The sequence below is a fragment of the Chrysemys picta genome, chromosome 9 (assembly GCF_011386835.1).
Source record: "Chrysemys picta bellii isolate R12L10 chromosome 9, ASM1138683v2, whole genome shotgun sequence".
NCBI lineage: Eukaryota > Metazoa > Chordata > Testudines > Emydidae > Chrysemys > Chrysemys picta.
The window spans coordinates 29,305,140-29,576,535 of record NC_088799.1 but is presented as its reverse complement, the minus strand read 5'-3'; the positions used below and the strand labels follow the sequence as shown (position 1 = coordinate 29,576,535).

Sequence of the window (271,396 nt, the reverse complement as noted above, 5' to 3'; positions counted from 1 at the left end):
GAGACCCCCATCCCCGCAGGGCTGAAGCCCTAAGCTCCAGCAGGCAACTTCTACGGGGCAGAAGCCCTGAGCCTCACCACCCCACCACAGGGCTGAAGCCCTGAGCCCTGGCAGATGTACCCTGGCTCTCAAACTTCTGAAGATTGTTGTATGCAGCTTGGAAGGTCAGTAAGTTTGGCCACCACTGCTCTACACCATCATAAGGGTCCATCTGGATTGATCCCTTTGCAGGATAGGGATTATAAAAACCTTGGGACAGAGATGCTATTTGTCATTTGTTTGCAAATCATCATATATCCCTATGGTGCTGTGTAAATACATAAACTAATAAACAGTGTCACTGAGACTGCACGGAGCCTCTGGATCCAAAGGAAAATCAAATCCCATACCTCTAGATCCTAGGGAGTCATTGAGATGAGCTGTATCCATACCAGTGCATCCTGGCTCCTATCCTTATTGGCACTGTGCTACCATTAGCCTCTCCACAGTGGCTATCCATTATCTCACTGTCTGAGAGCTTTGGGAAGCCACAGAGAATGCATTATTATCCATGTGGACTTTTGGCTTGTAAATCCATTGGCTGCTAAGAAAATCATACTACCTGCTCCCAGGCTTCTACAAATGTAGCCCACCATCCATGACCACCAAAGCATTCAGAGCCCCAATTGCAGGGCAGTCATTCAGAGGAGTTTTGGCTGGCTAACAGAGAAGGGAGCATAGCATTCACCCATGCTCCCCTGCCTGCTATCTCCTGTGCACTTCTTTGCTCTCTTTGGCATTTTTGCTGCCACAGGGGAAGGCAGTTCTTAGGGGTCAACTTTCCACAGGACAAGGGTTTGGGAGGATATGTAGCCTGCCCACTCTGTAGTTCCCAAACGCAAAACACCTGAGGGAATGTTTGGTATTTCCTGCCCGTCTAATACATCCAAAGGGTTTTTTCTGCGAGACGGTGTGCTTTTCACCAATACTTTTGTCAGATTACATCAGAGACGGGGTGCAGGGTAAAATTTTCTAAAGTATCCAAGAAACTTAGAATTAGAGTTGGTCAAAACTCAGAATTTCCATTCTGTGGGAAATGCTGACATTTTCAAAATCTGTTTTTGTTCTAAAGCAGAATGAAAACACAACAAATTCAAATATTGGGGCAATAAAATGTTCCATTTTGATAACATTTTGAAATGGAAAATTGGAACTGTTTTTTCCCAGTTGTTTTAGGATATGTTTCCACAGAAAGATTCAATTTCAATTGCATGGAGTTTTCCAATGGAAAAACATTCTGTCTGAAAATTTTTGACCAGCTGTACTTAGGAGCCTAAGTCCAATTGACTTTCAATTGATTTAAGTTCCTAAATCACCTGGACACTTAAAAAAATTATCAATCTTATCCCATTTAAGCTTTAAATATTTTTTCAATCTATTTGCAATAAACTCCATGTGTTATAATAGGCTTTTTCTGGCCAAATTGAGGATTTCTCTGAAGAAAAGTTTTGAGGCCTCACTCCCCACTGCTTTGCACCAGGTTCACACGAGCACCACACTGATTTCACTGGTGTAAAATAGGATCAATGATGGCTTTTTTTTAGCTTCTTAAAGCTAGCCTGTAAATATGTATATTGAGTTCAATTAAAAAGGATCTCTAAATCAGGATACCTAAATCACTCATATGCCCAGAATATGAAACCCAGAGAGACAGGAGCACGTATCCAAAGAGAACAGAGGTATGGCAGATGAAAAGAATTAATGGTTCAGGCTTATATTTTATTGAATTACTGAAATAATACTAAAGTAATTAATGGGATGCTTGCGTGTCATTATACTTTTGAAAACCATTTCCCTCAGATCCAGTAATGCTCTGAAACAAGGATGCTGATTATGTGACCAATTGTTTAGCATGTGTTTCTAAACTGGTTTATAATTACCAAATTAATCTCTCAAAGGTATTAAAAGCTTATTTGCACAATATGCATAAGACTAAAAGGGAAGCAAAGCACTTTACCTGCCTTGACACCAAACACCGCAATAGCAACTATTTGTTTGTGTAGTCGGTGTGGCTTTGGGAGCAAGTAAATATAAACAGCAGGAAACACAAATACAGAGGCAGTGCAATTGGAGGTTGTCAGGCAGCAGTATGGTGGCTTCAGGAGCTGAATTCTGCTTGGAATAAGCTTTGTCTCAGTGTGCGTAAGAGGCTTTGGCACTGTATCAGACCTCTGGGGAAACCACTCAGCAGGGTGGGGATTACTATAGTTTGTGCTTCCCAATTCACAGCAAACTTGCTTCCCCGTCATACCCCTGCATTAACTCTCTGTGCACCACCTCTGATTTTTTGTATGTGGTTTTCTTTCAGCAAATAGACTGACACATGCTTGTAAGTTTAGATAAAATCCTTAAGATACATGACTGAGTGAGTACAGAACACTTGAAATCTATGGCTAAAGCCAAAAGCACGAAGATGGGTAATTTTGCCAGGATGGATAATTCTGGAATTGATATGCTCTCCAGTAGTTGCTTTGTCAATATACCTAAAATGCAAATGAATCATATCTGAATATTAATCGCAGCAAGAGTTGTCTAGTCCCTCCAGTAATATAAACTTACTCCTAATACATTTTCTGTTTCAAACACATGGACTACAGTCTCTTTTAAGGCTTGTCAAGGGTTAATTTTTCTTCGCTGTGGGAATAATATGCACTGGGAGAAACTCCATGGTTATTCCTAACACATGACTATCAAAGAGTCAGATTAGTGGAGGGGGAGAGGGAAGGAAACTGCCTGTGCACTTCCTGTCTATTAATGAAGCTGAGATTCCATAAGTATTTAATATCTATTGTGGCTTACATAGGAAATTGCCTGAACACTCTTAGCAAGTAACTGAATATATGGTTGCTATATTGAATACCATTTTTCCAAGATCACTTTTCTTTCAATTATGACAGATATCCAGAAAATGTTGTAAAAGCAGTATCCTCTTACAGAGCACAGCTAAGTGAGCACCTATAAAAAATACAGCTTTTAAAATTCACATCCCTAAAATGTATTGAGAAATGTGAAGTGCACCAGTATGAAAGAAACAACAGCAATTGTTTTATAAGCACTGCGAAGGCAATAAAATGTGGATTCCTTATGTAGGTCCAAATGTAGCAGCTGGATTTGGCTTTATGAACCATGAAAAATAGTTCCCATCTGGAAGCTGATGTTGAATAAAGATGCAACAGTAAGACTGCATCTTGCATGTAACATTTATACATTTCCAGAACTGTGCTACAATAATCTGGGAGGACGGAGGAATGTGCAAATCAGAAACCGCTGGCTAGCATTTTTGTGTTCTCTAATTGTGGGACATCAGTTTTTGGGTGCTCAGCTTCAGATAGTGGGGATGAAATCCTGGCTACATTAAAATCAACGGTAAAGCTCCCATTGTTTCAACTCTCACTGCTGAAAGTTGGGTTTCAGAGTAGCAGCCATGTTAGTCTGTATCCGCAAAAAGAACAGGAGTACTTGTGGCACCTTAGAGACTAACAAATTTACTTGTGGCACCTTAGAGACTAAAGTTGGACATTGAAAATTTAAGGCTCCCACAATTAAGAGAGGAATTCTGAACACTTCACTTTGGTTGTTTGAGATTAAAGATGATAGTTTTCATAGGCTTGTCAGGGAGATAACAAGATGATGATGATGATGATGTTCTCTTGAAGCATTAAAAAAAACCTCTCAATAACCCAAACCTTAGCCATTAGATATTTATGTACAGGGTCTGCAAATCCATTGTGATTAGGGATTACATTTTCAAAGTGACTTCAACCAGGTCTTTAAATTTGCACCTCCTGTTTTGCATGTTCTCTGAGCATGCAAAACCCACATTTGCATGACCAAATAAGATTGCTACACGGCTGACTATTCAACTTGCATGTACACATAAATAAATTTGACCACATATTACAATTCATTAATTTACAAGGGGGCTTGTTAAATTCACAATGCCTCAGGAATCATTGTTATTACTTGAATAATGTACATACACAGTCCCTGATAAAATCGTAATTAAGGTTGTAAATATGTAACAATCATTTAGCAGAATAAAACCTTAAGGACCCAAACCCCATCATAATATTGGAAAGCTGAAATTTTTAAGTTAAGATAAAACTTAAAACATAGAATTTGGAAATTATAGAAAGACACAGAGTTAAGGTACTGCAAATGTGCCCCTACTCTACAACTACCCTGCATTCAAAATCAGGACACATGTTACTTGCTGTGATGTTCCCCTCTGGTGTTGTCTGGACCAGTGATCTGCTAGGCCACTCCAATCCTTGACTCTGGGAGTCAGCCTTACCCTGCTCTGCTGTGAGAACCCCCACTCCTGGGCTGTTCACGCACAGCCTCTGGCATGTAAGCTGCTCCCAGCTACTTGCAAGCGAATGACACTAACCAATATCTCCGTTCCCAGACACAACTCTGGAAACCTCTGTCTTGCAGTGTCCAGTTATGCCCGCTGGATGCTGCAAGCTTATATAAATTTGTCAATTTAACAAAAAAATTGATATGTATCAGGCTTGTTCTCCCAAGGGGAGTCTCTGACACGCTTCAAATCAAACGCACTGCTTCAGGTAGAATAAACCAACAGATTTAATAACTATAAAGGTAGATTTAAGTGATTATAAGTCAAAGCATAACAAGTCAGATTTGGTCAAATTAAATAAAAGCAAAACGCATTGTAAGCTGATCTTAACACTTTCAATGTCCTTACAAACTTAGATGCTTCTCACCACAGGCTGGCTCTTCAGCCAGGCTCTCCCCTTTGATCAATGGTTCAGTTGCTTGGTGGTAGTGGTGTCTGTAGATGTAGATGGAAGAGAGAGAGCATGGAAAAATGTCTCTCCCTTTTATCATGTCCTTTCTTTCCTTTTGGCTTTACCCCCCACCTTCAGAGTCAGGTGAGCATTACCTCATTGCAGTCCCAAACTGCCCAAAGGAAGGGGGTGACTTCCTCAAGGGTCTAACAGATTCTTTTGTTGCTGCCTAAGCCAGTGTCCATTGTTCCTGTGAGGCTGGGCTGGGTTTGTCCCATCCATGCCCTGACAAGATGTGAACTGCCTCTCTGTTCTTGGAAAGTTTTTGCATGGGCTTGCTTTAAGCCACGAGGATACATTTTCAGCCTCATAACTATACACATGAAATTATAACCTATAACTTTACTATAACATTACTGTAACAATTACTATAACATCACTATAACAACCATGCTCAGTGCATTATGAGCCTTCCGAAGACGCACAACATGACAGACTTTGCATTGGATAGCATACAATCATTTTATAAAGATGAACATGGGGGTGTAGGATGTTCCCCTGAAGAACAGAGTGTCACACTTGCATACTGTATATATTTAACATAGGAAATATAAAGCACATATGTTAATTACACTGTGCCATACTACATATGTAATACCACTCACTATATATGGGACCTCTATATGATCATAGGCTTTCTTCAAATTAGCCCTGCATTAATAAGACAGCAATACTAACTTTTCACCTCTTATACTTTTATATATATACCCCAAATCTCTCCAGCCTCCATCCCACTTCTCCAGTATAATTGGATTTGCACGTACTTGAAAAAGTGATTGGTGCACTAGATGCAGAAAGAAAGGGAGAATCAACTTAGATTTGGGAGAATGGATGCTTAAACCGGAGAATCCTGAGTAGAGCAGAGAGATTATATTATGTTTGTATTTAGCCCCTGGTGTCACCACTATCGGAATACTCTGTTCAGTTCTGGTGTCCATAATTTAAGAAGGATGTTTCTAAATTGGAGGGGGGTCAGGGAAGAGCCACAAGAATGATTAAAGGATTGGAAAACCTGCCTGACAGTGGTAGACTCAAGGAACTATATATATTTAGTTTAACACAGAGAAGGTTAAGGGATGACTTGATCAGTCTGAGTGCCAACATGGGGAACAAATAGTTGATAATAGGCTCTTTCATCTAGCAGACAAAGGAATAAAAGTTCCAATAGCTGGAAGTTGAAACTAGACAAATTCAGTCTGGAAATAAGGCATACATTTTTAACAAAAAAGGTAATTAAAAATTGGAGCAATTTACTGAGTGTTGTGGTGAATAATCCACCACTGGTAATTTTTAAAACGAGTGGATTTTTTTTCTAAAGGATATACTCTAGTTCAACCAGGAATTATTTTGTGGGAGTTCTATGGCCTATTCAGAGGTTCTCAAACTGTGGTCTGCAAGCTCCATTCAGGTGGTCTGCGGGTAGTTCCCTCTAAGGTGCATGCCTGGGCGGCCGCACATGAGACAATGAATGGCCACCCACCTAATTAGTGGAGCTGTACAGGCGTGGCTTCACTAATTAGGTGCCTGGACCCTGGAGAAGACACACATATAAGGTGAGGTGGTGGCCTTGGGAGGGAGGGGGGAATAGGGAGCAGGTGGGAGGGGTCAGTGGGGTGAGAAGGGGGGTTGGGGGGAATTTGGGATGTGCAGGGCTGCGGCAGCCAGAGAAAAAGGTGACTTTCCCTAGCTCCAGGGCTGTGGCTGCCGGGGAAAGATGGCCATCCTTCCCAGCCTCAGTTCTGTGGCTGCTGTGGTGGGGGAGAGACCCCCCCTCCTTCCTAGCCCCAGCTCGGGGGCTGCTGCAGCAGGGGAGAGAGGGCACATCCATTGCATTAGAAATGTAAGACTACTGATATTAAAATATGAGTTGTGTGCTTTTATTTGTAGAACAAAAAAATGTTAAGTATTATTAAGGGTTTTTTTTATATAGCGCTTTTATCCAAAGCGCTTTACAATAGTTAGCTAATGGTACAAACAACATTTGGAAAGATCGTTAAGTGGTCCGCCAAGACCCTCAGCAATTTTCAAGTGGTCCATAAAAAAATAAGTTTGAGAACCACTGGCCTATGTTTTCGGCAGTCCCTTCCACAACTGCATAGTATAGACCAGGACATAGAATCATAGAGTTGAAGGCCAGAAGGGACCATCAGATCATCTAGTCTGACCTCCTGTATATCACAGGCCACCGACACCACCCAGCACCCACATACTAACCCCAACAACTGAAATTAGATCAAAGTATATTACAACCCACAGGCAACTAGGCTATTATGTGCCACAGGCAGAGAACAGGAGGGGCTGAGGTGCACCAGTGCCTGAAGATTAGGGAGAATTTGTGTGGTAACACTAGGAAGTGTAGGCTGTGTTCAGTTAGTCTGGGAGCTGGAGACGAAACGAGAATTACAGTCTTGTCTGTGTCCAGTGGCTTTAATAAAGAATCCCATTTCTATTTATTACTGCATCAAGTCCTGTCTCTTCTCTGTTGTAAGGGACATTACAGATACATTGTTTCTTTATAGTCTAAAATGTTCAGATGGTTTTTAACCTGCATTAAATCTAGAATCTTTAAATATGTTTCTATTGCCAAATGTTTTGCAATTAGCTTCTCAAAAAGTGTGAGAATTTACAGAGGAAAAGTATAGCAACATAGTGATCAAAGTAATGCTTCTTTCAGAATATCACATGCCAAAATTAGGGGAAACTCCCTAGGTTCAGTTGGATGAGGAGTTAATATCTATGAAAAGTTGTTAATAATTGGCCTGTTTTTGGCATCTAGAACATTTACGGTGCTTGTACATCTAATAGTAGGCATTCCAAGAAGCCTAGGGATCAGAGTGTTAATCTATTTAGATGATATTCTAATTGCTGCTTCTTCTCAGGAAGCAATAAAACTTCATTTGAATTAGACAATCCACCTGTCAACATCCTTAGGGTTTCAGATACACTAAGTGGAAAGAAATCCATCCTTATTGCACAGAGATTGTATCTACATTTTATACTAAAAGCAGAAGTCCTAACATTTTAAAAAGTTAAATGCCCAATTGCACACACCAATGTGTGCATGCAGCTCTATGGCAGTGCTGAGGGTGCTATTATCATAAGTGCATAAACAAATCAGGTAACTGCATCAGGTAGTAACCACAGGTCACAATACAGAGGTTTAAAATGTGCATGTCTAATTGTGGTAATTTCATAGTGTTAGTTGCAAGTGCAAAATGTGTACATATTTATGTTCCTAATGTAAAAGAAAAATCAGGCCCTAGAAGTCAGATTGTCAAAATTATTGCCACAAAGAGGGAGAAATTTTTTAAATTAAAGTAAGAATTATAACAAAAATTGAGGCAACTAACAATATGATAGCTTCCTTAGCATTTTTTTGCCACACTATCTAGCATCAACAGAACCCTTCTTTATGTGTTACTGATACAAAGAAAGACCTATGAACTAGAAAGGGGATGTAAAACTGGTGTTAGTGGCTCTTCTCGAATTTGAGTGCTATGGCAATTTCACCATTTGGTAAAAATTATGGTAGTACAACCACTTACTTATTTTCTTCCTCCTTCACCCACATTTTGCAGACAAGTGTTTCCACTCAATGCCAGGCAACTTCCTTTCAGAGCTAAGGGTATGTCTACACTACGAAATTAGGTCAAATTTACAGAAGTCGATTTTTAGGAAATGATTTTATACAGTCGATTGTGTGTATCCCCACTAAGCGCATTAAGTCGGCGGAGTGCGTCCACAGTACCGTGGCTAGCGTTGACTTTAGCATCGAACTGTGGGTTGCTATCCCACAGTTCCCACAGTCTCCACTGACCATTGGAATTCTGGGTTGAGCTCCCAATGCCTGATGGGGCAAAAACATTGTTGTGGGTGGTTTTGGGTACATGTCATCAGTCACTCCTCCCTCCTTGAAAGCAAAGGCAGACAATCACTTTTTTCCGTGCAGATGCCATACTGCTTTCAGCAGATAGTGCAGTAGGACTGCTAACCGTCATCATCCAACCACCACTTCCGCTGTAACTCTGCTGTCTTGCTCTCCTGGTGCCATGAATCGACCTCGCAGGTCCTCTCATCGTTCAGTATAAATATCTATTCTCGTGGTATCCATTGTCATCTAACGCTTCCGCTGCAACTCTGCTTTCCTGTTCTCCTGCAGACGCCATACCACAGCAAGCATGGAGCCTGCTCAGCTCACTGCTGCTGTTGTGAGCATTGTAAACACCTCACGCATTATCCTACAGCATGTGCACAACCAGAACCTGCAAAAGCAGGCGAGGAGGCGACGACAGCACAATCACGATAGTGATGAGGACATGGACACTGACTTCTCTCAAAGCACGAACCCTGGCAATTTGGACATCATGGTGGTAATGGGGCAGGTTCATGCCATGGAACGCTGATTCTGGGCCTGGGAAACAAGCACAGACTGGTGGGACTGCATAGTGTTGCAGGTCTGGGATGATTCCCAGTGGCTGCGAAACTTTCGCATGCATAAGGGCACTTTCATGGAACTTTGTGACTTGCTTTCCCCTGCACTGAAGCACAAGAATACCAAGATGAGAGGAGCCCTCACAGTTCACAAGAGAGTGGCGATAGCCCTCTGGAAGCTAGCAACGCCAGACAGCTACCGGTCAGCTGGGAATCAATTTGGAGTGGGTACATTTACTGTGGGGGCTGCTGTGATCCAAGTAGCCAACATGATCACTGAGCTGCTGCTATCGAGGGTAGTGACTCTGGGAAATGTGCAGGTCACAATGGATGGCTTTGCTGCAATGGGATTCCCTAACTGTGGTGGGGCAACAGACGGAACGCATATCCCTATCTTGGGACCGGACCACCTTGGCAGCCAGTATATAAACCGCAAGGGGTACTTTTTAATGGTGCTGCAAGCACTGGTGGATCACAAGGGATGTTTCACCGACATCAATGTGGGATGGCCGGGAAAGGTACATGACGCTCGCATCTTCAGGAACTCTGGTCTGTTTGAACAGCTGCAGGAAGGGACTTACTTCCCAGACCAGAAAATAACTGTTGGGGATGTTGAAATGCCTATAGTTATCCTTGGGGACCCAGCCTACCCCTTAATGCCATGGCTCATGAAGCCCTACACAGGCACCCTGGACAGTAGTCAGGAGCTGTTCAACTATAGGCTGAGCAAGTGCAGAATGGTAGTAGAATGTGCATTTGGACGTTTAAAAGTGCGCTGGTGCAGTTTACTGACTCGGTTAGACATCAGAGAACCCAATATTCCAATTGTTATTGCCGCTTGCTCTGTGTTCCACAATATCTGTGAGAGTAGGGGGAGATGTTTATGGTGGGGTGGGAGGTTGAGGCAAATCGTCTGGCCACTGATTACATGCAGCCAGACACCAGGGTGATTAGAAGAGCACAGCAGAGCGCGCTGCGCATCAGAGATGCTTTGAAAACCAGTTTAATGACTGGCCAGGCTACAGTGTGACAGTTCTGTTTGTTTCTTCTTGATGAAAACCAATCTCCTTGTTTCACTCTACTTCCCTGTAAGCCAACCGTCCTCCCCACTTTGGTCACCGCTTGCAGAGGCAATAAAGTCATTATTGTTTCAAAATCATGCATTCTTTATTAATTCATCACACAAATAGGGGGATAACTGCCAAGGTAGCCTGGAAGAGGTGGGGCAGGAGGGAAGCACCGGGCGGGGTGGTGGATGAGGGGAGGAGGGAAGGACAAGGCCACACTGCACTTCAAAACTTATTGAATGCCAGCCTTCTGTTGCTTGGGCAGGCCTCTGGGGTGGAGCTGTTGGGTGCCCGGAGCCGCGCCCCCCGTGTTGTTGGGTGTCTGGGTGAGGAGGCTATGGAACTTGGGGACGAGGGCGGGCGGTTACACAGCGGCAGCAGCGGTGGTCTGTGTTCCTGCTGCCTTTTTTGCAGCTCCACCAGATGCCAGAGCATATCAGTTTGATCCCCCAGTAGCCTCAGCATTGCATACTGCCTCCGCTCATCGCGTTGCCGCTATCTCTCATCTTGCTCCCGCCACCTCTCCTCTCGTTCATCCCTCTTGTCCTCGCGTTCATTTTCTGCTTTTCTGGACTCTGACATTGTTTGCCTCCACGCATTCTGCTGAGCTCTTTCAGTGCGGGAGGACTGCATGAGCTCAGAGAACATTTCATCACAAGTGCGTTTTTTTTGCCTTCTTATCCACTCTAGCCTCTGGGATGGAGATAATAGGGTAGTGTTGAAACATTTGCAGCTGCGGGAGGGAAAAAGGGAGAGCAGTATTTAAAAAGACACATTTTAGAGAACAATGGGTAGACTCTTTCATGGTGAACCAAACTGTTAACATTACATAGTACATGTGCTTTCGGTACAAGTTCACATTTTGCCTCTTATATTGAGGGCCTGCCGGTTTGGTGTGAGAGATCACACACGCAGGGCCGGGCAACAGAATTCGGCTTGCAGGCAGCCATGGTAAGCCTCAGTATTTCAGCTTCTTCAACCTTCATAACATGTTGGAGTGGTTTCAAATAGCAGCGCCCTCCTTTTCCATAGCAAGCACCCATTGGGTTGGCCATTTAAAAGGAGGGGCTGTACTGGCCGCGAATGCATCCTAAGTCTTCATGGCAAATTAATCATTAAACACACTTGCTTTTAAACCATGCATTATATTTACAAAGGTACACTCACCAGAGGTGCCTTCTCCGGCTTCATGGTCCATGATCCCGCCTTGGGAGGGTTGGGAGGGTATTGGCTCCAGGGTGATAAACTGTTCCTGGCTGTCGGGGAGAATGTTTCTCTGCTTGCGTGCTGTGCGCTATCCTCCTTCTCCTCCACCTCCTCATTGTCCTCCTCCCCAAAATCCTCATCCCTGTTACATGAGACTCCCCCCTTTCAGGTGTTCACGGACAGGAGTTGGGTAGTGGTAGCCCCCTCCCCAGAATTGCATGCAGCTCATCATAGAAGTGACATGTCTGGGGTGGTGACCCAGAGTGGCCGTTTGCCTCTTTGGCTTTTTGGTAGGTTTGCTTGAGCCCCTTAATTTTCATGCAGCACGGCTGCGGGTCCCTGTTGTAGCCTCTGTCCATCATGTCCTTGGAGATTTTTTCAAATATTTTGGCATTTCGTCTTTTGGAACGGAGTTCTGATAGCATGGATTCATCTCCCCAAACAGCGATCAGATCTAGTACCTCCCGTTCGGTCCATGCTAGAGCTCTTTTGCGATTCTGGGACTGCATGGTCACCTGTGCTGATCAGCTCGCCACGCTGGTCAAACAGGAAATTAAATTCAAAAGTTCCCGGGGCTTTTCCTGTCTACCTGGCCAGTGCATCTGAGTTGAGAGTGCTGTTCAGAGCGGTCACAATGGAGCACTCTGGGATAGCTCCCGGAGGCCAATACCATCGAATTGCGTCCTCACTACCCCAAATTCGACCCAGCAATGTCAATTTCAGTGCTAATCCCCTCATCGGGGAGGAGTACAGAAATCAATTTTAAGAGCCCGTTAAGTTGACAAAAATGGCTTCATCGTGTGGATGGTTAAATCGATCTAATGCTGCTAAATTTGACCTGAACTCGTAGTATAGACCAGTGCTAAGTATTTTTGAGCTTAGTTTTGGATAGCTGCTAGTTGGAAAATAATAAACAGGCTAGAACTGATAGTTGACCAAAAAACCCTCTATACTATCTCAGCACTTTGGGCTCTATAGGGTCAATATGGGCAAATTCTGTCAGACAACATAGTATTAGAAGCTGATTAATGTCAAAAGAAACATAAGGAGTTACCTTTCAAATCTAGCCCCACAAATGCTAGTGTTCTCATATCAGAACCAGTAGTTCCTGGCAACATTTCACATTCCAGGAGAGGAAAATGTAGGTAGTCCCTCTCCAGGACTTGGATCCTATGGGAGGATATATATATATTCTGGACATGTGGCTGAATACAGTGACTAAATAGTGGGACTCACCAATTGTGGATTTGTTCACTACCAGAAACAGCAGGAAGGAAAAATTATCTGTCTCGAGACAGCTTGATAGAAAACATAGGAGAGAGCTGCATTTTCCCTAGATGGAGAAAGTGCAGTGGATGAATGTTTTCTCCATTTCCCCTGTTTCAGATAGTGTACAAAATGATCAGGGATCATTTGAAAAAGGATCTATTAAGTATTCTTCCATATCTATCCCAAATAGATTCCTAAATAGCTTCTCCCTTTGTTTTGTAGAAAGTGTCTCATAACAATGTAATACTGTATATAAAAATCAGAGTTTCATCTCTCTTCTGTGACATCATCTGCACTGATCTCATTTCTATCTCAGGAAATCCCAGTGACAAAGGTCTTCCAGAAGACACTATTGACTTGTTATGCGAATCCAGGAAAGTTTCAATGAATTTTTTTTACAAAAGAATATATAGAGACTTTGCTGTTAGGTCCAAAAAGCAATCTTGGAAGCCCTGTTCAGTTTTTAAGATCTAAATTTGATTGTATCTGTTATTAAAATTCAGTTCTGGCCTACAGGCTTTTAGTTTAGAATTATGTCCATCTTCAGTGAGGTCTCTATTTCCTGAGATAGAATCCTATCCTAAATATCTGTTGCTTTGTAGGGCAATAGACATCACCCCTGAATTGAAGTCACTTCAGGTTGTTGATGTTCCATCAAATACTTTAAAAGAAATGTTTGTGTCCTATTTCATGACATTGGTATCTCCAAAACTGCACCCACTGGCATATATGTGAATGGTAAATGACTTCATGAGATGAAAAGTAGCAGAGAATCAGGCCGCAGGTTTGGTTTTAGATTAGATTCCAAATGCATGACTCAAATTTCTGGCACTCCTACTTGATTAGATTTGGTTAGAGAGTAATTAGGGAAATGCCTATGAGTTAGATTCACCCCAGCTGGCACAGAGGTGTGTGTGTGGGGGATGTTCAATCCTTGAATGCAGGTGGCTTATGTACCACGTTTCTGCCTCAACTGTGTAGTCAGCAAAGATCAGATTTAAGCAGTGACCAACTTCCATAGGAGCACTTGGGCTGAGGCTGTTTAGAGTGTGTGCTGAATCGATGGGATGGGAATTGTGGGTGTTTTGTGCTGCCGCAGCCTACCTTAGCGCAGACTTTCTGTCACCAGGGATTGTCTGCTGCCTTAATCCAGGCATAAAGCAAGCCCCATATTCATTCCTGTACAGAAACTTTGAGTGAAAGGCTGAAATATTTCAGAGTAAATTCTGACAAATATTCATATATCTACATTTTCTCTGCACTCGAGGGGAGCAGTGTTAACCAGCGCACTGAAAGTCTTCAAATGCTGACAAATACAATTTAGCTTTGAACAATTCTGTGGTAGTAAATCCCATTTGTAATCAAAAGGTGAGTCATTAGCCTTGACATTTGAGAAATGGAGATTACTATGAATTCATGGAAAAGATTCCCTAAAATGTTTCCCTAGCAACAGCTGCTGAGGAGCTTGGGACATCTTTCAGGTGCCTAGGTGATAGTGAAGCTGGCAGCTGTAGAGCAGGCAGCTTTCTATTCTATGGCTGTAGTGTGTTACCCTTTTCCACTCAGATCTTGTCTACACTAGGGGAAAAGGTGAAGTTTTCAATTGAGCTAGTTGAACTTGACTCATCTCCCCCAAGCACCAATGAACACAGTTTTAATAATGATTTTAGCATGTTGAATTTATAGCCAAAGAAGTGCCCTAGGCAGTTTTACCAGCAGCAAGCATTCAAAAATCATAAGTTAGGTCTCACAAAATCAAGGGATTGTCTTAAAAATAATATTTCATAAAAACTTGAGGAATTTAGAGTTCTCATTATTTGCTTTCTGTTTTTGAACATTTGGAGTGCACTTCAGTCACATTTTCAAGCTTTTTTTCCACTACCACAACAGCTATAAATGTACTTTTTAAAAAAACAAAACAAAAACTGAGCTCCTCATAACTCCAAGTGCTGGGACTTCATGAAAACCACCAAATATCATGAGACTCACAATAAAATCATGAATTGGCAACATTGCCTTCACTCTAACTCCAGCTGCTAGAATCAAACTAAAGATGTTAAACTGTGCCTGCACTGGTGTTAATCAGGTTTCAATCAAGTTATGCTAGCTTGGTTGAGCAACTCATCTGAAAAAACAACAACCCCTCTCCTAGTTTATATAAAGCCTCAGAAGACTTTTTGTAGGATAAGAAAGGGCAGTGAACAGACCCAGGTGAAGAAATGGTGCAAGGGATGTTTGTGTATGTAAGGTGTGTGTGTGTTGAAGATCATTGGAAGACTGAAAATGTAAGTGGAATATTGGCTGATGGCAACTGGCCTCAGAGGTTGCACAGACTGAATTCTTTGACCTAGCATACAAAAAAGGGTTGTTTTGGTGGGTTTTTTTGGCCTACGTTCCTTAGGATATTTTAGGTTCCTGCAACCAATCTGAATCTCAGGACCCCTGCAAATACATGCAAGGAAACCCCTTGACTACAGTTCATGGCAATGACAATGGCTTAAAGCAGGCAGCTAGCCTCAGTCAATAAACATTTAAGTGGAGCCACTCACCACACACACTCTATACCAGTGGTGGCCAAACTTACTGACCCTCCGAGCCACGTATGACAATCTTCAGTAGTTCGAGAGCTGGGGCTGAAGCCCAAGACCCTGCTCCCTGCTGGGCAGAAGCCCCTACCCCACCACCCCGCTACAAGACAGAGGTCCTAAGCTCACTCCTCAAGTCTGGTAGGTGAAGAATGGGGGGGCTGGTGGCGCTCCGCAAGCCATACTTTAACTGTAAAAGTTGTATGAGGCCCTTGAGCCACAGTTTGGCCACCCCTGCTCTATATGCCATATATATTAAACCAATTCTTTTATTAAACGATGTTCTTTCCTAGTCCCTCCACAATCTGTTTACAGCATTTCCTATGTGGCAACATGATCTTACAAAATGTTTCATATCTATGCTATATATTTTTTCGTAGCCCTCCCAAATCCACCCTAGATGTAATTATACCAATATGGATCCTAATAGACTTTGTAAAAAAGTATATAAATTGCTGCTGGGAAAACCAGCAACTTATGCAAACAATCACTTTTGTGGTTTTGCAAGAATGCAAAATATTTTTTGGGTTTGTCTGCAGCTTTTTGGTACTTTCAACAAAAAAGGAAAGCAATTTTGTTGATGAAAAACAACCATCATGTTGCCTCTTACTCTTCTCTCTAAATGAAACAGTCCCAATCTTTTCATTCTCTCTTCATATGGAAATTTTTCTGTGCCTCCAGTCATTCAGCAAAATGGGCTAAATTCTGGCTTCTGTGCTCTGCTCTAGGCATGTTCCCTCATTGAGTTAAAGAATAACCTCCTACTCTGTTGAGCAAATTGCTAGCAGAATATGTAGAAATGCCAGGAAAGATTAAACACATCCAGTGCTGCCTGTGGAGCTTACTCATTTGGGGTTCCCTCCTATGTATTCATTAGTTCCCTCCCCACTTCTCTCTATGTTTATAATTAAAACTGTATTTTGTATGTAGCATTATAAAACAAATAACAAACAGCTCTGTGCGCTAGAACAGGCTGGGAAAGGCAGTGAGAGGCTAGGAGGAGAAGAAGGGCAGCAGAGAGAGGTGGAAGAATAAGGCACAGAACTCTCTCCTGGCCTCCTGGTAGAGTTCCTTACCATCCCAAGGTCTCCTGTTACTGCAGGGGCTGTAGCCTGTCGAACTTAAGGAAGTGCAGCAAGTGTTTCTTAATTTTAATTATGTCATTTATTTTCACTGAAACAATATGCCTAACTTCAGCTCAAAGTACTAGGCACAATTCAATCTGTAATAACAAATGCTATAAAAGAATTCAGGTTGATCAAGTGTCAGCATTCCCTAGCCTATAAAATTGAGTTCCCACCCATCACCTAAAAATAGCCTGGATAAATAGACAAATCGTGCTAGGTCAACCAACTCAGGCGCTACTGGAACAAAGTGGGCATTATGTTCCAAAATTAAGGAAACATAGGCAGAAAGAGAGCATCATCTTGAACGAGACCTAGTGATCTGCCTAGTCCAGAATCCTTTCTTTGACAGGGGCCAGTAGCACATGTCACAGAGGAAGTGCAAGAAACCCTGCAGCAAACAATTATGGAAAAACATGCCAATAGGGGGAGTTTCTTCCTAATCAAGTGAGAGTTCTCTTTGTGCCTTCAAACATGAGTCTAGTCCTGTTCTAAAGAAATTTTCATATCTCCTATCATTTCGTATTATTCACATTTAAGTTTAATCCTTTTTAAAATCCATTGACCCTCTGTGATATCTTGTGGCAATGAGTTCTTCAGGATAATTATGCATTATGTAAAAGTGATTTCCTTTTATCTGTTTGAAATGTGCTGCATTTTAATGTCACTGAATATCCCCTTTGTTCTTGTGTTATGATAAAGAATGTAGAAGAGCACCTTTATTTACTTTCACTGTGCCGTCATTTTGTTATACCTGTGTTATATTTTCTCTTATTTGTCTCCTCTCTAAATTAACCAGTTCCAATCGTTTCATTCACTGTTCCTCTGGAAGTCTTTCACCACCTCCAATTATTTTTCTTGCCCATCTTAGAACCCCTTCTGTTCCTGCTACTCACACTGTATGTATATCCACCGAGAAGACCTGATATTCTAGAGACTGACAGCTCATGCAACCTAGCTGATCTCAACTGCCAGGTTAAAACATGATGTTAAAACAGAGAGGCAGTCTCTAAAAAATACAGGCCCTAAGCCATGAGGGCTTTATGTATCAAAAATGCCATCTTGAATTACACCTGGAAGTGAATTGGAAGCAAGTGGAGTCTCTGGAGTACAGGTGTAATATGCTCCCTGTGAGATGTGCTGCTAAGGAGGCAGACAGCTGCACTCGCTGAAGTTTCTGAGTGGTCTTCATGTTTAGCTCCAAGCATTGGTTATGATTGGTACCAGCTGCAAACTCAATCCAGTGCAACACTATGAATCCTCAGAATACATTCCAGATGATTAATCTGATGCAGATTTACTGGAATGAGAGTATATTTGTGGGGAGAAAAATCATTACTTCTCAGAATGCCCTTCTCAAAGCAAGACAACCAACTTGCACAAGAACTGCATGGATGGAACAGAGAGCAGAATTTGGGCAACTGTTTTCGACTTCTAGTCAATCATTAGTAATAAATGACATTTACACCCACTTTGAGACACAAAAATCAGGCACAAAATGTTTTCAAGTTTATGTACAAATTGGAAAATTTTGAATTCTCACCGTTCCCCACCCTCCCATTCCAAAGGTAAAAAAGGAACAATTATTTCCTCCTGCTGTAGTGTCTCTAGCTTTCACCATTATCAGAGAGTCATGTTTGCCTCTTAAATCAACTTGAGAGGCATTACACAGAAGTTAGGCAAAAGGGCAAATAACCATCACATGAGACAAGTTTTCCTGAGCTGAAGCTTCAGAGGGGACATCTCAGAGGAAACTTTGGGGAAATTTGCAAAAACATGTCAAAGGTTAGCTGCAGAAAATCCGCTAAACTGCCTAATTTTAATTTTGTGTTCTTTGTTGTGTCACTGGAAAAAATGTATTTCCCTCCCTCTTTGTTTTGCTGGGGAGAAAATGGCTGATGGTGAAGAGAAGAGGGCTCTGACAGGGACTGAGAAGAGGTTGTTTATTCTGTTTTGCTCCCTTTAGAAAAAAAACAACAACTCTTCTAAAACTGGTGATGATTCATTTAAGGGGGGACTTGGGGAGAAGAGAAATGAAAACTAATAATCAGCCTCTACACTACAACTTTCCTCTTGAATAAAAGAGCAACAGGAGGCAGTGCAGGCAGAGGGTCACACAGCCTGGAGGCAGTGTCACAAAAACAACGGAAGGAGAATGTGCCCATTTCCCACTTTAGAATCTAGATCCCCTACGACTTTGCTGAAGCACTAAAAGCACAGAAACTCACACAAACTTCTGTGGATGTGTCTGTGTTAGCTCTGGCCCTGGGGCTCCAAACTGGGTTCCTCAATAGAGATAGAGAAGGAAGAGACTGAGGCTAGTAACACGGAAGTCAAAATCAAAGAAATAATGACCACAGCAGAATCTGCCCCTTATTTTGCATAGACAGCGTGAGGCAAATGAGTGAAGCAAATCATCTTTACAGGCCCTCTGCAGACAAAGCTGCACTGGTTTAACTAAAGATGTGTTTTCAAACCAGTTTAGTTAAAAGATGCAAACCCCTGTATGGCCACTTTTAATTTTGTTTAAAGCTATCTTATATTGCTTTTGCTGGTGTCTGTAAATTTACCAAAGCCAGATCAACTGAGATAAACTGGCTTTAAACTGATATGAGGGTCCACACAGGGTTTGCACTGGTTTAACTAAATTGGTTTTTAATTAGATCTCTGCAATTTGTGTATGTACACCAGGCCTTTGTCTTGTAACTGTGCAGTGATGCACCAGTGGTGAATGCACAGCATACATGCTCCAAATGAACCATGATACAAATTACTTTGGCACTTACCCCCAGTCCAGTTCCAGCTGTCGGTGATGGACAAGCAGAGTGGACGGCTCAGATGGTCCATGTAATGCAGATTGGATCTATTATACGTCAGATGGACTGGTGGTATGGGAACAATGTGAAGCCAATTCTTTTACTACATGGAGTGTAAAGTGATGAGGCAGAGAAAAACACGGTTTAAATCAGGGACTATTTCTGCCAAATTTAATTCTCTGCAATACAGAAATAAAACATGTCATGTGTCTGGTGATGTTTATTCTGAACTATGCACAATGTTCTCATTGATCATAAAAGAAAGCCTACATGGGAATGTCATCTAGAAACTTTGACACATTCTGAAGAGAAGATAGAGCTTGAGTCCACTGAAATCTAGTATGTTGAAAACCATTTAACTGTGAAAATTATTGGCAGAAAAACAAGGCAACAAGAAGCAAGAAAAATAGCTCTTTTTATCTGATAGATGCATTTACAACATTACAAATAGATCAAATTATTTTATTTCACAAAGACATTTTGAAAATATCAAATTGAAGTCTATTTTGAGTTAACACGTATGAACAACTTCTGCATAAACGAATGATAGTTTCCCATATTGACTTTTGGTTAAGTTTTCAAAGGAAGGTGAAATTGGTATGCTTGCAAAAATGCATGTGCTACACCCAGTGCATCTGTACTTGCATGTAAAAACTGTTCCTTGCCTGTGCAAAACAGTTAACTACATTTATAAACAGGCAACAACCCATACTACATATTCAAATCTATAGGCAATCGTCGATCCACTGGATCATGGTGTACGTGTAAGAAGTCTATTCAGGTGTCCGATGAATCTGCTTATGGCTGGCAAGCCCAATGCAAGAATGACACAGCTTGTTACAAATTTCACACATCCATGGGTTGTCTGACTTGGAGTCCAAGATTACAGCACGCTGCTTCCTTCTTTCTCACTTTGTTTCCGTCCTCTGGAACAAAGTCACTTCATGTTGAGCTGCATGCAGTGCCAGATATTGCCCCCAGATTGGATGGGATTCTGTGCACTCCTCCCAGCTTTGTACATTGATGTTCAACAACTTTGTATCATTTTTGCACATGTCGTGGTACTGCCATAAATGGTGACTCAGCTTTCTAGAGCCATCTCAAATCTCGCTGTAAAAAATATTCTGGGGGATATGGTCCCCTCCCATTCTCCTGACATGACTGAGCCATCGCAACCTCTTCTTCTTGATAGTGATTTTTAAGTGTCAGTCCTGCGTGCTCCAGCACTTCTGTGCTTGGTATTTTGTCTTCCCACTTCATTTTCAGACACTTGTGCAGACATCTCATGTGGAAACTGTTCAGTCTCCTGATGTGCATATCAGAGAATCATAGAAGATTAGGGTTGAAAGACACCTCAGAAGATCATCTAGTCTAATCCCCTGCCTTAAAAACCTCTAAAGATGGAGATTCCATCACCTCCCTAGGGAACTCATTCCAGTGTTTCACCACCCTCCTAGTGAAATAGTGTTTCCTAATATCCAACCTAGACCTCCCCCACTGCAACTTGAGACCATTGCTCCCTGTTCTGTCATCTGCCACCACTGAGAACAGCCGAGCTCCATCCTCTTTGAAACCCCCCTTCAGGTATTTGAAGGCTGCTATCAAATCCCCCCTCACTCTTCTCTTCCGCAGGCTAAACAAGCCCAGTTCCCTCAGCCTCTCCTCGTAAGGCATGTGCTGCAGCCCCCTGATAATTTCGTTGCCCTCCACTGGACTCTCTCCAATTTGTCTACATCCTTTCTGTAGTGGGGGGCCCAAAACTGGACACAGTATTCCAGATGTGGCCTCATCAGTGCCGAATAGAGGGGAATAATTACTTCCCTCAATTTGCTGGCAATGCTCCTACTAGTGCAGCCCAATATGCTGTTAGCCTTCTTGGCAACAAGGGCACACTGCTGACTCATGTCCAGCTTCTCATCCACTGTAATCCCCAGGTCCTTTTCTGCAGAACTGCTGCTTAGCCAGTTTGTCCCTAGCCTGTAGTGGTGCATGGAATTCTTCTATCCTAAGTGCAAGACTAAGGGCATAGCATATGGAGTCCACCTTTCTGAACCATAAAGCAGGGATGACAGCACACAGGTCTCAAAAATTTGCATCTTCATCTTAGTTGATAGTTTGCTGTTACTCCATGCACATTTCTGTAATAGCCCAAAATTCTTAGCTGCTTTTCCAGTTCAGTTAGTCAATTCAGTCTGAATGTCAAGATTCCTGCTGATTGTAGAACTCAAGTAGCAAAAGCTATCAATGACGCTAAGAGTTTTACCTCCAGAGGGATGTCAGGCATTGGTTCTTCCACCCATTGGTACATGATCACAATCTTCTTGAAACTAATTGTAAACCCAAAGCTCTTGCTTAATGCAGAAAATCTACCCAACAGATTTTGCAGGGAATACTTACTGTGGACAACCAAGGCCACATCCTCCGCAAATAGGAAATCTCTCAACCCAGCTCTTTCACCTTGGCTTTTGCTCTAATCCTTGCAATGTTAAACAAACTTCAATTTAGTCTGGTTTGAAGATAAATGCCATCATTGTTGTCCTTAAATGCATGAAAAAGCAGGAATGAAAAGTAGATGTTAAGAAGCATGGGGGCTAAAACACACCCGTTTCACATGTTGTTGATATCAAAGGCATTTGATTCTCTGTTTTCATACACTACAGTTGCCCTCATATCTTGATATAATGAACGAATGATGTTCAGCAATTTGGGCGGACAACCCAGCCTCTTCAGAACAATAAAGAGGCCCTGTCTGTTGACCATATTGATATATATACAAATACCCATGTGAAAATTTGTCTCTTGTGCCTATCAGGAACTGGTACTGGTTAACTGCAAGGGAACTCTGTTTTTTTATGGCTTTTCCAGCTTTAACATCCCAGTAGGTTATGGTATAAACATTCAGTACCTTGAGAGAAATTAGAAACAATGTTAAAAACCAAAGCAGAGAAATACTTACATGATTTTTAATTACAAATCACTAAAACCTACTGAGCTGTATAATATGAAACACACTTACTTGTGCAATCCAAATTATAATAGTGTCATGGGTAGATTAGCTCCTCTGTATTTATCTATATTTGGAAAAATAAACAATGCTTTCATTTTTACATAGAAATATGGTACAGTTAGTGAAAAAATGGATTAACACATCCTCTTTTCAGTGGTTCAAAACAACATTTGCATCCTGAAATTAAATGGAATCCAACTGAGGTTCCGTTGTCTTTCAGATACAGGCTTAGTTACAAGGTGATGCATTAATGATTAACCCATTGATATTGTAATTTTTCTAGTACACGCAGAAAGAAATTCTCATATTGTAGGTTGCTGGGAACCTTAATATTTCACAAATTGGGGATCATTAGGGATGTTTTCCATCTCAGAGCTATACTAATTGTGATTGTGTTGATGACATACATGATTCTACTTAAATTGAAAGTCACTGCTTACTAAAGAGGTTGAACCCTGAGTTTAAGTCCTTGGTGACTGATTTGATTAGTCCATTTGAGTGAGAATAGGGCAACACAGGGGCTATGTTAATGGAACTTAAACAATAGGCCATCACTAATCAGAGACCTCAAGGTTGAAGTGAGGTTAATTGTTATGCGGGTGGTATTTGAAAAGAAGTGTTAACTGGTGTAATGCGCTATGGGACTGTAGTATTTGAACATGCAGCCTTAGGGCCAGATGTTTTGTTTAGGTTCCCACTGAAATTTAAAGCTACATTATGTACATCTCTAAACCGCAGCCTATATACCATTGCCTTTAGATACATCACAAGAGCAACTACTAACTGACAATAGAAATGAGCCCAGGAACAACATTCAGATCCAAATCTGGTACTGTATTTCAATCCTCTCCTAAAATCTGTGGGGTCGAAGCTGTTTCAGAGTTCTGGTTAAAACCAATAGGCCCCAGCCCTGAAATTAGCTTCTAGACATGGGTTTCAAATTACAAATTCCCCCCAGAGCTCAGGAAGCTTTAAATCCAGGGTTCTGGTTTAGGCCTATAATAAAAACTATGTTCATTGTGATTGGTTAATCACTAAATAATGGGAAATATCATCTTGAAAACACAATGTCCTGATGTAAGAATACTTTGGTATCATTTTAAAGAAGTATTATCGATACCTTTAGGTTGATACACATTTAAATGCAAACACACAGTATCTTAAAATAATGTCTCATTGCCAATTACAGGTTTCTGAAGTGCAAATTTTTCTTACACATATATAGAATGGGTTCCTGCATGAAGGGATAGTAGGTATCAGTGTATGCCATTTGGGAAAATCCTGCTAGCATTACTCATATGAGTAGCTCCATTGACTTTGAGCAGGGCCACCCAGAGGATTCAGGGGGCCTGGGGCAAAGCGGGGGAGCTGCGGTGCTTGTACTCACCTGGCGGTGGTCCGGGTCTTCGACGGCATTTCGGCGATGGGGGGCCCTTCAGTCGCGCCGCGTTCTCGGCAGCACTGAAGGACCCCCCCCTCCCCCGCCACCGAAAAATGCCGAAGACCCGGACCACCACTGGGCCAGGGCTCGCAGGGCCCCTGCGGGGCCTGGGGCTTGGGGCAAATTGCCCCACTTGCCTCCCCCTCTGGGCGGCTCTGACTTTGAGGGTACTTCTTGGGAAGTATTTGTTTCAATTCTGCCTACACATTGGTCACCCGAGTCACATGGTATTGTTTCTAATCCCTGATTGAGTAACTGAAATAAACAGAGAGGGCAATACAAGATGTGACTAGCAGCATACCAATTATGTTGAACAAATCCAGTTAAGAAACAAAACTTTTACTTTCTGTGTACACACAGCAACATGCAAGGAAGGGCTGGGAAAACATGCAGGTACACACAAAAATCTAGTATGAGCAATGGAAATATAAAGATACTTTAACACAATCATATATGGAATTTACAAGTCATGCATAAGTGCCTTATTCACTGGAACCCAATATTTTGATGTATTCCCATGATAGAAACCAAAAGATGGCAAGAAATGACAGATACATAACACACACCCTTCTTGTCCTTTATAGGAACTGTCTTTCCCTAAAAGGAATCTCTCTATTTTTTATTTCTTCTGTGAAAATGCGTACCATGTATTAGCAAACTCTTTCCTATGTATTTGGAAGGATCACTGGGTGCTGTGGACAGAGCAGCTGTAGGCCTTATGAAAACCAGCAATTCACAGTATGTTAACATAGCACCCAGCACACCAAATGGCTATTTAAAGAAAACCCTTTAATTGCCTATGGGGAAGGATGGATGGAGGGTTCAAAATGTTGGACATAAGCACTTCACTATTGATAACAAAACACTTTCACTGTGAGAAAATGAGCTTTGAAAAATAAAATTAAATGATAAGTTGATGTGCTAGATACTACACAGCAAATGCAATTTCCTCTCCAGGTATATGTGTACTCTCTTAGAAAATATAAAAGGGACTTTGAAAAGAACTGTCTTGAACAGCTTCAAGAGCAAGCAATAGTGAGCAAAGAGCGGGGGAAATATTTTGGTTTAAAATTTATCGAACCACATTTCATTTAAAATAACATGCAGACAAACTGTTTAACATTGCACGGGGTCAAATTCAGGTCCTAGTGTAAATCTGGAGGGGTTCTGTTTGTTTGCTTGTTTTCTCTTATTTTGTCCCTTGTAGTAACACCCCAGTCATGGACCAGGACCCCATTGTGCTAGGAGCTGTACAAACACAGAACAAAAAGATGGTCCCTGCTCCAAAGAGCTTACAAATGAAGTATAAGGCAAAGGACAACAGTTGGATGCAGACAGACATATGGAGGATTGTTCACTATAGCAAAGCACTTAAGCACGTGCTTTAAGCATGTGAATAGTCTCATTGAAATCAATGAGTGGAATTCCCAGTCTGAAGTGGCTGGAGAACTGCAGTTAAGAATTTCCCTTGTGTAGATGCCATAAAGCTAGCAGAGATGGATCTGCCACCCACTCCACTACCCACCGTACAATCTGCTGTGCTGAAACTCAGCTGTGAATGGGGTACGGGGAGGCAAGTGGGAAGGAGGGGGAAGAGGGTGAGGTAGTGCTTCAGGGAAGGAGATGGGAGGGGATTGGGCATGACAGAGTGAAGCTTTGCTATGACCAATTTGTCACTCATTAAAAAGTTCCTGAGGGAATTTACCCAGGCAGCATAGTTTAAAGGTGCCTCCCTGCACCTTTTAAGCTGGGTAGCTGAGAATCAGGGGCCTGCAATTAGTGCTTAGGCAGCCCAGCTCCCTCCCCCTGTACCACACACACATTGCCAGAGCTCTGTGCATGTGCACAGATTATCCATGTGCAGTGGATAATCAAGCCCATTGGGACTACTCATGTCCTTAAAGTTAAGCATGTGCTTTAAGTGCTTTGCCAGATTGGGACTTCTGGGCCTTGTGTTTTGACGTGCTTCAACTCCCATTGGCTTCATAGGGAGCTGAGGTGATTCAGTATCTTCCAGGAGCAGACATGTTGTTTTGTAGTTTTAGATTTACTAGTGAGTGGCAATTTAGGATGTTGATGGATCTTACCCATCAAATGAGTGGGACACAAATAACAATGGCTGATTGTGTTTCTGTTCATCCAGGCCTTCCTACTCTGTACACCGCTTTACTGACTTACAGACTTGAGGGGTTCGCAGGCAAAGAGAAGGACAAACATGCTTCCCCAGTAAAACAGCACTAACTGTGCCAGTTGTGGGGGTGCTAGTTACATCTGCATGGAAACAATTCTAACTCTCAGTTCCCCTCCTCTAAATTTTGCTGTAAAATGCATAAAAAATAATATTACCCATGGCAACCAATGGAACAAATAATACATATGCTTTCTCTGAAATACAGGTCTTTCTCACCTAAGGGCAAAATCCTGCGTTCAGCAGCTCCAGTGTACATTTGGAGTTACTGCAGCCACCTCCAGTATGTCCCAGCACTTTAAAAGTAACATTTAGCTCTTGGCTTGCATTGCTCATCTCCATTGAAGGTATTATGCCTGCCTCTGTATAAAACAGGTTTAATCCTTACTACCATCGCTCTTTGGGTATTACGGCTGCTCCCAGCCAACCCACCACATCTGTCTCCTTGAAGCTGAGCACATTCAACACTTAGCAGGATCAGGCACTAAGAAGTGTCAGATAATCCTATATCTATATCTGTACTTGCTGCATCGTTGTGCAGTCAAAACCCTCACTGAATTCAAGAGAGTGAAAAAATTGCAGGACTTGACAAAAATATTCTTGTTGGCATATGTAATGTTTACTGAAAGAGGCATCATGTTTAACTTCTTCATGGGAAAGGGGAATGCAGTAATTAATGTGATCCATGGCAGAACCTGTCCTTCTCTTTGTACTTCCCTTCACCTTTAAGAAGCTTTAAAATAAAAGTTAATTTTAAAATGTTAAATCTTAGAGGATTATTTCATTGTTGATTTGCTGATTTTATTTTGAGGAGGGGAATAGAATCTTCCAGTAGCCCTACACATTTTTTATTAAAAGTATAAAAATTGTCCTGATTACCTGTATAGTCCTTGATGTACTCAGCACACTGTTTACTACAGCTTTGATTAATTATCCATAACTAGTAAAACCTTTCAAATTTTTTAACTGCAAGAGCTAATTAAATGAACAAATGATTCTGTTTGATCCAGATATACTTTGAGCTGTTCATTTTAAGTTAAATGATCCTCTTTTTGTAACACAATCAGCACATGTCCAGTAATGGAATAATTTTTAGCAGCTGCACTGTATTTACTTTTACTCATTTCCTTCTGTCTGGTCTGCTTGTGTTTTCAGGTAGTACAAGATACCCACATTACACCAAGCAAAACAAGCTTTAAAAAATCCCCCCAAACTACAGTGTGTGCTCTATATGAATCAGATTATTTAGGGTTTTCAAAAGATTCCATTTAAATCCCCAAATTGCAATCTGTAATTTAAACAAACCTTTCCCTGAGGTGAAGTAAACATGTGCTGGACAGCAGATATTTCTAAACATGCCAGCTTGCCCACTATATGGCCAAACTGTTTATTCAACTGAAGCTTGGACAAGAGCCACCACATCAGTGTCACAGTCTCTCAGCACATGTGAAGAAAATACATGCGATACATAGCAAATTAGGTGTCATGCTCTAGAAGGAGTGGAATAGGATTGATTTGCCACTTTTAGCAATGCTCTTTTACTGTCAGCCATGGCTTTGAGAAAAGCATTAGAGATTCTTGTCACAGATGTTTCTTTCATAAACTGTTGTGGGAGAATGACATTCTGCAAAAATGGTTTACTACTCTGCTTTCTTCTCTTGGGAAAAACAAAGTGCGCTACTCAGCCTAGCCAAATGGGCTCAAGGAACGCTCCTCATTTATACCACAATAGCATTAAGGATCATGACATTTACAGAGCTGATCTCAGAGACTCTGTTGGCAAATGTACAGTGCAGAGGTATTTATCCAAAGTGTGTGCCACTGATTTTTTTTCTCTTGCATTAGTTCAGTGGCGTGAAACTGGCCAGTTGGGTGTTGAAAATTGAGACGATAAAAAGGATTGAGCTTACACACCATGCATTAAGTGAATGGTTCACACTGGCTTTGAGTGATTAATCACCTTTAACAAAAACAGAACAAAACAAAAACCAACCCACCACTACTACAGTATTTAAAGCTAGAAATCCCCTTTGGTTTACTTTAAGTTACAACATTGCAAAGTACATGAAATATAACCGTGAGACTAGATCATTTTTTATATCAAATAACTCTTTGTTAGGAAAAATATTTTAAGTTGTTTATATCTAGACTGACAGGGAGACAATGATCTACTATTTTTAGGTCAGAAACTTTACTTGAAAACATTTGAGAATGCAAATTTTCTGAATTCAAGTTGAAAGGATTTGTATGAATATTTATTCTGATGTAAAAAAAATAGTTACTGTAGCAACGATAACATCACATGGTGTTTTTTCTAGACTGTACTTTGTAAGTCATAGACAAGTTATCCACGTCACACTAATTTTCATACTTTTATATAATGTTAATTAAGCAAAAAACAAAACAAAAAGCCCCAAATCCTAATAATGCCATACATTTCCCCATTTTGCACTGTTTATTTTAAAGTAATGTTTTTCCTATACAGTCCCATATTCCCTCAGTAGAATAAGGACAGGGAAGGCAGAGAGAGGGCCATATAATGATGAGATAGGGAGTAGTCTGGAGGTTCAGGCAGTCCGTGTGCATGCCCCAGTCCTGCATACAAATGCCCTGGCATCAAAATGGTTTACACATTGAAATCAGGACACAATTACTGCTGAAGGACTATGCCCCAATGTACTGGCACAAACTTCCTTCTCTGATGAGAATACTGCAGACTGAAACAAAGTTTCCTGCACAATTTTTTTCTGTTCTATGGGCTTTTCTCTGGGAGTACCGATAGATGGCATTGTATTTTTATTTATTTATTTATTTATGTTTAATATGATGAATTTAGCACTAATAGAAAATAATAGCATGGCAGGCTTGAGCTAGCTATAATGAAGCTAATGGTGCCACAGCCTTCTACACAACAATGTACCTTAGGCTTGATTTAAGACAAACAAACAAACAAACAAACAACACCTATTGAAACAAAACCATATGCTGGACATACAATTCTCTTCTTGGAGAGAGGATGAGGGAGAGAATGAACCACACATGACAGATGTTGTTCATGAGACAAAGCGCGTGAGGTCACAGTTTTTATTGGACCAACTTCTATCAGTAAGAGAGACATGTTTTCAAGCTTACGCACGTTCATGTCACTTAGTGCACTACTGGAAGGTGCTTAGGTTACTGAAGTGATGAGGCCAGATAAACTCTCTGGGGCAGGAACTGTATTTGGTCTGTTTGTACAACACCTAGCACAATGGGTTCTCAGTCCATGACTAGGGGTCCTAGGTGTTGCTGCATTATAAATCATACTTATAAAAACTATTTATATTTATATTCAGAGAGAGAGAATAGATTTGCATCTCTCCTGCTATTCTGTACCTTGGACTCTTCTTAAACTTAACTGTCAATTGTGCCAAATTGTGTGATGGCCTTATTATATACACAAATGTTTTCTAGAAGAAGAACATTCCTCACCACAGAGGTCAGATTTTACTCTAGTTACATCACAGGAAACCTGCAGTAATGCAACTGCATTACAAAGTTGCTTCAGATGAAGGTTTAGGTTTTGGAACCCTTACATTGATGAGCACTTACAATGCTCATTAGCACGAGAAAAGGTTGCACAACCTAATCCCGATTACTCTGGTGTAACTAATAGCAAAATTTGGTCCAAGGTCTCCAAAGGTGAAAGGCTAGTGTAAGTAATTATTTAAAGCACCTATGCATTTTCTCTCCTTGATTACGTGTTCATTCAGAAGGGCTTCACTGTAATTCAGTATACAGTACACTGCAGTTCTGTATGATTAGCTTCATGGAATGGGTATGTGTTCCTTTTGCAGGTTGTTTGTTTATATATATATATATATATCATTCTTTAAAAATCCTGCCTACTGTCCTGTATTTGAATATAAAAAGACTGCATTTAATTTGCAGCTGTGACTGTGTTCAGTCTTTATGTATACAGTTAGACTGAAAATCTATGTCTTAGTTTCTAAGTTGGCATGATTCCCAGATTGCAATGTGGTAAAACTTTTGACATGAGATATTAAACAAATGACAAGAATTTCATGCAAGATTTGCTTCTATAGAGTATCCGTGTACTCTATATCTTTCTTTTCTTCACCATTCATGTATTCAGATTTTGGTTTATTTTGCCATGTAAATGTCAACAAGTTTGATTAAGTGTAAACAAGAATTTAGAATTCATCTTTCAGTGGAGCCTCACAGCAAAAGGAACATTCAATACAAGAGAAGGTACTGCAGTACAGGTATTAAACAGATTTTTCCTCAAAAGCTGAATTTCTGGAATCTGTGGCATTTTGAGACCAACTTTCTGATTAGGGGATGAATTCTATGGCTGCATTCCTCAAACTATAACCTTGGCTGCAGGATTCTAGTTTCACAGCTATGAAATCATTCTATACCCCTGGATTCATGTAATAGTCTCAGTATATCTCGCCACAGCTCTTAAAGAAGAATGGCAAAAAATGGGCTAAATCCAACCTGTGTCTAAACTGGTATATAAGGGGAAAAAAACAGATGTACATTACTCAAATGATGTATGCAAGCTTGCAATGTGGTGATAAGTATGGAATTCTAGACACAACAGTGTGCTACCACCCATGCACGGGTATCTACACAGGCTGCACAAATCCATGGCAAGAGTTGTGGTTGTGAAAGAGGCATGGACACCAAGTCTGGTGAGAATATTTGCAGCTATAATAAACCCAGACAAAATGAAAGCAATAGCAGAAGGCAAAATGCGACAGAAGCTGAAGTCAGGAGAACCCCACAGCACATTGGATGGCCCTGCATGACATTCTGCCCTGTTATGGCAGACTACACAAGATAATATCTATTGAACTGCGTGCACCTGGTGTTGCATGTGGGAACACATTATTGTTTCCTGTACTGCGCTTGCCTTTGTGCATATACTTGGGATTTATTTAGTCTATTATATTAGTATGTGTCAAAAATGTTGCATAAAGGTTTCTACTAAAGTGCTGAAATGATTCAAAAGATTCTATACAAAAAAGATCTGGCACTTTATAATTAAACGGGGCTATTTAGCAACCTGGGAGTTGTTAAGCTGGATTCCTCCATGAACATCAGGAGTGACATCAGGCACTAACTGATGCAAAACAAACAAACAAAAAGCTGACATACTGCTATTGGCAAACCAGGGAAAGTCTTTTTTAAACAACCACATTTAATGACCTTTTGTATTCACTGCTGTTTCCTCTGGCAACTCTGGGCAGGGGTCTGTTCTTTGAAACATGTTTGTTATATTTTTAACATTTAACAGTGTCTAACATAGAAGCTGTTCTCGTTATACTCCTTTTAAAGTGCCATGAGGACTATTTTTGACAGGTGACTAAGAAGAAACAAAAATTGACTATTAAAAGGCTTTCAAATGATATTGTTAAAAATACAGCAGCAGCATGTAAAATATTGTATTTGCTGCTGTTTATTTCACATCACTAGTGATTTAGCAGAAAATGATTGGTTAGTATCCAATATAATGTTGATGCTGACATAAGATATTGATCTGAAAGTTCAAAAGAGGGGGACTGATTTTAAACAAAGTTGGATGAATTCTGAAAAAAACAAAACAAACAAAACAAAACCTGGGCCAGATCCTCAAATTAGCTTAAATGAAGAGATGCCAATTTACACCAACCTGGTATTCATAAACTTTAATTCAAATTCCAAATGGCTGTGGAGTTTGACAGTGTTCTTGCCTCTTTTGATTTACATGTGAACAATCCCTCGGGGGCTTTTGCCTACAAAAATGTTTGGGGAACAACTATGTTTCTGATAAATGTCCAAATTCACATATGACCAAGGGTATTTTTGCCTAAACAGAATTTTTTAAAAAATTGGCTACTCATTATTTGCCATTCATAATTTATTTGAAAAGTTTCATTTATCCAATCAGTGAGTAGAAACAATACCATGCGACTTTAAGTATACTAATGCATGGTAAACCAGCGAAGTGAAAAATTTGTAGAATGTGAATAATCCCATTGGTTGAAAAGCTGGTGATTGAATTCTATAAACTGTTCATTGAATAGAAAAAAAGTTAGAAAAAATCAGTCTTTGTGAATGTTTTGAAAATCAGGAGAAAGGGTTACATTCAACTGATAAATTGTTTACAATGAATCATTGAACCAGATCTAGCCTGAAAGTACTACCTTCATTTCGAATGAACCCAGAGCAGGTTGATTGTGTGTGTTTGCGCATCTTTTGCTGTCCACAAAGGATTCTATGGCTAGCTAGTCTATTGCTGGTTGGAGAACTAACAAACCTATAACTGATCTATGTTGTAATGAAAAGGTCCAACCAATTTATGAGTGGGCACAATGCCATCCAAACAGATGGGTCTGAGTGCCAGCAGTCAAAATACCAAGTAAGTTAATCAAATGCAGATATTGAGGCTGGGCAGATTTCACAGCCAGGAGCACTGAATGTTGAGCCCATGTAATTAACAGAATGTGACATCATTAAACCAGCTCTGGGCTGGATTGATTTTGAAAAATAAAATAAATACTTTACACATTATGGAAGGGAGAACCTAAAAAGAGGCTGATTTTCAATAGTCAGGATATGGCAGAAGGAAGCCAAAGATTCCAAATCAGAGACCACAGGTTTACTTTTCATGCAAGTTCATGGCCCAGTGCCAGATTTAGATGTCCCAGTGCCTGTGTACAATGGATGGCACTCTAATGGGAGTGAAAGATGAGGAGTTCATCCAGTTGAGTTTGCCTTACTCCCCTTTTGCATAGAGCAGCAAATCTTTCTTCCCTGGCCATTTGTCAGAGTAAGAGTAAGTCGGATATTCTCTGAAAAGAGCTTTTGTTGATGAAACAACAGTAATGTATTAAAAATTGATCCTATAAAATAAATATATTTTCAAATTATATTTAAATTCCATAAGATCCTATAGCAGCAACTATGAATTACACTCAGCCACCATACCAAAAAATCCATTATTCGCTCAAGTCTACTGCCACCTTCCCCTGAATTTCTGCCACAAGTGAAGAGGTTTAAACTTTGCTTATGACAACATAGGAACTCTGCTCAAAGAAGCTGCATGGAGTATGTGCTGAATCAGCTATCCTCTGCTGGCCTTGTCCATGCTCATTCCTTTGATGAACCTCCAGTGACTGGACTGGATTGGAGCTGCTCAGCAATAATTTATGAATACTGCATGTTGACTGGTTTATTGGGATGTTTACTGTATGAATTTATTGGTTTAATTTAAAAGGGGTCTGTAAGGACAACAGTAGGAAGGAAACAATGGCTCAAGATAAGCTGCCTCCTGGTAAACACTTGAGGGACAATAGGAGAGCCACTGACTCTGAGGATTCTGGTTTGATGTCCTACTAACAGTCTCCGGACTGGGCCAGAAGGGCAAAAGCCCAGGAACTGAGAAGAACAGGGACTCTGGCTAGGTTAAAAACTCTCTTTCCATAGGGAAGGCAGTTGTGGATATGTTCAGGAAAGCTGAGTGAGATAGGAACCCACTGAGGTGTCTGAAGAAGTTAGGCCTGCATAGGTCACCGTCACAGGATGGTAGAGCTTTAGGTGAGGTAGACAAGCGTGTAGACTGTTTTCTCAAAATCCTTTTTTCCTATTGTGAGAATAAACAATCCTTTGGTTTAAGAAAGCTGTTTGATCACTATATACCATTGGTCACAGATGCCTGAAGGAAAGATGCTCAGGTGATGAATCCAGTCAGCATGTCTGGGAAAGCACTGTTGATAGCAGGGCCCTGTCTGAGTGGAAGAGTTATGTGATTCCACACTGGAGAGATGAAGTCATTAGGCCCGATGCCTGACAAAGTGCACTCAGAGAAACCAGGAAAGGGACAGAGAGGTGCAGCTGGCCCTGCAACCATGACACCTCCATTTCCTTCTTGTGAACTGAAGCAGTGACACTCCCCCCTGCCCTAGTGGGTTGTGTTGGCCATTTCCTGAAGTCCACCCATCCTAGGAGGCTTCTCTACTCCCAACCCCATTGCATTTGCAGTGGCTGGGAATGCTTAAATTGGGTGCCACAGACTGTGATAAAGAGTGCTGCACAACATCATCATGTATTGGCCACTAATGCCAAGTCCTTCCCTCTGCCCCAGCCAGCTCCAGCACTCATGCTGTCATGGGCCTGCTCATTCTACTCTTCCCAACAAGAGATATTTCTGCACCTCCAGTATGGATCAGCAAGTGGTTAGGGCCTGCAGCCTACAATGGAGGCTGGATTTATCCTTTGTGCTAATCATTGTGCGTTCCTCAGGATCGCCAGCCCTAAGTATTCAAACATCATGATTCAGACTCAGACCCCAACAAAACATAAGACTGGCTAAAAAAATCATTAGATTTAAAAAAAAGAATGAACTTGGGTTGTTTGGTTGGTTGGTTTTGGCCTTTCGAGTTCTGAGCCTCTAGGTTTCATGTTTTCAAGATTTTTCCTCAAAACCATGCAGACTAGAAACTTACTTAAAAAAAAAAAGAAAGCTGAGATTTCTCATATAATCCCTTGATTCCAGGAGCAGGAGCTTCAGGAAAAACATCAAATATTGGGACTCACAATGAAATCTCAAAAGATTGCAAAAGTGGTTCTTCAGTCTGTGTGCTAAGGAGCCAGGGAGGAACAAGGTATGTGTGTGCCCAGCTTCCTGTGTAAAGAAGACTCTTTGAGTTTACTATATTTGAGTCCTACCACTTCTGTATTGTGACAGACACTACAAAAAACAACAAGAGAGCTCCTCCCACATACCTGGGATGAGTTGCTGAAGCATGCTATTAGGAGCTAGTAAGTCATCATGGGATGCCCAATCTAAAAAAAAAAAAAAAAAGTATTTCAGTGATTTTTTTAAAAATACTTTTTTTATAAATGTGTCATCTTTTAATAACTTTACACTACTGTGTGAGAGCATGACAACACACCCATAGCCTGTATTAATAAACTGCTAATAACAAGGATAATAAGAATTTGTTTGGCCTATGAATAATCCATGAATAGTTAGTATTATCATATATTACTATTTATATCCACACTTGGTCCTGTTCTCCCACATTAAATAGTTTATTTGGAATGGAGGTTGGGGGGAGGTGCACGTTAACCAAGACTATTTTTTACAACCAGTAAAACTTTAAGATGTTTTTACATTGTACAATGTCATCACCACCCCACAATAGTTAAAGACGTTGCCTTTGGCCTTTTATCTCACAACCCACTCTACAAGAGCTAATATTTTGATAATATCACTTTACCCAAGTATGTCTTGTTGCTTAATCTATAAGGCCTGATCCTGCCACTGTTTCTCATCCTGGGTAGTACCTTATTTCTGGAATAGTCTAATTGTTTTCAGCAGACCTTACTCACATGTATGTGTAATGGATATATTCATAGACACATTTGTTTGCTAGGATGACTAATATTTTAAGTATAGGTGTGGATAATACCAGCTTTTCTGGATAGTCTTCAGGCAATGTCAAAATTACTGCAGGCAATTTGTTTCAATTGTGTGAGTTTACTAACACTGAGACCAAATTCTCCTCTGTTATATTACTGTATTCCCATTGAAATTAGTGTCTGGGGGCTGGGTGGGGAGGACCAGCAGTACAATTGGCCATTCTGTTTCATACCTGACTTGTAACAGAGTATGAATATGAAACTCATATTTTTTTTTCTTGAAAATTTTTAAAAATATATTAAAATATAGTATGTTAAAATTTTATGCATGTTGTTTATCTTTATGGGTTTCAGTTAATTATCCTTTCGTGTACAGTTATGCATTGGATGACAGTCAGAGTGTGGCATTTTTAAGGTCAAAATCATTGTACAGGCCAATTTCCTCACTGCTGAACTTGTCTTTTTATAGCCCACCTGTCTTGATGTAATTTACACTTTTTCATGATGAAGCCATTTGTAGTAAGTTCTCCAGCAGAAAGATTTTCTTTTGTAAATATTTAGCCATGAGCATATACCTGCTCTGTCGCTCCAATCTTTAACACACAAAGTGCCTGACTTTTATTAATAGCCCTATAACAAACATGAAACATTGTAAGAACAGAGAATCAGTTTTCTGTGTCTCCTTGTTATTATTTCATTTGAGCTAAATAAGAATAGGGCTAGCAGATGAGTTATTCATGTGAAGGTTGGAAGAAATATCACTCTAGGTTCCAGAACCCCTGCAGGTTTCCACAGATTTTACCAAAATATTTTTGTAGATTCCTATTGTTTTTTTTTTTTACTTAAAAATATGGCAGAACTGAATGAAATGAATAGGCCTCTTTCAAGAGTAAAAAAAAAAATTCAATTTCATTGCCCAGCATGTAACATTTTTCTGTGTGTTTCAAATATGCTGTAAAACTAGATCTCCATGTCTTTTTAATAGAGAAACTTAGCACTTTGAAAAATCACAGACAAATACAGGAAGACTGTAGATGATTCAGCTTTCTATAGTTATGATGCTATGATGTTTTTTTTTTACTTTGTTCACACTGTTTTGTTTTTAGTAAACTTTGCTTGAATAGTGAAGGAAATATTAGCTTTTACAATTAACTTGTACCTTGCATCACAAATGGAATAACATCCATAATATACAAAGTATGTAGGTACAGCTGAAAAACAAATGAGTCCTTTTGGACTGATGTGGCTCAGTGCATAAGGTCAGTTAGACTTTACACTTCCTATAAAGCTCTAAAGGTTATTTGGATGTATCTCCTAACAGGAAGCAGCAAGAAGCAGGGAGGAAAAACTCTTAAAAGAGGATACTCCCATAGGAACGCATTGGTAACAATTCTGTCTGCCTAAATCTGTTGAGAGTCTACCAGCAGTTTGTGCTAGGGATGGCATTGATATTTAGTCCTGAGTCAACTTGTTACAGTCTTTCAGTCTTCTAAAGCACACTTTGTACATTACTCTGGAGGCTAGGAAAAAATATGGTGTTCATATTGTAAAGCAGCAGCTAAGTCAAAATGTACCTGGAATTAATAATATCTTCCTGTCTAAGCCTATATAATACAACGTAGAGTACCTACAGATAAACCAATGGGTAATCAAACTTTTTACAAACTTAAATATTCTAGAAAGTTAAACAATTTCAGTAAAACAAACAAAACTTTTACAGCTATGATTAAAACTGCCTTCCTTCAGTGCCTGGGTTGCTTTTGTTGTGAGAGAAAGAGAGAGAGAGACTCATCTACATATCATTCTGAACCTTAAGTAATAGCATTGAAATTGAAAAACAAATATCTTACTTCATACTTTGCGTGGAGTTTCTTTGAACTTCAACTGCATGCACAAGGGAAAAAGGTGCCACTCCTAACATCTTGCATGTGAGACCAAGGGAATTCACTTCAAAACGTATTTTCTCCTTCACATAAACCTACCTGGTTTGAAAGAAATTGTATGGATTTGATGCTTATAAAAAGGGCTAGATCAGTGGGCTGGGGTGCTGAAGTCCTCTTTTTATCCACAGTAGAGATACAGCAAATGCATACTTCCCCACCCCGTTTTACCAATGAACCGCTCAATCCTCACATAAAAGAATATTACTAAGAGAAAGGAGTTCAAACTTCATCAGGCCCATTCAATCCTTGGCCTGTCTAGCTGAGGCAGCCAACAAGAATAGCAGATGGCCGCATGTGGAAGCTGTGGTATGTATATGGTCCTAGCAGGGGAGCCTAGGACACTAGGAGGCCCGCAACATATAGTGCTACTAATGGGAGACGGGCTAAACGACATACATTAGGGTGTCTATACACCAATGCCAGAAGCCTAGGTAATAAAATGGAGGAATTGGAGCTCCTGGTCCAAGAGCTGAAACCAGATATCGTAGGAATAACGGAAACGTGGTGGAATGACAGTCACGACTGGAACACAGGTATGGAGGGGTATGCGCTGTTTAGGAAAGACCGGAACAGAGGTAAAGGTGGGGGGGTGGCATTGTATGTCAATAGTGAAATAAACTGTAAAGAAATAATAGTGGATGGATTAGACAACTCAGAGTCCGTCTGGGCAATACTCACAATGGGTAATAGGACTTCTAGAGCCTCTCCGGGGATAGTGCTTGGAGTGTGCTATAGACCGCCGGGATCGACCCAGGATATGGATAAGGAACTATTTAATGTGCTTAGAGAAGTAATTACTAATAGAAACTGTGTAATTATGGGGGACTTTAACTTCCCGGAAATAGATTGGGGAACAAACGCTAGTAGCAATAATAGGGCTCAGATGTTCCTAGATGTGCTTGATGATCAATTCCTCCATCAAGTGGTAGCTGAACCGACGAGGGGGGAGGCCATTTTAGATTTGATTCTGGTAAGTAGTGAGGACCTCGTTGAGGAAGTGGTAGTAGGGGACAATTTGGGCTCCAGTGATCATGAGCTAATTCGGTTTAAAATACAGGGAAGGAGTAACAGAATTAAGTCAAAGACTAGGGTTTATAATTTTAAAAAGGCCAATTTTAACAAATTAAGAGGACTGGTAAGGGAAGTGGATTGGGCAAACGTATTAATGGATTTAAAGGCAGAAGAAGCCTGGGATTACTTTAAGTTAAAGATGCATGAGCTGTCGGAGGCCTGTATTCCCAAAAAGGGAAAAAGATTACCAAGCAAGAGATTTAGACCGAGCTGGATGAGCGACCGACTCAAAGGGGCGATTAGGAAAAAACAGAAAGCGTACAAAGAGTGGAAGAGGGGAGGGATCAGTAAGGAAATGTACCAAAGTGAAGTCAGAGAATGTAGAGATAGAGTGAGAAAGGCCAAAGGCCGTGTAGAATTGGACCTAGCGAGGGGAATTAAAAGCAATAGTAAGAGGTTTTACAGCCACATAAACAGGAAGAAAGCAAAGAAAGAAGAAGTGGGACCGCTGAAGACTATTGCCGGAGAGGAGATTAAAGACAATCTAGGCATGGCGCAATATCTCAATGAATATTTTGCGTCAGTGTTTAATGAGGCCAATGAAGGGATTAGGGATACTAGCACCATTACAGAGGGGAGTTCGGGATGGGGGATTACCGTATCCGAGGTAGAAACAAAACTTGAACGCCTTAATGGGGCTAAGTCGGGAGGACCGGACGATCTTCATCCGAGAATATTGAAGGAATTGGCGCGGGAAATAGCAGGCCCGTTAGCGATAATATTTAATGAATCTGTAAACTCGGGGGTGGTCCCGTTAGACTGGAGAATAGCTAATGTGGTTCCTATTTTCAAAAAAGGGAAAAAAAGTGATCCGGGTAACTACAGGCCTGTTAGTTTAACATCTGTAGTGTGCAAGGTGTTAGAGAAAATTTTGAAGGAGAAATTAGTTGAGGACCTGGAGGGTAGTGGCAATTGCGATAATTTACAACATGGTTTTACGAAGGGCAGATCGTGCCAAACGAATCTGATCTCCTTCTTTGAGAAAGTAACGGATTTATTAGATAAGGGAAATGCGGTGGACCTAATATACCTGGATTTCAGTAAAGCGTTTGATACTGTACCCCATGAGGAATTATTGGTTAAACTGAAAAACATGGGGATCGATTTGAAAATCCAGAGATGGATAAGGAATTGGTTAATGGGGAGAATGCAGCGGGTCGTATTGAAGGGTGAACTGTCAGGTTGGAGGGAGGTTACCAGTGGAGTTCCCCAAGGTTCGGTTTTGGGACCCATTTTATTTAATCTATTTATAACTGACCTCGGAACCGATTGCAGGAGTAGGCTGGTAAAGTTTGCGGATGATACGAAGGTGGGAGGCGTTGTAAATTCGGAAGAGGATAGGGATATCCTGCAGGGAGACTTGAATGAGCTTGTGAATTGGAGTGTCAGAAATAGGATGAAATTTAATAGTGAAAAGTGTAAGGTGATGCATTTGGGGATGACCAATAACAATTTTAGTTACAAAATGGGGACGCATTGGTTAGAAGTAACGGAAGAGGAGAAGGACCTAGGGGTCCTTGTAGACCGCAGGATGACTATGAGTCGACAGTGTGACGTGGCGGTGAAAAAAGCCAATGCTGTCTTGGGATGCATTAGGCGAGGTATATCTAGTAGGGATAAGGAGGTCCTGCTTCCGTTGTACAAGGCGCTGGTGAGACCTCATTTGGAGTACTGTGTGCAGTTCTGGTCTCCCATGTTTAAAAAAGATGAACTCAAACTGGAACGGGTGCAGAGAAGGGCCACTAGGATGATCAGAGGAATGGAAAACCTGTCGTATGAAAGGAGACTAGAGGAGCTTGGGTTGTTTAGTCTGACAAAGCGAAGGCTGAGGGGGGATATGATTGCTATCTTTAAATATATTAGAGGGATTAATACAAGGGAGGGAGATGAATTATTCCAGCTTAGTACTAACGTGGATACGAGAACGAATGGATATAAACTGGCCGTGGGGAAGTTCAGGCTTGAAATTAGACGAAGGTTTCTGACCGTCAGAGGGGTGAAATATTGGAACGGCCTTCCGAGGGAAACGGTGGGGGCGAGGGACTTGTCTGGCTTTAAGATTAAGTTAGATAAGTTTATGGAGGGAATGGTTTAATGGTAAAACATAGTTGTCAAGGAAAACCAAGCAATGGTAGGTAAATAGCATAATGGCTAAAAGGGGTCAGGATGGAGACTCTTGCCTATATGCTCGGGGTCTTACTGATCGCCATATTTGGGGTCGGGAAGGAATTTTCCTCCAGGGCAGATTGGCTGAGCCTCTGGAGGTTTTTTGCCTTCCTCCGCAGCATGGGGCAGGGATCTCTAGCAGGAGGGTCTCTGCCGATTGAGGTCACTAATAACAGGATTGGGGACTTCAGCAGCAGAGTCCAGGGAAGGGGCGGGGACGGTTTTATGGCCTGCAGCGTGCAGGGGGTCAGACCAGATGATCATAATGGTCCCTTCTGACCTTAAAGTCTATGAGTCTATGAGTCTATGAGTTTCTGCCAGTTGTGGTAAGAATGGTCTGAGGATTCTAGATTTATTTTCCTTAGGCCTGTCCCATCCTCTGTGAATATGCTAAGCCACAGTTCTTTTACCTTTTTGACTGTGAAGGCCACAGGAATTAAAGGACAAATATGATGGTCTATTTGTGATATGGATGGTATTTGATGTGAGTGGTGTGGTGGGCTTTTAGTGGGGTTTTGTTTTACCTGGATAGCTGATATTTAACTGTCTTGCTGTTTTGTTTTTTCTTAGCTGGCTGTCTTACTGTTTATTATAGCCAGATTTTTGTTTTTGTTTTGGTGGGTGTTTCGTTCTGGGATGCCTGCCTGGTTCAGCATTGGCCAGTTCTAGGCTGTCAAGTTTTGGAATATCTGGGCTGACTATTTCAGAGCTGGCTGGTTGGCTCTGTGTTGGCTGTTTGCCTTAGGGTTGATTGGACTTAGGCTGCTCAAACTGGCCATCTACTCCATCCACTCCATAGTCAGCTTATTTATTTACCTTGCCAGCCATCCTGATTTTATTGCTGATAACTCTTCTTTACCAGTTTAGTTGTCTCATGTTTCTTCACAGAAGGTGGCATAAAGTACCTCCTCTTCACTGTTAAACATTACCCTACAGTAGACTGGAAAATGAAAATTGATTTATCTGAAGGCATAGTAGGCAGCAAAGTGTGGATAAGGTGAACAGGACTTGAACCTAACTGCCCTAAAGAATTCATGTACATTTTGGAACCAAGCCATTTAGGGAAAGAAAGCTGTTGTATAGTGAAAAAGCTCTAATTCTGTGGATCTAACACAGCATAATATGGCTCAAACAATAGGGCCGGAACTGAAATACATAAACTTAAATAGATACTTCAAGAATCCTCCATGACCTTGAAAAAGTGAAGCATTGGCACCGACTAGCTCTAAAATGACAACAGTTATGGATCAAATATTTATACATTGGAATTCAGCACCATGGCCACAGAGTGAGGAATAGAAGCAACAGAAAAACAAAATGTGATACAATTTTTTAGGAGATTAAAAGTTTGGTTGATAAAGGTAACTTTATTGACATAATAGACTTTGACTTACTTTGAAAAACCAATGGTGCCTATAATAAATGGATTCAAAACTGGCTAATTTACAGATCTCAAAATGTAATTGTAAATGGGGAATTGTTATCCAATAGAAGTGTTTCTAGTGGAGATTCACAAGGATATATTTGTGACCCAATCCTATTTAATATCTTTATTAGTGGTGGAGAGGTAAATAGGGATATGAACACATCAGTTCTACATAGTGTTCTGGATCATTTGATATACTGGTCTAATTTGAACAGCAAGCATTTCATTACAGCTAGATACAAGGTCATATATCTAGGACAAAAAATGTAGGTCACACTTATAGGAGGGCTACTGTATTTCAGAAAGCAGTAACATTGAAAGGGACCTAAAGATCATGATAAATAGCCAATTTAACTGGAGCTCCTAGTGCCAATTGGTAGTAATTAAGTGAAATAATTTTCCTAGGGATGTGGTGGATTTTCTGCCACTTGAACTCTTCAAATCAAGGTTAGATGTATTTCTAAAATGGGTAATCAACAAGCGGACCACGGGCCAAATCTGGACTGCCAGACATTTTTTAATGGACCCCAAAATCTTTAATTTACTGATTATTATTATTATTATTTATTTATTTATTTATTTATTTATTTAATCTAGAATATGGACCTTGACTATACCTTGACCAAGAAATTTGGACCTTGACAAAAAATAATTGACTACCCCTGTAATTTGAAAGGTATGCTCTAGCTTAACTAGAAGTTATAGTCTTAATGCAGGAACCACTTGGTGAAATTGTATGGCTTTGTTGTGCAAGAGGTCAGACTAGATTATCATCATAATCCCTTCTGATTTAAATTCTGTGTATCTATCTGAAGCAGAAGAGATAAAAGACAGCAGCAAGGAGAATAGAGATGGGCCAGTGGCTGCAAAATTCACATACAAATCCTAACCTAAATTTCCCCAAAGTTTGAGAGCTTTTGGGTCTTGCACTTTGTCTGAAAGCCATCGCTAAAGAACGGCCAAATGTCTCAAGTGTACAATTGATTTCTTTCTCTATTTCAATAAATTCCCTTCCAACTAGGGCTGTTGATTAATCACAGTTAACTCACGCGATTAACTCAAAAAAATTAATCGTGATTCAAAAAATTAATCATGATTAATTGTAATTTTAATCATATTGTTAAACAATAGAATACCAATTGAAATTTATTAACTATTTTGGATGTTTTTTTACATTTTCATATATATTGTAGTCTGTGTTGTAATTGAAATCAAAGTGTATATTTTTTATTACAAATATTCGCACTGTAAAAATGATAAAATAAATAGTATTTTTCAATTCACCTCCTGCAAGTACTGTAGTGTAATCTCTTTATTGTGAAAGTGCAACTTACAAATGTAGATTTTTTTTGTTACATAACTGAACTCAAAAAACAACAACATAAAACTTAGAAGCCTACAAGTCCACTCAGTCCTACTTCTTGTTCAGCCAATCACTAAGAGAAACAAGTTTGTTTACATTTACAGGAGACAATGCTGTCCTCTTCTTGTTTACAATCTCACTAGAAAGTGAGAACAGGCATTCACATGGCACTTTTGTAGCCGGCATTGCAAGGTATTTACGTGCCAGATATGCTAAACATTCGTATGCCCCTTCATGCTTTGGCCACCATTCCAGAGGACATGCTTCCATGCTGATGATGCTTGTTAAAAAAATAATGCATTAATTACTTAGCGACTGAACTCCTTGGGGGAGAATTGTATGTCTCCTGCTCCATTGTGCCATATATTTCATGTTATAGTAGTCTTGGATGATGACCCAGCACATGTTGTTAATGTTAAGAACACTTTCACTGCAGATTTGACAAAACATAAAGAAGGTACCAATGTGAGATTTCAAAACATAGCTAAAGCACTCAATCCAAGGTTTAAGAATCTGAAGTGCCTTCCAAAATCTGAGAGGGACGAGGTGTGGAGCATGCTTTCAGAAGTCTTAAAAGAGCAACACTCTGATGCGGAAACTACAGAACACAAACCACCAAAAAAGAAAATCAGCCTTTTACTGGTGGCATCTGACTCAGACAATGAAAATGAACATGCGTCGGTCCGCACTGCTTTGGATTGTTATTGAGCAGAACCCGTCATCAGCATGGATGCGTGTCATCTGGAATGGTGGTTGAATCATGAAGGGACATATAAATCTTTAGCGCATCTGGCATGTAAATATCTTGCGACGCTGGCTACAACAATGCCATGTGAACGCCTGTTTTCACTTTCTGATGACATTGTAAACAAGAAGTGTGCAGCATTATTTCCTGCAACTGTTAACAAACTTGTTCGCATGAGTGATTGCCTGAATAAGAAGTAGGACTGAGTGGACTTGCAGACTCTAAAATTTACCTTGTTTTGTTTTTGAATGGAGTTATTTTTTGTACATAATTCTACATTTGTAAGTTCAACTTTCATGATAAAGAGATTGCACTACAGTACTTTGCATTAGGTGAATTGAAAAATATTATTTCTTTTGTTTTTTTACTGTGCAAATACTTGTAATCAAAAATAAATATAAACTGAGCACTGTACATTTTGTATTCTGTGTTGTAATTGAAATCAATATATTTGAAAATGTAGAAAACATCCAAAAACATTTAAACAAATGTTATTCTATTATCAGGGATGGCTCCAGGCACCAGCTAAAGAAGCAGGTGCTTGGGGCGGCCAGTACCAAGGGGCGGCACTCCGGCCGCTACTAGGGTGGCATGTCCAGGGCTTCGGCGGCAATTCGGCGGCGAGTCCCTCAGTCCCTCTCAGAGCGAAGGTCCTGCCACCAAATTGCCGCCGAAGAGTGGAGCGGCGTGATCGCGAAGCCGCAGCTTTTTTTTTTTTTTTTTGCCGCTTGTGGCGGCAGAGAACCTGGAGCCGGCCCTGTCTATTATTGTTTAAAAGTGCGATTAATTGCGATTAATTTTTTTAATTGACAGCCCTACTTCCAACCCATCATGTAACATCACAATAAATCACACAGCTGGCATGTTTATCAGAATAATCAAGTGGTAAACATACTATATATCTATAATTATTTGCTTCTCAGGTGTAGCAGATTGCATTTCTTACCCAACAGATTTTTTGAGATTACTCTACATTGGCATGGAGAAAGCATCAAAGCAAGAAAGACTGACAGACTGAGCCTGGGCCCCATTTTGCTCTACTTTACACTGGTGCAGTTCCATTAAATCAACAAGATTGCACCAGTGTGTTTGAGATTAGAATTGTGGCCTTATTTTCTTGGTCTTTGTTTTAGTTAAAAACAAAGACTAAGACTTTTCTTACTGTACAGTGTGCTCTATAAACTGCTGTATTTGGTACTGAAAATGTGACTAAGTTGGTGGATCCTGAGACAAAAGGAAGCCTAGAATATGGGTTCTCCATAGCTTGGAGTCCCTCCCCTCCCCTTCATGACTATGCAGATCACCCTTCCTCCCATTTGCAATCGTGTAACATTCCTGTGACACATACAGTAATTCCTTCCATTACATTGACAAGTAATATTAGGAAAGCATTGCATGTGGAGTGGCCATTTTTGCTATATCCTTCTATGATTTAGAAGCTGGAAATAAGGAAGAGTAGTTATCAGCATGTACTTTGTGGTCCCCAGACCACAATTAGGGAAACCCTGTTTTAGTCTATACATTTGTATTTGTGCATAATCTTTCCAAGGCCATTTCAAACTAATAGTCTCCGCTGCCTTACCCACACAGGGTATTGTAGTTAGTAGTTATATATCCACTCTACCAATAAATTAAACTGAAGTAGAACCTTTCATGTCAAAGGATCCTGAAGTGCTTTACAAAGGTTACAGCCCATACATGTTTGAATCACTTCACACACAGCCAGCTCAGGGGTGAATTATGGCAGCTGCTTAACAGAATGCAGTGGCACAACACAATGGTTGAGAGAGTAAGAGCAAACTACTCTCCCAATGCTTGTGCTAGTAACTCAGTTGTGTGTTGAACACATTGGGGAAAGAAGGGACAAATTCCCTCCCCTGGGCCACAGAGCAGCCAATCAATACTTGGCCAAATGGCTGAAGTAGCCTCCTTGGCCCTTGTGTCACTTCCATCTGTGGCAAAGAAGAACTGGAGGATTAAGGAACCTATGGCTCTCGTCCCTCCACTGAACATTCACTACATAGCAGTGCACAAAGAGCACTTTATGTAGCATCTCCAAAGTCTTGCTCCTCTCTGCACTGTGAGACCCCACTGTGAGACCTTGGTACCTGCATAGGAGGGGGCAGGACTTAGAGAAGAAGAATATTGGATGCAGTTGAAACTGTTGGGAAAAATTAGGTAGGCAGAATGTTATTAATCATACTGATATTTATCCAGGACTCCAGTAAGTATCTCAATATTGGCAGTGCTAGAAATTTACTGCATTGCTTTGGCCTGTCTTTGAGCTCATGCAGATTCCTCAGAAATTATACAGCTTAGAATCAGGGAGCTAGAGGAAAACCCTTAGTTTCATTGTCAATCCATATTTATCCTGTGACTTGAACAGAACCCAGACTTTTCTAAAAGGTCAGATAGGAAATTAATTTATATTCAGTTCCCTTTCTGGCTACCAGCTGTCCTTCCAGCCATAAACTAATGATCCACATAAAGGCCTTCTGAAGAAACAGGTGGTTTCCTGAATAAATCAAGTTTTCTTTTCCTCCTTTCCTTTTGTCTTCCCTTCCTTGACTAGTATCTTTGGTGACAATCCTGTGCAGTCTTGTTGCCAGCTGCTCCAGTCCAGCACTTACATCATTTCACCTTGATATTTCTCTCTGCATTATTTCCTGTAAATGCTCAATATTGTGTATCCTGAGATGCCTCTGAGTGGCTGTGTGCAGAAGTTCAATGCAGAAGCAGAATTGGTTAAGATGACATGCACCAAATTAAGGTTGGTTTCTTGCTGTAGGAATGGATTCATTTGTACATTGGAAACATTTATCTGAGTTTCCTTCTGCAAAAGAATGTGACTTACAAGAATGTATTGTTTCATGTTCTCTTGTCTGTATAGGTTCAGGGAGCCTAGCTGAAGTTGAGTAAACTGTGAGCATGTGGGTTGAAAGAAATAGGAACTACTGTATTGTTTTGCTTGCATTAGACATTGTAAGGCTGCAAAGAGTAAACTTTTTCTGCTTATACAGTGTAATATTTGTGTGACTGGGGTCCTAGAATTTATGGTGTTCTGATTTTTTTATGTGACTTCACTGAGTAAACTGCAGGACCTTCATACTTAGAGGCTAATTCTGCAGTCTTTCCTCCAGTTAAGTAGTCTTATGAGAATGCTCAGATGAGTATTACTCAAAATGAATAAGAGCTGCAGAATTGGGCCTTTGAAAATATGTTGTTTGCAGGAAACAAATGTCATTTATGACAGACTTCTATTGATTTCAATGGGATTTGGATCAGGCTCCTAAGGAGGGAAAAACACCTAAACAAATCAATATAATAGTTGTTTACCAAAGATTTGCAAATTTCATTGGTTTATTTTCCTTACAACTTAAATTTTAAGAAGAATTTTACATACAAAGTATTAGGTATTAAACTGCTTTTCATGTATCAACTCTGTGATATACTGTGTCCTCTGCTTATAAATACTCTGAGCCTTAAAAAGCAATTTCTGTTATGTCCTCCTTCATATTCCTCTCTTTCATCACCATCCACAAGGAAACACTTTAACTTCAGGCAACAAGAAGCCTTTAATTCAGGTCTAAATTTATATGAAGTACAAGCTCCATTAGGGTATAGAATGTAAAAAAAAACATATTTTAAAAATGATAATTAGATCATGTATATGTCTTTGTCTATATTAAAATATATAATAAAACTTCAATAAATTATACTCCGGGTCATATCAGCATCTCCTCAAGAAAATGAAGTTAAATCTTTGTAGTAACCAGCAGCTTAATTTTCATTAGGCTAGCTTTTCAATAATTAGTCATGCACCATAAATCAAGTCCCCAAGTCTTCTCCAGGTTTCTTAATTGAAAATTATTGTTTCTTGTCTCTATGGCTGAATGTGCAGCAAGTCTGAGGAGTGATAGATGCTGAATCCAGCACAAACAGTTTGAGACAGTCAGAACTTGATAGATCATTGCCCTGAAGGGGCTTGTAATGGTGGATAGGCTGTGAATTTCAAAATTAAAGGTTTGTTTTTAAAAATAGCAAGTATAAAAGCTAGATGTAGTTTACCAGATACGTCTTGACCTTCATCCACTTTTCCTGTTATTGCTAGTTGGAATCCAATTGTTTTTTCTAATGACAATAGTAATAAATACATCTTGAATATATTTGAAAAGCTAAAACTTTTGGTTTGGAATGGTTAAATAGAGTTGTTTTTTGTTTTGTTTTTTGGTAAATGTCATTAACATGTATGGAACTTGTTTTATTTTTGGCACTTTCAAAACCTGAATGAAATGGTTGTACTCATCTGACAGCCAATATGAAAGAACAGATGGCCTCCCAACTCTTGCCCCTAGCCATAAAATAATTTCAGATATGATGTGATTGTGGCTAAGTAAAAGACTTTTGCAAAATTAGAAATATATTAAAATATATAAATAAATATATCAGAGTGCAGCCCTTTGTAATTTTACTTTTGGCAGAATAGCAGACTTTGCACAGAACTCTGCTCAGGTTTGCAATTCTATAGTTAAGAACAGGCACAAGGGTTTTCTGCCATTCATTGCTTATTTTCTAGTGACAGAGCAGCCAGGACCTTAAGATGACCACAGCAGGGAACAGTGTGAAATGCACCATAAATTTAAATGCAGGAATCAATAGATTCTAAAAATCTGGGCACAAGATCTTGCTGAGCATTTCAAAATCACCTGTGCAAATATATGGTTAAAACCTTTTCTAATATTTGTGCTCCGAGAAACAAAATCAAGACTCATATTTGATCAGTGAAATTTGTTCAGTAAGTTTAAAAATATTGACTTGTACCTCGTCAAAGGATAATTTTTGGTATAATTGTTATTCAAACTCTGCCCTCAGTTACACCCTCACAAACTTATTAATTTCACTGGGTTGCACTGATGTAATTAGAAGGCATTCACCCTCCTTTCTAGGCCTGATCCTGCAACCCTTGCTCTTCTAAATAGTTCTTATTTTTATGAGTGATGATAAACCAGTAAAGGTTGCCCAAAAGAAGAAGGGGTGTATGACTGAACAGTATTTTAAAAAGGCATTGAACCAATAAAGACAAAGATTGTGAAAATGATCTCTCAATGAAGCAGATTTGCAGTTTGAGTCAAAACATCATTATTGCAGTTGTGGCATATATTGTTTTAAAGGGCCTGAAACTTCCATGTATAACTTATAAAATTAAAGTTTTCATTAAAGATAATCCCTGTAAAGGGAAGTCCTCTTCCTAGGTAATGTATGAGGGTATGATTTCATTCTGTTGCACTCATTATATTGACTAAATGGCAGACATAAGGCCAAATTGAGATCTGGCAAAATGGGTTCAGCTCCATTGAAGCCAGAGAAGTTGCAGCCACTGGTACCAAATCTATATTTGTTGCAGTAAATATAAACAAGAATTGTTTTCTAGTAAATTTCTTATAGATTTCATACAAATTTACCAACACATTTTAGTATTTTAGACTGTAAGTGAGTAAGGGGCAGCCTGTAGCTGCATTATCACATGAGAAGACCAGAGAATGAATGGAATCCACACGGTCACTGTCGGTATATGATGTTAGCACTACCATTTCAGGGGCACCATCTCAGGGTGTTGCGAGTCACTGGGAGACATTCTGGGAACTTCTTTGCTGTCTTTTGTTGGTACTGTCCCCGACTTAACACATTTGTTAAAGGCAATTACTGATCACTTTTCCCACACTGTTATTCCCTGCAAAACTGGGTGAAAGTCATAGAGCAATTGGATGATGATCTGATTCTGTTCCTGTTCCTTATTGTGGGACAAATGGTTATGCTGTGGAGTAGTGATTTGGTGAGATGCTGGATGGAATTTGGGCAACACTTTTTGACTCGTTGAAGGCAGCTGACTTTGAGGGTCAAGGACAATTAGTTCAGTTCACACAGTACAGATATGGTAAATGCTGCTATTGTCATGGTATGCTCTTGGTTGACCTTTGGTTCTAGTGCAGGAGAATGAGCATGTTGTGGGGTCACAGCATTTTGGAAATCTGGGATGACCAGCAGTGGCTTCAGAACTTCTGTATGAGGAAACAGACCTTCAAGTAGGGTGACCATATTTCCCAAAGGGAAAATGGGACTCCAAGCGGGGCTGGCCCAAGCCCCGCTCTGCAGCCACTCTCTAGAAGCTCCCCTTTCCTCCACAGAGCTCCCCTCCCCCCCCCCCGTGCCAGGCAGTCGTTGGTCGCTCAAACCCTACTAGCCCCCTGCATGCTGGAACCCTGCCTGCCTCCACCCAGCCCTGCCTCCCCCATGCATGGGGCTGGCATCTTCGCTTGCACCCCACATGTTCCTCCGATTGTACAGCACCCCAATTTTTTGACAAAAGTGGGCATTTGTCCCATTTGCTCTTGCCAACTTGATCAGTTGACAAGAGCAAATGGGACAAATGCTTACTTTTGCCAAAAAATTGGGATGGCCGGGACAGGGCTAAGGGACTGTCCCGGCCAAAACAGGACATATAGTCACCCAACCTTCAAGGATCTGTGTGGCAAGAGCCACAACTGTCAATTCAGGGAAGCCACTGTCCTATGGAAACTGGCTACACCAGACAGCTATAGGTCTTTTGCAAAGCACTTAGGGGTTGGAAAGTTTACTGTCGGGATCAAGGTTGTGCAGGTTTGTGAGGCAGTTAACACTGTCATTTACCCCAAGGCAGTTGCCATAAGAAAAGTTCCAGAAATAATAGGGTTCCAAAACTGTGCTGGGGCCATCGATAGCACTCATATCTCAATACTTTGCCCACCACGAGGGGCAACTGAGTATGTGAACAGAAAAGGTTACTATTAAGTTGTTCTGCAAGGCTTAGTGGAACACAGAGGCCGACTCATGTATACTGGAAAGGTTTATGATGCCAGGGTGCTGAGGTGATCGGGATTGTACTAGAAGGGGGAAGAAGGGACTTTATTCACCAGAAATTATATGGTTATATACAGTGTGTCTGTGTCAACTGTCATTTTGGGGGACCCCATATACCTACTCCTGCCTTGGTTCATGAAACCATACTCCAACATAGGTGACCCTGGAAAAAGGGAATCCAGATACAAGCTTACTGTAGAATGGTCATAGAGAGCATGTTTGGTAGGCTGAAAGCATTTTGGTGCTGCCTAAACACCCATCTGGATGCCAGTGTGGCAAACACCATGCATATAATCATGGAATCATAGAATATCAGGGTTGGAAGGGACCTCAGGAGCTCATCTAGTCCAACCCCCTGCTCAAAGCAGGACCAACCCCAACTAAATCATAATCATCGTCTGCTGAGCACTACATAACATTTATCAGCATACTGGGGAGCGCTTCCATCCCTAGCGGGCTGACGACAACTCTGTTTTTCAAACTCTGTACAGGCAGCCTGATCCCACCCATGTGCACACTGTACACTGGTCCTGGTTCCCAGCAGGCAGGGGAAAACAGGGATGCCATATGTGCACACATCTTGGAACAGCTGCAAGGCAGATGATGACATTTGTGTGTGCTGAGAGACACCTTCACATCCTATAAAGCTGTCCATAAGGGAACACTGATACATACGTATGGGGCTATATAGCTTTGGGAGGGTTTTATTCCCCTGTATCTGAAGGTTATTAGACACTTGTTCATGTGACATTGCATATATTAACCCAATGGAGGTGTTCTGTTCTATTTGTCTTTATCAACTTGGGGTTAGGTTTGAGTTGTGGAGGGGTTGTCCAAGTTGTTATGCAATCATTGTTCAATGTATTTGTCTATAGTATTTACACTTCCTTAGAAGCCTCTCTTATCAGGAGAACTTAAACTTTTTTTAATGAGCTTACGACTGTTTGCCTTAGGGGTGGGAGAGTATCGCAGCAATTGTGGTTTTTTACTTTTTATTGTCAGCAATGCCAAGCAATGAATGGCTGTTACAGAGCACTAATCCCTGGCATGGTTGCAATTGCTTAAGGTTTCAGGATGGGGAAAAGGGGCTATTTTTGAACAGGGTATTGGCAGAGACTGTTATTGCCAGCGTGTTCCCTGTTTCTTATTGTTCTTTGGTTTTGATTTTAAATATAGGTATTAAGACATCAGTCGATCCCTTTTCTGTGTTTCAGAGATCTGGTACACTGAAAAATAATAGTGCTTTCTAAAACACATAACATATATGCTGCATTTCCCCCATCTCTTCTGTGTATCTGTGGGATGTAAAATGTTTCTGATTTTTTTGGGGGGGGGAACCTTAAAAATATTTGCACTATGATGATACCAGATTTTTACACACCATTCCATTACATGAGGTAGAAAGCTTGCGGCCCAATCAAGAACAAAGAAACTCCTTCAGTTCATCATTAGGCAGGAGTACCAACACACAGCTAAACAAAGCAAAATATTTATTAAAACTGAGGTAGAAGGTTTAATAGAAAGATTTTGAAATCAGAACAGGAATATATTTTACCAAAGTAACTGTTCACAACCAAGAATACTGCCCACAATTTAAAGTCTTTGCACCTGTTTTCTTCCCTTCTTCATCAGAAGGGGTGAACAACAGGGGACAATGAATTTTGGTGAAACCTGGGAATGGCTCCTGCAAGGGGTTTTGGGGCAGTCTAAAAAGCAAACAGAGTGTTGGAAATCATTAAGAAAGGGATAGATGATAAGACAGAAAATGTCATATTGCCTCTATATAAATCCATGGTATATCCACATCTTGAATACTGCATGCAGATGTGGTTGCCCCATCTCTCAAAAGATATATTGGAATTGGAAAAGGTTCAGAAAAGGGCAACACAATTGATTAGGGGTGTGATACTGCTTCCGTATGAGGAGCAATTACTAAGACTGGAATTTTTCAGCTTGGAAAAGAGACAACTAAGGGGGAATATGATTGATGTCTATAAAATCATGACTGGTGTGGAGAAAGTAAATAAGGAAGTGTTATTTACTCCTTCTCATAACACAAGAACTAGGGGTCACCAAATAAAATTAATAGGCAGCAGGTTTAAAACAAACAAAAGGAAATATTTTTCACATAATGCACAGTCAACCTGTGGAATACCTTGCCAGAGGATGTTGTGAAGGCCAAGACTATAACAGGATTCAAAAAAGAACTAGATAAATTCATGGAGGATAGGTTCATAAACGGCTATTAGTCAGGATGGGCAGGGATGGTATCCCTATACTCAGTTTGCCAGAAGCTGGGAATGGGCGACAGGAGATGGATCACTTGATGATTACCTATTTTGTTCATTCCCACTGGGGCACCTGGCATTGGTCACTGTCGGAAGACAGGATACTGGGCTAGATGGACCTTTGTTCTGACCCAATCTGGCCTTTCTTATGTTCTTATGTCCTGTACATGGTGGCAGTCCGGGACTCCTACAGGCTCAGAGTCGTTATCCTGAGCAGTTGTAGGGGTCATTAAACAGGATCTGCAGGCTCAGCAGCACAGTTGGTGACAGCCAGAAGAGAAGGAGTAGGAGGCGGCTGATGGGCTAGTACTGGGGCATTGGCAGGAGGTGGACATTGCATTCTTTCAGCCACCAGTTCGATGATCGTCTCCATAGGGAATGTACGTGTTCCCTGTGGCATGTCTCCAGCTCCATGAGCAGGTTTGTAAATGTCTCTTCCTGCTGAAGAGACTGTACCTTCTGTGCCCTGAGGAATTCAAATTTCTCCTGGTTTCTCCTGTCCATCCCTATGAGCAGCTCCTCCAGGTTCCTTATCAGTCTATCTCTGCTGCCTCTGGGATACTGCTCCTGCCCTCTTGATCTCAGAGGTCCTGCCAATTCAAAGAGAAGAAGAGAATTATATTTTTGACCTCGGGAAGAAGCTGAGAAATCTCCCCACATGACATAACTTTGCTGTGGAAGGCCACCGTTTTGATATTCAGCATTTCAGGAATGTAACTGTCTCACTATCCCTGATCCTCAGACAGCCTTTGTAGCCCATAAGGAAGAAGAGGCTATTAATGGTAAGAAAATTGCCCTTGATCTTAAAATCAGGAATTTAGCACAACAAGTAGGGATATCAGTGGGGGGATTCTGGTTCCTGCCACAGCTCAGGGTCATCCTCAGGTTTGTAACTGGAGGCTTATTCAATATGCTCCACCAGATAAAAGTACAGACTCACATGCCCCTCATCCTCCAGGTTTTCTGGGACATCTTCCATGGTTCCTAGCACCTCCTTGCCCTGGCCAGGAGCGGTTGAGGTGGGGATCATGAGGCACTTCAGGTTCTGTACTGGGGTCCCTTGACCGCATCCAGCCATGCTTCGCTTAAAAGAGGCATGTAGAGTGAGACTTCAGGACCAACTGTTGGAGTCTTTGGCCTTCCTGTAGTGAAGCCTCAAATGCTTCATGCCTTCCTGGCACTAAGATGGAGTGACCTACCTGCTCCAGCCTCCATGTAATTTCCCAGTACAGCGAATATTTCTGCTGCTCTGGTTGGACAGAGTACATTGTGCTCTGCGATTTCAGACATGGATCAGCATGTGGGTGGTGAAGCACTGGAATGGGTTACCTAGGGAGGTGGTGGAATCTCCATCCTTAGAGGTTTTTAAGGCCTGGCTTGACGAAGCTCTGGCTGGGATGATTTAGTTGGGGTTGGTCCTGCTTTGAGCAGGGGGTTGGACTAGATGACCTCCTGAGGTCTCTTCCAACCCTGATATTCTATGATTCTACTGCTCTAGGGACCACTCCTTCCCCCCTTATGAGGATGTTGGCTTGTCATTTAGTGTTTCCTGGAAGTACAGAAAAGTTGGGGTGGAGGCTCTTGTTACCTTGAGGTGCTTCCCTTAGCTTCTGGGGCCTACGCATCTTCCCTACAACATGTAGTTGTCTCTATGAAGGGCCTCAGAGTATCACTTGCTGATTGAATAGCTTCACTCTGGTGATCATAGAATGTGGTGTACTCCAAATCCAAGACTCATACCCTCCATGAATCTTATGCCAGAGCACACAACTAATTAAAAGAGAGGTAGGAAGGGAGAGTGGTATCTTCTACAGGGGAAAATGGTTGAAGGAGGGAGAGTGCAATAGGCTGCATCTCCTAAAATTATCAAATGCCATGAATTTGTGTGGGGTGCCATTTGGTCACCATCACCAGTATAAATATAATACAATAGTAATGTAAAGGTTGGGGTGAATGGTCTTTATAAGCAGAGCGAAATAATATTCAGCAACTGGCCATCTACTTGCTATTCACTTTAGAACTTAAAACAACTAATTCCAGATGTATGCCTGCCTCAGTTAAAGAAAGACCTGTAACAGTCACCAAGAAAAAAAGCATTTGTGAGGCATTTATGAAGTAACTCATCAAATCTTGAACTTGATTATGTATCTGTATTAGAGATCTTTATTAATAATCTAAGTTGTCCATTTATGCCCAGTCTGAAAGAATAGCTAGATAGTCCCTTTACAGGAGCAAACCAAATCTATACATTAGAAGTTACAAGTCGGGAAATGCTGTGGTTGCAGAAGGGTTGTATTCAGTGATATGCTTTGCCTACAACTTCATAAATAATTCTATGAATCCTCACTAGATGGAGAGCTCTGAGGCTCTCTGTCCAAATACTTCCAATGGAAAAACAAGATTAATAGATTCCAAGGCCAGATGATTTGGTTCAGGGTTTGGATTTAGTAGCAGATGGGGCCTATTTTTCTGTTCTGATTGAGGTGCAACCAAAATTTCCTAAATCCTGCTGCTCTAGAAAGGTTTCCAGTATTTGGGGCGAAAATCTGATTAAAAGAAGTTGCAGTATTTCATCATCATCATCATCAAATCAACTTATCTTTTCACTATGGCTTTTGGGGAGTAGGGAATCCCTTGAGATATCAGAGGAGACAGAAATAGTCTTTTATCTGTTTTGCTGTAAAGATTTGCTGGTCTGGTGATTGCTAGTGTGTGGCAGAGTTTACTGCCGGATTGGTCTGTCTACTATGATTTGTGTTTTGAAATTAATGTCTCAGGTGGCTAGAACTTGGGATATCGGCACCTTTGTAAATTCCTGTGAATATAAAGAAACACATAATAAATAAATAACCAGACCTGAACCCTAAACAAGAATTGGTTTTGGAATCAAACTGCAACCTAAACTGAATCTGAATCTGAATTCAGAACATCACTTTTTCAGGACATCTTTATGCAAATCTGGATGGTCCTCAGATGCTTAGATTTTAATACTTGGCTAAATATAATTAGCTTTACTGTCAAATTTGAATGAGTTTTCAGAGTCAATAGGTCCACTCATCAAATGCTGCATTCATCAAATGTCTAATTCAGCTACACTAACTTCAATGGGAGGGGGATCAAGGCCATGAGAATCGCTCGCATATCAAATCAGAACTAAATTTATGTACATTTCCTCTCAACAAAATATATCCCCAACTAGTTTTCCTTTGCTTTGCATCACAGACACAGTAGCAGTTCAATACACTTCTTCCTCTCCCTTTCTTTTTCTGTGTACTGAGATAATAGATTCTTTGGGGCAAGAATCTGTTGACTTCCATGTCTGTGAAGTGCCCAGAAGGCTTTTGAGTACTATACAAAATATAAATAAATTTATAATGAAAATAATTGTCAATATTCTACTATTCATACAAAAAAGTACCTTGTTATCAGAACCTGGTCTAATTTGTATGTTCTAATCAATTTAAAATTACCTAATTAAATACTGTGAACCTTGACAGATTTGAAAGGTATCCAAATTCTTTTAAGGTATTTATGATACTAATATTTAGAGATTAGGTTTATGCTGAAAACTGCTGCTGTCTGGTAGGAAAAATGGCTTCCAATAGGGAAAAAAATCTCAAAGCTTGCTGCAAGATATTGTCTACTTTTAAAATCTTTGGGCAACAGTTTTCTGCTCCAAGGTCAAACTGTAGTCAACACTGATGTCAATAGATGTGAGCACATATCAATAATGACAGTGTGGCTCAGTTGCTAGTCCTTTTTTTTTTTTTAACCTCTTGGCTACAAGGTCATGGGTTCAAGTCTCACACCAGGACTTGGGTTGATTCTTAATTCTGACATGGCAGTGCAACACCACAGAGGTGTTGAACTGTTTGAGATACCGTCCTGCAGATGAGATGTTAATCCAAAATCCCTTTTGCCCGTCCCTGCTGCCTGTCTAGGCAATGTCTCCATGACACTTTGTGAATAGAGTAAGGATAAGCCTACTTCCCAGCCAAAATTCTCTGTCTCAGTAAGACAGATTCTAATCTCCAAGTCAGAGCAGGAGCTATTGTGTTACACTTAATGACTGTTATTGCACCACCACTACTGTATTTAGCTAAATTCAGTGGAAACACTGTCAAGCATTTTAGGGTACCCAGAGTATGAAAGGCCAAATCTAAAACCCAAAATCTAATGTAGTCTTCTAATTTCTATTATTTCTAATGTCTCTGTATATATGTGTGTATGTAAATATATTTAGAAAGTGGCACATGTATTACATTCAGCATACGCACAATTGTATTAATACTATGTTGTGCAATTATTATCCTCCATCCCTCATTCATACAGTTTTTTTTGCCATTTTGAAATAAGAACTCTGCATTTAATATCAAACATTCTTTATTAATGAAACACATTGTTTAGCTTGTCATGTTGTAGTGATACTATTCTGTAAGTACTTTAAGCATGGGTACTCTGTGGGTGTTTTCTTCAAAGCAAATGGAAAATCTGGAAAGAAACAAACACTGTGTATGGTTAAAGATTAGAAATAGAAAAAGCTGGTTAAAAGGTACTACAGTATGTATATTGCACTGTTGAAAATGCCATCTGGTGTTATCTAGTAATTAGCTGCATATCCCTATTATTATATATTTTTCTTGCAACATAAATTAGAAGTGTCAGAGCTAGATCATGAAGTATTCATGCTTTATAAGTGTTTAGGTAAATAAATGCCTCTGTGACAATCTCCACAAAGTTTCTTTTGTAACTCTATATTTAGTGGTTGCATTGAAAAGGCTATTAGGTAACTGAATTTGGGTACAAATTAAAATAATTTAGGATTTTTGCATCTAACAAGTGTTTTTTCCATAAAATTAGAAGATTATGAGAGCTTGTTATCAAAAGAGACCACTTAAGAAAATAGTCAATTAAGAAGTAAAATTTCAAAATAACCCTTTTTTTTGGGACCACTCTGCATAATATAAAGTGTTTAAACTCTTTTTGCAGCAGTCCTGCTGGCTTTCTGTTGCTTGATATTCTGACCATCTTTGAACCCTTGAACTCTGACAGAGAGGAGGGACTTGGAGAGGTTGTCATCTGATCTATGTATGAAGGCAAAAGGAATAGCTTTCCCCTTTAATAGCACTCCTTTCTGCTTAACAGTTGGTGGGAGATTAAAATGATCTAGGTGGATAAGGCAGGTTAAAGGTCAAGGGACACCACAATTTTTCCCCCTGCATGTCAAAATATAGAAAGGTCGTTAGAAGTTAAAATTTTATGTCCTTTCCCCAAATATTTCAGTCTATTTATTCACTATTTTTTATAGTGAATTCCAATTCTTCAGGGGACTGGACCCCCACCAGGCTACTGTCCAGCCTGCATAGTCGTCAGGTGCTGACATTTTGAGTTTCAGCCATATTAATTGCTGGATAAAGGCTATAATCCCCTTGCTTTGAAGCCGAAGGCTGATTTTTAGGCAGTACTTCAAAAGCAGCACACAACTGAAGAGGCATATTTCCTACTAGCACTGAATCAACATGATTTACTCTGTTTGCATTCGTCTACATAGGCCTTGCATATTTGGCTGCACAACAAAAAGGTGCGATCTGGCTATAATACAGACCAAGGAGAAGTTTTTACTATCCTGAAGTTGATAAATGACCTCATTTGAGACATACCATTCCAGATCTTTGCTTTAAGCATCATTAATAAAGTATAAACTCCTATATCATACTTTTGTTACCAATGAAAAAACTTGCCTTATGCAATTTGATTTTTTTTCTTCCCCTGAAACATCATATTAAAACTATAATTTAGAGTCAGGCTGAGTCCTAAAGCCTATCTAAATAAAGGCCGTGTTTTTAAAAATGCTAAACCTCCTCAAAACACTGTTTTAATATCTTAAACACTGCAGCTTCTTAATTAAATAAGACTGTGAACAAGAACTTCATATCCAGCAGGAAATGTCCTTTATTAATTAAACATATTGTTTAACTTGTTTGCAAAAATGCCCATAAGTGCAAAGAAATTTCCAGCCAATATGGAACGTTTTATTGGTGTGTATTTCACTTATGGCTCTCTATCTGCAGACCTGCACTATAGGGACTTTCTCATACAGGATTTGCCAAGTATACTTAGTGTTATGTTTGAGAAAGATTAACAGTATTTCAGATCAAAGGAGAATCCTGCTGCATGGTCTTAGGAGATTGTCATTCTCTCCCATTATGGCTCATTTGCACAAGATTTTCATGTAATATGAGCCATTGTTTTGATGGCAGTGTCTTGACATACAGACAGGGCCAAAATGCATTGCTGGGTCCTAGTCAGTCAGGCTGGGGGGTATCTTGGTCCCAAAGAACTTGCCAATCATAAAATACAACTTCTATTTCAGTTATGTTTAAGCCTTGATCAGGTGGGAAACTTTTGCATGAGCCTGGATTCCAGAAAAGAGCTAACAATGGTCATTTTTATTAGAGCTTAGATGTAATTTTAACAAGGCAAAGTTTTGATTAGTCTGACATGCACACAGCAAATTATGAGTAGTTTTGGTGAGCGATGTATTCCTAGGGCTTGTTTGTTACTTCTAAGTAATCAGTTTATTTTAAAGTATTCCACAAAGTGGGAAAGCCTTGGCTTGTAGTGACACATGAAAATTTATTTATCTTAATATTTACTTTTAGGAACCTAGTTTTAAGGCTCAGATGTGGTATATATATTGTATTGCAGAATGTTTTAGGATCAATTGAGTTGTTAGTGAACTGCACACACAAAAAAGTACTTCTAGAATACTTTTCTTCAAATCTTGTCTTTCAGCTAATAATTAGTTGGGGAAGGTCAGATTACATTGGCAAATAAGAATTAAATCACACACATGCACAAAAAAAAGCATGTTAAAGCAATATTTAGAGTCTGACTTATATCCACAAATACATTCAGAGCTAAGCCTGTTACTTTGGCTTTAACACACCCCGCAGTGCTTAGGTGGTGTAGGGAACTCAAGGCACTAACAGATGTGAGATATCCCAGGCCTGATCCTGTAATTCTTACTCAGGCAAAACTCCCATTGACTTCAGACATGGACTGCAGGATACGCACTCTTCCCTCCCGGCTAAAGTACATAGGTGCAGTTGTGCAAGTTAAATATAGAGTGTCAGCCTTAACTGTAAGTTTCCTTGATTTTTGCTGATTTAAATCAACATTAAGATGATTTTATCAACTTTTTTTACCCCTTTGAGGATTTGTAATTTGTTCTTTCTACTGTGGAAAAAAACCCCAACAACAATTTTTTAATGGAAATGTCTAACATGTGGCACATTATGATGAACATGATGGACATTTGAGACATTTACTTGGAAGAAGTAGTGGCTCCTTTCCAGCAGTTACATTTTCCTGTGACTCACAAGTGTGAAGATACAATGTTAAGATATGCATATATAAAGTTCTGAAGAAAAGTGATTGCACACTAGCTGGCTATAAAATGTAAACGCCAAGCATCTTTCTTGTTCGGTATGTTTGTGTTTATGTCTAGACAACATTATGGACAAACACCTGTAATATTTCTCTGTAAACTTCCAAGTACTTTAGAGATAAGGAAATGCAGAAGAAGAGCCCCAAAATAGTATATTTGAATTTCTTCTCATCCTTGCAATTAAAAATTGTTCCTAAATACTTATGGCTATTTAAAAAAAATTATATGTAAGTTTTAGGATGGAAGAAACATTATAGCCAAATTACAGAGGTTTGCCAAATGGAGATTATAATGAAAACCCTGAAAAACATTTAACTTTGGTTATGATAGCGGGCACCCAGTATTAATTTGTTGCATAAGGGTTTACTTTAGTAAACTCATCACATAAAATGCAGTGTAGAATTTGTGTCAACAATTCCACTGATATTTAAGGGAAACTAAAAATATAAAAGCATCAAGCTTTTAAACAAATATTTTTCCCCCTCATCAGGAAATGCTTGCAAAATACATGAACAACAGCGCCCTCTACATTTGGAAACCCTACGATGATTAAAAACAGACTTTAGTACTTGCAAAAGGAAGCCTTTTAAAGTCAATAGTAGCCAGTTGCAGCAGCTGTTTTGGGGGGCCGAGGGGTGTTATGATGAGTTTCTAAGAGGTATGTAGCATTATAAAATTACACATTACCATGTTTTATTTAGAGTTACAAGAGTTCCCTTAGTATAGTAATAAAAATAATAAAGTGTACAATAGACGTTATGTTACACTTTTCAATTCCCTAAAACATAGTTTAGACACACAGTATAACTTTTTTGAAAGGGAATATATTGCACAGCATTGTTTGGCTTTTAAAATATTTGCACTCTAGTCTTTTAATGTTATTTTTACTATTTTATTTAGAAGCGTAAGTATTCGTTTCCTTTGTTGATTAGATATATAGTTATGATATTCTCGGAATATGCAGTAAAGTCAGGGACTAGTCTAAAAGAATGTCTGTGTGAATCTTTACACATAATGACTGAAATTAAATTTGGAGCTAATTGTAATATTTTTGCAGATCTCAAAGTGCAATTAGCCAGGGAAGTATATGCTATTGATAATTTCATCATTTGAACAATGCATTTTCATGTTATAAACACTACACAAAGAAATACACTCATTCTTCCTGTGTGAGAAGTTTTTATATGGTATTTCTTAATCAACAAAAAATTAAAAACAAATATTTTCCTGGTATCTATATAGTCATTTAGCATAATTGAGATGCTAATTAACTTAGTACTATTCTGAGTATATACATGTAAAAAGTATGGGATGTTTTGTAATTTTAAAGTAGCTATTTTAGTTATTTTCAAACTGAAAAAATATTTTCTTTAAGCCAATGGCAGTGTGCATTTTATTAACAGTGTATATATAAATATAGAAAAATAAATGCAAAACATGTTGAAATAGTTAATTTAAAAACAATAATATTTTTAGCCCTTCAAAGTCCGATATACTTTAATTCTTTATCATTATATTACGTCTTGCTTAACTAACTAATTCTTCCTTTTTAATATGCAATTAGCATCTAATAGCTTTTGCACATAGAAAGCAAGATTTAAATGTGCTCAGGATTCTTTTTACATTGCACTACTTGGAAAAATACATTTCAAAGGAGTATCTTTACAAAATTGAAATTGTGTGGTTTTTGTGTGTAAATGGAACATAAGGCTATCAGTGCTTAGGATGTTATATTAACACAGACAAAACTTACATTTTAAATTTACTAATTTAAAAAAGAAAAACTGTCTTTTTGGCTAAACAATTTAGGACAGCGAGAAATGTCTAAAATCATTACATTTCTGCAGATCTGCCATAGAAACGTAAGAGGAATGTAAAGACATGTCTGAGTATTAATATAAGCTTAGATTATTGCAGTTAAAGTGATTTAACAATCAAGCAACAATAGTTCTTTGTTATAGTTCTACTTTTATGCCATTTAGGTTGCCACTTTGAAAAATATGAAGCCATGTACTAAATTTACAAAGACAAAGCACCAATGGCTCTAAGTAGCACTGTGTTCATTTTAAGAGCAAATTAAAAGAGTGGAAGAATGGTACAAATAATTGTTTCATATGTTCTTTGCTTGTGACTACTGTAATCATCCAGGCTGATTTACAAATGTAGACTTGTAGGTTTCTCAGCTTCCTGCAGTGTAGAAGACTGTTACTTTGGCACTCACACTCATGCCCTTGTAATCACCACTCAAAACTGTGCCCTGGTACTTCCAATTCCCAGTCTCTTGATTGAACACCTCATTCTGTGCTAACAAGGTGTCCAAGGTATTTGAACAGGGGCTGCAGTAGGAAAATTGTTAATGGTTTTGCTCATTAAGAGTTGCAGCACTAGTTTTGGTAATTTGGTAACTGTCTAAATTGCAAGTTGATTTTTTCCCCCTTCATTTTAAAGAATGATGCTAAAATGGGAGACGAGTGACATAAACAGCTACAACCCCCCAGGAGAGTGGTTAAATGGCTGTATTTGTATTAATGCAAAGATTTTTTCACAGGGTAAATGGTATTATTTTATTTCTGAGATTATATTTTAAAGTTATTGACAAATATAAAACAAGTATAAAAAGAAAACATAAATGAAGAAAGATACACAAAAAGAGAATCACATCTCTGTGAAACAGCCTGAAGTTCTCACAGAAATTGTTTAAAAAACAAGCCTATTTCATTAGATAGTAACAAAAAGTTACCAAGAATTCCAATTGGGCTTTACTGGGATCTTGCAAACACCAGGGTTTAAATCAGGAGTAAGTTTGTTGAAGTCAAAGAAGTTACATCAGTATAAAACTTGTTTAAGCGAGATTGCGATGTGGCTTTAAGAGTCTTAAATAATCCTCCTGAAACAGTGTAAATTAAGAGGAAAATATTTTATGTTCACAAAGGGCCTGATCCTGCAAACCTTAATCAAACAAAAGTCTCATTGACTTTGAGAGGAATTTTACTCAAGTAAGGAGTGCAGGAGTTGTGCCACAACACAGCTATATAGACTAATTAAGGTATATTTTACAAAATACAGCTAAGGAATTTATCTACTTATAAATGTAATGTCTCACTTGAGCTTATTGATTTACGTCCATGGGCTGTTTAAAATTATAAACATCATCAGGTCAGATTCTGTTCTCAGTTACATATCTTAAACTCAAAGTAATTCCACTGAGTATTCTGAGAGTAGAATTTATCCTGTGGAAAATAATTTAAAAATGGGGGTGGGGGTTGGCAAGTTACTTTAAGAAGGAAAGAAAAAAATAAATGTGTTATGTAGATTTTATTTCCCCACTAAAGTTTAAAGTATCACCAAGAACATGAGGTCTAGTCTCTCTCTCTCTCTCTCCCCCTCTGAATTAAAAGTAGTTTCAGGTATTGCCCCTGCCCCGAATCCTCCTGCCAATTTTTGTGATTTTACAATCACATATACCTAATTTTAAAAAATGTTTTTCTCTCCTCTCCTGCTGCCTAAAAGACGCACACAAACACCAGAGGAAAGTGACTGACTATAAAAAGGAAACACTAATACTGATCATGAAAAAATATTGTCAAATGCACACAGTAAAAACAAACTGAAAAGAGAATGTTTTTTTCTAATTTCTCTCCATTACAGTAATCTTAAAAGTTCCTTGTAACAACACTAGGCAAAGCATTTTCAGACAAAAGTGTGCCTTTTAAGTTGACAGTGTCCTTTTAGGTTATGGTTCAAAGTTGTTTACTGAACAAGCACCAATTTAAATTGAAATAGGAAAAATGTAAAAAAAACAAAAACAAAAAACCCCCAAAGTTTTGCCATGATAGACATATTAACACTATTTGGCCTTTGCAAAAATGTTCCAAACAGCAGGCAATGCTAATCTAATTTAGCGATAGCACAATCCCACTCATTCCTTCTTTAATCAATGCTTTTTTCAGAAACTTATGCCAGCTACAAAATCAGTGTTCAAAAAATCACTCTCTCCACTTGCTGGCTTATTTCTCCAAGGTACACATTTTATTCTTTAATGGTGTGTGTGTGTGTGTGTGTGTGTGTGTGTGTGTGTGTGTGAGCTGAATTAAAAGAACAAAACGAAAGTATCATTTTATTTACAGTGCTGATATATTTTGTTTAGAAATATTGTGTGCATAAATATGTCCACATTGTGTATTGAACAAAACATTTTTATACATACTGTAAAAGTATAGCACAATCTGTTAATTGCATTCAAATGAAGGAATCTATTACTTTTAAAAGCATCTTAAGTATTTTATAGTAATTCCTGGTTTTGTTTAGATTCCATATTTTTTTAAAAGAATATGAATTTATATTTGACTGAAGATGGAAGTTGTGCTAATGTGCAGAAGGCAAAGGACTATTTTAATATAATTTATGTAGCATTTTTTTTCTGTGTGCCCATTTTGTTCTTCTTATCTGACTGCAACATGGTGGTTGCTAAAATTGTAGTAATAATTTCCTGGAATCAGAGTCTGTCTGAATTTCAGTTTCTGATCAGTTTAGTTCTGCACTAGAAAGGGTAGTTTTTTCCACAGACTTGTTTTGTTGTTCCCATGGAATTGAGTGTTTAGATAAAACTACACCTATATAAATCTGAAACTTCTCTTTCTGAGCTGTTGAATGCTGACCATGACTTGTGCATAGAAAAAGTATAGAAATAATGGCATCTTACTATGTAAGGATTTTTTTTCACGAATCAAGCCCAACATTATTTGAATTAATTCTGGTCTCATCACTTTAATATATTATCATTATTGTTCTTTACAAAAAACCAAACAAACAAATAAACAAAAAACAAAAACCCCACAGTTCATGGATATGATAGCAATACCTGTTTGACCTACTTTCCCCATTTTTTTTCTTTAATTATCAGTGAACAGTAGCCATTGCAATTCTTGCTCTTTGATAGATATATTCAATCAGTATAAAAAGATAGTGTGTAAAGTGTACAAATTACAAAGTGTACTATTGTTTTATGGACCACAAGAGTTAATTTATTTTTACCTTGAAAACTCAGTGACTGCTGAAGCAATCAATGAACAATTCTATCAGAAATCTTTATGAAAAAATCAAAATTCTCATCTAATTATAGTCCATCATACATCTAAGTATTATCTGATTGAATTTAGTATCTATGTTACCCACAAAGGACACTGCATTTGAGGTCCGTCCTAAGAGTGCCAACACAAAACTTCCACTAAAAGTTAATGCAAAATACCCAATGCTGAAGTACTTCCCCAACCATACTCCAGCTAACAGAATGAGTACAGGATACTGTGCAATAGCTATAGTCTAAAAAAAATTTTTTTGCCAGTATTTTCATAACTGTAGTTTCCCCTCTTCTTTTCTTTGCTCCACCCAGACCTAATTTTGCTCCCCAGGGTGTTGTCTGAGTATCTAACCATGGGGTGATGTGTGGAATGGGGAGGGAGAAGTTATTTTCTTGCCAGGACAGAGAGCTGCAACCACTGGTGTAACCCTAATGTGATCCCCTTTTCAGGGGGAGAATAGGAGGTTGTGCATAACAGGTCCTCCACCCCAGCCTCTAGCTGCACTCCACTTCCATCTCCTCCCTACATGCTAGTGGACAAAGAGTCCCAACAGGGATGATCTCTGCTCCATTCAGATGGTTTGTACCCCAAATCCATCCCGTTCAGTGGCACTACCATGGTTCCATTGCCAAATTAAACTTCATGGCCCTGGATTAGGGGCAGTATGTGCACATTAAGCACAGACACACTGGAATAGAAAAGGCTGCAGCTCTACCTTTATATTGCAGCGATTGCTACTGCAGTTGAAAGGAACCTGACATACCAGACTAGTTGAGACAGAAGATATGACATTCTTCCTGCTGTCATTTAAGTCAATGGGAATTTGCCATTGACCTAAGCAAAAGCAGAACTGGGCCCTCCCTTTTCTCACCCCCCCCCCTTGGTTTTTTCACCTTGAGAAAAGAACGAGTAGGAACTTTGTGGGCTCAAGTAGTCAAGTTAAGCACTCGGTGATGTCCCCGGTGCTGAGAGGAATTAACCTTCAAGGCCACTTCCTTAATGCAAGAATGCAGTATAAAAAAGGGCTGGACTTTGGATAGTGTGTGTATAGGTCTGAGGAGAGGTAGGCTTAAATCTGACCCTGCGCTTGCAAATGAGCCACATGCACTCCCATGTTTGGCCTGACTCTCCGACAAGGCAGGAGTAACTCAGAAGCCATGCAGAAATTCTCTATTACATGATCAGGTGTCTTGGCATTTCCTATCCTGCTTGTCACTTTATACTGTGTGCTTATGTGTGCCAACAGTCCACACACGCTCTGCAAAAGATGGAGCCCAAAGTATTAAATTGTTTTTAAATTGGCACTGTTGATTTTTAAATCCCTGGATGGTTTACACATTGGCTATATTCAATAACTTTGCAAGTGAATGTAATGGTAGCAGTGGGAGCAGTTCTATGAAGTTGAAGGAAATTGCTGCATGACTAATTTCAACTATCCTGGGCTACCTCCTCCATCTTGGAAATACTATTTTCAAAAATGTTGTGTACTTTTATGTCTGAGACATTAGGATGGCCTGTGTGTTTCCTTATGGGGGATTGGTGACTGGCCAATCAGGGATGTTCACTTAAACCTTTTACAATAACTCAGAGAACTCTCGCACTCCATGCATGAGTAACTATTTTATACCAGGCTTATTAACAATTCCAGCTTTAAATGTAAACATAGTTACAGTCACCAGTACTGAACTGATAACAGAACTGGACAGATGGGCTACAACCCATCACAGTGTTAATGTCCACATTTTTCTCTCCTATTGCTTAAAATAATTGCTCATTTTACATACTTTTGCAATCCTTGATGAGACCATCTAACTCCCTAAAGGATAAATCCATGTTTTTTGCAGAGAATTTAAGGGGGAGGAGTCAGAACTACTGTAGCTTTTGGGTTCAGTTTGTTCCTTACTTTGAGCGGCAGTGTAATGTCCAGTGTGTGCCCATTTGCAGTAGCCTTTGCTTTTTGGATATGAATTATGGAACGAGAGGAGTATGGGCAAAAGTCTCATTCCATATCGACAACAACAAGTACAGCATGAGCCATTCAGGTTCTCAGATAAACTGCACTGTGCTGGATTAGAGACACTTTGGTACCTTTATAGGAAACATTTTAGCAGAAGCATTTTTGGTCAAGAATCATTGTAATAATATTGGTGAATCTATCAAGTGAAGAGCCAAAGATTTTTTGCCAGTTTGCCAGATTTTTTCCTAGTATTTTTTAAGACTCTTTAGTTCTCTCTCCTATGCATTTGACACTGCTCTTTCCTGATTTTAATCAAAAGTTGCTTTTGGTTAGAATGGTTACTTGCATTGCATAGATGTGATAGCAGGAGAAAGGCACTGGAATTCCTTCTTCCCTTTTGCTTTTGCTTAGTGTGCAGTGTGGAGGGGCAAATGTTGGCCCCTGTAAAAGACTATAGCAATATCTGCTGCTGTATGAGCTCCCAGAGCCTCACGCACAAGGCTTCTGGAGCTTCCTCTGGGGCAGGGTGCCTTTCCTCACTGTGGTTTAAAGCTACATTCTGCCTTAAAGCTTACTGCTTAGATTTTGTGTAATTGGCTTTAAATTAAATTTGCCTTGCTACCCCGCTAGTGTGCAGCGGAGTAGGACAGGGCACAACTGTTTTCTCTTCACTTCTTGCGTATTGGGGAGTTTTGGGATGGAATATTGCAATACCCTCAGTGAGGGCTATGCCTTAAAGGCATAACTGGGCTCTAAATACTTTGATTTCATTCATGATATGTGGCATGGAAGCCGCAGGGTCAGAGATCATTATCTAAATATCATCTGTTTATATAATGCTACATTTAGAGCCCCAGCGTGTATAACACACAAGCCAACATTACATAACACATTTGTGGTAATGTTACTTCTTTAGGAATCTAATCCATAATTTAATAGGCCTCACTAGTAGGATTTTTTCCTTGCTATTCCGTCTAAATTGTCCCTTGCTTAATTTCATCCTATCATTCCTAATTATACCTCATTTTTACTACACCCAGATACTCTACTTCATTAATGTACATAGCCCCCAATCTACACGTCCTGTCGTCTCTATTTGGCCAAGCCAGACATATTCAGATTTTTAAATCTTGCTATTGTGAAACAGAACAAGAAAATGGATCAATGTAATAATTTAGGGTTTGATCCTGCTCTGCCTGAAATCAGTAACACAACATCCAATTGGAGCAGGCTCAGATCCTTTGCTGATTCCCTTTCTGGCATATTCAGTGGCTAACACATTATCATCTATCTATCTATCTAATCTTTAAAAGATAAATGTTATATTTGGTGAACTAAAAGAAAGAAGAGAATACCTTTCAGCAACAAGCATGGAAATGTGGATATGGAACACATGTTGGAATTTCTTGAATCCTGAGAAGAAAAATCTGAGCCATACAATAAACCTGGACTATATTTATTTGTGTCTTCTAGATAAGCAATTTCCATTGTGATGTGTTATCTCAGAAATTGGATTATGGAAAATTGAGAATAATGGGCCGTATCATGCCTTCAGTCCACGTGCAGAACTCACACTGATGTCAATAGGCACTTCCTTCACAGACTGAGGCCCATATACAACCCATAGAATCAAGACGAGATTTTTCACATATATAACGACAAAATTAATGGAGCATTGTAATCCATTTTAAGATCTAATGAAATACACCCTGATTTAAATTGCAATTAAACAGAGAGATGTCAATAGACATTGATGAGTTTCCACATGAAGACAACAAAATTCCTGCCACCACCATACAGCCTTTGAGGGGTAATGGCTCATAGACTCTAAAAACACATTTACTCAGAGCATTATTGATTAAACATCTATGGAGGCTTAAATGTGTGAATTATACTTCAGTAGTAACATATAATTTACACATCCAAAATTGGATCTGTTTTGGAAAGATGGAAGCATCCCACATGATGAACTTCAGAATTACCTAATGGCATCCAGTTTTAAATAATGTTAACCCCTTTATTCAGTTCTGTTATTTGAATGTTCCAAGGAGTCAGAATTCAGATGAATCATATCAAACCTCACTTGCTTACTGAAGTTAGTTTCACCTGACCCTGCTACCAATTTAGCCCTGTACAGTACAATAATTTTGGATAGAGCTTGTATGAAAGGTTTTATGCAATAACCAGGGCCTGGATACTCCACAGTGTAAAGGGACAAAATTTCACAGCAGCAACTCCTAAATTCTGCAGCAGCACCCCCACGTTCCATGGCAATATTAATTTATTCTAGTGCTATGAAACATCTTTCATTCCCTTGCTCCTACCCCCCTGAAAATGTACATAACCGTGGCTACTAGTTGAAAATACCCTTTGACATAACATTTTTGGATGATTATTTTAATTGGGATTATTTGCAAACGTGTTTTAGGTTATACTCTCCAGGCAGCCCAGTTCCACTCGTCAGGGTTTAGCTTTCATGATGTTGTCCAGGTGACCCAGCTGGCTTCAGCAGCTTACCTTCCTTAGCTTACCCAGGCCTCAACTGCTCCACTGATCTCCAGTGGGCCTTGCTCACCAGCCTACACTTCTCCCCTACACCCTGGCTGCATTCATTTGCTGAAAGCTGGACTCTATTTCTTGTTCCACAGTATTCTGCTGCTAGAATAGTGCGGGTTGGGGGTGCATGATAATCCAATTAATGCCTCCTTATGTTGACACCTGTGGAACCAGAGACAGCTACAGGCAGGGAGAGAGAAAGGAGAATGACTCGTGCCTACCTGATACAAAATGGTGAATTCCATGGCACCTTGGAAAAATGCCAAATTATAGTCTGTAACTGCAGAGTCCAGAGGCTCTCTTAGAGCTAGTATTTTAGGCTCTCCAAGGCTCAGGCAGAAGACACTGCTTTGGCTGGTTCATATTTTTGAGATTTTGTCTTTAATCTTTAGGGCTAGTGCGATCGGGGTGCCCACCCCACACAAGCCCTGAGAGCAGGTTAACTTTATATGCTGCACCTGGAGGGGAACCAGGGATTGATAAATCTTAATGGCAAATGAAACCTGCTAGAGGAGGAACTAAGATAGGATTATAAAACAGGAAGTGAGAGCAAGAAGAGGCTGTAGTAAGTCTTCAGTCACTGTCTGGGGGGTAGAGTGGGGTGAGGATGGTACCCAAGGAGTAGAATAAGCCCTGGGATCCTAGCCTTGAAAGAAGGGTCAACCCAAGGAAATTACAGGGAAGAAATGCTGAGAAGGAGGAGTAGGAAGAAGTCCAGGGAGGCAGCAGCAAGGGGTTTGACAGAAGAGACCTTGGCTGCTAGTTCTAGGGTCATCAGTACTACTGGCCAGTCAGAGGGCTGGTGACTCTGAATACAATCACACAGCCGGATTTAAAAGCCCGGCTGTAAACTGAGGGGAAGGGGAAAGGGAGGGGGAAAGTGAAGGGGAAGAGGGCACTTGTTGCAACCTACAGGATCCCCTAGTAGCTGCCATTTATCCCTAGTAAATTCTATAAGCTCTTTCCATAACAGCTAAGTGCAGACTTGATGGTAAAATCTGACTCTAAATGCTATGCTTGCTTACGCACTTGTTTCCTGCTTTTCTGGGTGTCAACAGACCAAAACAGGCAAATTCTTTAATCCTACTTTGGCTGTTTGAAAAGTATAAAGGAACTATGCTCAACCTCTAACATCTAAACTGATTTCAACTCTTGTTTCCAGATCCTAATAGGTGCACTGTGAAACCCTGTTAGAAGGAAAAGGATTTTGTTTCTTTACAACAACTTCTCTATACACAGTTTTCATATAATAGGAAAGTGCTTTGTGAGCTCAAGATTCCCTTTTCTTCACCCTTTGCATTTGGGGGCTCTGGAAAGCCATAATATAACTTTGCTCCTTGTCAGCAGCAGCTATAGCAAGATCTCTTCAATCCCTACTGGGAGTAGCTGCAGCAAACTCAGGAGGCCCTGATTATTCCTTACCCCTTCCCCTAAAGGAAACATCCCACATCTACCCCTGTTTAAAGATGTGTATAATCTTCTGATCCTCTAGCTTAGCTCAAAGCACCCCATTTAGACAATTCTGTTAAAGAACCTCCATATCACCTCCAGATGGCATACTTAGGTAGCAAGAAACAAAAGAGAGTCCTGTGGCACCTTTAAGACTAACAGATGTATTGGAGCATAAGCTTTCGTGGGTGAATGCCCACTTCGTCGGATGCATGTAATGGAAATTTCCAAGGCAGGTATAAATATGCTGGCCAGAATCAGTCTGGAGATAATGAGGTTAGTTCAATCAGGGAGGGTGAGGTCCTCTGCTAGCAGTTGAAGAGTGAACACCAAGGGAGGAGAAACTGCTTCTGTAGTTGGATAGCTATTCACAGTCTTTGTTTAATCCTGATCTGATGGTGTCAAATTTGCAAATGAACTGAAGCTCAGCAGTTTCTTTTTGGAGTCTGGTCCTGAAGTTTTTTTGCTGTAAGATGGCTACCTTTACATCTGCTATTGTGTGGCCAGGGAGGTTGAAGTGTTCTCCTACAGTTTTTTGTATATTGCCATTCCTGATATCTGACTTGTGTCCATTTATCCTTTTACGTAGTGACTGTCCAGTTTGGCCAATGTACATAGCAGAGGGGCATTGCTGGCACATGATGGCATATATAACATTGGTGGACGTGCAGGTGAATGAACTGGTGATGTTGTAGCTGATCTGGTTAGGTCCTGTGATGGTGTTGTTGGTGTAGATATGTGGGCAGAGTTGGCATCGAGGTTTGTTGCATGGATTGGTTCCTGAGTTAGAGTTGTTATGGTGTGGTGTGTGGTTGCTGGTGAGGATATGCTTCAGGTTGGCAGGTTGTCTGTGGGCGAGGACTGGCCTGCCTCCCAAAGTCTGTGAAAGAGAGGGATCATTGTCCAGGATGGGTTGTAGATCACTGATGATGCGTTGGAGAGGTTTAAGCTGAGGACTGTGGGTGATGGCCAGTGGAGTTCTGTTGGTTTCTTTCTTGGGCTTGTCTTGTAGCAGGAGGCTTCTGGGTACATGTCTGGCTCGGTTGATTTGTTTCCTTATTTCCTTGTGCGGGTATCATAGTTTTGAGAATGTTTGGTGAAGATCTTGTAGGTGTTGGCCAAGCACCAAGGTACAACCGCATCTGCTCCAACCCCTCAGACAGAGACCAACACCTACAACTAACACGGCTACCCCTCTGATACTAGGTAGCAAGAATAAGCTTCAGTCATAGGCACTGACTATCTCATGACAGATCCAACAGTCCAGCCCCCTGGTTTTGATCTTCTATGCTATGTGTGGGTAAAGCTCACTGACGTCAGATATAGAGTGATTAGAAGTGCTGCAAAGGACTATAGTGGGGCCTCTGTGACTCTTCTCTTTGTCGCTGTGGCCAGTTAGAAGATGTAGATCATAACTTGCAGGCTATATCCATTGGCAAGGGCTGCCTGGTTCCCTCATTGACTTGCAAAATGCCCTTCCCTCAGCTATTGAATGGTTAAGACATTTAGACTAATAGGCTTGACTTTAATGTCTATTTAAAAGCAATCACAATAATAATAATTAATTAATAATAAATAATTTAAAAAGGATACAGGCAACTTCTCATTTTATCTCCCTGCTCTGATCAAAGTTTGCCCCTGGGAATGTAGCACTGATCTCCCGCGCTTGTCTGCAGGGTGGAACCCACTTAATTCAGTCTGGTGAAACTTCATGATAAGCAGTAAAGCATCCCTATCAGAGGAATGGAAGTCATTTAGAATGAACAGAAGCAATTTACTCTGTTCTTTCCTTTTTGCCGTAAGTCACATTTTACTATGACCAAGTTTGCTACAAGCAGATTCAACTATATTTCTTATGGGTGGAAGCTACTGTTTCCAGACTAATTTGCTTTTTACCTTTATTATTTCAAAACTGTACTGTGTGTGGATGTGGTCTTGTTTCTGGGTCCATTTCCCCCTCCATTAGAACAGTTTTTCTCCTTTATTCCTTCTTGTGATATTGTTCAAAGGCTTCTTGTGATGGTTTGAAAAAAGTTATTGATTGTTAGATCATTCCTCTCATTCATTCAGATGTTTTCTGGTCCCCAGATGGAAACACCAAAGCTGCTGTACTGGAATTCACTATTGACTTTTGTCTCTGGATTATCAGGACCCCTGAATCCAAGGTCTCTGAATCCAGGCTCTCCCTTTTTTCCTCTATTATGTGTTAAAATTGTTATTTTAACAACTCAAAAGAAGTTCTGGAACCTGTATCTGACAAGGATCAGGAGTAGCAGATCATATGGTTGCTTTTCCTGAACTATTTTTCTAATCTATCTTCCGTTCTTCAGTAGTTTGTTTCTTTCAGTTCTTCAGTAGGACCATCAGAATTCTGAGACACGATCATCTTGGTCCGTCTTTCTCCTTCCCTCTGCTGTGATTATTCCTGCTCTGGTCATTCATTTTATGTAAGAGGGCTAGAATCTGCCTGACAAATTAGTATTTTTCAAATCCAGCCTTTTCTGGCCACCAGCCATCTGCTCAAACAAAGAAGAAAGTGGGGAAGATTGCCATATTTTAAATGCCTTTCACCCTATCCTTCAAGGAAAGCCTCTTTTTTAAAAATTCAAACTTGTGATCCAAAGAAAATTATTGTACAGACTGTTTCCTTTCCATTCAAGTTTATTTATACCCCCTTCTTGTCTAAGGGTATAATTATGAATGATCTAAGCTTGTAGTAAAAAACCTAAATTAAAAAATACATCTGTTGTAAGGACTATTCCACCAGAAACCTTGAAAATGTTATCCTGTCTGTATATCCATATATCTACTCTCTCTCTCTAGGTTTATTGTCATCCTTTATATGTTCCAGAGTTAAATAGGTATTAGATCTTTTGCTGTATAGCTTATCTGCTTTAAATGTTGACAAAAAGGAATGAAACAACATGAGAATCTGAGGATATTTTGTATTTATTACTCATATTGGTTTTCCATTACTTTTTTTACTTGTGGAAAATTATGGAAATGTAACTGCATTGTTTTCCGCATTGTATATGTGGAAATAAGAATTAGTTAGGAAAAAATATTTAAACAGTAAAACCTCTTGCAAAGAAAAAATGATACATTGCTCTCATTAGAAAACTAGGTGTGTTCCAGGCAGTAAATCATAACTACTTCATCCAAACTTTCCCATCATGCCTTAAGAAGCAACATCAAAACACATTTTTAATTAAGGCCAACACTGTCCCAACATTTGCTTTAAATATGAGGACGAAAGAGCAGCAGAAAAGGACATTATTCCTTAATTCCTTTGAAGCTGTCTCTTGACATGTAGCTCAAGGGAGGGCAATACCACATGTATGGTGGGTTCCTGGCACATTCTTCATGTAGCGGAAGAAGCTGTGTAATGTTTTCCCCGTTTACGTTTTGCATGATTAATAATCTTGTTTTTCAGTTCATTTTAAAAACATTACAGTGTAAAGATTCCGTTAAGATGCTGTAACATTAATTAACGTCATACACTCTTCTTCTTTCATTTTATTTGCATTGGCTTTTTTGTTTATCAAATGGTGAGTTGTGAAAATTATTCCTTTACCCTGCAGTTTTGCCTTTTTATCACCTATATATTATTCCATGCTAATACTGAAAGGTTAAATGCTATAATTATTTATGCTAATTTTAATTTTCCCTAGTGTCATAGGCAGTACAAATGAAGCAGCAGCAATTGATTATACCTCACTGACAGCATAAAACAGAACAAACATACAGTTCCTTCCATGAAAAGCCCATGCCAGGTAATTCATAGTTAAGTGGTTGTGGCATCATGAAAACACCAGTCAAAACCAACTAATAATGATGATATGAATATTTATTTTGTGCCTAATTTTGGATGCAAGTCACTTTGATAAATAACTTTCCTTGGTGCTTTTGTGCCTAAAGAAATGGGATGGAAAATATATTTATTTTAAAAACTTTGTGGAGTTAAATATTAGGGTTACATTCTGGCTTTTGGTTGCCAAGAGGGAGTGGAATTTTTGCAGTCAAGTGTTGTTTCCCTGATCCATTCTGTTCGTCCAGGAAGATGTAGACCTAATAGGTAAGGGTTTGGGGGACAGGACCTGGTTTCATCTCCCTCAGTATTACACATTATGACAGGTCCAAAGCAGGAAAAGCATACATTACCACCCAAATGCTTCTGAGTGTCTGCAGGTAGTCAGGTTTTGTTGGGGGCTTTGGTCATGTCACCAAACCACTTTGGGCCCAAGGTGTATCACCAGGCACATTAGCCAGGCCCTTCCACTTAGTTCTCAGTGGAGTACCAGGTCACCCTTCTTTGCATCCTGCATGGCTCAGGTAGAGTGGGCAAAAACTCTACAAATCCCCCCATCCTTTCCCCATAGAATATCCATCCAAGACCTGGCAGAATTTAACCCTTTCTGAGGAGACCTAAATTTATTTCTTAATTATTATTCCTTTATTATTTATTTGCCCACAGAATGGAAGCCCTGGACAAACACAAAAGGAGGCATGGTCCCTGCCCCTCTCAGGCGGAACAGTGGCTCAGTCTCTACCATGGCACCATCTGCACTGTAAAAGGACAAAACAGAAAGACAGAGATTAGGGAAAAGAGGTACAATAACGTAAAGTGTCCAGGTGATGACTGGCCTTTTTTGATAATACGTTTTAAGATCATAATGGGATAGATGGTCAGCTCCACTGAAAGAGGAGCAGAAGAGACATTATACCATGTTCCCCCTGATCCTGATCCTGGGGTTGGCAGGGGACCATTTCACTCCCAACCACTGAACTGAAACAGGGCTGTTCTGACAACAGCTGGAACAGTCCTCTAGGGTCTGTCTTGCAAGCCCAGGGTCACCAGCAAGCTCCAGGCTATTCCACACAAACCCAACATGAAGTGGGAAAATTGATGGCACAGAGCTGACTATGCTCATACCACCAAGTAATTCCCATATTTGACAGGCAGCTTTAAGACTCCTTAAGGCTCCAGAGGACAGTTTTAAGTCTCTCTTGTGCTGCTGGGGCAATGACTTAAGCGGAAGATCCAGCACAATGTTTTGAGAGCTTTTCCTGTTGCCCAAGTACCCCAAAACAAGCTGCAATCATCTGGCATCACAGTAGAAAGGGGCCTTAAGATGGGATTTGATTGCAAAGAGGATAGTGGTGTTGTGGACCGGTTCAGGAAGGATATTCTGTGAACAGAGCGAATGTGGACGAAAGTGAGGGAGAAGCAAATGGGGCACTGAGAATGGAATTATTGGCTGATTAGAGGAGAAATAGGTAACATAGTAAGAGACAAGGGCAAGCAGGGAGGGTCAGAATTGTGCAAGACCTTGAATTTAGGGACAAGATTCTAGAAATGAAGAACAAAATGTTCCATCTTACCCTCTGTGCATTGAGAGCTAAGAAGCAAAGACTTAAGTGGAAGCTTTTCAAAAATACCTAAGGGATTTAATTGCACAAGTCCCATTGAAAGTTAATGGGCCTTTTGTTTCTAAATCTGTCAGCGTACTTTTGCAAATCTTTTCATAAAAATCAAATAGTGGTACTTCCACTCCAGCCTTTCAAATGTCTAGACCTTGCCAAAATTCTGTGCAACAAACAGTAAAAATATGAAACAGGTTTGTACTTATATTACCCTACAGGAAAACACAAATTGTGCAGATCTCAACTTTACTCAACTACATAATTTTAACGAAGAAATACATTAATGAATAGAGGTAGATGAATTACCAAAAAGTTAGGATATTCAGCTTCAATTACAATACACTGATTTAAAGGAGACTCCTTTTTTCTGTGTAGCACTATTGCTGTCTGACTCAGAATTAGTGAAATACAGATTGGTTGCTTTAGCACAGATGCTTTCTTTTACCCTCCTCTAAGGCATAATAGAAAGAAAACAAAACATCCTATTTTATCAATAAACAATGACAACAACAACCTACTGACTTAGATATGTCATATCGACACCCATTGCAAAAAGTTATTTTTCTGGCCCATAATTTACAGTTCTTTCATTTTACTTTTCCCCCTAAAAGGGTGAAGATTCCATTCTATTCCAATTGATCTTTATTTGGAAAGAATAAAGGGTGGAGCAGGCTGACAACTTTATTTGGCTAATGATTAATATCTTTTCTTTGTTTTGGCCTGAAGGATAACCACAAAGTATTAGACAAGGGCGTGATGAAATACGGTTTGCAAGCAGTTTTAGTTCAGTCTTGAAAATGCAAGGCACTAAATCCATGAGGCTATGTCAAAACCAGATCACTATATTGCAGTTCTAGCTAAAATTTAGCTCATTTTGCTTGAGAATTCTTAACACACAATGGACGAGTGCCCCCTAGCTATATGTATGGATGAACCCCCATGTGCACAGATATCATCCATTCTGAATGGAACAGTGGCTCTGCCTCTACTGGGGCACCCTCTTTCCCCAGAACCTGTGGATTGAGGTGTGTGCTGGAGAAGAGGTGGAGACTGGGCAAGTAATGGGAGGTCAGGGTGTATGTGTGAAAGGGTACCTCTGGCTACCTGGAAATTAGAGAAGATAATGTAATCCGGTGCTCCTTTATCTTTCCTGTATAGCCAGATTCGGTGAGCCAGAGGCAGCTGCAGACAGAAAGTCCCTGAGGAAAATCTCCAATGGATCAGTGCTGCTAGGAGCCATGGCGGAGAGGGTGCTTCATGGATCCCTTACGGCTGGTGCAGAGGCACAGTGCTTCCATTCAAATGGTTCTGGCCTCTAGTGGCTTCCCCAGCATCTTCTAGGGTTGAAACCAGCTCTGACTGCCTTTTCCACAAGGAAGCAAACCACCCCCCTGTGCTGAGATGGTGTTGTCAGTGAATCCTTGCAGAGGAAACACCCCTGTAGTCCCATTTCACAGATTTTTCCATTACAGGGGATGGTCTGGGCCAATTTAAGCTCCACTATATTTACAAGCTCTTTTATAATAGCTATATATATAACAGATTTTTTGCCTAGTCCAACTTTTTGCTATTTCAGCGAGAAGCAGTATTAAGGATTTATATTTTATTTTTTTAATTACTAATCTCTGTAGAGGGAAATTAATTATGTTGCATGTGGTCACACATCATGCCAGGAATAACATTTAGCGTATATAGTTTAACTCAGTAGACCATTTTAAAAAATCTTTTTCTAAAGTTTAGTTTTAGTTTGGGGACTATGGAGTGTTTAACTTACCTTCAGGAGGATATTTTGTATAAAAATATCATGAAACTGGGCTACTAGAATATCAGCCATGCTTGACTGATACTAACCATATGAAAAAATGTATAAGACATCTAAATTTAATATGAGAACTACAGTTAAACCGAAACATTTTTCTTCTAAAATGGATGGCCAAACTTTAAAGGGGCTGATGTTATTCTTCTTAAGGTCCAAATATATTTTTGGAGACTGGGTGCCTACTATTTGCATTAATGAATACCTCAGGGAAAGCAGGGGGGGAAATAATTTTTCCTAAATGTTAGTGTAGGTTAGAGGAAAATTTGAAAAATAATTTTAAATCAAGATGCCTGGGATCTTGTCTGAGTAAAGGGGTGAAGTTTTCAGGGAAGCCTCTTTGTATGTTTCCCTGTACCTTCTCACTGCATACCTAGGTGGGGCCAAAACCAAGCTGGCCTGAAAACTAGGATTATTTTCTAGCATTTGGTGAAGAATGTGTGCTAAATGAGGCAGAGTAACCTATCAAATGTAAACACTAAAACAAATTAATAGTATTTTAGACAAAAACCAGTGCTTCAGGACCAGTTGTTATGTATTGGAGAGTTGGTTTACCTGTATCTATGTTTATACATCTACAGATATATTACATCATCTAACTATCAAGAGTATATGCATAAGGAGAATTACCCCTGCTGAGGGGATGAAGAAACTCTACATACTCAAAATGGCTGCTAAGCAGCTATTTCTGTCCAGAAGAGGAAGGAAGTGGCCTCAGTTCATGTTATGCCTCATCTCTATCTCCAACGTGTCCCCCTTTGCACCTGTAGCAGAAGGCAATGCACACAGGGGAGGAGTAGGTAATGAACAAGCCCTATGCAATCCAGTGTAGTTTATGGAGCAGGCATTCCTTCACTGGGTAGTCTGTTTTCTCCCCAGTGGCCTGATCCAAAGTCCACCAAATTCAGTAGAAAGAATCCTGTTGACTTCAACGGGTTTTGGATCAGTCTCCAAAACTGGTGCTCAAGCAGTTTGTTTCATGGGATATGTAGGGAACATCTCTGGATGGTGGGCCCCATTGAGTTAAGGATATTACAAATAAATGAGCTAATTCTATGCAGAAGGATTTATAGTAAGCAAAGTATTTTCTGCTGTTATTGGGATCCCAGGACATGCACAGCCTCATTAATAGTATCCTGTGACGTGTTTTGTGTGTGTAGTGAGTCATACAAAATTCAAATAAGAAAAACATTTACTATTTATTAATTTGCTTACAAATTATCCTTTCATACACTTACATTTTTGTTTTAAAAATATTTGTGTTTTAAATCTCATTTCAGTGGTTTACTGTAGTCTCCCATTGGGCGTCTCATTTTTTCCCGACACTATTCTTCATTATTAGTAATGGAGTAACAACTCCAAAGCACTGAAAAGAAGTGGATATGCTATTTATTTTTGTTCCCCCTACTTCTGCAGTCTGTTTGGATGGCTGTGTAGTTTAATTGGCTAAGTTATTACATCAGTTTTCAGAGCTGTGGACAGAGTTTCAAGTAAATGCTTGTATTCATCTGTGTGCAAGAGTGAATGTGATGCACAAAAAGATAAATACCTGACTACTCTAGGTCTTTAAAATCTGAAATATGCATGATACGACACTAACCATTAGAAGAGGGGGTTATGTTTGAAGGGCCAGAATCATGTTTTGTGTTGCAAGCCCCTGATGACAGTAAGTCTGCTTGGAGCAAGGTCATAGAGGCACAATCCACCTGCGTGCCACATTCTGCCAGGGATCTGAGCCACACAATGCATTCCCAAAATTGAATGAGGCAGGACTGGAAGTGGGAGCAGGGAGAGGGCAGGACAGATGCTGTGATACAAAAACCTCAACCATGGCTGCTAATCTGCTGAGTCCACAGCCTATCATACGGACCAAAATTATCTCATTGTTTCCTTTTACTGCTCCATTGGTCTGTCTGCATCCATCTGTTGTCTCTTGTCTTATACTTTGACGGTAAGCTCTTTGCAGCAGGAACCTTCTTTTTGTTGTGTGTTTATACAGAATCAAGCAGAAGTAGCAGGTTGGAGGATGAATTCAACAGAAGCAACACCATAGCTGGAAATATATCACAGTACCAACTAAAAGATACTACATAGGAGTACCTTCTATTGTCCAGGTCATTAAAATCCCCCATCACTCATATTGGAAGAAGGCACCCATGACCACAGTCTTGTTACACCTCCTGCTTAACCTCCATAGTTCAGCAATAGGGCTGGTTGAAATTTTTTCAATTTGAGCAGAAAATTGGGTTTTCAACTACATGAAATATTCTATTGAAAATTCCAACTTTTTGTAAAAACCAAACAAACCTTAACACACAAAAACATTTCAGTTTTTCAACAAAAAGTTGAAATTTTCCATTGTGGGAGTGTGTAAAAACCATTTTCCAACCAGCTCTACTCAGCAATTATCTTCTGTTACTTCTCATGAAATGAAAGCCTTTCCAATACAAGTATTTTATGTTAAGGTGTAAAGGAAGATTCTGAGAGGTGATGATGTTTCTGGGGCCAACAGTCCACAATTCCAACTGACCCTTTTGCCTGGCTCTCGCTTTGAAGAGAACTTGTCCCGCAGTTTAGACAGATTTGAGGTTTAACCAATTCACGACAACTTGGAATCAATTGGAAAACAACAAGGAAAACCAGTGGTGTAGATATACATCACAGACACATTTGTAAATCATTAGGGCCAAATCCTGAGAAGTACTGAGCACCTGAAGTGCTACTGACACCTAGTAGGAGTTACAGGAGTCCACAGGACCGACTCTGGTGCAGACAAGGTTCTAGTATCACCATTGTTGCTAGCCTTCAGCTAGCTATCTTTGCTATCTCTGAACACAAGATCTGAGATTGTGTCTTTCAACTGTATATAAATACAAGGTTGGGAAGGTGCTTTGTACCTTTCCTGCACTCTTACACACAATCTTCCCCTGAGCAGAGGAAAGTATATTAACACAAATATAACATAAACATGTCAGCATAAATATCTAGGGGGCTGCTAAACCCAAGGTTGTGAGTTCAATCCTTGAGGGGGCCATTTAGAGATCTGGAGCAAAAAAAAAGTCTGGGGATTGGTCCTGCTTTGAGCAAGGGGTTGGACTAGATCATCTCCTGAGGTCCTTTCCAACCCTGATAGTCTATGTCTATGTTAACTCAGAAATGTCAACAGGTCATTTGTTCTTGCTTCTCATTTTAACTCTTGTCATTTAAAAAAAATATGAAGTTATTTACTCTCAAACAATAATGAAAGAGTCAAAATAACATCGCTTTTGGAAAGGTAACTACCAGAAGGTATTATTTCATTAATGTAGTATTCATGATTCTGAAATTCAGGATTAATTCTAAAATTTCCATCAAAAATTGCTAAAGGATTCTTTCAATAAAGTCTCTTAAGGAACTGTGTACTTAAAATCAAGATCTGGATCAATTTCTGTGGATATGATAATGTATATTCTTCTTCTATAAATAAAACTTTTAAAGGATTTAGAGCAGGGGTGGGCAAATTACAGCCTGCCAGCCTTTTAATCCGGCCCTCAAGCTCCCACTGGGGTCTGGGGCTTGCCCTGCTCCGGTGGTCCAGTTGGGGAGCAGGGATGGGGGCCGCTCTATGTGGCTCCCCGGAAGATTGGAGGCCAGTCCACGTGGCTCTCAGAAGCAGTGGCATGGTCTTGCTCCAGCCGGGGACCAGGGTTGGGGGCTGGTCCACACAGCTCCCGGAAGCAGCGGCATGTCCCCCCTTGGCTCCTACATGTAGGTGCAGCCAGGGGGCTCCACTCTGCATGATGCCCCCACCCCAAGCGCTGCTCCTGCAGCTCCCATTGGCCAGGAATTGCAGCCAATGGGAGCTGCAGGGGTGGCGCCTGTGGACAGGGAAGAGTGCAGAGCCGCCTGGCTGTGCCTTCGTGTAGGAGGCGGAGAAGGGACATGCCGCTGCTTTCAGGAGTCGCTTGAGGAAAGCGCTGCCTAAAGCCCCCTCCTGCACCCTGAACTCCTCATTTCTGGCCCCACCCCAGAGCCTGCACCCCCAACCAGAGCCCTCACCCCGTTCTGCACCACAACCCCAATTTTGTGAGCATTCATGGCCTGCCATACAATTTCTATTCCCAGATGTGGCCCTCAGGCCAAAATGTTTGCCCATCCCTGATTTAGAGGATTCTCACTGTTATTAACATGGACAATAATTTACACTTACAGGTGGCATACTAGTTTTTTTTCTTGAGACTGGTCCTTAGCTTAGGTAAATCAAGATAGTTCAGTAGAAGTAATTGAAACTATGCTGATTTGCACTAGCTGAGATGTGGCCCACTTTTTCCAGCTTTCTTTGGTATATAAGTAGGAACCTTTGGCATTTATGAGATACATTCACATAATTACAGAGAAGACTTTATTTAATTAATCTTTTCTATGATTTTGAGTAGAAACTTTGCATTTATTATGAATTTTAACATTTATTTAAATATTTTATTTCAAAAGACTTTGGTGAAGTAATTTTGCCTAATTATTGTCATTTTTTTACATTTATAGGGAAGTTTTTTTTCCCTGATGTAATGGAGTCCACTTCCCCCATCTGGTTATGCGTCTGCTACTTCAGTTTTCCCAATTCAGTTCCCACAGAATGCATGCTGAAGACTCATGTGGTTCAAGTACATTCCATTCATGGGGTTTGACTTTTTAACAAAACAGTTTGGCTCAACAGAACATAAATCTTCCCAATAGGCTTTCTTGTTCCTTCCCATCCCCAGGTACTGCTGCTTGACCTATCCTAAAGCTTCTTTTCCCAACTGAGTCTTCTATTCCCACTCCCTGCCTTTATCTCCTGCCATGCCTTCTGGTGCAGAAAGCCCATTTCCAGGTACTTTCCTTGACCTTGTGTCTCCCACACCTGTCTAGGGTGGCTCCCTCTTAAAGGAAACACCACCTTCAGATTGTCATCACGTGATATTTGGTCACCTGACCCAACTGCCAGCCACAGCCATGAAACAGTGTGCTTGGACACATGCATGCATTCAAGGAACATCAGCATCATATTACCCCTCCACATATTCCTATAGAGCTTAAATCAGAGAAAAATAAATGAATACATCTATAAATTATAATCTTCAAAAGTAAGTATATATCTATTCATTATAGTGACTTAAGGCCAATTCTGAAAGATACTCAGGTCCTCCTGAGATTTGTTGAGTGCCCAAAGCTACCAATGAAGTTGGAAATTCAAGGTATTTGTGATTGGACCCAAAATTAATAATTGGTAGCACCAATGTCTGACTCTTGTTTTTATTAGAGGACATAACATTGCAAAAAGGAGGTGGCAGCATTCATACAAGATATTTGGAAATTTTTGATTCTCCCTTCTCTATCTTTCTGATGAAAAAGATCTATATTGGTAATGTGCAAAGGGATGCACATATTTTCATAATTAAAGGGTCAAATTATGCAACTCTTTGGGATGAACTGTAACCGGGATAAAATACAACATGGTTTTACAAAAGGCAGATCATGCCAGACCAACCTGATCTCCTTCTTTGAGAAGATAACTGATTTTTTAGACAAAGAAAATGCAGTAGATCTCATCTACCTGAATTTCAGTAAGGCATTTGATACAGTTCCACATGGTAAATTATTAGTTAAATTGGAGAAGATGGAGATTAATATGAGAATTGCAAGGTGAATAAGGAACTGGTTAAAGGGGAAACTGCAATGGGTCATACTGAAATGTGAACGGTCAGGTTGAAAGGAAGGTTATTAGTGGAGCTCCTCAAGGATCGGTTTTGGAACCAATCTTATTTAACAGTTTTATTACTGATCTTGACAGAAAAAGTTGGAGTGTGCTAATAAAATTTGCAGATGACACAAAGTTGGGAGGTATAGCCAATATGACGGAGGACTGGAATGTCACACAAGAAGACCTGGATGACATTGAAAACTGGAGTAATAGAAATGAAATGAAATGTAATATTGCAAAGGGCAAGGTCATGCATTTAGAGACTAACAACAGGAATTTTTGCTATAAGCTGGGATCTTATCACTTGGAAGCAACAGAGGAGGAGAAAGACCTGGGTGTATTGGTTGATCACAGGATGACTATGAGCCGCCAATGTGATACAGCTGTGAAAAATGCTAATGCAGTCCTAGGATGCATCAGGTGAGGTATTTCCAGTAGACACAGGGAAGTGTTAGTACCATTATACAAGGCACTGGTGAAACCTCATCTGGAATACTGTATGCAATTATGGTCTCCCATGCTTAATAAAGATGAATTCGAACTGGAGGATCTACAGAGAGGGGCTACTAGGATTATCTGAAGAATGGAAAACCTACCTTATGAGAGGAGACTCAAAGAGCTTGGCGTGTTAAGCCTAACCAAAGGAAGGCTCAGGGGTGATTTGATTGCTTTCTATATATTAGGGCTGTTAATTAATCGCAGTTAAGTCATGCGATTAACTAAAGAAAATTAATCATGATTAAAACAATTAATCACGATTAATCGCAGTTTTAATCATACTGTTAAAAAGTAGAACACCAATTGAAATTTATTAAATATTTTTGGATGTTTTTCTACATTTTTAAATATATTGATTTCAATTACAGCACAGAATACAAGGTGTACAGTTTTCACTCTATATTATTATATTTGATTACAAATATTTGCACTGTAAAAATAACAAAATAAATAGTATTTTTCAATTCACCTCCTACAAGTACTGTAGTGCAATCTCTTTATTGTGAAAGTGCAACTTACAAATGTAGATTTTTTTTGTTACATAACTGAACTCAAAAACAAAACAACGTAAAACTTTGATGGCTACAAGTCCACTCAGTCCTATTTCTTGTTCAGCCAACCGCTAAGAGAAACAAGTTTGTTTACATTTACAGGAGATAATGCTGCCTGCTTCTTATTTACAATGTCAGCTGAAAGTGAGAACAGGCATTCACATGGCGCTTTTGTAGCTGGCATTGCAAGGTATTTACATGCCAGATATGCTAAACATTCATATGCCCCTTCATGCTTCGGCCACCATTCCAGAGAACATGCTTCCATGCTGATGATGCTTGTTAAAAAAAAATGCATTAATTACTTAGTGACTGAACTCCTTGGGGGAGAATTGTATGTCTCCTGCTCTGTTTTACCTCCATTGTGCCATATATTTCATGTTATAGTAGTCTCGGATGATGACCCAGCACACGTTGTTCATTTTAAGAACACTTTCACTGCAGATTTGACAAAACGCAAAGAAGGTACAATGTGAGATTTCTAAACATAGCTAAAGCACTCAACCCAAGGTTTAAGAATCTGAAGTGCCTTCCAAAATCTGAGAGGGATGAGGTGTGAGCATGCTTTCAGAAGTCTTAAAAGTGCAACACTCTGATGCGGAAACTACAGAACCCAAACCACCAAAAAAGAAAATCAACCTTCTGCTGGTGGCATCTGACTCAGATGATGAAAATGAACATGTGTCAGTTTGCACTGCTTTGGATCGTTATCAAGCAGAATCCGTCATCAGCATGGAAGCCTGTCCTCTAGAATGGTGGTTGAAGCATGAAGGGACATATGAATCTTAAGCACATCTGGCATGTAAATACCTTGTGATGCCAGCTACAACAATGCCATGAGAACACCTGTTTTCACTTTCAGGTGACATTGTAAACAAGAAGCGGGCAGCATTATCTCCTGCAAATGTAAACAAACATGTTTGTCTGAGCAATTGGCTGAACAAAAAGTGGGACTGAGTGGACTTGTAGGTTCTAAAGTTTTACATTGTTTTATTTTTGAATGCAGTTTTCTTGTACATAATTCTACGTTTGTAAGTTCAACTTTCATGATAAAGAGATTGCACTACAGTACTTGTATTAGGTGAATTGAAACTATTTTGTTTTTTACAGTGCAAATATTTGTAATAAAAAATAAATATAAAGTGAGCAGTGTACACTTTGTATTCTGTGTTGTAATTGAAAATGTAGAAAACATCCAAAAATATTTAAATAAATGGTTTTCTATTATTGTTTGACAGTGCGATTAATTTAAAAAAATTTTTAATCGCTTGACAGCACTACTATAAATACATCAGAGGGATAAACACCAGGGAGGAAGAGGAGATATTTAAGTTAAGTGCCAATGTGGACAGAAGAACAAATGGATATAAACTAGCCATCAACAAGTTTAGGCTCGAAATTAGGCAAAGGTTTCTAAACATTGAAGGAGTGAAGTTCTGGAACAGCCTTCCAAGAGGAGCAAAAAACTAGCTGGTTTCAAGACTGAGCTTGGTAAGTTTATGACAGGGATGGTATGATGGAACTGCCTATGATGGCATGTGGCCCATTGGCAACTGCAGCTAGCAAAAATCCCCAACAGTTGGAGATGGGACACTAGATGGGGAGGGCTCTGAGTTACTACAGAGAATTCTTTCCCAGGTGTGTGGCTGGTGTGTCTTGTCCATAGCCACGGTCTAGCTGATCACCATATTTGGAGTCAGGAAAGAATTTCCCCCTGGGCTAGATTGGCAGAGACCCTGAGGGTTTTTCACCTTCCTCTGCAAAATGGGACATAGGTCATTTGCAGGTTTAAACTAGTGTAAATGGTGAATTTTCTGTAACTTGAAGTCTTTAAATCATGATTTGAGGACTTCAGTAACTCATCCAAAGATTGTGGGTCTATTTCAGGAGTGGGTGGGTGAGATTTTGTGGCCTGCAATGTGCAGGAGGTCAGACTAGATTATCATGATGGTCCCTTCTGACCTTGAAATCTATTCAAGTACTCACAGTGAGTTCATTTGTGTGACTCATGGTGAGTAAAGGTGCAGATTGGGTCCAAATTAGTATTGCAGTTTTAAAGAAAATAAGTATTTGAATCCAGATATAGGCTAAATATATACAGTAGATGACAAAGTTGATCATATACATTAGCAATATAGTCGTAGGCCATGGAACGTGAGAACAGTTCCTCCTACCTTCCCACCTATCAACAATCCTTTGAGATTGTCCTGAATCAAAATCCTGGATCCAAATAACCTCAAACTCTGCAGGAGTACAGAATCTGAACCCTGAATCCAGGTCTAAATTTTCAAATGGGGACCGTCTTCATAATGGTCAAGTCAAAGACCCAGATCTTAATCAATGTCATATTTTGAGGGCAGTTGGATGTGATTCAAAATCCAGGTCCTTATCAAAATTTTGCTTTGTCTGCCATTATGCTACCCATTCACTTACTTTTATTAGGTCCCTGCTGGACTAAAGTGTTAATTGTTAATGCCAGCTCAGTGCAGTGAATGAGATTATTATGCATGTCTGCAAAATAGGATATGATTGGGTTTGGACATTTTTAAGATGCTAGGAAAGAAGAAAGAACTGTACCCTGAGCCAAAGTCACCACTACTGAACCCTATTTTAAACAAAATAAGTATTAAACATTTTTTTAAAACATGTTCAGTTATTGCAATCCTCTTTTTACTTCTTGAATTATATGTGGTTACATACACACAAACACTCACCCAGAGACAGAAACTTCTGTGGGTATAAATATTTCATTTCACAGCTAAGTTGCTGTGCTGCTTATACTGCCCTACTGTACGTTTCAGCAATTTTTCACTCAAGTGGACAGCATGCAATTTTCAACTTTCTCAGGGCAGCAGTAATTTGTACTCCCCCTTTTTTATGATTTGTTCAAAGCCTTTTTGATGAATATGCCCATTATTCATCTTAGAGCTAGATTGGACCATTTAGCAGCCTAACTTTCTTCCCTTTTTGGAGTTGTACATCTCTTAGGAGCTTAAAAGTGAAGAAGAGTTCACCGCATTAGCCACATTTGGGAGTGGAAACACAACTTTAATGGATGTCACACAAAAAAAGGTAAATAGAAAAAAATGTTCCATATTTTCCTTGAGTAAATATAATATGAATTGTATGGAAATAAGCCAAAGATTTTTCATCATTAAGGGTCTTAGTCTTTATAAATAGGACTCAGGCATAGCAAACAAGGTTTCCCATGTCTTTAATCCTAATCCCAACATATAAACTACATTCTCAGTGGAGCAGTTAATGATATATTGACTAAACACGGCCAAAGTTGTTGGCTTTTATTTTTTTACTTCATTCTATAATATCTAGTCTCAGATTTAAATTTCAGTCTCCTTTTCTGTCTCCCTTGCATTGAAACAACATACAGTCACTGGTCTTCCTATTGACTGATGCCAGTGTCAAGTGTAATGGGTTTTTGTGAGGTAGACACCTGTCCACTAAAACTTAGGACCCTCAACTTGTTTAAAATAGCTCAGGGAACAGCCATCAGATGGTAGTGAGTGAGCTGGAGCATTTTAAAATGACCTAATTTTCAGAAAGTGCTCAGCACCCATGCTCTGAAAATCAGGCTAATTGAAAGTGTCTCAGGTTGGCACTCACAAATTAAAGTACTCAAAATCACCAGTCACTTTTGAAAATCTTGGCCTCACTGCAGCATCTGCATAATTTGGTGGAGCATTTTGTATCCCATGACTGTAAAGGGAAAGAGAGAAAATATGTGCCCTATAAGTCATTCTACAGCAGTTACACCTGAATGAATTTGCCTCTATGGGTTTTGATGACACATAAATTAAGACAGCCACTGGACAGATTTAAACTACATCCTGTATACTCTCTTTGTCTAGTCTTCAGTGTTTCCTCTCTTTTGACATTTTTTTTAAACTTTTCACTTTTTTCTGCTGTTTTTACACTGTTCTAATAAGTTCTATTGCCCCTTCTTGTCTGTCACCATCCCATGTTTGGGGGAGTGCAACCCTCAACTGTACAATGGTGCAGAATGGCCTTGAGGAGTCAAGAGGCAATAGGAAACATTACTTCACCCACTGTTTAACTAGAGAAAGCAAGCATGTCAGTTCTTTGGCATAAAAGATGTGAAAGTGCTATGGGATCCTTTTTTTTCTTTTTTCAGTTGGGCCCCAAGTGTTCCCATGCTATACGTGTGATGTGCATTACTAGCCGATTAGAAGTGACATCAATTAGTCACTTTTCTATGGTTTTGGTGGAAAATAAAAATGAGCTCCTGTACACAAAAATCTCAAATTCATCTGTGTTGCCTAGGGATCTTTTCCCTCGCAATATCAGTTATCAGTTTAATATAATATTGTTGACTTAACAATGATGTATTTCAGGCTGAAGGCAGAAATGCATTTTGCATTAATAAATTGTTTTGAAATGGATTTAAGGAATATTTCATTACATAAGAGAGGCAGCTATAAAACATATTTGGTGGTCTTTCAATCATTGCTACCTGTGGTCTATTTGTGGGGATGGCATTTATCAGAGTGGCAGGAAATATTAAACAAGTGATAGACAGTTATTAGTTCTCCTAAAACAGAAGTCCTCATACCTTATACTCCTACGCCATGGGAAAAATTCACTTGGTATTTTCTTTCTGGCAACTGTTCTGCTGTTCATAATTTGATGGAAAATTGATTAATCACACATTTAACTCAATGCAAGATCTTCTGCACTGTAATAAATTATGGCCATTAATCAATAAGTACAAAGTAATTCCAGGAGCCTGGAGACATGCTGGTTTCTAATAGAAAAACTTGCGCTTAGGCCTTTCTGCCAGTGACCACTTCATCTGAGGTATTTTGCACCTGCCTCAATCCAATTAGATGACATAATTAATGAATCTCAATGCACTTGATAATTTGTTATACAAAAGAAAGAATGTTTTGGCATATCCATTAAATCCTGATGTACAACACTTTGCAAGGAGAGAAGGTGAACGAGGAAGAATAGAAGCTTAGGATGGATATCTTAAAGATCAAGTATGAATGTGGAAAGCCCTGTTTAGTACATGGAAGTGAGTATGCAAATTCAATTTAACTTAAAACAAAAGTACACACATTTCCTTCTCTTCTAGATAAAGAGAAGCTAACCGTGTTTAAAAACTTCCATGACATCTTGTTCTTTTTATGAAAAATTAAATGGTATGATTAGAGTAAGTATTCAGGAAGTATTATTTCCCAGGCAATCTAATCAATGTTTCCTTGGCTAAGTATCAGTTACAGTTTTACATATCTCAGTCCTTTTGCACCTGTTATATGCAGCTAACAAATAGGCACTCGATAGATTTCAGTGAGAGAAAGCGTGTGAAGATAAAAAGAAAACCAGTCTGCTGCTAATTCTGTCACTAGGAGACGCCATGAGCAGATTTTGTTTAGAGACTTTGAAAAACAATTAGCTAAGGATTATAGGACTAAAAGGCCTTTACTAGCTGTACCTGGAAAATACTTTGCCCATTTAATGCCTTCTAAGCTGTCATTGTGCTTGAACTTCAGTTCTAGTGATTAATGAAAAGCTTCAGGGCACAGCTAGAAGCTAAAGTCTCAATTATGAAAAAGCAGTAACTAGTTTAATGTGCTGATGCTTTTATACTTAAACTGACAGCTGTGAAAAATGGCAATATTTCCAATCATGCTTTAATAATTTATCATTAATTTATTGGCATGTCCAACATACTTTACTCCCACTGTTCTTTTTTTCCTTTTAGGCTCGTGGCATTTTGACATAGAAGAACAAAATCTGTTGTAAATCTCTAAGGAGGATCTTCCTTTTTGTGACTGAGTGACTATTGTTTCCAAGCCTTCAAATGTTATCAAACAGCCCACAGTTCATCAATAGAAATACAGTATAAGCATTTTTGTGGGCCAGATCCTTGCCTGGAGTAAATCAATGTAGCTCTATCAGTTTAAATTGAGCTATTCTGTGTCATACCAGCTGAGGATATTGACTTGTGTGATCTGAGGTAAACATGTTCATGAAGGCAATTTTTTTCTTGGCTCCAGAATGCCGTTTAGAGCTGGAGCAAGAACAGAAACGAACTGTCTGAAAGTTCTAAATCAAAACTTAAAATTTAGAAAGAAGTTCTTTAGAAAAATAGAGCCAGACTCTCTGCTGGAATAAATTGGCATAGTTCCACTGAAGTAAATGGAAATGGTGGCACGTTTCACAGCAAACAATTGTAATCAATGAAGCTAATCAATCTATACCAACTGAGGATCTGACCCTTTATATTTATATTAATATATTGGACTTCTTTTTTGTTTCAGTATTTAAAGTTTCCTCTCCCTTGTTTATTTCCTACAAAAATGGAGCTGGTCAAATAGTACAAATTTGTGAATATTTGCATGCTGAGTTTGGTCTGCTATGGTTCATGGAATCCCATTATATGTCATTTGTGACTATTCCAATGTGTGCTGTGTATTATAACAATATCATAAATATGGAAATGTTTGAAAATTCTAGTATGCATAATTGATAAGTTGTCTGAAAATTTGTACCAGAAGTTAATTCTTCCTTATTCTGCCTTTGATATTCCCCTGTTTCCAAAGTTTACAAAGTTTTAATCATCCAATCAAGGATTGGACCCAATCCTCCATTTTTGTACAAAAGTAGCAAGTTCTGCAATGGTTTATTCTTACATACTTTGACCAGTTCATTGAAGTCCCAGGACTCAGCAGATGCTATTGTTATTAATAGGAATTGATGGTTGCTGAGCATTTTTGAAAATCTCACTACTTAATTTAGGTACCAAAATGTGAGCTGAGCTCTCTCGATAATCGGGCCTCTGTTGTGGGTGCTAGATCCTAAATTTAATGGTAATGTGGTCAAACATTGGGAAAAGTTTTCTGAATAAATTATTCTGAATTGTTTGCAGCAAACAAAAATTGTTTATTTGGATATTATTTAACTATCTACAGAGTTGGTTGAATAGTGGAAACAGGTATATAAGGATAGATTATTCAACAATTGATGTAAAAATAATCAGACTATTTGTGAGTGCTTTTTGACCAGTTCTATTAGTTGTACAGTTTACACAGTACGCCATTAAAAATTACAAGGATATTTATTTCAAAGCATATTTATAAACAATTCAATTTTGAAAACAATAGCTGTGTTAATTTTTAATAGAGTTGTCAGCCAACTGCAACTTGTTGTGTTGTCTGATCAGAATATATTGTTGAAAGGCTGCAGCACACCTGATTTTGTTGACATAATGTATTACACTGTTCTGATGTGTATGTGCCAAACCAAATTATATGCTCCATCTGCCAGGAGATTAGATAAAATGAGTTAGTCAATAACTACAGATGAAAAAAAGACATTTCTTAGAAAAAAAATCTGCCTTCACTTGCCTGTGAATTAGGAAAAATATGTTCTGTTTCTTAATTCTGGGCTAAAGTTTGTAATAATTAGTCAGAATTTCAATTAATATCAATGGAATTTTTGAATGAATAAGCCCAGCTCCCACCGAAGTCAATGCACGTTTTAACATTAACTTCAATAAGACCAGGATAAGGAGTATGGGATTTGGTCCAACAGTAATACTTATATCTACTAGTAGTCATAGAAAGATTCAAGTCAGTGTTTTGTGAGTGAATTCCTGAACGAGAAGGATATTTCAGTCCACATTACTTATCAGTTCAATAGTCCTCTGATGCAATATGTGACAGTGTCTATTCCAATGTAGCATATGGACTGGTCTGGCCAAACAGAGGAGTCTATTTTGACTCACCTAGGTGCACTTCTGCCTACCATTGCCAGTGGATGTACTGTTATGATAAATACCATTTCTCAGATCACTTAGCTCCTAGTCTGAGGCTTGATTATAGCAGTTCAAGGAAGTATGCAAAGTTACTCCAGCTACTAAATGGGGGAACTCTACTAATTAGTATAAGGTAGTTTACTGTCAAGTATAGGATCATCTTCTGAATTTAACCCCCTACATAGTCAGAGTGACTGGTAATTTGGACAAACTTCACAGAGCTCTTATTGGATTAGGACCAGATTCTGCAAATAATTACTCATGCTGTGGAGCACCAGCGTTGCCAGCATTTGTGATTTTATTGCAAATGTCATGGTATTTGGTGTTTTCTTAAAGCCCCAGCTCCTGGAATCATATGATTATGTGAGAATCACAGCTTTCATTAAGAAAAATAAAAAGTAAATTTCTACCCCTCATGGTTGTAAGAAAAAGCTTGAAAATGTGACTCCTAAAGCCTCAACATAAAAAGAACCCAAAATGTATCTTTTTAAATAATCTGATGAGGTCTGATTCATGATTTTTCAGTTTGGGGTTGCAATACCATGGCATTTACATGAGTAGTCCCATTAATGTTGATTAGACTACTCATGTAAGTGCTACTTAATATGAGGACTGCAGAATCTGGTGTTCAGAGAGCTCTTACTTAGCTCATCTGGTTGAGTTGTGCTGCTGGACTAGTTCAGTTCTTTGCTGTGGTAATGTGTAGGACTGACAACTTAGTCCCCAAGGGACCAATCTTGCAAAATACTAGGTACCTACTGAAAGATGCTTTGTTAGGGGCACTAAGCACTTTCTCAGATTAGGCCCTAAATGGGGATCTATGAAACTGGTTATGCCCAATTTACTATCTAGTGATCAGACACTATATCTGAAGAGATCTCTAACATACAGAACTGAGAATAAGTGTGATAATTGGCTTGAATTTCATATAGGACAAATTCTGCCTGGCCTTTATGTGGAGTTCATTGTAGGACTTGGGCACAAATGGAACTTTAGCCTCCAGTGCTTTCAACATAAGGGCCAAGCAGAATTGTACCTTCTGTGTTACAGTAACTCATATATTATTTACAGGGCCATCAGAACGTCACATGTCTAATTCCATATATGGAAGTAGTCATGTAGTAACATATACATAAGGAGATACAGTATACGTATGCATATATATATATATATACATATATATATATATAAAAACCTTCAAATATACAAGACACAAATTTCATGTTTGTCATCTTAAACATTTTCCTTAAGTCTAAGCCTTTTCCACATATACCTGTGCTTTATCTCTCCCTCACTGAGCCCATATTTTCTAAAAATAATCTATCCCTTGTAAGATACAGTACCTCCTCCGATGCTGCTGAAATGGATAAGAATATTGTCCATTCTGCAATAGAAGGATTTATCTCATTTCTCTTCTGACTTAAAGTGTTATTTTTAGCTGTTATTAATGCTACTTTAATCCAAATGTTATTTGCAGAGAAAGCACCCAGATATTCTTTAGTCATTTAATACATAGAGATCTGGGGAATGCTGTAAAACCAGACTGTAGTGGGGCGGCTGCCCCACTCCCTGAATTTGGGCTGCAGCAGACCAGTGGGCCTGCACAGACAGGGAGCCAATCAGGGAAGGCCTTATAGGGAGCCAATCAGGGCCCAGATTGGAGGCAGCCAATAAGGCCAGGCTCAGCCTTATAAAAGGCTGCTCAGGAAGAGCAGCAAGGAGTCTGTCCCAGGCCTTTTTGACAGGGGAAGGTCTGTCTCCAGGCTGGGAGACTAGCACCTGGGACAGCACAGTGCTGGGCAGGCCCGGGGGAGCAGAGGGTAACTCCAGCCGGGAGTCGGTCAGGCTGCAGGCCCTGAAGGGAAAGGCCTAGCCGGTGCGAGGGGCCGAAGGGGAAGCAGCCCAGGGAGGTGGACAGACAGAAGGAGAGAAGGAGGGCAGGACGGCTGCCACTAGAGGGTCCCTGGGTTGGGACCCAGAGTAGTGGGCGGGCATGGGTCCCCCCTTTCCCCTTTGCCTTGCACCTGGCCACTCATGACAGAGTGGCCATCTAGAGCTGCACCAACCCCCTGCCAAGAGGGGAGTGACTTTAAGGGTGCAGTTGGCCACATCGGCCAGGACGCAGAGAGGCAGCTGATTGATTCCCTTCCCCCCCCCCGGAAGGGGGCAAGGATGGACTAAGGGGCACTGCCGGAGGGCAGTGGCTCGAAGAGGACGCCACGAGCTTGGGAGCAACGCGGGTCCAGACACGCCAACTGAAGGCGAGACGACGGACGGGACACCACCAGGAGGGGGCGATCCACTGGACAGAGCTAATTCCCGAGACAACCAGTAGGAGGCGCCAGGTGGTAAGTCCCAACCCCATCACACAGACCTATAAACTCTTTGATGGGGCTGAGTATTTTCTGTCCAAATTCATATCCCTTTCAATGGGGATAGTTATGATTGTGACTCTGAACTTAAACATGTAAAAATGAGTGACTTGAATGCAATATGGAGATATAGAGAAATATAGTTTGTGGATGTTATTCATCACAGTGTGAATCAGGATCTCTTCTGAAGTAGAAAACATTTATTGGCAGTCAGTGCTCCTCAGCCGCTAGACTGTTTTGGGTTGCATGCATCTAATCAGAGTGACCCCTGTCTGCTATGTCCATATCCCCTCCCCAGCCAGCACTATGCACTTTTGGGGCAATGCTGCCTGTTTGCAGGGTCCCCAAGTGAACAATGAGTGCCACTGTAAACTGCTAACTTGGTACTTTTTCTATTACCAGCGGACTCTGCATCTTCGGTTATTCCAGAGAAAACTGGCTTAACTGAGGGCATATGACTTCAAAACACTACATAGTATGAATGTAAGGAATGAAAATGGACAGTGCCAGCAAATACCTAAAGATGTGCTCCTTGTGCTTGCAGACTAGTAGAGTCAGTGGAAGTATTTACATGAATAAGGCAAGCAGGACTGAGCCAAAAATGTGTTTTGATATCATTTGTGGAAGTACAAAAAGAAAGGATGGTATTTCCAAGACTGACTTGCCTGGCTGGTATCATAATATCATTCCAAAGTAGCACCACTTTCTAAAAGTTTTGTAGCATTATGAATGCCCATAAGTACATTACTATGTGGATAACAAACTATCCATATTGGGTAAAATGTTCACAAATTCCTAAGTGATGTATGAGCCCAAGTCCCATTTTTAATAGTAACTTAGGAGCCGAAGGCACACTGAAAGTCAATAGGTGAGCATGATAATTTTATCCCTTATCCACAGCATGTTTGGAAGTTCCCAAATGTTTGTGAGATAACCCCACCTTTAAGAAATTAAAATGCAGATTGGGCCTGATCTAAAGCACATAAAAGCCTTTTCAAGGTGTCTTTTCACTAATCAGTGGGTTTTGGACCAAACCAATGATCATTACTGATGATTAGAAGTGAGAGACACAGAATAAATATAATCAGGGTGGTGGCCTGGTCATGATTAAAAGAAAGACTTGGCACTTTAAATCATACTAATTGGAGCACTATATACTACCTTGGGAGGAGCAAGGGTCCCAGGAACTGCATTTGTGGGGCGGGTCACTATGTGGAAGAAATCTCCTTGCTCTGTCCTCCCGGCTGTAAGGGACAGGCACAATCTGGTCCTAAAGGGTAAGCAGTTTAGTTCATAGCATGCCTTATGTGACAAGACAAAGGATGAAGCATCAGCCACACAGCTCAATTCTGGCAGCCTTTCTCAAGATGAGTAGTCCTCACTCAGTGGGACTACTTGCCTGATTCCTGTCCCTACACACACATAGCCTTTTGGGCAACATGTTCCCTGTGGGGAGCATCTTGGAAGCAGCCCTGTTGTCCCTCAATTGCAGGGGCTGCATGTCTGATTGAACTTACACAAACAGTTCAAAGTGGGGAGAGATGGAGGTGGGCTCCTTATTCTCCCTCACCCGCCAGCCCCATGCATGGCTAGAATTTAGCTTTTAATAGCTAACTGTGTGTATGTAAAGAAGATGATATCTGTCTGTCCTTGTGCAAGTTTCTTCATGAGGTTGATAGATTTCCATTCCATACGGCTAAATGCAGTGCCTTGCATGGTGCCAAGTATTAGAGGGGTAGCCGTGTTAGTCTGGATCTGTAAAAAGCAACAGAGTCCTGTGGCACCTTTAAGACTAACAGATGTATTGGAGCATAAGCTTTTGTGGGTGAATGCCCACTTCGTCAGATGCATGTGTGTATGTAATAATCTCTGCAATCCTATCTGAATACCTTCTGGAAACATTGTCTCTCCTGAGAAGTTTACCCAGCTTGCCTTGAAGTATTTTATGTTGACACTCTGAAATGAGAGGTCTTATACTGCTTATGTGGCTCATAAACATTTATTACATGGTAATAAGACTTCCTTAAAAAATCAAAGCTTTTAAAATCAGGCAAGGCAGTTATACTCTACAATAGTGGGTCACTCTTAGTTGAAATGGCAGTGTTGTAAAATTAGAAAATATCTCTAAATATGGATGGGACTATCTAAATATCCAGAGGTTCTGAGATAATACTGGTTTCAGAGTAGCAGCCGTGTTAGTCTGTATCCGCAAAAAGAACAGGAGTACTTGTGGCACCTTAGAGACTAACACATTTATTAGAGCATAAGCTTTCGTGGACTACAGCCCACATTCTAAGTAGTCCACGAAAGCTTCTGCTCTAATAAATTTGTTAGTGTCTAACAAGTAATCCTGTTCTTTTTGAGATAATACTGTATATATTCTGACGTATTACAGATGCACTTACAGTACTGGGGCAGTGTGATGGGAAGATCAAATTTTAAATGTTTAGGACAGGAGGAAACCAGAGCTTTCATTTGATAGATGCACTTTAGGTGGCTAACAACTGGGTAAGTTATCTCTGAGTTTTGATAATCAGTCTCTGCCTTTTAGGATGGCAGATCTGTTTCTTATGCATTCTCTTTAATGTGAAAAAGATTCAGATTTTCATTCTCTGCCCTACATACTCAGGTTAGAGAGAACTTCCTATTTTTATAGCTTTGAAGCCAAATGGTTGTGCAGAGGCTGATTTCTTCACAAATCATTCTCAGAATTTTTTTCCCCAAAGGGAGCCCCATCTATTCCCCCTAATATCTACTTTAAAAGAAAGGGATAACACAACTAAGAAAACTGAATTTCACCTGTCAAAGGGCAGTGTGAATATTATTCAGTCCTTGTGGTAACAGCTGGCATTACTGAAACTATTGCCCAAATAGAGAAAAGTGGTCCTTGAAAATGATTCAGTGAATTGCAGAATAAGTGGAAAAAATAAACATATTTTTAACTAGAAAAAAGCCTCTGTGTTCTTTTTCCTCTACGTGTGGCTGCATTGTTTTAAGTTTGAATGTAGCCTGTGACAGCTGAATAAGGCTTTATTTATTACAAACAGTTTGGTTCAAGAACTCATGGAAAGCACATTTGTATCTACTTTGTTACAAATGCTGACCACATTCTGATTTAGACAAAGTGCTAAAGGGATTAAAGGCACAAACATCTGCCTGGAACAAATGGCTGCAAACACTAGACACGTGTTTTGCTCCCATTGGAGCTCATCAGCACAAATCCTGTTTCTTGGGTAGGTTTAGACACTCAGTGTCAGGGTAGCTCAGTATTTTATTGTAAATAGTGAAATAAGAAGGCATTTTCCCCGCAGATGATTTGTTGCAAAGACTTTTGGGGAACTCATCTGGGAAGCTTGTCTTGGGATCACTTTTAATATTTCATTGCAGACTTTAGAAGGAAATTGTTTCATTTATGTAAACACAGTGCAGGATAATAACATTGTTTTATAGTGCTGTGTAAAACAAGTAAGTCATACAGATTTATACTTTGAGGGCTCTGTTAGTAGTTAATCTGCTGCTGACCACCTGCGGAGGAGGACTGGAAGAGTTGTCTTTTGATCTCTTTTGTGAAATGACCTTTCAGGTTGAAAAAAATATAAAAGAAAATAGATGTGGATGAACCTTAAAAGGTTTGGTACAAATATTCTGTTTGGAACTGTTTGGTCCTTTAAAAAAAGTTGATATAGGACATTAAATGTATGAAAAAGGGTAACATCTGTCTTTTAGGTCAAGAAGGATCATCACACATTAATGTAACTCAGCCAACTTCTTACAGGTCACTGAGACACATTGCTGATCTGTTAAAGTAATTTGTAAAAATTCTGTATTCTCAAAGAAGCCTAAAGAAACAAAATGTTAATGGAGATAGAATGTAATTTTAACTTCTTGTAATTCTTCTATACTTATTACTTTTCCTAGAGGCTACTGCCTAGTTGCAGCATTCCTATGTATTACATACACTAGACAGTGCTTCTTATAACATCTGCATCTGGTCTTTTGTAATCAGTTTCTGGCCTTTTCCTTATGTAGGTGTAAGAGATATTTTACAAGGACTGGTAGAAGGACATAATCAACTTAATGTAAATCTATTTGAACAGAAAGGGCCATATTTAAACCCATTTAATAAAAGTCCAAATTTTCAATTCCATCTTAATTGCACCAGCAAATTTTGAAGATTCATCTGTGCCACCAAACCAGAAATTTAACTTAGTCATTTTGCACAGGCATAAGTGATCACATAAGGCTTGTGCTGGCAGAGAGTAGGCTTTCAACCTCTGAATGGATCAGATGCATATTTTGGATATGTTCAGACTTCCTTTTTTTATAATGCTGAATTTCTTTGACTTATTGTAACAATACAGTGCCTCTTCTTGAAGTTTCACATGTCTGAATATCAACAGGCATACTTCTTGTATTACTTTAATCAACTGAACATCCAGGAGGTATCTCAAATCCCCTGAAGGACTTCATGCTGACAATAATATCTTCTTCAGCTCTATATGTGGACTTGAAAAGGTGCAAATTAAGCAGCATTATTTTCTTTTTTTAACTCTGCTCTTTTGAGAGTTCACACTGAATAAAGGATTTTGCCCAGACCAACAGTAATTTTTTCTAAAGCACCTAAGTCCAGTTTCCAAAGTTGATGTAGGCACTTAGGCTCCTAAGCCACTTAGATGCTTTTGAAAATGGGATATAGGTACTTTTGAAAAATGTACCCCAAATCTCCTTTATGGAATGCTGGATCCAAATTTTCCTGAGCATGCTCAAAAATCGAGCAAGCCATGTACACTACATTACGCTCACTGATGTCCCCTCAGGATCATAAAGTAATGTCTTTTGGGGGGATAGTTACACACAACTTGAGATATAAATTGCATCCTTTTTAGTTGAGTATTTTCTGTGTGCTAGATGGCTCAAAATCCTTTGGCAGTCTTAAAATACCTTCAAATATTCAAAACAAGCAAGTACTTTATGCACATTGCTTCCTACTGAAACTCTAAATTTAAATCATGACTATTTGCATTTCCAGGCATTTGAGTCTCAATGGTATTACTGGCAATAATGTCGTTACTATGGCTTATCTTAAGAAGTATTGCAAGTGAAAGGCAGTATTCTTAGGAGTGCTAACCCCTTACTCCCGCTCCCCCCCGAAAACCCTTTTCTATCTCCCAGTATTGACCATAGTCAAAGGTATTTGGGGGATATCTTTTGGCAGCATGGGAATTTAGTTCTAGATCATTTTTATTTTTTTCATACCATAAGAGAAATTTATTTATAAGACTGAAGGTGCATTGGATTCTAAGCATTTTTACAGGAGCAGAGAGAGTAACAAATAATTTAATCTGAACAAAGTTCTTAAGATTCTCTGGAATTTAAATATTTCCCAAGTTCTCCCAAGACTTCTGTTTACTGTATAGTTCAATACATGCTAACCAGTGGAAATTAGAGATGTGCCAGGTGCTATATAACTCACACCTGGTTGTGTGCAATGGATGATCTGAAATTGCACATGCGACAGAGGAAGGATGAGGTACCAGAGGACTACAGGAGGACAAACATAATACTTATTTTTAAAAAGTGATTTTAAAACCTTAAAAACAGGAATAAAAAAGGACCTGGAGAATTATAAACCAGTCAGCCTAACTTCGATACCTGAAAAGACACTAGAACAAATTATTAAAGAATCAGTTTGTAAGTACCTGGAGGAAAATAGAGTTATAAGGAATAACCAGCATGAATTTGTCAAGAACACATCATGCCAAACCAACCTATTTTCCTTTTTTGACAGGGTTATTGGCCGGGGGGATGGAGGGAAGGAGTAGATGTGATATATGTTGATTTTAGTAAGGCTTTTGACACTGTCCCACATGACAGTCTCATAAGCAAACTAGGGAAATGCGGTCTAGATGAAATTACTATATAGTGGGTGTACAATTGGTGGATATGACCATATTCAAAGAGTAATTATAAATGGTTAGTGGTGAAACTGGGAGGGCATATCTAGTGGGGTTCCACAGGGGCCATTCCTGAGTCCAGTGAGACAAAGGAGATAATTTTACCACTGTACTCAGCCCTGGTGAGGTTCAGATGGAGTACAGGGTCCAATTCTGTGTGCTCTGCTTTAGGTAAGATATGGACAAGTAGGAGAGTCCAGAGGAGAGCAACAAATACGATAAAAGGTTTAGAAATGTTAAAAAAATGAGCAAGTTTAGTTTTGAGAAAAGAAGACTGAGGGAGGACCTCATAACAGTCTTCAGATATGTAAAGAGCTGTTATAGAGAGGATGGTGATCAATTGTCCATGCCCACTGAAGGTAAGACAAGAAGTAATGGGATTAGTCTGCAGCAAGGGCCATTTAGGTTAGATATTAGGAAAAACTTTGTAACTGTAAGGATAGTCAAGCTCTGGAATAGGCTTCCAAGGGAGGTTGTGGAATCCCCATCATTAGAGGTTTGTAAGAACAGGTTGGACATCCACTTGTCAGGGATAATCTGTGTTTACTTGCTCCCACCTCAGGGAGCTGGACTTGATGACTTCTTGAGGTCCCTTCCAGCCCTGCATTTCTATGGTTCTGTTTTACCAATATTTGGTTGTGCTCGGTATGTATCTGAAATTGAACACTATTTGCAATTAAAGTGAGGCAATAATTACCCACAAAATATCAAATAGCAAACACAGCCATTGAATTTTTCTGCAAGCACTTGCATGTTCATATAACAAGCTAGCTGCCGCCAGCCCTCTTGGATGAGAACTAAGTACCCTTAAGCAATGCTTTTCAACAGGCCCCGTTTTATTTTCCAATTTTTCAGCTATAAGGTATCAAATTGCACGAGTCTTCTTGTAGTCTGTTACATATGTTTCAATGTAACAACTCAACACTGATTTCACAAACAAGTGACTGAGGTATGTATAAAAACCAAGAGTTAGAAATAAAGCATGTAGAAATGTAATAATATAGAAATGTCCCCAGTAGCTATACATACACAAAACTCTATCTACAAAATACAAAATACCCTTCTATTTTCTGAGTAGCTTTGTTGTGATGATGCCATGTGAGTACTGCCCTAGAAAAATTTACTTTCTTCTTTACGTAATGTTACTCCAGGAAGAATTCATTTGCAGGGGTAGAACTTCTGAGGATTGTAAGGTTCAGAGATCCAGTCTTTCTACCCAAAGAACTAGAAATATTATGTATACAGACACTCAGCCTCTGGAAGTCAGTTTATTAACCTAGGAATAGTCTAACTGTAATCGCATTCTATAATAGTCTAACGCTTTGGTAATCTCTATCATTTTGACACTTAACAGTGAACATAGAGGTTCTAGCTATGTGATGAACTGACAAAAAAAGTAAAAGCATTTATTCTGTACACATTAAAGGCCTGCATTTCTATGATGTTATGATCTCAAATTTGCAGGAACAGCATTAAATTATAGTGATGTATTTACAAGTGCGGGTAACAAAATACCACCCTTGCCATGAATACCTCTCTTTCTGCACTTCCCTCCACTTGTGTACCCAGGTAAGGCCAAACATAATCTGTTTCTAACGTCCTACAGGTTGCAAGCCCCCCACATCACAGCTGCTCACAACGGTAGTACCTGCTCTTATCTGAGTTCAAATATAGTGCAGGCTAGCAGTGCTACCCCTGAGAACAGGGGAAGAGATAGGCCTATGGCTCTGCCTCCTTCATGTCATGCAGCAGAGCTGGCTAGGACCTCAACCCTGCCAGGTGCTGAGCACCCACAACTTTTGCTGACTTCAGTGGGTGCCATGTGCTCAGGTGCACCTTGTAGGACCAAGCCCTAGCTGCAGAGCGAGCACTCTGCCTGCTCTTGAAGAGTGTAGAGAATGTCATGTTTCTCCGCATTGTAATGAGCTTTGATACAGCCCTAATTAAGGAAGAATGCGTTCCTTGCCTGGTTTGAAAGCTTCTTCCCATAATCAAATATTTTACTAAGTTAAATTGAACAAGGTTGCATTGTTGATTGTCCTCACATGTTGTGAAGGCCTGTGCTGATGTGTCATACCTATGATAAGTCACAGACTCTCTGGCATGTCCAATGTGACACAGGCCTGACTTCTTATGTAAATGATATTGATACATCTGGAACTTGGGACTTTTTCAGAAAAGAATAGTTTCAATTACCATTTTTTGAAAAAGGCATAGTTTGTAACCTAGCTGCTCTTAAGGGCCTAATCTTTGATTCTTAAGCTCTTCAGAGTAGGGACTGTCCTTTTGTTCAGTGTTGTACAGCACCTAACACAATGGGGTACTGGTCCATGATGGGGGGGGCCTTAGGTACTACCACAGTATAAATAATAATCATAAATAATCTCCTCATAACATTAATTCATTATTATTATTACTACATGATTTTTTGCAATTGTCTTATTTTATAGCTGAAACAAAGCAAAGGGTAATTTATGGCTACAGGGATAGAGACATTGGCTAGGTACTTTTCTCCCTAGCATATATTTGATGATTCTGCTCCCATTAAAGTCAATGGAAGTTTTGCCATAGACTTAAATGGAAACAGAATCAGGCCCTTAGGACCTTTTTCACCCCCGCACTATTCCAATGTTACTGGGAGCAGTGGAGTTCCACTGGTGTATAATTGAAGTGAAGCAGTGATGAAACAGACCCTTAATCTGTATCCTATTCACATCTGTGCAGATTCTATGGGAAATCTTATTTTATCTCTCTCAATGAACTGAATGTTTGGAGTCTGTATTTATGTGCTAAGAGGAGAAAATATGCCCACAGTTCATTCGCATAATGAACAGGATGGGAAAATAATTCTGTGGGGACTAACATTGTTTGGTTTGTCATGAGACATACTTGACATTTACTGCTTTGTCCCTTTTGTGCTATTGCAATACACTGTTAAAAGATTGTGCCATAAATCTGAAAGAATGTTTTGCAAAGTTCATATCTGCATTTGCTACCTTTAATATTAATAGGAGGGTATCTTTAAAGTGAGTAAATTGAGAAAGTGGCTGAAACTGTAGTTTATAAAAGAAGATTAGTGGGTTTAATATGCACTGGAGAGTAAAAGAAAAATCTTATTACTGTATGGAGAAATTACCTCATAAAGAAGCTAATACAACAGGCTAGGGAGTAATTTTTAACAAGGTTTTTATGATGCACAAGTGTAGGGAAGTTAATGAACTTATCTTTCTAGTTATTTTCAGATTGTAACAATGCTTTTCTTTTTAGTTCTTGTGCTTTAAAAAGTAAAACACATTTAATCACTTACAATAAAACTAACTCATTACTTTGATAAATCAAGGAAAATCCTATACTGTTCAATTAGATGTTTGTGGCAGTAATGCTAGAAACTAGATCAGGTGATTATATTAAGTATGGAACAGAGTAAAAAGTAAACTGCTTGCCTTATGTATTGTTGAAATTAAAAGATGCCACATTGTCAGTGAATGTTCATTTTTGGGAGGATCTACTCTGGTTTTGATAATAGGACTTAGGAAAAAAAGACTAAAGTAGGGAGTGAGGCTAAGACTTGGTTTTAACAATTCCAATTGCAAAATAGCCATGTGGTCTTTGACATTCATAAAACAGACATCTGAAGAATGTCACATCTGACAGCAAAGAAACCATGGGGGGAGTTGGTAAATACAGAATGTCCATCTGTCAGCACCCCAGCATGGCATGCGTAGGTATTGTGTAGGAGGAGTATGTCCACATTTTTCTGCCCAAATGCAAAGACAGACTGCTGAGTAAAACAGTTCAATCTTGATATTGATTAAAGAGATGTACTCTCCTTCTATACTATAATGATTGCACTTGAAAGTAATTCAGCAAAACTCCAAAGGAAAGATCTCACTTCAGGTTTTTAAGTACAGATGTACTAAAACAGAAATAATGCATGGTTGGAGATACCACCAAAAGCTGACACTATAATAGGGTAAACTCACCTGATTGGGAGTTTATCTAAACTATTTCTGCATAGACTGGAATAATGGTAAGGATCAAAATTATTCACAAAGTACACCATAAAAACATGGGGAAAGAAGAAAAATGGAGGGTGATGACAAGAAAATAAAAGTTGATTGTTTCCTGACTGAGCATGGAGAAGGATGAGGTTTTTGGGTTGATTTGCTTTTGTTGATGAGAACATTCTTCTATTTATATGTATCTGCAAGGAGTGGAAGTAGGATGTTCCCCACTGTTTTAATATTCTGAGGAAGTTAGTGACAAGCAAGTTACACACTGCGCAAAGCATTCAAGTATTACCACACTCTTGATAAATCATAGTTGCCACTGTTTACTGCACAAACTATGTGGGCATCATTGTCTGATCCAATTAATCTAGGGACTTCTATAGTTAAGAGGAAGCCATCGCCCCCAAAATAAGTGCTATAATTACTGTAGTATACCCTGGGTGGGAGAGTTTTTCCAAACAGTCCACAGTTCTATGCAACTGGAAAGCACCAGATTCCCAAGTAATATTGCATGGGGACGCACACTGTTGGTGAAATAGTGATTTTAGGAGTTAAATGCAGAGGTGATTACAGGGGAGTAATCCTGGTGGGAACTTATGTTGAAGGTGTTGGAAGAAAGTATATCACTTACGTTATCTTACATTCAGCAGGTGAAATCCTCACCCCTTGGTAATCAGGGGCAAAACTCCCATTGACTTCAGTGGAGCCAGGATTTCACCCAGAGAGCATGACTCTCCACTCTCTTACACTGATGTAACTCATTTTTAAGTGAGGATCAAGTCCAGAGTGTGACTCCGTTAAGAGACGAGGAGAGGTAATATCTTTTATTGGACCAACCTCAGTTGATGAAAGAGACAAGCTTTTGAGCTTACATGAAGCTTGTCTCTTTCAAAAACAGATGGCGGTGCGATAAAATATATTATTTCACCTACCTTGTCCCTCTAAGATCCTGGGACCAGCCAGCTAGAAACAAGCCAGTTAGGACTCAGTAAAACTCCTTTACCACTCAGTTACATTTCTTTAGAAATACAGTATCATGAAACTGATACATGGGCTCCTGTCTTGACTAAATGACTAAAGAGGGAGAGAGAAGTCTGTTCTAAGTATCAGTGCATCAACTTCATTTATAAAAAAATGAGTATACTCCTCCTTTTCTGATTTTGAGGTAGTCAGGAGAAAATCTCTCTTAAATAAGGATCTGACAGTACAGCTAACATAAAGCCATTACTTTTATCTGTTCCTACCATCCATTTGTCCATCAGGAAAGCAGGTAATATGATATAAGACTGACCCTGGCTGGATTATGAGTTCTCTCTCATTATCTCCAGGTTATTTTTGCAGTTGGCTGAGTTGGCCTGACACTACTTTTACAGCACAGACTTTCTTGGTGGCAATCAGAGGGAACATCAGAATCAGATAGAGGTGCTCTTTTATGGGCTATTAGATTAAATGGAGAACAATAGCCAGTGACGCGACAGGGGAATTGCAAGGTAATGATATATTCAATTTTTAATACTCTCTAAGCAGGTGTACACACACTAATTTACTAGGCAGAATTATATCAGGTTTATATATTCTGAATAAGTTGTTGGGCTTGGGTGAAGGAGTCACAAGACTTTGTCAAGTGGTTGAAGTAGATGCAGCCTTTACACATCACCATTAACATGGTCATAACCTGCCCTTCATGCGCAAAGAAATGTCACAATCAAAGTTCAAATGAGTAAATCCAGAATCTCTTTTGTTATATGACTATCATGATTTTCAACAAAGAAGGTGACTCTGAAATAGGCTTTGAGGTGATCCAAGCACTAACCAGACATTGCAGATGATTTAAAATGTTCCCAGTGTACGTGCATGAGGGGAAGTCTACCATTTGCACCATAGCCATTATCTGAAGTGTATGTAAATGCTGGTGCTTCTGCTTTGTAATGTGGGGTAGCTGTGGTAGACTCATAAGCTCTGAAAGAAATAAGAAACCCTGGGTTTTAGGCTTAGTATTAACCCAGCTGGAGAAAGATATGCAATTGTTTGTCATCTGATCTATATATCAGTGGTAACATATACGCTTTCCTTCTTCTTGTGTTTCTTAGAGCAGGTCTTTGTAATCAAACCACAGCAAATGCTAGAAAATGATGCTTGGAATGAAGCATCATGGGATCAGTATGCTGAACAAACCTTTAGAAGCCAATTTACTGTATATTAGAGTGTGGCTGTAAATAAAGGTCAGCCATTTCTGCTATTTTTTGGTTTATAGACTACGTGGTAGGATGATTACTGGAATATACAGCCTTCTTCTGGAAAATCTCATCTAAGAAAACTGGAGTTTTCCTATCCTGGTTAAGCTTTTGACTACTCATGTGTAACACTTGATGGAATGAATAGTCATTTTTGTCAGAGTGCTCATGCTCAGTGCCTCTAACATGGAACTGTGGTAAAATAATGAGTGATGCAAATCCAGAGGAATTCTTCTCTTCCTACCCTTTTCTCTAATAATGTGAGTCCAGCGATGCTGCCATCCAGCAGCAGGTGTATCCCTATATAAATATACCTTCTGAAGAAAGTAAGGCTCCATAGTCAGTGTCCAGAATACCTACATTTCCACTCAACTTATATGCACGATGTGGGGAACACAAATTACGTGCCAAGAACCATCATGATGGGTAAAATGGCTCTAAACAGCTTATGGGTGCCTCTTCTAGGGAGAGCTTACTGATTCTGAGAATACAAAATAAGAATTTTTTTCATATCAATGAGGAAATATTAGCATTGGCATTAGTGCTGCCAGATCAAGATGAGTGACTTTTCTGCTGTGGCCTAGTATCAGAGATTTTGACCCATTTTCCAGCCTTTTCTGTAAGGTGTAATTCTTGCTGTGCTGGTTTGTGGAGTATTATAGAACTATCAGTATGGCGTCACCTACTTCTAGTACAGCTCTCTCTATAGGCCTCAGCATAATGGTGGCGCTACATACCTCCACCTTCACTTCACTGTCACTACGTGTATGTCAATGCCACATATTTTATTTTCAATACTGATGCTGGATTTCTAGTAGTAATGGGCCTGAAAATCCAGATTCAAGCAGCCTCGAACTTTGGTTTAGAAATTTGTTCAGAATCTGAAACTTGCAGCTGACTTCTCTCTGTCTCTCTCTCTCTCTCTCTCTCATGGGCTGAACGAACTACAACTATCCCCAAATTTCATAGAAGTTTGCATTCATGTCTTGGAATAGAATGCATCGAAAAATGAAATACACCACTGTGGTGTTGTCAGGAGGAGATTTGGGAGGGTGTCTTTAGTTATTTATTAACCTTGTACCTTTCTTAACTGATACTTTCATCCCAGACTATGTTTCATGCCTTGGTGATTTAGGATCAGTCCTTCAGTGACAAATTTTTACAAGAGAACAAGCCCACCCTTTCTCCTCTGCCTCCCCTATAACTGTGTTTTCTATTCCTTCTTGTTCAATGGAAGCTGACTGGGGCTGGAGATTGGAATTTTTGTCCTGCTGAGAATATGGAACAAAATAAATTGACAGTGTTTTATTCCCCCTAGAGTAAGAAAAATCAGACTTTGTGGATGCCGATGATTCAGAGACTGATGATTTACTAAAACACACACATTTACAAATATATGCCCTTGAGAAGTCAGCTGCAAGTTTCAGCCAGCATGTTTGGTCCTTGGGCTTTGGTTGCTAAAATAAAAAAAGGTGCATTAACTTTGCTATAAATATGTACAAAATAAGTCCTGTAGGTATCTAATGAATATGTCTAATACAAATATATTTTATTTTATTGTTTAGAAGTTCTTAAACCACCCTCATCACTGTAATATCTGAGCTGCTTCCAGTGGTGCATTAAGAGACGTGACAAACATCTGTCATGTGTGGTTAGAAATGCACTGTCTGTCAAATGATGAATACTGTGTTTGTTTGCAAACTGAAACCTTTCAGAAGAGCTACAGTTGTATTTCTCTATATATCTAATGGAGAAATCAATAAAATGTCAATATTTTTAATTGGTATTGTTGTAAAGAAATAGGGTAGTGAGACAGTTGGCCAAGTTTTTATCTCAGTAGTAATGAAGTAAATCAAGAGTAATTACACTCAAGTCAAACAAGCTATTCAAGATTTACATAGATAGTTTCTCTGTCCTCTCCAAAACATACCACACACAGACTGGGCCGGCTCCAGGGTTTTGGCCGCCCCAGGCAGCCAAAAAAAAAAAAAAGTCGCGATCTGAAGCAGCAATTCGGCGGGAGGTCCTTCGCTCCAAGCGGGAGTGAGGGACCGTCTGGCGAATTGCCGCTGAATAGCTGGACGCCTCGCCCCTCTCCTAAGTGGACACCCCAAGCACCTGCTTGGTAAGCTGGTCCCTGGAGCCGGCCCTGCACACAGAGTAACAATGATGTTTTGGGGGAATTTGGTGATTTTTACTGCACAATCTGTTGCTGAAATCTTAAGCAAATGGTTTGACAAACTGTGATCTCTCTCTCTCTTTAAATCCTGTGATGTTGTTGAAGAACTAACTGCTTCTTTAGGTCTTGTAGACTAATTAATTAGGCAAGCCACAAGCTAGAAAGAAATTTTTAACAACCCATCTCCAAGAACAACCACTGATCTGCCTTTCCAGCAATGAAGAGCTGCAGAGTAAACTCAGGTGGAAATATTACTTGAAGTATCATGAGAACACTTTCTCTCAAGTTTCAATCAACCTCATGAGCTTGGACAGAAATATTACAAAAACAGCATTTCATGGAGTATTTCTGCTTCCAGACCCAACTGAAACTAAAGACACACACACAAATAACCCAAAACCAAAATAAACATAACATTAAAACAAACAAAACAAATTCACTATATTTTTGAACCAGAAAAGGTTCATTCTCTTTCATTTTTTATCTGAACTTTTGCCCATCCACAGTTGGAAGTAGACACTGTGTTCCATGGACCGTGAAACAGATGGAGAAGAGTCATGTGAATATTGAAAAACATTTCTCACAAATATGTGTTCAAATTTTTTTAATGAATTTACTTTAACAATGCTCACTCCCCATCTGCATTTACATTATGTGAATAATCAAGCTATTGAGTTTTATTGGCAAATGTCTTCAGAAAGCAAATTTCAAAGAGATGTGTAAAAATATTCATGAAAAAACGTGGGTTTAATATGCAAGCACAAGTTGATTTGGCATTATTTTTGCCAGAACGTAACATGACCCCTTCCATTTTACCTCTTCATGTACAACCATTACTGCTAGCAGTACCAAATTGAACAAATCTGGCAATAGCATGTATCCTTTTCTCACCCCTGGGAGCATCCAGAACCATCCCATCAACTTCTTGTCTACTCTCACCACATTCATCAACTTGCTATAGATGTTTTGTATCAGCTTGATCAATTTCTTGGGGATGTCATACATTCTCAAAACTTCCCATACCTCTTTCTGTCTGATGCTATTCAAAGCCTGTTTGAAGCCTATAAAATTATTGTAGCAGGTTTGGTTGTGTTGCATATACTTCTCTGATATCTGTCTTATCACAAATACCTGATTATAATCCAGCCTGTTCCTCTGCAAGTGCCACTTCCACGGACCTCTTCATTCTCCTCCGTTTTCATGAATGCTTTTCCTGGCACACTCAATAAGCTGATTCCACACTCTCTCATCTCCTCTTTCATAGATTTTTTTTATTCTATACTTGCTTTTGTTTGTAAATCTTATTGAATTGCCTTTACCAAGTGTCCCTTGCCTTCATACTGCAGCTCTGCAGTTATGTTGTCTCTTCCCAGTGTCTTTCCCTTTTTCAAATTTTATATTGAGATCTTTATTTTTTATTTTGACAGTTCTGTCACCTAAAAGAGAAATGGATAGCTGCAGAGTAAACTCAGGTGAAAATATTACTGGTGGTTAAGTCCATTAATGGCTATTAGCCAGGATGGGTAAGGAATGGTGTCCCTAGCCTCTGTTTGTCAGAGGATGGAGATGGATGGCAGGAGAGAGGTCACTTGATCATTGCCTGTTGGTCCACTCCCTCTGGGGCACCTGGCATTGGCCACTGTCGGTAGACAGGATACTGGGCTAGATGGACCTTTGGTCTGACCCGGTACGGCCGTTCTTATGTTCTTATGCTCTTCTTAATTTGTACTAGGAAGCTTTTTCAGGACCGTTTCATCTCCTGTGTTCTGCACATTGTACAGTTCTTCACAATATTCGTCCCATTGCTTATTCTTTGGTTGTTCACACTCCATTCTTTTATCTTGCAATACAATCCCATTTACATTTCTCTTCAAATATTCTTCAGCTTTTTTACATTCTTCACTTATCCCGTTGTTACTGTCTCTTTCCTTTATGTTTTATCTCTCTGGTCAACCTATTGTACTTAACTCTTAGACTAGGACAGTGAAGACATTAGATTCACAGACAATATTGACCTTATAGCATTGACCAAGGAGGTTCTGCAGAAAATAACTGACAAGGTACACTAGGAAAGGAGAAAATTCAGACTGAAGATTATCACAGAGAAGACAAAAATATGGTAATTTGAAGACAAAAGGAAGAGGTAAAGATCAAAGTTGCATATAAAGAACCAGAACAAACAGAAAAATGTGTTTTCTTTGGAGGACTACTATCAAAGAATGGGAATAGGGAAGATAAATAAAAAAGAAGAATTGGACTAGCCACTACTGCATATAGAAAATGCTGCAAGATCTGAAAGGCTAAAGATATTTCAATAAAAACAAAAATCAGTGTATATGAGACAACTGTCACACCAATACTGCTGTATGGGTCAGAATGCTGGAGTATGAGAAAAAGGCAGTGAATGAAAGATATTGACTGCAGAAATTAACTGGCTGATGGGAATACTAAGAGTTTCAAGAATGCAGAAAATAAAAAAATGAAGTGATAAGAAAATAGCACAAGAAACAATGATGTTAGAGAAGATTTAAGAAAGACAACTGTGGTGATTTGTACACATGTCAAGAATGGACCCAACAAGGATACCATTCATAGTGATACATACCAGATTGCAATGAAATAGAAATAGATGAAGACTGAGGATTGATTGGATAGACTTGGTGAAGAATGATATGGAACAATACGGTTTAAATATGAATGAAGCTGTGAAGCTGGTACAAGATAGAGAGTGGTAGAAAGATTTCACCTGGCCCTATAGTCGCTGCTGAGCTGCTGGACAGGAATCAAAGACTGCCAGAACATAATGAGGGATTGTAGTGGTATTGGGATGGATGTGTGTGTGGGTTCATTCAATCAGAGATCAGAGCCAATTACCAGGCAACTTATCTGACCAATCACTACTAAACAACACAGCTTTAATTTGAAATATTCATGATCAATCTACAAAGAAGAAAAAATTTGAAAAGGTATTGAGTTAATTTTTTATCTACCCCATCGAGCAGCATAGTTATCCATAACCATTTGTGATCAAAATCACTACTGCCTCGGGAGTGTTGTTGACAAGATCCTTTCAGAGAACAGTTGAAGACACCAATGATATTAGCAAGTTAGCTAGCTGTCTCTCTAACTGATCAGCAATACTGATATGTATTGATCACTATCTTAATTCTTCTTTCTGGAGAGCTAGTCAGTATATTACATTTACAAAGAAATGCCAGCACCAGCAACAAATCATGGGAAAATTTTGTGACAACTATCATTCTGTATCACTCACTCACTCTCTCTCTTTCACACACACACACACACACACACACACACACACACACACACACACACACACACACACACACACACACACCCTGAGGCACAAAACCAGAAAATCAGACTATTTACAAGTCCAGAAATCTCCCTATTCCATGAACATGATAGCCGCAATGATGGGAAAACACACAGTCACAGATGCAGCCACCCACTTCTTAGGGCCTTCTGACTAATCTAGTTCTCTAATTTACTTCTGTCATGTGCCTGTCACTGTAGTATCTCATCACTGAGTATTGTCATGACCCTGTAACTCAAACAATCAGGCTTGGAAAATCTCTTTGAAACTGAGAAGATCTAGAAAGGTTGGCTACTGGGTAAGTGTCTGCAGATGTATATTACCAGTGCCAAATGTTTCTTAGAACTGACACAATGGAACACATACATATGTAGTTAATCCTATCATAATCAATGGGACAACAGGTTTCCTTTGAGACCCTGCATAATGACTCCAGGAGCCATTGAACCCAAACTCTTATAAGGCCTGATGACAGTATCCTCTAGTTCATCTGATCAATTAAAGGGAGAACCTTTAGCATCCTGACAATGCATTTCAGGTTCCTAGATAAATCAGGTATTGCATTATTATATTACCTCACTAAGATCAATGAGATATTTCTTACATGGTGAATATTATATAGCAGTGCCATGCAAATTGGAATATATAAACTTGAGGAAGCTGAGATGAACCTGTCAAACCAGGATTATCTGGAAGGCAATTGTATATGAAAGCAATTTGTGTGAACACGGTACCTAGGATGAGGATGCTAGAAACCAAATACAGCGAGGGACTTCTAAGATTATTGCTGTATTTTATACAAGAATGGACACAATCCAGGGAATGAATGTGTGTACTATGTACAAGGAGTGGCTTAAATATCATAGGGTTTCTAAGGACTGGTAATGTAGAAGATATTTAATGAGAAACTTGGAGAAAAAAGAGTGCATTGCAGAGAGACATAAAATAAAAACCTTATATTCATACCTCTGCGGTAACACTGCACAGAAAATAGAGAGCAATTGTGCACAGGTAACCCACAATGGACGTGTGCACAAAAGAAAATAACTCCCCAGGATGGAAACCGTACACAGTTCATAACATAATGTAATGGAAGTAGTGTGCTGGGTGTGAGAAGGCATTAAATAGCGCTGAGTCCCCTCATCCTGGTTGTCTGGAGCAGACAGAGTGGTGGTGCTGCATAGCCAGTGATACTGTATAGCTGGTGGTCCTGTGTAGCTAGTGGATTCTGGCAGGTGTTGGGATGGGGAGATGGTAAGACTGCTTTTGGGAAATCTAATTCCTGATCTTCTGTAACTTCCCCAGATAGAAACAGTTCTGATGCAGGGAACAGCTGACTGCTCTGACCCCTGCAAGTAGAACCATGGCCTGGTCTCATATCACTTCAGGGAGACCATCTGCTGTCACTTAACAACACAGGAAATCATCACTGAACGAAAAGTCACACTCATATACCATCTTACAGTTCCTAAAGCAAAACGGAGGTATAAAAGAACTGCTAATACATAGGATACAATACACAATTAAAGGAATGCAGCAAATGTTGTAGGTAAATGTATCAAGTATGTTTCCCACTGAACCACAACGCTAGTGAATAGCTAAACAGCTACAATAGCAGGGACATAATTCTGGGGTTTATTGCTTCCCTCTGCATAGGTAAATACAGGAGAGCAAAAAGCAATGAGATAGCAAAGGGATCGTGGAATGGAGAGTGTGACTTTATGGCATGCTCCTTTTCACCCATCTGTGTAGAAGCCCCGCTGCAGGGATTAGCCTGAGTGAAGAGAGAGGCCAAGCCTGGGGTGGGAGTGGACAGAACAACAGTCATTCCTTCTCAACCCTGCAGGATTCTCACTACTCAGTAATGCTCTGAGAGCAGGTACTTCAGAGTTATACATTAATAGGCAGTGTTGCATCACCAGCGGAATAAAGGACAGTGCACACTTACTCAGAAGTTGGTTGATGTGTGTAAATATACTTCTATGAATTATGAGTGTTCATATGTGAAAATTGGTATTTTCTTCAGTGTTTTTGATCCAGGCTGAAATGTTACTATTTGTGCCTCTGATGAATAAAGCTCCTTATACAGAGGAAATGATCACATTTCCACAGTTAGGCAAAATAATAAATTTTTATGGGTTTGCTTTAAGCAGATTTCAATGTTTAGAAAGCAAAATGGCAGTTTCTGATTTATGCACAGCATTTGGAATGACTAAGAAAAGTCTGGTTTATTTAAATGCCTATATAAATGTGATAATTTTAAATAAATGTAGCCCATGTAATAGGGTATAAAATAGGCCAAAGTGACCAAGGGTACACACCAAACAAAGTAGTATCTGGAAGTGGAATTGCCAGATACACCACAATGGCCATATATGTATTCTACAATGGACAGTGAGTCAGAAGGAATATTGTGGAGAAAAATTAAAGGATGTAGAAACGCCAAAGAAGGAGCTAAAAGGACACAGAACATAGAAGAACACTAAGCCTCTCCCCACCTGTTTTTGCTTGCCATCAACAGGGACATGCAGAAAAATTCTGGGTATCTGGAGAAGGCCATGAGCCCCAGAACTCCCCAGAGGTGTACTAAGCCCAGGCAGCTAGCAGGGAGCCTGGCATTAATGTGGAGGGTTTGGTTAAAAGTGAGCTCCTTCAAGTGGCAAAATTTTTTCAGGTCATTATTGTCGATGGAGGTTTTCCAGTTGTATCCTTTGGCTGTAATCCCCCTGTCATGGGGGTTTATGATCTTTATCCTGGCAAATTGTCTTGGGGATAGCCTCTGAACACTTTCAGTCCCTCTTCTAGTCCAGGAGCGCTCAAGATCATGAGACTTGCTTGTGGCACAGAAAGGAATGCCGTTGGCAGCAGGAAATTGGAGCCTCTGGCAATGATAAGAGTCTTTGAAATAGTGTCCTGGAGGGATTGTACAGGGACAGGGAAACACAAAAATAATGTCTTAGTATTGGCTTAGTGGGGAATGGAACAGGGTTCTTCCATTGATCCACCCTGTTAGCAGCTCTTAGGCTCTCCATAAAGCTTGTTGAAAAAAATCTCCTTATTGACTTGGGGTTGGTTGGTCATTCCTGCAAGATATATAGGAGATGGGAGCATCCTTCTGGGCCGAGGTAACTAGGACATGGGAAAGATATCTCTACAGGGAAACACTAGGAAAAGCAAAGGAATTGTCCTATTGTTGTTTCAACTACCAGTAAAGCCAAACTTCAGGAACAGGATAAGTTTGGACTACATGCTGGCTGATGTATATGCTGGTCAGAGCAGGGTGGGATCTCCACCTGCTCACAGCCCTTCTCTGTTAAAAAGCTACTAATGCTCATAGAACTGACCTTTCTGGTTTTTTTCCATCTCTAATTTCCTGCATTCCTCACACTCTATTCTCTCTTTGTCTAGAAACTCATCTTGTTCTCTTTTGAACATACTGATTCACAAACATATGTTCTAAGTTACCTCACTTGTCTTTGGTAACATATTCCACATGCTTGTATGCCATTTTATGAAATAGATTTCTTTAACCTTTCTATTTGCCTCGATTTCCTAATGTTCAGAACATAGTCTCTTTCTTTCATGTTTTTTCTTCATAAACATAATGTACAGCTAAATAATGATGTTTTAATTGAAGCCAGAACCATGGAAGACCTAATCCTTCCTCAACATATGGGGTCAAATTCTGTCCTTAGTGACAATCATGCAACATTAATGAAATAAAATAAAGCCCTCTATTTTTATAGGTTTACAATTTTGACAAGACCCTTTACTCTTGGCTGAAATTTGACTTACAAAGTATCAGCCTGGGTGAAACTGACATTTTAAAAATCATCCAGATTATTTATTTATGAGTTGACAAATTTTAAAATAATACGTATCTAGTCACATATTAATATGTAATGTGTGTGTATGTCTGTGTTTCTGTGAGTCCTAAGGATAACCATGTGAGTTGAATATTCAAGTCCTGGCTCATAATTTTTTTGGCAATTGAATTCCTTTCTAATTTTTTTCATTAAAATTTTATTCAGTTTCCATAACAATAAATGCATGCATAAGTGTTACACACAGAAAACTGTATGTAAAGGAGAAAGATTTGATTAAAAGAGACACCAAAAAGAGGAAACAACCAACCTGGCAAAAATAAATTATGCTAGTTGCTGTTCATCTTAAATCCCAACACAGCTGAGTACATACAAAGGGCAAAGAGACGGGAGGACATCCCAGATGCTAAAGAGTCACAAAAATCAGTGGGGGGGTGTGAGTGTAACTAAAGGTGGATTTTGGCCCCACATCTATTTAGGTTTTAAAGGTTAAAAACTGAAACTAGAAAAAAAGGACAATCCATGACTGCAACACCTGAGTCATCTAGCTACCCACAAGTATCACGCACAAACATGGTAATAAAAACAAGGTTTTGACTCATAAAGAAAACTGTTTTATTTCCAATCATTTACTCTGCAAATTGTATGTCATCCCAGAGCTAACTGTTTTGCCAGAATTATGAATGTATGAAAACAGAAGTCTCACAATGAAAATGTGTAATAGCCTCTCAGACAGAAACCTGTACAATATGCTAACTTCATATTCCAGTAACTTCATACTTCAGTAACATCAGCACCAGGACTCTTTCCTGGTAACTTGGACCTGGTTGCCCAGAGCAAAATAATCATTACTGATACGGATAAGTAGAGAAAATGCACACTGTAGTAAATGGAGGCGGGGCAACTTAAGTAAATATATGCTAAAGGAATACACATGTTGAAACCTATGCTCCCATTTATTCAAATCCTATATGAAAACTAGTCTGAAATCCAATTAAATGAATATCTGATGAGACAATGAAGCTACTTCTCAAATGCCAATGTGTAATGATTGTCTTACCAGTTAAACAAAAATGTGTCAAAAGGATAAACTGGTAGTGAACCAATTGATGGCAAGACTGCACATGTTGTGGAACCCTCTCAAAGGAATAAACACAATGAAAAAAATACACTGATTGTACTAAGGCTGTGCATTTCAGAGAGATTCACTGTATTAGCAGCTTCCTCATTCATGTGGATAACAGGCTTACTTATGGCTTTAGAAATAATGCTGTATCACTGCAACAATTCTAAGTATAGTGATAAATAGAAAGTATAGAAAGGCTAATATTTGAGAGCTGGTGGAATATTAAAGGATCAGGACTGAGCCAATTTTTTAGATGAGATTGCTTGACATGGAAAAAATCTCGCAGAATGAAACATTAACAAAATCTATGCACTGCATATTTATATTCATATAATTTGACTTCTAGGTTTACTAAATCAATATCAAGGTTATTATTCCCACCTCAAAGCTTAGATGCTTTGGAGCTTGTAAAATTAGAGTTCATGAGCAACACTGTATAACATATTTAGATTTTTTTAACACTTTTCATAACTTAAATTTAAAATGTCAGGGCCAGCCAGCACCTTAGCTAGTGTGAATTATAACTAAAGAGATTCATATCAACTGAGGATCTAGGCCACAAGGTAAAATGTATCAAAGAGGAACATAAAACAATCATGTTTTATTAAAATATAATTATGAACAATTTTCTAAAATAAATACAAAAAGTCGGTTTCATCTAAAATTTCTAACTTCCCGGTGCTACCCGCAGAAGCTAAGTGTGAATACTAGCATCTTCTTTCAACAGCAACAGCCTTGTGGAATTTAGAATGTAGCCAATTTGTTTACCATTCACTTGCCTAGTCGAGGAAGCCTCAACTGGCCTGCAATGGCTATATAGTTTGGGGCATACAATCATCCTATGATATCACATGATTAGCAGGATGCTTTAGTGAGGTTTTTTTCCCATTCAAATAACAAAAGAGGTAGCAGAATACTCATACCAGAAATGTACCGTCATGAGATTTCCCATTGATCCAGCTCAAATGCATTGACAATATCAACTAGTGGATATCAAAAAGTGTCTCTGGGTGATGGCAGGGATCACTGGCTTTCTAGTCACATATGACTATTTGTTGTTACAGAAGAATGAGTATCTGGTATGCAGATTTCCAGTGAGTTGAAAGTTCCAGCTTGAGTTGAGGTTTCAGCAAGTGTTTTTCCTGGATTTGGGTATGGATTTTTTGTTATTTACAGAAAGGAAACAGTGTCCATAGGTTTTAAGTGCCACTCTTAACATCAGTAATATTGTTTAACTTGAGTTTGGTTCTTTGTAAAAGGATCTGTGGCTGACAAACCAATGAATGAAAAGACAGGTGAACATTTTAAAAAGTCCATTATATATTGCTGGGTTGAAATTGCTAACCTGGCAATAGTATATGTTTCTTCAAATCACAAAGCCACCAGGGAATTTCTCCTGACTAGCAGTCTCTGATGAAGAAAGGCCCAAGACTAAAAGAACCAAGGTAATTCAGATCAGCGCTGAGAAGTATTGGCAGGGCAGTGTGGGAAATCTTGCAAAGCACCAGTTGTCACACTATGTTTGGCTTCACTAGTGTTCTTGCTATAAGTCAGTGATGGGCAACCTGCGGCCTGTCAGGGTAATCCACTAGCAGGCCGCGAGACAGTGTTTACATTGACCCTCCGCAGCCATGGTGCCTGCAGCTCCCAGTAGATGCGGTTCACCATTCCTGGCCAATGGGAGATGCGGGAAGTGGCACGGGCCACAGGTTGCCCACCATTGCTATAAGTCCTTCTCTTTTATGAGCACCAAATATAAATAACACTCCAAGCAAGAAACAAATAAGCAAAAGACCCTGATATTTTCATGGCTGTGATCACACCCGAAAGCTGTTTCACCATTCATTATGCAGTTAGAGTCGACTCCCCCTCCTGTACCCTTCCATTCTCAATAAAACCAAAACTGTTTCCATAATGATAAATTAGGACAGCCAAGGGTTTCAACTGACATTAAAAGCCGCTTTATGTGAGGAGTTTAGAACCTGTTACTAAAGGCCCCCCAGTGAGAAATATTTGCCATCTATAGGGGGAAAGGGAGAATGGAACAGAATAGTCACTAATTTGCATCTGAACTGAAGTGGCAGCTGTTTTGAAGAGGCAACATTTTTATTTTTTCATGAAAATGTTTGTAAACAGGTGGATTTTTGGTTAGTCTGCACTGAAGTGTGTGTCTGGGGAGAGTTTGTCATTATCTAAATTAGTCCCCTATTATTTTGCTATAAACTGGACAGGAGCTGGCTTGTTTTAGGCTCACATGCTGTTCAGCTAGCCCTTCCGATGGAGAAGTAGGGCCAGATTGGGGTGATCCAGAAAAACACAGCTCTTTGTGAACTCCTGGCGGGAACCTAAGGCCACACCTTGGGCTGGACAATTGGGAGTAATCAGTCTGAGAAGGGAACTATGCTTTTGGGAACTCACCTTATATTGGTATGGTACTTCTCAAGGAAGTCAAGGAACTTCTCACAAACAATGACTCATGAATTCACTCTATGAATAGATGTTGTAGGTACAGAGAACCCAAGTTATAAAAACTCCACCCTCTTAAACAGGCTCATGTGTCAGTCTGACTTTCTACTCCCTCCGGGACTGCAGAGTGTTGAAGTAGCACCTGTGCAGCTCCAGCAAGAGGGAATGCCATGGCCACGGAGGAGTCCCTATTCTTTTTCCAAAGGAAAAGAACATATGCATATCTTGCTGGAGATAAGAGCGAATTACTCCCCCCAAGCATTATGGGTTAGTAGGCAAGTAGGGTTCTTTGCCCCAAGAAACACTGGCTTCTCTCCCTGCTGACCTGCATTCCAGAGCCAAATGGCAAGGAATGGGCCAAGGCCATGTCAGTTAGCCATAGAAGAAACTGTCTCTTTACTAGGTCATCAGAGAGCCACTGTACATGTTCAGATGCTCCACTGACATCACTTCTGAGTGTTCAGCTTTCATATGCAGCAGTTAGGCTGAGCGGTCTGTAGGAAGAGACAGAAATTTGGTTGTTGCAGAAGCACTATGTGGCCTGCGTGGAGAATTGCTCCCCCGCCTTAGGATCTGCTTTGCTTGCTGTGATGCTATATTCCCCTTGCAGCTTCTATGAATTCTATGCCATGGATGCTGCTGCACTCAGTACTAGATATACTTGGAGTTTTGCCTGAGTAAGGACTGCAAGATTTGGATATATGCTAATTTGAGGTAGTGTGTAAAATCTAAGCTATCTTCAGCGTGTGATCAAGTACAAGTAAATTAATAAGAGTGCTACTAAGGGGTCATCAGGGTCTGAATGCTATATACAGCACAAATTAATGGTGATATTTGTTTTCTCACTGCTGACCCTGACACATATAAATATTTGGTAACAGCTGTAGATTACTTCTCAAAACTCACTGAAGATAAACCCCTACAGGATAAACTAGCTGAAAGTGTTGAAGGGTTCTGTTTGAATTCATCAGACATTCATGTGTCTCCATCCAAATCAATGATCAAGGCAGGGAATTTGTCAATCAGATAAGTGAGGAAATACATTAACAGGTGTCAGACAACAATTTTCCAGGGCACAAAACACTAGAGCCAACAGGCTTGTGAAATGGCAGAATCGAACTGTGAAAGACAATCACCGAAGGTGAACAGGGACAGTATCTTCACTGTGTCTTGGTCGCGCATACAACTGCACAGCAAAGTTCAGAGAATTCTCATTGTTTCCCCCTACTACATTTAAAAAAACCTAAGCTATCTATTAAAATTCATTACAAATACCGCAGCACTGAGCATCTTGACAGCAAGAAGTTCTGTAGAATTAAAAATATGTACTCAATAGAACTGGGTAAGGAGACTTGTGTTTCAAGCAGAAAAGAAACAGCAATGTATGGTATGAAGTGGAGTTAAAGAAAAGAGAACTGGAATTAAGAAGTAATGAACAAATGCAGTAAACTAATTGATAATGATGGTATCATAATAGGGAAGTATAGAGAGGCATAGATTGACAACAGGTGTTGAATGAAAATGCTGTGGCTGACATATCATGCAAATGATGGGATTGAGGGTGACTAGGATGGATATGACTGCAGAAGAGTGGATGTTCTGAAAGCAATATATGTTTAATGGATTGTACCAGTAACATAACCAGATTAAAATAGACAGAATTAGATGAATGCTACCAAAAAATCGGCAACTATTTAGTTGAAGTTTTATGTGAATTTGCTTTGAGTATGCTCATGTTATGTTATGTCTTTGTTCCACAAATATTCTAGTAAATGAATTTACTCGCAGGAATGCTCTCAGTCTCAGAGAGAGTGGATATTAATTAAGCAAATATTGCCGGATGTTCACACAGAGCTTGTGCTGAGTATTTGCCCCAGGAACTTGATTTTACAAGTTCCCCTCATCTATTTGGAGAAAAGAAACAAAATCATGTAATATGTCTCTCACAGTTTGAATTTTAGCTTTGAATATTTGTAGCAATGTACTCATGCACAAGTTACAGTTGTAGAATTATTCACCCAAATTATTCAGCAAATATTTTCAAATGACATATAATATACATTAGACAAATAAGCTGCTTGTGCATAAATTGCATCCAGAGAAGAAAAAATAGGCTAAATTTGTCAAATTATTTGCTCTCAATTATTCATTCTAAACCCAAGAAATATAATATACAATATATTGTGAAAAGAGACCATGAGGTGTTCATGAAAACCCTAAGGATCATATTTTTGAAAAGCCTCCTTAATGGTATTGGTATCTACAATATTTGTGAGGATCACTAGTCACATGCCCAAACACGTACATTGATTGGCATTTGTGTGCATCAGTTGGGTAAATGTGCACAAAATAGGAAGCTAGTGAGTGCAAATGTGCAATTACTAAGGGTATGTCTACACCATGAGATTACTCCGAATTTACAGAATTCGATTTTTGGCAACCGATTGTATAAAGTCGAGTGCATGCGGCCACACTAAGCAAATTAAGTTGGCGGTGTGTGTCCATATACAGAGGCCAGCGTCGACTTCCGGAGCCTTGCACTGTGGGTAGCTATCCCATAGCTATCCCATAGTTCCCGCAGTCTCCCCCGCCCATTGGAATTCTGGATTGAGACCCCAATGCCTGATGGGACAAAAAACATTGTCGCTGGTGGTTCTGGGTACAGCCGCACTCCTCCCTCCGTGAAAGCAACGGCAGACAACCGTTTCACACCTTTTTTCCTGGGTGAACTGTGCAGACACCATACCATGGCAAGCATGGAGCCCGCTCAGCTCAAGACAGCAGTCATGAACATTGTAAACACCTCGTGCATTATTGTGCAGTTTATGCTGATCCAGGACCTGAAAAAACGGGCGAGGAGGCGGCGGCTATGGCAGCGCAGCAACGAGAGTGATGAGGACATGGACATGAACACAGAATTCTCTCAAACCGCGGGCCCCGGCACTTTGGAGATCATGTTGTTAATGGGGCAGGTTATAGCCATGGAACGCTGATTCTGGGCCCAGGAAACAAGCAAAGATGGGTGGGACCACATAGTGTTGCATGTCTGGGACGATTTCCAGTGGCTGCGTAACTTTTGCATGCATAAGGGCACTTTCATGGAACTTTGTGACTTGCTTTCCCCTGCCCTGAAGATGCCAGAATACCAAGATGAGAGCAGCTCTCTCAGTTGAGAAGCGAGTGGCGAGAGCCCTGTGGAAGCTTGCGACGCCAGACAGCTACCGGTCAGTCGGGAATCAATTTGGAGTGGACAAATCTACCGTGGGGGCTGCTGTGGTGCAAGTAGCCAAAGCAATCACTGAGCTGCTGCTACCAAAGGTAGTGACTCTGGGAAATGTGCAGATCATAGTAGATAGCTTTGCTGCAATGGGATTCCCTAACTGTGGTGGGGCGATAGATGGAACCCATATCCCTATCTTGGCACCGGAGCACCAGGGCAGCCAGTACATAAACCGCAAGGGGTACTTTTCAATGGTGCTGCAAGCACTGGTGGATCACAAGGGACGTTTCACCAACATCAACATGGGATGGCCAGGAAGGGTTCATGATGCTCACATCTTCGGGAACACTACTCTGTTTAAATGGCTGCAGCAAGGGATTTACTTCCCAGACCAGAAAATAACCGTTGGGGATGTTGAAATGCCTAGTTATCCTTGGGGACCCAGCCTAACCCTTAATGCCATGGCTCATGAAGCCATACACAGGCAGCCTGGACAGTAGTCAGGAGCTGTTCAACTACAGGCTGAGCAAGTGCAGAATGATGGTAGAATGTGCTTTTGGACTTTTAAAGGGTCGCTGGCACACTTTACTGACTCACTCAGACCTCAGCCAAACCAATATTCCCATTGTTATTGCTGCTTGCTGTGTGCACAATCTCTGTGAGAGTAAGGGGGAGACCTTTATGGCAGGGTGGGAGGTTGAGGCAAATTGCCTGGCCACTGATTACGCACAGCCACACAACAGGGCGATTAGAAGAGCACACCAGGAAGTGCTACGCATCAGAGAAACTTTGAAAACCAGTTTCATGACTGGCTAGGCTACGGTGTGAAAGTTCTGTTTGTTTCTCCTTGATGAAAACCCGGCCCCTTGATTGACTCAGTTCCTGTAAGCAACCCACCCTCCCCCTTCCATCACAGTTTGCTTTCAAAGGAAATAAAGTCACTATCATGTAAAAATAATGTATTATTTATTAATTGATTATAAAAAGAGGGAGAGAACTGACAAAGTAGCCCGGTTGGGGTTTGGGAGGAGGGGAGAAGGGAAGGAAAAGGCCACTTCAAAAGTTTAAAATAATGACAGCCTTTTGCTTGGGCTGTCCACTGGAGTGGAGTGGCAGGGTGCACAGAGCCTCCCCTCCCCCACGTGTTCTTATACGTCTGGGTAAGGAGGCTATGGGACTTGGGGAGGGGGAGAGGGGTTATACAGGGGCTGCAGTGGCACACTGTGATCCTGCTGCCATTCCTGAAGCTCCACCAGACGCCGGAGCATGTCCGTTTGCTCACGCAGCAGCCCCAGCTTTGCATCCCACCACCTCTCATCTCGAGCGTCCCTCCTGGCCTCACGTTCATCCCTCCTGGCCTCACATTCACTAGCATCTTTCCTGTACTTTGATACCGTGTCCTTCCACTCATTCAGATGAGCTCTTTCATCGCAGGTCGATTGCATTATTTCTGAGAACATTTTGTCTCACGTGCGGTTTTTTCGCCACCTTATCTGAGATAGCCTTCGGGACGGAGGAGGGAGGCTTGAAAAATTTGCAGCTGCAGGAGGAAGGGAAAAAAGGGAGAGAAGTATTTAAAAAGATACATTTTGCAGAACAATACTTATACTCTTTCACGGTGAACAACACTATTCACATTACATAGCACATGTGATTTCGGTACAAGGTCGCATTTTGCATCTTATATTGAGTGCCTGCGGCTTTGGTGTTAGAGATCACAGATGCAGGGCCAGGCAACAGAATTTGGCTTGCATACAGCCATGGTAAGCCATTGTCTTTCAGCTTCTGCAACCTTCATAAAAGCAGCACCCTCCTTTCCCATACCAGGCAAAGCCCATTGAGTGCTGCGGTTTTCCTGTTAATGTGCAGCAGCAGAAACCAAACTAAACCCCCCCACCATCCATCCAATTCTCTGGGATGATTGCTTTACTCCTCCCCCCACCACATGGCTGGTATCAAGGAAGATCCCTGCTAGCCAAACGCTAAAAGCTCAGCGCCAATGCCCCCCCACACACACACACACATCCCGCTTGGCTAACTGCAGGGAAATATTTCTTTTCAGCCACAGGCAAACAGCCCAGTAGGCACATCCACCTCTGTCCCCTTAATTAAATTCCCGTATTTCAACCAGGTTACCATGACCGATATCACTCTCCTGAGGATAACACAGTGAGATAAAGAACGGATGTTGCTTGAATGCCAGCAAACACCGGGACCATAAGCTGCCAGGCTTTGTCATGCAATGATACCAGATTACTTGCTACTAGCATGGCATGGTCAAGTATTCTACCATGGAGGATGGAAGAAGGCTGCACTGCCTAGAAACCTTTTGCAAAGGCTTTTGGAGTACCTCCAGGAGAGCTTCATGGAGATGTCCCTGGAGGATTTCCACTCCATCCCCAGACACGTTAACAGACTTTTCCAGTAGCTGTACTGGCAGCGAATGCATCCCAAGTCCTCAGGGCAAATTAATCATTAAAAATACTTGCTTTTAAACCATGTTTTATATTCAAAAAGGTACACTCACCAGAGTTCCCTTCCATGGCTTCATGGTCTGGGATACCACCTTGGGAGGATTGGGAGGATACTTCAGTCAGGCTAAGAAAAAGATCCTGGCTATTGGGGAGAACGGAGTGCTGTGTGCTCTCCGCAAGCTCGTCGTCGTCGTCGTCATCCTCCTCCTCCTCCTCCTCCTCCTCCTCATCTTCCCCGTCCGCAGAATCTTCAGGCATGGCTGAGAGTACCCCCTCCTAGGAATCCATGGTCAGGGGTGGGGTGGTGGCGGCCCCCCCTAGAATTGCATGCAGCTCAGCGTAGAAGCGGCATGTCTGCGGCTTTGCACTGGACCTTCCGTTTGCTTCTTTGGTTTTCTGGCAGGCTTGTCTGAGCTCCTTAACTTTCACGCAGCACTGATATGAGTCTCTATTGTGGCCTCTCTCCATCATGCCCTTGGAGATTTTTTCAAATGTTTTGGCATTTCGTCTTTTGGAACGTAATTCTGCTAGCACTGAATCCTCTCCCCATGTAGCGATCAGATCCAGTACCTCCCGTACGGTCCATGCTGGTGTTCTTTTTCGATTCTCAGACTGCATGGTTACCTGTGCTGATGAGCATTCTGTGGTCACCTGTGCTCTCCACACTGGGCAAACAGGAAATAAAATTCAAAAGTTTGCAGGGCTTTTCCTGTCTATCTGGCCAGTGCATCCGAGTTCAGATTGCTGTCCAGAGCGGTCACAATGGTGCACTGGGGGATGGCTCCCGGAGGCCAATACTGTCGAATTTCATACACAATAACCCTAATTCGAATTGGCAATGTCGATTTCCGTGCTACTCCCCTCATCAAAGAGGAGTACAGCAATCGATTTTAAGAGCTCTTTATGTCGAAGTAAATGGCTTCGTTGTGTGGACGGGTGCAGGGTTAATTGATTTAACGCTGCTAAATTCGACCTAAACTCATAGTGTAGACCAGGCCTAAATTTGTGTCTGTAGTTATGGAGCTGTGTGTATACATGCACATGCTTACAACGCAGGAGCAGTTAACAATATCCTTCAAAAATGTCATAATCAGTGAGCAGATTTTAAATGTAAAAAAGAACTATTATCATTGGGAGCTCTTAGAATTATTGCACTTCACCGACGGCATAGATACAAACTATAATCTGCCAGTAGAATTGCCATCTTTTCCGTATTTTATTCTCCCTCCTTGTTAGTTTTGGCATAAACCACTCCTCCAATAAAACTAAATCAAAATTTGATCTAATTTCATACAGAGTATTTACACCTTCATCTGGACAAATTGTTAAGGCATACTATCCTGTATCTTTTGGAAACCTTCCTGCTTCTAGGTGAAGTTTATCTGGTTTCAGGTTTCATTACAAACATGAAACTCAGGCCAGGTTCAGTGAGATTTTGGATCCTGTCAAGTGAACCCCTGCTGATTTTCTAATGAACATGGGCCATATGTGGAGTGAAAATTCACCTTCTCCATAGGATCCAGGAATGGTTTTAGGTTATGAGTTGAAAGTAGGTGACTCTCAGCAACTTCACATGGCTTCAACTTGACACATGGCCAAACTTGATTGTCATGGCATATACTTTGGGTTTAACTCACCCCATACTGTAAACTTCAAGCTAAGCCACAGGGTGTGAATCCATGTGAATCAAAAGCAAGATGACAGAATGGTTAAATAATGGACCGTATTTTAACAATAGAGAGGTCATCTGATGAATCATCCTTTCCAATCCTTCACGACTCTGTGGGCCAGCTCTCTTTCCATTCACATAATATCCAAGGAAATGTTAATATGGAAAAGAAATATTAGGAAAGCATTTGGAGTTGTTTTAGCAATTTAAAGGAATTTAGCAGCTGAAATCAAGCCCTATCTGACTAGTAAGTTCTCCAGGGACCACCAGCAAGTGTCCACAGATCACAGTTTGGGAACCTACATCTAGTCTGCATGTGAAAACACCAATGTCTCGGATTTCGTTCAATGATAACTGTTGGCAAATGCTGACATGTAAATAGTAACCATTGTAAGTGGGGACATAACCCCATGTTTACAGACATCCATCTCCCCACAAACAATCTTAATAATGAATCAAATGGTCCTCAAGAGTAATTTGATCTTTTTCTGTAGAATTAGCAATTTCCACCCTCCATTCTAATTTAAAGTACTATGGTTGAATTGAGCAACTCATGTAATGAGTCATTATGCTGAGTCTTTTAAAAGACGTTATTTCTGAAGCTCTTACCATGGAGGCTAAAATATATTGAAATGAAAAGAATGACAGGCTGCGATCATGACTGTAAAATAAAGGTGCTCAGTAAGCAGTCCTACTACAATCAGAAGGAAAAAGAAGCAGATCTGTCTTGTGCACGGAAGCAGAGGGAATGATGAATACGTTAGGTAACTCAGTCTGTGCAAAATCAATCTTTCACTGTCAATTTTAAATGAACTAATTTGTTCACAAATCTGCTCAGTCAGTTTGGAAGCATACTCAGTTCATCCATATTAGCAAATCCTTTAATCTTGACTAGTCCACTGAGTAAGAAATCCAGAAATGTGTTAATATGACTGGACATATGTAGTAGGATAAGAATTGATTCTTTTAATTAGTGTCTACTCAAGTTATAGTTCCTTCCTTTACTGAACTATTGACCCACTGATATATAAAGAGATTACTGCTATGACTAATGTACCTTCCAAAGTTTTGTTTAACTCTTTCTTGATTGGTCAGTGCTTGATAGAAGAAAAAAAGTCTTTGATTTGCCCCAAAATGTGCATTATGATTTCTTTTATAGCTGCTTTTCAGATATGACACTTTCATTATGGAGATTTGAATTCACATTTACAATTTTAAAAACATCTCCCCAAAATTACAGCCATATTAATTATGTAATTTTGTCTTTCCTACTTAGGTAAAAATATAGGATGAATTCCTAGCTCCATTGAACTCAATGGAATTTTGCCATTAATTTCAAGAGAGCCAGGATTTCATTCATGGTACTTTCAAACCTACACTCTGTGACAAATCATGATTATTTTTTTTTCCTGCAGTCCATAAATGACATAGCAATGGACTTGTGTTCCTATAAAAAATATGGCCAGCACAGGACTATTCACATTCTTACAATTAAATACACGCATAAGGTTCAGGGCCAAATTAGGTTAGACCATGAAGAATATTCTGTATATGAAGCACAAACCAGCTCAGAGTATTAATTCCTAGGGCCAGACTGTGATGGCTTCATGCCACCAAACAGAAGGTTCAGGTTTCAGAGTGGTAGCTGTGTTAGTCTGTATCAGCAAAAAGAACGAGGAGTACTTGTGGCACCTTAGAGACTAACAAATTTATTTGGGCATAAGCTTTCATGGGCTAAAGCCCACTTCATCAGATGCATGCAGTGGAAAATACAGTAGGAAGATATATATATACAGAGAACATGAAAAAATGAGTGCCATACCAACTCTACCGAGACTAATCAATTAAGGTGGGCTATTACCAGCAGGAGAAAAAAAAACTTTTGTAGTGATAATCAGGATGGCCCATTTCAAACAGTTGACAAGAAGGTGTGAGTAATAGGAGGGGGAAAATTAGCATGGGGAAATAGTTTTTACTTTGTGTAATGACCCATCCACTCCCAGTCCTTATTCAAGCCTAATTTAATGGTGTCCATTTTGCAAATTAATTCCAGTTCTGCAGTTTCTTGTTGGAGTCTGTTTTTGAAGTTTTTTTGTTGAAGAATTGCGACTTTTAGGTCTGTAATTGAGTGACCAGGGAGGTTGAAGTGTTCTCTGACTGGTTTTTGAATGTTATAATTCTTGATGTCTGATTTGTGTCCATTTATTCTTTTGCTTAGAGACTGTCCAGTTTGGCCAATGTACATGGCAGAGTGGCATCGCTGGCACATGATGGCATATATCACATTGGTAGATGTGCAGATGAACGAGCCTCTGATGGTGTGGCTGATGTGATTAGGTCCTATGATGGTGTCCCTTGAATAGATATGTGGACAGAGTTGGCAACGGGCTTTGTTGCAAGGATAGCACTTACAGACAACCCCCCAACCTACAGCAAATACTCACCTGCAACCACACATTACACAACAAAAACACTAACCCAGGGACCTATCCTTGCAACAAAGCCCTTTAATTCTTTACCTAGACCTAGCCTGGAACAATAGAAATAATGGGCCAGATTGTTCATAGCAGTGATTTACACTGTGGAAGAAAATGGTTAAAAATACCATCTAATGAGGAGGGTAGAATGTCATGCCTACTTTTCACGGTCTAAATACTACATGGGCTTCAAGGCCAAAGCCTTTTGAATAGGGCTTCTTGTACCCAATTCCCCTCTAGCACTCAAGTGAATCTGTTGATGGACTCATGGATAGCCATTTTCCTGAAATCTGAATTGTTGCAATGGTAATTGAGAGAATTTAAAATTCAGTTGGCTCAGTTATGTTTTAAAATAAGATGAAAATGGAACACAAAAAAGGGCAACATGCAGAACAGTATGTAAAACCTCACTTGCTGAGACTTTTTACATTTTGAATTACGAAGCACATCATATCCAAGGCTGAGTATTCTCACTCTGCAAGTAGTCCCACTGACTTCAGCAGGACTACTCATGGAGTAAGGTACTGCTACGCCTAAGGAAAGACAGAAGAACTTTGCCCTAAGACTCTGCATATACTTGTAACTCCCTATAACGGCATCATTAGTCACCAGTTTCAATCAATAATAAAATAGAAGTGGGAAAGAGAAAGGATATGAAGACTCGCTCTCAAGCCTTTCAAGACTTCTTCCCTCACCATTCCTGAATTTTTCACATGAAGGATTTAACAAATCTACATGGGCACACCCCCAGAACCCCGACAAGGGGTATTCTATCTGCTACCCAAGATCCATAAACCCGGAAACCCTGGACGCCCCATCATCTCAGGCATTGGCACTCTGACAGCAGGATTATCTGGCTATTTGGACTCTCTCCTCAGACCCTACGCTATCAGCACTCCCAGCTATCTTCGAGACACCACCGACTTCCTGAGGAAACTACAATGCATTGATGTTCTTCCTGAAAACACCATCCTGGCCACCATGGATGTAGAAGCACTTTATACCAATATTCCATATGAGGATGGACTACAAGCTGTCAGGAACAGTATCCCTGATGAGGCCACAGCAAGCCTAGTGGCTGAGCTTTGTGACTTTGTCCTCACCCACAACCACTTCAGATTTGGGGACAACTTATACCTTCAAGTCAGTGGCACTGCTATGGGTACCCGCATGGCCCCACAGTATGCCAACATTTTTATGGCTGACTTAGAACAACGCTTCCTCAGCTCTCGTCCCCTAGTGCCCCTCCTCTACTTGCGCTACATTGATGACATCTTCATCATATGGACCCACGGAAAGGAGGCCCTTGAAGAATTCCACCTGGACTTCAACAATTTCCACCCCACCATCAACCTCAGCCTGGACCAGTCCACACAAGAGATCCACTTCCTGGACACTACAGTACAAATAAGTGATGGTCACATAAACACCACCCTATACCGGAAACCTACTGACCGCTATATGTACCTACATGCCTCCAGCTTCCATCCAAGACACATCACACGATCCATTGTCTACAGCCAAGCCCTAAGATACAACCGAATTTGCTGCAACCCCTCAGACAGAGACAAACACCTACAAGATCTTTATCAAGCATTCGTAAAACTACAATACCCACCTGGGGAAGTGAGGAAACAGATAGACAGAGCAAGACGGGTACCCAGAAATCACCTACTACAACAAGGACAATAACAGAACACCACTGGCCATCACATACAGCCCCCAGCTAAAACCTCTCCAGTGCATTATCCACGATCTACAACCTATCCTGGAAAATGATCCCTCACTCTCACAGACCTTGGGAGGCAGGCCAGTCCTCGCTTACAGACAACCCCGCAACCTGAAGCAAATACTCACCAGCAACTACACACCACACCACAGAAACACCAACCCAGGAACCTATCCCTGTAGCAAACCTCGTTGCCTACTCTGTCCCCATATCTACTCTGGCAACAGCATCAGAGGACCCAACCACATCAGCCACACCATCAAGGGCTCATTCATCTGCACATCCACTAATGTTATATATGCCATCATGTGCCAGCAATGCCCCTCTGCCATGTACATTGGCCAAACCGGACAGTCCCTCCGCAAAAGAATAAATGGACACCAGGACATCAGGAATGGTAACATACATAAGCCAGTAAGTGAACACTTCAATCTCCCTGGTCATTCTATTACAGATTTAAAAGTCACTATCATTGAACAAAAAAACTTCAGAAACAGACTTCAAAGAGAAACAGCAGAAGTAAAATTCATTTGCAAATTCAACACCATTAATCTGGGCTTGAATAGGGACTGGGAGTGGCTGGCTCATTACAGAAGCAGCTTTTCCTCTCCTGGAATTGACACCTCCTCATCTATTATTGGGCGTGGACTACATCCACCCTGATTGAATTGGCCCTGTCAACACTGGTTCTCCACTTGCGAAGTAACTCCCTGCTCTCCATGTGTCAGTATATAATGCCTGCATCTGTAACTTTCACTCTATGCATCCGAAGAAGTGAGGTTTTTACTCACGAAAGCTTATGCCCAAATAAATCTGTTAGTCTTTAAGGTGCCACCAGACTCCTTGTTATTTCTACAAACAATGAATGCTAGAAGTGGGGTTACAGAGTTGTGATTTGAATCCCAGAGTTTTGAAGATCTGTGGGCATCTTTTTGTTTCATTCCAGCTCTCCTGCTTTTGGTGTTACCCACAATTTCTTAATTTGTATTTATTTATTTTTGTGATCAGTATTCAGATTACATGTGCCCAGGGTTTCCTTATGTTCTTTCACTCCGGGGTGAGACTCTGAAGATTGGTTGGTGGGGACCTGTACATTTCTGTCATATGAGGTGGCAACCTATAAGTGACTTCTTCTAGACTGCTTTTTTTAATGCATTAAGACTGGCCTCTTCCATTCAAGCTGCTGATTTATGATCTCTGAGCTGTCAGGGTTTTTTAAAAGGGTATATAACTAATCTGAGAGGGGTCACAGTAGCACAACATTGCAGCCTACCAGTCATTTCACATGCTCTGTTTCCAGCACAATGGGGAACATTACTATACCCCTGTCTCCTCAGTTGTATAATACTCAGCCATCAAGAGACCCCCTCCAGCACTGCTCTCCTATCTCTTCTTTGACTCTTCTCCTCCCATCTTGGCTCAGCAGCAGCTGTTAGCTGGCCTTTGGTTTCTTAATTTGTATTTAAAACTCCATGACACACTCCTGCAGTTCTCTTCTGCATCACTCCTGTTGCTTCCTACTCAGAAATCATAGGGCATTGAGAAACAGGGATGTGAAGACTAGAGCTTCAATGCATTAGACCATCCAAAAACATTTGAATTACTGGCTAACAGGGTTTTGTCTCCCCCCATGGGGTACTCTTTACTCAGCATTTTGTTTAGTTTTTTACAGATCTGTAACATGCCATCATTTATGTGACAGAGCATATTTCAACCAAGGGTCAATATTTTCTCACAATTTTGTTTCAAATTTTTTGTCAAAATTTCACTTTTGTTGACATTTTCTAACCAGGATCCGTTATCAGCGCATGCTTCCTGGTTCTGCCTAGGCTAAGATCTTATTGCTATGCAAGTGGGCTGAGCAGAAGGGATCTGCAGCAGTCCTCAGAGGAAAATAATCCTTCCCCAATAGACGTAGAGCTGTAGCAGAGCTGCTTGGAGGCCAACACATTAGCCAGAAGATTGGACTAGCCTCCACGTCCCCAGAAGGGGGTGGCGAGAGCACGGCAAGATCTGTCTCCCCCACTTGCCATAAACATTGCAGCACAATGGCTTGTGGTGAACTGCCATAGAATCCAACTCCATTTTGCACAGGGAGTACAAAGCCCATGCCATGGCTGCCCAAACTCTGCCTCCACTCCCCCCTCCACACAGGGAAATCTCCTTAGCAGCAGGAGGGTATTATTTGCCTCTTAGTTTCTTCATTATGAACCTAAAACATTGGGTTTAGGCTGTGGACCAGTAGATCCTTTATTTTAAATATCTTTTGTTGGTCTGAGGCTCAGCCTTACATGCAGGATGACAGATTGGGTGTTAATTGTACCACCTCTAGAGCTTGTTTATTTCAAAATGTCACTTGTTTTTTTATCTCTTAGGTGTCTAGTGAGATGCTTTCCAAGGATACAGAAAATCAGTCATTATGATAACATAGATATTAAGCCACACAAGTTTGAAACGCATCAGGCAAAGATGTCTGTTCTGCAAGTATAGGAGTGAGTAGGGGGAAACCTGTTCAAAAATCTATTTATTTATTTCCAGAATAGGATCTTTTAAGATACCTTTTCAAATTCTTTAATATCTTCCTGTAATCTACATCCTGAAGCTTCAAAACCCAATTTCCTACATGGTCCAACAACAAACTGCAGAGAAGCAAGGAAGGCAAGAAGTGGAAACTTTTGTAAGTGCATCTGCTAGACCCACGTTTGCTGTCTTGATGGGACTTGTCAGTACTCATTGGTAGTGTGCAGTCAGGCTGAAGATTCCCTACTGACTGGAACCGAGTCATTTGCCAGGCTTTCCTTGTCAGGGAGAGTTAAACTAGTCACTGATCCTAATTCTAACACTGTTGTTGCAGCATTCCAATTTTTAATCGCTACATGACTTGTCAGGTTGAATACAAGCCACCTGGATAAAATTAAAAACCTTGTAATAATGAGAGCATCAAAGATTGCTAGCTCAGTGTTTCTACAGTTACCTTTTGATTTCCTAAATTAACAGCCAAGGTATATCCCCCTTAAGTTACCATTTGTGTTTTCTTGTTCAATGTCTCTGTTTCACATTCATTGAGTCAATAGGCAATAAGAAGCACATACCAGCACTTCCTGGATAAAGTTAGGGTCTCAGCAGGTGCATCACACTTAAGAGCATAATTTCCCCAGAAAGATTCCCAATACTCCCCATAATTAGGTGGAAATATAGTCAGTGACTGTGTTAATATGTGTGCAGGTAACAACTGGGAAGAAAGATAGCCCAGATCGCCACTCACACCTGCCAGTTGCATACATCCTAGGGGAATATCCTCTTTTCTTAGATTTCAAAACCTATATTACAAATCTTTTCAAAACTCATTGCCTTTAAACATTGTCTTTGGATTGTCACACCTTTCTGCATTGCCAATTTGTCTTTAAATGTTGGCAATTGAAGTAACCATAGAAAGTTGAGGCAAGCGAAGTGGGACACACTCTGAGGGAAAGCTATAGCCCATGAAAGCTTATGCTCTAATAAATTTGTGCCACAAGTTCCTGGATGCTGACAGACAAATCAGCGTCTAATAGCTCAGAGTTCTCATCTGCAATTGAACTAATTTACCATCTTTATCTGCTGTGTGAATGAAATGCAATAATTAAATGCAAAATGCTGGTGTGTTAATGAATATGGGCTGCTGAATGCTAGCCTTTTTGTATGAAAAATAGCTTATCCATAACTCTTTTAATTCACTTAACTTTTTTTTTAGGAATGATTAAAAATTCACAGCATTTTCCGCAAAAGAAAAGTCAAACATCTCTATTGCTATAATCACTGCAGGAAACACATGATCTTTTGGCTTCACCTTGGTTTAGCATTAGCAAGATGATTTCCAACATACAACAAAACTAAACACAGAAAGTGTTAAAAGTAGTGTTCCAATTATAAATTCAACTGTAATATTTATATCTATCAGGAATAGTTTAATATTTATAGTGTTTAACAATGTGTGGATTGTACAACACATTGAGTTCAGTGTGTACCAAACAAAATGAAAACATTGAACTTAAAATGAAATGAGATTGTATCCAAAACGCCAGTCTTTGGGATCCTGTGCCTTACTTCAAATGCTATCATATCGGGTATGCATTTTGGTTTGAGCTGGGTGAATATGGCAAGAGGCCAGGGTTGGGAACAGTGTGGAGCTGCTCCTCCTTCAGGGAATCACTGGGAGGGATTGTGCCTCAGGGAAACATAATCCTTCCCCAAGATCTTTTCTGCCCCGGGTGCATATTCCCTCCAGCCCCTGTATGGAAGGGGATCGGGCTGTGATCTATGTCCTCCTCACCACCCCTGGAGTGATGTGGCCTCTGTGGCCTTAACTCAACTTTGAAAAAAGGTGGCGTTTGCTTTTGGTTCTTTTAAAGTATTAGCTGGTCAATTGTAGGCTCCTAACACCTTTAAAATGTGTTACACCCTCTCTAAGCCCTGGCTAACATGTTTCAAACAAACACATCCTTTCTTTTTCCTAGTCTAGATGGGGCTAGTGAGGGCACCGAGGAAGCAATCCCTGAGTTCCTCCAAGGGCAGCAACCACGCCTATGACTGGTCCTTTAAAATGTGTTAATAAGATTCATTATATTTGTTCTAATGCAAAATAGGAATTAGTTTGGAAATGCCAAGAAAAAATGAAAAAGGAAGATCCATGCAGAGGTTCTGGGCCTCTGTGCTGGCTCCGCATTGCTGGTAGACCCCTCCTCCCTGGGAGTGAGACGTCTCCAGCTGGAAAGAGCCCTTGAGGCCCCCTCTTCATAAGATGGGTACATGAAAATCCAAATCCCAGGCTATATCATATTTCTAGGGGAATCTGCATGGAGCTAGAGGCGGAGCGGGAGAGAGGTCAATTTATGTCGCTCTGTCTCCCCCCACCTCCAGCCTGCCCATTCCTTCCCATAAGTCCAGTCCAATGAACCTTCCATGGCTCTGCAGGGAAAGGGAGAACACTACTATGGAAGACATTGACATTCCCAAACTCATGCATGGGAGGGAAATATTTGCACATTGTGATGTTCCTGCTATGTGCAGATCTTGCATGCTCACGTGGGCCCTTCAGTTTTACTAACTCTTACTCAGACAAACTCCCACTAACTTCAAAACTAAGTAAGAACTGCCCCAAATGGGCAAAAGTTAAATAAGTTGTAAAGTACAAAATAGAAAGTATAGCAAGGGTAGCGAGGTAACCTGTGTCGGCGTAAAAGTACTAGGCTCTGATATATCTCCACTTCTCTTATGGTCTCATCCATTTTAATGGCTGCTTTGCTTTGAACAGCACCATCAGCAGGTCTTGATATAAGATTGAAGTAAACTTTTTTAATTTAAAGAAAAGCCTCCATTGGACCCTAGGACCATTCTTGGTTCTGTGCCTCCATGTAGCTTTCTTTTTTTTTAAATGTACACAACTAAGGTCTAGTAACACTTAAATAATCACAAAAATAGCTAGAAAGGGGGAAAAGAGGCCAAGTTTTGCTTTTTTTAAACTCAGACCATTGGTAATTTGAGTCTATATTCCCTTTTATTCTGATCACCAAAGACTGAAGACACTCAGATTTTTTTCTGAGTTCAGGAAAAAAAGGTTTTATTTTTGTCCCCTCTATTATGGATAAACTGAGGTGCATGTGATTTTTGAGTTGGGTTTTGAAATATAACATCAATCATGTTTTGCAGAACAAAACCTGAGACTGGTTCAGATTTAAGGTCCACTTTATTAGAAGTGGGGAGAAAAGGGGTGAGAGTTTATATTGGAATAAATGTTGCTAATCTCTACAAGCAACCTAGGATACCTGAACTTTTCTGGCACATCTCTAAACCATAATCTGGTTAAAAAAAGGATTCAAGATTAAATGTAAAAAGGGTTGAAATGGTTCAATGAGAAAAAGGTTTATTTTATCAATCATCATTTTGATCTTCTGTTGAGCAAAAGAAACTATCTTGTACAGTAGATACCAACATTTTACAATGCTGCATTACTTTCAACATTTTTTTGCAATAGATGTTATTTATACAAATGACTCATTAACTGTTTTGCAAATTATTAATAAAATGTTCTTTCAGGTGTTTGGCTTTGACCTGCATTTTTGCTCAATAAGTTGCAGTTAAGGCCAAACCAAAATTAACCCTAAAAATGTATGTCTTTAGGTAGCATTGAAACCTGCAAAAAACCTCTATACATCTGCAAGTTGCCTTCGGTTTAGATTGATTATATCTTTATAGTGGGGAAAGGGCCTGCCTGATAAAAGAATGGCTTAATCTTTATTTGCCTAGAGCAGTCAGAAAAATAAGTGAAGCAGGCAGCCTCCTGTGACTGATTTCTGCTCACTTAAGGCAGTTCACTCTTGAAACAGAGAATAATTGTTCCCTATCCTTTTTCAGATATTGTTTTTCCTTTCAGGTATTATATCCAAATAATCTTTAAAGTTTTTGAACATTAAAGAAGAGACAGTGAATCAAAACCATGCACCAGGCCAAATTCTACCCTCGGATGCATGCATGCAGTTTCCATTGAAGTTGATAAGAGATGGTGCTCAAATCCAATGGCAAAATTTGGCCCATGGTCTTTTTAAATCATCATACAAAAATGAAGAAAAAAGTGTAAAAGTACTTCTGTCTCCAAATGCAGGAAAAAATGAATTTATAGGGATTTTCCCTAATCACTGCATGCTGTCAGCAGTGCTTCTGCTGCTAACACTACAAGTTATAAGGAGAACTTACTTCCTGCATGGTATAATTCTATACCTCCTGTCCTACTGCCCGCACCTAATCTTCTGCTACTTGAAGTCTCACCTCTTGCTGTTGTTCCTACGTCTCATATGAGATAAAGGAGAGCGTTCCTCTCCAGCGCCCCCCGGAGAAGATGGACACTCCCACCACTTCCTCCAGTTATATCCAGTCTTGCATAGGAACACCTCATTCCTCCTCCCCAGCTGTGTTCAAGGATGGAGAAGACACTTCTTTTCCTTGCTATTGTCTAGTCTCATAAGGCTCTAACTGTGCCTATTGCTGCTTTGAAAGAAGACAGAATATGGCATCATTCCACAGCCTTCAAAAATAAAAATATGCAGTTGGCGATAAACCATGTGTTCTTGAACTTTTCCACACTGGGAAGCCCCCAGTAATTTCCTCTGATCTAGCCAGGACATTGTTGCCATTCATGAATTCTGGAATAGCAGTGTGGTCCTGACCCTCTAATAACTGTTCTCAACCTCCAGGTTGAAACGCCCGGCAATGAACATTCACATAAACTGATATGCCATTGCTCTCTATTTGTTGGTGTTCTTGTCCCCTCTAAGAACCAATCTTATGGCTGGTTCTTCTTCTTCTTTTAAAAGAAGGGAAAGTATGGAAAAGAAAAAGGAAAAAAGCTCATAATTCAGTCTACAGCTATCCTATTATATGACTTTTTCATCAGAGCTGTCTATTATGAATAATTTTTTTATCCTCTTAGCAGCATACCCATGGGTTCTTGCAACCAAAATGTAAAGAACCCTTGAACAATAAGAGCTCATCAGATGTAATAAAGCCTAATCATTTTAGGGTTAAATGAAGATAATCAGACTAAAGTATTTTTCCCCAGGCATACCATTTAAAAAAAACTGGTTATAATTTAAAATTTGGAGTCTAGTCTTTCTATATAGCTAAATCAATATTTAGAGCTGTGCTTAATGGTTGCAAGGAAGCGTCAAATGACTTTAACCTGGTTCTGGGTTTTTGTTACAAATGTAAAATTGAGAGTAAGATTGTTGAAAGTTTTGCTAATTTTCATAAACTATTGAGCCACAGGACTTAAATGAGTACTGCACAGTCATATTACATTAACACTTATTCTTCTTCATCACATCCCTTCTTTAGTGTTTGATAACCTCACCTGTTTGTATCATGTCCAAAGTTAAACACCTATCCTAATATCTGTTCCATGCAGACAGGCTCTTATGATTGCAAAGAGTTCCAGGAGTCAGAGAGCTCTGCACATGTGCAAGGAACTGTCCAACATGGGATGGACTGCAGAAGTATAACCTAAGATTGTAAAATCTTAAGAACAAGGCATGGGTGAAATCCTGGCCTTACAGACATCATTATGCCACTGACTTCAATGGAGCCAGGATTTTGTCCCATGTCTTCCCTTCGTTCTACAATACATGCCATTCTTAACTGTGGTGAAAAAATTATTAATAATGATCATGATAAAACAGACCAAGTTTGGAGCAAATATGAATCCTGTTTGAGTGAATTTGGATCAATTAATATCCTTAGTGCCAGTTAATTCACAATTTGTGATTAAACATAAAACGTAATTCTGATATACAGCCACTTCTATTCCAGCCTGTGAAGTCAATTGTACAATTATCTGTATTTTTCAAGATATTAAATTTGATCCAGGATCAGATTCTAAAACCACCTCAAAGTCGGAGAGGTGTTCAGATACGTGCTACTGGTTCACGTTCAGGTGTATGTAAAACATAGAAATTGGCTCTGCCAATCTTAACTTATAGTATATATTTAAATTCCAGTTATCTGTTTTTAGGAGTCTTGAATTTACTACTTTTAATTTCACAAGTAATTCAACTTCCCATCACAGTAAAACATTAACACTTCCATAAAGGATGCCAAGGGATGCATCAGCACTGCTAAGCACCTGAGTTTGCATAGATGACTGCCATTGAAATCTGTGATTCTTTCTCTTACTGTCATTTCCATGATACAGGACTTCTAATATAGTATTATCTTGCTTTTTAAAGTAGTAGTATAATAATTAGACATAAAATACTACACAGTTTTTTGAAAAATACATTATCCATCCATCCTTAGCCTACTAAAATTAAACATGACTTAGTGTTATTATGACAAACGGTGAGAAGTTGTATTGCTCGTTGCTTCAATCATAGATGGGCAACAATGGCTTTTTTCAAACAGAGTTTCACAGACTAGCAAACTTAAAGTAGCTCCTTTTAATTGAAACCCAGACATAGTTTTAGGTAAAAACAAAACTGAGCTGTCTTGAGTTTTTTCCAAGCCAAACAAAAGAACTTGGAACTTTCCATTGTTTTTGTCTGCCAACCATGCATTGTTAAGGAATCGAAATAAAGAGGGAAGGAGGGGGATCAAGGGTTATAGAGCTCATATTTCCACTCTACATGACCCCATCTCAGCAACAGTGGTACCCTCATGATCAGTTCCTGTTGGCCTAATAGCATAGCCATCTCTGAAGGAAACAAATTACTGTGTACAGTACCTTTGTGACTAACAGAAGAATACACTAGCATTTCAAAGGTCCTTTCGCTATCGCGTCTGAAGAGGACCTAGACATTACTATCTTGAGATTGTAATGAAAATAGATGCATTTGCACCAATTCCCCTTTTTATTACTATTTGTAACAAAACTAGATTGATGTTATGCCACTTTCTGTTCTTGCAACTCTCTGTCATGAGAATAAGGTATCAAACATGTAAATACCTAACATAGTTTGTGTAATATACTGCCAAGCTGTACTACTTTGATCTTTTCATTATTTTTTATTTTGGACAGCTGGGCATTGCATTCCTTCCTAAAAATATGTACTGCCTATAAACAAGGGAAAGAAATTAAACAATGGCTAATGAAATCAAATGTACACATGTAAAATGACTAGTACAATTCACAGAATTAGACAATATGAATGATGCAAATACTTCAGTTTTGTGAGTCAAAGCACAGAAATTTGAATGCACATTCTTTTGACAATGGATTGTGACAAAATGAGAAATACCACAAACAACCAATTCTCATTAAAATCTAAAGCCTCTAATCCCTCAGTTCTCACTGGGTGTTTTGCCAAAGACTTCTAAAGAGATTATTAAATTTATTAATGAGACTCCAGAAGTAATTTTAACTGATTCATTCCTTATATTTATATGACAGTGAAATTAAATGTGCTGTGGTTATTATTTTTTCCAGTGGTCCAAGGCAATGTAAGAAGGCAGGCTCTGGCTGTAACAGCTGTCAAGAAACCCAATTCCAAACGCCTAATGTCTAATCTACAGCTCTACTGACTAGGGCAGTGTAGTATTCTGCACTGTTAGAGCTAATGAGCCAACAGAAAACTATGAATTACCATTAAAGTTGCTTTTAAGCTGTTTCCTTCACAACGTATCAGCTACAGAACTTTCCCACTTCCCTGTAACCCCGAACAGAATCCTCTGTCTGTATCATACTCTGCAAGTATCATGGACCGTACCCACCATGAGTGTATCAATTTCACAACGAAGAATGATGAAGGAACAATGATGCTCCAGAGTATAGAAATACTAAACTTTAGGGTAAAGTTTTCAAGAGTACCTAAGGTGCCTAAGTCCTATTTTTAAAAATAATTCATCCATTTAATAGTCTGTCATTGAAAGTCATAGAGATTTAGGGCCAGATTTAAGGTATTTAGGTGCCTAAAGATGCAGATAAGCACCAGTGGGATTTTAAAAAGCAGCAGGGACCTAAGTCCCATTGCCTTAATATCCCTTTGAAAATCTGGCTCCTAGGTTCCAAAGTGCCCAAATCTCTTTTGAAAGTGTGACATGGGCACTTCAGAAAATTTTAACCTTTATCAAATTCACATTAAATATTGGCTATGGAAGCAAAACTCTTCAAATGAAACGAAGAGACAAAAGTATGCTAAAGGGGAATCCACCTGTTTAGGGGGAAAATGAGCAAAGATGTTACTTGACAATGTGACTAGTCACAAATATGACAAGACAAATAACACATGTGAGAAACCTCACTATGTAAAGATCACAATGTGCAATAACATAGTAGAGAGAGGCTCTCCAGATCTAGTTGAGATGGTTATACTTCATAGCTACTAAAGCTTCAATTTTTCATTGGAAATAATATTCACTGTAAATAACATTCATAGTAGCCTCCTATTTTGCTGGCAAATCAAGCCTGATTTTGACATACATATGTATTACTGTATATTCATTATTTGTTCAGCAAATATTTACCAAATAGTTTATTCAAATACATTTCAACCTATGAGTTGTTCAACTTTTGCCTGATGTCTAGCTACTTTCCAACACTTCCACCTGTACTGGGGATTCATATTCAGTTTCCACAGGGTACTGATACCCTTTCCTCTGTTCCTGATTAATAAAAAAATGCATTTGTCACATCACTACTAAAAATTCACAGATGGTATCAGCATTTTTCCTGCAGGTACTAGCATCAATCTGATCATTAGAAAAGGTCTTTATGGTATTTAGCCCAGTCTACAAATGAATTAATTTTGAAAGTTTTTCTTGTTTGCTAAGGGTTGTATAATTTTTTGTTTGTTTTTGTTTCTTGTGACTCTTTATTTGTCCTTTCATATATATGAACAACAATAAACATAAAAAAGTACAAAAAATCCCTCGCCCTCTACTCTCCATCCATTTGACATCATCATATTGGTAACATAACATACACATCAGAGCTGCAACATATGCCAGTCTTTAAAGTTCAGTAATTTGTATTATACTCCTCCCCCCCCCCCCAAAAAAACAAAAACCTGGATGTAACAGTCTTAAATCTTCTGTGTAAACAAGTCCAGTCAATAAAATCCTTTCCCTTTTTTTCTGCCTATTTCAGGTATGCCTTCCACTGTTCCACAGCCTTCGCAAAGATCTCCTAACACAGAATCTTCTCTACTTGCAGCACTTATTCAAATGATGGAATACTAAAATCTATTGTGTAGATGCTTCAGTTTGGTAGCAGGTGAATGCTTTGATAGTGGCAAAGCAAATCACACACATTTAAAAAAAAAGATGGAAGGCATTGCATGTGGCTGACCAAAGTTTCAAGGTTGTAGCTCTGTGGTTGTAGCTGTAAAGCTAGAACTGACCCATATACCATAGACTGCAATAAACAAGAAAAGACTTGGAGGAATACACTAAAGATGCAGCTAGAGCAAGGTGGGAACCAGACTTTTTGTTTTGGAGGGAATGCAATGAGTTCAAATATTTGTTCCATTCTAAAATGAAACAAAAAGCAAAAAAAAAAAATTCTGCAAAACAAATTCTGGAGGGAAAAATCAATTTTTGGTCAATCAAAATGTTTCATTTCAATAAAATCAAAATGTTTCATTCTGATTTTAACTTTATTAATTATATTACATTACATTATATTATATTAACATAACATCATAAAAACAATTATAATGAAAAGTCATTTCTAAATGGAAAATCAAAATGTTTCATTCCAAAAAGGCTAAGGTTGAAAGAAGATGTTTTGACTTTATTGACATGCTTTTTTCAATTTTTCTTTTAAAATAAACTTTTGTTGAAATCATTGTTTATGCAAAACATTTAGCTTTCAGTGAATCAGCATTTTCCAGTGGAAAAATGTTCAGTCAGAATATTTCTGACCAGTTCTAGATCCAGTGGTTAGCTTTCAAAGTTCAAAAGTATGATGTGATCCTAGAATTCCAGATCAGATGTTGCCCCATAATTGCAAACACATTGTCAAGAGCATGTCCTATGCTTGATTATACACAACCAGCTGATCAGACTTACACATGATCTGTAACAAGGAATCAGAGTGCATGTGAATTGATAAACACATCCCCTGTTCTATCACCAGAAATATGGGATGAGCTGGAAAGAGAAGCAGCTAAGGGTAAAACACGACAAGCAGTAATACAAACTGAAAGTAATGGATGGAGAAACCAACACTTCTCACCAGCATCTAAAGAGGAGCTTTCCATGGTTTTGGAAGTACTAATGATAGGTATAAAAATAGTAGTTCCCAAAGTGATGAGAAAAGATTTGTTAAGTTAAACTAATAAGGAAAGGAGCATCAAAGAAAGTTGAATTCCCAATGCTGGGAGTGGAACCACTTATGGCCTTGAAGATGAAGATAAGATGTTTGCATACCATATATAAAGAGATTAGAAAGTGATAGAGACAAGGAGAAGTGTGGTGATACAGTTGGAGTGACAGATAAGGAAAGTAACTTTGGTGGGGAGATGTTTGATAGACCAAAGGAGTTTAATATGAGAATCAGGGAGGCCAGGGAGATGGAGAGGATGGCTGAATTATTGATGTTGATAGAGAATGAAGAAAGAGGGGAGATTTCAGGGCAGGAGGTAATCTCTGTTTTTGCTGTGTTGCATTTAGGCTGAACATATAGGATACATTTTAGATACATACTTACATGCACCACTGGACCAAGGAGCAGAAGCTATAAGTGGAGGGTAGATTTGGGAATAGTCAGAACAATGGTGGTAATTGAAGCAATGAAAACAAATAAGATTACCAGGAATACAGTGTAGAAGGAGAGGAGGAGGGGGCAAGTAAGGAGCCCCAAGGAACACTGACAAAAAGCAAGAAAGGGGGAGGAAGCAGCATCTCTGAAGGAGGGACTAGTGAGGCAGAAGGAGAATCCATTGAGTACAAAATCCAGGAAAGAGCGAGAAGTGGATGAGAAGGGCAGTAGAAGGGGATAATGGAGAAGAAGTCTGGGACTTGGTCAAAGAGGGCCGTCTTGTTAAGTGGAATGGGCAGAAGTCAGATTTCAGAGGATCCAACAGGTCATTAGACAGTAAGCTGTAGCACTGGGATAGGAAGAATATTTAAGGAGCTCAAGTGTGAAATGGAGGTGAGGGGTGTTGGCTGGAGAGGCAGAAGCGATCAATTATATAGGACAGAGGAATTTTATAGAACAGAGCATAAAGTTGTGATGGAAGGCAAAGGAAAAGAAGCCATTTGGGAAGGAGAGGTTGAAATTAAACACAGAGAAAGGTTATCATGAAGGGAGAATTAGAAGTCAGTAGCTAGTAGAAGACAAGGTCTAGCATTGAAAGAGTATTAGTAGGGACCTTTCAAAGCCAGTGACAGGAAGAAGGAAAAGGATGTGGTAGGATGTGGTGGGAGGGGAGAAGATTAAAGGGAAGGATGGCAGATTGAGAGATAACTCTTCTTATGGTATATTTCACCTGTAAACTAGGAGAAAGCAGGAAAGCTTATCTGAACATTCCAGAATCTCAGAAAAGGTTCTGTTGCAGCTGTGCCAAAAATGGGTGAAGGTATATATTATATAGAGGGATATTACTATTTTTTTGCGTAACAGTTACTCATCCTTAATGAAGGTATTCATATGAAATTCACATATACAAACACACACATGCTTACACCTCTCTATAGGCAATTTATATCCATAAATACCATAACATCTTCCATATACCAGAACTGTCTTTGGCCCTGGCCCTAGCATACATACCCAACTATCGCTTGGACTATGGAAGATTTTATTGTGTATATGGATAAAATTTGGCTATAGAGAGATGAAAATGTGTGTGTTTGTATGTGTGAACTTCATATGAATATCTTCATTAAGGATGAAGGAAGAGTTATGTAGAAAAATAGGAATTTATACCAAATTGTCCTTCCATCTTCAACTGCAAAGCTGAGCTCTGACCTACCACAGCTTCCAGAGGTTTCACAGTGTGGAAAACAGCAAACCTTTTTAGATGAAAAGAACTGTAAAAATGAGAGGAAATTAATATATCATATATCTGTTAAACTTTTGGATTTTTCACCATCTCCAGTCAATTTAAGCTGTTTGAATGAGTGGTTAATGTAACCTATACATGCCTTTAAAAATAAGGTGCAGTATAAAGTTTTTCTTATCAAAGGATTTTAAAATTATTTTTATACCTTTTGTGTATCACTACTAAAAAGTGGTAACTTCTCAAGCTTCAGGAGCAAAAGAAACAAAAGAAAAAAGCCTTTAGATGCCCACAGTAGGTGGCATCAGCCAGTGACCTACCTACTAATAAGGCAAATGAAAGGAAAATAGCCTGAGAGGAACTAAATACCAGAGAGCTGAATTCTTGGGGGGAGGGAGAGCAAAGGCAAGCGCATGATGTTTAATCCATTCTAAATAAAAAGCTCCCCCAAAATACATAATAGTAGTACAACGGGAAGCAGTATACTGTTGTATTTATATGACTGGAGTATTGCTTTGAATACAAAAGACAGGAAGGTCGCAGGGTCTTTAAGCAAATATGTCTAGCGCACGAAGGAATTAATAACAGTCTCTACAACATTAGGGGCCAGTGCAATCAGTCATTGATCTTGGGCAGTTGGGCCCCAATCCTGCAATGTGATCTATACATACCAATAATGAGTCCCTTTGAGGTCCTTAGGGATGGATGTCCATTTTTGTGGATCAGATTGCAGAATCAGGGCCTTATATTATAACTAGCTGGAGACAAAATATTCAGTAAATTAAACACAAAATACGAAACATATTTAAAAACACCTTTCTCAACTCCTTTGGATATATTTATTATTTGTTACCCCTTTCTCTCTCTCCCTATGTTTTCCTGGACTAATTAGACCCTCATCTTCCTCAGAAACCCAGCTGTCCTTTATGCAGTGGCCTTTGGCCTAACAAACATTTTCAATTCACTTTCTTTTATAAAAAATAAATAAATTTCACTCTTAACTTGCTCCCACCTTACTTTGTACCCATTTCCCAAACAGACAGTATTTTACTGTATATTGCTAATGGTTACAGAATCCTTTAATATACTTGATAGCTAGGCATAATCTAGTTTAATGTAGACTGCTGTGATAAATTACCCAGCAGGGGTGGTGGAACCAAGCAGGCTGCAACCTCCACAAGAGAAATACTGGGAGGGCTGCAATATGTTTCTGCACCCACAATATCTGACAGAGGTTACAGCAGGACATGGCAGAGGGGCTGGAGTGGTTGCCACTGTGCATGAGACTCGGCTAGCTCCTCTCCTCTTCCTGCCTTTTAGCCACCACAGGTCCTGGTGGAGACACGTGGCTGGAAGGAGGGGCAGGAGCAGGTGTTGAGGGACCAGGCTTGGGAGGAGGTACAGAGGAGAGGGGGATGTTGTACACAGGGCACCAGTTGCTGAGGGTAGAGGGGAGCCCCAAGCACTGGGCACCAGCTACCAAGGAACAGCGGTAGAAATTGTCAGAACACCCTTTCCCAGCCTGGAACTGGCTCCCCACAACAGAGTGTCAGTAGCTCCCCAAACTCCTACTACTACTACTCCTCCACCCCATATTCACAGTGAGCTTTTGCCTCTGTACCTCAGAACTTCCTCAACCTTAATTATAGAGTAGTGCTTGTCAGTTTGGGGGTCTCTCTTTTTCACAATAATGCTGAGATTCACATGCTGTGTTGCCAAAAGGCATTCTGTAGCAAATTCCACTTCTCGTTACATTGGGTTTACACCAGGCAGAATTTGGTCTTTTTGTGTTTTTAAAACAGCATAGAAATATATATATATAACTGAAATTGTTTAAAACATGCAAATATTTTAACCTATGATTGTTTTAGGAGACACAAAAGAGTTGCAAGTATCAATGTTTTCCTTAAGTTCACTAGGAAAAACTGTCTGCGTGCAAAATTCTTGGCTTTTTGTTTGGTCAGATTCCTGGAGTGTCTTCCCATGGCTTCAGTGACTTCCTGAAATTTCTTATATATCCCAAGCCATCAACAAGATTCTTTCCCAGATTTCTTAGACATTTTTAATTTGTAACCCTTAGTTACCTGCTTCATCTATTCTTTACCCCTTATCCTCCTCCCTTCTACTTTCAGACTAATAGGATTGCTGGAATCCACCTCTTAAATCAGCCAAGTCACTTCAGTTTTGAATTTTTTATTCCCATGGATTTCAGTTAGCTGCTGTAGAACTAAAGCAGTGTTGAATCAAAAATATTATACATTCAGTTGTCATAAATAACAATGCACTGCAAAGAACTTAGGTCATAAACATAAACAATCCAAGATGAACATGTGCTTCAAACATGCTGCTTTATTTCTGTCTAAACAGTTTGGATAGCCTGTTATAAAGCTTCAAGTTGCTGTTTCTAGAGGGTCAAATGAACATTTTTCAATAAAATATGTCCCTTCTGGTTCCTTAATGATTAAATACAGTAGAACAATAGCCATTTAAAATAGCAAAAGAAAATCTGATGATTTTTTATTGTTAGAATTGCTAAGATAGGAAGAGTTGTGAAGCTGTATAAGATGGTAATAGAAAAATGCCCTGACCACAATAGACCCATCTCTAGGACTTGCACAATTTGTCAAAAAATCACTGCCTTCCAAAGAGCTCCTGGGAAAATAACCAAAGTCCATATTATTTTCTTGGCTCAGTCTTGTTAAGCAGCTCATGCCAATCTAAGTGCAGCTCTCCTGCTCTATTCTCCTGGAGCTGTGTTGCCCTTTTCCTGAGCCTTCAGAAGGGTTCTTGCAGAGTTTGCAAGTTTTATAGCTGTGCAGATCTCTTCTGTCCCTGCTCATACAACATGTTGATCCTCAGGGTTCAATAAGAAGCTTTCACATGCTTCCAAAGAAAACGTGGCAGAAAAACCACTAAGAAAGAGAGTTAGCTGCATGACATAGAAATTCAGAAAACAGACACTCACACTCCTGTTTTATGCATTAAATTACCTATTTTGCACCAACACATGAAAGAGTTGCATGCTCGTGACATATTTTGGGTGCACTTTAGGAGGGCTTCTCAAAATTTGACTAGATTTGGTGTTGGCTACTTGAGTAGGAAGGTGAAAGACAGAATAGGAGCCTGAACTATGACTTCAGTTTTGGGGGAGGACCCAGTCCCACCTTAATTTACAGGTGTAAATCAGGACTATCTCCTGTGTAGTCAATAGAGTCACACCACATGCAGAATCAGCATAAGTGAGCAGAGGCATCTCTAGAACAGGACTGTGGAATATTGATAAGGATGAAGGGAGGAAATCAGGTTGGTATTTGGTCTGGGTTATACCAAAACTTCAGTCTCCAGGTCCATCAATCCAGCACTAAAGCTACCTAGAAATTAAATATAAAATATATGAGGTTAGAGTCGGGCCCTTATTCAGGCCCCTTTGTGCGGCTCTAGAGACAAAAAGGGGTTGGAAAACAGAGCTTTACACCACCTGCTCCCAGCGTCTCAGTGAAAGTGGTGGGCTGTTGGCATTGCCAGAGTACCTTACATTCCAGCAATCCCTGCACATAACAGCCCTTTGGGAACCATTACCAAGTGGTATAATTTAGAGCAGTCCTGAGGTGTCTCTAAGTTGTGCCAGGTACTATACTAATCCTCAGTGGCCCAATGGTTGGACAATGTAAAGGTGGCATAACAGTATCCTCAACCAACCCACTTTTTTGGGGTCTGTAATCTGCAACAATATTTATAATACAGATTCCAACATATTCCTTAAACATGTAGAAAAATCACATATCCTTCTTTAACACTGCAATGTGCTGTGACTAGTACTATATATGATTTAATGGGTGATCAATCATCCACATATCAGGGGTGATGTAAACCTGATGTTCATTTGCTCTTTTCAACTCATGCATGGATCTCATGTATCAAGAACAGAAATACCTACCAGGAATGTGATCATACTGGTGTGCTATTAAGTCCCAGAAAGCTTTCATAGAATCCAAGTAGTAAGGTAGCATCAGTTTACAGAGCAACTTTTCAATGGCATTGTTCCAAGTCTATGCTACTGGGCAGTGTGGCTTATATTTTGTTTTCATGGCCAAATATGTCATGCTTGACATGCCATGTCAGCTGCTTACTTTGTGTGTGTGTATGTTAGAGAGAGGAAATTATTGATACAGCTGTGAAAGGATCTCCTATTCTTACTTTTCCAAGGAATTGCCTCTAAATGATATTAGCCAAAGAGAGTGTGTGGATCTCTGAGGATGTTTATTGCTTAGCAAACACTATATGAAGTAGTCTCAGAAGGTCTAAAGTTTTGGAATATAAAGGATATTCTCCTCACTACTCATCTTCTTTTTTCAAATCTCACTTTATGCATCATCTGATTTTAGGGTGTTATTCCAGGCATCCATGTGGGGCAGTCTGTTCCGCATATGTACCATTAATGGGCCTGATTCTGTTGTCCTTATTCAGGAAAAACTGCTGTTAGTCAACAGGAAATTGCCACAGTTAGGTCTGAAAGATTGGGCCTGCGAAGGGAAATAGCACCACACCCATTTCAATGACTTATGGAAGTGGGATGGTTCCCATGAGTGCATAGGACTCGGGGAAGCAGAAGGACCCAGTATTTCAGTCATCTCTCACACAAAGGCTAGGAACAACTGCAATGGTAGGGAGGAAGTGGGGACATAGCTTGCACAAGTGTGCTGTCAGACCAGGATGCACCATCCATAGAGATGGTACAATTGCAGCACTTCTGCATACCATGAAGCTGGGGGAGGAATTGTGCCACAGAATTTGCCCTGGAGTGGAGCAGCTTTGAAACTCTCAGTGCCACAGTCTAACCCTAAAGGAGGTGTGGGGGAAACTAGCCACCTATGACGTTGCACCCCATAAGGCTTCATGGAAATATGCTTATGAATGTATATATAACTGGAATATGTTTTATGCAACCTATGCCACGTAATATAGCTATGTAAAGGTTATGATCTACTGAATATATTCATCCTATTTGTATGCATGTGTCATTATTGTATTCAAAGTTATGAATATTGGCTGTATGCTGGTTTGATTTTAAATAGCCTTAGTAAGACATTTGGTCAGCTTCTTTAGAAAGGAATTTGCAAGTTAAGTACCCAATCAAGAAGCACTTAACAGGCAATGGATCTTGAAAGGCTCCAATCCACATAAGAAGTCTACATGAGGACGTTCAAGATAACATGTAAACAATGGCTGCTGCCTGTAAGAACTGAGTCATGCATGGACATGTGACTTGCCCAGGTGACTCCAAAACTCCATCTTGGAGCTGCACTTTGCATAGGAGAGAGGAGGGGGTCTCCACCCACAAGAAAAAGTCTATTTAAGCCCATGGGAGACCCCTCCATTTTGTCTTCAGCTGGCTAAAGAGAGAGCCTCTCCACCCTCAAGGATACCTGAAAGAAACTGGAACAAAGGACAGTAACTACAGGGGGTGTGAGTGATTGCTGGACCCAGACTAGAAGGAGACTAGTCTGTAAAAGGAAGCTTACTGGAATTCCTCTGAGGGTGAGGTTTTTATCGGTATTCAGTTTTCTTACTGTATTAGACATAGACTTGAGTGTTCTATTTTATTTTGCTTGGTAATTCACTTTGTTCTGTCTGCTATTACTTGGAACCACTTAAATCCTACTTTCTGTATTTAATAAAATCACTTTTTACTTATTAATTAACCCACAGTATGTATTAATACCTGAGGAGGGGGGCCAACAGCTGTGCATATCTCTCTAACAGTGTTTAAGAGGGTGAATAATTTATGAGTTTAACCTGTATAAGCTTTATACAGGGTAAAATGGATTTATTTGGGGGTTTGGACCCCATTGGGAGTTGGCCATGTGAGTGTTAAAGCCAGGAACACTTCTTAAGCTGCTTTCAATTAAGCCTACAGCTGTTAGGGGATGTGGTTCAGACCTGGGTCTGGGTTTGCAGCAGGCTAGCAGGTCTGGCTCAAACCAGGCAGGGGCCTGAAGTCCCAAGTTGCCAGGGCAGGAAAGCAGGGGCAGAAGTAGTCTTGCACATCAGTTGGCAGTTCCCAAGGAGGTTTCTGTGATCCAACCCGTCACACCACCTATGCCCAAACTGCTGTAATGCTGCTGTGCAAATAGGAGCAGAAGAGCAACCTGCTGGTAGGCAAAATAGAGTTCTTATTCTGTCAGGGATAACAATACAACTTTGTCAGCAATTACAGTAATAATAATAAAAGAAAAGCTAAAGAATGATGGCTTCTCTGAGGTGCTTTTAACCTTAATAAGAGCTCCATTAATTTTTCATATTAGCGATAAAGCCAATGAATAGAAATCTATCTTAAAACAAGCAAACATAAAAAGATATCAAATATCCAACTGAAATTAAATAATGCCATTAAATAATGTAAATCTGCTTGTGTAAATTAAGTTCATGCATAACTAGATATGATCAACATACATATCTATCTCTGGGTTGATTTTAATATTGTCAAACATGTTAATAAACTCTGAGGGGTTTAATTTAATTCCACTCTGAAAACACTGGTGTTCAATTCTGAAAGCATGCACAGGGTAATTCCGTGAAAGGAGTCATGGAAGAACGTGAAACCCGATCATCCTATGGGCATGGAGGGCTGTAAGCAGAATGGTTCTGCTGTGTAGGGGGGTCAGGTGATGCAGATCCCATGCAGAGGGAATAGCTGGGGAAGGTCAAGGTCATGGCCAGTGATACCAAACAATTATGGATATACTAGCTCAAACCGCTTGCACAAGGCAAGTGCAGGAGTCCTGGATGTTAGTACAGCCATAGGCAGCTGGTACTCCATAGCTAATAGCAAGAATACCTGGGAGAAAACCCTGTGTCATGCTACTCAAATAGAAGTCAAGAATTTGGCTTCAGGGAAGCAATTTTTCCATTGTCCACTTAATAATTCTTTCCACTAGATTGATCACATGGACAACATTATAGTGAATCATACGTAATGCTTCTAGACATGTACAACTACATCATAGTTGAGTGATACAGGAGACACAACATTGAAGCTATACCACCTGGAAATTCCCTTATGCCAGGCGAATGGTTGAGTGATCTCTTAAACCAGTTTTGTGACTGCTTTGTGCAGCTGGAGCCATGCAAAGAGTACACGTGAAGACTGAGATCTGGCTCTTTGTTTTAGTTTTTGATGGACAATTTGTTGAAGTAATCACTGTAAATAAATGCTGCAAAATAAAGCATAAAGATTTTAATGAGCTAGTTTTCACCAACGCATGTGAATAAGAATCTGAAATCTATAAGTTTTGAAGTTTAATACAAATCAGATCAGAAAAATGTTGTTAGGGCTCAGAGTCATTTCATCTACTTATTTTACAGATTCCTGGGAAAAATGATATAAAAAATGTACTACATTTGTTACCACAGTTTTGTGCATTTTGCAAACAGCATTATTTGCTCCCTGGATAATTCAGGGAAACAAACAATCACAGAAAATTAAGGGACATATTCCACTGTTGAATGCACACATATCAGTCCCAACAAGAGATATGTGGTGTGCATCCAAGGAAAGAATTCAGCCCTATGTAAGAAAATTCTAACCTGAATTTGATTTTCTGGGCACTGCATCTTTTTAAACACTAGAAAAATAGAAGTGCTTATACCAGTGGTATGCATCTGGGGTAGGAAAAGCCCTGCTGTTGGTGGGTGGAAAAGCTGCGAAAGTGAACTATACACAAGGGGACAGATTCACCAGTACATTTTGGTTGCGTTGCCTCACTCTGCCTATGCAAAGCAGTCATAAACTTTATTTAATTGGCTATAGTGCAATAGTGAATTCGGCCCAAGTTTGGCATTATCGAAAAGTCTTCAGAGCAGCTTGAGAACTGTGATATTTTTAAATAAACCCTACACAGTTCTTTTAGAATTTGCTTAGTGAAGAAGCAGGCAAAATTCTTCCTCAGTAGGTTTACCTGATATATTTTGCCTTTGCTGTCCCACATATCTCACTGCCCATCTGCCAGACACTCAAGGAGAGACATTCCCAAGCTCAAATCCATAGCATCTAACAGATGCTAATTGTTTTATATTGATTATTAAAATTATTTAAAAATATTTTTAATTTGGTTTGAAGCAGGATTGGATGGGGTCCATGTACCCAAACTAAGTTGTGGTATTGGTCCTATACTCATTGACTTCAATGGGGCACCAAGCTTATGCTCAAATAAATTTGTTAGTCGCTAAGGTGCCACAAGTACTCCTGTTCTTTTAGCGGATACAGGATAACACGGCTGCTACTCTGAAACCTTTCATGGCACTGGTTATTCTCTATCTGATTAAGGCAGTGCCTAAATTTAAACTGAGAGCCTCCTAATTCTGCCTTCTACTGCAATGAGATGGTACAACTGCACAAGGCATGATGTTTGAGCAGGAGACAATAGTCCATTTTTTCCTGCATATAGCCCAGAGGTCAGGCTCCTGCTTGGAAGTATTTACATTATTTGAACTTTAGGATCAACTTTTTATACAACCATATTTTTTGTAGCCTAACTTGTTCCATTTCAGGCAACTGGCATTAGGATAAAGCAACGTTTTAAAATAATTGGCATATCTTTGATAGAACATCTGGTAAATGTGGACACTGTTTATTAGAATAGTTTTTCCAACTAATAGTATGCCTTAGCCTTGATAAAAGTACTTATGTTTGATGTCAATCATTCTTCTTTGCCAATTTAAACATATATCCTTCTGGGAATAATTCTGATCCATCCTGGCACATAAAACATAATGAGTAATATCTTTAGGCTTTGCAGATGAAAAAAAGAATGCATAGTGTATTGTATTTGAAACACCAGTTACAGCAGCCTAATAAAAAAGGGCTGATATTTATATACCCTCACTACAATGATATCAGCAAAGAAAATTAAAACCAATGAGAAGCAATGGCAACAGCAGTAGAATCTCTTGCAAGTAGAACAGTTAGAAAGACAGATTGGATAGATATATGGTAATGCAGCACCCAAAACCACCCAAGACTAGTGGTAATGTCAGACTCTCTTCCTTTGTGCCTCCCAAAGCTCAGCCATTGTCTTGGGATATTTTTTCCTAATGAAAGAAGCACGAATATAAAGGATGGTGAAAGAATATGTAACAAAGCTTTTATGGACCATAAAGAATGTCTGAGTGGCATTAAATTTGTGAAGCAACAATACAGCCAGAGAATGATCAAAGGCCAGTTTCTGATACCCTTCCATTGAGTATGTTACTCCTAAAGTGGTTCCTACTGATTTTTCACAGGTCTATTCAAGAGGTAAAGGACAATTATCATAAGTAAGAATATCAGAAACTGACCCTGTATTAAGGATCAGGTGACTCTCCATCACTAATATATGTCACACTGGAGAAAAAGATATGCGTTAGCCTACATTTTTACTTATATGCCTCCTCATGTCATTCAGACTCAGCTTGTTCCCTGTGAATTTCCCAGATTACATTTCAACAGTAATTACAAAATAATAATGATCAGGGAATAAACAAAAATATCATTCAAGTAAAGTTATAAATCATGCATTAGTTATACGAGATATGTAACCGTATCTCAAGCCATTCTGGTCTCTCCCATAATCATGTTAAGTGTTGTTTAACTACATACTGGTATAGCAATTAGGATCTGCTGACTATAGTAGGTATTTATGCTTTTATTCTAAATGGGGATTATAAATGATTCGGCTTTTGTCGTACACAATATGCATATTATGGTATGGATATTGTATTACCAATTCGCTGTAACTAAGCACTTCAAAACATTTTGAATCAGTAGACCATAATGGATCCTTTCAAGTTAGTGTTAATGCAGCTGCCATGTACTGAAAAATCCATATGAAATAATGTGCAGAACAGTGTATTTTCAATAAAATATGATGGCTGTTTCAAATGGTTTTCAAATAAACAAAAGCACTAGTCCACCTTACTGACTAATTAGCAGAAAAAATCCAAATTAGAAAAGGAGGTGCCTGTTAACTAGCAGATGTGGGCTGGGTAGCTTGATACCTGCACATTTACCTACAGGGACGATGCTCTGTTTGTCCAAAGAGAGCTTCAATGCGGTTATGGCAAAGCATAGCTGTAGTACATAGCCCCTTTGGGAGCACCAGATGATTCAGCCAAAAACGAGTTAGAAAGTGTTTATAGTGGCTGAAAGGAAATGTGTTTTTTTTTCCAGTGCTGGTTTCAGTACATTCCATCTTTATAAACCGCATGGGTTTGACACATCATCAACATCCTGATGTGTGACACAAGCTGCTATGTCAGTGTTTTATGTGCCATCATAAATGTTGTACTCTCATCAACGAAATAATGATTCAAGCCATGACATTGAAAACATTTGGTTTGTTAAATAATCTAGTTAAAAACAAGTTTGCATGAATGCAGCACAGAGAAGAATTTGGTCCAATGATAATTCACTGTAAATATTTTTATTTCTAAGATTTATACATATATGTATATATTTTTATTTAGCAATAAGTAATTAGACGCACACAGTGAGATTTTCGCCATTTTTAGTGCACTCATTTGTATGGATGTTGTGCCTTTTTCAAGTTGCATGCCAGCCAGAATTTGGCTCAAAATCATTAAGGGCCAAATTTTCAAAGGATATAACACATCTTCCTTCTAAACATCTTTGCACGCATAATTCACTCACACAAAATGTTCACAGAAGCATACAATAATAGAAAGTATGGCTGGAAGGGACTTCAAAAGGTTATCTAGTCCACGCCTCACCCACACCCCTGAGGCAGACTTGAGTATACCTAGACCATCCCTGACAGGTATTTGTCCAGCCTGTTTTTAAAAACCTTCAATGACAGGATTCCATAACCTCCCTAGATAATCTGTTCCAGTGCTTAACTATCCGTATAGTGTAGATAGGGTAGCATGGGCTGTGGTGAGCGGCAGCATGGGCTAGCCATGCTGAGTATACCCCCAGCTCATACTGAGATCCATATTCATAGACACATCCATGCTGACAAATGCCTCTGACAGGCCAGAAAAAATGCACGTTGATTTTTCTGAAAATCTTGAGCTTGCATTTAATTTAAAAGTACCACTGCCAAAGAGCAAGAAGGGTTGTTCTTTTCAACATGCTCATTTATCCCAGCTAAGAAGCTATATTATTTTGCATAATAAGTTCTATATGGGATGATTTAGCTGGGAATTGGTCCTGCTTTGAGCAGGGGGTTGGACTAGATGACCTCTTGAGGTCCCTTCCAACTCTGATATTCTATGATTCTATGATTCATTCCCATAAATTAAAGTTGTTACACAATTTTTAAAACACAGTGAAATGGAAACTGCCATTTCTAATGCTAATTCATTGGCCCTAGCTAGTAGCACTGGACTTAAACAGTATGCACTGGTTCCAGGGTTTCTGATTTCAAGATCTGAAACTAATATAAATGTTCTATTCAGTCTTTTGACACTTTTAAAAATGAGCAAGTCATATGTAAGACTTCCTGGGTCTCTAACTAAAAGATCTATGAAGCCAGCTTGCTGTAGGTAAGTTGGAGCTGTCTTTTCTCATTCCCTAGCTCATATATGTAATGCAAGAACAGACATTACACATGACACTAACATTCCATTATGTTTCACAGCATCATATATTCTTAGCTCCAGCAGTCTGAGGGAAAAAATGACCAGTGGAAATTCAAACTATCCAGTGGACTTAGCCAATAGTTCACTGGATCTCAGCCAGATTTCTTGATTCTCTTCAAAACAGTTGATTTGAAGTCTTTTATATTATTATTTTGAATCTGATTTTGAGTAGGTCAGCATCCAATCAAAATTACAGTTGCAATTATTTAACAAAAAAATTATACTCCACTGAGAAATTTTAGTAGGCCATTTTGAAACATACTTTGAAGACAGTGCTTTCTCTCATAGTATCTTGAAGAATGAATTATTATATCCTTGTCAAATTGTAAATATCATGCTGTTAAAAATATTAGTCACACAGGGGGTTGTTTGACAGTAATGTCACAGTAAAGCTCTCTTGTCTACATGAACATGGATAGCCTGATACTTAATACCATGTATCAGTTGGTATATGGCATCCAGTGGTAAAATCTGAGATATAACTGCACTCAAAGTTTCCTCAGAACATTGGCAATACCCTGCCAATAGATATACTATACATGCCATTTAAGCCAGCTGAGTCGTGCTTTTCCTCTCCCTCCCTCCAGTTTTTCCATTCCCTAAGGGGCAATCCTTTGGAGAACAACCCATTGAAGTCAAAAAGCTATCGCGTAAAAGTGAGGATGAGCAAAAAAGCACATCCAAGGGAAGCAAATTAAGATCTAGACCCTAAGGTTCAGGGGCGTTAAAGAGATTGAGCCAAAGAAATTCTAAAAAGACACTTTTTTACTTTAAAAAATAAGATTAGAAACTGGCTTGTATGAGCCCAACTGTGATTAAAAAAATAAACCTTTTATAGTTAAGACAGGATTTTTTTTTCTTTTTGTTCTTTGACTTTTCCTTGCAGAGAAAGAGGCTATCTTCACTTAATCAGAGCAAAGAAAGAGTGGCTGAGGCAGAAGCAGCATCATGTGGTTGAAGGTCAGGCCAATTTTCACCCATGTGATGCTGCTTTATCACTCATGGAACAAAGATTAAGGCCTTTCTTTTCTTTATCCTTTTGTGCTTTCCCCCATTACTTTAACAGATCTGAACAAATCCCAAACAGTTCATCCAAACGTTCCTTTTAGCTACATTTAGTTCAGATCCTCTAAATTCCACATAAGTCTAAATGCTATACCAAGATGAAGAGACTATAAAACCCACATGTGAACAGAGAATAATGTTATATAAACACACAAAATCACTGCAGAACATGATGACAACTGCATTTTCAGCTGGAAGAACCTAGTCACATCCAGGAATCTGAAATATCAGTATACCAGCTCCTCATTTTTAAAGATGTATATTTCCATGCTGTATCATAATGTTACTTTGGACTGAACAATTATTACACATATTGTTGACGGCCAACAGCTTGTACTGATGTTGTGTCAACTCCAGAAATGGGACAAGAGGTCGTTTTGTTTAAAATACACAAAAAGAATTAACAAAAGTAGATGTTGGCTGTTGGAAAACACTGTGAATATACTTTTCAATTCCCAGGACATCCTTTGGTGAGAGTCAGGCAGTCTCCTCTTAGCTCTCTAACTGTGACTTGTACAACCCTGTATTTGAAGGTATGGTGGTTTGGCACATGGCATCTTTCATTGAAAAATACCAGGAAAAGTATATAAATTATTAGCACTATACTTATTGCATCAAATAATAGCATACTACTATATAATAATAATAATTAATAATGATTTGCACTTATTTAGCAGTTTACAATCATGGATATCCTGGCACTTTTCAAAGGTGAGAAGGTAAATCTCTATTTTAAAAGTTGGGAAAATGAGGTATTAGGATACCAGAATAATAGACTCCTGATAAATAAGATAGATACTAGCTATGTTTATCTCTATTTATGTGCCTAGTTACTTGTATGGACCTCATTATCATGCAATTTGACTGTCTGTTACAGTGACATTCAAAAAGAGACCTCAGACCTCCAGTCATCACTACAAGGCATTTCTCTTCCTTCAACATGGGCTTCCTTTGCACACGAAACATAATTTGTTTTTGAAATGTTTAACACACAATGTCACAAAGAAACATCCAGAAACAAAGAAATTCTATTTAGAAGAATGCTTCAGTTATACTTGCTTGCCTAAGCTTGAAGTATGCCTCTAAAATAGTCTACAAACCAGAGGTGAAATCCTGGCCCCATGGATGTCAATGGGAGGCTTGCCAGTGACCACAATTGGACCAGAATTTGACCACAGCATATTAACAATTATTTTGACTAACAAATGAGCCAAAGAGCTTCAGATGATATATATATAGTTTAAAATGGAGAGAAGAGAGGTGGATTGGGTTGAGTATTTCGAGTGTTGAGCCTATCCATCTCTCTTCCCAATACAGCATAAGACTTGGCCTATTCACATGTATTTTTCTTTGTAGCAGAAGGGGCCCTGGATTTTCATATAGTTTTATATCATTCCTGGATATTACGCTTGACATCCTGGCTCCACTGAAGTCAGTGGCAAAACCACCATTCGCTTCAATGGGATCAGGGTTTCACCCTCTGCCTCCAACAGAAAATATTTCAGGGACAGTTGTTAAATCACCAGATCATTTAAGGTGGTCTGTGGTCACTGATTTACAGGTAGGTTGGGAAATCAATATACTGCCTCTCTCAGTATAAATACTCCTGTCCAAAGGGACATAATGCTAACGAGTAATAGTCAGTCCTTACATTTTCTGAGGACACTATTTTCATAATGTTTATTGTTCAAAATCTTTCCTCATATGAATGTTTTATGATTTCTAATGCGGACAGAAAGTATCCTTATTGTCTCACAAAAGAGAAAGCTTAAATGTTAGAAAGTCTTTGATTTCTATTTTTATTGATATAAGTTTGTAATTTAAGCACATTATTCCTGGCTCCTGTGTTTTACTACACACATTTTCCCTCCTTTGCAGCCTATATGACTTTATGCAGAGGACTCAGCAAACTGAGTAAAGTCTGTCTCAATTAATCTGTGAGTCAGATTGCTCAGTAATAGCTGGGGAAAAAAAAACACTTTTGATTTATCTTGGAAATGAGATATTTCAAACCAACTCCTCCAAAAACTTAATATAACAATATTTAATACTTCTACTTACTCTAGATTTTTGCAACCTTTAATTTGTATTTCTTTTGTTAGTGGATGGTTTATTCTCATTGCCTCAGAGATGGCTGGATCACAAGTTTGTAACAAAAGTCAGAGCTTTCTCACAGCATCTTTCTAAACAGGTAAATCCAACAGAAACCGCGGAGTTTCTGAATACTACTTGGAATCTGCAAACTTTGAATGCCAAAACATGATTCTCTTTGCTTTTTATGGTATCAAAGATTTTTACAACTATCTCCTGTCCATACTGAATAACAAATAGTGGAACACTTCTTAGCTGTTTGGAAGATGTTTATGTGCTCAGTTAGTTCTTCCTGTGCTCTTCCTTCTCTATTGGAGGAATATGAATTTGAGTAAATGCCATGTGACAGTGTGGCTGCTGCAGAATGTATTCATTTTCCTTGAGTAGAAGATCAATTAGTAATTACTTTAGGGCAGTCCTTATAGGCCATCTAGGCTGGCCCTTAATTAAGCAACAAGACATGACAGGCAGTGCATTTCTGGGCAATTTAGCACATCTCTTAGGGAGTGTTTAAGGCATGAGGCCGAAGGTCAAGTGACTTTAACCACCTGAGAAGTGCAAAAATCCCTTAGAAATGCACTGTCTGGAGTGACTTATTGCTGTTATTAAATGGCATTTGTGAATAAAAATAAGAAAATTGTCTGCCCCAGGCATCTAGAAGGCACTATTAACATGGATATGACATTGCTGACAGCTAATCTAAAAGCTCAATTTGTGTCCTGAGCTCTACAACCATTTCATAATACTGTGCATTATTACAAAGACGATTCTATGTTTTTCACACCCATTTTTACCAAAGTTGTCCAGTAGGAATGGGAGAATCTGTTTGACCAAATCTCCAACCCATTTGAACATTTTGGGGTTGAATTGCAGTAATAGATGGTGGAAGTCTTTCCCAGTAGAATAGAGCTGCTCTCCCCTGCCACACAATCCCCTTCCCAGCTGTTCCCAGCCATCCTGAGACTCTGCCCTGTATTCCTCCTCCTCCTCCTCCCAGGCTCAGCTTCTTCCTCTGTCCCCTGTTACTGGGCTCAATATGCCTGGATGTCTCTACATGTCAGTGCTTCCACGATGAAGATATGCACGAGCAACATTTGCATGCAGAGTGAAGTAAACAGTCGATTCCAGGACCTTCATCTTAAGTAAGGATATTTTTCAATATCAATGACAACTTTAAAACTTTTTTGTACTCATTAATAATCTTACACTGAACATGTACAGCAATGCTGCTAAAGTGCTCTTTATTTTGTGAAATATGGAATCTTACAGAACTTACAGAAAATGGATGAGAAATTGAACACCTGCTTTGATATTATCTTTCTTGTGGTTGAATATGTATATTTGTGTTGGTTTGTTGTTGGTTTGGATTTTTGTTTGTTTGTTTGATTGATTGACTTTTTGCCTGTTCTCAGTTTTATCATGTAAGCCCATGGTCAAGGCATAACAAGATAAGAACAGCCATACTGGGTCAGACCAAAGGTCCATCTAGCCAAGTAATCTGTCTTCTGACAGTGGCCAATGCCAGGTGCCCCAGAGGGAATGAACAGAACAGGTAATCACCAAGTGATTCATCCCTTGTTGCCCCTTCCCAACTTCTGGCAAACAGAGGCTAGGGACACCATCCCTGTCCATCCTGGCTAATAGCCATTGACGGACCTATCCTCCATGAACTTATCTAGCTCTTTTTTGAACCCTGTTATAGACTTGCTAAAAAGTCCATTTCCAGAGACCACAGGTTTCTACCTAATGGAAAAAAGACTCTGGCAGATTATTACCTTAGTTGCACTGATGTAAATCCAGAGTAACTTCATCAACTCCCAGGGGAAGCACTGCAGGGCCATGTGTGGATGAATCCTTTGCCCCAGCTCATAGAAACCAGTTCAGTTGTGTACAGGGCCCTCCTCACCTGTAGAGGATTGTGAGGGGATGGTTGTAGGATTTACCATATGACAATATTTTATATATCCCCTTGCAGCACACAAACCAATACCATTAATGAGGGAGTATCTTTCAGCTAGTCCTTTAAGTACAGGTGCAGAATACAAAAGGCATATAGTAATAGACGAGAAAGCCTGGGAAATATTTTGTGACCCCTCTCTCAGAACACTAGTGATCCATATAGCAGTATTAAATCAGTTCCCTTAATGGGCTGAGTGCATTTTACTTTGTGAAGAATGTGCCCCCGCTGGGACTTGAACCAGGAAGCTTCAGATCTAAAAGTAGTCCCTGTCCACTCTAGCTGAAGGAGAATTTCTTAAAATTGGTAATACTAATAATGCTCGCACTTTTTTGTGCACTAGGTGACAAAAGCATCTATTTGCTGCAAAATAACATGTTAAGTCCAAGCAGCACAATGTGAGCCCAAAAGTTCCTTCTCACAGTACAACTTTGAAATAAGCAAATTAAAGCAGCATTCTAACAGCCCTGAGCCTGGTGATACTGTGAACCTCTGTGGGAGATTTTAAGCCAGCACAAAACTTGAGAGTTTTACAAGAATTCAAATAGACATTGAATAAATGCTATTCACAATGTTCAGTTACCAATTAGGAATAAACTTTAGTTTTTGTTTAGCTGACAGAACAAAAGGTTAATCATAAAAATATACCATCACAGAGCCTAATGAAACTAGGATGGATAGGTAGCTTCTCATACACTAGTTCTCACCCTTGGATTGGACCATATCACACTGAGTCTGGAACTTTTCCCTTGTGGTTGCCATCTTGTGCTCCAGAATCTCAATTTTCATTAAAAAATTAACTGAGCCTGACGTTAGTGAAGAAAACTTTTAAAATATGAGCCAACTGCAACTGATGCAATGGTCAATTTCCGGAATGTGCAGACAGCCTGAAATAACAGTCCTGAGAGAAGTATGAACGGCTGTCATTCGTCCCACTGGGGTGTGTTAACTTCAAAGCCTAACAAAGACAACTTACTTGTCAGTTTTGTTAACTATTTCACTGCTGATCAAAGCAGGCAAAAAAGGAGACAAACATTCATTATGAAGCTCTGCACAGTCTACTGTGAATTCTGTCTCAGTCTGGCATTTTATTCGGCTTCACAAGTGGTCAAAGCTTGTGTTGTGGGTGGAGCTTATTGTTACTTCTTAATGACCTCCAACTGGTTCCAACTGCCAAATGTCTGTAGCTTCTGTCCCCATGACTTCACTGCCTGAATTCCTTGGTAGGTTTCTCCCAATCATCTAATATAATGTGACCATGCTACATATTTAGAAATAGCCTCATTTTTTTGGGTGTAGATTCAAAGCTATCTCCCCCCACCATTTTAAATTTGGCCATCTTCCAGCAAACTTTTATTAATTTAAAAAATGTACCGTAACCCCAACAGCTATGATTGGGCAAGAAGACATGCTTTATATATGTTTGCAAGTAGGGAGAGTACAAAATTTCTGTATCATCTTTCTTAAAAAGCACTGAGAGAATACACATATATTCACAAAGATCCATGATGAAAAGACAAATGCACCTACTGTTCAGGACCAGACTGGGCCACAGGGCAACAGACATTTGGCTAGCTGTCCACCTCCCTTCATGGGCTGCAGGACTAGGCTGTTATCCTATCCGCTAGCTGCCAACTTGTGCAGACTGCAGCTCCCAGCAGAAGTAGAGAAGACAGGGAGAAATGGTACCAGAAATAGATCCTACGTGCAACAGGGTAATTCAGCATGGCAGCATCCCCTTTGGTGGCCATGTAGGAACTTTCTTTTACTCTGTTGCAGAATGAGCGTGCACAGGAAGCTGCTTCTCTCCTGGCTGCCAGATCTTGGTCTCCTTTCCACTTCACCACCCAGCGGAGCCCACATGGCTGCTCTTAAGACCTCTATGCCCCTGTCCCTCTATCTTCAACCAGCAGGGCAGCCATTTTTGACATTCAGGCCCTTCCCACCATTGCCTGTATTTGTGACAGTATATGCAAGGGGATGACTGTAGGTGTGTGCTTGTGTGTGTGACTAGAGTTGCCACCTCTGAGATACAAAAAAACCAGGACATCTGGTATGATCTTGAGCCCATTAAAGTGGACAGCTAATAGTGTGTACTGAGAACCCTTAGAGTTTTCCTCAAAAAAGGGACACTCCTGGGAAAATCTGAACAGGTGGCCACCCATGTGTGATAGGTTGATTGTGAGGGTACATAATGTAAACACTTGTAATGAGGTGACTGACTGACACATCACCACATACAGTCTGCCCACAGCCACCACTCCAGCTCAGAGTTCAAGCTGCTTTTGAGAGATAGATAAACATGGAAATAATGGAGATGGATGAGTGGAAGGCTTGAGAACTGTGGAATCAAGATTTGGCAAAGGAAATTCATGAGGAGAGCAGGAAGGGAAACATGATAGAAAGATAGAGGAGATGAGTGTCATAGGGGCTCCTAGCTTGTCTCCTCTAATATAGGGTTAGGGGGAGAGACTAGAAGAGAGATGCAGGGGAAGAGAGATATCAAGAAGAGGGAAGGAAAAAAGATAGTGTAAAGCAATGTGGTCCAGCTGACCTCAGGCCTCATCCACACCACCACTGATTTTACTTGGCCCCTTAATCACAATTATTATTCACTTATTACATTTCAATGTATGCATTAAAAAAACTAATAGGAACAAGGACTGGATGGATGAGGTGGGTATGTCCCGTCCAGTGTTTTACTATCCACCATCCTCTTGCTGATCCCCTTTGAAAAGGCTGCCCGTGCTTGCATTCTCAGCCCTGGTCATTCTTCCCAGTTTTTTCACATGGTTGGGCCTCTGTTGTAAAATTCCTGAGACTCAGCAAATAATGGAAGTTCAGTGCTGCTACATTTCTGCATCCCTATGCTAGGGTCTGTAGCTGCACATGAGTTGGTATTTCCAGCCCTACACTCTCAGCTATGAACTCACCTGCTTTTCTCTTCCAGCTCTGGATGCAGGAAGCATCCAAGGCCCAGAAATGCTGCCTGCAAGTATGCGCAAGATGCAATAACTTTCTTCAACTTGCTACAGCAGAGAGGGATGTTAATACGGCAACTCTTGTCATAAGACAGTTCTCAGTGCTCTCATTAAAGAGCATTGCAAGTGCCTTCATGAATGGTTTAAAATCGGGATATTTACAATTGTTATTGACTTGTTTTCAGTTACAAAGTTTTACAAAGTAAATACTAGCCTTTCAGTGTTTCCACTATCTACACCTGCTCCCTCCATAGGTAAAATGTTGGACTATGCTGCTGTACTGGAATAAAAACTAGAGTATAGAAAAATAAATGCAAATTGAACAAATCTAAAGTGAAAACACTGAAGTGGAGAAAGACATTGACAGTATTTGGGTGAAAGAGGGAAAGAAGTAAGAAACACTAAGGAAACTGGAGAATCACAAGAGAAAATATATAGTAGAAAAGTGAAGAGTAAAATGGGATTAAAGAATAATAAACCACAAGTTAAAGTTTATTTTAGAATAAATATTGAGGAAGGGGTACAAAACAAAACAGAAAATATAGGAGTATATGTGTATTAAATATGCTACAATTAAATTCTCTGTTGGATTATTATGCTTTGTGAAATTAGGCACCATTTTATCTTCATTGAAAACTCGCATCACACATTGCCTGGTTATACTCTTGAGGTGTGACTCATTTCCCACAGCTAACTATTTTGGTCACTATTTAGCTGGCTAGAATCAAACCAATAACCTAGAGGTGAAAGGCTTAATACCCCTTTGTCAGTCCCTTGGACAGCCCGGTTCCTCAGTTCAAATCTCATTCTGTGTTTGAAACAAATACAGGAAAAACAGAGCTATCCTTTATCTCATACAGGATTAGGTGACAAAAGTAGAAAAAAATCATTTATAGTAGTGGGTAAGAAAATCTTGTATGTTAGTAACTTATTTGCAAGTAGCTAGTACAACATCTCTTCACCTAGTATAATACACTGAATTATACAGAAATACCTTACTGCATATGTCCACACATTTTAATAATATAATGCATGCTGGTGGTTATAAAAGGCACATCTGTGCTTCCCTTTGTCCATTATATCCAGTATCCATTATATCCAGGGGGTGAAGCATATGTGACAGGAATGTATGTGTAAGCAATGGTTCAAGGGTGAGCAAGAATGTATTGAAGAAATTAGAGACCACTCAAAAACCCGCTCAGTGTGTGTGTTTCTTTATTCAGTAATTATTTAAATTCATTTTACAGCCATAGCACATAATACTTTTTTGCAGCATCTGCTTAAGATATTAAGGAGAAAATCTGTGGGTCAGATAAAAAACAAGAACTAAAAGAATTGTTGACATGAGCCTTTTACTCAGCAATGTCAAATAGAGATAATTTAGAATGTTTGTTTAACTACCAAGGATTTACACAGCTTTTAAAGAATTCTTTTTGCACAAAACAGCTCTGTAGCTCTTCTGAGTTCAGCACATGTCTATTATTTCTATTACCTTTCTCCCTATCTCTCCTTTCAGGCACTAGCAACCTCCAGGAAAGATTCATTGTAACTGAAGATAGCTTGTTAAAAACAATTTAAAAATACACTGACATTAATGATTTAACTTGTCTTTCTCTAACATATACCAAAAAGCAATAATAGCTATATATGCTCCAAGATATTTCTAAAACAAATTCCCAATGTACCATGCAATACTCTGTTCTCATTAGGGACTGCCTGTTTTAATGATATAACTATTATAAATTTTAATAAAGATCTGCATTTATCAGAAAACGTGGACATCTTGGCCTTTATTTTATTTAGAATTTCAGGAGATATTCCATTGAGGTAACATTTACTTTTGAGGTGTATAATTTGGACTCAACATGCTGTGTGCTGTAATCTTTGATGTTCACCAAGTTTGTTTATGAAGTGAGTTAGAACTTGGAATCTAATATCTTACAGGGAAATTCTTAAACAGACAGGATGTCTCCTTTTTGGTCTCTGTGTGTGCGTGTGCATGTAGTTTTTTTTTTTAATGGTTTCTAAAATGAAATAATATAACCCAAGCCCAATTAATTGTTTAAACAAGTTTGGTTTTTGGCTGGAAAAAAAATTCAAAGTACTTGGAATAGCAAGGTGACCAACTGTTTAATTTCATCTGTATCCTTTTCTAAGGCCTTGGCTACACTTGCAGCTGTACAGCGCTGTGAGGTAAACCTGTCTTCGTACAGCTGCAGTGCAGTGGCGTGGCCACACTTGCAACATTTGCAGCTGTGTTGGGAGCGGTGCATTATGGGCAGCTATCCCAGCATTCATGTGGCTGCAATGTGCTTTTTAAAATGGGGGTGGGATGGGGTGGAGTGTGACAGGGAGTGTGGGGGGAGAGAGAGTGCTTTTTGGAGCATGTCAGCACTCTATTTTGCAAGTTCCGAACTCCCGTCCCCCTGCTCATTCATTCACTCGCTCAAAGCAAACAGCAAACTGTTTGCTTTTTCTCTGTGATAGGAGCTTTGAAACCGGCATTTCCGCATTCCAGCAGCTGGTCACAACAATGGAGAGGATTGGCCACTTGACAAGGTGATCAGTACAGCGCTGCAGGTTGATTCCTGGTACACACTCACAGGGGAGAGTCGTAGACACTCCGCTGTATCTCTTATGCTTCTCGGGGAGGTGGAGTACCTGCAGCGGTGTACCCAGGGAGATACAGCGCTGTACATGCCTTGCCAGTGTAGCCAGTCAGTGAGTTACAGCGCTGTGGGTGGCTTTACAGCGCTGTAACTCGCAAGTGTAAGCAAGGCCTCAGTTGATCCACGAGCTGTATCCTTTTTAGATGATCTCCAAAAAATATGCATCTAATGAAAAGCAACACTAAATAGCAAGGGAATAATGCCACATTATTTTTCTGCATATGGAGTAATCATGTCTCTTTCAATAGATGTCAGGTGAGGCCTCCAAGACCCTCACACCAAAAATACTTGTGACCCCTGGACTCTCTACAGGACTTATTTTATATTTCCTGATTTTTTTCACATGAGATTCAGTGTATACGAGCATATGGAGGAGTTGTTCCTCCTGTCAGCTGCAATTTCAAAGGTGACTTAAATCTTATTAAAATATGTAGAATCTGTTTGACCCACACAAGGTTGTGCTCAGATTCAGCCCTCCTGTGTAATAAGTTTGGGACCAGCTCTGTCCAGCTTACTGACCACCTTATGGAGGCAGAGCAGGTCCCTGGCACAGACAACTACCGTAATTTTCCTTTGACTCTGATTTAGTATTTCATTGTTCCAAGGACAGCTTGATGATGAATGACAATGGGAACCTGCTGGAAGAGGAAACTGACCCAGCCCATGACAGGAGATCTACCCCAGAAAAAGGTAAAGGACATCAGTTTTCAACTGGATCACTTAACTATTGTCACACTTCCAGGAAATGGATAATTGGAATAGAAATAATGCAAGGCTTCTGGTCTGCCTCAAACCAGAGATGTCTGCCCCTACAGTTCAGGCCAACACCTCAATTGGCATGCCTAAGAGAATCAACACTTAAGAGGGTTGCTGAGCTTGTCCCACTTACAAATCTTCTATTCAACTTCCACTCAAGACCACTCAGCATCCTAAAAAAGATCCTGTATATTAAAATGGGGCTCCACAGTGTCAACATTCTTCTGTTGTGCTATGCACAGCATCCACAACTGAACAAATGCCTGCTGTAAATTGGGGATATTGAGGCATTCTAGGTTCCTTTTCATGATGTTCATACATTGGATTGCAAAAAAAAAAAAAAAAAAAAAAAAAAAGGCAGGTAGGCACCTAAAGTTGCAGCTCCCTAACTCCCCTTCATATGCAGCTGCATTAGACTTTTGCATCATTGTGATCTGTTAAAAATCAGATTTTTAAACAACTTCTACCTGGCCTCTGGTTTTATGGGTAAAATTTTGTGCCCTCAAATAACTGCTGGGAAAAAAATTGCAGATGCAGTAACTTGTGCTCACAAAATTGGAAGCAGCTTTTAAAAATCAGGCCCTGGTGATAAGCTCTATATAGACCAAGGAGCACATATAAGTTTGCTTGTAGATAAAAGTTTTGTCCAAACAAGGACTGCAGGACTGGGCCCCATGTTATTTTCTGGTTAATTTTAGATTTGATGGGATGTGCCAAACAAAGAGAATATTCCCATTAGGGGAATAAAGAGGTTGTACGCTGCCATGAAACTCATCACTTACATGATTTAGAGCATAGTGATACCTTCCTCAGATTTTTAACTCATACTAGAGATAGATTTTCAGTTTTTAAACCAATGATTTGCATACAAACGGACATATCTAGTCATATCTAGTCAGACAGCATATTATTTTTTACCAAGAAAAATAGCATCAGATAAATCTGCATGCCCTGAATTTATGTTTAAGATGAGAGTAGCAATGTGATATAGTGAGTAAGGCACTGACGTGGGAATCCAGAGACCTGGGTTCTCTTCCCAGCTATTATACTGACCAGCAGGAGTGGCTCCAGGCACTAGCGCAGCAAGCGCGTGTCTGTGGCGGCAAGCTGTGGGAGGCAGCCTGCTGGTTGCCGTGAGGGCGGCAGTCAGGCTGCCTTCGGTAGCATGCCTGCGGGAGGTCCGCCGCTCCCGCAGTTTCGGTGGCAATTCGGCGGTGGGCACGCTGAAGGCGCGGGACTGGCGGACCTCCTGCAGGCGTGCCGCTGAATCTGCGTTACCAGCAGACCTCCCGCAGGCGTGCCGCTGAAGGCTGCCTGACTGCCATGCTTGGGGTGCCAAAATACATAGAGCCGCCCCTGCTGACCAGCTGTGTACTCTTGGGCAAGTCCCTTCACTTCTCTGGGCTCATTTCCCTTCTTACCCTTCCTCTGTTCAGATTGTCCATGGTAGAGGCACCTTCTTTTATTATGTGCCAGTAGAGCACTTAGGCCCTGGTCCTAGTTGGAGCCTCTATGTGCTACAGTAATATAAATAATAAAGATAATATGCATTCTCATTTGTAAACTCTTGAACAGAAGCTACTAACATATAAGTAGATATAGGACTTCACTGTCAGAGAATTATGATGCCACCCAGCCAGGTAGCACTGTGAAAACACATAAACACCCAACCAAAAGTGGTAATTGGAAAGTGTCACCTGAAAACAATAAAAGGAAATCTAATACAAACAAGAAAGAGATTTTGATTATCACAATACTATTAATTTAGAATACTGAATGATAGACTTTTAACATCTCTGTCATTTGCAAAGGAGACCCAAAGCTGGCTTACAGCCAACATTTCCCCAAAACATAGATTTTGTTGTCTAGTTCTCTATGTTTGCTGCCATCTTATCAGATTCTCTTTGGACATATTTCTCAAGATAAATTTCTGGTGAAATAAACTGACTGACAATTTTGTAGCTGTTTCCAACTAAATTAAATGGAATTGCTGCCACCTGCCTATATTGCTTATTTTACTACAAATTAAGGTTTACAAATTTGCAAGATGAGATCAGTGATAATATGCAGATGTGGATGACTTATAAGTACCTATAATAAGAACTGTGGCTCACAGACTTCATGATGCCAATTGGCAGTGGGTGCAGAGGTACATAGAGAACAGGGATCTCCTGGATTCATCAAAAGGGAACATGCTAGGATTTTACTGAAAGCATGTATCACACTGGTCACCATAATCATTGTGAGATGTATGTACAGAAAATATGTGACAAATTTATATATGTGCTGAAAATTATGTTCTCTATACCTTGTAGTTAAAGGCAGGTGACTCAAAGATAGTGTGTCCTGAAACAAAAATCTCCAAACAGGAGATGGGAGACACTTATTTTTCTGGTTTCAGAGTAGCAGCAGTGTTAGTCTGTATCCGCAAAAAGAACAGGAGTACTTGTGGCACCTTAGAGACTGACACATTTATTTGAGCATAAGCTTTCGTGGGTGCTTCTGATGAAGTGGGCTGTAGCCCACGAAAGGTTATGCTCAAATAAATGTGTTAGTCTCTAAGGTGCCACAAGTACTCCTGTTCTTTTTACTTATTTTTCTGGTGGACCATTGTCTATAATGTGTCTCACAACAGAAGTCTATTAGCATATTAAGTCAAATGCTAATGAAGAACTTGCGGAAGGAAATTAATAGGAAGAGGGAAACAGTGGGGGAAGCTCTGTTTTCAGGTGAAGATCAAAGGACTTATCTGATATATCTGGAGAGGAAGAGAGACACCCTGGCATCCTTGATGTTATGAAAGGGGGACCTCAGCCAACCTGTTTGAAAATGCTGGGGAAAAGACTTGGGGTAAGCTATCTTGTAGAGATAAGGGGATATCCTGTGAGTTAAATTTAGGCTCTAGAAAGCATGTTATTATTTTGTTTTATATGTGACCATTTGTATCCAATATTCTTCCTTTTACTATCATTTGAATCTCTGTTCTTTGGTAATAATCTTATTCCTGTGTTCTCTATAAATATACCCAAGTACCGATTGTTAAGTAAAGTGGTGATGCCGAGCTGAATATTGTAAGCTTGTGTGTCCTTCGGGAATGGGGAATCTGAGAGTTCTGTGAGGGTTCAGTGGATCAGAAGCTCAGAGGCTGGGCACTCCAGGGGGTGCTCTGGGGACTCACCGGTTGTTGGTGTGGTTTATCACTAGCCTGCACAGAGAAAGCGAGGTCTGTGAAGTCCTGGATGATAGTGCTTGTGTTGCCAGAGACTAATGTCAGGGAGCTGATCCACAGCAGGCACAGCTAAGACTTCCTCGCACTAAGGGCAGATATGGTAGGAAGGTACCTCACAACCCTAGGTAGCCCCTGGGAAGCATCACAAGAACAAGATTAAATGAAAATACAATATGCATTCTCCTTTACTGTCTATTCATAGGATAGAGTTCATAATTAACTATTTCAATTGGTGCTAACGGGGTGAACAGTTGAACCTATTTTCAAGCGTTGTGCCAATATATATTTACCAAAAAATATGCAGATGTTCATGCATTGTGCAGCTGTGCATTTCAGACTTTTGGGGATCAGTAAAAGTACCATTCTGTCTGCGTAAAGGAATTGTCTTGTGCACAGTAAGATACTCCCATGATGGCTGTGGTATAAAAACCTAGATAGGTAGATACATAGGTAGAAACATTAAAAGAACATTGTAAAATTAAGTTACACACATACTTTGCAAGTCAAATACTGAAAAACTGGGCCACAAATATATCTATTTTGATATTCAAAACTGCTTAGATAGAGAAGAGTCAAAGTTGAATGGATTTTCATCTGACATAGGGTATCTTAGGGACAATAGCTAGATGTTGTAAGTTGAGCTGTGCTTAGACTGCTCTAACTTACATTAGGGTCAGGCGCAGGGACAGAACAGCCCAAGAGTCCGGAAGCCATAACTGGATGCCTGTGGCTTCCCTCTCTCCTCTGCTGAGCTTATCTTGGCACAGAAGACAACTGGCCCACAATGGGTAAAACAATTGGAAATTCCATGCCACATCCCTGTTTAGTTAACATTTCCTCCAGTTCATTGTATAAACTATTTGGCTTTCTTTTAAACCTATACATTAGCACAAACAGTGACCATATCTGGCTGTTGGGAAGGACCTACTGCAGTGCAACTAACTTCTTACCTGGAAAAAGGCAAATAGAATATTTTCAAATACTGCTAGTCAATCATATATTATAACCAGCATTTAAAATTAGTGGAAAAAGCACTGATGATATTTTAGCATATAGTTAATAGAATTAAGTAGATGTGACAATCATTTGTTCTAACTTTAGCAATCGCGACATTTGCAATTATTCTTTTTCTAACATTGAAAAATTGGACAACGTTGAGGATGGGGAACCTGTCTGCCAAGTACTACAGACCTAAGCCATCAAAAGGGACATTAGAGTTGCTAAGTGTATGTTTCTTATTTTCTATGCTTGCCAATCTAACTGTTCAAATAAATACTTCTTAGAAATCTACTTTTATAAGATTTTCATAAACTTGCTTGCTTATTTTATAAAAACCCAGAATCTCTTCCAGAGGGCCACAGTTCTGTAATTTTTCCAGATCAAATATACATAATTAAATATTGTTTCTTCTATGGTGATGGTAAGCAAATCTTTATTTGCTTATGAAACTAATATCTGGTGGTTACAAGTGGACCATCTGTGACTGGAGTTTCCAGCATTGTTTAATTTAAATTATTTCTTTTTAAAGGTTTCTTTATTATGACTACTGTATAATAATTGCCCAGTGTTCTCCTGTGATTAATAATAATATCAATGAGTTATTACAAATATTCAGCACAGATTTTATTTTTGCTATTGTGGATTGATTGTTAGCAGTTCTCTATGAGTATTCACTGTTCCAGCAGTGTTAGTTGTGAATGGCCAGATAGTTCACATGGTACTCTTTTCTGTTCTGAAGAGTGTATAACACATCTGATGCAAGTAATCACATATACAAATTTAAAATGTAGGTTCCTCTAATATTTGTGCTAGTGAAGCTGGAGAATTTTGGAAACTAAACATAATAATTGAGCATGGAAAATTTCACCCAGTTTGAATGTCCACATACAACTGCTAAGCTAGTCTTTGCTGGGAAACAATACAAATTATGACTCCATTATGTTTTAAAATCCAGAAAATGAACTATAATGGTTCAAAATTTCCTTTGTCTACTAACATATTATAAGTGGTGATATTTTGCAAATTTGAGGCTGTTTCAGTTATACATACAGAACAAGAGAGCATAGCTCATACTTTAACCAAATCATTGTAGATATAGTCCTCCCTTGATAACAAATATCAGAACAAACAGAATAGATGCTTGTCTCTGTCATGCCTAGTGAAGAAATGTCTGGGGATTGTATCCAATTCTTAGAAGCCACAATGAGGTACGTTGCAGAAAAGTAAGGAACAAATGCCATACTTTACTATTTATACACTGATGCTGTAGTGATATGCCACCTTAGAAATAGATAAGCATAGACAAATATATCATCCTGACATCCTTTTGCACAGCTAGATCTCCACATAAATCCACAGAGATCAAAGAGTGGAATCTGGTGATCTGTTGCCTAGATTTCACACACACAGGTGTTGATATTTTATGATTGCATGTGTGGATCTTCAAAGGGGCCGAGTAGAGTGAGTCACATTCATTATATAGATAGAAATGTAAATCACCGGACTCATCTCTACTTGAATTGCAACATTCAAAGTACTGTAGTTCCAGCTCCCACAGCCTATTTGAAATGGAAAGTTAATACATTTCATTAGTGATATCATACTTCCCATGGTATCATTTGTCAATGTTGCCATAAAAGACTAATGATTTGATAACTGAAGTATATTTATTATAGTGGCAATTTGTACCACTATACTATAAATAAGGGTGTCTTGGCATTTCTATAATAAATCCTATTTTCAGGGGTCTATTAGTTGGTCATAAAAATCACCCTGGGCTGAAACAGATGTACAATAAAATAATATATTACCAAAATACACGTTTAATCTGGTGAATAATATGGTTTTGAAAAATCCCTAAACGTGCATTAAATTAATCACAAACATTATTTACATAGCGATTGGAATGTGTCATTTGGATACTGACACAGAATATTTTAAAACAGGTCTAAGGGCCTAGTTCTGATTTCATTTACATTGGCATAAACAGAAGTCACTCTACTGGAGTCAAGGGTTACACCAGTGTAAAAGTGGTGTGAGTGAGAACAAAATCAGCCCTGGAATATATAATTACCTAAAATGGACCTTATCCTGGCCAGGAGGGAAGGATCAAGGCCAGTATAAGTGGATATTATGGTATGTCAAATGTCATATACGCCCATCAAACTTTTCAAGATATACCATTTCATAAATAAATATTTATCCAGAGAAAGAACATTTGAGGTTTCTGTATATTACTGTTTAGGGCCAGGTTGTGCCCAGCCACTACATGGGTGCAGAAGCTTGTCAGGATGCAGAAAGCACCCTCCCTTTGCATGAAGAAGTGTCCATGAATGCATGGCCTGCATCTGCCTAGTACTCCTGTAGGCATTAGCCACAACAAAGTGGGCAAGAAGGTGTGGGAAGGAGATGGGACCATGGAGGTTGTGGGCATCATGAATACAGATGGTGCAGAACACATTCGTTCCACTTGCATGCGATGTTGCAGTTAGACTCATTGTGTCTATCTAACGTATAATCCCTCCAAGAACTCCTCACCTTGTAATTAGCACTTAATTAAATCCACATGCTTAACATACACTGTAACTGGAAAATCACAGATTAAAATAGTTAAGTAAAGTATAAATTGCCTTTTTTTAGAAGTACCTTGCTATATAGATGGAAGAAGTAATTATATTTAACAGAAGTTGCAGCTCTTAAGAGAATACTTTATAGTAGTTAACATGATTAACATGACAAAAGCAAAGAAATTCAAATTAATTTAGAACTGAGGTGAAACTCCATCCTTTGTAAGGTACTTCAATTCTATTTTATTCTGCATAGGTTCTTATACTGCACTCCTTATTGTAGCATCAGAGCAATTTCCAGGAGTGCATTAAACAACAGGACTATATTACATCAAATATTACCTAGGATTTGAATTTACCTGCAGTGGCAATGTAAAGTAGGGCTGGCATGATGATATTAACAGAAAATAGTATCTCACTGTAAGGATGGGTTCAGCTGTTTAACTCACATAATGAGAGCCAGGGACTTAAAGGCACGATCTAGCCCTTCTTGTTTTGCCAAAGACTTTGATCAGTGGTTGGTAGGGCCGAAGTGGTACCATCCTCCTTAAAATAAAATAGTCTCATTTACACTGTTCTCTTTTGGCTCTATCATGTGAGGTGTTGAGCATCCACAGCGCCCAGTGAAGACAGTGAGAGTTGTGGGCATCCAGCGATTTGCAGGCGCGATGAGTACTTACAGGATTGAGCCTCAAATTGATGAACATTATTTTGTTAATGAAGATGCCAACGATATGTACTGCAGCATCGCACTCCTGAGTAACCCCAGAACAATAACACCCTGCACCCCATCTGTGCAAGTGCATTCGGTTTCTCCATGATTTAGTACACACTGGCACTTTTCTCCATTGTTCTGTGCTTCTCTGTTCTTCAGCACAAGCAGGGATAGGGATCTGCTTCTTCTTTTTTTTTTTTACATGAAGCATACTGGGAATTTGAATATTCTGCTTATAATCATAGACAGACACACTTGGAATAAGTGCCGCATCTATGCCATGCTTGTGCATGTCATGTGTCTCTATGCCCATGATCCAAAACAAAGGGAACAAACCTAATTTTAGGCTACCCAGTTTGGAGAGTGTCACTTTAATTATGATTCATTTTGTTTTTCTGATGTATTTATTCTTTTAAATGTTTTGTTCCTTTATCTGGTAGCTATTAGTGAGTTAGTGAGTATCAGGCTAAAGAGGATTCTGGTCCGAAACACAAAATGTTCCTACTCTGCTACTCAGAGTTTTTAATCTTTTAAAACACATATCTAAAGATGAAAATGTCTTTTTTGGAGTCCACATCAAAAGGATGTTAGAAGTCATCAAAGAAAGTGGAAAGCACAGCATATGCTGTTCTAAGGATGGTTTCAAGCCTCTAAAAAAATTAGGGACGCGATCCAGTTCCCATTGAAGTCAATAACAAAATTCACACTGATGCCAATGGGAGCAGGATCAGGCCCTGATACGTTAAACCACTGACAAATATTATTAAAAAATGTGAACTTTACAGATTTTACTTTGGCAACTAAAAATATAAATACACATAACACACTTTTAAAAGTCAGTGTAATATGTTCTTGGGGTTTTCAAAGAACAAGATAATGAATGAATGACAGATTTAACAGAGATTTTCTTATTATGCTGGTGCTTGTAACTGAGTGCTCTGTAACTGTAACCATCTTCTTAGCCATTTAGAACACATTTTGTTTCTTTGTTTTTATTAGGGTGGGGTTGTATTTGTCATTACCTTTTTGTTTTCCTCAAAGAATCTGTCAAGAATTTTGAAACTCCATTCATTTATGGACCTTCATTATGGCAGGGCTGAATGATGGCTACTTTTTTTGTTCTGTTTTTGCTGTTTGTTTATTGTTTAGCCAAATTCATCCCATTCTGCTTTTCCTTATATCTCAAAATAATATTTGCTTATTTATACATGTGAACAATCTTAAACCTAGACAGCATTCGGAAAAACATACTGTATGATCACAGAGATAGGTTGTTATGCTTTAATATTGCAAGTAACATCAATATTTACTAAGCTGTCTAACATAAAAATTCACTCTGGAAAATAATTCAGTTAAGTGATAGGTAGGGGGCTATATACTGTATACTTGTAAACCATTCAAGTCAGAAATCCTGTTTCTTTTTCTCTCTCAGTAGACGCAGGCTCTGAGCCTTATCCTGCACCTATGGAAGTCAATACAAGCATTGTTATTGTCTTCAGTGAGTGCAGAATAAGGCTTCAGATATATCTGGGGAGAGAGGCAAAGAATGATCATTGCATACTACTCAGGCGGACACATTGGTGGAACTAGTATTGACTCTGAGGAAGCCGGTGACCAGTTTCTCTTCACAGAATAATGTTCTGGTGGACAATGATAGCCAATAACTTTTTATTTTCAACAACAAAAAAACGTTAAACTGAATTTTTAAATCAGACCCTCTTTCTAGCTCTGTTTCCATTCCATCTAGTTTGTTTACCTTTCTATGAATAATTCTGTTCACAGAAAGCCCTGGGGCCAGATTGTCCCCGGCCCTTGGGTGTGTGCGTGAGGTGGGGAAGGGATGGCGCAAGCTGTTTTTCCCTCATCTGGGTACATGGGGCACCACACACAGGGGCAGGCACAACAGAAGTCTGTGCATTCAACAGAGTGCAGGCATCACTCTCTCTGTACACCCACAGCTGCCTCAAAAATGGCAAGGACCTGACACCATCCCACAGAAGTCAGGACATCTGTCTGGATGCACTTGGCGCACAGGTGATACTATCTCAATGGATGGTGCAACTCAATGGGAGGGATTATGCAAAACACAGTGCCGTTTTGTGGCAGTCAGCTCTCCATCATCCCCAGCATGGGCCAGTGGCTTGAAGCCACAACTGAGCCCACAAAGCAGAAATGGTAATAAGGACTAGTGGTCAGAGAAACATGCCTTGTCAAACAGAGCTCAAAAAGTTCATGGGCCATTGACTTCACTGGGACCACAGCAGGCCCCATTGGACAAGGACAAGACTGCATTTAACAATGTGCGTGTTTAAATCCACCGAGGTTCACACGTTCATTCAAAACTGAGTAAGAAAAGTGAAATCATGCATGTGTCTGACTTTGGAGACATCCCATATTTGTGAGTTGATTGTCTGAATGCTCTGCTTTAAAACTAAAAACAAAGGGTGTCTCATGGCACGTCTGATAACTTACAGTCATCCGAGGTTTTTGAATTATGCTACTGTATGTAGCTGACAATTGTTTGATAAGCATCACTAAGTGGTCTGGCTCTAAACCAAGCCTGTCATCTAGTGGAGTGCTATGCTATTCCAACTTTAATCTAGCTAACTGGCACACATTAGCATAAGGAAACGCAAATGCGACACAGCTGCAGCTAGTCTAGCAGAGCTAAAATGCTTAACAGTGTTTTATGCCTGTAATATAAGACTGCTTACTAATGGGAGAATCCTATGTGCAAAAGACTGACAATCAGTTGCCTTTGATATAACTGGTTATAAAAATGTTGTAGGTTTAGTATTTATGATCCCTGCAGGTTATAATAAAATGCTTCCTGTGTTATTACTTCAGCAGACATTAAAAATGCTATATAGCTATGGTCAAACGTAACTAATAGCTTGCCCGATACATGTACAGCAAGCTAAGTTTACAGTGGAGAACAGGCTAATGATCAACAGTTTACAGACCTGCTTGTTACATAACTTAGACATTAAAGTGTTCTGTATCTGCATGCCCTTTTCTGAATAATGTATCTCATGAATCCTGTATAACACTATGTATGCATTAGGTATACTAAGTAAGAGGCAGCATTGTAAATTAAAGAAATAGCATGTGATCCAAATGCTTTTGTCAATAATGAATTGATTATAATGCCACATACTGTACTAAAAATCTAATAAATAAAAAATGCCAGCTGGATAACTGCAGTATAATGGTAGGTTAAGTTCTGGCACTTGAGGCAAGTATAAGCAACCTTATTTATGCTACTGGGTTAAGGGATTTTTCCCTTGAGGGAAAAAATATGCATTATGATTGAAGCACCAGTTACTGTAGGTTTCAAAACAAGAAATGGGCTATTGAGAAGGAAATAGAGAGGTCTGCCTTGATAATTATAGAATGAGAGAATAATGTGGAAAAAATCAATCTTTGTGGTAGCAGAGACATAAGGACAAAGAGAAATAAACTGGGATCTGATTGTTTGATGTGGACAAGGCTTTATGTGCCTGGAGCCTCAATAAATATCTTTCTGTAGGTGTAATGTGTAAGCAGTAGAAGTGTTAATAGCACTAAACAAAAAGCACTGAAGCCCAACTAAACCTAAGAGTTGTTGAGACCCTAGAAAACTAGCTGTCTTCTACCTTCATATTAAAATGAGGGATACTGTCTTAGGGCCAGGTTCTTGTCTCTGCACAACTGGAGTAAATGGTTGTGCATGGGAGAGCTCTCCTGGGGCTGCATTTTCCCTTTAGTCCATAGATTGGTTGCAGAGGCATTCCATGACCCTACTGCAACCTGAAGATTTCAGTAACCTCTGCAGCTGCTTCACACAGGTTCCGTGGGATGAGGGTGTCTAGTAGATCTACTGTTTGCCTGCTGAGGAGGGGCAGGATTTTCCTCTACATGCACAAAACCAAGAGCTGCATATATTTTTTAAAAATTTCATATTCAGCACATGGCTATTTAAAAAAAAAATCAAACTATAATATGTGAATTAATAAAGACAAAAATTATACACCAGGGTGGGTGGCTGAGGCTACAGCAAACTCCAAAGCCATTGGGGAGCCATATAACTTAATGATGAAAAGATGTTAGCTGCACCCAAGATTCTCACTGATGCTTTATAAAAGCTGTGGCCAGTATCTTCAGGCATACTTAGCATTTGGGTTTTTTTTCTGGATTTGAGAATCAAGGTTTATAAAACTCTGCTGTATTTCAAACTGATAAGGCAACAATTGATAATTATTTGTGACTAATTTAATTTAGAAAAGTATAACAGGTGATTAGACTGATGATTAGCTTGCAGTTTGTAGCTGCTAACTCTCTACAAAGATAGCATTCCCCTTTTTGTTAACCAACCTTCAGAAGTTATATCACCAGGAAGGCCTGATTGTCAGTAAAGGCCTGATCCAGAAAAGCACTTAAGCATGTGTGCAATTTTAAGCACAGAAAGAGTCCCAGTGACTATCTATGCTAGCAGGGATGTGCAAATCCTTGAGTTGCACATGAGCATTGCATGGCTGGATACACACCTGTGTAGAACTTCAATTACAGAGCAGGAGAAAAGTGTTTTTTCCTAAATTTATATTGGATGGTCTTTTAAAGGCCTGGTTGTTGCATCATGATATTTACATTTACCAAACTAAAGTATTTGTTATTTACTGCATTCCCTATACTTAGGATAAGAAATACTACAGATACCATGGTCAGTTTAATTTCATGTCTAGCTGTTATGATACCCATTGTATCGCTGTATGTTTCTCAGTTTATAGAGGTTTGCTATATATTATAAGTTTATGGAGGGATTATACAATTCTACAGTAAATTTTATATTTAAATTGTAAAAACCAGAACAAAAACTGATTACTTGCAAGGATGGATAACAGCATGTGTCTGAGGTTTAGGCAAGCACATAATTTCATAATGAAATCAGTTAAATGCATTGGGAAACTTATTTTCCTTTCTCCCTTGAAAAGACTGATCCACATAGTAAGAGCTGGAATTTACAGTTAGTTTTGACTCCTTTGCCTTTGCAATGTTCCTCCAGCCTTGTACGTACCTTAGCACCCTTACTGATGGGTCTCCAGCATGTACATGCCTCTCTATTTGTTAGTCTCTAAGGTGCCACAAGTACTCCTGTTCTTTTTGCGGATACAGACTAACGCGGCTGCTACTCTGAAACATGCCTCTCTATAACACTCTTCCTTTTGCCTGCCCTTTCAATGGGCAAATGTAACCCACACACCTCCTGGGTGTGGTGTTCTGACCTATCTAGTAGCACCGAGAAAACTTAGAGAGAGAGGGATAAAATGAGTCTCCTCTACAAGCAGTTGGCTTTTAGCTCATGCGGGAGAGACTCATGCACTAAGTTCCAGAGGTCCCTGGTTCAATGCTGCCCGCTGCATTACAAGTGGGGGCTCGTCCAGGATTTCAACTGGGAAGTCTCTGAAGCTCGGGACACATTTCCTCAGCTAGGGGAGGTATGTAACACACACACTTTTTGGGTGTAGTGTTCTGTCCCATCTAGTGGCACCGAGACCACTTAGAGAGAGAGCAATTAATGAGTCTGCTCTACAGCCTTAGCTAACAGCCAGTTAGTTTTTAGCTCATGCGGGAGAGACTCATGCACTAAGCTCCAGAGGTCCCTGGTTCGATCCCGCCCACCAATAACCGGTTACCCAAAGATTCCTAAAGAAATTTTGAGCCTTGAAGATTGGCCTAAAAATGGTAATTTTTCAGACAAAGCCCAGGTGTTACTCCAGAGTGATACACTATGCACCCCTATTATACTAAGGGGTAAATTCCGCAGTACTTACTTCATGGGTGTTCTACTGTATAACAATAATACCTTGCTCTTGTAGAGCACTTTTCTTCTCTAGATCTCATAAGGCTTTACAAAGGAGGTCAGTATCACTCTCCCCATTTTACAGATGGGGAAACTGAGGCACGGGAGGTGAAGTGACTTGCCCAAGGTCACTCAGCAGGGCAATGGCAGAGTGAGGAATTGAATTCAGGACTTCTGAATCCCAGTCCAGTGCCCAAGATTTGACCCTTTGTGAGTGAACTGCAAATAGCACTTTCATGTCTCTTATTTTTAGCAGCAGCCAATTTACTAAACTTTCTTAACAGGAAAATTACATGCTGGATATAAGGTGAATTTTGTGTCATAATCCTATGGCTATTTCTCAAGTCAACCAGATGGAGAAAATATACTGTCCATGTCAAGAAAATGGAGTTTGAAATCGGAGCTTTCTTCTCTTATGAAGAATAAGAATAATCTTAATCATGACTGGGACTATTGGGACTACCCCTATTTCCAAGCAAATATGTTATCATGACAGGGTGTGTCAGTATGAGAAGCTTTGGTTTGGTTTCATTGTGCATATCATAGTGAGAGAGAGAAGGCAGTTCTCCCTCAACAGGTGTCCCAATACAATAATGGATAAACCAAGCTCTCCCTCTTTTTCAGTTGCCAGGACTTCCAGACCAGTGTGCTCAGAGTTTTCTTTAAGTGTGTTGATATAAATTTCTAGCCCAGCCAGCCATTTACAGCAAACAATGAGCTTATATCATCCTTTGCCCTTAACACAGATTTCTTTTCTCCATTTCTATAACCAGGTTAAAACACAACCCCGTGGTCAACACATAGTATCCCCCCCCCCAAAAAAAACCCTAAAAGATTTGGTTTCTGAAAAACAAAAGCAAGTTTCATTTTCTAAATAAACTTCTTCATGAATCATCTCTCTGGCATTTTACCTTCCTTCCTTAAATCAACATGATTGTTTATCTCAGAGTTATTCAAATGGGCAATTAAATAGATCACTGTAGGCGAGCAGCGGCATAAGATAACTACTTGTCTCTAGTTCACATTCTGATACATACTTTAAAGCACCTCAATATAAACCATAACCATTCCTTTAAAATATCTGAATCCAATTTATATCCACAAAAGTTAGGAAACAACAGTTCAGTCTGAAACTTTATCTTTGATTCACTTTGTTGTAGACTTTGCAGCTCATTTTTATTTATATATTTTGATTATTAAAGTGCCTATCATAAGCTCGGGGGGGGGGGGTCTGATCCAGCACCCATTGAGCATCATGGAAAGACTCACATTGGCTTCAATGGAAGCTGGCCCAGGCTTCTAGAAGCTTTATGACAATTTCCTACACAAATCAAATTCTTATTACACACTCAGTGAACTTACTAGACTATGTGATCAATAGAGTACTTGAATTTAATAGCCTCATAAGGCATGTATGATTCCTCTTTTCTAAAACCTCTGCAATGGGGTTATAATTGTACATTAGTTTTATTTCTGTATTCTGAATTATCTTGATTTTCTGGGTTTTGATTAGCCCTTTGCAGATTGATTGTAGCTTTTTCAGTGGTTTAACCATATAACAGTGCTGAAAAGCCTCTATTTATGTTTGTACCATGCTGTTATAAAAGACTGAAAGGAACAAAATGAAGAAGTCAAAAGAGAAAAAAAAAGATTTTAAAACATGATTTAAAGAGCAGAAGTTGCTCAGTGGGTTGGAAGGTGATGGAGAGAACCCAGGTAGAGTAATCAAGGAATCCTCCAGGGTGGAGGATCAATGTGAGAGAACAAAGACAACTGAGGAACAGAATGAATGGCAATGGGGAGTCGGAGGACATAAGGCTAGAGGGGGTAGGGTGCAGCAAAAGGGTGGAGAGTAATTTTCACTTCACACTGGATTCAGAGATTAATAGGAAGCCCCAGGTGGTGATGTAGGATGAAGGTGACATGCTCAAGCTTCCTGATGTGAGAAAGTAGAACCATTACTGTGTGGTGACTTCAATGAAACCATTCATATTGTTTGCTGAATCAGTGGTCAGCATCTTGCAAGTTCAAGTCCAAATATGGCCCCAATTCAGCAGTCCATCTTTGCTCAATGCAGTACTTAACCCTTTGCTTAACTTTGAGCATGCATTTAATTCTCATTGAAGTCAATAGGACTTTGGCATGTGCATAAGTGGTGTGTTTAATAGAGATGGACTTAAGCAAGTGATTACATGCTTTCCTGAATCGGAGTCTGATACTGGAGTAAAACAAAAAATCAGACCTTTAGTTTACAAGATTTTTCTAAATTTGAACAATATTTCACAACTTTTTTAGTCCCAGAGTAAATTTTTATAGCATAGCTGTAAATCCCAGGAAACAGGGGTTAAAGAGGGAATTGCTGACAGATCCATAACTATAGCAGCAGTGGTAGAGCTTCTATAATATTAAACCTTTCATCGAATAAAAGTGCCATAATGATGTTGTTTCCATTAGACCTTTCAGATCTGTTACAAATTATCTGGGACTCCTACTGTTTATTTGTTTTTACTTTCGGTTGTTGCCCTCAAGCATTTAAATAATTATAATAAAATAATAATAGAATTAAGATTAGATAAATTAAGTGGAAATGAAACTGAATACATTTTCCATGACAGCTGGCAAGTCCCACTCTATAGCTGCTCAAAAAGAAAACTGGAATTTTTATGACAGTAGACAATAAGGCTATCATGTACAGAATGTATCCCAATGCTCTAGAGGGGTGGTGTGCAAGTGACACATCAACAAAAACAAACTTGTTTCATTTAGGTACTGTTAATTACTATAACTTATATAATCATGGACATCTGTTCTCTTTCTCTCTCTTGCTCTCATACATGCACATGTACACAGATTAATACTTTACAACTATCCTCTGGCCAGAAACACAAACTGCATGCCTGTCTGTGGACAGTATATATTGATATGGCACTTTGAATTTATACATTATTTTTTATTCCATAAATGTCAGCGCTCACAAGTGTAAGAAACATATAGGGTAAATAACAATTCATTTATAGTCAATCGAAAACTTAGGTCACGGAAATTTCAATGTGACATCTTTCATTATGCTGCTTCTGACACACGGATCACCTTTTCAAAGAAAGCCATTTTTATCTCAGTGTAATGGACGGTGAACTTTGGAATAGTTGCAGTGTTTGAGGGAAATATTAACTGTCTTGCAATGAACTAACATATTTCTTTTAAAGCTTAGGAGTAATTTTAGAAGTTGCTTTGGGTTAACAAATGATTAGAAGACCGCAATTGTGATCCAACTTCTCTTCTTTAGATACATATATAGATTTCCTATTGACTTCACTGGATACCAAATATGAGTATCATGATGGTGAATTTTGGCCTATGTTTGTTTATTTTCCTTTCAGTGCAAATATTTTTGAAACTTTAAGAAGGAAAGAAAGGTTAATTACTACTATGACTGGTTAAAATCACATCATCTCAGCTCTTGAAAACAGATACCAGAGTGTCTTAAGGCAAATAATTGATTTCTGAATAGACCCTAAAGTGTTGCCCATGTGAGTGTACATACGTGTGTATATATATATATATTTCATATATACAAATTAAGGTCAACCAGTAAGAATATTTTTCTACCTGTGTGAATAGTCCAATTTCAGTAAATCAAACTGCTCACAAGTAAGGAATGTAGGATTGATCCCTTACACTGAGAACAGAATTTGGCCTTGCATTTTTCACCCCTGAGGTTTTTAAAGAACAAAGACTGGCCTTTAAATATATTTGAAAACTCTGAGGTCGAACAATATTTAATCTGCTAGAAGCACTATGCTGATATAATTTTGGAAATGAAAGTGTCAGAGCACACATCAAAAGAATTTACTGTTTCATCTCCCTTCCTATTTCTAGCCTTAATTTTGTTCACATTTCTGCTATTTGCTGGTGGCATACCAAATGACAGACTTTGTACTGCATTGTAAGATCATATATAGTGATGATACTTTTTGGGTTAAATAACTCTAAACACTAGATATTTAATTACTTCATGGTTGGGCCCACTATGGAAAGGCATAAGTCACTAAATCAATGTGCGTGAACCTTGACTTAGAGGAATTACTGGAGGTAAAGGAGCATTTTAACCTCCATGTTCAATTTCTTCTGAAAAGACTATCAATCACAATTTAGTGAGCTATGATGTTTTATATATATATATATATATATATATATATATATATATACCCTAGTCCCATCCATCATCCTTTACTGGGCTGTGTGCTGGAGTTGTCACTACAGCTCAGAGAAGATTGGAAAACCAGCTTGATGAACAAAAGTTTGTTTTAGTAAAAAAAAAAAATTTCCCCACATTTTCTATTTTTGCAATTGCTGAATGTCAAATCGAGGAAATTATCAGCAGGTAAAATTTACTGTTAGAATACACCAAATACAAACAAGTTACAAATATGAGTAAAATTCTCCTTCCAGTATGTGTGCACTTGGATTCCACTAAAGTCTACAGATTCCTAGTGCAGGGATATCTAGGAAAAAGATTTTGACCAGTTAAATTGTGTACGAGAATAAAACATGCCTGATCTGCACAGTATATAATTTACACACATACATATATGGATGCGTCTCCATAATACGCAGCAAAGAGTTAGGGTAACATTTTCAAAAGCACCTAAATAATTTAGAAGACTAAGTCCCATTTTTAAAATGACTTAGGAGCCTGGTGAACAGAATTATTTACATTAGCTAGGACAAAAAATAAATGGAATATAAACCCTTATATTCTGAGTTTCTCAGTACCTGAAAATTTTACTCTTAATAATGAAGTGTTGTTGTGAAATCTCATTGCACCGAGACATCATTTTTATAACACATGCATCACATTTTCTAGTACATTTTGAAATATTAAAGCTAAAGTACTTTTGTTAAATGCATGAACAAAGTGCATTTCTGAATCCATTAGTCTTGCTTTTTTATCATTGTGTCTCTGTACCTGATCTTGCAAGGTGCTGAGCTTGCTCAGTTCCTATTCAAATCAACTGGAGTTGAGACTTCTGACAACATCAGGGCCTTACTTTCTAACAGTAAAAATCAGTCCAGTGCAGAGTCCACATACATCCCTATACGCTAATTAACATAGAAACATAGGAATTGTCATACCCTTACCTCTAATCATGTATCCCCAGCATCAGGTACAGTATTTCAAAGGAAGCGGCAACAAAACCTATATTGAACAACTATGTAATAACCATGGTGGTTGTTTCTTCATAATTCCAGGCAGTTTAATAGTTGGTTGGCTTATATGCTGAAGCATGAGGGTTTATATCACATCCATTTTTTATCCTTTATGAGGTAACTATATGTTCTCATTATCCATGAATTGTCTAATCCTTTTTGGAATCATACAAAAGGCCAGATTTTAAAAGATATTTAAGTGCCTAACTGCCATTGATATCAATGGGACTTAGATGCCCACAGCCCTTAGCATTTATGATGGCTTGTGTCAGTGAGTTCCACAGGTTATTTATCAGTTTTACATTGGTTGCCTTTCTATTTAATTGAAATTTTCAAATTCAACTATCATCTTCATTCTCTTTTTACTTTTATAATGGGAGAAATTGCAGGGTTTTATTTATCTTCTCTGTAGTATTCATTTTTTTTACATGTCTGTCACGTGCCCTCTTCTTCATCTCATCTCTAAACTAAACAGTTTCAGTCTTTCCAATTTTTTCTTGTGTGGAAAGCTTTTCATGCCTAATGATTTTAATAGCCCTTCATTGGACCCCTTCTATTTCTGGTACATCTTCTTGAGGTGAATTGACTAGAACTGAACACAGGATTCCAAATGAGGATGTATTATCTATTTATGTAATGGCACCATAATATTTTCAATATTATTTTTCACCTTATTTTTTATACATGGAAACATTTTGTTTGTTTGCGGGATTCTTTTTTTTTTTTTTTTGGAGGGCTGGGATGGGGTTGCTGGAGTGTTTGACCTCTGCTATACACTGAGCAGAGGTTTCCAATGAGCTGTCCAAAATGACACTCATTTATTTTTCCTGAACTGTCATAGTTAAGGACTGGGAATGGCTGAGCCATTACAAACATTGACTCTATCTCCCCTTATAAGTACTCTCACACTTCTTATCACACTGTCTGTACTCGGCTAGCTTGATTATCACTTCAAAAGTTTTTTTTTTTTTTCTCTTAATTAATTGGCCTCTCAGAGTTGGTAAGACAACTCCCACCTGTTTATGCTCTCTGTATGTGTGTATATATATCTCCTCATTATATGTTCCATTCTATATGCATCCGAAGAAGTGGGCTGTAGTCCACGAAAGCTTATGCTCTAATAAATTTGTTAGTCTCTAAGGTGCCACAAGTACTCCTGTTCTTCTTTTTGCGGATACAGACTAACACGGCTGTTACTCTGAAACTTGTCATAGTTGATGTAGCTTTGCTAGTTCATAACAGATCTGGCCAGAGTATACATTAACTGATCTTTTTTAAATAGTACAAAAATCAGTCATTCCTTATTACAGCACCCTTTCTTCCCACCCCAAACTATCCTCACTTTCGTTTGCATCCTCTCAAACTACTTACAGAACATCTTTCCATTTTTTTCTTAGGAGAGATGAGTGAGACATATAAACAGACTATGAAGGGCCATCCCCCGGATGTACAGGAACACAGAGTAACCAAAGGTTATCAGAGGCCTCTGTTCCTTGTCTGCCAGATGATGTAAACTGGCCTGTAATGTTCCTGATAGACAGAGACAGGGAGACAATTCTTCTAATCACCCACTACACCAGTTTGCAGCAGCTCAGGAACTGGCCTTTTATTTAAACAAACATTTTTGGCCCTTACATTCCCAGCTACAACTCCCCAATGGACTGAGGGCTTGTACAGTGCACTAGGTAGTAACTACTGATCCAAAGAAGCGCAGAGACAGAAACATCTATGGAGCAATCCTTCCTATCGTGAACTCACCCTCTTTTCCATAGGATTATGCCAGATATACTAATTGTCTCTCATCTGAGCTAGTACAATGAAAAAGAGAGGGAAACTTCACAGCAGGCAGAAAGGTTCCACTTCTTTGGCTGGCTCTGCCCTCACATTCAGCACTAAGACACTGGTAGACACTGGAAGAAGATAGGAGATTGTACTTGAAGTGATTTTGAGTCCTCAATACATTAGTAATGCCAAGCTAGGCATCTAAGAGCCAAAGGATATATCTATATTTTAATTTAATATTCCTGCTGAGCCAAGCCAGGGAGTCTCAGCTCGCTTCATGCTAATCCATGTCCCACAGCTTCAGGGGGTTTAGATTATTTTTTTTTTATTGAGCTGTCTTGCCCACTACTGCCTAGAAAAAAAATCTGCAACTAATTTACTGAGCCGCAAAACCTCCTCCCACTCAAAGCATTCTAAGCAAGGGATGCATAGACTAGGGAAGAAAGAAAGGAATGAATGTGAGCTGGTCTCTTTGCCCAGGCTTTTATGAATATACTGAGCCAGTTTACTCCCATTTAAATCCAGAATTGCTCTAGGGAAGTCAATGGAGCTGTTTCAAAGTAACTGAGAACAGAAATTGGTTCATTGTTTTTAACTTAGTTTGTGTCAGGTAATATTGATAGGGAAAGTACTGTATGTGATCACATGCCTTTTAAAATGTAATGCCTTCTGTGAATTTTCTTTTTTAATTACAATATTTTATCTGCTTCAAAAAAACGTTGTTGCATTTGAAAGCATATTTATTCTGAGCATCTGGTTAACCTTTTGCTTCACAGATAATTTCTCATTACCCAGGTGTCCTCTTATGGACCCACAGAAAGACTGGGCCTAGTTTAAGTATGAAATAATCCTGTTGCTTCTATCTGAGAGTGAATGAGCCCAGGATTAGATCAGATAAAACACACTTGAGATAAAGTGCACAAGGTGGATTATACAAGAAAAGAGGATTTAGTGAAGAACATATCCACAACTTTTTGTTAACATAGAGAATGGTAGCTTTTGTAAGCAACATTTATGGAAACTCAACCGGAGGTTTAAAAGCTATGTCTTTTGTTGTACATTTCTCTGCATACATTTGCTTTGTAGTTGGTAGCTTTAACTTTGGAAGCCACGCTGGGCCTTGACTCATGCTCATTTTGTTTAATGAAAAGCGAAGGATGTACTTTTACTCATAGATTCTTGTTTTGTTTTCTTTGAAGTTTATTAAGCTATCCAGCAAGATGTGAGGTTCATTAGGTTGTTATTATCTTGGCCACAAATTAAGCATCTGTTCCCTGGGTAGTGATAAGCTTCAAGTGGATGTAGAGCCATATTTATTACAATATTTACTTAATTACTACCTTACTTCTCCTTGTCATTAGAAATAAAATCGATAAAGTACAAACATATCTCTGGATAGGACTCTACTATCCATATCACTGACACATACTCTCCACTTGTTGAGCATTGAAGCCTCAATATTTTTTTATTTGATTAGTGAAAACTATGTGTTTCTCAAATTACAGGTTGATAGATACGTGAACCACTAATTTTTTCCAACTAAAGGATTACAACATCAGCAAGTAAAGTTTTGCTGAAGATCCTCAGCAGTATTAGATGTGAGTGTTCTGTGAAAACATGAGATAGAAAATTACTCCAGTTGAGTCCATCTCTTAGAATACAGTTCCAATGTAATCATTAGTAATCAATAATCCATGACCATAATTAAATTATGCTCAATCAGGGCTCCGGTGTTCATGTTCCTTAAAAAAAAATGTATGCTAAAAATTTCCGGGGATTGCTGCCTGATAAAAGGGCAGCAGAGCATCAACCTACTCGATTGTTATAAGACCACACACATCTGCAAAAAGCAACAGAGTCCTTGCACATCTGCAAATCACTTTTCATGATAATATTATTACATTTTCCCTGCCCATAAAACAGTGGTGTTTTAATCTGCACCCTTTAAAGCCTTCAGATCTTCCCTTGTATGGTGCTTTGAAGATATTAGGCTTTATAAAAGTGTTAATTTTATGTTGTTATTTCCTTTACAATTGTGATTTGTGTATGTAGATGTGACTCTTGGAAGGTTACCAACACCATGGCTCAATAACAATGTCTTTAGAAATTTTGGGCCAAATTCCACTTGGCTTCCGCACATGAGTAGTTCCATTGAAATTAGAAAGACCACTCTTGTGATGATCAGGCTACGGACCTTGCATGTCATTATGGATCTTCAGTGGACTATCATATCATAAATGTCTATGCAGTTTAAAACATACTTCTGCACAGTTAAAAAGCCTTTATCTCCTTCAGACCTTCTAAACATAACTCCCTTTCAGGATCACATCTTGCAGCCCTTACTCAGGAGAGAATTCCCATAAATATCTAAGGGATAATTTGTGTGATTAAAATAAACTAGAAGCAACCAGAAGCCATTCATTCACAGCTTTGAAAAGCACCAATATCCAAAAGAACAAGTGTCACCAACATAGCCCCAATAGTAAGCATGACCATGGTAGAAAAAATATCTGAAATTTGTAATCGATCATAGGCCAAACCCACCCATACTGGAGGCACTGTGGAGTTTCACCAAGAAGCTTGGGAAATGATTGTACTTCCAGGGAGCATTCTCTCATGGCCTGCACAAGCTGCACAATTATAAAGGTTGGCTATACCTATTCTGCACCCTTCCATGTCCCTTTAGATCTAGGATATAGAGGGAGCAGTCACCTGAACAAAGGGAATGCAACTGTGAGTGACTGTTGCACAGGTGCTGGTGGGGAAGATTCTTGCACATTTACCCCTTTCCATACACCACCCACTTAAGGGAAAGTCACAATTTAGTCTTAAGCATGAATACATGTCCCATACTTATTAGCATAATCAAGTAATAGAATACAGAGATGTTCCTTCCTTCCTTTTTATAGGTAATGTTGAGAATGGAAGAATGCAAAAGAAAGGCTTTCTCACTCATGAAAAAGAAGAATAAACAATTAACTGTTAATGTCCATTAAGTACAGACCCCAAATTTTCACAATCTTTCACCATTATTTTGAAGCCTGTGTGAGATCTTTTCATAACAGGCAGCATCTGTCAGCGATATTATCCAGTGTCTTCAGCTGGTAGTCTCTGATTTCCAGTGTCCTTTAAAATCATTCTCTTGACTCTTGATACAGAACCTCATTAGTTAGCCACAAGCTACCCCTCCCCGCCCCACCCCTTTGACAGATCTAGCATATTGTACTGCAGCCAAAGGTATGACACATCGGTTAAGAGGAGCCCATACGTTTTCATAAGAAACAAGCATGTTTCTACCACTTAAATAAAATGTCTGGAGCTACATTACTTGACATCTAAGACAGAAATAATGTGTTATGTTACTTCTCCTGCTACAACAGGCACAGTGATGGTGAGAGACAGACACTTGTTTCTTCACATGGGACTGAAACCCACACTTAAATTGAAGTACATTGGTTAAAGAAGTTCACTAGTCAGGCTATTTCACAGTGACAATGTTATCTGATGTTCATGTACATTTCATGTTATGAATCTGCTATAGCTGCTACCTAAGTCAGATAGCCCTTTAGTCCCAGCTGTAGATGCCAGTGTGTTAAGCTTTAGCAAGCTAGATTCAGTTCCTAGTCACAATGAATACGATAGTTATCATAAAAATGAGGGCTTGTCTGGGATTTGAAATGGCCTTGGATATCAGACACTCAGGATGAGCTTCCTGTGTTCAGAAGTAGTGTGTTACCCACCCTTCAGCGTATGTTAGTCCAATTTGATCGTAGTTACTACAATTTGTTTTTCAGTAATCCCCCAGTTGTAGCTAAATCTCACTTTTGGTCAAGCCACACTCCTTGTTAAGAAAGTCACAACACAAATGCAGATAATCCACAGTTCTGGGATGCCACTCTTTTTTGGGACAAAATCAAACAAAGTCAAAATATGAGGTAAAAATGTCTTTTTAGAACATTAAACACACAAACAACACCGAAGAATAAAGTACTTCCTTATATATTATAAATCAATCTGCAAAGAACATTGAGATCTTATCTATAACACTTAATCATTGATATAGATGTCTGAAACATATGATGAGGAATAAACCAATTTTTATGGATTTTTCTTAAAGACAATGGCTCCCCAATCTTCAAATGATATAAATCAGTATAGAATTGGGCCCACTGTCTTTTAAAAAAATGGACTCCAGTGGAACTATGCTAATGTATGCCCACTGAGAACTGGATCCCAAAGTCCATATATTTTTAGAGCCATAGTTCCTTTAACTGGACTTTTTTAGAAAACAGTGCTCCATGTAGTGATGTGCCTAACCATAGTTTGCTACTCAGAAGTATTCCTGATGGAGAGAGAAGTAAGTACTGACTCAAAAATTAAGTCTATAGGAACACAGAGACATTAATAATAGGGCTTATATGAAACTCTAATAGCTCTGCAAAACAAATCTGCAGCTTCAGGGAACATTTAAAAACCTATTTAATATGTTGGGGGTTTTTTGCAAGCAGGAAAACAATAAAAAATGTTTAACTAAACAGAATACTCTACATCTTGGGCCTCTAACAATAATTAAAATTGGAAAAAACCAATCATGAAACAATTTGACATTTCACTCATCAGGGACTTTGTTATAATTTTACATAGGACCAGAAGCCACCGGAGTTACGGCATATTTACAGCAATGTAAATGAGACCTGAATCTGACCCTTATTCATACTGAACTGATGGGGGGTCTTCTAAATTTTCTCCATGAACCAAAAATGAAAATGCTGTGGAAAAAACCTAGCCTGTCCAAACATTTCAGATCATCCATTTACAATTATAATAAAAATTAATAATAAAAATATTTTCTTGGGTTAGTGAGACCTTTTATAAAAAGGGCTGCTGAAACTAAGTTTGGGAATTAAACCCCCCCCCAGATTTATATCTGCAGAAGTATTTTAATTGTTTATCACTACTAATGAATATATGGTCATACCTTCTATGAAAAGTATATATCTGAACATGATGTGCTGCAAAAAATATGCCTTCAGGATAGTCCTGACCTTTAACCAATAAGAAAGTTCTGTCTAGTTGATCTCATCTATCTACACAGCAGGTACAGAGAATTAAACCAGTTTAGGTTGAGCCTCAGTACCACACAGAGTATCAATGTTTCCCTAAAGGAAATACTTAACAAGTTTGTAATCCACTATTATGTTTATCTAGTGACAGAGATAAAATAAGCAGAGTTATATTCAACACAGGAGAATCCCAAGTAAAAGTCTATAATATTAAGTTGTTTGAAAAAGTTGGCAATGAAAGCTCCTATAAGCAATCTAAAAGTAAATAATCCACTCTAGACCTAAAATATGTCAGACTGCTTGTAAGGTCACATAAGAAAAGTAAAGCATTAGAGAGTTGGCATCAGAAGACTTAAGGTATTTGCTTCACTTTCAAACTGAAGTGTGATTTTAATTGGGCAGGCACAGAAGATAATAAGTGCTGTTAATAAAAACAAATACTTTTTCAGAAAAGGATTCTACGCGACTTAGTACATTAAAATATAATACTAAAATAAAACTACAACCTCCCTTTGTAGTTTTGGGTAAGAAGATAGGCCATGAGCCTGCAGCCATATCCACCCATCCTTGCTAGCATGGAGTCCCATTTAGGGCTCTGCAGGGGTCTGACTACACAGATGAACTTGCAGGGTCAGGGCAATAATTTGAATCTGTAATTTTAGAACAGTGGTTGGGAAGATTGTGTCCTTATCAGGCAGGAAAAAAAAAGAACACAAATGCTTTTGTTAACATATGGCTTTGAAAAGTATGGGATAAGCAAATAAGACACTGATTTTCATGAGAAGAAGCTTGATGCTTGGACCAAATATCTGAAAATCCTGCTCTTTGTCATAAACATATGGAGGACAGGGTCAGCAAGATTTTATTCCAAAGCGATTCATTACTTCAAGCACCCAAATTCAAATTGAATACATATTTCTGCCTTTCAATAATTATATATTTTTAAATATAAAAGCCAAACTCAGGGTATCTGTCACAAAAAGAGGAAATGAGGCAGGGAACAACGTTTGTCTTCAAAACCCACAGAGTGCTCACGCAGCAGGTCCTCTGTGACATGTGTGACTTTTCGGGCCCTGTTACCAAAATATATGAGACCCAATCCCAAACCCATTGGAATCAATGGAAGGACTCAGGTTTGCTTCAATGGGATCTGGATTAGGGGCTTGGTGATCCCATTTTAATGTGTGCAGTCACTGATCCCATGGTGTCTTGTGTCTTCTGTACTTTACTTCTACCCCTTATAGGGATAGCATTCCTGAGGGATAGCATTCCTGACCACATTAATGCTGCTTATGTGATATTAGGGCTTGAATTTGGCATCATGGGTAACATTTCAAAAGCTCATATGTGACTTAACATCATCAATTTATCAAGAGTACCCCTAATCAGAGCTGAATTACTGTTTGAAAGTCACTGAAGTTCTGCCCCACTGCAGAACCCAATAGCATACTAACATGTGGAGAACTAGAAGAATTCTTTTGCCACAAAGAATTCATTCACAACAATGACACCATCACCCACAACTATCACACCCCTACCAAAAAAGAAAAAAGAATCATCTGACTGGACACCCCAAAGTGGACAACACCACACTCTTGATCATTACATTGCTTCAGAAAAAAAAAACACCCTTGACTGTGGTGGATGTGATGTTTGTTAAGGATTTCACAATCTCCCCACCACTGAGAGAACAGCTATAAAGGCCCTGAAATCCAACCACCAGATAATGATCTAACCAGCAGACAAAGGGGATGCCATCATAGTTCATCAGTGAGGCCAACCAACAACTCTGACACAACCTACTATAAAGAACTCAGAGAAGACCCCACACCACAATTCACCCAGGAATTTACAAATATAACCAAATTCTTCCCCAGACAATTTCATAAGAAACTGTACAATCTCATCCCCATGAACACACCCTTGGAATCTTTTACTTACTTCCTAAGATACACAAACAAGGGAACCCAGGCAGGCCCATCATATCGGACTGTGGCACTCTTAGAGAAGGAATAGCAGGACACATAGAAACCATCCTCAAACCATTCTCCACACAAAGGACCATCTTCCTCTAGGACACCACTGACTTCTTCCACAAACTCCACAACCTTCCTCAGAATACTACCATTGCCACCCTGGATGTCACTCCCTATACACCAACATCCCTCACAATGACAACATCACTGCCTGCCTCAAATATCTACAGGACAATAGACAACACTCAGATATCCACCCCAAAAACATTGCTAAACTCATCCATTTCATCCTCACCCATAACAATTTTACATTCAATAACAAACGGTGTCCAAACCATGGGAACAGTCATGGGCAATAGGATGACTCCCCAATATGCCAACCTTGTCATGGGCTACCTTGAAGAAGAATTTCTGGACAGTTGCATCATGAAACTAGTGATATACCTCAGATATAACAATCATATTTTCATCCCCTGGACAGATAACCTAAACTCTCTCATAGATTTCCACCAAAACTTCAAGAAGCACCACCCATCCATCAAACTCTCTCTAGAACACTCCCACATCAGCATTAGCTTCCTGTACACCACAAGCAGATTCAACAATGGAATCCTACATACAATTATATAGAAGAAATCCATGGATCAACACATTTACCTTCACAGACCCAGTAACCACCCAACACACCAAGAAATCTGCTGAATACAGCCAGGCCTTTAGATACGCCAGAATATGCTCTGAAGAGAAAGTCCGGGATACACAGCTTAACTCATTTAAAACTGCCTTCACCAAACAAGGACACTCCACCAGAAAGGTGGATCACACCATAGAACGGGCTACAGTTCTGGTTGCCCCATCTCAAAAAAGATATATTAGAACTGGAAAAGTTACAGAGAAAGGCAACAAAAATGATTAAGGGTATGGAACAGTTTCCATATGAGGAGACATTAAAAATACTGGGACTTTGCAGCCTGGAAAAGAGATGACTCAGAGGGGATATGAAAGAGGTTTATAAAATCCTGAATGGTGTGAAAATGATGGAGAAAATGAATAACAACATTTATTTACTCCTTCACAGAACACAAGAACCAGAGGTCACCCAATGAAATTCATAGGCAGCAGCTTTAAAACAAACAAAAGGAAGAATTAGCCATTGATGAACCTATCCTACATGAACTTATCTATTAGCAAAGATGGTCAGGAAGGCAAACCTTGCCCTGGGTGTCCTTAGCCTCTGATTGCCAGAAGCTGGGAATGGATAATAGAGGATTGATCACTCGATGATTGCCTGTTCTGTTCATTCCTTCTGAAGCACCTGGCATTGGCCACTGTCAGAAAGATAGTGGGCTATATGGCCCATTGGTCTGAACCAGTATGGCTGTTCTTATGTTCTTAAACCGACAATTACTATGCTCTTAAATGAACTCACACAGAAAAATGATAAAAGACAAAACCACCATATTGCCCATGGACAAACACTTTTCACAAAATGATCACTCTATATCTGACCTCTTAGTCCTTGTCCTCAAAGGAAACCTACACAACACCTTCAAAAGGCAAACCTGGGAGCTTAAATTCATAACTTTTCCAGACACTAAAAATTATGGTCTTAATAAATAAAGATATTTTGCACATAATAATGTGTGATTATTTATTGGTATACATATTCATATAATACTGAAACATTTAAAACCAGAAATGGAGTATAATGCAAGCTACTGTATATTGGATGCCAAACTTGAATTGCTCTTAGACTTTGTCTACACTACCGTTTTTGTCGGCATAACGTATGTTGCTCAGAGGTGTGAATAAACCACCCCCCTGAGTGACATAAGTTACATTGACATAAGCGCTGCCATAGGTACTGCCACTCACAGAAGTAGTTTTATTATGCCAACGGGAAGGTGCTCTCCTGTCAACACAGAGCGTCTTCACCAGACACGCTGCAGCGGCATCACTATACTGCTGCTTCGGCACCGCTACAGTGCTGTATCTGTAGACAAGCCCTTAGCAATAGATATACTTGTGAACCACATTTTAATTTAAATTTGTTATTACAGTAACTAGTTACAAAATGGCTCCCTATTTATGCAATATGTTAGCTGTAATGTCACTTAAATTGAAGTGCCTTCTAATAATGTATGTTTACTTCATGAACTTGTGGGCAATTGCACTGTAATTATGTCTTTGTAGGTGCTTTTTGCTGACATATCGAGCACTAGTGCATTTTAAGTATAATTGCAGTTCTCTGTACCATTTCGCAAAGTTGAACATTGTTAAAGGTTTGTAAATTACCTACACTTACACTATAGGCAACTAGGCAAATTAAGTGGCACTGTCAGTAATGTTACAATGTAAATTTGTACCAAGCATAAATCTAAGGTAGATGCGTGTCTATGTTAGAATGGTGTTTATGTAGCACCTCAGAAAAATGCAGAAGAAACTGCAGACGGGCCCATATTTCCAAAAGTGCGAACGCCTGACACCTGATGAATGTGTAAGTCGTGTTGTGCTTGCACACAGGTATGTGATTTGTATAGCTTTCATATGTGCAGACAGGGACAATTATTTTTTTCCATGCACACTTTTGAAAATGTGGGTTATGTAGCTCACCTTATACAAGGTGGCAAAATTTATGCAGCCATTTACACTGTTGCAAAGTGAGTGAAAAATGCTACTAAAACAGAATGGCGTCCTTCCCTCACCTCAGGGCCGATGTTTCATCAGTCCAGCAAGGGAAGAGTATCCCCTGGGGTCCTGTGCTGACTATGAGTGCAGAGGAGACCCTGGCCCCTCCCATGGGCTTTGCTCACTCCCCTCTTGCACAGCCTTCTATGCCCACACAAAGGCTGGCTGGTGAATGGGTGGCACTGTTAGTGGGAGCAGGGATGCTCATCTTCTACCCCACCGTAGCGCTCCATTCACCAAATTGGAGGAGGCAGTCACCATGGCTCCTTCCTTTTATACCCCTGCCTAGGGAGATCCATCATTGGGGTCCCAAAATGGCACCCAGCGTGGTTCCCTTTTCTAGCCGGGCTTCTCAGGGTGGCAGAACTGGATTTCTAGGAATGCTGTGGATCTGGCCAGATTGCCCTTAAGGGAGGTGAGAAAGGAGTTTTTCCTCAGGGCAAAATTGTCTGATGCACTGAGGGATTTTCGAGCATCCCACAGCACTATGGAGGCTCAATGGATGCTACCACTGACACAAGTTATGGCCAGTGTTAAGTGAGGTGTGGATTAGTACAATGGGACCAGATCTTAAGGTAAATGTGAGCATGGGAGTCAGGTGGCATTTGACCAATCTGCTTGAGGGCAGGGAGAAATCTCTTAAGTATAATGACAATAGAGGAAACCTATGTCTTTATGCTCAGTTCCTCTCAGAAGCTGGTGGGATCCCTGGATGACTTTGATAGGCTTGGTACAAAATGGACTGTCTCCTTCTTTGCAGATAGCAGCCTAAACCCATGTCTTACTACACTGAATATTTTCCGCTGCTTAGCAGGGTACAGATCACTCCTTTGTTAAATTATATTAATACATTTTCAGTCTTGCCCTTTAAACTAGGGCTGTCAAGCAATTAAAAAAATTAATTGTGATTAATCGCACGATTAAAAAATTAATTGTGATTAATCATGCGATTAGTCGCACTGTTAATAATAGAATACCATTTATTTAAATATTTTTGGATGTTTTCCACATTTTCAAATATCTTGAGTTCAATTATAACACAGAATACAAAGTGCAGAGTCCTCACTTTATATTTATTTTTATTACAAATATTTGCACTGTAAAAAACAAAAGAAATAGTATTTTTCAATTCACCAATACAAGTACTGTAGTGCAATCTCTTTATCATGTAAGTTCAACTTTCAAATGTAGTTGATGTACAAAAAATAAAGCAATGTAAAACTTTAGAGCCTACAAGTCCACTCATTCCTATTTCTTATTCAGCCAATCACTCAAACAAGTTTGTTTACATTTGCAGGAGATAATGCTGCCCGCTTCTTGTTCACAATGTCACCTGAAAGTGAGAACAGATGTTCCCATAGCACTCTTGCAGCTGGCGCCGCAAGATATTTACATGCCAGATGCGCTAAAGCAGGGGTCTCAAAGTCCTGGTCTGCGGGCCATTTGCGGCCCGAGAACCTCTGCAATGTGGCCTTTGGGGCTCCAGCAATTTTGGGGCCAGGTCTATCCCTTGGCCCCACCTGCCACCCCTGAGCGCTTCTCCCACCCCTGCACGTCCCCCGGATAATTTAAAATGGCCCGGATCCCAACCCACCACCGGCAGCGCAGGGGAGCTGAGTGGCTTCCTGCGCTCTCGCTCCAAAATCCCTCCCAGACCTGCATCCCCCCTCCTCCATCACAGAGCCTGCAACCCCACTCCCTGCCCCATCCCAGAGCCTGCACCCCAGACCCCCTCCCCTACCCAAACTCCGTCCCAGAGCCCAACCTCTCACCCCTTCTGCACCCAAACTCCCTCCCAGAGACTACACCCTGCACCCCAATCCCCTACCCCAGACCTCCTCCGCCAACCAAACTCCCTCCCAGAGCCTTAAGCAAGTGGGGGCAGAGATTGGGGGGGCGGATTCTGGGTGGCATGAGTGACATTATTGGCCCGCTGGGAGGATTTGAGGACTGGCACTGGCTGGCCCTAAGGTAAATTGAGTTTGAGACTCCTGCGCTAAAGATTCATATGTCCCTTCGTGCTTCAACCGTACCTCTACAGGACACGCGTCCATGACGATGATGGGTTCTGCTCAATAACAATCCAAAGCAGTGCAGACCAATGCATGTTCATTTTCATCATCTGAGTCAGATGCCACCAGCAGAAGGTTGATTTTCTTTTTTGGTGGTTCGGGTTCTGTAGTTTCTGCATCGGGGTGTTGCTCTCTTAAGATTTCTGAAAGCATGCTCCACTCCTCATCCCTCTCAGATTTTGGAAGGCACTTCAGATTCTTAAACCTTGGTTAGAGTGCTGTAGCAATTTTTAGAAATCTCACATTGGTACCTTCTTTGCGTTTTGTCAAATCTGCAGCAAAAGAGTTCTTAAAATGAACATGTGTTGAGTCATCATTCAAGACTACTATCACATGAAACATTAGGCAGAATGTGGGTAAAATAGAGCCGAAGACATACAATTCTTCCCTAAGGACTTCAGTCACAAATTTAATTAACACATTTTTTTTTAACGAGTGTAGCATCATCAGTATGGAAACGTCCTCTGGAATGGTGGCTGAAGCATGAAGGGGGCATACGAATGTTTAGCATATCTGGCACATAAATACCTTGCGATGCCAGTTAAAAAAGTCCCATGCGAACGCCTGTTCTCACTTTCTGGTGACATTGTAAGTAAGAAGTGGGCAGTATTATCTCCTGCAAATGTAAACAAACTTGTTTGTCTTAGCAAATGGCTGAACGAGAAGTAGGACTGAGTGTATTTGTAGGCTCTAAAGCAGTAATTCTCAAACTTCTGTACTGGTGACTCCTTTCAAGCCTCTATGTGTGACCCCCTTATAAAATTAAAAGTACTTTTTAATATATTTAACACTATTATAAATGCTGGAGGCAAAGCGCGGTTTGGGGTGGAGACTGACAGCTCGCAACCCCTTGTGGGGTACTGACCCCCAGTTTGAGAACCCCTGCTCTAAAGTTTTGCATTGTTTTGTTTTTGAGTGCAGTTATGTAACAAAAAAAATCTAAATTTGTAAGTTGCACTTTCACGATAAAGAGATTGCACTACAGTACTTGTATGAGGTGAATTGAAAAATAATATTTCTTTTGTTTATCCGTGCAAATATTTGTAATAAAAATAATAATATAAAGTGAGCAGTGTACACTTTATATTCTGGGTTGTAACTGAAATGAATATATTTGAAAATGTAGAAAAACATCAAAAATATTTAATAAATTTCAGTTGGTATTCTATTGTTTAAAAATGTGATTAAAACTGCAATTAATCGCGATTAATTTTTTTGCACATTCTCTGTGTGTAGGGGCTTTATTCACCTCAGTGTCTGGATCAGTGGGTAGCATTTCACACTCACTTTTCACCCATTTTACACTGGGTGAATTAATTGTGTAAATTAATACACAAATTGCAAGGAGTTGAAAATTACTATTACTTACTAACCTTGACACTAAAAGAGAAACCCTATATACTAAGTGATATATGAGGTTTCACATTAAAAATACAACTTTTTTATTTAAGCCTGGGTATAGAGGTATTGTTTTTAAAATTAAAAACTTAGAATTAATAAAAATGTATTTAGCACAGAAACCTGAACTATTGTAGCCTAGACACTTCACTACAGCATAGCTTTAAAGTGGATTTATGTCATCTTATGGGGCTTAAGGGGATAGTGATTATTATACACTGAGAAATGTGCATTTAGCTTACAAAACCAGTGTCCCACAGAGGTGACCACTCTAGGAAGACCAGCTACATCACTTAAATAAATTAATTTTGAAAGTACTAGCCTGTCACTTCATGCCTGTAGGCCAATCACTCATTGGTGGAGACATTCTAGGTTTGGATTAAACCAGCTCAACCATGCAAACTGTAGCCACTGCATGGGAATGAGCATCTGGGATTGACAGCTCACAGATCTTGGCTATAGAGGCCACAAGTCTGATGACATGATTTTCTCTTAACAGTAAATCCTAGTGGCATTTTGGTACAATTCATTCTTCTGCAAATCAGTACCAGAATAAATACTACAGGCCTGATTCTGAGCTCGCCCACATCTGTGTAAATCAGGAGCAGCAATGGTATTACACCAGTATTAAAGCAGTGTAAATCTGAGCAGAATCAGGTTCCATGACCTTTTGCAAAGATATAACAAATTGTATAACAATATGATCTTATTATCGGTTCCTGCAAATACATATACAGAAAGATTGCCTCTCACGTTACAGATTCAAAGATCCCAGGTATTTAAAATTCTTCTATCACTATTAATTTACCTGTGTATAATACATGGTGAATATAAGTGGGCAGTACCTAATATAATATAATGTATGAATCAATATCACTGAACTAATAGTAGCCAAGAAATTCTCAATAAAACCAAAACTGTTTGCAGCAGCTAAGAGACGAATTCTGTGTTCTGTTCCTCTTCCTCAATACAATAACTAGTTTCAGTTTATCTTCCCCCTTCTTTGGGCCAGATTGTGCCATCAAGTCACTGATGGCACAATGGTGCAGCGCTTCCCTGCTCCAGGGGGAGTGTTGAGAAGCACTGTGTCTTGCTGACACACAACGCTTTCTGGAGCTTCTGAGAAGTTCAGCTGCTCTGCCACTCTTCAGCAGTGTGCAGCATGCACAACTCCTCTCTGGTTAGCTGATGTGGAAAAATGGAGGTGAGGAGAACAGGGTCATGGCACTGCCTCCTCATCCTGTGCTCATTGTGAGTGGGGTAACACCCAACGATGGACTAGCACTGAGCAGCCCATGTGCTCAGAAAACCACAATTATGATTGGCACCTGTATGGGCCAATGAAGGCTCTTGTGCCCTGCCTGCCCTCACTATGCACTAGGTCTGGGCCAGCAACAATCTGGTTCTTCTTGTTTATCTCTATATCTTGTTTTCTATGGGCCTGACCCAAAGAGTATCAGTAACAGCATTCTTATATCAGCTTGACTAGGTGCTGTGTTGTCAAGAATTCACTAACTGATACTCATTGCGCTTCTATTTCTTTATGGCACTTCACTATTTTACGTTCTGTTGAAAAACACCAAGTAATAATATAACTTAAAGAGTCAACTGTGTTTGGAAGCCTGACAATTGTCACATTCACAGCAATAGTTCCACAATAACAAGCCTTCTCTGCCCCCACCCCCCAAACCCCAATACGCTTTTAGTTGCTGTTTTCACCCCTTTTGTACTGAACACAGAAGGCTTTTCAATAAACGTCAAGCATGCTAACTGTTAGTCCCTTTAAATGCACATTAATTATTCAACTACTGCAATTATTGTAAAAATGTAACTTTTAATTTGAGGGAAACAACCTTAATTGCCACATTCAGCAACTATTCTTGGATACCCACAATGGACTAAAAAAGGAACAACAATAAAGGGAGGAATCCTGTGCTCTGTAGCTGTTTCCAAACACAGCCCCTACATTGGCTATAGAGCTTTATACTTTAATGAACTTAAGGGGAAATAGATCACTACTAATGACATAGAAACACAGGACCATATAGATCCTCAACTCAAAGTTGAAGAGGAAAATGATTTTAAGAAATACTTTTTCCACATTAAAAAAAAAAATACTATCACTAGCCTCAAACCACCATGCGAGGCTGAATGGCTTCCCTGCAAACGCTATCACCTGTTTATGTCTCACCCTTGGTATTAACATTAAATTGGACCTCATGAATTATTTATGAGGGCCCCTTTAATGGGATCATTTTTCCTGGAAAACACTGACGCTAATGCTTAGAAAAATCTCCTGGCATTAATCTTTGGATGAAGAAAGCTTCAAATATCGGGTTTTCTTGTGAATTTCCCCCCTTTTTTCCAATTGAATACATTGCAGAAAACTAGTAACACCAAAGCTCTTTTGTGAGTGTAGAGGTGCACGCCTGAGATTGGAGAGGGATCCTATAGCATTAGAGTTTTCACTTTGGGGACCACGGGGTCTGATCCAATTCCCATAAAATTCAGTTGAAAGTTTCCTATTGCCACCAACTGGCAGTTGAATTAGGTCTCAAACCCAGATCTCTTTACTTATATATGTATTTTCTCTGAAGTAAGTGTTGATACTCACAGGAGTAAAAGAAGCAAAATATGGCCCTGGAACTGTATTATTTTATCATACATGTGGCCTGGAGTGGATTGATGCCTTTTGTCTCCACTGGTTTATAACTATTGTGATGATGAAATGATTCAGGTTATTTTCCATTGCTGATAACTAGGGAAACAGGCTCGTTAGTCAAAAATTACATCTTGCAAATGCAACATGCAAAAATTGACATAAATAGACTAAGCCTGATGCCAGATTTTGGAGAATCCTAAAGACTTCTCTTTTTTAATCCTGCAAAAAAGGAAGTGTAGCTCACACAAAATATTAGGCCAATTACATCCTTCTCCACAAAAAACAACATCACTTTAAGGTGTAATGATATAAAAAAGAAGCATTGCTGGAGTGCTATGAATTATAGCATGAAATACAGCCTATTGTTATAGGATACAGAAAGAGATTTGCATTTTTTCCTTCGGTTATAGTTATAAAACTATTGACTTTTTTACTTTTTCTTAAAATAAAATGTGAAAAAGCAATACATTAATTTTTTTCCAACTACAGTTTTTTGACATCTGTAATGGTTCTGTGTCTAAATCTGACAACATTTGTAACAAACTGAAGTGACTGTTACTGCTGGAATGTGTCCTGGAGGCTTTTTCTGTCAGAGGAGATGACAGTAACTTTTCCCATGCAGATTAAGCTGGTGTTTACAGATTTGCCCTGGGTGTGCATTTTTATCCAGCTGTGATCAAGTAACACTGCCTGATGAGTGCCAGACAGATCTCCTGATATGAAAGCCTTACATGCCCATCACTTCTGCAGAGAACATGGTTCTAATCCGGACACCCTGGCAAAGATCAGTTATTATATGATTCTCTTTTTCCCTTTATTTGTTTACCTAGGAATGGTGCTCAACAGGATAGTGCAAAAAACTTAACCATTTAAACAATATTCCCTTGCCATTTACTGACATTCCATGAAATGAAAAAGAATGACATGATCTTAAAAATATTTCTATTCAGCTTTTAAATTCACAATGCAGACCAATCATTGACAATTTTTAAATGATAATGTATGTTTTCTATCATTTTAGACCTTTGGAGTAATATTTTCTCTGTTACATGGACCGTTGATGTATGCACAGTAATGATTTCAAAACAAACTAATCTGTGACCTTACAAATTTCCCTAGCAGCACACAACCTTATTGCAGATAATGAAAGTGTGAGGTCAAAAGGCTGCCTGCCCTACCAGAACCTGAAGCTACACATTACTGAGATACTTTGAAAAGCATTATTGGTTAATCATTGTTTTCTGAGAATTAGTCTCTGTCAAATCCTGGACAAAAGGAGAAATGCTGTCATATTTGTTTATACCTGATTTTATGTTTGGAAGTTCTTGTTCATGACAGAATTCTAAAAGGCTTATCCATTCCTCTGAATTTCAACTTATTTGAAATATTTCAACATATTTGAAAATATATTCGCAAATGCAAGCAACTTATTTTATACCAAGTCTGAGTATTGAAAATTATCATTACTAGAAAAGCACAGAGATGCCAGAATGATGCATATAGAAAGATTGTTCAAAATAGTGGGTCAAATTCTGCTATATTCCAGTTTAAATCACAGTAACTCCACTGATTTCAGATGAGTTACTCTATATTTATACCAGTGCACCGGAGAGCAGAATCTGGCCCAGGAACTATCAAAGTCTCCCCAAGCTGATTCAAAATAACTACATCTTATATAGAGAGAGAACAATTTTTGTCCTGCTTCTAATTCTAGCAGAGGAAAATATTAAAAGATATTTCTGCTTCCTAATGTAATGATAAACTTTATTTTGTTTGTTTATTTTTAGACATTCAAAGACAGTTCTTTCCAGAACCTAGCAAGAGGAAAGGACATATTTAAAAAAAATATTTCTGTGGCATCTTCACTGAGATAGGGTAGATAGCTTGCTTGTCAACTACTCCATGAAAGTGCATTTAAAAAATATTGGTGGTGGCACCAATGGTACAGAACTCAGTGAGAAAAAAATTCTGAATCAAATGCCTGATTTATAAAGGCTGTACTGTCATGAAATGACATCAATGCAGAGTGTTTTTGATTATTTTCTGAGTCAGTTAATCAAAGCATGAAATGGTGGGGAACTAGATAGCTCAGGGGACAACAGTGATAAAACCTTTCACCTCTAGGTCACTGGTTCAAATATAGGCAGATCCTTAGTGTCTGAAAGTCATTGCCATGTAATGCCTGCCTGGTCACCAGTGTGAAATATATTAGTGGGCTCCATCCAAATTTAGTGGACAGGTGTCCACATCACAAAACACCCCATTATAATTTTCACCATTGCATGAGAGAAGCCAAGGAATAAATGGGCAATAGAGGCAGAACTACTTTCGCCTGCCTCAATATCTACACTGAAGAGAGTAAAGCTGACAATTTTACTCACCATTGAATTCACTAATTGCAACATAAGGGCTAGACTATGCCAGTTGAAAGTAGCCCACAGTAAGGGACTACTTGAAACAACAGTGTTCCGGGGAAACACAAGGAGGCATTCCGCCTCAGACAGTGCCTCAAAGAACTCCCCACTAAGGAAAGGGAGCATTCATATACGCCTATAATAGCAGGCACCCAGCTCTTCCTGCCACGACATGGGGGAGGGGTTCATGTCTTTGCCTTATTCCCTCTCAGTCCCCATAGGAGTTTCATACACATGAAGTGGAGTAGAGAGACAACAGGTGCAATGTGGGCTTCAGCCCTTTCACAGAGGGGGGAAACTCATTCCCCTCCCACCGAACCCCCATGCATGGGCTAAGTAGAATTTGGCCCTAAGAAAACTGGTTAAACTGATTAAAGCTGACAAAGTCCTAGACAAGTTTATGATCATTAAAAATATATAGTTTCAGAGTAGTAGCCGTGTTAGTCTGTATCAGCAAAAAGAACAGGAGTACTTGTGGCACCTTAGAGACTAACAAATTTATTTGAGCATAAGCTTTCGTGGGCTACAGCCCACTTCATCAGATACATGCAGTGGAAAATACAGTAGGAAGATATATATATATATTCAGTGGTGAGCCGGAGCCGGTTCGCACCGGTTCTCAAGAACCAGTTGTTAAATTTAGAAGCCGGTGTAGAACCGGCTCCTAAAGGGGTGGGCAGGTGAGTAAATTCCAGTCCGCGGGCCACATCTGGTCCATGGGACCGTCTTGCTTGGCCCGTCTGAACTCCCAGCTGGGGAGGCTCCCCCAGCCCCTCCGCGCTACCCCCCCATCCCGTACCCCCCGCAGAGCCCCAGCGCGCTGCGCTGCCGGTGCCAGCGCTCTGGGCAGCTCTGCAGCTCCTGCCACTTTGAGCGGCATGGTAAGGGGGTGGGGCTGTGAGCTCCAGCGGCCACGTGGCATCCTTACACAGCAGCATGGTAAGGGGGCCAGGCTGGGGCTGGGAGGAGGGGTTGGATAAGGGGCAGGGAGCGGTTGGAGGGGGCAGAGGCTCGGGGAGGGGGGCGGTCAGGGGACAGGGAATGGGGGTGGGGGTTGGGTAGGCGTGGGAGTTCCGGGGGTCTGTCGGGGTGGTGGTGGATGGGGTCGGGGCAGTCAGGGGACAGGGAGTGGGGCAAGTTGGGTAGGAGGTGGGGTCCTGGGGGACAGTTAGGGAGGGGAGTCTCGGGGAGGGGGTGGTCAGGGGACAAGGGGCGGGGGGGGTTGATGGGTTGCAGGTTCTGAGGGGGGCAGTCAGGGGCAGGACGTGGGTTGGGGTTGGATGGGTGTGTGTGGGGTGGGAGACAGGCACGTGGGGCTTGTACTCACCGCGCGGTTCCCTACCGGGTCTTCGGCAGCACTTTGGTGGCAGGGTGGGGGCTCTTCACTCGCTCCGGGTGAAGTACCTGCCGCCGAAAACCTGGAGCGAGTGAAGACACACACACACCCCCCCCCCGCCGCCGAAGTGCCACCGAAGATCCGGTAGGGAACCAGTTCTTAGGATTTGGGGAGCTCATCACTGTATATATACACAGAGAACATGAATCAATGGTTGTTACCATACACACTATAACGAGGGTGATCTGTTAAGGTGAGCTATTACCAGCAGGAGAGAAAAAAAAACTTTTTGTAGTGGTAATCAAAATGGCCCATTTCCAGCAGTTGACAAGAAGGTGTAAGGAGCAGTAGGGGGAAAAAATAAACATGGGGAAATAGTTTTACTTTGTGTAATGACCCATCCACTCCCAGTCTTTATTCAAGTCTAATTTAATGGTGACCAGTTTGCAAATTAATTCCAATTCAGCAGTCTCTCGTTAGAGTCTGTTTTAAAAGTTTTTTTGTTGTAATATTGCGACTTTTAGGTCTGTAATCGAGTGACCAGGGAGACTGAAGTGTTCTCCAACTGGGTTTTTGAATGTTATAATTCTTGACATCTGATTTGTGTCCAGTTATTCTTTTACGTAGAGACTGTCCAATGTATCTGCAATAAGGTTGTGTGCTGCTAGGTAAATTTGTAAGGTCACAGATTAGTTTGTTTTGAAATCACTACTGTGCATACATCAAAGGTCCATATAACAGAGAAAATGATACCCCAAAGGTCTAAAATGATAGAAAACATTTGTTAGTTTCTAAATGCCACAAGTACTCCTGTTTCTTTTTATTAAAAATATATGTTTGGTTGGTTGCATATAATGTATGAAGCTCCACTGACTTTCAGTGGAATATGCAGAAAAGTAATGTCTTTTACCACCTTATAATACACAAGGTGAGCTTATAAAATCAAAGTCTCTGGCCAGTTAGGGCTTTGGGTGTTTTTAGATTTGGGAAGGCAATGAATTCATTTCTTTAAAGTGGACTGACATGCAACCTGGAGCAGAATATCATTTGCTGGCAATAATCTAGCTGCTCCAAAAAATTAGAAGCCACATGGTCTCTCAGTTTTCTTAATATGTCAACTCTTAATCAGCTCTTGAACTGCTTATCAATTTTTTATATGCAGTTAATGACCTACTGAGTTTAGGATATTCAGCAAAGTATAAGAAGCCTGAAAAAAACAACTCCTTTGATGAATTCAACCCAGAATCTCAGAAACACCAATTAAGTTGCCATTTGATTTCACAGACATAGCTATGGAAATTTGAAGGGATGCTTTCTTCTGAATTGTCATCCTGGCCCTACTGAAAACTCAACATCTTGTGATCTTGTGCTCAGAAGCAATGCTCTAAATAGTCAATGACATTTAGCTTAAGTCTAATCACAATCAAGTTATATTCTTTTAGCTGAATAATAACCTAATGCTAATAATGTAATAGAAAATTGTTCAACATTCACACACCACTTAAAGGCAATATGCTTCATTTAAGCATTTTGGTATCGTTACGCTTAAAATTAAGCAAGTGTTTAAGTACCTTGCCTAACTGAAGCTAAATTATGCGCTGGACCATATTCTCTATTGGTATAAACTGATGTAGCTCCATTGACTTCACTGAAGACAAGTTTAGACAATTCCAAAAAAACCACATGTATATTTGTCATCTTATGTGCCAAAAACTGAGGCAATGGAGCTAAGCCGATTTACGATCTGGCCAGAATCATCATTTTGTCTGACTCTTGTGGTACCTTAAATGCATTCTTTTAACTGGTTTATTTCTTCAGCCATTTCAATGAACATTGAATTTTATCTTTTAATGTACAAAAAGATAAATCGCTGCAGAGTTTTTGTAACACGTTGATTGAGAAGGATTATGCTATACTATTTAGTATTTAGTTCGAAATGTTTTTCTAACAGTTACATTTCTATTTCAGTTAGTCATTTAGCTAGGTTTTTACAGGACTTTACACGTTCTTTAATGTTTCTTTGGAAGATTTAATTCCCACGTAGGTATACGGGATCACAAGTTGACAATTGTCTCATACTTCTCCACTCTACTAAGAACGGAGAATCCTGAATTAATTTCATTCTAAACATTTTATAAGCATCCTAAAAAAATTAATTTAGAATGCAATGGTTGAGGCTAGATATGAACTGCCTTTCCTGTGGTGAGCCCGGCAGCCCCCAAAATGGCTTTAAAAATTGGTTTTAATCTCTTCATTGTCTGACTTCACTGCGTGGTAGTATCGCTCTTAAATAAAACTTACATAAAATGGTTAGTACAGCTGGTCAGAAAATGTACTTGAAGTTTAGAATCACATATCATTGTTTATACAGATGACTACTTGGGACAGACTTCAATAGATTCCGACTTTACTTGCAAAGGAGAAGGTTTTGGCAACAACACAGGGTGATCAGCAAAAGCAACTCATATTTTCCAACTGAGATCAATGTGGACTTTAATCCATTAATGCAAACCTAAATATCACCAGACAGATATGAATAGATAACAGTTGATATGTGAAGAAGAAAAGTATGAAGTAGTCAGATTTAAGAGACTTTTTTCATATTCCAATCCATGTTAGTACTCTACAGGAAAACAGCCTGATTCTAAATTTTCAATTAGCATACCCTAGATATGAACTGAAAATACTTCTTTTCTGCTAACAAAGATGCTTTCTGTTCACCATTTTCAAGCCTAAATTCACAGAATTGGATTTTTACAAAATCCTTGGAAGCACGTTAGCAATGCATCTTTTTGAAATGTCAAGGAAAGGTTTTGTTTGGAATAGAAAGTTGCCAGGAATCACTCCAGTCATTATGATGTCTATTTAGATATTTAAAAACTAATGCCAGAGCAGAGAAAAAAAACCTGCATACTAAACTAAAAATAAAGATGACGGAAGTATCTGCAAGCAATTTGGGTGGTCAGAAAACAATGGTGCCCTCTGGTTTGAAAATAGTGTTTAGTGTTTGCACTGCTCTACTTGTCACAATAAATTTGGACAGGGTTCCTATTTCTTGAACTGACTGAATCTTTTCATTCTTTAAATTTCTAATGTGTTATGTCACATCTTATTGTATTCCATGGTGTCACATTGCATTATTTTGCATCATTGTATTTGAAATTGATGAAACACAACACAAAGGCACACAACTAAACGAGCTGTTGATGACATGAACTTAGTACTGTATATTTAATATTTGTTAGATCCTGTAGTCATAACAAATAATGACAAACTCTCCCAAGTTTTGACTGTTCAATCAGTAGTCAGAATCCCATATAAATTACTGGCGCACAGACAAGGAAAAAAAAAGAAAAAAAGGTCCCTGATCACAGGAAACGTGGGTTTGTAATTATTTACTTGGTGTCAGAATATGTTGCGGAGGATTTTCCACCTCTCTGTTGATAATTTATAATGATTAGAATTAGATTTGAAATGAATAGTGGAGAATAGAACATCAAGGGCACAAGATGACAATTTTTGATTTTACAGCACAAATACAGTACACACCCCTTTGGCCATTTCCCATTCCTTATAATTAAGCTGTGTCATAGAATGCAAATTATTGTTCTTGTTGATAGCAACCTTTGCCATGAAACTAAGAAATTAGAATTCAAAATCATAAAGATTTACAGCCCTGTTACCACAGAACAATTTTTCACATATTTTAAATGGCAAGCAAACTAAATTCATATATAGGACCTGATTCTACAGTCCTTAATCCAGCAAAACCATCAATTACTTCATCAGATTTTGCCTGCGTAGGAACTGCATGAGCAGACAGACACAAAATAAGAACCACCTATGAATCTTCATCCGAAGTTCAACAGCGTAGCAATTCTAGAAATTAAAAGAAATTCAGTTAAGTTGTTCTGTATTATCATTTTTGTCTATCTCTGCACTTCTGGTTCCAAGACAGGAATAAAAGTAGATGTTCAAAAAGCATAAAAGAAGGCTGTTCTTGTGAGCTTTCCAGACATGACTTAAACCTGACCATTTTGCCTCTTGAGGTTAGTTTATCTCACATGTTCACCACTCTTGCATTACCAAACTGGAGACCAATGGGAATAAATAAATGGAGATATCCTATCTCCTAGAACTGGAAGGGAGCCTGAAAGGTCATTGAGTCCAGCCCGCTGCTTTCACTAGCAGGACCAAGTACTGATTTTGCTCCAGATCCCTAAGTAGCCCCCTCAAGGATTGAACTCACAACCCTGAGTTTAGCAGGCTAATGCTTAAACCACTGAGCTATTGAGAGAAGCATAGAGTTAAAACATATACCTAATACTTTGTGATTATTAGTTTTCATGCTCTATGTTGCGAAACTTCAGCAGCAGAGTGGGGGCTATCCAGTTTACTGTACTGAATGCAGTATATCTGATTACCTTATAGTACCTTATGGACAGGTGGCATATTTGTGCATTTGGCCGAAGTAACTCATGGCCCTCCGAGACCGAGGATGGGTTCTTGAGAACCAGAGTAGTTGAATTGAAGGAGGTAAAGGAGACAGATAGGTATATAGATGAGACTTTCTGGGACACAGTAGAGAGATCCCACCCCCGGTCTGACAGCCGCCTTGCTATTGAGGAGGATGAAAGTCTCAGGGAAGGAGAACATCAAGCTGGAGCAGAGGGAAATGATCGCATAGTTGGGATCCTCCTTCCAGATGATGTCATGGTATCCTCTTGCACTGAGGAAGAGATAGGTAATAATAATGGGGGATTTGATTATTAGAAATATAGATAGCTGGGTTTGTGGTGATCTGCAGATCTACCAGGTGAACTGCTTGCTAGGTGCGAAGGTTGCAGATCTCTCAAGACATCTAGACAGATTTATGATCAGTGCTGGGAAGGAGCTGGTGGTTGTGGTACATATAAGTAGCAATGACATAGGGAAAAGTAGGAGAGAGGTCCTGGATGCCAAATTTAGGCTGCTAGGGAAGAGATTAAAGTCCAGGACCTCCATGATAACAGTCTCTGCAAAGCTTCCAGTGCCACATGCAGGGCCAATTAGATAGGGAGAACTGCAGGTTCTCAATGCATGGATGAGACAATGGTGTTTGGAAGAGGGATTTAGGTTTATTAGGAACTGGGAAACCTTTTGAGAAAGGCAGAGCCTATACAGGAAAGACAGGCTACATTTAAACCAAAACAAAACTAGATTGCTTGCATGCAAAATTTAAAAGGTCGTAGAGGAGTTTTTTTAAACTAAGGGCTGAGGGAAAGCCGAGAGGTGCAGAGGAGCACCAGTTTGGACAGACACATAGTTTAGAGGAGGACTTATTAAAGGGGATACTCTATATCCTAGTAAAGAGGAGAGGATAGAAGTTGATAAAGTACAGGTAGGAACTGAAGAGAAACAGTCAAACGAAAAAGAGTCCCATTCAGTTACATCACATGAAGGCAGACAACTAAATATTGACAATTTTAGAAGTGCTTATATACAAATGCAAGAAGTCTAAATACTAAGACTGGGGAACTTGGGTGTCTGATATTAAAATGATGATATTGATATAATAGGCATCATGGAAACGGTGAAACGATAATAATCAATGGGTCATATATAGGAATGTCAGAAAAGGTCATGCTGGTGGGAGAGTGGCACTATATGTGAAAGAAAGCATAGAGTCAAATATAGTAAAAATCTAAATGACTCAAACATTACCACAGAATCTCTACGGATAGAAATTCCATCCTTGAATAATGAGAGTATAGCTGTAGGACTATACTACTGACCACCTGACCATGATGGTGACTATGAAATCTCAGGGAAATTAGAAAGGCTACAAAAAGAGAAAACTCAATAATAATGTGGGATTTCAACTATCTCTGTATTGACTGGGAACATGTCACCTCAGGATGGGATGCAGACAGGGCCAGCGCTTCCACTACCTGACCCTAGGCGGTTGCCTAGGGCAGCAGGATTTGGGGGGCGGCATTTTGCCGTCCTCGGTGGAAATTCGGCAGCGAGGGGTCCTTCCACTCCAGTTTTTTGGCGGAAATTCGGCAGCGGGTCCTTCATTGGCTCCGGAACCCACTGCCGAAGTGCCCTGAAGACGCGGAGTGGAAGGACCCCCGCCGCCGAATGCTCAGAGGAGGAGCGTTGCCGCCTAGGGTGGCAAAAACCCTGGTGCCACTCCTGGATGCAGAGACAAAATTTCTAGGCACATTAATGACTGTTTCTTGGAACAGCTAATCCTGGACCCACAATGGGAGAAGCAATTCTTGACTTAGTCCTAAGTGGAGCACAGGATCTGGTCCAAGAGGAGTATATCGCTGAAATGCTTGGTAATAGCGATCATAATGTAATTAAATTTAACATCCTTGTAGGGGTGAAAATATCAAGGAAACCCACCACAGTAGCATTTAACTTCAAAAAGGGGAACCACACAAAAATGAGGAAACTAGTTAAATGGAAATTAAAAGGCACCGTCACAATAGAGAAACACCTGCTTGTAACGAGGAAACTTTTTAAAAACACCATAATAGAGGCTCAAACTAAATGTAAATCCCAAATAAAAAAAAGCCAGTAAGAGGACCAAAACAAAATGCCATTGTGGCTAAACAACAGAGTAAAAGAGGCAGTTAGAGAAAAAAAGACATCTCATAAAAATTAGAAATCAAATTCTACTTAGGAAAATAGGAAATAAATTTAATTAGGCAGGACAAAAAAGAATTTGAAGAGTAACTAGCAAAAGACTAACCGCAAATATTTTTTAAGTACATCAGAAGGAGAAAGCCACTGGACAATCGTGATGCTAAAGTAGCTCAAGGAAGAGAAGGCCATTATGGAGAAGTGAAATGAATTATTTGAATGAGTCTTCATTGCAGAGGTTGTGAGGCAGATTCCCATACCTGAGCCATTCTTTTGAGGTGACAAATCTAAGGAACTGTCCCAGACTGAGGTATCAGTAAAGGAGCTTTTGGAACAAATTGATAAATGAAACAGTAAGTCAATAGGGACAATCAGTATTCACCCAAGAGTTCTGAAGGATCTCAAATATGAAATTGCAGAATTACTAACTGTGGTATGTGGTATTATCGCTTAAATCAGCCTCTGTACCAGATAACTGGTGACTAGCTAAAGTGATTCTGATTTTTAAAACAGGTTCCACAGGCAGTTACAGGGTGGTAAGCCTACCTTTAGTACCTGGCAAATTGGTTTACTATAGTAAAGAGTTATAAGACACATAGATGAACACAATATGTTGGGAAAGAGTCAACATGTCTTTTGTAAAGGGAAATCGTGCCTTACCAATCTATTAGAATTCTTTGAGGCGGTCAAAACCATGTGGACAGGATGATTCAGTGGATATAGCAGAGGTGGGCAAACTACAGCCCGCGGGCCACATCCAGCCTGTGGGACCGTCCTGCCCAGCCCCTGAGCTCCCGGCCGGGGAGGCTAACCCCCAGTCCCTCCCCGCAGCCTCAGCGCGCTGCGCAGCCAGCACTCTGGCCTGCCCCTCCTGCCTGGGGGGCGGTTAGGGGCGGGGGTCCCAGGAGGGGGCTGTCAGGGGACAAGGAACAGGGCGGGTTGGATGGGTTGGAGGTTCTGAGGGGGGCAGTCAGGAGGCAGGAAGTGGGAGGGGGCAGATGGGGGGGGGACCAGGCTGTTTGGGGAGGCACAGACTTCCCTACACGGCCCTCCATACAGTTTCGCAACACTGATGTGGCCCTCGGGCCAAAAAGTTTGCCCATCCCTGGGATATAGTGTACTTGGACTCTCAGAAAGCCTTTGACTTCGTCCCTCATCAAAGTCTCTTAAGCAAAGTAGGCAGTAATGGGATAAGAGGAAAGGTCCTCTCATGGATCCATGACTGGTTAAAAGATAGGAAACAAAGGGTAAGCATAAATGGTCAGTTTTCACAGTGGAGAGAGGTAAATAGCGGGATTCCCCCAAGGATCTATACTTGGACCAGTGCTGTTCAAAATATAGGTAGCAAAGTTTGTGGATGGTACTAAACTACTCAACATTATTATTATGTCCAAATCAGAAGGCAAAGAGTTACAAAGGGATCTCACAAAACTGGGTGATTAGGCAACAAAATGGCAGACGAAATTCAGTGCTGATAAATTTTGATAAATGCAAAGTAATTCAAACTGGAAAATATAATCCCAACTGGACATACAAAATGATGGGGGTCTAAATTAGCTGTTACCACCACGAAAGATCTTGGAGTCATTGGGGATAGTTCTCTGAAACAGGGCCGGCTCTAGGTTTTTTGCCGCCCGAAGCAAAAAACAAAAATACCAAAAACCTCCGAGAGTACAACTGCCAAAGCAAAAAACAAAACAAAACCTCCCAGAATACCGCCCCTGGAATTGTGCTGCCCCAAGCACGTGCTTGGTTTGCCTAGAGCCGGTCCTGCTCTGAAAACATCCGCTCAACGTGCAGAAGCAGTCAAAAGCTAACAGAACATTAGGAACCAGTAGGAAAGGGATAGATAATAAGACAGAAAATATCATAATGCCACTATATAAATCCATGGTACAGTTACATCTTGAATACCGCATGCAGTTCTGATCTCCCCAGCACACACACACAAAAATATTAAAATATTATAATTGGAAAAGGTACAGAGAAGGGTAACAAAAATGATTAGGGTTATGGAGAAAGTTCCATATGAGGAGAAAGTAAAAAGACTGGGACTGTAGCTTGAAAAAACGATGACTGAGGGGAGATATGATAGAGGTCTAAAAAATCATGAATGGTGAGGAGAAAGTGTATAAGGAAGTGTTATTTAACCCTTCCTGAAGTAGGGATCGCTCAATAAAATTAATAGACAGCAAGTTTAATACAAACATAAGGAAGTACTTCTTCAAACAACACACAACCCATGGAACTCATTGGCAGGGGGTATTGTGAAGACCAAAAGTATAACTGGGTTAAAAAATGAATTAGATAAGTTAAAGGAAGATAAGTCCATCAAAGACTATTAGCCAAGATGGTCAGCAATGCAACCCCATTCTTAGGGTATCCCTACATCTCTGACTGTTGGAAGCTGGCAATGGACTACAGGGGGTGAATCACTCAATGAATTGCCCTGTTCTGTTCACTCCCTCTGAAGTATCTGGCAGTGGCCATTGTTGGAAAACAGGATACTGAGCTAAATGGACCCTTGATCTGACCCAGTATGGCTGTTCTTATGTTCTTAAGTTTTACACAGTGGAGTGGGTTTGTGCCGCTTCCAAAATGTTAAAAAATATTCACAAATTGGCAGAAAAAAGACAAAAGACAAAAATCAGAATCCATTATTTCAGTGCATTTGTTTTTACTTTTACACAGACTGAATCTGACCCCAAACCTTTATTTTCCTGGCTTCCATTAGTTAACTTATTTTGACTGACTTTTTGTTTGCAGACTGTCCACTCTACAGCAACTCTGCTTATAAAGAAGTAACATGGTTCTATTTTTCTTTGTTTTTAATTGTTCTGGTAGTCAGGAGAAGAGGGAAAAATACAGAGAAGTTGTTATTTTCCACTGAGAAAAGAAGAGCGCATTAAAAAAATATCCGGGAGATCATGAAAGAAGAAAGATCTGGTTGGGAATTTTTTATTCAACTTTTTAAATTTGGAAAATGCCAATTTGTCAAAAACAAAACTTTTTGTGGGAAAGAGTCAGTTTTAATGAATTTTTCAACTCAAGTTTAAAAAAAATTGTTGAAATGTTTTTTTTTCAACATTTAAAAAACAAAAATTCCTTCTTTACAGTAAGCTCATTACAGTAAAAATAAATGAATAAAAATAGTCAAAATAAGAACAAAACATCTTGGAAGTTATTGAAACAAAGCATTTTATTGACCTGAACTGAATTTTTTTTCCAGATTGTCCGTTCAGGATTATTTTAAAGATTTGGACTTTCATCCTGATTCAGGACTGTTTCCCGCTCATAAGTGGCATAATCCAACTTACAAATAGGAATTTCCTTGACAAGATAATACACAAAGCAAAGGGAAGGAGACGTGAGCTACTGTAAATGACTGAGAGCCAGCAACTTATCAGTGACTGGAGGTAGAAATAGCAATGCGCTTGTCAGCAGGAAAGGCTGCTGCAGAAATGGCAGCGGTTGCAGGGGCAGAATTGACTTGTGAAGTCAAAATGCTCATTAAGGAACAAGACCCAGCTTCACTGCTGTGGGGATCCAAGTCCAATTACAAATGCATCCGTACCCTTTTTGACTTTTGATTTCTCAAGCTTAGTCCTACCATAAAGAAACTGACTGCAAATTTAAAATGCTCTTACTGAGATTGTATTAGTAAACAAATTAACAGTAGAAATGAATCGAGATCGCCCTAGGTAACAGTCATAACTGATGGTTTTAGCCTACTTTGTTCTATTATTTGTTTGTTTATGGTCCACAACAGGATTTTGGCTCTAAATCTTTACCAGCCATACCATGCGACCTTGAGTTCTAATCTTGCAATATTTTACAAGCTGAGCAATGTTGGGCCTGGTGAGTACTGGATTGGAAAACCCAAGCTGCTGCTCTAGTAATATATTAATTTGGATGGTGTAGTAGTTCCGGGGTGGGGCTCGTCCCTTCCTGGGGCGCCTGGAAGCCAGGCCGCCCCGCTACACAGCGAATAACAGTTAGGGCCCCGACCTTTGGGTAGGGGCTAAGCACACAATTGACAGTTCAGGGCTCAGGCCCCTATGCAGGGACTGAGCACACACTTAACAGTTCAGAGCTCAGGCCCCTATGCAGGGACTGAGCACACACTTAACAGTTCAGAGCTCAGGCCCTTATGCAGGGACTGAGCACACAATTAACAGTTCAGAGCTCAGGCCCTTATGCAGGGACTGAGCACACGATTAACAGTTCAGAGCTCAGGCCCTTATGCAGGGACTGAGCACACAATTAGCAGTTCAGAGCTCAGGCCCTTATGCAGGGACTGAGCACCCAATTAACAGCTCCGGCCCTGGGTCAGGGCGGGGCAGCACAGCAATAGTCAGTCAGTGGCCCAGGCCTTGTAGCAGGGGCTGGGTCAGTTTGGGTTAGCCCAGGCCCTAGGTCAGGGCGGGGCAGCCAACAGATAGTCTGTCAGGGGCCCAGGCCCCTTGGACAAGGAGGAGGAGGAGAGACTGCCACCCGGCGTGGGGTGGCAGGGGGGGGAACACAGGCCCACCCACTCCACTGTGTTCCAGCCCGGGGCCCTATCCGCAGCAGTCCGTCTGCCGCGCAGTCAGGGGGGATCCTGACCGCAACACACTGACATGGGTTCGGGGTCTGCTATCCCCGGGCCACTTCCCATCTCCTCCTCCATGGGTACCTGCTCCTCCTGAGTTCCGTCTGCTGGGTCGCAGATCATAGGCTCCTCCGGGCCCCAAGCACCAGGTAGGTCTGTCGCTCCCTCTGGGCCCTCGGCGGGGGGAAGCTCAGACCGCTCCTCAGGATACCGGGCTCTCGGCAGGCTCGGCCAGTCCTCCTCAGGATACCGGGCTCTCGGCAGGCTCGGCCAGTCCTCCTCAGGATACCGGGCTCTCGGCAGACTCGGCCAGTCCTCCTCAGGATACCGGGCTCTCGGCAGGCTCAGGTCCGTGGGAGCTCGGGCATCAGCGTCTGTCCTCTCCCACTGCCGGCCAGCTACTGAGCGCTGGGGCCTGGCCTTTATACTTCCTGTCCCGCCCCTTGACTTCCGGGGGGCGGGGACAGGCCGCGGTGGCTCCGCCCACTCTGGCGGCTTTTCTGGCTCATCGCTTCCTGGGGCGCCTGGAAGCCAGGCCGCCCCGCTACAGATGGGCAGAGGCTTGGAGCAACAACAGACAACAGGAAACACCTAGCAGCCACATGACAGAAAGATGTTTTCATAAAACTTTCCTTTTTATAAGTTTGAGTTGACGTGGTTTGTATGTTTTGATGTGACTCACTCAATGCCTCTGATCACCTGGACACTTTTGTCCAATACACTTTCAGACATGCTTGAATTCACTGCAACTGTCTTAGCCAGCCTACAGGGTTTGGGGTAAATTTGTTACTCTCTTCACCTAGCTGGAACAGTCTGCAGGGGCCGGGGGGGAGGGGGGGTGGCGTGGGGGGGTTTACGCTGGACTAAGGCAATGCCTCGGTACATCTGGGTACAAGGTAAGGCAGCAGATGCCACTCTCAGATACAAGATAAAAGGAAGACGATCATGAATTTTTGCCATTCAAGTCCCATACCCCAATGTCCTGGCTAAATTCTAATGGTGTAATTTAATTCTGTACATATTCATTTTCCCTGTTGTTTCAGTTAGGCAAAGCTATCAGTATTCACTTGCTGTTCTGAACCGCTGTGTAGTATTGCTGTACACTGTTTAAAAGCTGTTTCTAATTCAGTGATGACGGTAAGGTTTGTCAAGTGCTTTAAGATGTCTGGATGAAAAGTACTACGACTTATAAATGTCAGGCATTAAAACTTTGTGGGCCTCTTACTTGGTTGCTTAATCTCTCTAAGCAGCTATTCTGCTAGCTTCCAATTGTTTTGTTATTAATTATTTATTAAAATTATTTATAATTATTTAGCTTGCAATTGTATATGAATAGCACAAGAGACCATAGTGTCTCAGGTTTCAGAAGTTTCCTTGAGTGTAATACAACTAAGGCTTGGTAGTCACATAAATAAGCATCCACATTATGGATCCAATCAGCATTGGGTGGCCATCTGTGCAATGCTAACTACAATGCCTAAGTAGTATCTGTTTTGTCTAAAATAATCACTATCCCTTAAAAAAAGAATAACTGGAAAAATGCCTGGAACCCTGCTATTTCCTAGAAAGTTCCATTTAAAATTCCTAAGGGCTGAGTCTGAATTTGCAAACCCTAGTTTTACACCAGTGTAACAGCACTGATGTCATTTGGTGTTACTACAACTGGTTTACAATGGCTAATGAGATCAAAATCAGGTCCTGGGCTCTTCAACCAAAATACAGTCCCCTTTTCCAGAGAAGTCACCCCTGTTTTTTCATGAAATCTGGTCCCCACATGTTATCAGGTTGCTTCAAAGACCTTCTCAGAAAATTGGAGGACTCTTTCTAGGAAGTTTTGAGGACTCAGATTACTTTTCCATGGCCATACTGTTCCCTTGGGAGGCTACTAATGCACAGGAGATGGGATACATTCAAATCTGCTCTCAATGTGTTTCTTTGGCATTCTTTGCTCTTCCTGCAGAAGTAATAGGGATTCAGCTATCAAATGCCCATATTCCCCAGCTCCCAGATCCACTCATCCCCTCTGAAACCTTGGGAGCATGGCTCACTGGACATGCTACAAATTAATCTTCCACTGGCCACTGCCCACAGAAACCCATGAGAGGAGCAGACGATTGGCATAATGATTGAAGTCTGATTTACCTGTGAAATTCTTGGATGTCTGAGTGTAAAGGGAGAGCACCTGCAGCCAGGCCTTGCCCCCACGTGGAGGAGCCTGATCTCCTTGCAATCCCTGAAGAATGGCTTAACCACCCACCCAAGACTGCCATTCTCTCTTCATTTTATCCTTCCAACTCCTCACACGCCTGGAGCTTGACTCTTTCCTCTGCTGTGGCCTTGGATTTAGAGGATACCTACTCACTCAACTGGGCTGGGATTTACACCAAAGGTTACATAAATTCTGGTGCTGGTGTGGAACTCACCAAACTTTGGAAATCTTTGGAGATTGAAATTTTCTGGAGTAGCCTTTCCTCAGGAGGTTCCTTTACTTCATTCAGTATACATAGTGACTTCTACTGGGGACAGGCACTCTTTTGACTGGGAGGATGAGTCATGAGGCTACTTCCTTGGGTGCTGTTAGTATCACTCCATAAATCAGCCAGCAGCTGAAACGCAAGGCATAGTTTGTCATCATTTCCCCAATGACCAACTAGGGATCAGATTCTGGCCAGCAGGGTAAGAAGGTGTGAAAGAGGTAGAGAGGCATAAGGAGTTTCCATCCTTTTTGGACCCTGCCCCCTCCTAGTGCCCCACACTTGCTAAGTGCCTGAAAGTAGAGAAGGAGGTAGGTTGAGGGTGATGTCATCACTCCACGCACCGTTTCTGTAGTAGGTAAGCAGGGTATGGAGGGGAATATGGTATGTTGCACCTTCCTAAAAGATGGCACATCAGATTCATTGGTATTCCTTGTTTGGGGACCCTCGGAGAGCCAGAATTCCTCTAAAGAATTCCCACAGTCACACTCCAGTGGCTCTGAAGATGCACAGAGCAGAATCTAGCCTGTCACTTCCTATCTCCAAGTCCCTATAAGTCTCAGCGCCGCACCACATTACATCACTGCCAGATTAGGTTTCCTTATTGTAACTAGATATATTATACCATCAAAAACTAAATCAAGGCCGATATTAGGATAACAAATAAAAATAATTTATGCATACAAAAATCTACCTATTGTTAGTACAGGGTAGATTTGGTCTGTGGTATTTTACCATCTATGTGTTTTGTCAGCCATAATGACTTGAACTAGCTTTCTGAATATACAAATAAGAGATTCTTTTACACCTCTACCCCGATATAACGCTGTCCTCGGGAGCCAAAAAAAATCTTACCGTGTTATAGGTGAAACCGCGTTATATTGAACTTGCTTTGATCCGCCGGAGTGCGCAGCCCCACCCCCTCCAGAACGCTGCTTTACCGCATTATATCCGAATTCATGTTATATCGGGTCACGATATATAGGGGTAGAGGTGTATTTACACGGAGCATGATAATCTACATATCTGTTCAATGCTAATCGTCCATCATGCTGTGTCACGAATTTTAAAAAAATAGTATAGACTCTTACTTCTCAAAAGAATGCAAAAGTGCCTAACTAATTACCTACAAACCATGTGTATGATCCCATGGACAGAAATGGACAGAGGGAGATTTTGTGTCTGACTTATCCTTAATGGAGCTGGATGGATATTTAACTACCAAACTGATATGAAAAAGTTGGAATTGAGTCTAGTGCCTGAATTAAATAACTCATTGAAATGAACCATACTGTTCAATTAGTGGAAAAGAGAAAGAAAATTGCTTGGACGGGTAACATTAATTTCTGGCCTGTTAGTAGGTTCTTTCCTTTGCCATTTTTGGAAGTACTTCGAGTTTTCTAATCAGCATGGCTCATCTCTAATTAAAAATACCAAGACTCTAAACCAAAATTTTCCTGTGATTCCATTTTCTTATGTCTTTTCCATATGTTCTCATCCTAAGACAGTATGTAGACTTGAGTGGTCTAAGCCATTTATAGTACAGCAAAGACCTTAAGCTGTTCTTTTCAAGTTTTATTAACAATGAGTCCCAGTTCCATAATGATTTTCCTGCTGTGAATACAAAAATGCCAAAAGCATTTTTGGTAGACATTAATAAACTTCAACAGCACACAACCAACCCCCACATTTTTCAGATAATTAGACAATCTGTAATAATTCTGAAAAGGTGGTTTCTTTTGTGATCTGTGAGTAATTCACTTTCACAGACACACATCCCTTCTTAGAACTTGCTAAGGTAATTTACACATTACAGAGCTTCTAGACATAGTTGGCCATTTATCTAGTGGTAATAAATTGAAAATTTGTGTATATGATTTAACAGAGAAAGGAAGATGTGAATATAATGCAGGTAATTGTTGAGCCACAGTGCTGCTTCTGACAGCTAAAAAAAAAAACTCTGAACAGAACTGGCTGGAAAACAAGTCTGATTTGGGACAAATTTCAAGGTTTCGACATTTCTTTTCATTCCTCATTGCAACGAAAACAAATCTTTTGAATATTTTCATGAAACAGAATTGTGAGAAACATTTTTTTTTAATCAAAAGGTCATATCGTCACTTTGGGTTTCTCTCTCTCAGTGACTGGAGAGTCCACCTGGACTTCAGAAACCTTCCCACCAAAAATGTTGCCAAATTGATATGTCTCCATGTAATGTTTTGGCTTAGATGAAAACTTATTTTGTTGAAAATGTTCTAACCAGCTCCAACTAGGAACATTTTATTATAGTTTTGCTCCACTTCCATCTGCTACATTTCTTTTAGGTCTAAGGAAATGTCTACATTTACTGGGGATCGATGCTGCAAAGATCAATGGACTGACAGTCGATTTAGCAGGTCCAGTGAAGATCTAAATGATAGCAGATCGCTCTCCCATTGACTCTGGTACGCCACTGAAACGAGAAGTGTAAGATAAATCAACGGGAGAGAGTCTCCCGTCGACCCAGCATGGTGTAGATGCCGCAGTAAGTCAACCTAAGCTACATCGACTCCAGCTACCTTATTCACGTAGCTAGAGTTGCATAACTTAGGTTGACTTACCCCCCGTAGTGTAGACAAGGCATAATTTCTGTCAAGTCAGTATCTTTAAATTTCAGTTACCACTAGTTCAAATGATTGTGCATTATTTCTAGGGCTGGGAGAGACCTGAGTTTTCAAAATGGACTCTGTAGATTAGGTTTGCAGGGGTTGCAGTAAACCAAATCTTTCAGGTTAACTTGGAAGTTCAGATTTGAAGAACTCCAACCTTCCAAGAGAACACCTTCCTCTCCCTCATAATTGTCTCTTTCCTTTCCTCAGCCAGTCCCACATCCCTTAAAACAGATTTTACAATAACACATGGAGGACTGCGACACCTAGGATTTGATTAGGGAGTGGACATTTTGGGGAGGCTAGAGAGCAATCTTGGGGTATTGGGGATTCATAAATTACATACATCCTCCAGCCATGTTTTCCGATATCAGTTCTCCTCTGTGTCTGAGTGGGTTCATTGTAGATATTTTTCAAAGGTCTAGTTATCCAGATAATATTTTAAGTAGTTAAAGATTCGATTTGATGGTTCTATGAAACAGTATATAATGTGATACAACACAACCATGTTAAACACTTACCAAAATTAGTACAGATTATTTGGGATGGTTTTTAAAAAAAAAAAAAATCTTAAAGGAGGACTTTCATATTGTGGAAGACTTTCAAAAAGATCAAACTCAAAACAAATGCTGTCTTTGTCTGTTATATTTTCCTACCATATTTGCTAATTCAAAGAAGCTATTTTTGATCACAAAGGTTTGCTCTTGTACAAATATCCCCCATTTGATGCTGCAGTGAAGTCATAATGTTGAATTTGTGACATCACAGTAATTTCCATAACAGTGACATAGGATAATACAACCTTGATTTACAACTTGGATGCAGGATCAAACAGAGGAAGCAGTTGGGCTGTGTGACAGAACATCATAATTAAAATGGCTGCATCTTAAGAATTCCAAAACACTTAAAATAGACTTGCAATCTACCATCACAATGACCAGTACACGAACTGTATTGTAACCATCCAGAGACACATATAAATACAGACTACTGTTGTTAACACAAATGCAGTCATTGTGAAAGGAAAATACTGGCCACGACACAAAATGTTCTCATTGATAAGTTTTATTCAGTAAGAAATTCCCTTAAGAATGACTACTTAAGGGAGTGAAAACACACGGCCTGATTCTCAACCCACATTGGTGTAAATCAGAAGTAACTCCACTGATGTCAATGTAGTCACAGCGGTGCAAAATATGTGTAAATGTATAGGGACTTAGCCCTAGAATTTATGTATTGTTTCAGTGTTTAAAGATATATATGAAAACATTGGTTTGAGAAACAGTAACATTGGCTTCTGAACAAATATTTAAATAAATTCTTCCGTGGTTCTCTTTTATTTTCCAAGTGCCAGTAGCTGAAATGCTATTCAAAGACTGTGTAACTAGATATTCACTTAAGCATAAAAATCATTTTCAAACACAACTCCACCTCTTTTAGCTTCTTCAACAGTTCAGACATCTATTCCTTTCTTCAGAAAATGGTGTCATCTTTAACATTCTTTCTGTTAGTACTGCTTCGATACATTTGCTGTCCTCAGATATGCCTGCCACCCATGCAATGTTGCTTTTAAACATTACTGTATTTATTCCATCTTTGCTGAAATCCTCACCCATTGTCTTCCTCTCCTCTCCTTTCTCTTGACTTTGCAACTCTCTTCCTATATCCCAGTTCTCCAGACTCCAACATGTGTCCACTTTCTCACTCATACCAAAAATCTGGGTCAAATTCTCTAGTAGTATACCTATTGGAGTCTATGGAGTTACAACAGCAGATAATTTGCATCTGTGACCATAACATCAAACCGTCAGATAGGTTTGTTAGATCCCCATTCTGTTCAGAACGCAATTCAAAACTGTTTGCCTCGTTTTAAAAATCCTCTATGAACTTGCAAAGCACTAGCTCATAAATGGTGAGTAAAATCCTCTCTCCACTGAATTCCAGTGGAATTTTGACATTGATTTTAATGAGGCCACAATTTCAACTAGTTTCTCTACAATAGCTTTTATGTGTCTTAACAATTCTCCATTTCACTTCAAATCTTAAACAAAAATATGTGTTTTTATCGCCTGCCTATACCTCTTAATTTATCTGTGCTGTTAGTTATAATTTAGTACTGTACCTGTATTATTTAACTCTGTCAATTATGTTCAGATATACTTGATATGAAAAATAGAGTAAAAAATTATATTTACCCTAAGGCTATTTGACCTCCTCCTAGAGAACAGACTCATTTATGCCAAAGTAAATTCAGAGTACACTGACATAATTGAAGTTATTTCAGATTTACACCAGCATAACTGACATCAAAATCTGGCCCCAGTTGCCCTGTGATACTTTGGAAAATGGATGTTATTATTACCACTCATCGTGGATGGAAAAAGGAATCTGTATCTGATGAAAAGGCAGCTTAACTCTTCCATATTGATTAGTTCAGTATGGTTCTCTTTTCTATCTCCTGGTATTTTATTAAAGTAGAATCATTTTAATTGACACATGCTGGTGGAAACAAAATGTGCCTATTGAGGGCCAGATTCTAGCACCGTTTCACAGGTTGAGCAGTAGCTTATTCTGTAAGTAGTCCCACAGAAATCAAGCAATGTGCCCAGCTGTTAAAGGTTCCTAAGAATTCATTGTTCTGATAGATAGTCACTATTATTTCATGAAATGCTTTAAAAGTACATACTGTACAAAACATTAAAAAAACTATATTGAAGTAAGTTTTCCATAATAGAGCACGGAAGCAGCATGAAGTGAACAAAGGGCTACACAGCAGGACATTTATGCTAGCAAACACCAATTCACACCTGTTAACTACTGTGAATAAAATCTTTGGAATCAGTTCCTAAAAAAAAAGTCAAAAAAGAAAGAAAAACTGTTTTCCATGAAAGAAAACAGGAACCTTGGGAGTGCTGCTGAAAGCTTAGGGAGTCAGATCAGCGTTTATAATCAGTGGTTTCTGAGAATACCTGATGGAAAGGACATGGCAGTGTGGGTGGGTTTTTTGTTTGTTCGTGTGGGGTTTTCTTGTTTGGTTTGTTTATATAGCGAAGTGGAGGATGACTCCATTGTGGTTGCTCCCCATTTTGTTCAAAACACAATTCAAAACTGCTCTCCTCATTTTAAAAATCCTGTGTGAACTTGCAAAGCACTATCTCATAAATGGTGAGGAAATTCCTGGCTCCACTGAAGTTAATGGGAATTTTGACATCGATTTCAATGAGGCGACAAGCAGGAGTACAAAATTCTCAACTGAAAGTTTAGTAGGAGCTCTAGTTCTGGGAAATCAGTAATTATCAGATTGTCTGAAGTGAGTGGCAAAAAAGGAGTGCTGGCTAAAGTGAGGAAAAAAGGAAAATATATGAGAAGAAACGTACTTGGATTTTCCTTGATCTAGGTCGGATATCCGACTATTCAGGGAAAGAGACTTAAATTATTGTTACTATCAAAGGCCTTCACAAGTTAATATTTATTAGTTTCTTAACTGTAAACAACCAAAGCAAGTGTCCAATATATAAATATAATGGACCAGATGCCGATCTCATTTGTATAAAATCAGAGTAACTCCACCAAAGCCTGCTTGATAGGATCAAAGTGGCAGAATTCCAGGACAGCTACTCAGGATCCCGTAGATATGAATGGAACTTTTAACCACTAACATTACATACCAATTTAAAGTCCAATTATGCAACTCTTACTCATGTTATGATTACTCACCTGAGTAAGACATCACCAGCATGAGTGAGGCTGCAGATGTGGCTCGTAATAATTATTTCAAGTATTTTATTATTTGTAGTGGCATGTTCTTGAGTGAACACAATGTTACTGAAGACCAAATGGGCTCAGTTCTCATGTCTCCTTTGCACCAGGCCTGGGCACAAAGCAGACTTAAACCAGGAAGATCCCACTAATGGGAACATTCCTCTGGCATGATGGATCCTCTACTGGCATGGGTCTGCCCTTCCAGCTAGTAGTACAGGAGTGTGTAACTGATGAAAAGGGACATAGCTAGGATATCCCTATGAGCCAGCAATCCTTGTCTGCCTGAACTGCCCTTGGGGACCATTTGCAGCTGCTAGTTTATAGCAGTTCAGAGGCTATATCTTATTCTATTTACAAGTACTGTATGTGCATTCTTAAACAAGGAATATTAGCAGGCAAAAGCAAAGTGCAGTTCATAACTCATAAATGTAGTCCAGCAGAACTCACTATAGAGTTCAGTGTCCAGCCTCTCAGCCTCTTAGGTTTCTCTCCCAATTGCTATTCTAACTTCCCCACAAAAGAAAGCCCATTAAATTACATTATTCTTCGTTTTAAAGAAGAGGAGCCTGATTCTATTCAGAAATGAACAGGTGCAAATCAGAAGTATCTCCAGTGGAGTGTAAATGGAGTGAAGAATCAGGACCATGGTCTCAAGTGTCTACTTTTAATAGCCCATCCTTTTCGGTGGCACCTTTGGGCCAGATACTCAGCTCAGCATAACTCTATTGAAGTTAATGGACAAATGCCTGCTTAAATCAGCTGAGAATCTGTCCCATTGTTCTTGCTTAGACATTTTAATTAGAGTCTGGGTTCAGTGGATCTATAATGGATGTGAACTCTTCTGCTGGGACTATCCTCCTTACCTTATAAGTGTCCCTAAATTCCATGTCCTTGCCACTTTTGCCATAACAGCACCCCCTTCAGAGCAGCATCTTTATTCTCCACAAAGAACCTGAGAGTTCCAGATCCCAAAATGTCACTGGTATGGACACATTCCCAACAAGAAAGGCAAAACAAACAAGAGCAATCAAAATTAAGACTTAATTATTGACATATTTATAAGTTGTTTCTCCAGTTCACAAATCCTTCCTCCTCTGCCTTCCACCATTTCCTAAGTCAGTTTCATTCCCATCCTGTTCTCTCTGAATGATTTCCTCTCAGCAGGTGGGCGGGACCACTTTCAGCTGTCTCCTGCTGTGTGTCAATTGTTCCTGAGTAGTCTGTTACTTGAGGCTCCTTGAGAGCTAGCCCATCTTGATCTAAAGGAGCATTTATTCCTGTCACAACTGCTTCAGCCTCAGTTTCCAGAGCGGTGCTGTCATTTCTGGTGGGTGCCCAACTTGAAATTCTGCTCCATTAGATCCTGATCAGATGGTTTTAATGGGCAATGTTAGGCTTAGTCCTGGGATCCAACTAGATTTTACACATTACTTTATTTATTCACGTCAGCACTGTGTTAGTGTGTGTATTTTACGATTCCTTCTGTTCTTTCCTTGGGAATTATTGAACCAAACCAGGTCCCTTCTTTTAAAAAAACCTCCCTGTAGAACATAACATCATAAAGCCTTTTCATTTTATCAAAGCTGTTTTAAAATTGCATTTGCCAGTTTTCACCTGCTGAGTTTCTACATGATCCAAATTTCTTTGCTACTCCTTTGAAACCTTTTTCACAAGGCATTCGTTGTGGTCCTCAGCTCATAGGCTCTCATTCACTGTTGTTCTATACACAGTTGAAAAGTTATGCTGGCTCCATTCCTTCAGAATGTTGTTGGGCTGGAGTGGTGTGAGCTTTATGCATCCCTAGGATCTCACAAATTTGGTTTCAAAGTTTCTGTTTTTGTCTGTTAAATCACCAGAGACCCCATTCTGGTGAAGCATTGGTTTACTAGAACATCAGGTACTATTACAGCCTACTGAATTTTTTATTGGATGAACATTAGGCTATATATGGCATTGGATGTAAGGTAAGAAGTGAGATTTTAGTATGTGTCTTGCTAGCGCTATTCATTTGCTGGTGGCTATTTTGTTTTTCTTGTTAGTAAGCCGAAGGTGTGATGGGTTTGACCCCTCTTCTGGGATACCACCTAATGTACTGGGATTTCACTGAGCCCCTCTGCTCCACCAGCCTGGATTCCCTTTCCTTGTTTTGCTGAATTAGGCTCTCCGGCCTCTTGCAGCACACACACACACAGGTAGGGCCAGCTGCAGACACAGACTGAAGTCAGCTCTGTGTGAGAGGATTCATCCAGCACGCATGTGGGTATAAACCCAAAATAATACTGTCTGCGCTGTATAAAAAGATTTGCACAGTGCAAGCTCATAAAAATTCGTCCTCTCCCTCAATGTGAAGAGAGATATGCACAGCTTCTTGTCCCTCCCCCTAGATATGAATTGCACAAAATGGGTTTAATAATAAACAAAACACATTTATTAACTTCAAAAGGCAGATTTTAAGTGATTATAAGGGATAGCAAACAGAATAAAGCAGATTACTAAGCAAACAAAACAAAACAAAACAAAACACACAAACTAAGCTTGATTCACTAAAGAAACAAGTTACCAAATGTAATTTCTCACCCTAAATGTTAAATTAGGCAGGATGCAAAGTTTCTGTAGCTTAGAATTCCAGTTATCTTTTCTTACAGACTGGATCCCTGTCTCAGTTTGGACTCACCCCTGCCTTTCCCTTCAGGTGTTTTCAGCAGTCTTTCTTCTTGGGTAGGCAATGGAGGAGAGTCTAGATCAACCCCCTCCCCAGCCCTGAAAAGGGATTTACCTTAGGTGGGAATCCTTCGTTTGATCACCACCCCCCTACAGAGGAAAAGTACCAGCAGTGTGCAAGGTGGTATTTTGTATCAGATGACAGGACCACCTGACCTGGTAGTGTGACAGTTACATCCCAGGACGCTTCTCAGGAGGGAGAGAGATTAGTATAGTGAGAGTTCTATTTTCCTTCTTAAATGGCTCATTCAGGATGATTGCTTACTCTCTGGTGGGCGTTTTTCCAAGTACACACACAGTAGTAATGGTTACATAGTCAATATTCCTAACTTCAGATATAAAAATGATACATGCATACAAATTGGATAATCACATTCAGTAAACCATAACCTCTCCAGTGATATCTTACATGAGCCATCTTGTATAAAGTATATATTAGTTATGCCATATTCATATCATAACTATATTTCTATGAAGAATATGGGGTGTAATGTCACAGAAGGTATTCCCATAGAGCAGGTCCTGGCACAGCTCTTCCAGATCAACACCAAGTTTAGTCCTTATGGTCTCTGTAAGCTCCTGAACCTCCAGGCCCTGCAGGATGCTAGCCAGATAGCTTGAGAGAAGACCCAAGTTATTCTTTATTAACAGTTTTATTAGGGAAGGATCATGGTTATACTATAAGCCTCTTGGAAGAAGGATGTTTTGAGAAGGTAGTTGAAGGCGGATAGGATAAAGGCAAGATAGACCTCCATAGGAGGAGGAGATCCAAGCTTATCTGCACCAGTAGGTCCCACTGGTGCTTCTACAAGGTACAGTTATATTGGGGATCTTCCTCTTTTCTTTGCCAAAGATTTTCTCCACAGACTTCTTTCATCCAAGCATCATACTTGCTGCTACAGCTTTCTACAGTACATCCTGTGGTCTGTATTTTTGTGCAATTAAAAGTCACCTTTCGGACCATCTCTATGGGGGTGGGGGGCCCAGGGCGGAAGTAACGAATCCATCACTTCCGGGACCGACCTGTCACTTGCTGGACTGACTGCACCGGCCAATCGCACTGGCCCACGGGGCCCCACAAAGCGTGGGGCCCAGAGCAGTCTCCCCGATTCGCCATACCCAAGGGACGGCTCTGGTCACTTTTAACTTGGCCAAGGTTATTTTGAATCCAGTTTTGTTTTGTTCTTTAAAGATCATGGGATAATCTCAGTTTTAGTCCAATTTATAAACATCTGGGATGAAATCCTGGTCCCACTGAAGTCAAAAGAAGTTTTGATACTACACCAAGCAGTACCTCGGCTTCTCTAATCTTCTATATAGTAGTGCATCTTTAAATTGTAGACTTTCCAATTACATCATATAGCTTTCACTAGTACCTTTTAATAACCCTACCACAAGCTGTTTTTGGTTATTATACTTTGTTTTGGAATTTCCACAATAATTCTCTCAACAATACTAAAATTCAGTTGTCCTCAGTAAAGCCAACAAAAATAAATAAATAACATTGGAAAGGCCAAGCTAAAACAATTTAGAAAAAATGAACTTCGGGGATTTTTCCAAAATACTCCTTTTCTGACCAAATTTTCTATAAAATAATTTCCATGCAAAAATCCTTCTTGTCCGGTGTCACATGACCCAAAGGACCAAAAATGGTTCAAATTGCTTTTTTAAAATGTCTTTTAGTATGCTAAATAATAATTCAATGTTTTGGTTTTCATCATTGGTGACAGTATCCGGTCATGTTACTTTGTGATATGTAATTTAAAACAGCCAAAAATATAAGAAAATTTACATTACATATATATTAAAATTTTACTTATCTGAGATTTAATTTGCAATCTCAGATGTTCTTGCAGTACTGAAATAAATTGTTTCCATTCATTTCAAAGGGCAACTACTTAAAACTGACATGAAAAGTGGTTGTTTATTTTTCCCATTTTGCTTACATTTTTCATAATATAGAATAAGATTGCTACTGTGACATCACCTCTTTTGTTTTACCTGTAAGACTGGTTTTCTGGAAAAACAATGTGTCAGATTCTGCAAACCCTTACTCATGCAAGAAGCTTTTACTCACACAAATAGTGCCATTGTCTTCAATTGGTCAACTCAAATAAAGAAAGGTTTGCAGGATCAGGGCCTAAAGTACAAACCAATCATAATAACTTGTAGGTGCTACTAAAAACGTTTATGGAAATGGAAATGGAAAATGGCTTTCAATTAGCCTGGCCTGTCTATATTTTGGGAATTCTGTTCCAGCACATCCATGTTTAAGCCAGCACCTCCTTTGGTTCCCGAAACAAAAGATATAAATTGGGCTTTGTTCACGTGATGCAACTTCACTATACAATTATGCCAATCAATCTATAATTAAAAGTGGATTTCCTTTCCCCTGTTTGGTTGAGATGGAGGAGGGTCTGCGTAAACCTGGATGACATGAAGTGAACAAAGAGAACTTTCATGAGTTCTCCTGCAAACAGTCTATCAGTTACAATTCTTAGTGTTCGCACTGCTGCACTGTTCAAAAGGAGTTCTAAAAAAAGTCAAGCAGGGGGTCCAAGAAAAATTCAACCCGCATGCCAAGTAAGGGAAAGAAAGAGAAGGCAGGAGGAAAAAACCTAGCTTGTTGTAAAAAAGAACTAATGAAGCTGCTGTTAGAACTGTCCATGGTGACACAACAAGATTGTGCACCCACACACATTGTTAGAATGCCAGTCACCAATGGTAATGAGAAAAGGAAACACTGTGGGCAAAGGAAATATCTGAATACATTGCTTTTATGGTTTAAGTGTAGGGAATCACAATGCTGGCACAAAGTTTCTTGTGCCAACTGCCAAAAGTGGTAAAGTAATATGTAAGGTTGTCTACTTATATTTTTCTTACAGACAAGATGGACTGGTGGGGGGTAAAATCCCATTATCATTATAAATTGCTAATTAAATAATTATCAATTAGATGGGCAGACAGAACTCATTCCGATGAATTCCTGAGAGGGCTTTCAGTAAAGAAAAACAGTAATTTTGATTTTTTTTATCCATACTTCCTGCCTAGGGGCTCTAAATAAAGATGATATATGGTATGCCCCCTGTTAGACTTTCACACAGTATATCCCATGTTAGAGCTCAGGGACAAACACTGAACTTTGGAGCATACATAGAATTTTTTTTCCAGTTTTTCATATAAATGGCTTTAATTTCACAACATTAATTAGGGTCCCAAGGTTATTTCCCAAGGAATAAAAATGGTACTTTCCAGATTTTTGCAAGGCTTTGAGAAATTACTTTTTCCAAGTAACTGCTGGATTTTTAAAATATGATATACAAAGAGCTTTTCTTGTGAGTTGGATCCAAATTTTTCTTTGAACTAAAACATTAAATGAGTATTTAACAACATATGTGTCATGCACATCAGAATACAGTACAGAGAGTATTTTAATGGACATCACAGTGTTCATTAACATCAAAATAGTAATGCAAAATTAAACCGTGTCCTGTCCATAGGTTTTAGCTATTAAGGTTTCAGATCAGACCTTCGGGCAAAAGTACTAGTGTCATAACACTATGCATCAGAAATAATCCTGCCTAGCCTTGAAACTCTTATTCATGACAGTAAACCTTATTGAGGAAAGTAGTCCTACTGGATTTAATGGAACTTTCTCAACTGAGCAATGATTACTTATATGAGTAAAAGTTGGTTGTTCCCAGAGTGTCATCAGTTTCTAAGACCATGAGGGTAAAATTATGCCAAAAGCCTCGGTGGTTAACTCTGATATCTTTCACAAGCAAATTTTTTCAGAGGCAATGGCTTTGCAGATTGAAGTGAGGAATCATGCTAATGTTTGGTACACAGACTTGACTGCAGGCCTGATCACAGAAGCTGACACCAACAAAAAACTGAGAACGGAAATAGTAACATGGAAGACGGAAATTTAATTCCAAAGCCAGTTACATTTAAATAAGAACATAAGAAAGGCCGTACCCGGTCAGACCAAAGGTCTATCTAGCCCAGTATCCTGTCTACCGACAGTGGCCAATGCCAGGTGCCCCAGAGGGAGTGAACCTAACAGGTAATGATCAAGTGATCTCTCTCCTGCCATCCATCTCCACCCTCTGACAGAGGCTAGGGACACCATTCCTTACCCATCCTGGCTAATAGCCATTAATGGACTTAACCACCATGAATTTATCCAGTTCTCTTTTAAACCCTGTTATAGTCCTAGCTTTCACAACCTCCTCAGGTAAGGAGTTCCACAAGTTGACTGCGCTGCGTGAAGAACTTCCTTTTATTTGTTTTAAACCTGCTGCCTATTAATTTCATTTGATGACCCCTAGTTCTTGTATTATGGGAATAAGTAAATAACTTTTCCTTATCCACTTTCTCCACATCACTTATGATTTTATATACCTCTATCATATCCCCCCTTAGTCTCCTCTTTTCCAAGCTGAAGAGTCCTAGCCTCTTTAATCTCTCCTCATATGGGACCCGTTCCAAATCCTTAATCATTTTAGTTGCCCTTTTCTGAATCTTTTCTAGTGCCAGTATATCTTTTTTGAGAGGAGGAGACCACATCTGTACGCAGTATTCGAGATGAGGGCGTACCATCGATTTATATAAGGGCAATAATATATTCTCAGTCTTATTCTCTATCCCCTTTTTAATGATTCCTAACATCCTGTTTGCTTTTTTGACTGCCTCTGCACACTGCGTGGACATTTTCAGAGAACTATCCACGTAGAGTTGGACCTTGCGAGTGGAATTAAAACCAATAGTAAGAGCTTTTATAGCCATATAAATAGGAAGAAAACAAAGAAAGAAGAAGTGGGACCGCTTAAGACTGTAGAGGGAGTGGAAATTAAGGATAATCTAGGCATGGCACAATATCTAAATGAATATATTGCATCGGTATTTAATGAGGCTAATGAAGGGCTGAGGAATAGTGGAAGCGAGACGGATGGGAATAAAGGAGTGGGGGTTGACATTACCGTATCCGAGGTAGAAGCCAAACTCGAACAGATTAACGGGACTAAATCGGGCAGACCGGATGATCTTCATCCGAGAATATTAAATGAACTGGCGCAGAAATTGCAAGCCCGTTAGTGATAATTTTTAATGAATCTGTAAACTCGCGGGTGGTACCGTTTGACTGGAGAATAGCGAATGTGGTTCCTATTTTCAAGAAGGGGAAAAAAGTGACCCGGGTAACTACAGGCCTGTTAGTTTAACATCTGTAATATGCAAGGTCTTGGAAAAATTTTTGAAGGAGAAAGTAGTTAAGGACCTTGAGGTCAATGCCAATTGGGACAAATTACAACACGGTTTTACGAAAAGTAGATCGTGCCAAACCAACCTGATTTCCTTCTTTGAGAAAGTAACAGATTTTTTAGATAAAGGAAATGTGGTGAATCTAATATACCTCAATTTCAGTAAAGCATTTGATACGGTACCGCATGAGGAATTATTGGTTAAATAGGAAAATATGGGGATCAATATGAAAATCCAGAGGTGGATAAAGAACTGGTTAAAGGGGAGACTGCAGCGGGTCGTACTGAAAGGTGAACTGTCAGGTTGGAGGGAGGTTACCAGTGGAGTTCCTCAAGGTTTGGTTTTGGGTCCAATTTTATTTAATCTATTCATTACTGACCTCAGAACCAAATGTAGGAGTGGGCTGATAAAGTTTGCAGATGACACAAAGTTGGAAGGTATTGCCAATTCGGAGAAGGATCGGGATATCCTGCAGGGAGATTTGGATGACCTTGTAAACTGGAGTAATAGTAATAGGATGAAATTTAATAGTGAGAAGTGTAAGGTTATGCATTTAGTGATGACTAACAAGAATTTTACTTATAAGCTGGGGACGCATCAGTTGGAAGTAACGGAAGAGGAGAAGAGGAGGAGTCCTGGTTGATCGCAGGATGACTATGAGTCGGCAATGTGACGTGGCCGTGAAAAAAGCTAATGCGGTCTTGGGATTTCTAGTAGGGATAAGGAGGTGCTGGTTCCGTTATACAAGGCACTGGTGAGACCTCATTTGGAGTACTGTGTGCAGTTCTGGTCTCCCATGTTTAAAAAGGATGAAATCAAACTGGAACGGGTACAAAGAAGGGCCACTAGGATGATCCGAGGAATGGAAAATCTGTCATATGAAAGGAGACTCGAGGAGTTCGGTTTGTTTACCTTAACCAAAAGAAGGCTGAGGGGGGATATGATTGCTCTCTTTAAATATATCAGAGGGATAAATACCAGGGAGGGAGAGGAATTATTTCAGCTCAGTACTAATGTGGACACAAGAACAAACTGGCCGTCGGGAAGTTTAGGCTTGAAATTAGACAAAGGTTTCTAACCATCAGAGGGGAGAAGCTTTGGAACAGCCTTCCGAGGGAAACAGTGGGGGCAAAAGACCTCTCTGGCTTTAAGATTAAGCTTGATAAGTTTATGGAGGGGATGGTTTGATGGGATAAAGTGATTTTAGTCAATAGGTCAATAACGTGCCATCGCTGGTAATTAGTAACAATGGTGAATGATGGGATATTAAAAGTACTACAGAGAACTTTTTCCAGAGAGTCTGGCTAGAGAATCTTGCCCGCATGCTCGGGGTTCAGCTGATCGCCATATTTGGGGTCGGGAAGGAATTTTCCTCCAGGGTAGATTGGCAGAAGCCCTGGAGGTTTTTCGCCTTCCTCTGCAGCATGGGGCAGGGGTCGCTTGCTGGAGGATTCTCAGCAATTTGAAGTCTTTAAATCATGATTTGGTAACTTCAACAGCTGAGTCAAGGGAGAGAATTCTTCCAGGAGTGGGTGGGTCAGCTTTTGTGGCCCGCATCATGCGGGAAGTCAGACTAGATGATCATAATGGTCCCTTCTGACCTTAGAGTCTATGAGTCTATGAGACTCCAAGATCTTTTTCCTAACTTGTTGTAGCTAAATTAGCCCCCATCATATTGTATGTATAGTTGGGGTTATTTTTTCCAATGTGCATTACTTTACATTTATCCACATTAAATTTCATTTGCCATTTTGTTGCCCAATCACTTAGTTTTGTGAGATCTTTTTGAAGTTCTTCACAGTCTGCTTTGGTCTTAACTATCTTGAGCAGTTTAGTATCATCTGCAAACTTTGCCACCTCACTGTTTACCCCTTTCTTTATGAATAAGTTTAATAGGATTGGTCCAAGGACTGACCCTGGGGGAACACCACTAGTTACCCCTCTCCATTCTGAAAATTTACCATTAATTCCTACCCTTTGTTCCCTGTCTTTTAACCAGTTCTCAATCCATGAAAGGACCTTCCCTTTTATCCCATGGCAGCTTAATTTATATGAGAGCCTTTGGTGAGGGACCTTGTCAAAGGCTTTCTGGAAATCTAAGTACACTATGTCCACTGGATCCCCCTTGTCCACATGTTTGTTGACCTCTTCAAAGAATTCTAATAGATTAGTAAGACACGATTTCCCTTTACAGAAACCATGTTGACTATTGCTCAACAGTTTATGTTTTTCTATGTGTCGGACAATTTTATTCTTAACTATTGTTTTGACTAATTTGCCCGGTACAGACGTTAGACTTACCGGTCTGTAATTGCCGGGATCATCTCTACAACCCTTTTTAAATATTGGCGTTACATTAGCTAACTTCCAGTCATTGGGTACAGAAGCCGATTTAAAGGACAGGTTACAAATCTTAGTTAATAGTTCCGCAACTTCACATTTGAGTTCTTTCAGAACTCTTGGGTGAATGCCATCTGGTCCCGGTGACTTGTTAATGTTAAGTTTATCAATTAATTCCAAAACCTCCTCTCGTGACACTTCAATCGGTGACAGTTCCTCAGATTTGTCACCTACAAAAGCCAGCTCAGGTTTGGGAATCTCCCTAACATCCTCAGCCGTGAAGACTGAAGCAAAGAATCCATTTAGTTTCTCCGCAATGACTTTATCGTCTTTAAGCGCTTTTGTATCTCGATCATCAAGGGGCCCCACTGGTTGTTTAGCAGGCTTCCTGCTTCTGATGTATTTAAAAAAACATTTTGTTATTACCTTTGGAGTTTTTGGCTAGCCGTTCTTCAAACTCCTCTTTGGCTTTTCTTATTACATTCTTGCACTTAATTTGGCAGCGTTTATGCTCCTTTCTATTTGCCTCACTAGGATCTGACTTCCACTTTTTAAAGGAAGTCTTTTTATCTCTCACTGCTTCTTTTACATGGTTGTTAAGCCACGGCGGCTCTTTTTTAGTTCTTTTACTGTGTTTCTTAATTTGGGGTATACATTGAAGTTGGGCCTCTATTATGGTGTCTTTAAAAAGCGCCCATGCAGCTGCCAGGGATTTCACTTTAGTCACTGTACCTTTTAACTTCTGTTTAACTAACCCCCTCATTTTTGCATAGTTCCCCCTTTTGAAATTAAATGCCACAGTGTTGGGCTGTTGAGATGTTCTTCCCACCACAGGGATGTTGAATGATATTGTATTATGGTCACTATTTCCAAGCGGTCCTGTTATAGTTACCTCTTGGACTAGCTCCTGCGCTCAACTTAGGACTAAATCTAGAGTTGCCTCTCCCCTTGTGGGTTCCCGTACCAGTTGCTCCATGAAGCAGTCATTTAAAGTATCGAGACATTTTATCTCTGCATTTCGTCCTGAAGTGAAATGTTCCCAGTCAATATGGGGATAATTGAAATCCCCCACTATTATTGAGTTCTTAATTTTGAGAGCCTCTCTAATTTCCCTTAGCATTTCATCATCACTATCACCGTCCTGGTCAGGTGGTCGATAATAGATCCCTAATTTTATATTCTTATTAGAGCATGAAATTACTATCCATAGAGATTCTATGGAACATGTGGATTTGCTTAAGATTTTTACTTCATTTGATTGTACATTTTCTTTCACATATAGTGCCACTCCCCACCGCACGACCTGTTCTGTCCTTCCGATATATTTTGTACCCTGGAATGATTGTGTCCCATTGATTGCTCTCAGTCCACCAGGTTTCTGTGATGCCTATTATATCAATAGCCTCTTTTATCACAAGGCACTCTAGTTCACCCATCTTATTATTTAGACTTCTAGCATTTGTGTACAAGCACTTTAAAAACTTGTCACTGTTTATTTGTCTGCCCTTTTCTGATGTGTCAGATTCTTTTTTATGTGAAAATATAATATGAATAGAATTTGTTGCAGTATTGATGTATATGTAGATCAACTCTATCTTTTATCAAGAAATATGGAGCACCTTTTGTTGCCTTCTTTGTTAGCTGTATGAGCCTGAAAGGAGTTGGATGCTTGTTTCTACTTCAAAATACATCACAACGTGGCTAGCACAAAATAAATGTTGATAAATACATTAAATTACTGAAAGGTTCACAACTGAAAAAAAGAGAACTATTCTGCAAGGTCATCTGCCACTAGATGATTTAACAGAGTTTCAAGCAAGATTAAAAAACAGACAGATGGATTTTTAAGTCTTAGGGAACAGCTAATTCATTTTCATATTCAAACAATGCACTGAGTTACAATAATAAAAACAAAGATCACTTGGATAGTGTGTAAAATATCCAAGAATATAATATAAATTACCTTGACAATAAATGCATTATCACCTCTCTATTTTTCTATTTTTCTCTGAGTTAGATTCTGGGATATTGTAGAATCCTAAAGGAAGTCCATAATGGTGAGGTTCTTTAATGTGATTTACCTTGAGGAATACTTAATAGTGAAAGGGTACTATGTAGTGTTATTGAGTTCTTGTTCAAGGTTCAGGATTGATGCACTTGAATCTTTCAGCAGGGAGTAGTTTTCCAGTGTGGCACAGCACGGCTCCAAATCAATAAGGTTAACAGATGTGGTGGCCACACAGTCAGAGGTGATGTGGCTGGCATTTTCGGTGCCAATGAAGAAAATTTCTGATGACGAGATGTCATTTTTGTGCCGGCAGTAATGTCACCCTGATTACCTAAAGCACATAGCCAGTTAGTATGTTAGCAGGACTGTAAATGGCCCATTAATCTGAATTATCTTTACAGAAACTGTTTCAAAAAATCTTGCTTTCCTCCAAATCACTGGCCTTTGTGTGATTCCTGAAATGCCAACAGCCTACTTGCTATATAAAAATGACTAAACACGGATGTCTAGTGTAGACCTTCATTGTATATTTATAAACTCTTAAGAAAGTGCTGTAAATCCTGAAAAATGTCACCCCAATAAATTTAGAATAAAATGCATATTTTTTAAAATAAACCTAGTATATTGTTTCTTTTATGTTAGATAGATATAGTATGTTGGCAAATATTTAAAGCAGAAAGAGAACAATTCAATGCAAGAAAATACTGTTTGTGTGCAATAATAGTAATACTTAATATATCTACCAGTTAAATGAAGTTTAAATGTGTCCATGTTGTTCCTATTGTCTTCTAATTTTATATTACTTTTTTAAAAAATACGTAGAATGTTAATAATACTTTCCAGAATATAAATGAATATACATTTCCAGACAACCTACAATATGCAAGTATCTGACTGTACTGGAAAGCACAATTAATTTCTTTAAGTAATATATATATATGTTAATATCTAAATCTCAGCAACTTGTAATTCCAAGTCCCTGCACATTTGTACTAGGGAATGAGCTGAACAAAATACAAAATTTCATATAACTTATGTTGATTTGAGTTAATAGATTAAATTAAAGGAAACGTCAATAATTACATCATTCACTAAATGAAGTGTTTAATATTGACTCCTTCCTCTTATATTAATCCCTAATCATTTTTCTTACTTGCAGATACTTAAAGATACCTCAGTTGAATATTTTATTCATTATTATTATTAATTTTACAGTGTGGGAGCACTGCTAACTATGAACCCCAGCTGAGATCAGAGTCCCATTGTGCTAGATGCTGTACAAAATTAGAGTAACAAACAGTCCCTGCCCTGAAGAGTGTACAATCTCAATCTGCAAGATGAAGGGTTGGGTGGATGGAAAGTAACAAAAAAGCAGAAGGAACAATGTGATGGCTCATAAACATGAAGATAGGTCCATTATCTTTCTTTTAGGGGATCATAATAGGCCTATAGTGGATCTACCACACATCATAGCTTTCTAGCTGATTGTACAGTACTTTCTTAGGCAAAAAGGGATTAATTGTTTATTTTAGGAACTAAATTTTGCCCTCATTACATCAAGGACTGAAAGTTTTTTTTCTCTTACTTAATTGACCTCTCAGAGTTGGTAAGACAACTCCCCCCTGTTCATGCTCTCTGTATGTGTGTATATATATCTCCTCAATATTTATTCCACTCTATATGCATCCGAAGAAGTGGGCTGTAGTCCACGAAAGCTTATGCTCTAATAAATTTGTTAGTCTCTAAGGTGCCACAAGTACTCCTGTTCTTTTTGCGGATACAGACTAACACGGCTGCTACTCTGAAATCTTTCCAAGGTGTGAAGGCAGAATTTGGGCAGATTTTTCTATGTATATAAGTACTGACCAGGGGAAGTAGAACATGTTCTATGGAAGCAACACAACACACTGAATGATGGTTTTACTTATATTCTTGCATGCTCATTAAACATGTTAAATAGTGGAACATATTAAGTTAACTTGAAAATGCTTAAGGACTGGAAGAGGCTAGATAAAAAAAAAATACGCTGAAAGGATCCATGTTAATTGAGTTGTAATCAGTTAGTATTGATCATTAGTCCTTTCTTTTATCAGCATGATGAAGATAATGATGATAATGATGATGATTCAATGTGCAGCTTTTGGATCATAAAGGACGGATGAAAAATTGGATCATAAAGGAAGAATGATAACTCTTTCTTGCGTCAAGCAAATAGAGACTGTAGTACGGTGACTGTTCTGTGGGATTCTTGGTAAAGTCTGCAAATGTTTTTAATAAACAAGATTTCTCTTTTTTTAATGTACCTTTTTTTAATGTACCTTTTCCATTGGTAATTTTAATGTATCAACAAACTATGCACTGAAATGAAAAAGGATATAAACTTTGGGTAAATATCTTTAAAAAATGCTGTGACATTTTCAACTTTAGTCTTTCCACAGGAAAGCAGTTCTTTTGCCAGTCACACATTCAAAAATCATGTCTCATTTGAATAAATTAACATATTTTGTGGCAAAAATTAATTCCAAGGAAGGAAAAATAAATAGAAAAGCAATTTAAATGGTGTATTTTACAGGGGGAGGGGAAAAAACATTGTCATGTGTATGACAGCTCAGCTAATTTGATGGGCTTTGATGTTAATTTAGGGTTTGCTTTAATTTCAAAACATATTTTTTCACTTAATAAGGGAAACAAAGGAAACTTTCAACCAGTTTGTTATCTTGGAATGTTTTGGCTTCTCAAATGTGAGAACATGATTGTTTTTATTTCCAGGAGGAGATAATAACACTGAAGCAATAAAAAAGAGTCAAGGCAGCTTGCACAGCACAGGAAGTTCACAGCCAGAGACTTAATTTCCCACACAATGTACTGTGCAATGGGCCCATTAACATAGATGAATAGGCTCTTTAAAGGTTTTTTTTTTTCCTAGATATGCAGCTGCCGCTGAATGGTGATATGTTAATAAGGTACTCACATGCCTATTCTTCAGGTACTCTGGCATTCTCTACCTAGGTAATCTCCATATAGGAAAAGCTATTAGGGGAGTTGTATCTGCTACCACACCTTCAATTATACTAACACCTGCACTGATAATCCACGCAAGGTAAACTAGTAGGGGGCCTATGGCCTAAATCCATCCCCTTCTCCCCCAAAGTCACATCTCAGGGGGGGAGGGGAGGAAAAGGAAAAGGGAAAAAAGTAAAGTCACTTTTATTACACATCAGTGGGAACATTCTGAAAAAGCTTTCATGCCTAGGAAATTGTTATTTCTTCAAACAACTGACAGCCTGCAGAGGAAACTCTAATGGAAATCCAGCTCATGTATTGTTATGCATGGCCCTCATGTAGATACATGGGGGTGGATTAAGTTAGCTTCCAAAGGGTCTATTGTGCGCAGCATTAATTTGCAGTGCTCTTGATATTTGAGTTTGACGGTTTTACAACCTTTTTGTTTACTTAGATGCAGTGTATCCTAGGTTTGTTTATTTCCCTCCACAGTCTCTGATTACCCAGTAAATGTTACATTTATCTTTATTAACTTTCAATATGTTGCTATAAGTCACAGAGAAGGAAATAATTACAAACTCTTGCAGATTTATTAATTTTAGAACTTTTGTGCTTCCCTGTCAGTGGTTAGTTCTCTCTATATGTTAGAAACTAAAGAAATAAATTCACTTTCATAGAATATTTCCCTTTCCTGGTAGAACTCTGATGGTACATTGATACATTTAAAAAAATTAAGTATAACCTTTCAAAACATTGGAATTTTATGTGAAACTAACATGATTTTCCCTTATGGTGAAGGAATAGAAAAATGTGCATATCACTTTAAGATTAGCACAGTTTTTGCAACAACACCCAGCTCTTGCAATTATTTTTATTGACCTCGTATTATGTGTGGTCTACTTCGTCAGAATTAGCTACGATAATGTTTTATTTAACTTACCGCTCATCTTCCTCCATTTTTAAGCTGCAAAAAAATTGTTACTTTTACTGTGTTGCATTAACTTGTTGTTTTATTGTTTTCATATAGAGCTTTAAATACACAGCAGATGGGCATTTACGTAAATTCAACTTTCCAGTGAGATTTAAACTCAGAAGAGCCTAATGGCTTTTTATATGAACTTGTCAGGGATGTCTAGAAGTGTTAGTTTTTCAATACTGAACAAAGAACTTAAAGTAACTTGTACACTGTAAAGAAAGCATGATCCTAATCTGAACTAAAGGGCTCAATTGAATAAAAATACCTTATGCTTGAGTAACTCAAGTTATGTGCTTCTCTCCTTCCCCTCAACCCCCTTACATGGAAGTCAGCCAGCAGTATGTTTTGTATTAAAATAGCAAAAAAGAGTGTCTTATAAAAATAAGTGCCTGACTTACAGTATATGGGTTTGAGTAGTATCATGTGAAAAAATTACTCAAAAACACTAAAAAATGTGTTTTGCAAGAAAGACCCCAGGAAGTTTTGAGGCCTGTTCTTGTGGAAAATGTCTGTGCTAGTTAATTTATTAACAGAAAATAAATTACCTCCTTTCGTGCTCACTCACTGAGTGGGTACAATGTTAGCAGTATTTGGCTTTGACACAATAAAACTTTATAGCTTGCTTTTGTAGGCAGTGGGACCCACTCAAAACCTATTTCAGTTTGATTAGAAATAGGCCAAAACCAAACCCTTGGATCCATAAGATCCCAAATCTTGGGGAAGTCCAGATCTGAATCCAAACTTTGAGACTCTGGATCTTTTCTAAAGTCCTGGTAAATAGTGATGTTGGGGGAAGAAGGAATTGCATTTCATACATCTGTGTGAAGTGCTGTGCTAGTATTCATATTGTATAAAACAATGGTACAGCCTCTACTGAAACACTGCAGTATCTCAAACAAGATATTGCAGAATAAGAGGGGGATCAGAGAAGGGTAATGAGAACATCCTCTGAAGCATCAGGTTTTGGTCACTGTTGGAGACAGAATACTGGATTAGATGGATGAGAGGTCTGATGTACTATGGCAATTCATATGTTGCTATGTCCCTAGTGCATGATTATTATTGGACCATTTTTAATTCAAATTTTACTCAAATAAAACTCCCATGACTTCACTGGGAATTTTACCAGAGTAAAGGCAGAGAAAAAACTACATAAGGAGTTAAGGACTTGGCCCATTACTATTCATAATTGTATATAGTGTCAAGCTGTGCTATTTAGTCACTGGTTTGAGTAGAGGGTGGGGCAGAACTGCTTTGTCCCATGGAGCAGCGGCCAGGCTGGACCTCCAGATGGGTGCAAAGGGGTACAAGGTGCATGGTACCGTGTAACCCACGTTCTCCACTGTAGCGGATGTGATATGATCATGGCCCTGCCTCCTACCCATCCTTCTACATCCCTTCTGGGATTCCACATGCTCCTGAAGGCCAAAAGAGAGACCAATCCCTGCACTTCCCCAAAAGCAGGATCTGCAAGTATGAAAGGCCTTTGTGCAGGCTGCTCCAGGGAGAGTGAGGCTTCTTGCATGATCCCTTACTCTTGCCCATAAGAGCTGACTTTCTGATGTGCCAGAGGTGCTCCCTCCCGCCCTTGCCACAGGCCCCGCCCCACCACACTCCACCCCTTCTCCAAGGCCCCACCTCCACCCCGCCTGTTCCTGTCCCCGCTCCGATCCCACCCCGCCTCTTCCTGCCCCATTCTGCCCCCCCCCACTTTGCCGAGCACGCTCCTCCTTCCCCCCTCCCCGTGCCTCCTGCACATCACGGAACAGCTGATCCGTGATGGGCGGGAGGCACTGGGAGGGAGTGGGAGGTGCTGATCGGCAGGGCCACTGATAGGCGGGAGACGCTGAGGGGCAGGGAGGCAGTGATGGGGGGCTGCACCCACCATTTTTTTCCATGGGTGCTCCAGCCCTGGAGCACTCATGGAGTCAGCTCCTATGCTCTTGCCTATCTACAGAGGGCTTGTCACAACCCAGTCCATAGCACCAGTCTGAATGCACCATGGTACTTTTCAACCATACAAACAACAGGCCAGATCTTGTGAGATGCTGTGCACCATCAACTCCCAGTTGATGGCACTCAGCTCCACTCAGGAGGCATCTAGCAGCTTGAAAGACCAGTAAGTCCCATAACCATTAGGAACAAATTCACACAATATATTAAGTCAGGCAATCACATTCCCTGAGGAAAGCATTCTCTCAGAGACCAAGGCTAGAAACAGGGCATGAATGCAACACAGAGATCAGTGCGAGATGCAGGCATGAAGCAGTCCACTGACAGAAAAGAGCATAGGGGGTTGGAAGTCTCACCAGTTTAGGAAACCCCAATTTGTAACACTATGTGAATGCAATAACATGTGAAAACAAAAGTCAAAATGTGTCTCTGTCAACATGTCTACAGCAGCATTGCCACTTCCAAGCATTCAAAAATCATAAGTCAGGTGACCAAGAATCATGAAATTGGTTTCCAAATCAGGTGATTTTGTGGTAATAAAATTTGAGAATTTTTTATGTGCTTTCTGGCTTTTGAAAACAGGAACGGAATAGCAACCATCCATCTCAAAAGACGACGATGTAAGCACCAAAGCAGTTCAGTTACTGTATGTCATGCTGGACTAAAAAGTCCAGTTGTCACATGACAGTCCTTGCCACAGATAATGCAGAAATAAAGTGCAAGGCCAAACGATGAAGCTGGTATACTACTAACAGTTGAAAGAAGAACAAGAGTACTTGTGGCACCTTAGAGACTAACAAATTTATTAGAGCATAAGCTTTCGTGGACTGCAGCCCACTTCTTCGGATGCATATAGAGTGGAACATATATTGAGGAGATATATATACATGTATATTCCTGTTTACTGTTATCTTACATGTGCTTGGTCAGTTGGCCAAATGTGGGGGGCTGCCTTTCTGATGTAAGAATCAAGTGTGGCATCCAGTTAAGTTGTCTGATACAATTGATCCTAGACAGCAGAACCCGTGTACAACTTCTAATGTGGTGCTAGCTATTAAAACTTCTGGTGCAGTCAACATACCTTTTGCCAAAATCATTCACTTTTTTAGGCTGATGATTAGTCCAAATTCATCACAAAGTAGCACAGAGCCATTGCAAAGTTGCTGGAACTCCTCTTCACTGTGTGCAAAGAGCACTGCATCGTTGGTAAAATGCAGTTCTCTTATCAGAATGTGTTAACTTTGCTTTTTGCTCTTAGACATGCCACATGGAAGAGTTTTCCATCTAATCGAGTAGGGATACCTACACCCTCAGTGCTAGGTGACAAAGCATGATGAAGCAGGAGAGAAGACTATTCCGAAGAATGTTAGTGCCAAAATAAATCCGTTTGACACCACTGCAGAGTTTTTTGAACACCCAGCATTCACCTATTTAAGCTTTACTCTGTAATAATGACTGCTAGAAACTTTGTCTTTTAAATGAAAGCTAAGATTCTGATGTAATCACCCTCACTCCAGCAACTGGGGCTTTAAGAAAAAACACCAAATATTACGAGATTCACACTAACATCATTAGAGTGGGCAACACATAGCCAAATAACAAGTATAATGCATATGAAACACTGACCTGATCATGCAAGATGCCCAAGAAGCTTTCCAAAGCCAGATCGCTAATGATAAAAGCAACCACCCCACACACTCCAGCTTTGCACATGTATCCATTAGTAGCAGCAGTGGGGGAAGGGGTGGCAGCTGCAAACAGGCAGGGATGACAAATTTTATATTTTACTTTTGCAACTGTGAAAACATTTTTGATCACTGATCTCATTTCTTGAATGGTTGATATAATTTTGTGGGTCTGCTGACAACAAAACTTTCACAGGGCCACGAAGCTGCCTCCTGTCTGTATATTTTTGTAGCATTAACATATACTGTGTGTGTGTGTATTTCTCTAGTAGTGGGAGTATTTATTTAACGTATGAGGTATGAACTCACTGTATGTTAAATCTAATTTTGTGAAGTCTTCTTTTGAAGAACTCCCAAACTCCTGCAGCCCACCCCATGGAAGAAAGAAAATATCAAGGGGCAACATATGCCTCCAAACTAGTCTCCTCTGTTTCTTATTTGTGCTTTCCTAGAGGATTCATTTCAGGAAATGTGTGTTCAGTGTTGCTGGATCTACAGTATGTGAATAAAGGAGTCTGAGTAGAAGAACACACAATAGATTACACTAACTAGGTCTCCACTGTAGTTGCACCACCCCAAGGAAAAACAATACGTCCCCAGGCTCGCAGCATGATGGGGCAGGGTGTAGGTTGCACCATCAGGTAGGCAGCAGAACAGGCTGGTGCAGAATGGGGTAGGTCAGAGCTCTGGCTCATCCTCTCCTATGGCAATTTGCACCCCCAGTGATGCATGGATGAAGCAGTCCCTGTGCTCTCCTGAAGGTAGGGGCATATATTGTTGGGGTTGGTCCTGCTTTGAGCAGGGGGTTGGACTAGATGACCTCCTGAGGTCTCTTCCAACCCTAATCTTCTATGATTCTATGATTGTCTCTGGCCCTTACCCAGGCATGCAAGGGAGGGGAAGGCTCTTTGCAAGACCCTTTGTGTCACCTCACAAAGATCAGAAACAATCTAACCCTCAATTTACTCCCAAGTAATACAATATTGAGCATTAAATACAAACGCGTTCAAATCTGGATTCACAGCAGTGTGAAACACTAGCGTTTCAGAATCCAAATTGCTTATTTCCATTATATCACACAAAATGTGTTGATGAAAGGAAAACCTGGGAAACATCTTTCAGACTTTAGGGGATTGCTGTGCTGTTATAGGAGAAGGAATAGTCAGCCTCTTTAGGAGCTCACCCTCCAGCTATCTGATTGGACTGTGGGAGGGAAAAGGTATGAGAGAAACAGCAAAAGGTACCAAAGAGGAGAATGGATGATCAACAAAGGAGTAAACAAAAGGGACTGACAGCATCTTTGAAGCTGCCCTCCAATCTGTCTGCTATCACCCTTCCCCAGTGGTTCCTGTGCTGTGGTGGGAGCAACACAGATAAGCAGACACTTTCTTGAGGAGTTAACTCACAGGAGCATCAGGGACTTCCCTAGCTATAGCTGGGAGCTGCAGCAGCAGCAGAGCAAGTAAGGTCTAGTTAGGGCCCTCTGCTCCCCCAGCATGTTCGTAATCCCTTGATATCAGTGATGTAGACATATTTTCTGTCTGAATGGTTGTTTGTCCCAACATCTCCTCCTCTTCCTCCTCAAAATAGTTACTTGGCTGTGAACCTCTTTCCCCACTGCCCTTCGTGCTCTTCCCCATCCTGTCCTGCTCCTCAATGTTTCTATTCTCCTTCCTCCTTTCTTACTGGTTTATTCACTCCGTCCTTCTATCACCCACCCTTCCCCTAATTTAAATGTATACATTTAAGAGAAGCAGCAATGGAGCAAAGCATGTCCAGCATGCCCCAATCACTTTGCATGTGCACTATATTCCTTTCCCCAAAAACGTTTTCTCTGTTTGTCCTTTTAGTTTGCAAGTTCTTTGAAGGCAGGGATCGTCTCTGGTGGTGTGCTCGTATAGCACTTAGCACGATGGGGCCCATTATCCTGATTGGGGCTTCTGAGCGTTACTGCAGTACAAACAAACTAAGGGCCAGACCCCTTTCATATTCTCCTCCCCACTCACTTTGCTCTGAAGACCAGCTCATGGCTGGCCCTCACACAGATGCATAGGAGTGGTGGAGGAGACACAAGAAGCTTTTCATGCCTTTTGCTGTCTGTATAAAGGCATTTCCCTGTGCTGAGTATTTCCGATGTAGTGCAAGAAAGGAAGGAGATGGAACCATAGCCACGGTGCCCCCTCTGTATCAGCTGGCTGAAAAATTGATGGTGGAGCCTCCACACCTCACTTGCACACCAGGAAGCTCCAAAAAAGATGCACTCCCCTCTGGGCAGTTCTACACCTCCCCATAGCTGGTCCCATTTCTTGCCTGGATTCTTTGCATATAAAAATCACCACAGATTTTGATTAATGAAGGCTACCTCCACTGGGGAAATGTTTATGGTAATACAAGTATAAAGGGCACAAATTTATGTTAGGTCATTTTAAAAGCCAAGGATTCAGCCTCAGACTTGTTTTTACATGCACATTGAACTCATTGCATGCACAAAAACAGGTTAGTATGTATTTTTGGCAGGCAAATTGGACAATTAGTGGGTCACCTGTATGCACAACAATATGGGGTTTGCATGTGCAAAATGGGCACATGCTCATTATTATTTGCACGTGCAAAAAGGAACAATGCAAAAAACAGGATAGTCAGCAGCTTGAGGCTAGCTGAACATTGGGGTCTATTTTTCAATCCATGTATTGTATATTATCGATTGCAGACCCCCCAACTAATATTAGGTCACTATTGTGCTAGTCACAGCACAAACACATATTTGGAGACAGACCTTGCCCAAACAGTTAACAATCTACATGGGAATAACATATGTAAAGCCCTTGCATAGCAAGAGGAAAATAGCTGAGTTCCTGTTGACTTGCCAGCCGCACATCTGCTGAAGAAATATTTTAATCAGTTGTTTTCCTGACAATTAATGAAAACAACAGGATTTTGTTTTGTTCCTTTGTAAAAACAAAACCCAGTACCACAGAAAAACCTCCCTACTAACCGAGCAAGGAGAATTTTGAGGCCAGTAATATGCCTCGCTCACGCTGGAGTCTGCAGCTCTAAGACCCTCTGCTGCTGCTCCTGGAGGCAGCTTTTAACTGCAAGCTTCAGTGTGGTGTAGCCGACATCATCGCTGAGCGCTCTGCTTTCTGCAGCATCCAAGCAGCCTGTTCAAACCACCATTGAGCAGTGGCAGGGCTTGCAGGAAGCTGAGGTAATCATTTTTATACTAAATATCTGGCAAAAACATAGTCCTGTGCAGCTAGGAGGGACACAGGCTGGGCTGAGGGGGGGGAACTTAAGTAAAAGCTGTCACTGAGAAATGAAGCAGCAGACATTTTCTAAAATAAATACTTTCTTTCTGATGTAAGGGACTGAAATAGGAGGGTGAGATGCTGCAGCAGGGAGGAAGCTATAGCTAGGAAACGGAATGGATTAAAATTCTGTGTGACATGGAATTCGTTTTTTCTAATACTATCTTCTTTTTTTTAGGCTAGCTATGAAGTTTTGGAAAAGGTTTCATACACTGAAGGCAACTGGAAAGCACTGGGTTCCCAGATGGTGGTTCTTATCTATGGCAGTTTCTTTTTTGTCCTACTGAAAAGGGCTGTTTAGGGAATAAAGCCCCATGTAATTTCCAGCAGTGACAATTTAATCAGTTCTATGGCTTAAAAAAAAAAAAAGGATTCCCTCATTTTCATATTTGCATATTTAATTTTTGCACTTGCATGTATATTTCTGTTATCTCCCATCCACATGTTGCTATTTGTCTCTGCGGTGAAGGAATTTTTATTTCCTGTGGGCAACGTGGAGCCTGACTTGCATGTAAAAAGATTCAGTGAAAAATCATCCCTTATTGAAATAAAGTGAGCTGGCATGCCACACGCTTTGTGTGAACATTCCGCTTGCAACCACTGCCTGGAACACACGATGTACACATGCAGCATGACCTGCTTATTTTAAATACCAGCCATAATTGTACCTAGAGCTCAATAACGCCATCGCTGTAAACTCCCAAAGGGGATCAGCATACCACATGCATAGTAGCTGAACGGTGGGTGGGGAAAAATAAATGACTGAATATACCAGAAATTAACCCTATTTGGCCAGCTGAATGTACTGAACAATCACACTGTTCAACTTTTAGAGGCGTAGAGATGCCAAATCCGGGCTACAAGGGGCATCCCAAGACTCATGAGATCATTCCAGTCACTCAGTGGCTGGATTTAGACTGTTACTTGTGTTACCCAGCCATTTTAGATTCATCCTTCAGATAACTGACTTTCAATGGGACTTAGGCTCTTAAGTCATTTAGGCACTTTTGAGAATATTACACGTGGTTACAACCAACCAGCCCAACATAGATAGCGGACAATTTCCCCTTTCAGTCCTTTTTGTTGCAGTACAGCTTAATCTAGCTGCTGAAGTCATTGGACAGGCATACTTTTAAAGGTATTTTATTACAGGGTCTGTCTATTATTTAGTTATGGTTTACAAACTAAGGGTTCATTCCAACTTCCACTGAAGTCAATGGAAGGATCCCCACTGACTTCAATGGGAGTTAGAAAAAATAATTTTGCTCTTTACAAAATATTTGGTTTGGTTTATTGGTGGGGCAGAGCCCATCACCTACAGCTCCCAACCTGCAACCAATTCTGATCTATCTGCATGATGTGAATACACTGAATTCCTGCTGTGATCTTCTCATCTTCTAATGGAGAGTACCTCCAACTCAGGGGGCTTGCTGCTGCTGCTGCTGCTGCTGCTGTCACTTGTTGCTGTGCTGGGCCACCATCTCTCTTGCTGCCGGACGTGCATGCCATGCTCCTCCAGTTGAGAAAGAAATGTTTAATATATCTTTTTTAAACCAGTGAACTTAACAGCACTGAAAAGTGACACCCAAGGAATACTACACTGTATGACATTTAGTCTCTCCTGGGCACTGGCTGCGATGGGGGACAATGGTGGATCACCCTTAGGATACTACTATTTTGCGCTAATCATGTACAAAGCACCGGCATTCAACAAGCTCTGTGCTGCTGATGCTCTCACTCCCATGCCCATTCAAAATATCTGAATCTGAGTGTTTCCAAGTGTTTCTTGAGTAGTGTAATCAGCACCCTAATATCAGTCAAACCACCATGCCTAATGCCATACTGTATACTTTGACTTGTGAGAGTGCACGTGGAGGGAACACAAGGAGCCTCCATCTCTTGTGTCACAATCAGAGTGCCTGCTCCCTCCAGCCATCCCCCGATGTCCCAAAGGGATTCACAACCCTGTGTCCCTGGGAGCACAGAACAGTGCAGCTTTGCATTGCCGCTAACTCAGGACTGTGCCTCAAACGTACAATCTTATCCAAACAGTTAATTTAATTTGTGTTAGGTGTATACACAGCTGCATATGCTTTCATTTAAGACCTTATGGAAAAGTCATCTAGCATTTAATAGAAAAACATACATTTGCTATATCTTTTTTTCACTATCCTATAGAAATATAACCCCTGTTATAGAATTCTATAGGATGATTAAAAAACTTTATAAAAATATATAGTAGCAATATCATTATCTATTTAATTCTATAGGTTTCTACAGAGTATTTTTTATGAAACTTTATTGGTTCCATCCCCATTACATTATATAGGACTTTTTCATAAAGGAATATATTTAAAGTGTGCAGCTAGTAGTAAATCTTCAAAAAACTGTCTTATGGTTGAGATTTTTTAAATACATGTAGGTAAAGAAATTCAAACTGTCACACTCAAATGACAAGGTGGGTGAGGTAGTATCTTTCATTGGACCAACCTCTGTTGGTGAGCGAGAAGAGCTGTGTGTGGCTTGGAAGCTTGTCTCTCTCACCAACAGAATTAAAGATATTACCTCACCCACCCGATCTCTGTAATATCCTGGGGCCGACATGGCTACAACTACACTGCATACACTCAAATGACCACAGTTGTTTAAACTGTGATTCATGATTGCATATTCCAAACATGCAAGAATTTTCAGATCTACAACCCACTCCCATGGGGCTCTTTCTAATGCCCGAAATTGCAATTTGCAGCATTATGCCAGTTGGGATTAATTGGGAAAGAGATTATGGGCCCCATCCCACCAGTTTATCTGCATGAATGGGCCTTAATGCCAACACAGAGCCCCAGTAAACTTGATGGGGAATCACCAGGTGTTTGTCCATGCAGGGTAGCTGGTAGGATTGAGGCTCACATCCAGATTGCCATCAATTACTCAAGTATCAGAGGGGTAGCCGTGTTAGTCTGAATCTGTAAAAAGCAACAGAGGGTCCTGTGGCACCTTTGAGACTAACAGAAGTACTGGGAGCATAAGCTTTTGTGGGTAAGAACCTCACTTCTTCAGATGCAGCGTTGCATCTGAAGAAGTGAGGTTCTTACCCACGAAAGCTTATGCTCCCATCAATTACTGTAATTTTAAATATGCAAAAACTACTTAAACAGACCCAAATCCTACAAAGTTCTGCATGTGAAAATTTCTGCTAACACATGATGTCTCAGGACTCTGAATGGGAATAAGGTCCACATATACAGAACTCCATGAAGGATCAGGGCTTGATTTGATGCCTTCTGAAATGAGTTGCATCATAGTCATGCAAAGCATTCTGTGCTCCTCTGAGCAGGGAGACGCAGAAGTTTAAGAAATATGAAGACATCAGCCAACCCACACTCAGCAGAAACTGTGCCTATTGTGATGATCAGTGGGAAAAGAATAAGGGATAACTAAGGAATGATGGGAGTCACTGGATCCAACCCCAGTAATGAGATGACTGCACTCAGAGTGAGGGTGGAAAAAGAAGCAATGGGGACACTGGGGATTGGGTTCTTACCTGATTTGCAGACTCTAATTATTCTGGTTATTCTGAAATCCTGGACTGAGTAACTAATTCAGTGCAATCAAATACTGTAGAGATGAAAACCTTAGAAATGCCTATGATAATGGTAATCCATAAAAGCTGTATTGTCCAGAAATTGAATTACTACAGTGTACATTATATATAATGTTTTTAAATGAAAGAGAGCATTGGAGGGGTACTTGATAGGTCAGGTAACTATTAATGGGCTACAGAGCCTTTTGCCTCTAGCTCATAAATTTGACTCCAGCTGAGGTTGGTACTGAATGGAAGTAATAATTATTTAATACACTAACAAATATGTATATTAAATGTATGATAGGAGAAATACATGAGTGTTTAATGGTTTATCAAGGACAATGTTTCAACTTGTCCCTCCCTACAAGAAACTTGAAATTCAGCTAAAAATGCTTTTATGTTACATACATTTATTATGAATCACTACTCATTTTCTAAAAACATTTAATCTAAGATTTCTCCTCTGGTGCAGTTACCACAAAATGGCCTGTGGTAAATGAAGCTAGCATATTGTTTCCAATAGAAAGGCATCTAAGTTATAAGGTTAGGAGGACTCTTCAACCAATGGACCAGCCTAATTGGTTGAAAATCGACAAAATGCTTCTTAATTAAATTTGTGCTAAACTACGTGTAACAGATTTATAGTCTGTTTTCCCCAAACTGTTCTCTCTCCCTCCCCCCCATCTTTTTGGTGTGAACTGCATCCTTTGGCAATTCCTTTGACTTGCTGCATCTTTGGAGTGGTTAGACAAGTTGCTTTATGTCACTATGTCACTGAGGTTTCATGCCATTAAAAAAAAAGAGTTGACACCTCACTGGAAAGACACATGAAACCAAAAAAAAAAAAAAAAAATTCACACTGTGCTGTTTCTTTGAAAAGTGAGGTTCTGAATACTCCAGATTTTCATTTAACTTCTAAAATAAGTAAAATACCTACTTTAAAAATTCTGCTTGTAAAATAACAGGTGCATATTGTTTCTGTGCATGTCTGGATGTAGGAAAAGAGGTATCTGAATACATACACACAAGCAGATTTAGGCCCCAATTCTGCTACTCTTTCTTCTACTGGCTAGTAACTTACTCTGAGAGTAGACCTACTGATTTCAAGTGCTTCTTGTAAAGTACTATACAATGAGATGCAGAATCTGGCCATTATTGAATTAAAAAACCTGTGGAATTTAAATATTCGGATGTATTGCTTTTTATGTAGCATTTTCTTGAGTATAAGAGTTCATTTTGGAATCATAACAGGTTATACTTGAACCTGATGCTTTTGGTGTCAATATGAAATTTTTCCTGTGTGGAACTGCAGGTTCAGGACAAAAATTGTCTTAAGTATCAGCCATGTAAAAATCATGGGACACCACTTTTTATAATCATTATTTATCAACATGAGACACCACCTGTCTTCAATCAGCATTCATAAATATGATACTCATTCAAACACTTATCCAGCATATTTACTGAATGATGAGATAAATGTAAGCTGTACAGCGGTAGCAAAAAGAACATGGGCAAGAAAAGTAAAGAGAAATGATTCATGAGTAAAAACAGAGCACTTTCTGGAACATTAGGTGAGTACCCTTCTGAACCCTTCCAGGCTCCAGAATTCTACTTAGAAGACTATATGGAGAAAAGTACTGAGCAGTCACACAGGCAGCATGCAAAGATTTTTACTATAAGAAGGCACAGTTGAACAATTTATTTAAATTATAACATGCAAACATAGTGTTCTTCAACATTAGTAGTAAATGTCTTCATGCTCCATCTTTTTTACAGAACAAACCTATTCATTATGACAAATGTAATTCTGCATCAAATATGGAAAATTTAATATTTCAATATTTCCTGTGCTTCTCATATTAGGACCTCCAGGTCATATTTCAAGATGTGAAGAGTGCTCAGAAATCAGGTAGCACTCATTGCAGTTAGCAGATAGGATATGAGTATCCAGTGCAACAGAGAGATTGTTTGTGTTTTATAAAAATTCTGTACTTGTGGTTCCATATTTTAGGTTTTCAAAACATCTGCCAAATCCTATGGCACCCAAGAACTATGCATAAACGGTCAAATACTTACATATTATATTAAACAGTTTACATAATATAGATGGAAGAATGTGGGGAGAGAATCAATGTTTTGGCCGCCATGGCCTTCCTTTGATTATACTACTTCCTTGAAAGGATGTGGGGATCTGAAAATTGTTCTTTTGACCATTCTCCTATCTATAATTGTAAACAGCTTAATATAATACGTAAGTACTGAGCTTCAGTGTTCAATTCTTGGAGCACCATATGATTGTATAGCTAGGTTGAAGATTTGTAATGGTATGAGGGATATTCCTTTCCATCTCCGATTGAGCACCTGCTCTAGAGTAGGAGATTTGAGCTAATATCACCATTTTGTTGTGGAGGAATGAGTGTTGAACTCCTTTTGATATTTTGTGTATTGAAAAAGATTTTCTGCAGACATTAAGAATGTGTTCCTTTCCAGTAGGAAGAACAGCAAGGGATGTGAAGGCAGAAGATGCTGGAGAACGAGAAGTGGCAGCATTCGGAGTGTTATTACTGTATAATAATCAAATTAAGAGCTGTCGTCTATCCTGTCTTACAAAATGTATACGTTTTCACACAATAACCTGTGTGCATACACCCAGTGAACACATTTCTTTTCTGCTGAATACAGACAACATTGAAAACAACCCTTTGATTTTAACCAAAATGTACTAAATACCTCCCTTTCACACTTTTATCTTTAAATCTACTGAGTGTCATTAGTGTTTTTAAAATAACAACAATGTTCTAATATTGTTGTTGTAATGTAAAAGGATTTGAGGGGGCACTTTCCTTTTTAAAAAAAATCAGCATTTAATACATATGAGAACTTATTGCCATGATGGAGACCCTTGTTCAGTGTTGCTACCTCTTGTGATTTTAGGTGAGTCTCAAGATATGTGATAAAAACAACGAGGAATCCTTGTGGCACCTTCGAGACTAACAGTTAAACATGGAAAAAAGACAGAAGACTGGATACATACATAAACAGTCACAAACAGGTTAATACAATGGGCCAAATCCTGCAGCCCATAGTCCCTCAGACTCAACTCCCATATATTTCAAATGGGAGCTAAAATTGAAGAAGGATTCCAGGATTTGGCCCATTATATCTATTGAGTCTTTGGAAATGCAACTTGTAATTACAAGTGCTAGACCTTAAGTTGTTACAAAATGTGAAGGAATTAAGGAATTCTAGCAATGGTGCCCGATTGTGAATCTATTACTCCCACTGGTGACCAGTTCCCACACCAATAGGCTCTTTGAAGTCAACAGCTGTGTGAGTAACTGTTCACCAGTGGAAATAAGGGGTTCTCAGTCCATCCTTGGCCCTTCTGGAAGCCAAATTAATGAAAATATACACAGAGGCTGTATTTGCAAAGTACCAGTACATTGTAGTCTGGTGACTGTACAGGGTTGCAATTCCTCCAGCTGATAATTCACTAGCACATAAGTTATCTCAACTGGGCACCCTGGTCATTTAAAAACTGAGTTACAGTGAGGGTGAGAGTCTGATACAGGACAATACTATCATTTTTTAAATGACTGTAATCTAGCTTTGTGTTATAATAAAAACCAGAACTAAAAGTTGAGTGCCAGCTTTTTATTTTGTTTTAGGCTTTCATGTTGACCTCTGCTCTACAAAAACTTAAAATCTGTTTTAGATCAGAAGCTGCAGGGATATGAGAATACATGGGAAATGGACAGGTCTGGGAACCTATAGAGGACCTGTTAAATTTGTTAAACTCCAGTGGGATTGATGACATAGCCAAAGAGCAACAAACAGCAAGTAATAGGAAGGACTTAAATATAAATAAGGACACTTTGAAGTTACAGGTTTTTATTGATTGTGTGAATATTTTCAAAACAAAGTTGCTGTTTCTAAAAATAAATATAACTAAGTAAGAACCCAAAGCCACAACATTCCAGGACAGGAAAAGAAAAGATATTAGAGGAAAATAAGCGCACAGAAGTGCTTTATAGTGTTAATATTTATTCACTGTTTAAGTAAGTGAACTAAATTACCCAATTTTCTCTTATTAAAAATAACTCAGTTATTTGATTTCAGATTATCTGGTTAAATTAAATCTCTAGAACACCCATCAAATTTGATGAGGGAGAACCACTGGCTGGCTGGATTAATACAGGGATCTGCAAATGCAGACCCAATTGCAGAGCCTAAATTTAAGTGCCTAAATAATTGCAGCATCTAACTTTTAAAATCACTGGCACTTTTATCTTGCAAACAATTATGCATTTGCACCAAAGTGTCTTTTTAAAAATAGCATTTAAATATTTCAATCCATGAGTCGTCTTTTATTAGCTGATTAAGAGCTACAGCATTCAATATACAAAAAGACCAAGATCACTTGCATTATCTGTGCATGGTTTAATATTGAGAATATTAACCACTTTTCTACCAATGCTGATCTTTCCCAGTAAAGGTGCCTTTCATTAAATTCTATCCACTGGGGTCAGAGCTCATATTTCAATGCATTCAGTCTGGAAAAAAAAGTGGGGGTTTACAGTATCACAGTAACAAAAGTTGAAAATAACAATCTGAAAAGCCGAAGCTAGTGAAATATAGTGGTTTGCTGTTAGAAAATGTCTGTGTGTTTCCCCATAAAATGATCTATCGCACTGCCAACCATGAAAAATAAAAATCCAATAAGAAGACACAAAATTAGAGTAGGAACTGTCTTAAGTGGAAGGGAAGAAATCCAACCTAGCTGAACTGAAATGTCACCATTCGAATGACTGTCCTTTCTATCTATCATTCAGATCATTTATTTAAAGTTCAATTTAATTGCATATTACAAGCCAATCTTGCAAACACTCATGCATTAGTGTAACTTTACTTAAAGGTACAGGCTCATTCACTGTGAGAAAAGTTATAGGTTAGAGCAAAGTCTCCTGTAATAGGAATGTGCAGCAACACATCATGAACTAATTTCTAAGGCATGATGTTTCTAAGAAGACAGCGTGTTTGCCATTGAAATTAAATTTGTCTGATTCCAATGGCTACTGAAGCTAGTAGGTGAAAACCTGGAGGTGTCTGTCTTCTCAGAAAAGCAAATTCATGTTGCTAGTGATCTGTGTAAAGTGGAAGCCTAAGATTATTTTAAAAAATACATGAAGTGATAAACGGAATTTTTTCATTATGAAGATACTGAAAGCTACAATGAAATCAATGTAGACTGGATCCTACACAGATCATGGGGTGGAGTCTTGTGTATATAATCATAACATGGAAAAGGTGAATAGGACAAGGAGACCAGAGGGACATGTAACTAAAATAGTGAGAGTGCTGATAAGAGGCCACCAGTTAATTTCTACTTAGTTATAGGAGTAAGGCCTAAGGAAATTGTAAGGTTAAGGATTACAAGGCATGGGAAATGTCCTTTCACAAAGAGAATGGAAAGTGGATTAAAGACATGGAATCCCCATCCTGACATGGTGCACCATGCTTCCAACTTCTCCTCCATGTCCCTCCCTAAAATGTATTGCTTTCCTCAACCCTATCAATCCCAATTAATTAAAACATTTTACTTTTATCTTTTATAAGCCCTAAAGACTCTGCAGTATTGCATGATATTTCCACCCTTCTAACCATTTCTATGTATTGGTTTCTATTTACTTAGGTCTCAGTTCTGCCATCAATTACAAGGGTGCAATTACCAGTGCGGTTGATAAGAGCCAGAGGTGCACCTGTGTAAGCAAGAGCAGAATTGGGCCCTCAAATTCTAAGTTCCATGGGGGCAAGACCATGTTTCCCTAGAGGATCGGGGATCCAGCGAGTACTGTGGATCATCTGGGCTTCTAAATGGATTCTCTAGTCTTTCTAGGATGTCCCAAGATCCATGGCTCTTCCTACCTGATATCAGGGCATCCATTTGATATACCCTCTGTCTTCTTCATGAGTGGCATCCTTGCATGAAACCGTGGAGACCTATGGAGTTTCAACCTGGGAAATTCAAATATCTCAGGCCTTTTGGTAGGTTTCCCAAGGGATGATGTGATCTGGTACATATACATCTGCTAAAAGAATGAAAAAGCAGAATACTAAAAAAGATGGTTCCTTACTCATGAGTGTAGCTGATGATAAGCCATTAGAAGACCCTGGATGAAATTAATTAATGGACTACATTGCAGATCTATTATTCGTTGTTGGATCCCCCCGATACTTTGCAGATGAGTGTTCAGCTGGTGTTGACTTAAGTTCTGGGTTTATTAATTTTTTTATGGCTTCTCCCATGGGAAACAAATCCGATTCAGGATTTGCAAAAGCAGTTGCATGTCTTTCAAGTGTAATCATTATTGGAGGCAAGGGTTTGAGGTGTTGGCCTTACAACATGCTCTCTTCTCCTGCAGAGCCCTCACATGCTATATTCCTCAAAAGTGGATACAACCTCCTGGCACAGACCTCTCCATTGAAGTCTGTCCAGTGCAACAAGTTCCCCCAGGTTTTAATGTCTATCTTGCATGCTCTGAGGTTGGCCTTCAAGGTGTTTTTATATCTAAGGATGGGTCGACTCTCAGAGTGGATTCCCATGCTCAATTGACGGTAGAGCACAGTATATGGGAAACCTCCATATGGATCACATGTCTGACCCAGCAAAGTTGAGCCCTGATGAGCATGCTCTTGATGCCAGAGATTTGGCAACTCTCAAGGATTTCAGTGTTGGAGATCCTGTCCTGCCACTTGATGTTGCAGATGGATCTTAGGCAGTGAAGATGGAAGCTCTCCAGACGTTTTATGTGGTGTCGGTAGAGTGTCCATGTCTTGCAACCAAAGAGGAGTGAGATGACTACAATGAAGTGAGGTCATTTTTTATCTTGGTTCGGAGGGTGCTTCCCTAACGCCACAGGACTCTGGAAAATTGATTAGGTTAAATTAGTTAAAGGAGATGATGGCTGAAAACCTGCACTATGAATGGATTTAAGTGAGAGAAGTTTGTGCAGCTGCAGTTCCCCAATGCAGCCAGAACATGAATTTTTAGAGGGGAGGTCTTGTGTTTTCCCTCTGCCCTGTGGATGGATTTCTCCCATTAAGAGTAGATGTTCTATGATATGAACAAGGCCATATTGTACATAACCCCTTCAGGAAAAATATCCTACTGTGGTTGCACATGACATAAATATCAACCAGGGTTATTACTAAAGCATAAATCCCCACCATATAAACTCTATCCATAGCATCTTTGGACAGCTGGGCAACCTATAATTGTGAAATTATAAAATATTTTAGAGGTAAAGATATCATAGAAGTTTGAGGTCCAGAAAAAGTTCTTGTTGCTTGGGCTCTCTTAAATAAGTTAGCAGATCAATTTTTCTCTGATGATTTATTAATGTAGTGAGGGCCAACGAGAACTCATGCTGAAAGTTAAGGTGGATCAAACTTTATTTTAAAATACCAACATGAATGTTATTGCCTTCTAAAATTTGTAAAACAAATGTTATATTTATAGAATTTATATAAAAAGCAGAATGCAATTGAATAGACAGGGAGGTATATGTTTCCACTGAATCATTTATTATTATTATTACTGTTAATACAAAATATTGGCAATAAAATTGGCATTAGATTTTTATGTTTGGTTGCAGTTTCACAAAATTGTCTGAGTCTCATGGAGAATTAGAGAAATTCTGTGGTAGCCTACTCAGAAACAGTACATTTGCGTGGCAAAAATAAATAAATAAAATTCCACTCAAACATCTAATCACAGAAAATTAGATTTTTCTCATGTGTTGAAGCAAAAACCTGTTAACAAAATGTCATTAAAAAGCACAATTTTGTGGGGACCAAAGTAGCTTGAAACAAAAACACTTCAAAAAGATGTGTCCAATTTCATGAAAAAATTATCACAGTCTTGGACAGCCCTATTTAACACCACTCTCTTTACACTGGAGAATCATGCTTTTGACTCGGTGAGTGCTTGATTGTGCCTTGCAGGCATAGAATTGCTTTGAGATGATGTAGTGTCTCACCACTTCAGAATTTCTTCCATAACTTCCCCGCATACAGAGTCAGAGTGCCTGCTGCCACACCCTTTCTTTATGGGAGTGCCATTTATTATGTCAACATGGAGGTCAGTTCTACTGGTTGGTACATGGGAGACAGGAAGGGGAGGGGCCCGGGTCTAACCCTGTTTGGAATGCTGGGCCTACCAAAGGAGTAAGGGCCTGGGAATCCCTATACTCACCAGAGCACAGGGGTTTCAGTTCTGCCTGGCTCTTACATAGGGACCCAACAAGATCTGGTCTTTAAAAACACTGCTTTTTTGTTTTAAGAAGAAAAGAATAGAGCTCTTTGAGAATTCTAGTGCCATTCCAGCCTTTCATCTGAAATGTGCACTGTTTGATAAAGATGGCCAGTTATTATTTTCCCCATTTTATACTTTGAGATCCTGATCCACAGAGAGGTTTATCATTCATTAAAGTCATGAAAAGACCCTCACAGACGACAACAGAAATTGGATTGGCCCTTAATGACATATTTAGCAATATGGAGCTGATTGATTGTGTCTTTCCATCAACTTCAATAGACTTTGGACCATCAGGAAACGACAGTGCTTCCCAACACACTATGAAGCTTTTAAAAATAAACTAAGAGTATAGATTTCAGAGTGGTAGCCGTGTTAGTCCGTATCAGCAAAAAGAACAAGGAGAACTTGTGCCAGAAGAGTACCCAGAAGTCACCTACTACAGGACAGGCCCAACAAAGAAAGTAACAGAACGCCACTAGCCGTCACCTTCAGCCCCCAACTAAAACCTCTCCAGTGCATCGTCAAGAATCTACAACCTATCCTGAAGGACAATCTCTCACTCTCACAGATCTTGGGAGACAGGCCAGTCCTCACTTACAGACAGCCCCCCAACCTGAAGCAAATATCACCAGCAACCACACACAACACAACAAAAACACTAACCCAGGAACCTATCCTTACAACAAACCCCATTGCCAATTCTGTCCACATATCTATTCAAGGGATACCAGCATAGGACCTAATCACATTAGCCACACCATCAGAGGCTCGTTCACCTGCACATCTACCAATGTGATATATGCCATCATGTGCCAGCAATGCCCCTCTGCCATGTACATTGGCCAAACCAGACAGTCTCTACGCAAAAGAATAAATGGACACAAATCAGACATCAAGAATTATAACATTCAAAAACCAGTTGGAGAACACTTCAACCTCTCTGGACACTCAATTACAGATCTAAAAGTCGCAATTCTTCAACAAAAAATCTTCAAAAACAGACTCCAATGAGAAACTGCAGAACTGGAATTAATTTGCAAACTGGACATGATTAAATTAGGCTTGAATAAAGACTGGGAGTGGATGGGTCATTACACAAACTACATTTCCCCATGCTAATTTTTCCCCCTACTGTTACTTACACCTTCTTGTTAACTGTTTGAAATGCGCCATCCTGATTATCACTACAAAAGTTTTTTTTCTCCTGCTGGTAATAGCCCACCTTAATTGATTAGTCTCATTAGAGTTGGTATGGCAACCCCCATCTTTTCATGTTCTCTGTATATATATCTATATATCTATATATCTTTCTACTGTATTTTCTACACCATGCATGTGATGAAGTGAGTTTTAGCCCACAAAAGCTCATGCCCAAATACATTTGTTAGTCTCTAAGGTGCCACAAGTTCGCCTCGTTCTTTTTTTTTTAAGAGTATAGAAATATCATTTAAAAGTGACAGATGATTTAGTCAATCTCCTGATCCCCTTATGCAACTGTTTGCCTCCTTGTGCCTTGTAATGTAGGGTAGAGACACAGCTTGCAGTTCAAGCTGATCTACCAACTCACTATGTGTTCTGAGGCCTTTTTGCAGTAAGGAGCAGCAGCAGCAGCCATTAGCTAAAAACGGGGAGTTATGTCCCAGCTAAACTGTACAAAACAATAGAATATCTGGTTGTTAAGAAAGCATTCCAGGAAGTGTAGCACCAACAGTGACCAGATCAACAGACAGACATTAAGATGTTTAAAGAAAAGCTTTGCAAGATAACACTCTGGCAGCAGTTAGGAAATCTATAATTTCCTTTTTACCTTCAATTGTTTCTGTCTGGTCTTTAATTGTTTCTGTCTGTTGCATAACTGGTCTCACAACACTGGAATTGACTCTTGTATGTAGAGGTAATGTGTTAGGATTGGGTAAAGAATTGTTTCATAATACTTTAGTAAAAATGATTGGTTTAGGTGCAGATTAGCAGGACCTAAGGTTAACTATATAAACTGGGGTCCAAAAGGAAGCTCTTTGGAACCTAACTCTGGGACACAGCCCAAAATCAAATCTGCCAGAAATCAAAACCCAGCATGACCATACCATGCAGATGTCGGCACCCTAGACGAGCCAATCCTGACTGGCCATCCGGAGAAGCTCATCTGCCTTATCGGGAGCGGTGAGCATTGTGTGCTTAGCAAGTGTATTCTGTTGATTAATTGTTAATAAATAAAAAATAAGAATATTACTGTATAAAGGATCTTTCACTGGGGAAAGCTCCCACCAACCCATAGAGCGACATTGAACCCTGGGGCCAGGAAGGGTTGGGGGTGGGAGCTCTAAATTGTGCAGGTGACAACTAGTCCTCCAAATTACCTTATTACAAAAAGCATTAAATTATAGTGAGTGAGTAGGGCTTTTTAAGTGACATTCCTAGTCCCTTTTTCCTTTCTAATGCAGAGAAAGAGATAAACACTTAATACGTAAACTGCACATAAAATTCCTGTTCCCTTATATGATTTCATATTAAATAAAAATATAAAAACTTGTGTTCATTAATTTTGGTCTAATCTACTGCTATAAATCTAGTTTAAATCCATTGCCTTTGGGAATAAATATTACATCTTTGAAATACTCGAGAAAACAGATCTCTCACAAGGACACAGAAAATCAATTATTTAAATAGCCTAAACTTAGCCAGAAATCTAAATGAATCACTATATTACCCAATGTACACTATCTCTGTGTTTGGTAGAGTGTAAGCTCTTACTTATATAATAAGGACAGGAACGGCACTACCACTAAGCTCACAAAGTCCCACACTGGAATGCTTTGGATCAGGTATATTAACATGCAAACTAGTAGCAGTTCAAGTTCCTCATCCTCTTTTACTAGACTAGTCCCACCTACGTCTCTGCCCATATTTCATACCATTTCCTATTGTCTTTTGCTCTTCCCTATGCTTTTGCCTTTGTGCCTTTGGTTATGGTGATATCACAACCTAAGACAAGTCCCCTCCTCTTGTTTTTCACTTGCCTTCTTTCTCATTCATATCTCTCCTTTAAACTCCCCTTTTCAAGTGCTTCTTCTTACATTGTTCTTGGTGGCAGTCATCTCACCCAATATAATGTGCGCAGTTGTCTCTTGTCGTTATATCTTGCATTTGTCTGTCTTGTCAAGCTTTTTGGGGCAGGAAGTGTGTTTTATTTGTTTAAATGTGAGCATTTTATACTTGTTTCTTGAGTTTACTTTGTGGCATACTAGGCTGTTATAAGAACAATCAACATTTATGTTATCATTAGAACAGTAGGGTGTGTAATATCAGGGGGAAGTATGTGTCAGAAGTCTGAAGTCCTTTCTTTAATTTATTTATTGTATTTTACTCTATTTTATCATAGAGTATGGTGGGTATACAGTGTATATCACTGCTTCATAGGAAGTTTCCTGAAGGGATAACTTCCAAACTATTTACGTGGACAATTGTGCTAAGATTACAGAAACTGATGGGATTAGCCATTGTAATTTTGCTGCCATTAAGGACATGATCATGCGGGTGATTTAATACCTGATACAGCAGTTCTTCTCTACTCACTTATTAAACTGACAGGCCTTTTTTTCATTGATGAAGTAGGGAAAAGGTATTTAATGTAGAAGTGAGGCAAAACAAAGCTCAGGTGAAAGAGGAAGTAGCCGATTTTCATGAATGATATTAGATGTAGTATAACAACTATAAGGGACTCCAGATTTCTGTATTGATTTGTTACTCAGTTTTGAACTTCTGCCCTCTGCCTCTTAATAAAAACTCTTTTTTCTTCCTCAGCTGAAGTTCCCAAAATATAGTCTTCATGAACATTGATTCAACACATCATTCCCTAAAATAAGGTGATAACGTCTTTATTTATATCTACCAGGGGACTGACTGTAGATGATGAAAACAGCCATCACCAAATAGTATAATTGTCTGCCATGGTGTATATTAGTATTTTTCTTAATTATTTTTGACATTTTATCTATTACTCCCTGAGCTTTCTCAAAGGACTGAAATAAAGAGAAAAAATGGTTTATGTGCCACAGATAAAGAAATGCATCTTCTGTAAGTAATTCCCAGTAGAAATCTTACAGGATCAAGAAAGATGCAAGGTGGTAACATTTATTACCCTTACTGTATTGGTCATCTAAACTTACAATAGCAACTGAAGCCTGACCTGCTTCCCCTTAGTCTATAAGAAGTGGGGACAAAGGCACTATAGGAGAGGGGAAAGTGTTGTTGCCGGCACAGGGGCCCGAGGATAGCAACAGTGAGGTTCGGTGCCCGGAGTGCTTCACGCCAATAAACATACCGGGGTGGAGAAACAATCAAAGTTTATTTGAGATCTCAAAGTGGTGCAAGGAGACAGACAAGTCTCAAATCGAGCACCCCAGCAAAAACAGTTTCTCTCTTCTTTATACATTTTACAACTAAGCCCCCTCCCTCTCCCCCTCTCTACCACCCCCCCACACTCCCCCTCCCCTCTCTACCAAAGGCATGTTCATACATTTAAGCAACTAAATCATTCTAGGGCTATAAATCTAGCTTGTTAGTAACTTCTCTCTAAACAGTTATTTGGTCCTGTTTACCCTTAGTTTATTACCCCTTCCTCAGCTAGAAACATGCAAACCTCATCATTATTGTTTGGTACCTGAAATGAGCAAGGTCGTAATTGCTAACTAGCTATTTACACATTCCAATACCTGTCCTTGGCTGTTAAGGTCGATCAGAGTTAAACATGGAAGAACAGAGTTTAAACATGGAAGAACCCTGACTCAGGCAGGCCTAGTAACCCCAACAGTTCCCTCCTTTGAGAATACTCAACAAGCTTTTGGCTGAGTTTTCTCATATTCTATAGACAAGATACGATTGAGTGCCATGGAGCTGGGGTTCTCAATGAGAGAGAATGCTGGGATTTCTGGGGAACGGGGGGCACACAGCTTACGGAGGAGCAATTTAAAACAAGCAATTAGGAGGAGGGTGACCAGGCACAGTACCACACCTGTAAGGAGGAGATGCACAAGGCTATTACCCAGTCCTCCCAGGTTGGGCAACCAACTCCAAAGGGAATCAAAAACTGGGGGTTCCCTTTCCTGAGCCTTCCACTGATCAAAATCCTGTTCGGCTGACAGGACGTGCTTGTTAATGTCCTGTGAGTTTTCTGGGACATAAGTACAACATTCACTCCCAATAAGGACACACACCCCGCCCTGGGAGGCTAAAACATAATCTAAGGCCTGTCTATTTTGCAGGGACAGCAACCGGAGCTGGTAAAGCTCTGAGTTAAGGCTTTTCTCTATGGCCAAGGTCTCATTGGCATACTTGGTGAGAAACACAGAGAGCCTACGATAAAATTGAGCTAGTCGTCCTACCCCATAGGATGGGAGAAAGATCATACCCAACCTGTCTCCTTCTGTAATGGGCTCTGGGGTGGCATACAAAGATCTATGCTGCCTGGCGCGGCCAGGGGGCAGTTTAGGGAGGACACGAAGGGGAGGGGCAAGATATCCTAGATAACAGCTTCCATACCACTGATGCGGTAGCCACTTATAGGCAGAGGCACCGCAAATATAAAAGGAGTGGCCATTTCCTACCAAGCCATTATAACCGCTACTCCACCTATTCACCTGTCTGTCATTAAACGATCCGAATCGGGCAGTAGAGTCGGATTTGCCGTTAACATAGACAGGGATGGAAGCATCACTGTCAGGGGATAAATAATACTGACAGGTGCTATTCCCAGCAAACCAGGTGTGATTGCTGGACTTAAACTGTCGATAGCACACCAACCCAGGGGCTACTGGCCGTAACCTAATAGGGGAAGGGATATATGTTGAGTTGGCCTGCGGCTTCCAGGGGTCGTCCCTTAATGCATACT

At 39.7% G+C, this 271,396-nt stretch overlaps 5 long non-coding RNA genes across 6 annotated transcripts in view; 4 read left to right on the top strand and 1 right to left on the bottom strand.

Moving 5' to 3' along the window:
• The first annotated feature begins 46,732 nt into the window (after nucleotides 1-46,732).
• On the top strand, nucleotides 46,733-82,435 carry LOC101952782 (uncharacterized). 2 transcript variants are annotated; one of them, XR_006175248.2, is made up of 4 exons: nucleotides 46,733-46,879; nucleotides 75,459-75,560; nucleotides 76,262-76,396; nucleotides 78,370-82,435. It is a non-coding gene; the product is annotated as an uncharacterized LOC101952782 (long non-coding RNA). The 2 variants fall into 2 exon arrangements; XR_002889294.3 differs by lacking the exon at nucleotides 46,733-46,879 and adding an exon at nucleotides 60,053-61,402.
• A 3,589-nt stretch (nucleotides 82,436-86,024) lies between these two features.
• On the top strand, nucleotides 86,025-92,897 carry LOC101953066 (uncharacterized). Its single transcript, XR_256529.5, has 3 exons — nucleotides 86,025-88,867; nucleotides 90,759-90,848; nucleotides 91,539-92,897. It is a non-coding gene; the product is annotated as an uncharacterized LOC101953066 (long non-coding RNA).
• A 1,872-nt stretch (nucleotides 92,898-94,769) lies between these two features.
• On the top strand, nucleotides 94,770-152,830 carry LOC135973674 (uncharacterized). The gene is made up of 2 exons (XR_010590625.1): nucleotides 94,770-95,941; nucleotides 144,276-152,830. It is a non-coding gene; the product is annotated as an uncharacterized LOC135973674 (long non-coding RNA).
• Nucleotides 152,831-161,844: 9,014 nt separating this feature from the next.
• Nucleotides 161,845-263,064, top strand: LOC135973673 (uncharacterized). The gene is made up of 3 exons (XR_010590624.1): nucleotides 161,845-163,067; nucleotides 170,138-170,222; nucleotides 259,683-263,064. It is a non-coding gene; the product is annotated as an uncharacterized LOC135973673 (long non-coding RNA).
• Nucleotides 263,065-269,835: 6,771 nt separating this feature from the next.
• Nucleotides 269,836-271,396, bottom strand: part of LOC135973672 (uncharacterized) — a 7,525-nt gene continuing 5,964 nt past the window's right edge. The window contains exon 2 of the long non-coding RNA XR_010590623.1: nucleotides 269,836-271,396. This exon is cut by the window's right edge and continues 829 nt beyond it. This is a non-coding gene — a long non-coding RNA (uncharacterized LOC135973672).